The sequence below is a fragment of the Osmerus mordax genome, chromosome 5 (genome assembly GCF_038355195.1).
Source record: "Osmerus mordax isolate fOsmMor3 chromosome 5, fOsmMor3.pri, whole genome shotgun sequence".
In the NCBI taxonomy this organism is placed as follows: Eukaryota; Metazoa; Chordata; class Actinopteri; order Osmeriformes; family Osmeridae; genus Osmerus; species Osmerus mordax.
In genome coordinates this window covers 9,313,018-9,570,118 of record NC_090054.1, presented here as the reverse complement: position 1 = coordinate 9,570,118, position 257,101 = coordinate 9,313,018, and the positions used below count along the sequence as shown (strand labels likewise).

At 42.2% G+C, this 257,101-nt stretch overlaps 14 protein-coding genes across 22 annotated transcripts; 5 read left to right on the top strand and 9 right to left on the bottom strand.

Moving 5' to 3' along the window:
- Positions 1-7,940: 7,940 nt before the first annotated feature.
- mat1a (methionine adenosyltransferase 1A) lies at positions 7,941-15,766 on the top strand. Its single transcript, XM_067236884.1, has 10 exons — positions 7,941-8,215; positions 10,162-10,239; positions 10,683-10,805; positions 10,911-11,023; positions 11,271-11,414; positions 12,744-12,869; positions 13,000-13,092; positions 13,191-13,373; positions 13,563-13,696; positions 13,874-15,766. Exons 1-10 carry the CDS (start codon positions 8,158-8,160, stop codon positions 13,974-13,976), a joined length of 1,155 nt encoding a protein of 384 aa, XP_067092985.1. The 5' UTR covers positions 7,941-8,157; the 3' UTR covers positions 13,977-15,766.
- Positions 15,767-20,469: 4,703 nt separating this feature from the next.
- zgc:154058 (Transmembrane protein 150A-like) lies at positions 20,470-39,079 on the bottom strand. The gene is made up of 8 exons (XM_067237051.1): positions 38,805-39,079; positions 38,310-38,548; positions 34,879-34,926; positions 34,182-34,268; positions 33,282-33,349; positions 29,487-29,614; positions 23,108-23,285; positions 20,470-22,695 (listed from the first exon to the last, which is right to left on the bottom strand). Exons 2-8 carry the CDS (start codon positions 38,372-38,374, stop codon positions 22,451-22,453), a joined length of 819 nt encoding a protein of 272 aa, XP_067093152.1. The 5' UTR covers positions 38,375-38,548; positions 38,805-39,079; the 3' UTR covers positions 20,470-22,450.
- Positions 39,080-39,517: 438 nt separating this feature from the next.
- On the bottom strand, positions 39,518-42,877 carry ftr14l (finTRIM family, member 14-like). The gene is made up of 8 exons (XM_067236022.1): positions 42,333-42,877; positions 42,157-42,252; positions 41,767-42,000; positions 41,487-41,646; positions 41,278-41,337; positions 41,003-41,059; positions 40,493-40,629; positions 39,518-40,318 (listed from the first exon to the last, which is right to left on the bottom strand). The coding sequence occupies exons 1-8, from the start codon at positions 42,729-42,731 to the stop codon at positions 39,914-39,916; spliced, it is 1,548 nt and encodes a 515-aa protein (XP_067092123.1). The 5' UTR covers positions 42,732-42,877; the 3' UTR covers positions 39,518-39,913.
- A 4,405-nt stretch (positions 42,878-47,282) lies between these two features.
- si:ch211-198a12.6 (uncharacterized protein LOC563253 homolog) lies at positions 47,283-52,916 on the top strand. Its single transcript, XM_067237046.1, has 2 exons — positions 47,283-47,403; positions 49,290-52,916. The coding sequence occupies exon 2, from the start codon at positions 49,417-49,419 to the stop codon at positions 51,058-51,060; it is 1,644 nt and encodes a 547-aa protein (XP_067093147.1). The 5' UTR covers positions 47,283-47,403; positions 49,290-49,416; the 3' UTR covers positions 51,061-52,916.
- Positions 52,917-53,956: 1,040 nt separating this feature from the next.
- Positions 53,957-69,513, bottom strand: stox1 (storkhead box 1). The gene is made up of 4 exons (XM_067236674.1): positions 69,186-69,513; positions 58,125-58,277; positions 55,175-57,923; positions 53,957-54,593 (listed from the first exon to the last, which is right to left on the bottom strand). The coding sequence occupies exons 1-4, from the start codon at positions 69,511-69,513 to the stop codon at positions 54,440-54,442; spliced, it is 3,384 nt and encodes a 1,127-aa protein (XP_067092775.1). The 3' UTR covers positions 53,957-54,439.
- Positions 69,514-77,667: 8,154 nt separating this feature from the next.
- ccar1 (cell division cycle and apoptosis regulator 1) lies at positions 77,668-92,736 on the bottom strand. 2 transcript variants are annotated; one of them, XM_067236224.1, is made up of 28 exons: positions 92,689-92,736; positions 91,799-91,953; positions 91,413-91,588; positions 91,001-91,141; positions 90,344-90,376; positions 90,182-90,214; positions 89,899-89,925; positions 89,306-89,502; positions 89,022-89,148; positions 87,788-87,907; positions 86,632-86,821; positions 86,334-86,475; positions 86,065-86,220; positions 85,579-85,804; positions 85,135-85,248; positions 84,621-84,787; positions 83,590-83,800; positions 82,339-82,422; positions 82,011-82,199; positions 81,640-81,831; positions 81,169-81,381; positions 80,626-80,755; positions 80,318-80,406; positions 80,062-80,208; positions 79,836-79,956; positions 79,577-79,762; positions 79,071-79,276; positions 77,668-78,678 (listed from the first exon to the last, which is right to left on the bottom strand). In XM_067236224.1, the coding sequence occupies exons 2-28, from the start codon at positions 91,908-91,910 to the stop codon at positions 78,622-78,624; spliced, it is 3,786 nt and encodes a 1,261-aa protein (XP_067092325.1). In that variant the 5' UTR covers positions 91,911-91,953; positions 92,689-92,736; the 3' UTR covers positions 77,668-78,621. The 2 variants fall into 2 exon arrangements, with proteins under 2 accessions (XP_067092325.1, XP_067092326.1); XM_067236225.1 differs by having other exon boundaries at positions 77,668-78,675.
- A 181-nt stretch (positions 92,737-92,917) lies between these two features.
- Positions 92,918-101,236, bottom strand: zgc:110319 (uncharacterized protein LOC796111 homolog). 2 transcript variants are annotated; one of them, XM_067236275.1, is made up of 8 exons: positions 101,151-101,236; positions 100,428-100,534; positions 100,178-100,313; positions 97,361-97,427; positions 97,138-97,249; positions 96,954-97,017; positions 93,798-93,972; positions 92,918-93,688 (listed from the first exon to the last, which is right to left on the bottom strand). In XM_067236275.1, the coding sequence occupies exons 1-8, from the start codon at positions 101,222-101,224 to the stop codon at positions 93,617-93,619; spliced, it is 807 nt and encodes a 268-aa protein (XP_067092376.1). In that variant the 5' UTR covers positions 101,225-101,236; the 3' UTR covers positions 92,918-93,616. The 2 variants fall into 2 exon arrangements, with proteins under 2 accessions (XP_067092376.1, XP_067092375.1); XM_067236274.1 differs by having other exon boundaries at positions 100,428-100,537; positions 101,151-101,230.
- si:dkey-228d14.5 (uncharacterized protein LOC796266 homolog) lies at positions 99,206-106,981 on the top strand. 2 transcript variants are annotated; one of them, XM_067236277.1, is made up of 8 exons: positions 99,206-99,736; positions 102,280-102,412; positions 103,531-103,578; positions 103,863-103,925; positions 104,021-104,088; positions 104,224-104,354; positions 105,053-105,230; positions 105,723-106,981. In XM_067236277.1, the coding sequence occupies exons 2-8, from the start codon at positions 102,348-102,350 to the stop codon at positions 105,908-105,910; spliced, it is 741 nt and encodes a 246-aa protein (XP_067092378.1). In that variant the 5' UTR covers positions 99,206-99,736; positions 102,280-102,347; the 3' UTR covers positions 105,911-106,981. The 2 variants fall into 2 exon arrangements, with proteins under 2 accessions (XP_067092378.1, XP_067092377.1); XM_067236276.1 differs by lacking the exon at positions 99,206-99,736 and having other exon boundaries at positions 102,146-102,412.
- Positions 106,982-107,516: 535 nt separating this feature from the next.
- eif4e1c (eukaryotic translation initiation factor 4E family member 1c) lies at positions 107,517-120,476 on the bottom strand. 2 transcript variants are annotated; one of them, XM_067236866.1, is made up of 7 exons: positions 120,371-120,476; positions 119,296-119,387; positions 114,554-114,649; positions 114,299-114,362; positions 109,223-109,336; positions 108,841-108,980; positions 107,517-108,738 (listed from the first exon to the last, which is right to left on the bottom strand). In XM_067236866.1, the coding sequence occupies exons 1-7, from the start codon at positions 120,401-120,403 to the stop codon at positions 108,624-108,626; spliced, it is 654 nt and encodes a 217-aa protein (XP_067092967.1). In that variant the 5' UTR covers positions 120,404-120,476; the 3' UTR covers positions 107,517-108,623. The 2 variants fall into 2 exon arrangements, with proteins under 2 accessions (XP_067092967.1, XP_067092968.1); XM_067236867.1 differs by having other exon boundaries at positions 120,386-120,423.
- Positions 120,477-120,912: 436 nt separating this feature from the next.
- Positions 120,913-156,002, bottom strand: tet1 (tet methylcytosine dioxygenase 1). The gene is made up of 13 exons (XM_067236319.1): positions 155,747-156,002; positions 152,753-155,075; positions 134,559-134,609; positions 127,829-130,157; positions 127,617-127,707; positions 126,835-126,928; positions 126,482-126,690; positions 126,186-126,336; positions 125,953-126,042; positions 125,634-125,771; positions 125,054-125,230; positions 124,784-124,931; positions 120,913-124,653 (listed from the first exon to the last, which is right to left on the bottom strand). The coding sequence occupies exons 2-13, from the start codon at positions 154,877-154,879 to the stop codon at positions 123,539-123,541; spliced, it is 6,720 nt and encodes a 2,239-aa protein (XP_067092420.1). The 5' UTR covers positions 154,880-155,075; positions 155,747-156,002; the 3' UTR covers positions 120,913-123,538.
- A 549-nt stretch (positions 156,003-156,551) lies between these two features.
- slc25a16 (solute carrier family 25 member 16) lies at positions 156,552-164,092 on the top strand. Its single transcript, XM_067236996.1, has 10 exons — positions 156,552-156,798; positions 157,246-157,380; positions 157,467-157,559; positions 157,642-157,775; positions 158,088-158,151; positions 161,135-161,256; positions 161,360-161,426; positions 161,534-161,696; positions 161,771-161,839; positions 162,007-164,092. Exons 2-10 carry the CDS (start codon positions 157,284-157,286, stop codon positions 162,161-162,163), a joined length of 966 nt encoding a protein of 321 aa, XP_067093097.1. The 5' UTR covers positions 156,552-156,798; positions 157,246-157,283; the 3' UTR covers positions 162,164-164,092.
- A 2,306-nt stretch (positions 164,093-166,398) lies between these two features.
- Positions 166,399-174,810, top strand: alox5a (arachidonate 5-lipoxygenase a). 2 transcript variants are annotated; one of them, XM_067236187.1, is made up of 14 exons: positions 166,399-166,613; positions 167,300-167,498; positions 167,714-167,795; positions 167,914-168,036; positions 170,675-170,781; positions 171,708-171,880; positions 171,952-172,098; positions 172,288-172,491; positions 172,630-172,716; positions 172,853-173,031; positions 173,143-173,264; positions 173,574-173,674; positions 173,804-173,974; positions 174,106-174,810. In XM_067236187.1, the coding sequence occupies exons 1-14, from the start codon at positions 166,401-166,403 to the stop codon at positions 174,283-174,285; spliced, it is 2,088 nt and encodes a 695-aa protein (XP_067092288.1). In that variant the 5' UTR covers positions 166,399-166,400; the 3' UTR covers positions 174,286-174,810. The 2 variants fall into 2 exon arrangements, with proteins under 2 accessions (XP_067092288.1, XP_067092287.1); XM_067236186.1 differs by having other exon boundaries at positions 173,771-173,974.
- Positions 174,811-174,820: 10 nt separating this feature from the next.
- Positions 174,821-237,057, bottom strand: marchf8 (membrane-associated ring finger (C3HC4) 8). 4 transcript variants are annotated; one of them, XM_067236190.1, is made up of 8 exons: positions 236,960-237,057; positions 225,935-226,131; positions 196,930-196,980; positions 190,046-190,125; positions 182,653-182,833; positions 181,092-181,227; positions 179,999-180,013; positions 174,821-178,594 (listed from the first exon to the last, which is right to left on the bottom strand). In XM_067236190.1, exons 2-8 carry the CDS (start codon positions 226,028-226,030, stop codon positions 178,290-178,292), a joined length of 864 nt encoding a protein of 287 aa, XP_067092291.1. In that variant the 5' UTR covers positions 226,031-226,131; positions 236,960-237,057; the 3' UTR covers positions 174,821-178,289. The 4 variants fall into 4 exon arrangements, with proteins under 4 accessions (XP_067092291.1, XP_067092292.1, XP_067092293.1 ...); XM_067236191.1 differs by lacking the exon at positions 236,960-237,057 and adding an exon at positions 236,389-236,507; XM_067236192.1 differs by lacking the exon at positions 179,999-180,013.
- Positions 237,058-239,084: 2,027 nt separating this feature from the next.
- zfand4 (zinc finger, AN1-type domain 4) lies at positions 239,085-249,178 on the bottom strand. Its single transcript, XM_067237097.1, has 10 exons — positions 249,082-249,178; positions 247,375-247,700; positions 245,739-245,814; positions 245,151-245,218; positions 244,870-245,056; positions 244,571-244,718; positions 243,233-244,483; positions 243,091-243,145; positions 241,882-241,999; positions 239,085-241,140 (listed from the first exon to the last, which is right to left on the bottom strand). Exons 2-10 carry the CDS (start codon positions 247,556-247,558, stop codon positions 241,005-241,007), a joined length of 2,223 nt encoding a protein of 740 aa, XP_067093198.1. The 5' UTR covers positions 247,559-247,700; positions 249,082-249,178; the 3' UTR covers positions 239,085-241,004.
- Between the last annotated feature and the right edge of the window lie 7,923 nt (positions 249,179-257,101).

Here is a 257,101-nt window from a genome sequence, read left to right as displayed (position 1 = left end):
ATGTGCAGAATGGAGATGATTGTGTGTTGTATGGGCAGAAATGTGTCAATAGAAAATTAATTTAAATAATTGGGCCTTGAATTTGAGTTGCTCAACTTGAATAATTGAATTTTAAAAACTGAATTTGAAATACATAATTGGAATTTGTATGCTCGATTTGAACAATTGCATTGAATAATCTGAAAAGCACAGGCCTAATTTGAAACAGAATTTATTAGTTTGGAACTGAATTCCAATAAACTTGAAATTATATGTGGTCCTTGGGCAAGGCACTTCACCCTACTTGCCTCGGGGGCGGGGAATGTCCCTGTACTTACTGTAAGTAGCTCTGGATAAGAGCGTCTGCTAAATGACTAAATGTAAATTGAATTAATTTGATGTTAAACTGTATTTCATCCTCACTGACATAAAAACTTCAATTCTTCAAGTTGAGCAATTCAAATTCAAATATGATTCAAATTCACTTTCTAGTGACACAAACTTCTGTCCATACTTGAAGCCCTTTAAACTCCTACCAGTCAAATAATATTAGAGACTATAGCTATGTGAATTCAATGTGACTGAGCATACTCAGGCAGCACTAGGGAGGGGCTAGCAGGTGCTTCAGCACCCCCAAGAAAGACCAAAGCACCCTGATAGCACCCCCTAAAATATTGCTCATTTAGTAATAGTATTAATTGCACAGCTCCCCCTCTCAATGATCGAGCACCCCCTCAGCACCTGCATAAAAAATTATCTGGCGCCGCCCCTGTCAGGCAGTGCCATGAAACAAGCCATTGACCTGTCAGAACTGAACTGAGGGTCTGGAGCAGCAAGCTCAATGGGCTGCACACTAGGGCTTTGTCACTAATGAGGGCCATGCTTCACTGCCTTCATGTCAGCCTGAATTTAACCTCTGTCTTCTCCACAGTCTCCTTCTTCATCTCTTCTTACTTCCTTCCATCAGCCTCAACTCTGTAAAGTTCCTCTTTCCACTCCTTCTAAAATCTGTCCCTGTTTTAATACATCATAGATTGTTGTTGATACCGTCAGGGGCGTAGGTTTGTTATCAAATGTGGGAGGGACAGCTTCTTTTAAACACAGAGGATGCAGCCGTTAAATATATGAGTTTCTTAATAAAAAGTGAGGGGGGGAAATTTGCTGTTTTCAAAAAGTGGGTGGGACATGTCCACACATGTTTAATGAAACCTATGCCCCTGGATACTGTATATTGTAATCCTATCCAATAATGCCTGACTTCAATTCTTGCATTAGGGTCTTGTCTGCTTTCCCACAGGTGAACCAGACAACACTGCTCCCTGGAGGAAGCTTGTGGTTATTGCAGTTGTTAGGTTTGTAGCGCCATGGAAGTGCTAATTAATTGCTATAAACAATCATTATACAATAATAATAATAATAATAAGATTTGAGACAGAATGAAAACAGCACAATTTATAATTTACCAATTGGAAAGAGTTATGGTTCCCATTAAATTAAAGAAATTAATATGCCATAAATACAGATAACAAGGCAAATCATAAAATTACATTTGACAAGTTCCTGTCAACTACATTTTAGATGACCGATCGGTTTTGCGTAAACTAGAGATAACCACAGGTCAGACTAGACATAACTGGTATAAGAGCAGTAAAACTAAACAAACTGTCCTAATGTTGTGTGCTGTCTCAGCTACAGTCAATACCACTTTGTTTCAACAAGTGGAATATTGTCCTTCTGGACTCAGGAGCACTGTGGACCTCATCTATGTTGACCTGTTGATGAGGATTACGCATATGTCCTAACTGACTCACTGACTTTCCTCGGAGAAGATGATAGTGAAGTAAACAATGTTAGACCTACGCTATGCCAGTGCAAGATGATGTATTCATGAATCTAGAGTAGAGTTCAGTCACTCCAAAGCAATACAATCTCCGATTGCAAACACCTTTCGTAAATGCCATCATCTATCTGTGCAAGTCTTTATTCATCACACAGAATAAGTTAAGTACACATAATATCAGGGTCATGGAGAGTGAAATGTTTGCTGCAATGTCAATCAGCACTTCCATTAATGGCAAATATGGCATGAGAGAAGTCAATGGGAGAACTTTTTTACCCTACTTATTTTAAGAGAATCTTAACAAAGAAGGCAGAATGTGTTGGTTTATGATCACTTTTACAGCCATAAGCATCATTGATATGGTTTTGTACAACCATTGATTAATAATTACAATGTCTATTTTGTGTAGCAAGGTTGTTTTCTCTTAGCCTGGTCCAAACCAGACCCTCGTACATTTCATTTGTACAGAGGGTCTGGGATTGCTCCATTGACAAGCGTTAATTTCCTTGAAGGCGGGTACTCTGTTGAAGTTTAAAACTATTGGATCTGCTCAGAGCTACTCTGATCTGTCATAACCAATCGCCAGCGTTTGCCTTAGCCAACTCCTTCACCACTACTGTAGCTGCCGTAGCTGGAAAATCAAACTTTTCTCGAACCCCGTGGGGAGGAGGGCCACAACATTATGGCCACCAACAAAACTCAGCAAGGATTGTTCTTGCTCCGGCTTTAATTTATGGATATTCGGCAGCGTTGCCACAACAGACCGAATAGCTTCGCTCGCATCTTTCTCCGCCGCCATTACTCAACTACAACTCAAACTAATGCACGACATCAACGTCATCGTTCTCAGCCACTCCCTCTGTTCGCTGATTGGACCTACAAAAAATGTGTTTCTGAAAACCGACTAATATACTGAAATCCGGGACCTAGTACAGAAGCAAAATCAAAATTGAGCGGAAGTACGTAGGAGGGCAGAGCCAGGCTAGTTTTCTCTCAGGATGGAGCGAAAATAGGCCACAAAATATTCACAGCCATAATGAGAGATGAATGTGCTGAATTGGGAATGGGTTTTGATTGTATGTGTGTGAAGGCATGGATGCATTGTGCTTGTTCACAGTACCGGTATTTGTATCCTCTGCTTTTTCCTAATCGTCAGTAACATCATTAATTATTTGGCATGCAATGTTGATCAAAAAAGTATTAAAAGTTTAAGTTGACATAATAAACGAAATAATAATAATAGAACTGTACATTTTTGCACAATTGCTACCAAAAAGATTACACTTCTGGTGCATATTTGCTTCTGTCTGCAGTTTATGTTACAATTTATCAAGAGGTAGTATGTTTTCAGACAGATGTACACACACCCACACATGAATACAAGAACACACACAGCCTCTTTGACTACTACCATGTGAAAAGGAGAATGTGTTAGCCTCCTTGGAACCAATAGCCAATCAGGATCAGATATTGGTACCCCACCTACTGTTTAGTGAGTTCTGGATCAGCCATTTGGCAAAGCTATACACTCCTCCTAGTTAAAGATAGCCAATCAGAGGGCTTTATGTAGGGGACCGGGAAGCAGAGCCATAGAAAAAGAGAGTTGCGACACGCTCTCATCTCGCCGACACGTGATCACGTGGTTCATGTAGCTCACTGTAGTTCCAAAAAAAACCACTGCTGTCAACCGGTTTGAATGGTTTTCAATGAAGCTGGCCAACGGAAGTCGCTTTCTCAGGCAAATGATGAATGAAACAGGCTCGGTTAAAGAAATCCGATATTCTGGCTATATTCAGCAGACTCGTATCTACTAAAGGCAGTCCTCCCTGACGTGTTTGGTGTAGAATGGAGTGAAATACAACATTGTGAACACTCACTGCCAGTGAAACACAGGAAAAAAGCTAGACCTTTTTTGTCACGTGGTTCCGGTAGATCCCTGTAGTTAAACAAAACCCCCACTGCTGTCAACCTGTTTGAATGGTTTTCAGCGGGACAGACAGCAGCACCATCTCGATTCACGGACATTTTCGGTATATTAACACATAATGTCAATTGGTTACTGGTGTGTTGTATCATGTATGTCTGATACTTTATTAACATGTATGTATTACATGAACTTGTACATAACGCAATATTGTGAAGCAGAGCTAGAAATGGCTATGCTAGCTACCATACTGTACAAACTATACTGTACCATACTGTACATACAAAACAGTAGCCTAATGAGGACTATATTGTTCCACTAACGTTTAACCTTAGACGGTAGAAGTAAATGGGTCTTGTTAAACGTTTTTTTATTCATCAGCCCACTTACAATTTAGCCTACCACATTAACAACACTTATATTTGTAGTACTTGATGCAAGTTGAATCTAACCATTATCACCAGCAACTGCTCAATTTAAGACAAGAAAGGAGTTTGGTAAATAGAACAGAATAAACAAGGCAACCAACTGCATTCAATAAAACATTTTATTGTACAATATGTCCTGTGTTCTTCCACTCCTTTTGTTTGTAGTGATCCGGTGATCTTCTGGCTATGATACATGTACAGCTAGCTAGAGTAAAAGTGTTGCTTACGTAAACCTACAGTCTAGCTCCAACTGCATTTAGAATCTAACAAGCTTACGATAAACTTTAACTAAAGCTGGCTATATAAAATACTACTAATAACAATTGATATGTGGTGGTCGAAATATGAAAAAATGCAGGATTTTCGTGAATTTACCAGCTAACTTGCTTCGGACCACTTAATTTGCAATTCATTGTTGCTAGCTCTACTAACTAGGCTAATAAGAGCTATATATAGAAGACTTACTTTGTATGCCAACGAACACCAATAATTAGAACTAATTTGACAGACTATAAGCCAACTGATTTCTGGTTATGATACACGTGCTCTCTAGGTAGCTTCAGTAAAAGTGTTGCTTATGTTACTAGCTAGACCTACAGTCTAGCTCTAACTGCGTTTCGAATCAAAGAAGCTATAATCTTACGATTAACTTTATCTAAAGCTAGCTATATGAAATACTACTAATAACAATTGATATGTGGTGGTGAAAAAATGAAGGTTTTTCATCAATTTACCAGCTAACTTGCTTCGGAAACACTGAAAATTAATGGGGTTGAACGGTGGAAAATGCAATGTTTGGAACTACAGGTCGCATGTGACACGCTTTACTTCCGCATTCCTCGATAACAATGGGAGTCTATGGAAGTGTCGCAACTCTCTTTTTCTATGGCTCTGCCGGGAAGGTGTCCAATTCTCTTGTTACGATTGTCACATATCCCAGAAGCAGATTCTTGGCAGAAATATCTCACAAATATTTCACTGGTTGTTCATTATGCTGCTTTGAATAACTATACTGACTCAAATAGCTGGTTTCATAATTCTACAAATAATGTTGCTTAAGACATTTGCAAATTTAACTATTCAATAGTATTAGATTGCACTTAAAATAAATCATAGCAAAAGTCTTAGATGCAAACAAACTTATGCTCATAGATACATTAGTATCACAGTCAAGTTTGAAAACTTCTTGACAGCATGCAATAAAAACTGTAAACCAACTATTGAGTGAGCAATATCACACAATATACAAGCAATACATAATATCATAAATAGGTCCAGTCTGTATTATACAATAATGAGAATGTATATCAATTATTATGTCACAGGTCATGCTTTATTCAGTTCAAAATTATCAAAACTCAGGGACTCGTCCTAATCTTGCATTGAAATGTCAAAACTAGTTTAAACCAGAGTCAAACAGGATAAATACCCTTTAGCCAGAAATACCAGCTGGATGTACGGACTAGATGACTCCAAACAACACAAACACAGTACTCGAAGTACACCTACGACGGGCTGAACGACCTTGAACCTGGAGAAAGACAAACAGGTGTGAACAACCTTTTTGCACTCATGGGGCCCTCTCGGTCTGTTAAGTAAATTAGAGACAAACCTACTTTCAAAATGCATCCTAACCCTGAACTGTTTACATAGGTTTGATTGTAATAGGACATAATAGGCCATGTATGACTAGGGAATATAGTTAAGTAGTTTCCAGCTAATTACACAGACAGAGGAGTAACTAGCATACTGCCTCAGTCAGCCTGTTATTTTATGTAATCTGGAATTGGGCTGGGAAAAAAACTGTACCTCCATTTCATTGGCCAACTTTGCACAGTCCATGGATTTCCCTGACACTCAAACATGTGACTGCAAATTGATTTACTGCAATCAACATTAATCATCTCTACTTCCAGTAGTCTTAGTAAGATGGATATCTAAAGACAGGAGTCTTCTGACTTCTACTTTGGTCAAACAGAGTTAAGTTCAAACACAGATCATATGAACTGTAAACACATGTGTACTGCTCAGTGTAAAGATACAGTATACTTTATAAATACTGTATAGGTTTTAGATGATTTCTCTACTTGACACACATTGACCACACATTCACACATGGTCAAACCTCTGTAACCGATGGTTATCTTTCCACACAACTAGAATGATCTTGTCCGTAGTGGAAAAAAACCCAATGTCAGTCATTAACCATGTTAGCCAATTCTGTCCAGAGCATCCAAATCCAAGACTTCATAGGCAGCTCTCAGGAAAAACCTATCCTGCTTAAATGTGCCTAAGGCGAACTGAGATGTTTATTCTAGAGGTTCATTTCAGTGGGGAAAAAACAATTTGTTGTGTTATTTGTGAAACAGTAAAAAGGTGATTTGGAGAAGGAGTTATACAGAATAATCAGATATTTAATTACAGTCACAGTTAACTCATTACCACTAAGTTATGATTCATACTATTGGGAAATCCATTATATGTTGTTTCAGGAGCACTGCACAGTTTAATCAATGTAGCAATGTATGTTTTGGTTGTGAGCAATTGAAACATTACTTTTGAAGCAATCTGTTTTGAGTAACCAGTCAGGAAAGGGGGTGATTTTCTCTATGCAGAGGGCCTAGTTAAAATTCTTGTCTCCTTTCTTGAATCAGAGTCAACATCAACCAGTAATCAATCCCAGATGTCTATGAATAGGTGATCCGGCTCCCTTTATTAAATCATGCAATATCACATGGCAATTCAGTGCATTCAGCAAGCTACAGAAGTGCACAGTGAGGCAAGAATGTACGCATTTAGTATCAGTTTCCCACCAAACCATCGGATAGTAGGTCACTAAGTCAATGTACTGTACGCATTGTTCACGTTTTCCATTCCTTGAATAGATGCCACATGTCAACCGTTATGATGTGGCCTTATTATACAGAACGTGTTTGATCATGTGATGTACCCATACACATCCACACCTTCCCTCTACGCATGTCCACAATCAACAAACCCCAATCCAGCTGGGAGATGTTGTTCTGTCCTCTTTCACTTGAGTTTTCATTCTCAAAGTATTTGCTTTTATTTTTGTTTATTACAGAAATTCTCGGATAGGGAAATAGTTTTCTTTATCACAAGGGTTCATTGCACAACTGAGCCAAGACTGCTTGGCACATGTGAGGATGAGGGGGTGACTGCATTGACTGCATGTTTACGCCAATCACATTTCCAGAGGTAGTAACACTCCCTCTTTATGTACCAGCCCAGTACCCCAACACACATTGCAAAACTCCCTACCATGTCCCTCCCTCTCTCTCTCTCTCCACCTCTCTGTCCTCCAATAAACACCTGTTTAGGTCACTGCACCAGTTTTAATAGTCAATGTAGAACAGGAAAATGACGCAAATGTGATTGCATCAGTTTTAGCAGGTAACTCTTCATACTCAAACACTAGCACTGAGCTATCCCACACGGGGAAAGGGTGGGGGGGGGGCACACATGCTAACAAACAACTCTCTACAGAGTAATAGAGGGATCTGAACTAACTGCAGGTATGATAAAGGATGGCAGGGATGGTCATAGGATAAGGATTAATCATCAATCAGTTCTACCATGCTGCTGGTGTGTAAGAGCACACAAGGGGTTAACATGTGCGTAGAAGTTTAAATCCCCTCCCATCAACAACTCCCCCCTGGAATGGTCTACCCCATGGGTTTACATGACGCCTGTGTGTGTGTGCCATATATAGGAGCATGTGCAGATGGACCTGCAGATTTTTTGGATAGACAGATACTGGCTAGAGGGCTGCAACCGTCTTCCTCTCTCTTTTTTCTCCTCCCCTTTCTCCAGCACTCTGTATCTCTCTCTCTTTCTCAAAAGCTCTAAAGAGAACAGGAGGAATATCAAGCAGTTCACAGATTTCTTTCACTGCTCTTGGAAACAACAAAGGAGCTTTTTCCTAACGTGTTTTTGAGTTGTTCTGAGCACCTGCCCGTGTAAAAATGAGTGATGATGGTTCATTTATGTTCACGTCGGAGTCTGTTGGAGAGGGACATCCAGGTGAGTTCCTTACCTATAGATTACCAGCAGGATACAAATCCTCTCTTTCCCTCCCATCTGAATTCCAACACATTCAACAAGAATCAACATGTCATATAGAGATACTTGTTTTAATTACTCCTGTATGGTACAGTTCATAAAATACCATTTAAGGTCATCTAATTGATGCCAGTATTGATCCTCACGTGAAGAATCTTGGCAAATAGATAGATTACAGCATCAATAACCATTTGGGCTTTAGTACCATGTAATTTCATTGATACACTCTCCTAACCACTCAACATGTGGTTACTACCACTTTTTATGTGGGGAACAAGTGGGCTAGAGGGGTGTCATGTTGCATGGCACAGAGAGAGAGACAGAGAGTGAGTGACACCCACACTGTGAATGAGCAGATGTTAGGTATTAGCTTTTCACAAGTGGAAATGTCAGTAAGTAAACTTGTCTAGTTTCCTTAGTCCATTATCTGGACCAGATCTGTTTAACAAAACTACATCACTAAGCATTCAACCAACATTTTTATGAACTCATTCTGAAAGTTTTGTGGGTGTGGGTGTAAGGCTCTTGGAAATAAATAATAATTGTAATAGGTGACTGATTATGGTGAAGCGTGGTGTTGACATGCACATTTGGTTATGTGTGGTTAGTGTTGTTGATTTGGCTGTCATTTAGGGGATTCTGATCTAACAGACTCTGATGTCACACAGACCACACCCCTCAAACTAAGTTAGTCAATCGTCCAATCAGAAGTGCCTAAATGTACTCTGCCCTCTCCGTAGCAGACTTGATACTAAAGCAAACAATTTATGTTGCAATGTGTCCAGAACAACAGTCCTAGTGTTTTTGGACTGCTTTTTCTGGATGTACAAAAAATGTATTAGATGTATATTTTAAAGAATTATATTAATATTAATACATTTTGATATTGATATTATCCACTACACTGTATCAATGTTGAAATATGTATTTTACACTGTAGAAGGACAGGGGAAAAGCCAAATACATATGAATAGAGACTTGAGGTCCACTGTGAGGATAGTGAGATCCAACCAAGAGCCTGCTGAAAAGTGCACAAACACCATCCCCCTCCCACTTAACCACAAGGTTTGATGATAGGCCAAACCTTTCTCTCTGCTACTTTTTTTACTTTTTTGATTACCTTTCTACCTGATAACAAGCTGGAGGTCTGGGCTGTTCCCACAGACTGCTTATGCACTGCTGGTGAAGAGCTCTCCTCTCACACACCTATGCAGTTGCCTACAAATATTGCCCATTCTGCATCCCATATGTTCTGAGGTATGCATTTGTAAGTAAGCCAAGACAATATATACCAGACACATAGTGCTTTTTGACTGTGTCTTGTGGTTCGATGAAACTGCTGAAACCTAACAAACCCTCTATGAGACTATACTGCATTTTTAGGATGTTTTTTCTGATGTAACACATCAAACATATTGCTTCAGTGCCCTGGAAAGAGAGAGAGAGAGAGGGGGAGAGAAAGAAAAAAGAGGTAGATCACATATGAATACAGCGGACAAAGCAATGCCCTGCTGCTGCTTTGCCCTGACATTGACTGGAATGAAGCCTAAAATCCCCAACGTTTTTTTCCCATTCTAAACAATGCCCAGTGGATTTTACCTTGGCAGTGGAGAGTGCATCATCAACCGCAAAGCCTTACTTCTGTCAATTGAATTCACATTTGAATATGATAAGTTACTAAGTTGCCTGAATATATAAGCCTATATATACAAAGTTAGTCAGTAAGATTTATAATTAGTCCACTGGGGTTAAAGATTTGCTTTTAAAATAGGCTCAGCATACAATCGCAATATATGAATTCACATCACCCTCACATGCATTTGGTCTCACTGTGCATCTGACTCCAGAAATGTATTTGACTTAATAAAATGGTTCTTTCAATGTATTTTTTTAAAAACCAATTAAAGACAAGATATGCGATCAAATCAGTGATGCTGTCCTGGATGCTCACCTGAAGCAGGACCCAAATGCCAAGGTCGCCTGTGGTGAGTGTGTGGGGGGGGGGGGGTTATGCACACAAAGAACCAACATGGCTATCATGTTTGAAAATGTTATTTCCTGGTTAGCTCCTGCCTGGTTGGAATATATTTTATCATGCTGTACTGATGTCTCACTTAAGATCCAGAAGGTCAAGCCATAATTGTCTGTTCAGTTTACATTCTAGCCTCTCATTGGCATACAGTTTATCTAGTATATTAAGTCCAATAAATCACATTTCTAGTAGTTGTTGATCACTGATCTCTGATCTGACCAGACTCTCACTGCTGAGTCATGGCATACTGTAGACCCACCTACAGTTGATATGATAAATAAATACTTTCATAAAGAACTGTAATTACAAGTAGGTTCCATTGTAGACTGGCATGATACATTCAGACCGGTTCTGTAGATTGTGTGTTTTGCCAATGTCCTCCTGTGGCTCCTGCAGAGACGGTGTGCAAAACTGGGATGGTCCTGCTGTGTGGGGAGATCACTTCCCGTGCCAACGTGGACTACCAGAAAGTTGTCCGAGATACCATCAAACACATTGGTTACGACAACTCCGACAAAGGTAATGAAAAGGATAGTTAACAAAAAGATAGTTTGTTTCCTGTTGCCTGCAATGTTTATTTAACTCTGTCCTCTTCACACGTACTCCCCTCTCTCTCACTTCTAGGTTTTGACTATAAGACATGTAACGTGTTAGTCGCTCTGGAGCAGCAGAGTCCGGATATTGCCCAGGGTGTCCACATTGATAGAAGTGAGGAGGACATTGGTGCAGGAGACCAGGTAGGTAATCAGTAAAAATATGAACATTTATCAGAACCTCTCCATCTTCACATATGAGTTACATACATACTTTACATAATATATATTCACATTTCTACATATATTTATGTAGAAATTGAGATTGAAATATAGATTTGACAGGACCAAGAATTCCAATGTACCTAATTATACTTACAAATGGAAAACAAACTTGAAATTCACTTGAGGCTAAATAGGTAAATCTACCTATTCTTCTGTTCTCTGCCAGGGTCTGATGTTTGGTTATGCCACAGATGAAACAGAGGAGAGTATGCCTCTCACCATTGTTCTGGCCCACAAACTAAATTCCAAGATGGCCGAACTCAGACGCAACGGCACTGTTCCTTGGTTGCGCCCGGACTCTAAAACCCAGGTGAGACGATCAGTCCTTTTTTCCCTGGGTTTATGTCCAAAAAGACACTGTCTCTCTTAGGCAGTGTTGAAATCAGGTGTGTATAAAAAAAAAATCTTAGACCCCAATAAGTAAACAAAGTGGTAGAACCCAGTTTCAATACTCACATAAATCCCAATCATGCATACACAACAACACACATTCACACATAAACACAAGCATCTGCAACCAAACCCAATGTTCCCCATGGTGAGGGTGTCAGCAGTATGTCAGTGGAAATCTGTTTTTAACCCGGTGTGGGAGTGACCTGACCCTTTTCACTGACCCTGTGTAATCGCCTGGACACCGGCTGTGGCCTCGTCAATCATGGGCTCAGACAGGGAGTGAAAACTGATTGGGGCAACACTTCAGAATCAGAGAGGGGTTTTAAATTGCCATAAAAGTTTGCACAGACAAGGAATTTACTTTGGCAGGAAGGTGCATACATTCAACATATAGTCATAAATCTTGAATAGTGGTACAAAGTCTAACTAATACTAAGGGGCTGTAAGAATTTAGTATAAAATAAGAATATACAAAGTTAAGTAGCTATGATAACACTTTACATTAAGGTTACATTTACTGACCTATAACCACATTGTATTGTAATGACATGATATTCACTTTTAGCGGCATGGGTTATTACAAAAGTATAAGAAGGAACAGTATGTGGGAAGGGTGTTATGGCTAAGGGGATGTTGTAAAAGGGGCCGGTGAAGCTTGTGTTACCAAAGCAAGATCAATGTTAACATCCACTTACCTCTGGAAAGCGTTCCCAAGTTTCAGTTGTTGAATAACTTGTACTGCTAAACTGTAGCGTTGTAGCGCTGTGTTACCACATAGCAGTTCCTAAGTAACTACAATGTTGCCCAGATTTGGATTTGATACAGTAAGACATGTTTTACTTGTAGAAGGAGGCACAAGTACAGTATTTTAACAGTTGCCATGTCATATGAACTTCAGAGGCGATTTGGGACGTTGGGAAAGGTCCTAGGGGGCAAATGGAATTGGGCTCTTCTCTGAGAAACAAGCCAATGATACGTGAGTCCCGTGCTCTGGCAGCATTCCTGGCATTTTTAGATGGGGGAGATGTAAAGAGTGGTTACAGGGCAAGAGGAAGGGAAGGATTGAAAATGGAATGGGCTAATATGAGCTCTTATGAGAAGGAGTTCCATTACAGGCTGACAGGTGTTGATGTTGATCACCTTACCAACGTTTTTGACACCAGGCTTGGGGGCCTCCTCAAACGAGGTGACTGCTGGCCATCCGTCTGTGCTGTCCCTTCATCTGTCCCGTCCCTCCCTCCCTCAGGTGACCGTGCACTATGACCAGAGAGATGGTGCCGTGATTCCCAAGAGGGTTCACACGGTGGTCATATCGGTCCAGCACGATGACCACGTCAGCCTGGAGGAGCAAAAAGACATCCTCAGGGAGAAGGTGGGTGCTGCCCCCAGTTTCCCCGGTCACGTCCACAGCCAGACAACTCTCCAATGGCAGGAGGGAGGGGATTGCCCATATTAGGCATGTTAAAGTAAAGAATCTTAAACGTGTAAACAATTCCCATCAGGTTATCAAAGCCGTGGTGCCCGCCAAGTACCTGGACGATAAAACCATTTACCACCTGCAGCCCAGCGGACGCTTTGTCATCGGTGGCCCACAGGTGTGTGTTCCTGTGTGTTTACTTTGGTGTGCCTTCAGGTCAAATAAAGGCACACCAGACAATAGTCTGACCTCTCCCTTCTCTCCTGCCTGTGCCAGGGGGACGCAGGGGTGACGGGCAGGAAGATCATTGTGGACACCTATGGAGGCTGGGGGGCCCATGGTGGAGGAGCCTTCTCTGGGAAAGACTTCTCCAAGGTGGACCGCTCAGCTGCGTATGCGGCCCGCTGGGTGGCTAAGTCTCTGGTCAAAGCCAAGCTCTGCAGGAGGGTCCTGGTCCAGGTGAGAATCTATGTAATAATACATCACAAAACTGTTCATCCAATCTTGGATTTATTTACTTATCTCTTTAATCATCTTTCTTTAAATCCAACCATTCATCCATTCATCCAAACAGACCACTCTGTCCATCCCCTGGATGTGTGATGTGGCTACAGTATATTTGAGGTAGTGTTTGTACCTTCAATTCAGGTGTCCTACGCCATCGGAGTGGCCCACCCCCTCTCCATTTCCTTGTTCACCTACGGTTCCTCCCAAAAGACGGAGAAAGAGCTTCTCCAGATCGTTAACAAGAACTTTGACCTTCGACCAGGTGTTATTGTCAGGTGAACATTCTTCCCATTTAAGAAGACAAACATGAAACAACATTTAAGACCCTTAAATATGTAGGTTGCAGGTCTTGAAAATGCTTCAGAATGTATCCATGTGGTATAGTAACTGTGATGTGTGTGCAGGTGTGCCTGTCCCACCGGTGTATGTGATGTTGTCTTGTTCTTCCCCAGGGAACTGAACCTGAAGAGGCCTATTTACCAGAGCACAGCCAGCTATGGTCACTTCGGCCGGCCAGAGTTCACTTGGGAGGTGCCTAAGGAGCTGGAGTTCTGAACGTCCCCTACTGGTCTTAATCAGCAGTTCTGACTTTAGACCCTCCTTATTGGCAACCATCACGACCAATTCTGTATCATTGATTTTCAATGGCTCTTCAAATAGACTATGGATGTTTCCTATCACACATAATTCAATGTATAGCCAAACTCTTGTGGCAGGTTTTTGTTTGATTAATTCAGGGTTAAATTAGTACAGGCCTGTGTGGTTACAGTTATTAGTTTTGTATCAGGAGTGAGAAAAGGCTAAGGGGAGCTGTGATGGGATGGAGTTATGGTTTTACTGTCCTTGTATGGCCTGCTCTCTTTATTTAATGTCTTATGACCCTACAATAGTACAGTTCCTTTAGCTGAACCTATGTGTTCCTTTGGATCAAAATAGCAAAGCCTTAGAAGGAATGCATCTGCAGGGACGTTGATCCGCATCCGCTTTTGTAAGAGAGCCTCAAAGGTGATTTGTTATTATCAGATTCACACAAACTAAATTAATTCAAATGTAATTCAATATCAAACACAAGTAGATCCTAAAGCCTCAAGGCTCTGAGACTTACACCATAGCAATACTGTTTATTACACTCTCCAGGTGGTGCTACACTTTCATGTCTGTAGATATGTACTTGAGTAACTTTAATTATAGATTAAATGTGCAGTTGCATGTTTGGAACCCTTCGCAACCCTTGCTTTAACCAAACTTTTTTTTACTGATTACAATTTGTTCTTCATTTTAAGTAGCTGGGTTTTACCATTATTCTTCTCAGGATCCAGACCACAGGAAGTCAGACATGTCACCAACATTTGGGAGGTTGAGGGAAGGACAGTTATACTTCCATGTTAGAGTTGACCAAACCTACCCTTTAACCCTTGTGTTATCTTCTATCTTGTGCTATCTGTTATCTTCGGGTCATTCTGACCCATCAGTCATTGTGACCCACCGTCGTATTGCGACAACTTTACCGCATACAAAAACAGTGAAACATTTTCTTTTAACCGTTGGGCTGTCTCAGACCCCCCACATTGCGAAGGTTAAAAGAAAATTATTTTTATTTGTTTTTGTATTGGGTAAAATTGGGTAAACACAACAATGGTTCGTTATGAACCTTTGGGTCATGTGACCCGAAGGCAGCACAACGGTTAAATAGCTTTGCAAAATGTTTGTTTAGAGCTCTTGAATGTGCATGCATATTAACCAATTGTACAACTCAGTAGTAGATCCATCTGTAGCTACCTGCTTGGTTGTAGCTGTTCTTAAATGAACACCCTCATTTCAACTGACAGTTTAGCCATTTGGGTGTCTTTAGTACCTGCCAAGGGTGGGTATTTCTGTGGACCATTGACAATCATGATGTTTCTATATTTGTACAATTGTAATGTATATTCCTGAAATAATGCTTTTTGAAATCGTTATTTCATTACGTTAGCCATATGTAATATAAATATCTTAAGTGTGGACTGTTTTAACAGAGATGCTGCTCTCTGTGTGTTTTCACTCTCAATGCCTTAATTAAATCAGCCTCTCATCCTTCCACAGCCACTGTGACATTCACTGGTCTTATCTGGAAAGCTGGTTAAAGCTGCCCATCTCTTAATGACCATGTGTTGTAAAGACTGTTCTTGTTTACATAACCCCACTTCAAAAATGCTTTTACAGTGACCTGGGAATTAACCACAATCATAGGCACTACTGAGAAGTGTCCCAATCCTCTTGTTACAGGCGACACAGTACAATGCAACAGTGGGCAGAGAAACCTGGAAATGTAAATAATTGTTGACATTAAAATTTTGAAGCAATTATCCAGGGCAGGCCTGGTGTTTGTTGTTTTCAAGATGTATCCTCTGGAAATGGTAATTGAGCATACTCTGGCAGGAGGTTTGTGAAATATTAATATTTACCGTTTTTCACAATTGCTAAGACACTAAACCCCATTCTTTAACCAAATGCTCAGGCACTTTTGGCTTAGTTTAACTAACAGTTTGCAAATAAATTGTTTGGTAAAGAAGGGCCTACTTTGCATCAGTGATAAACAAGTAATTCATAAGAAGACAATTGATGGCACCATTATTTATTGCAACTTGTTGTATTAATCATTTAACTGTTAATCACAAATATAGTTCAAAATTGTCATTCATGCAATTGTATGAAAAATTCTAGAAAAAGTTGTGTTACAACAGCTCACTGAACACCTTTCCTCAAATCAGCTATATGAACCTTTCCATTTCGTCCTCACCACAGCACTGAAACTGCATTAGCAGTAGGTAGTCAATGATCCACTATTAGCTTCTGATGCAGGCTCTATCTCTGTCCTGGTTCTTCTGGACCTAAGGCAAGCATTTGACTCTGTGGATCATCAAATTCTCCTGGAACGTATGGAGAACTATGTTGGGATCTCTGGTACGGCACTCCAGTGGTTTAAATTGTATCTATCTAACAGGTCACAATTTGTCCACTATGACGGCCTTTCATCCAGGAGCTCCACCGTAAAATACTCAATTCGGATAAAACAGAGGTGCAAATTTTTGGACCTAAAAAATACAGAGTTTGATCCAATCTCACCTTAGACCTTAACGGCATCAAAGTCTCTCAAAGCCAGCTAAAATCTAGGAGTCACAATCGATTACCATATTAAGCAAATTACCAGAATTGCATTTTTCCATCTGCGTAACATAGCTAAAATAAGACATTTCCTCTCAAAGGATATTGCTGAAAAACGAATACATGCATTTGTTACATCCCAATTGGATATAACATATACTCTCGTCTCTCTGGCTCCCAATCCAAGCCAGAGCTGATTTCAAAGTCTTACTACTAACCTACAAATCTCTCCATGGATCAGTAAGTAATATCATCAGCACAGGGGAAAGTGTGAACTAGTTCTAGCCAGGTCTAATCTAATCATTCTGATTAGATTTTAAGAGCAGATTCACGGCTGTAAGAGGGGAACATTTTCATAAATTGAAAATTTTCGCCCCTAAAAAAAATAAAAATAATGAAATGTGCCTTATTGTGATTCCAGTATTCTATAGAAACGTGAAAACATTTTCCTCAAATACTGAACCAGCAAACTTTGCAAAACACATTTGTCATTGCCAAAACTTATGGCCACGACTGTATATGTATCATGTATAACTTTTAAATGACAAATAAAGCATCTATGTCTGCATAGGTATCATGTAACTTGAATTTACAAATAAAGTAAACCTGTTACAGTATATTGTTACTTTTATTGTTTCTTTTGCTAGTTGGAGACAACGGGGGACGGGGCATTCTTATTCGTATTTTAGAGTTTCTCTTCCCTGGAACAGATTTCATGTTCCAACTGAGGGGGGCTGGCACTGTCAGTGTCTAGGGCTGCATCAAATAGCCTTTTTGGTCTGCTAAATTGCTGCACTAAACCACACTTGACAGGTGGGAACCTCGTTCTTAATATTACTGTTTCTCCTTGCATTCTCTAATTCCTGCTCTCCTCTCTCTGTCCCCCCTCCACACATCCCCTGTGGTGTGGGGGGTTTGAGCTGTCAGCATCTGCCTGGTCGTTGGACCTGGTCACCAGTGGACATCGATATGTGACAGTCTGCCAAAGCTGGATCTAGTCGCCAAGTGGACATCGGTCTCCCCGACGGACAACAGCGAGTTCCTGGACCCTTACCTCATCCCCCTTCTTGTGATGCAGTGCCGATCAGTCTCCCAGAGCTGTGGCTACCGTTCCTTAAACCGACATTTATCAACTCTGACCCAAGTTGAACACTTGGTTTTGTATGACTATGTTTAGCCTGTGTTCTGCACCTCTCTTTCACCAACTGTCTCTGGAGTAGGGGCAGGGGTGTAGCCAGGACATTACTTTTTGTGGGGCCAGCTCTGGACAGTCTTTTATTTGGGGTGGCACTTGATTGTCAAAAACTACTATTTTAAAACTCCCACACTGCATCACTCAGAGCAGCAGTTTTCTAACGGTATCCAGTGGTTAGCTGCTAGTCTCCATTGAAGCGCTGTCAGAATGCAGGTACGTTGGTTTGCGTCTTGAGTTGATGATGGGGGCCAAATATTGACTGAGTTTTATGGGGGCAAAAAGAATAATAATATATATGTGAGAGAACAAAGGTTGTGCTCTCGCCGAAGGCTTGAGCACACCCAACAAGGAGGTACCTAGGTTCTTAGTCGACAATTGTGAACTTTTGTGCTCGTGCCGTTAGTATCCGCGAGCACATTTGCAGGCAACTTTTATTGACGTAAGCAAATAAATGGGGTGCTAGTTGACCCATTTCGGATTGGTTTCAAATTTACATTTACATTTACATTTAGTCATTTAGCAGACGCTCTTATCCAGAGCGACTTACAGTAAGTACAGGGACATTCCCCCGAGGCAAGTAGGGTGAAGTGCCTTGCCCAAGAACACAACGTCAGTTGGCATGACCGGGAATCGAACTGGCAACCTTCGGATTACTAGCCCGACTCCCTCACCGCTCAGCCAACTGACTCCTGAAATTTAGCAAAAATCAGGTAAAATTATTTTATGAAAAAGCTAGGAGTATGAGCCAGGTTCGAGAATCGAACAAAAATTATTGGGGGAGATGGTTTTGTAAATGTTGACTGGAGTTAATAGAATAAAAACGACCGGAAGAGCCGGAAGTCTAACAAGAAATGCAATACCACCTACATCCACCGGGGCCGTTGCTTCAAGCCGAGGGGCGAGGGGTTTGTTTTTTCTGGGAGTTTTTCCTTGTCTTCCTTAACCCTCGTGCTGCCTTCGGGTCACATGACCCAAAGGTTCATAACGAACCATCGTTGTGTTTACCCAATTTTACCCAATACAAAAACAAATAAAAATAATTTTCTTTTAACCATTCCAATGTGGGGGGTCTGAGACAGCCCGACAGTTAAAAGAAAATGCTTCACTTAGTTTTTGTATGAGGTAAATTTGTCGCAATACGAAGGTGGGTCACAATGACTGATGGGTCAGAATGACCCGAAGATAACACAAGGGTTAAGGGTTTAGGTTGGTTGAGGGGCAGTTCTGTGGGCGTATGTGAAGCCCCCTGTGACATTGCTTGTAAAAAGGGCTATACAAATACATTTTGATTTGATCTGGTATGCAAAATTATTATCCTACTAAACAGCTACTTCAGTTTTGGTCAAAAGAATGAAAAATACTACTTTTATGATGTGCATAAGTGACTTGATGATGTGGAGATTGAACAACTTGTACTTTTGAGAATTTAAATTGTGATCTGTGAAATGTAGGTACCAAAGCCACTGAGAAAAACTTTGCTGGCTGCATCATGGGAACTGTGCATTGTATATAGTTCCAGAAGTCTGTCTCACTGATATCTTAATCATGTCCCAACACAAGATCTTCTCCTGTCTGGCCCCCCAGTGGTGGAATCAACTCCCCACCTCCATCAGAGATACTGACTGTCTCTCCACCTTCAAGAAAAGGCTCAAGACGCACTTGTTCCGGGAGTACAACGGTACTTAGGAATGGTTCGCTTGACCCGATGTCAGTTTCCTCAAGGATCACAATGACTCTTGCTTAGAGACTTGTTGCTCTTGTGGTTAGTGGTAACTGTTTTAAAATTTTTGTTCTCGCTGTGATATATTGTTTTTATTACTGTTGCTTGCTTTTTTCCACAGGTACACTTGCACTTATAGCGGTTCATGTTGTTTAATTGTAACTTGTTTAACTACATGCTCTTATGGTTCTTCCCTTTGGCACTTACTTTGGTTGTTCACAATGTGTGCTTCATGTTTTGGCTACTCGCGATGTTTTTTGGCTATCTTGTTGTTATGATCAGTGACCTATGCACTTTGTAAAGCTCTCTCTTGGAAGTCGCTTTGGATAAAAGCGTCTGCTAAATGAATAAATGTAAATGTAATCAATGGCAGCATGACAAGCACTATGCACTAGTTTTTATGATGTCATCATGTACTTATTTTGCTGTATTTTTTTATTACAAAATACAAAACCCTAAAGTATTTTGATTCAAAATATATAGCTATCAAATACAAATGACAAAATCCTATTTAGTATTTGAAATACGTAATTGACATGTAAATACATGTAATTTACATTAAATACATGTATCATAAATACTGCCCATCCCTGACTGTGGCGCTGATGGACACTGTCTTCTTTGATCGCTCAAATACATTTTGCTGTGAAATCATACTGTTTGGCTCCCGTGGTTTTGTTAAACATGTGTGATAAACACAAATTAAGTGAACGGATGTGTTGGGGGGCCGCAAAAATATTTGAGCTATGCAAGTGGGCCGTCAAGTGGAAAAAGTTGGGAATGGTCTAATGAATGCCCTGCAGTGTTTATTAAGTTGACTTGGTGTGTGTATAATGCCATAGCATTTATTGATTTTGAGCACAGGTTACAGTACTTGATTTTGAGGCGATTGCATGATTTTGACAGAAGTCAGGGTTTTGATTAAATGGTTTTGTGTTTAAAGTCTTGAAATTGTGAAAAACTATTAAAACAGGTTTGTTAGAGTCTGCATCAATAACCACTTTATTTGGCAAATAATATTAAGGCAAATTTACAATCAATACTTTGTTAAGCACACTGAAAATGTATACGCTTAACACATTTGGTTTTATCAAAAGGCACACAAGTATATCAAGTTAGGGTCATCTGACCCAAGGTGAGGATGCCTAAACAATGTGAATAATCTACAAATATTTTAATGCCCCAAAGTCCAAATGTTTACAAAATAAGTACATATACCTGAATATTCATTGTCATCTTGTATTGAAACTGGCCAGTTACACACCACCTCCTATGGCAAGAGAAATATTACATTGAATAAGTTGATTTAGCTCAGAATCACTTACTGCAGCTGGTAACAAAGTTTCCTGAGCGACCAAAGTAATTAGAGCTAGGGTTAATATGACACCCCAGGGGGGAAATCATGAGCGAATGGCCTGGAAGGACTAAAATAGTATGGAAGTAGCGTCTCATCCTCCTAAACCTAAAGGTAAGTGTACATGTCAGATAAGACATGGTGGGTCACTGTAGCTGTAGGTCAGAGACAAATACCAGCATAGGCCATTAAGGACACAAACAACATAACAAAGAAAGAGATTAAAGCTTTTTCCTTGCTTGACACAATGTTCAGTGATAACTCGATAACAGACCTATACATCGATCAACTAGTAAGGCCACTTTCAAAATGAAAGACGTTATGGCACAGGAGACAAATACTTTACGTTGAAACAACTTACATTTGATAAGATAGCAATAGCTCAGAGTCAACGCTAGAGGGCAACAGCTGGCAAAATAATCCCTGACTAGATTATATATGAATACATTCTCAGTTTGTCAACAGACATAATTGAGTTGAGGAATACCAGGTTTATAATATTATACCAGTATAATATTATAAATGTCAAGTCAAAGATACATTATACAATAGAAGGCACTGGACTGTAACAATGTGCACACCTGTTGGAGCAGAGCACAGAAAAATGAAAATGAAAGGAGTTCGACCAGTATGCACCAGATATACTGGAAGACACTAATTGAGCTCTATTCTGGGGGCATTGAACATTTGTGATTTCCTGCGATTTAACTTGATAAGTCCAGATGTCTGGTTTGAATTAGCCAACAGTGAGCACCCTCTCTGTCTCCAGGGCTGCTGAGCTGTACATAAAAGCATATAGAAAATACTGTTGAAAGTTTGGTGTCATTTCGGACATTCATATAGAGTCTATTTGGGTTTACAGGCCATCTGTGCAAAGTCTGGTATTCATAAGGCACAAAGTGATATGAGATGACTACATAAAGAACCCAAACAATGTCCAGGAGGATCCAGTCAATGGTCGGCCATGAGGAGTCTGATTGAGAGCACATCCCCAGTTGTCAGACCTTAGATCTTCTTCAAGAAGGCAGTCATGATCTTAAACTCAGCTGTAATATCATTGTGGCTTGATATAAGTATTAATGACAGCACTGACAGAATCAACCGTTAGCAAGTCTCCTAACTGAACAGAGCTAGTCTCTCCCTTTCTCTCTCGTGCTGCCTCTCCTCTCTTGTCTCTCTACTTTGCTCTCTCTTTGGCATTCTAGCAACCACAGGTTGATAATGAAATGTCATCTGCCCAGAAAACTGTCCGACGTCACTTCCTCCTGTCTCCAATCAGACTAACGGATTGACCACCTTACCTGTTGCAATGGCCTCCTCTCCTGGCCAGCACAGGAAAGGGTGATTGAGGGAAATATTTCTCATTTAGTAATGTGCAAACACAAGCAGGGCCTTTGGAGAGACTGGTCTGTGATTATAGTGATAATGACAGACATTTCTTTCCTTTAGGTTTTCACTCCACATCCCTGGGTTTTATGAAAGGGAGTCCACTCCCTGTAGTATATAGCATTGCCCACTCCGAGCCCTCAGATGGGTGTGGCTGAGATGAATAATTAAACTCATCACACACCCGATTGATAATGGCAAAGGCCAGCTTTACGGCCATCCTTTTGGGACTACAGCATTGATATATTCTCAAGAGGGTGTTGACTAGAACCTCCTAGCGAATCTATCTTGTGCTCTCTCCCTTCTGGCCCCAGAGCCCCCCCTCGGGCCAGCACCATTATGGTGTCTCCCGACATGCTGGAAAACTCAAAGGCGAAGGTTCCGTAGAAGAGCATGACGATGACACAAAAGACCCATTCGAAGACAGCGGCGGCATGCTGCAGGGTGTAACTTTCTTGCACAAAAAACACGCCACCTAGAAGCATGGAGGTCAAGGAAATTGACGTTCTAATTTCATTCACCACATTCTCTATAAAAAACACTTCTTTACTTTTATCTACAGCGTAAAACCCCAAAGCACTTCCCCTAAAACCTTTCTGCTCTATACACTACTCAACCATAACCTCTAATGAACATGTGAAATTCCAAGGTGTTCTACTGTATGACCACTGTTCTATAAGTTTCAATTTATATGACTAACAAAGCCTTGTTGAAAACACCCTTTATAACCAGTGTCCTCTATGAAAAAACACAATATTCAACATTATTATGTCCAGTTCAGATTTCAATTTTGTAAATTACTCATTTGCAAAAGGTTTGTCATGAAATTCCAGTGGGAACTGTGAATACATGTGGGTTTAGCGTCTGTCTGAGTTAGGGAAGGATACTGAGGACCAGGGCAATGAGGGCCACCACGGTCATGGCCAGCCGGAGGTGTCCCACACTGTACTCCCCCTGGGTCTTAGCCAGTCGGTAGGTTAGCGCTGACTGGAGGCCAACAAAGAGCATGCTGGTGGGGAACGCCACTCCCGCTCCGACGTAGTGCAGCACCTTGGCATTGTCCACCTGCAACACACGCTCACACAGGTTAGTGCATGGATGCAGTTTTGTTGTTGTTATGACAGGATGTAAATAACATTTAAAAAATTGAGTTAAAAGTTGATGTACAATGCAGTGTCTGTGTCTGGCCAAAAGGTGGTAGCATCAGACAGTCGGGTTCAGGTACCTCCTGAAACAATAGAGCCTCTTGTCTGGAGAGGACACCCAGTACAAGAGGTGTGTGTGTGTGTGTGTGTGTGTGTGTCTGAGAGTGAGTGAGTGAGAGAGAGAGATATGAGACAGAGGAATCTGCACTACAATAGAACACCACCTTGTCCTTTGCAGTCACAAGCTCTGTGAGGCACAATGCACAAAAGGAGCAGCTCTACAGCATGTGACCACAAGATATGACTACACACACATACACACACAGATTCAACCTAATAAGAGACAGGCCATGGTTACTGCATGACTTAGTAGGGGACTACCACAATGAGCATAGATCCAACTGGACAGACCCCAAGCAAAGGTTCAAATTCAAGACCAAACAAACACATTAGTTTTTCCTTTGAAGCCCTTCACCAAACGCAGAAACCTGGGCTGTAATAACATCTCAATGCATGCCGATTATGTTTTATCTTGCTAAACAAAACGCTTTCCAAAGCACTCATCTGCTGACCCTCCTCAAACATTCTGAACATTCTTGTAATCCTTCACCAGATCAAACTATTTGGGTAGGTTCAAAATCATTCTTTTTTTCCTTAGCGCTCCTAACAGTAAATTGGACAGAGGGTGATGAAAATGTAAACGTTTGAGTCTTATATTGAATGAGCTTTTAAAACTGAGATAGAAAGATGTTTTGGTTTAGTACCTCTCCATCCGTAAGGTAAGTGTCCATTAGAAAATCCCCTTATTTCCAGTCCAACACCTTTCCATTTGGCCCGTCACACCTCATTGACCCTGAGAAGAGGTAAGTGTTGCATGTTTGCCTGTTCCCAAAGAAAACAAACCCTACCAACCTGGTGCTCTCCTCACATTAGCTGCAGCTGGATGACACTCAGTACACCCAGTCCTGGGAGAGGTGTGTGTGTGTGCAGGCTGATGGTGATGTGAGCTTCTGACTCGGTTCTAATGTTTTGGACTCCAACCAGCTATGAAGATCTTTATACTGTCAATATTAGGCCGTGTGTGCTTTGTGAATTAACGGGAGGGATGGAGGGGGGTATGCTGGGGCAAGTAAAAACATTGAGAGGGTGTGATGGACATGTGATGACTGGAGAAAGCTGTGTTGGAAGGCATAGATCACAAACAGTGTTTCGTAAGAAAATCAAAGATGACGATTGATGGTCCCAAGTGGTTCTCTGGGGTTCGGTCTTTGTGCGACTGCTTTACGGGGTGACAGACAGACATATCATTTTACAGGCCCCTGGAAAGAAGACATTTTTCTGGAGAGCCAGAATTTCTTCGCCTGACAATATTGTTGCAATGTAAGTCAAAAGACAATGTGCTGCCGACCTGGATTTCATTGCCCAAGTGAAGACTTCTGGTCTACGATTTGACTTACTTCATCCTGTGAAGTTTGTTATCACTAGTGAGGGACAGACCGTCAAATACAAATCACAGGAGGTGACTTGACTGGACTTTACTTCCCTTGACTCTTACTCAAGCTGTAAGTGGCTTAATTTTCTTTGCATTTGCGTCCTACCTGTTACCTTTCCCCCCCCTTTAATGGCTCCAGTCTCGAGTCCTAAGCCAAGTAATTTGAGAATATGTTGACAAGAAAGTGTGTCTTCCCTTTTTATTCAATGTTGATTCGGGTGTGGCATGGGCATGGGCATGTATAGGGCATTGTATGTTAGAGAAAAATTGTTGAGATTTAATACTTAGCAGGTTAAGGCCGTTTTATTATGATTTTGTCTTCATTATCGGTCTAGCAGATGTAGCAAATCTGCACCTACACCCTACCATCCCGGGATAGGGGATGGGACCTGATTCATCTCAGGACTGTTTTCATGTTTTGTTTATGCCATTTGGTGTGGTGTATGTTTTGTCATTGTGATCTGTGTAATACGTATTCCCTTTCTCCCTCCTTCCCTAACCTGCCATGTTCTTTCATTTAAATGAAAACATTTAAAATATTAAAAAAAGTTCCCTTTGCCTGAAACGTGTCTGAATTAAGCACACTGACACACACTATGAAGACAGCGTGCGGAGGGGGAGGCACTTTAACCATAACCAAGATGTCTGGAAGTCTGAGAACATTTTCCTCAGGCACGTAAAAAAGGGGGATGGAAAACAGTGGATGAAAGAGAGTGTACACTGGAAATGTAAAGTGCAGACTGGAGAGAGAGAGAGAGCGAGAGCGCAAGAGCGAGAGAGAAGGAATCTCTTATCTGCTCCACTGCTCCCAGGGGATATTCATATAGACAAACGTGCACCGCTGTCTAGGAATGACGAGATAACAAGGGCAGATGCAGCATGCTACCAGGAGACCCTCCACACCAGCCAGCCAGACCCACACATATACTCTCATCTTCACACAGAAAAACCTGTCCTGACTCCTGATTAACGTACCTATACCTGCACACACGCACATTCTTTCTGCAGGCTTTCACCCAGCCAGAAAGGGAACACCCAGTGTCAGTAATGTGCTACTCCTGTCATCCAATGTCAACTATCCATTTCCTCCATAGGTGGAATGTCTCAAATGCCATGAATCTCTATCTGTCTGTTTGTTTGAGTTTCCAATGATTATCTCAAGAACCGGGCATTCTGCAAAGGAAGGTGTCCTTTTTATAATCCAACGGAGTGCGGTGCCGCGATTGATGTTGTTCAGATCAGCATTCCAAATTTTTTTAAAACAATCCCCATCTTTCATGTGCCTCCCCGGGCATAATGGAAACTCATCCCAGCCCCTTCACTGTAATTGGTCCTCTGGTCATCCCTCGCACCAAAGCGCATGCACTAAGAGGCTGTATGATAACTTCAGCGAATTTTATTTCGTTAATGAATTTATGCGACTAACAAAGGCATTCGCAATTAAATTAAACTAAGAGCTTAACGCACCGGAGTTTGTAGTAAGGAATAGGGAAATTCTGTTTCTCCATTTAGATGTAAATTTGCTTTTACAACCGATCATCAGATTACATTTAGTCATTTAGCAGACACTCTTATCCAAAGCGTCAGATATATCAGATGCTTTCAAAGGGGTTTGCTAGCTAACAGAACAACAATATAAAGTGGATATACTTTCAGAATAGATCAGTGAATTTTGTTAATAAATGAATGTGTTTACTGATGTCAAAACATTGCAAATTTATATGCAAGCGCTGTATGGTTAATTAGGCCTACAATTATGACAACTGGCTCATCCATTGTGCATGTAATGACTATTGTTATCAACTAAATGTTTAGATGTTTGTGGTGGTAAGACAATTGATCAATGTAACATAAGCAGTTTTTTATGTAGGAAACAGCAGACAAATGAAGCCTACATAATCATTTGCATGAATGTAGGCTACCACAGCATTGGCTATCTATAATTCCAGGAATCTGCGTGTGCCACCAATTTTATCACGGCCACTATGCATCATCTATAGTTCAAGTAATCTGTATTTGTTTGTTTCACTGACATCTTAAATAACCGACTGCATCATGGGCACAATGCACTAGTATGTCTAAATTCAGTTGTCAAGTCAGAATGTCTGATTCCCACAGTTCTTTGTTATATAACACAGCCATGTACTAGAGCCCTTTCCCTCTAGAATGTGTAATTTCAGTGCTAATGTCTTTTGTTTATGATGCCATCTCACTCTTTGAAGATATACTGACTGTGTGGTCCTCACGCCTTTGGACCATAACTTATTTAAAACCTCATTTACACAAAATGTGCCATGAACCATTCGGCATATTCCTAACACAAGCCTGATTTATGGTGTTAACACACACACAGAAGCTGGCCTTCCAAACATTGTTACTGTGTGCATGAGGATAGGCATTTGTTCAAATGAAGTATTGTGATGTTCCATGACCGTACCAACTATTTTTGCATATTTGTTTATTTTTCATTACTTTTCCAGAGGCCCTGACCCCCCCACCCCCACCCCCCCCCCCACCCCCCCACCCCCCTTTTTACCACCTTTTTTTATTTACACACCACATATTTTGCTATGACTGCCAGAACTTGGAGCCTTGGTACTGTTTGTTTAACTGTGTCCAACCAGCCTGTTTTCCTTTTACTGCTTTCATCTGACCTGGACTGAAAGTTTTTAGTTTCGAGGGATGATACTGTTCTATTGCTTTTTATATAAGTTGTGTATGATATTATTTAATAATATTTTCTATGTGTTATTATTTGGATACCACATTTTCCAACACAGTAGAACCCCATCAATGCCTCTGGAGAGCGGTCTGGAAGTCTGTGATTGGACACAGATGGGCTCTGTGACACGTGCACCAGCCCTGTCTGCCAGCTCCACCCCATGCATGGCGAGACATGATGACTCACTTCCCCCCCTCTTCCCGTAAAACTCCCTCGCTTTCCAGAGCGTTCCACTAGGCAGGGCCCCCGGAGGGAGGCAGAGACTGGGAGAAGTACAGTCTATCGTTTCCTGCTCTCGTTTTCAGATTCTCTTATAGCTGGATAAATGATAATCCGTCCCAGGTCCTCTGGCAGAGTAGACTATCTAACTGCTGCTCCTAAGACAGTTATCCAGATCAGACCTAACGAGCTGACTGTAGAAACCGTGATCATAGTTCATAGAGAGACAGTGGAGACAAGAGACCAGACCTGACAAGCAGACTGAAGAGACAGATCAGACGAGCAGATAGTAGAAACAGAGCCTAAAGGCGTTAGGAAAGAGGCAGAGGAGACAACCAAGGCAGCATGTTTCATCATTATCTGCAGAGCCGTCACAAGGGCTGTGCGAACTGTGCGTCCTTACAGGGCCTCGCGCCCGTACAGGGCCTTGCTCACGGGATCTTTTTTTGTATAATAGTTTAGGACTGTTTTGACCCAACATGCTTCTAAAATGAAATACCTTATGCATAGTGTAGGTCACAGGGTCAATGCGTCAATTTGCATCAATGAGTCATTATGTAATGCATGCTCACTTCATCTCCCTGTTGACTCACTGCGAGGAAGGAGAAAGATGTGGACTACGCGAGAGCGTGACGAGGCACGAGTCGAGTGCTGAGAAAATATATATTTTTATCACGGATACATTTGTCAACACTTCCAGAGAAGATGTGGTGGGCCCCTTGCGACGGGCCTGATAATCTGTACTGGAGGATGGCAGCCTTTCCTTTCTTAGTTCTGACTTCAGTTCTTGGCAGGCCTGGCTGTATGTACACATCACAGCAACTAATGCCACAGTGTGCTAGTCAGAGCAGGAGATTGTCCTACTGTAGAGAAGAGCAGCAACAGCAACAAGAAAGACGGAGGAAGGGAGAGAGGCCTGAGAGAGCTGAAGAGAGGTTACAGGTAGGGGAAGGCATGTTAAACCAACCCTTCCCTGGCCCCTCTTCAATACAGGACCAAGAAGAAGAGATGGGAGCAGGAGGGAGAAGAACGAGGGAGGAGGAGGAGGGCAGGCTGTCTATTCACCTTCAGCCCCCCCCCCCCCTTTTCTCAACCTTGCAAACATCTCCTAGACACTGATGTGAAACCCCCTAGCTCCATTAGCAGTCTGCACACATAACTTCAAGTCCGGGCACAGTGCTAAAGTTGAAAATATGTACTTTTAGAAACTGTAAATGACCAACAGCCACAGGCAAGGAACTCAGGAGGGGATGATACACTCCCCCTCCGAACTAAAAACACAGCATAAAAAACACACAATTAAAAAATATATATATTGTGAGTGTGTCTTACAACACACTCTTACAACCTCCAGCTGAGATCAGTGGATCATAATGACAGAAGACTCGGCTGCCTGCTGCATGAGTTTGTGTGCTTGTGTGTGTGTGTGCGCAGGAGTGTGTGTGTGTATGTGCACGGGCATGTGTGTGGGAACAGGAGTTTGCGAGTATCCAAGCAGGAGTGTGTGTGTCTGTGCGTGAAACCCCGCTGTGAAAGTGGCCTTTAACTACAGGGCAAAAGGTTTGGTTCAAGAATATGAGGAGGCACACTTTAATATCAAACATCCGGCGCTGAGAGGGGAGGATGAAGGGGTAAGGGATGGAGGATCTAACTGAAGGCAGTGAAGTGGTCAGGAGGTGTCGGCCTACCTGGAAGTTGCCAACCATGATGAGGCCTGCTGCACAGATCCATCCGGTGGAGAGGCTGGCCGTGTTCAACACACAGTTCTGGTGCTTCTCTATCACGTGGGCATAACGCAGTAGAACGATCGCCATGACTACAGCCAGGACATGGAGAGGGAGAGGGGGGAAGAGAGAGAGAGGGGGGGGGGAGGGAGGAAAAGACAGTTTGACTCACATTTTCCCATCATGGCTTGCCTGACTCCTCCAGAAATTCATTGGAAATGAGTGATACTCGTTAAACGAAGGCTGTGAGATGGGAGAGCAAGAACACTCAAACATTATGAAGGAAACGGGACATGGGTTTGGAAATCTATACAAATGGGTTTGGACAGGCCATACTGTATTGTTTATGGAACTGACTAATGTAGAGTGATTCCAGGAGGACCAGTTTGTTCTTTAGCTTTTTGTGGTCAGTGCTTTATGGAGACAGACTACAACTGCTGGGACTGAGGGGGGGTGGGAAAGGTTGAGGAGGGGGACGGAGGTTGTGATGTAAGAAGGTGGGGGGCTCAAAGGGGACAGGGACCCAAAGCTGGGACTGGTGGACTAAAGAGTCCCATAACAGCCTACCAGAAAAGCTTGTCTTGAAAAATTGTCAAACAAATAATTCAACAGAATGAAAAAATGCCAGGATTTCGAGATTTTGAATGAACTGTGCGTGTGCGCGTTCTTGTTTCCGTATTCTGCTGGTCCCAGAAGACACAGACGTCATTTTAGAGAAATGAAGCAAGTTACCAGCATGGAAAAACAAATAGTGTCTCTGGGGCTAGGAAACTTTATTTTTTCTTGGTCTTTGAGAAAGAGAACAGTGCACAGCGGAGAAAAGAAAGCTAATTACAGTTTACAGCATTCGATTATAGGGTCTGTACTGCAGACTGCCTGACTCACCCATGAAAACCGTGAATCTTTATTGTCACAGAAGAACTAACACTCTCTACAGAAACTAACTGCTCGTTGAAGCCTTCGTTGGAGGCCAGTTTAATATTAATCATGAATCAAAAACAATCACTTTGCTAGAGGATGTTTATGTTGTTGTGAGATGACAATGGTGTAGCAGACGGCTTAGGGTCCGTCTGTCCCCTTCCTGTTGAGGATGCACATGCTAGATGAGGGTCACCAGCTCACAGAGGCCTGCGGGCAGTGTGTGATGAGTAAGCACCTGCCCTGACCTCCATCTTGCCTCGCAAGGACAACTTTTGATAGCAAAAAATTATAATAAATGTCTCTGTGCCTCTCCCTTTGTCTCCCTTCCTCTGTTCTTCTCACTGGATCTGTCTCTTTGAGGGTCTCGATGGGTCTCTGTCCCTCTCAATCTCTGGGTTTCTCTTTATCTCCATCTGTCTTTTTGTTTGGCCCTCAAGTTCCCTGTACCCGTTTGGCGCTGAGCTACTTTTCTCTTTAAGTTCAGGAAGCCTGGAATAAACCAAGCTCTGGCTCTGATCCAGACAACAGCCACTGTGGAACCAAGCCAGCATTATTCTAATGTGTAACTCTCACCCCAACTTACAGTTCCAACACACACATACACACACCTATTAAATAAACCCTGCCATCCCAACAAGGGAATCTATAACAATACCATCACATTATTTTCCATCGAAGGTATGCTGATGGAAACTGTAAACATTTTATTTGTGTCTGTGTATGTATACTGTGTGTGTGTGCGTGTGTTGCGTGGTGAAGTCAGGGAGGTAAGCCAAAGATATAGAGGCAGATGTAGAGAAGAAAAATTTAAGATGTTCAATGCTCAAATAGGCCAACCAACCACTTTGAAATCATTCCTGTTTTACTAGTGAGACCTTTGAATCTACTAGCCAAGCCTGTGTAATGGTCTCAAGCACCAGCAATCTGAAACACAAAGCTCACCACTGAACATGCTAAAGCATGTTACCCAACTCAAACTCTAGTGTTTCCATGGCAGGAACTTTCTCCCGGGAGTTTAGGGGAGCAAAAAGCAAGAACCAGTCCCTGTTCCGGGGGTGGTACTTTCCAAAATACTGGAAATTTGGGGGTGGGGCTTGTAGCACTGAACATTTTCATCAGATTTTCAAATACACTTGCCATTTTTTATAGTCTGCGGCCGCAAATAGACATCAACATGGAGAACAGAACATTCAACAGAGGAGCCAATGAGGAAATCTTGTCATCATCAAAAAAAAATGTATTTGTATAGCCCTTTTTACACGCAAGCATGTCACAGAGGGCTTTACATACGCCCATAGAACCGCCCCTCAACCAACTTAAACCCTCAAGGAAGACAAGGAAAAACTCCCAGAAAAACTCACTAGAGGAGAAGAAATGGAAGAAACCTTGGGACGAGCAATTCAGTAAGGGATCCCCTCCTCCAGAGACGGTTGGTGAAAGAGAGGAGCAGAACACAGGCTTAACATAGTCATACAGCAGGGAAGTGTCAATGGGTTTTGAAACACCAAAAAACATTGTTCAACTTGGTAGATGTGGGAAGCGACCGGGAAACTCGCCGTCGGTCGTCCTCACCAAGTCTTTATGCTGAGGACGAAATTCGGTGACAACTGGAATCAGCGACCCGCAATGACAGTGCATTCTAAAATCTCTGGCATGTTAAGAGTGCTGAACATTTTTCTCACTGCAAAATAGATCCGGGAGAAGTTTCATAATGATTAAATAAGACACCCGTTGCCTGTTAATCACTGGTGCATAAATCAGCAGACTAATTTCACAAATCTTGAAAAAGTTCTGAGGTGAAAACTTGGCTAATAAAAGGCTGAAGGAACCTTCTAGATCCTTGCAAAGTGGTTCTGGGGAGTACAAGTTCTGGGTGTGTAACAACTGGCTACTTACCGTCTGCCTTTTCTGTGCCAGTACAAAAAGTATTCTCTCGCATGTTGTTACATGCCCACTCAACTTTCCGAACGTATCATAATACAAATGAACACACTGCTTGTTTAGGGTTAACTGCTGACAGGAAGTGAGGTTTTGACACTGTTTTAGGAACTAGATAGTTAAAGAGGTCATACTGCTGAATCTGTTACACTTGGGTAGAGTAATCACAAGTGGTTGTGGCTCTGTGGGAAAAGAACAGCAATGGAAACCTCTTGGCACACACACACGGGCACACAAACATAGTATGGCCCTGGGTAGCACAGGTTCAGAAGTCAGGTTCACAGTTCTTAGACAAAACAGCAGAGTTTACAACGTCCTGTGACAGTGTAGCTCCTGGAGGGCTGTTCCACAGTACCATCAAAATAGCCCTCCTTGAACACTTCTCAACCCTACTATAAACCAACCATAGTTTGACAAAAGTATGTTTTGTTGGCTGGCTGCACTGTAGCAGTGTGATATCAAATATGGCCTTGTATGGTTGACTGTGTCTAAGGTCAAGTAGGGGGCTCTTATCATGGATCTGTCCTCTGAGAAAGCTGCCAGGCAACACACCAGCAGACCTTGGGTAGAAGCTAGAAGGTCTTGTCTCTTCTCATCTCTCTTCCCTCACACACACACACACACACACACAGTATCACTATTCTCATTCTTGGCCTGAATCAATAACCCACCCTTTCCCACCCTGTGGCTAAGAATAAAGACACACACAACCTAACACACACACACACACGTCTCACCACAGGTCTCAGCCAAACCCACAGATGGAACACTTTAACTAGAGGTTGTTGTCAGAGAAGCACAAAAAACGACTAATGTACAATACAGCACGTAAACAGTACACTCACACACAAAACAACACACATGTTCGCCAAAATGTATGGATGTGTGTGTGTGTCTTACCCATGAATGAGCCAGTGCTGCAGATGAGACTGAAGAAGCAGCTTTCCGGGGGCAGTGTACCACACTTGCTGCGGTAAAAAATACAGAGCGTTAGAAACAAACATAACTCTTCTTCATGCCTCGTAAGTAAATCTTTCTAATACATGTTGTATGTGTGTGTACATCTAGTGTATGTCCTTCAACCGATTTGTCTTTCTTATACAGACTGCAGGCAGTAAAGAGGAGGGCACAATCAGTCAAAACATTACATTACCAGCTTGCATGTCTACCTGCCTGTGTCTCTGCTTGTGACCCTGTCTGACTTTCTGCCTGCCTGGGTGACTGCCTGGATCCGGACAATCATGCGAGACGGACCCCCTCATGGTATTTACACTCATTGACTTCATAAAGATAATATTTTTTACATTCTCCAAACCAGACTTTGATGTTCAAAGCTCTGCAGTAGGGCTAACAAAACAAAGCCGCAGGCTTTTGATTCCTCAGCCCCCCCATCTGAAAGCTGACTCCTCGTTTCCTGAAAGTTCTTCATGTGTGTGTGTGTATGTGTGTGCGTGTGGGGGGGGGGGGGGGTATGTGTGTGTGCGTGTGTCAGACAAGTGCAGACCAATGCTCCCCCTCCCAGCCCTCTATGATAGCAGGCAGATCTCAGCAGAGGTTTATTTTGGGAAACCAGAGTCAGCCGCACAACACGTATGCAGATAAACACAGGGAGGCAAATGCAAACACCGCACACACACAAACAGGCTCCTTCAAACGCAAGATTGGTTACAGACCCAGAGGTTTGCGAAAAAACAATGGCATGGTGCTTTCCTGTTATTACCATCAGACAGAGTAACTGGATGAGCGCTAGAGAAAAAGAGAGAGGGGGGGGCAGCAGGGGGGGGGTGAGGTAACACTAACCTGATGAGAGGTATGTCGTCCAGAGTGCAGCATAACATTGGGCCGCTCTGCAGAGTCAGCTCCTCTTCACAGGACTGGTTATACAACCTGACAGCACGCGCACACACACACAGTGTTGCCCAAATGTGTAACTAGTTTAGGTTAGTTTATTGTCATATAAACATGCTGTATAGACAGAACAATTATTAATTAGGTTATCAACAATAAACTGTATTATCATTAATACATGAAATCCATATTATTTATTAACTGCACAATAAGGTTAGAGAATTAACACTTGCAATGGTTAAGTCAATCAAAAGAAAATTTCGTAGAAACAGCCAGCATCTGTATCTCACCACAGAAACATGGCATGTCTCACTGTTTTGGGCACTGTCACTGTAGTGGTGCCACAGAGTTTTGGTGTTTGTGTGTGTGAGCACTTGGACAGCCCTACATATAAACCACAGGTTTCCCCAGGCCAGGCCTAGCACAGAGCAACCTGTCGCTTGGTCAGTATGACCGCAACAATCACACTGAAAAGAACAACCATCAAGGTGTGGGTTGATGCCCATATATCTGAAACCTGCTAACCAGCTCTCACATTGATAATGAGACCAAATACTGCCTGCAGATGAATAACTAGAAACCAAAAAGTCTTGCTGTTTAGATATCTCCAGCTATATTAAGCTCTTTTAGTTAGTGTTTCGGTACATACCAGTTATCCACCGGGCAGACATGCTGGTTGTACAGAGCCATGGCATACCTGGAGGAGTATAGGAAAACATGTATTGGCTTAAACATCAGGTATTTTTATGTACTTAAAAGGATTCTAAACCGGACATAGTCAAACCAAGTGAAAGCCATACCGCAGAACAAGTGATAATTGAAAAAAGGGAAGAAAGACAGTTGTGGTTTTGTGGTCACAGAGAGGTGCAATACTGGAAATAGTTTCAAAGTGAAGATGAATTTGAGCTTACATTTACATTTAGTCATTTAGCATAGGCTCTTATCCACAGCGTATTACAGTAAGTACAGGGACATTCCCCCAAGGCAAGTAGGGTGAAGTGCCTTGCCCAAGGACACAACGTCATTTTGCATTACCAGGAATCGAACCGGCAACCTTCTGATTAATAGCCCGATTCTCTAACCGCTCAGCCATCTGACTCCCTAGCTTAGGAAGGAAGTCTATTTAGCCTACTCATATTGATGATAGCACAGTATGTGACCTACTTTGAACTTCCAAGACACTCCTGATACCATTACCACCAATACAGTAGGGGCTCTCTGGCATTGCTCCACAGAACCTTAGGTTATGCTGACCCGCTCTCTGTTTGCATTACACCAGGTCACCTGAGCAGTTCTAGTGAAAGCTGGTCGGGTTGCCATGTTCTACCCTGGCCTGTGTTTCTTTAACAAAGTCAATGACCGGAGGGCCAACCTCTGAACCAAGCAGCCTATCTAAAGTACGTTTGCTTCCAGCATTTCAATTGCACTGAAACAAGGATCTACCAGTAGCAATGCCTACACACCACAGAGGGATAAGATTAGTATTCAGAAAATGGAATGTCTTAGACCTAAATGTATCTGCCAATTTTTTGTCCAGCACACACACACACAAACACACACTTTTGTTCTGTGTATGTAGAGGACTTTATCAGATGTGCTCAGGGGTCAGTGACAGGCTAAACAATAATTAAGACGGTTGCCATGGATGGAAGCGGCCTGACCTAAGCCTATGTCCCTCTCCAGACACACAGATCACCTGAGCCCTGTGGTAAACAAGCACTCTGCCATCTGCCTCTGATGCCACGAGACATGAATAATCATACCAGGATGAGGTGGGGACAGAGAAAGAGTGAGATGAAAGTGTGGGAAGACAGAGAAGAAAAGGGACATTCTGGACCATGGCCTGCATCTAGGCTGTATACTTAAACCCCATTTTCTGCCTTCCCTTCACTGCCATTAAGTTTGAGTTCCAATATACTGAAGGGTAATCCAATAAAGTATTTATCAAATATATATCTGGATGAATAAATTAATGACAGACTTCCATCATGCCCTCTTGCAACAGCCAAATTGTGTATTTGCCAATCTCTACAGGACACCAGAAAAAAAGTTTGTCAAGATGTGTCTTTGATACATTAGAGTTGTGCTATCTGAATTCTTGATTTGTTGTGTTTTTCTTCTTTTACAAACCCCAAAACTGGTTCAGTCTGTGATGAAACACCACGTGTCAGCCATAGAAACAGATGGCAGACATGCTGCCTGTATGGCAGACTCATTTACATAATAATAATGATAAATAGCACACACACTTTGCACCGAGAGGGTGAGTAAAGACAGGCGTCCAAATCTTAACCTGGGAACAGTATTACCCATTCCTTCTCTCCCCTCTTTCTACTGTGCTGTGGCTCATTCAGTAGTTCTGTTCACATATTGATACCTCATGCAAATTTTGTTCAGGGTCTTTTCATAGACCAATTTTGTATACTTAAATGACGTTTAGAAGTTAAAATAACACAAACTATGGCCTGAGGCCATTCTCTAAATAAAGTGGCCTTTCTTTGCATGTGCTGTACTTAAACTAATGGTCTGTGCTTAGGGTAGGCTAAATAATAATAGGTTTGTTTACATTCGTGGGCGACTGCCAAAGTTTAGCTGTGGTGAGCTGTAATTGCATGCCAAGGAGTAGTATAGCAGGGACAGGCCACATTTTTTTTATGCAAGACTCATAGAAAGGAACATTTCCATGGAACTTTCTAGAATCGGTATTTGAACACCACAAAAGAACAAAATGTAGAAATAGTGGAGGTTTGTTTCAACTCACGTGAGTTTTAGTTGCAGATTATCATTCAGCTGATTTGCAGCTCACTTGTTTTGTCTAGGCTCCATTTAATATTTAACCCTAGTCGATCCTAATAATTGAAACAACAAGGTCTACATGTTACAGTATGTTGCTACATCTTTACACAACGGATATGTCTTAGGATCATATCTGGGAACTACAGAGGAATGAAAAGAAAACCATCTACAAAAAAGAAAAGGTCAGTATACATGAGTGAAGTCGGGGTGGACAAGGCCCTCCTCCATCTCTGACTAGCTCTTTCATACAGTGAGCCCGGCTCTGTCCCATGTCATGTGGAACTCTTGAATAAGCACTCTGAATATCCCAGGCCTAGTATTTACCTAACTCCCACCTAGATACTGGCTGTGGGAGACTGGGTGGGGTTATGCAATAAAGTGTGTTCTTTCACATTCCGCTGGCCAGGAAGGGACCTTGACTGCTCCTGAGAACAGGGCACCCTTGTCAACGCAACAGGAAGGAAATAGGTGAGGAGAGGCTTCAGAGGAAGCTAAAAAACCTCCCCAAGTAAGATCACTTTAGACCTTCTACATCCTGACCATCACTCACAACTGAAGAGATCAAATGAATTGATCAACTCTCCTGAAATCCAGGCGCTATATTGACTTGTAAATCAAACTTCTCTTAACTCTAATACCTAATTTCTGGCATACCACCACAAAAGTGCTTACTTTGCTTCCTGTGCTGATAACCAAGTTGAATTGGTTAAATTCAGATAAAGTAAAGCGGTGTTTATGAACCGTGTTGCTGGCACGAGTCACAGGACAAAAAATTCCTAAAAGGCAAGCGAGGTAAAAAGCATGATACCTTTGACATTGGCAGTAAGCTCATCATCACACAAGACAATCTAGTGGGATGGTTAATACTGTTTTACAATACATCTTACAGAAATGTCCACAGTAAGCTCTCAGTAGTACAATCTCCTCTGGGCTAGCCTGACATGAATACAGCACATCTTAAGTTTGCCAACCGAAAGCATGACTGGATGTCGATGGAGTTGATAAGGCCACAAAAACAGAGTCCGCATTACTGTCAACTAGACCTATCTAATTCAAAGGGAAACGTGTCCTTTTCAAGACAATGAGTTTTATTATTTGTCATATTATACCTTTTATTATTTATTATAATGACCTAACCCTGATCTTTGGTAGCCCATCCAACACCAATGAGTGGGAAAAGCATATGGTGGACACGACCTTAGGCTAAATCAGAAATAAATCAATGGACCCATTTCCAACAGGGTCTCCTATTCCATCTCTGGGCTGCAACTACGAGACACTCACACAACCCATATTCCAGTGATGGTCAAAGCTGGAAGGCTGACTGGTAATATCATCCAAAGCGACATCTCCGACCCTCTGTCTTCTTTGCCCCTGCACCTTTGGAAATATCCCGCTTCTTCTTTCTCCTCGACCAACCACACTTTCTCCGTACATGTATTCGCATTTAATTCCAGAGGACTGAAATATGTGTCGCCGGCATTTTCATCTTGTCACAAGTGAGACGGTGAGGCGATGATTGTCTGGTGGGGGAAGATAAAGAAAAGATTCATGAACGGGCACTGTCTACTGCTTTCTAGTTAGTTATTCAATATTATCAAGGAAAAACCTCTCCACCTAAATCAATTGCTTCATAGCTACCTAGCTAACAACATGCAAAATGTGACGGTCGGACCAGCCCATCTTGTTCATCTCATCCACCGGCAAGATTCTACTCTGACTGTAGCCAAACGCTGTTCGTGCTAGCTACATAATTCACAGGAGATATCATTATCTCACCCATATGCTTTTTCCAAATGTCCAAATAAGTTGTTTTGTGTCCACTTGCCAAAATCCCCAGATGGTCACCTCTGGTGGCACTTGACTTGATGCTGTTACAACGAGTAGCTAGCTATAGGAAGCTCTGGCTTGCGCTTTTTTCCGTTTGAACGAATTTATCAAATAACCTGTGTGAGCTTTTCACCTATACGTTTTTTCACCTTGATTGAAACAGCTGCAACGAAACGACTGCTCAAACTCGGTGGTGCTGGGCAGATGTACCCAGCTCATTGTCCATGGAATAACAGTGTGCCAATCATAGTGCCAACCAGCTGTTTCTTTGAACTCCTCCCATTTGTGAAATTGGATACGCTCGATTGACTCATTCGGCGTTCGGTGAGGTGGACACATGGCAAATATTCAGCAGTCATGTAATAACAATATTGGGAAATCCTTTATGTGAGAAACGTTTTGAGGAAAATACTGAAAATGTGCGTCCACTTCAGTGTACACTAAGCACTATATAGTGCATGTCACCATGAACCATAAACTTCCTACCTGGAGTGTATTCTGTTAATTTCTCTTAATTTCTCTTCTTCGAATTGTCCGTTTCTGATAAAAGGAACTCCATATCATAACTTGACAGGTGCAGTTTAAAGTGTTGTCTTGAAAGATTTAGTTTACTGCAGAATAGCACAGAATAGCAGTAAAGTAACAGTTGAGTGGCCTGTGTTGAAAAAGCAAGTTTGTAGTGTATTCTCTCTGCCATCTAGTGGTTTGTTGCGGGGAAAACGCTTCTAAACATAAGTCTTCATAAAAGTATTCATCAAATTTTCTATGTTTCCAAAGCATTAAGCCTTCACCATCTAAAAGATATTGCCAGTTTATGTTGTTTTTTATTCAGTTAAAATGTAAATTATATTTCACACAATTTAAATGTGATTATAAGACTAACAAGCAATAGAAAAGTAAAGAAAGGATTACTATTTGTATGAATCATACATGCATGACTCATCTTGACAATTTCTCAACAATCACAATCAGTGACATACCTCTTGGAAATTATAGTTGTAGACAGACAAATGAGCAAAATAAGCCACACAGTGTAAATGGGTCCCTTAAAACCCTAGCTAAAGAATTTCTCTGTTTTGCCTCAGTCTCACACTGGAACCAAAACCCCACACACTAAAGGCAGGGTAGAGAGCCTGAGTAAATGTAGTCTGGACTCTTTGGAGGAGGTTCATAGTCCCGGACACACTGTAAAACTCAAGGATACCCACCCTGTGGTCTAAATAGACGCCAATTCTGGATGATCTCGGCACTACTATGTCTGTACTCTTATTATCATGCACAAACGAGTATTTGGAATCTGAACAATACAGGCTCCAGGACATTTCGTTCCAACCTAGGCTGCAGTCATTGCTCTTTCCCTTTCGACTGATTCCCCAGTAGGATACAGCGATATCTATCTCTGTTCCCTTCCATTCCACCTCCCAGTAGCTCCGACTCCCAGACAGTGACTCCTTGCACAGTACCTTGAAGATAGAAGGGAGTTGATGAGAATGTGAGTTTATCTTAATTCATGTAAGACATTAAATACACCAGCTTTAAAAAACAAAACATAAACAGAATAAGGCCACAGACAAATTAAACGAGCAGAGTCATCTAGTTTACACTACATGTTATAAAAACTCAGGTTCTCAACTAACCTGCTGCCAGTGGTCAAACCTGTCTGGGTGGTCAGGGTAATTCTTGGGATCGTTCATCATCTTGGCTACAGTGCCCCCTTCTGATAGGTGAAGGTTAGGATGGGCACTGTTGGAGTCCAATGTCAACTGGCAGTAGTCTGAACACAGGGCAACAATGAAGTATTAAACATTCAGTGTCCCAGACACGTGTCATGTAACACGATACATGAGTTAAGGCATTAACAAAACACCCTGTTACACCACCTACAGAACCCTGCCTTTTATGTGAGACTAGAGTCTCTATTGGTCAAGGAAATACTTTTATTTATATGGATGCTCCTGAATTGTTGGATGACATTCACATATTTCACAAAACCTGTTTAGCCAGCTCTGCCCGACAGTCTGTTGCAGTTGGGTCAAATTGTATGTCACTTCATACATGCTACTGAGCCATGACGTGTGGAGGATATCCTTCCCTGAATTATTATTGAAATTCATGTCCAGCACACATGTAGAGGATGAAGAACTCACATTTTAAGAAATCTTCTCTTGTCTTTGGTTGAAGTTGTTGAACATCAACCGGTTTTACTGTGGAGAGATAAACAGAGGAAGCTCACTTGTTTTTCCTCCTAGGATCACTTTCATACTTCTTAAACATATGTTTGCCAACACTGCTACCTTGACACTGTGTTCAGTACGTCAGTTTTCTTTACGGTCATGACATGACGTCATATCATTGTTTAATATCAATATGGCATTGGCTGATTCACATGTACAGTATAAAGACAATTAATGAAATTACTCACATTTCATGGAAACCTCTTTTTTCATTGGTTCAAGTGGTTGCAAAATGTAGACTTCCTTTACTGTGGAATGGCAGATAGAGAAAGCCCACTTTGTAAAGGTACTTTACTCTAACAATCCACATAGCCTAAACAACAGTTCCCAACACCCACAACCCCCAAAGCCTTCAATCTCCACTCAAACATACATGTCGACTGTCCAATCCACTTACTTGCTGAGGAGACTTTGCTGACTTCTACCTTGCTAACCTCTTCTACTTGTACCTTCAGTGCGGCGATGGCTCTCTTGGTCGCATCAAAGGAATAGTGTGGGGCTACAGTGACACCATTTAGGTCTTCGTATCCTGAGGGACCGGACAGAGACTGCCAACTCTATAGGGGGCGAACGGTAAATGGAAGAAAAACATTGATAGATCTCTTTTCAACCCTCTCAAAAAGCTTAAATGGAAAACATTTTGTGTTTTCTAGTGTTTTTCTAGAACAAAGATTGACCTGCAGGAAGTGAATGTGGTCGTCAGTGAGTGAGAGCTTCTCCAGGTCTGTGTGTTTCTTCTTCATGAGAGTGATCTCCTCCTCCAGGCGCTGTAGCATCCCCTCGGCCTGTGTGACGGTGGTCTTCTCATGGGCCCTCACCTGCTCCTTTACCTCATTGTACTTCCTTTCAATGGAGCGTATCAGTTCAGTGAAGATACGCTCATTCTCATCCACAGCTGTCTGTGCTGAGTGCTGTGTGGTGAGAACAAGTGAAGGTGAGTACTTTGCTCTAGGGCACATCAAATATGTTCCAGAGATATTACCAACAACCTCTCTAATCTACAAGATATGTCTGTCTAAAGGCACATCTTAAGCGATGTACAGGTTGACAAGGCTACTGTTTCCAACCTTAACAGACTCTACAGCCTGTCTGAGATCCTGCCATTTCTTCACTCTCTCGTCAATCCTTTGCTGAGACTTGTGCAGAGTGGAGCCCAGCTGTTTCTGTGAATGAAGGGTTCACACAATCAAACCTCTGTGGACTGTGAAGAAATAGGAAATGTCGTTTATTTTTAAAGGCTTACCTGCTTCTCTGTCCTCTCTGTCCCAGCTGGGACAGTGTCATGGTGCTTGTGTTCGTCCATCATGCACAAAACACAAACAGACGTCTGATCGGTGCGACAAAAAGCCTCCAGCAGCTTGTCATGCTGGGCGCAGATTTTCTCTCTCATCTGGCCCGTGGCTATCACCAGCTTGTGCTTCATCAGGGCAGGGTAGTTGTAGTGAGACTGGAGATGGATCTCACAGTAGGAGGCCAGGCAGAGCAAGCAGGACTTCACAGCCTTTTGCTTGCTGGTGGTGCAGAAATCACACAGGACATCCCCAGGCTTGGTCTGGACTTTGGGTTGATTATGAGAAGTGGACCTTCGGGATTTCCCCAAGCTGCTGTATTTGTCCAGGTCCAGAGTGCCAGAACGAGACATGTTTTTTTCCTTCTGGGTTAAACTCTGAACTCGAGTGTCTCGTATAGGTGTAGCAGAGAACTTTCCCAGGTAAATCCAGTGATAAATGATCCATGCGAAAGACGGTCCGTGCAAGCAAAGAGGAGTTCACACACAGAGTGAGACAGTTTCAGTGAAACTGCTTGACAGGGACAGAGCGAGAGAGGGAATGTTAGCTATGAGGATGACTCTCTGGGCCAAACCAGTATTCCTAGTTGGATGTTTAAAAGACTGAATACTGTAGGTGTGGCACATTACAAGGAGCTGTGTGTAACAAAGAGGAGGGTAACAACACAGAACATGATATTTCCTTGACAACAAGGGGTTGGGGAATTACATTGACTTTAGTAATTGACAGCTTTAAAATTAAAAAAGAAATATCCTTCAGACAGTACTGTCTCTCGGCAAAAAAACAAATTTTTGTTTCATTATTTTTGCAGACTCTGCCTCCACGTCGGAAAGCGTGTTGTTGGAATTAAGGAGGTCTTTGAAGTATTCCTTCCACCGATCCAGGACGTCCCCCGTCGAGGTCAGAAGCGCACCATCCCCACCATATACAGTGCTGACAGTGCACTGCTTCCCCCTCCTGAGTCGCCGGATGGTGGTCCAGAACCTTTTCGAAGCCGTTTGGAAGTCATTCTCCATGGCCTCGCCGAACTCCTCCCATGCCCGGGTTTTTGCCTCAGCGACCGCCAAAGCCGCGTTCCGCTTGGCCTGCCGGTACACATCAGCTGCCTCTGGAGTCCTACCAGCCAATAAAGTTCGATAGGCCTCCTTCTTCAGCTTGAAGGCATCCCTCACCTCCGGAGTCCACCACCGGGTTCGAGGGTTACCACCGCGACATGCACCGGCCGCCTTGCAGCCGCAGCTCCGGTCAGCCGCTTCAACAATGGAGGCCCGGAACATGGCCCATTCGGACTCAATGTCCCCGCCCCCCCCCCCCCGAGACATGATCAAAGCTCTCCCGGATGTGGGAGTTGAAGCTCCTTCTGACAGGGGGTTCTGCCAGCCGTTCCCAGCAGACCCTCACATTACATTTGGGCCTGCCAGGCCTGACCGGCGGCCTCCCCCACCATCGTAGCCAACTCACCACCAGGTGGTGATCAGTTGACAGCTCCGCCCCTCTCCTCACCCGAGTGTCCAAGACATTCGGCCCCAAGTCCGACGACACGACTACAAAGTCGATCATCGAACTGAGACCTCGTGTGTCCTGGTGCCAGGTGCACATATGGACACCCTTATGCTTGAACATGGTGTTCGTTATGGACAAGCCGTGTCTAGCACAGAAGTCCAATAACAAAACACCACTCTGGTTCAGATCGGGGGGGCCGTTCCTCCCAATCACGTCCCTCCAGGTCTCACTGTCATTGCCCACATGAGCATTGAAGTCCCCCAGGAGGACGAGGGAATCTCCGGGAGGAGCGCTTTCCAGCACCCCCCCCAGAGACTCCTAAAAGGGTGGGTACTCTGAGCTGCCGTTTGGTGCGTAAGCACAAACAACAGTGAGGACCCATCCCCCCAACCGAAGGAGGAGGGAGGCTACCCTCTCGTCCACCGGGGTGAACCCCAATGTACAGGCGCCGAACCGAGGGGAAACAAGTATTCCCACCCCAGCTCGACGCCTCTAACCAAGGGCAACTCCAGAGTGGAAGAAAGTCCAGCCCCTCTCAAGGAGACTGGTTCCGGAGCCTTTGCTGTGCGTCGAGGCGAGGCCGACTATATCTAGCCGGAATCTCTCTACCTCGCGCACCAGGTCAGGCTCCTTTCCCGCCAGCGAGGTGACGTTCCACGTCCCTAGAGCTAGCTTCTGCAGCCGAGGATCGGACCGCCAAGGCCCCCGTCTCACACTGCACCCGACCCCCATCACCCCTCCTGTAGGTGGTGAGCCCGCTGGAAGGGGGTCCCACGTTGCTTCTTCGGGCTGAGCCCGGCCGGGCCCCATGGGAAAAGGCCCGGCCACCAGGCGCTCGCCATCGAGCCCCACCCCCGGGCCTGGCTCCAGGGTGGGGCCCCGGTGACCCGCGTCCGGGCAAGGGCAGCTGGGAACCATTGTTGTTTTTCTTCATGGTGAGTTTTTTGAGCCACGCTTTGTCTGGTCTTTTACCTGGTACCTGTTTGCCTTGGGTGACCCTACCAGGGGCATAAAGCCCCCGACAACCTAGCTTCCAGGATCATCAGGACACGCAAACCCCTCCACCCCGATAAGGTGGTAACTCAGGGAGGGGGCTAGAAAACAATATGAAACTATTTTGTTTGTGCAGTCTCTTGAGACTCCGTGGTACAATAGGATCTCAGATACAATGTCAAGAGAATTAACAGATCACAAGTATCGCAATAACTAATGTATTGCTACATGCTGCTCTTGGTGCACTTAGGTCAAGCAAAGAGTGGATAGTTAAGGGGATGCTTGAAGTGGTGCATTTTGAAACCCTGTCAGAAGGACAGTAGGGAAGGAGAGGTGCATAGTTGAACAAGGAGGTCATTCCACCACTGTGGACTATGAAGGGAGAAGCACCCCATGGTAAGAGGGCAAGGACCCTTTTTTCTCTGCGTCATGAGATCGGGAGTCAGGTGGCTGAGCGGTTAGGGAAGCGGGCTTGTAATCAGAAGGTTGCCAGTTCGATTCCCGGCCGTGCAAGATGACGTTGTGTCCTTGGGCAAGGCACTTCACCCTACTTGCCTCGGGGGAATGTCCCTGTACTTAATGTAAGTCGCTCTGGATAAGAGCGTCTGATAAATGACTAAATGAGATCGGGGGAGTCAGATAGCTGAGCGGTTAGGGAATCGGGCTACCATTCAGAAGGTTGCCAGTCCGATTCCGGCCGTGTCAAATGACGTTGCAAGGCACTTCACCCTACTTGCCTCGGGGGAATGTCCCTGTACTTACTGTAAGTCGCTCTGGATAAGAGCGTCTGCTAAATGACTAAATGTAAATGTGAGACGACCTGATGTCGTACAGAGGTGCCTTTATCAATGCATAGTCCTGGGGATATGCAGGGCTCATCCTGCTGGCGGCAGTTTAGGGCATTGACTTTGGGGAACATGACCTGCGTAGCACTTTGCCTCGTTAGATGCGATGAGAATGGGTCTCAAAGCACTTATCTCACTCATCTCAATGATGAAAAATATTGGACACTTTAGAATCTCGTTTAACATCCCTACAGTAAGTACAGATTTCTTGTACGGACTCTGCCATGAAAACTTTGAGGAGAAGTGTTTCCATCAAAAAGAAAAAACAAGCACACCATACACTTACCTTTCACTCCTTGGCAAATGCTTCAAAAATAGCAGTGGTGAATGGCCAACACTCTGATATTCGGTACTGCATGTGCCATGGAGACCAATTGGAGAGCTTACTTTGAGACAATGAAGGCTGAGGAGCATTCCAGTACAACAACTTTCACATCACTATACAACAGAGAAAATAACAAAAATTGAGAGTTCTGGACCTGTGGTATTTTTGGTGCCCTTTAAGGATGTGCCCCTTTTGTAATATTTTGATATACTGTAAGTAATAATAGATTTATCTTTAGAGACTGTTGTTCAACGCCTTTTCAAGATACACCAAAACTCCAATCCTTGAACATGAAATCAGAGATTCTGCTTAGTCATGCAGCATTTTTGTACTTAAATCAGTACGTGTTATGTTGGATTTCCAGCACACAAAGTGATGGAGGAGCAGGTGGAAAGACTTGAGAACAGATTCCCTCCTATTCAGTTGTGCCTGCATGTACCTTCAGAACAACACATCTAAAATGGAAGGATAAGCCTGAGTAAACACAAAGAGTTGACAGTTTGCACGTTTCTGTGCTGGTTCATATGATATTGTTCCTGAACTGTAAAACCATTGTATGATTTGACAAGACAATTTCAGCGTGAATGAGTCTAAATGGAGGAATGTAACTTTCTGATTGTATTAAAAGTAAATGCAAGGTCTTTTTAATTGGCCACTTAAATAGGCAGAGGTAGATCCTTTATTCATCTCTAGCTCTTAAAATCCATAAAAGGTGACTCTGCAAAGTCAAGTATCTTATTATGAGAACAAGATGAGGAATGCCATGTGGTTTAGCATTTTTGTGAGAAATATTAAAATAAACCAACCATTTTTGATTCATTTGCTGTGTGATGAAAGTCATACTCCAAAGTCACACACAGAACTTGTGAAATATGTTGTGCACAGTTTTCCCTAGTCTTTCCCAGTGTATCATTGTTTATTTATAATTTCATGAATGTCCTGGATTTTTTTACATCTATGTTAAAGCGAACCTAAACCCAAAATTAAAAATATGCTATTGTTTTTTGCACAAATGTATTAGATGATGAAAGGCAAAATAGGTAATAAAAATGATAAGTTATGACTATTAGCATAGGTCGTAATTTATTCCAACATGGTGCGTGCGAGCAGAATTGATAATAACTCCGAAACAGTAGGTGGCAGCAGTGATTATTTTGCTGGTGAAATGACTACAATGCATTCGCTAATGCGCTCCTCTGCAACGTTGGCGCCAGAAGATCTGTGGCGCCAGCTAAACAGAAAGAGTCAGAGGAAGACATCAGCGCAGTTCAGACGCAAGCAAGCTAGCAGCCCGGAGCTATCATTAGTGAAGAGCTCACACATAGTTTTTCATCATCCCAAAAATCCGAAGACAAAGAGGTGGGTGCAGTGGTGTAGATAAACTACCGATTGATTCAGTAGATTTGGTGTTTCTTTTAACAGGTACAGTATGGATGGACCGTAGATCATATAAGGTAGTCATTTTGCAAAAGTTAGTCTGCCTACTTCCAGTTAACTTATTTTTTTATTAAATCTTTCGCATGAAGTTGGTATGTAATATTGAGAATGGATTTTTTTTGGTGCTGAAAAGTTAATGAAAATATTCTCCTAACATTACTTACTGTATGTACTTTTCAGGAATGGCAGATTTCTCGAACAGCTACTAGCGTGTAGTAGCCGATTTAGCTTGCTAGTTAGCTTGATACAACGGCTAGGTAGCGCGCTAAAGTGGCTTGCTAGCTATGCTAGTGCCGTTGCTGCAAGCAGCTTGCAAGGCCATCAGAATGCGGGCTGAAAATAAGATCTTGGAATGCTATCCATTTTGGTTTCTATTGTGTTCTTTGATGAGAAGCAGTCATAGAAATGGCGAGTCGGCAATAGTCGTTTATTGTTTTTTGCGTTTTATTAAGTCTAAATCATGGTGGTTTACTTTGTCATGCACTGTCGATTATATAATAGGGGGGTCGCCTTTCCCGGGTTTTTTTTAGCGAGGCGAACACTCCTCGCCCGGTCCACGTTAGCCATCTTTGTTTCAGTCGACTTTATCGGATTATCACAAAAATTGCGAATGCGTACCATCTCCACACTGGTGAATGTTTAGGGATTAAATTGTTATGACGTTAAATATGTGGATATTATTGGTGCTTTATTTGAATTTGTAATGTTGCGTTTTGAAGCTAGTCAGCTAGTTCCAAATTGCGATTTGAAGGGCGGAAGCTAACATCAGCTAACATCATAGCAGCCATCTTATGCTTGTTGGCTAGCTGAAAAGTGGTGGTGTGGCACAAGATGGCTTGTGAATGCTGCGCACTAGCTGTGATGGGAATTTCCGCGTTCGTGATTATGTCCAAAACCAGGATGAATCCACGTTGATTCGATGCATGTTTCTTTTGCAAATTATACTTTTCGTTCTATAATCAGCTCGTCAAACAGCTGGTTGTATGCAGTGGAGCTAGTTAGCCGACTTTAGCTGGTCAATTCAGGCAACATTAGCGGCTAGAAGTAGCTATCAATGCAGTTCATCGTTAACTTGTTTTCCCATAACCTAGCCAGCTAACTAGCGGGCTAATGTAATGCTCGCCATTTGTAGCCAACACGGAGATGTTGGCTGCATAGCGAGCTAACCCAAAGGACTTGTTATTAAAACTCGGTAAAGCAACTGAAAATACAAAACGTTGCATTTTCTAGCATGGATTCTTAAGTAAAAAACAAACAAAAAAACAATAGCAGCGCAGTTAGGCAGTCACCGTTTGTAATGTCACGACATGTTCTATTCGGCTTAACGTTACAATAAGCGTCAGATGCATGTCTTAAGCCGGACTTGAATGCTAGCTAAACTACCATTTAGCGTGCTATATAGCTGGCTAGTTAGCGAATTGTTTGCTAACTTGCTAACGAATCATCTTATAAATGTTTATCTGACCTAATTTGTATATTAAGAACATTTTGTGCATTTGTTTGAGGCGACCGCGCGCCTTTTGTCTTTTCAGTGCGCACTGAATGGCAACATGCATTGGCGATCTATACACTGATACAGGTCTAATGCAGGTTTCCCCATCCTCTGGCTAGTTAGCCGTAATTTACAGTTAGCTGATGGTCTGGCTAACGTTAGTTAGCCACCTTGCTAACAACAACAGGTGTCAAGTGAGATTTCATGGGTTAATAAGTAGTTAGTAGGATAACTAGAACTTTGAGGTGTTATTTCGGTCTGTCAAAATAATCAACCATGCATAAACCCCAACCTGTCATGTTGTGTTCCTCCACAGAAAACTTTGATTGCAGACCAAGACTCCATCACTGCACAGCTGACATCCTGAGGAGAGCTTTCCCCAAGTTCCCAAAAAGTAATCATCCGGCTGTAAAACGGAGGTCGTGGGGCTGGAGTGTGTTCTCATGGCTGAGTCAGAGACTGAATGTGACACTCCCGGCCTTGACACGCTGGGGTCGGAGTGTGTCATAGCCCATAGCCAGGTCGACCTTCACTATGCAGCAGAAACAGAGATTATGACTGAGGAGAAGCGTGGTTTGGAGCTGGAGATCCACGGCTCTGACCTAGCCAAAATCCAGGGCCTGGGTTCAGAGCTAGGGGCTGTGGCCTGTGTGGATGCCATTGTTGCAGAGACGGATCATGACTACACCAAGGTGGAACATGCAGATATGCAGTGTTATACGGGGGCAGATATCAAAAGTGGGCCTAATGAGGTTCTGTTGGGCGAGGTGCTACTTAAAACTGAGTCTGAGCATGTGGTGAAGGTGGAGTCTGACCATGGTGGTGAGCTCACAGTGGAGTCTGAGAATGGCGTCGTCATCCACGAGGCCCACGGCCTGCAGTGCAACGAGTGCGGGGAGATCTTTGGCAGCATGGCTGATCTCCACCAGCACTTTGAGATCCACAAGGACCTCAACCCTTACATATGTGTGCATTGTGGTGAGAGCTTTGCTGTGGAGGCTAGTCTTAAGCAGCACATGAAGATACACATGAAAGAGAAGGCTTATGTCCCCACTGGTGTGGAGATGGTTGGAAAAGGTGTTGTTGACGCCTTCAACCTCAAGTCCCATCAAATGATCCATTCCACAGAGAAGCCCCACAGATGCTCTGAGTGTGGTAAGAGTTTTGCAGCAGCCATCACTCTCAGAGAACACATGAAGATGCACTCAGAGGACAAGCCCTACAAGTGCACCCAGTGCAGGAAGAGCTTTGTCCGCAGAAGACACCTGAAGAAGCACCAGGAACTCCACGCTAGGGAGAAGCCGTACACCTGCGCTCAGTGTGGTAAAGGCTTTACCACTGCTTCCAACCTGAAGCAGCATCAGAAGACCCATGCGGGCGACAAACCCCACAGGTGCACTCAGTGTGGGAAGTGCTTTGCGGCTGCAGCCACCCTCAGAGAGCACCAGAGGATCCACTCCGGAGACAAGCCCTACAAATGCAACCAGTGTAGGAAGAGCTTTGTCCGCAAGCGCCACCTGAAGAAGCACCAGCAGGTCCACATCGGAGGAAAGCCCTACACCTGTGCCCAGTGTGACAAGGGGTTCAACCATTCCTCCTCGCTGTCTCGACACCACAAGACCCACCAGGATTCTAGGATGTACTCGTCTCCTCCCTCTGGGAAGGCAGCTTTTTACGGCACCACCCTGAAACAAAGGATCCAGCAAGGCCAGGGTGATAAACCATACACTTGCAACCACTGCGACAAGGGCTTCAATCATTCCTCCTCCTTGTCCCGCCACCAAAGAGTCCACTCTGAGGGGAAGAGTTACACGTGCGCGCACTGTGGGAAGAGGTTCAATCACTCGTCCTCTCTGTCCAGACACCAGAGAGTCCACGTGGAGGAGAAGCAGCAGGCGCAGGCGCAACATCAGCAGCAGCAACAGCAGTACAGCGCCATCCCCTCAGGAAAGGGATTTCCCCACACCACCATCCTTAAACAGCGCATACTGAGCAGTGAAAAGCCCTACAGATGCTCCCAGTGCGGAAAAGGCTTCAATCATTCGTCCTCCCTTTCCAGGCACCATAGGATTCACATAGATCAGTGAGCTGAGTCACTCCCCCACCCCCCTTCTCCATTCCCACATACAGATCCCCCACAACCACCCATGATCAATGAATCTGCAAGTTTGTCTGTATAGAGCAGTCAAAACAAATGGACAACGACAAAAAGTCTTGAGGTCAACAAAGTTCTGTCTGAAACCGAAGGACTTCTTCCTAGCTCACAGCTTTTGCAAATGGTTGGTTGAAAAGTTCCTGGGACAGCCGATTAGTTGATTTGAATAAATTGTGTGATAGACACTGAATGAGACTGTATTCTCATTTGTGATTGTGCTTAACTTGCTCCAGAGCCTCTGATCGCTTTTAAAATGTGATTTGATAATCTAGATGATGAAAATACTCCCAGAAAATGCTTTCCTCTCCCTGTGCCTGCTTTCTTTGATATAAGGATTCAGTTCAAGTGTGTCATTGGCACAAGGGGGAATTGTGTAATTAAACAAAAACGAAGGCAGAGTTTGTAGATAACCTAACCCTGCTTTAGTTTTGAGGTCAAGCCCTCACTAGCCTACTGATGCAAATAGTGGTCTGGCAAAATCAAACTGCCTTGATCAAACAAATTAGCCATTTACCCATTGTAATGTTTTCACCCCATTTCACCTTCTGTATCTTATATGAAGCAGACAAAGAAATCCTATGTAAATAATTGTTGATTTTCTTTTTTATATATATGTATAGGTAGTGTGCTGTTTTGTTCCAGATGACATTTTTGATAGTGAAATCCACTTAGTCTCCCTCCTTTTCCTTAGTTCTTTAAATTTTGTGTTGGCTACCAGGAAATGCAAGCGCTCCTTGATTTTGGCTATTATCTAGAACGCTCTATCAGGTTAAATTAATGGTGTGTGTTGGTATTTCAGAGTTCAGTACTGTACTACCGAACAGACTGCAGCGAGAGCAATACTCCTAGTGCTAAAGTGGGATGCAATTACAAATGAGAAGCAGGAAATGCATAGAAAATAAAACCATTTGGTAGCATTATTTCAAGTCAACTTGCGTCCAGATTATTTCCTATTCATTTCCCTATACTCAAGCACCAAATGTATATTACTGAGATGTGACGACACAAATGTTAAAGAATTATTTCTTGCTATGACTTTGGAGAGAAATTTAATTAGCAATGTATAGATAGAGGTCATTCTTAATATCACACTGCAGAGCTGTCAAAATTGACATTGTAATAGAATATTATGTATACCTATCAATAAATGACAGGATTATAGCTTGATTTAATAGGAATGCCCTCCTTTGAACTCCACAACACGGCGCTCTATTTACTGTTCCATGTACGTCTTTTACACACTGATGTATTTTTTTTTAGATATGGTTTGGGTCATTTGAAAGGGAACGAGGGATACTGTTTTTATGGGAGTGAACATTATTTTGAGCAATATTAACTTTTTTTGACAGCAATTGTGCTTTAAAAACCGTAGCATAGGCTTTTTTCCTTGTGTTAGATAGGTGCCTTATTGCATGCTGATGTAGAAATGTATGCCGAGCTGTTATCAGAAAAGTCAAAGGTTTTGGCAACTTCTCCTTTGTGTTTTGTATCCATACTAACTTACCCCACATTTTAATTTTGAATTATTGATACTTATTCCTACTTTTGCTTTTATGTATATTACCATGTGTTTACACTGTTGCTATCATTATTGTCTTTTAATTTGTCCCTGTCTTATTTGATTGGCCTCACTGTAGATTTCTTAGAGGTTGAATTAAGAAAAAAAGGATGTAACAATGTAATTAATCCATGTAGGCTTCTATGTAAAGGCTCTACTCTGTACCATTTCTCCCAGATCTGAATGGCACACATATGGATAAATAAAGATTGTTCACTGTCAGCCTCTTCTCTCCTGTCTGGATGTTATCATTTAGTTTTATAAACTATTGTGAGATAAACACCATTTGTTGAAAATATAATTATTTGGGAGTCAGGTGGCTGAGTGGTGAGGGAATCGGGCTAGTAATCCGAAGGTTGCCAGTTCGATTCCCGGTCATGCCAACTGACGTTGCGTCCTTGGGCAAGGTACTTCACCCTACTTGCCTCGTGGGAATGTCCCTGTACTTACTGTAAGTCGCTCTGGATAAGAGCGTCTGCTAAATGACAAAATGTAAATTTGACTGGAGTTACGTTTTAATGTGCAGCCATGTTCTTGTTTCCCATGTCCACTAGGGGGCATGCATGCTTTACCATCTCACAATGTCATCTGAATGTGTTGCAAAGTATTTCTTTGTCCACATGGAGACTTTTGTTTTTATATCTGCCTTCTCTGAATAGTTGAATGGTCTGACTCCGAACACACAACCCACTACATCTATTTCAAACTATTCAGTGAAGACAAATCTATGGTGATATTTTAGTTTTAGCACAAACTAAACCTGACATTTTGAAGTGGAATATTGTATGTAATATTTCACAGACAAATATAATCTAATGGTTAAAATTACATTTTACTTATTGCCTTTAACTTATTTAAATTTCCATAGTCAGTTTCAACTCAGAGGCACTCACCCGAACACTCAAATTTTGTACCCAAGTCTCAAATTTAGAAATAACAGCAGTATTAAATTCAAATAACTCCATACAAACTAAATCAATTATCACTAAAAGAGCCACATGTTGTGTAAATAATGCAGGATTCTAAGTAATCAGCATATGTCAGCTAGATATTTGGCACATCTCAAACTGCTCACAATTCAGTACACCTAGGCTTCCCCAGAAAAGTCATGGAACTGTCCCGAAACACCCAAGGCTGATAAGCTCTGCCTGCAGATCCTGGTTTGAATCAGTCATGTTAGAAATGAGTGAAACATGTTATGCTTATTATATGGAACTTGTAGAGTTTGTAAAGTAATATATCAATGCAGTGATACTTTGAGGTACATAAATCTTTATTAGTGCCTAATGGCTACAATGGAAAAGACAAGAAAAGGAAGGATACCAAATTTGTCATTGTCATTTCAAGCTTTGTGGAACAAAAACATTTATAGCTTTAATCACTGTACAAAACGTATGTAGTAACACCAGCTACTAGTAAACCATGCATAAAACAAGAACCATCAACCTAATGTTAAACAGATGCAGCTCAGGGGTTTTATATTTGCATTTTGTATTTACAGAAACAGAGATATACATCTGTACACTATTGAAGTGAGCACCATAGAGCTACAACCCTGCACTTTTGAGCTACATGACCCAGGTGTCACAGGTATGACAGGAGCCAGCTACAGAGCTGCATTAGAAGGCTCTCACACAGCGCTTCACCAGGGCCCCAATGGGCTCTCACACAGAGCTCCACCAGGGCCCCAATGGGCTCTCACACAGAGCTCCACCAGGGGCCCAATGGGCTCTTACTCAGAGGCTCACTGGCCTCATACGTTCATGACAGGAGTGAGCTGAAGCAGGGAACTCTGTGGTCTCATGGCAGTGCTCTTGGAATGCAGTTTCTCCAAGTTCTGTAGAAACCCCCTCCTTTTCAGCCCCTCCAGGATCACAGTGTTGTTAGATGAGAGGCTGACTCGAGTCCTAAAGGGAAAAACCCCAAAAGAGCAAGGTTTAAATAGGTAGCTTCATTAATGTTAACTGAAATAACAACGGATAAGACATTCACATCAACACTCCATCCAAGGAAAAGAACAGCTGGTGCCAACAGAAGAGGGAAACAGAACTGTCTTTCTTTAAAACAAGAAGGCAAAGATACCGCAGTAATTACATAATAATCACCATAATCATTCTCTTCTGTCTAAATACCAGCTAGTGTCTTTGGAAAAAGGAAGCTGTTTGTTCAGCTTTACTTCCAGTTAAAGTGAAAAGAAGAGAGAAGCCATAGCACACACTTTGGAGGTAAGGTCAACGAGAGCAATCTATGGGGTCAACTAAACCCAGTTGGTGCTTATTTTCACTGTGGCTCAGTCTGAATTCCTCCAGGGTGCAATCTTTATCTGCAGCCCAGTGGGTTAAGCCCACAGCTGGAGACTGGAAAGGCGTGAGCACTAATAAACACTGGCTCAGAGCCAAGTGTCTGCACTACTAGGACCTCCCAGAGGAGATTTTCACCCGATGTTTTCACTTGAACTGACAGTCTGAACCAAGGTAGAACCACTCACCGCGGGGAGTCAATCCCGCTGTCGCCCGTGATGCTCTGGCTCTCTCCTCCCACCTCCGTCTCCCCCATCTCTCCTCCCTGTGCTCCGCCCACCGTGCTCAGACTTGCACCGGGGCTCTGAGGAATTCCTCGCTCACGCAGGGTATCAAAACTCTCTTCCTGCTCCTCGGCCTCACAACCCCAGTGAACGGACTCCCCGTCGCCCTCATCAGCTGATTTGTGCAGGGTCTCTGCGTCTGAGTCCACTTCACTGGTCTGGCAGTAGTCAAAGATGCTGCTGTCTGCAGCCTCGGTATGATCCAGGTGATCCGAGCTGAGGCTGGCATCGTGCATTCTCTCCCCCAGTAGGGGCGCTGCTTGTCTGGGGCTCGGATTACTTTTGGCATCTGGAGATTGGGTTTTCTGGTGGTGGTGGATAGGCCCCCCACTCCAGCTGTTCTCCTCTGGTCTGACAGAGGTTCGAGGGGTGTTCTGCTGGATGGATGAGTGGCTATCCTCTGTAGAAGTGCTGTCCCAGTTTCTTCGTAGGGAGTGGGGGTGGTTGTAGGGGGAGTAGGAGTCAAGGTGGTGGCGGGAGTGTTGATAGTGACCGGGGAGCTCTTGGGGTTGTGGATCGGGATCATTGTCTTGGTAGACAGACTGCGGGTCGACTATCCCTGTCTTAAAGACCTCTCTGCTGTTCATCCCTCCCTCCTCACTCAAATAGAGGGAGCTACAGGCATCTTCTTCCTCCTCCTCCCCTCTCTGGTATGGTCTGTGGTGGTCGCCATCCCTCTGTCCCATGAAGACATGACTTTCTGCTATTTGTTTCTCTTCCAGACTTGCGCTTTTAGGACATCTGTTGTTGTTATATGCCCCCTGCTGGTTACCCGCTGTAGTGCGGGGCTTCTGATACGATGACAGCCTGTGGTTGGCATCTTCCTGTAAGGCTGCATGTCTTTGAGACAGTCTGTGCTGGACAGAGGGCTTAGCCCAGGCTGGGTCGTAGGGGTGGGTGGAGACTAGATCATAGGGAGGGGCTGGGAGGATGGGATTAGTATCTGTATTTGGCTGGGGAGTGTTGGGGTGGTCATCCCCTTTAGCTTGGCTGATTGGATGCCTTTGGTTGTTCCCACCTCTACACTCTCCTTCCTGCAGGATTTTGTGCTTTCCCTCCCCCCTCTCCCAGCTCTCCCTGCTCTCCCTGCCCCTGCTCTTGCCCTCCCTCTGGTGCTTGACCTTGTCCTCTATCCTCAGCGTGCTGCTCTGGGGGTAGGCTGAACCGTAGTCTGCTGGAAGCTCTCTGCCGGGCTTGGGGCTGGTGCGGAGGAGGGGGTCTGCGGTGAAACCGTGGTCGGGGAGACACTCATAAGACCTGTCCTCGGACGTGTGGGACTTCCCAGGGTGCTCTGCTTCGGTGGCGGTAATTCTTGCTCTGTGAGGGTCCCAGGATTTGGAGCGGTGTCCTGCTCGCTCTCTCCTCCCTGCTCCTGTCTTCCCCTCCTTGGGCTCTCTTCTTTTCTGGTCTCTATTGCAGGGGTTGTGGGTGGTAATGGTAGTAACTGAGTCCAACCCTGGTGCACTCTGAAAGGGGTTGTCTATGCGTTTCTTATAGAGGCATTTCCCCTCCCCAGGGTCCTCGAGGTGGTCTGGTTCATCGACAGGGACCTCCGGTCTGAGATGAGAAGGAATCGGGTCTTCTGTCCCTGGGTCCTCATCCACACACTGAGGCGCCTTCCTCTTCCCCTTGTCTCTCTCTCGGTCTCTCTCCCTCTGCTTCTCCCTGGAGGAGTGGGCTCTCCTCTTGCTGCGACAGGTCTTGGGGGCAGACCTCCTCCCTGCTCCTAAACCCGTTCTGGAGGAGTGGTGGTGCTTGGCCTTGGAGGAATTCAGGATCTCAGTAGACATGCCCTTGTCTACCCCTTTATCTCCCCTGTCCACCCCCTTGTCGGCTGGCCGCTCCCTGTCAGCTGTGCACCTCTCCCCCCTCTCCTCCAGCTTCTTCATCAGGACTGTGTGGCGTGTCAGGTTGTCCACGGTGAGCTCAGGGTTGATACGCCGAATGATGGCATGCTCTAGGTCCCTCGGCAGGTTGTTCAGGTCATCCTCGTCCCTCACCGGCCATTCCTCCGGTGGGAACTGGCCCGAGAACGAGGCATACTCCTTCTTTGGTTTGTCTTTTTTCCCTCCATTCCTCCTGAAGAGGCTGAGGCCAAACTTGCGGCCAGGCTTGTCTTTGTAGTCCTTGTCCTTGCGGCTGGCAGTGGCGGTGGTGCCCGTGGTCTTACTGACCTCACTGGCCTGGTAGTCCGCTGCTGTGGAGGTGGACTGGTTCTGGACGGACGGTTTGTGGTCGGAGGGTCGCGTCCACTTCAGGCTCTTGCCGGTGCACTCGCTGATGGAGATGGAGACCGAATGTTGGTCGGGGACGGAGGGAGGGGTGGCAGTGGCCGCGGGTGTGGCCACGCTGGAAGAGGGCTGCTGTGGAGCAAAGCAGCTGCAGGACTTGCAGTGAGCCACCAGGGGGGGCTGTGCGTTGGCGTCCATGCAAGCCTCGTTGCTGAGGAGGTATGTGATGGGCGGGGGAGACGGCATCTCGTTGTCTCCAGGGCCGGAGGTCCACCAGCTCTTCTCTCTGACCAGGCTGTTGGTGATAAAGTAGGTCTGGGGTGTGACAATGAAGTAGCCTTCTCCTGTGTGGTAGATCTTGCGCTCCTTAATTAAAGTCCCCAAAGCATTGTACAGGATGTCCTGGGTTGGAATTGTCATTCCTAAATAGGATAAAGAAAGAAGAGGTGATGAGGAGAAGGATGAATCCGGCGCAATCCTCATAAGGAATGTATGTCCTATAGAATATATTTTTAAGAATGTTAAGAAAATAGCGCTTTATTGATTCATGATTGGGGGGGGGGGCTGCAGAAGCAACATTGTCCAGAGAGTTACGTGAACATACAAAATAATTAAATAAATACCTGGGTGAGCCTTGCTCATGTGGTTGATGAGAGCTTCCTGGTTGACAGTGACATGGGAGGAGTTCATGTCTGAGATGACAGAGCACAGCACCTCGGCTAGGGGGATGAACTGGGACTGGGGGACAGGCAGCATCTGCACTGGTGACAGGTCACCTGCAACACACACAGACGAATCAAGTTAGACACATCCACCTTCACATCTGTATGTGCAAGCACCTGGGTAAGAGCAGACACTCCCACGCATATTCATTTGCCAGAATACATTTTCAGGTTAAGTTTACAGTCAACTTCCACCTCAGAAATCATAACACTGGGGTGGTCCTTTGAGGTATGTGAAACAGTCCCAACCTCCATCTCAATACGTATATTTGTATAGCGGTAGTATAGTCAGACCACAGAATTCCATTACTCCACTTGAAAGTAGCAGCTGAAAAGTTGCCTGCTGGGGTATCACATTTCACACTTACACATTGTTTCTTTGAATCGCCATTGAACTAATGTGACTGGCACCATATGATGTATAAAATCAGTAAGAGAGGAAGTGAGAGCGATATACAGTCAGAAAGAGAGGTCTATAGATAAATACTGCTGTGTCCTTGTAAGAACAGTGTCCTTCTACACCCTGAAAATATTCACCCACACGCACATCAGAACCCAGCCGACCAAAAGACTGACTGCTGTCCAATTACACATTTACAAAGTCTAGAGGCCACCTCACAGACACACCAATTGGCTTTGAAGTACTAAATCAAGCTCCATTCAAAACACCAGCAGGCATTTGAACGTGTTTTCTCTGTACAACCAATGATTAGAAACTGTGACAGATTTCCCTCACATTACACAGTTAATGAAACACATCAGATTAAGTGATTTTATTCCTTCAGGCAAACAGTTTTTTATGGGGTAGTTTACTACTGGAAAAGGCATTGGCCCTTGAACTGGCGCTAGATGTAGCTGGGGTCAAAGCCATGGTACAGTTCTGCTTCAACATGAACCTGCCAGTCTGGGACTTGTCAATGCAAAAGCAAGGCAACATGGTAAGACTGACACAGTTACAATCCACAGATAATGTCCTCACGTCGCTTACAAAAAATGGTGTTTGCAGCGATTTGTACCGTGTTGTACTCTGGTAGGGACATTACGCCTCAAACAAGCGTGGGTAAAGTAAAAAAAAATATATATACTTATGTTGTGTTATATTGTTGTATTGATAAAGACGCACTTGTTCCGGGAGTACAACGGTACTTAAGAACGATTTGTTGGATCAGATGTTAGTTTATTTCCTCCAGGAAACAGAATTACACTTATTGAGGGACTCGCTGCACTTGTTGGTTAGTTGTAACTGATTTAACTGCTTGTACTCGCTGTGAATTATATTATTGTTCCTTGCTTTCCTCCAGCTATACTCTAGCACTTTCGAGGATCATGTTGTTTAATTGAAATTTGTTTAACATTCTCTTCTGGATCCACCCATTGGTACTTATTTGCTTTTCACAATGTATGCTTCATGTTTTGGCCAACCGCAATGTTTTTGGGGCTATCGCTTTGTTTATGAGCATTGACCTATGCAGTTTTTGTAAAGCTCTCTCTTGTAAGTCGCTTTGGATAAAAGTGTCTTCTAAATGACTTAATGTAAATATTAAGGAGGCCAACTTTTGCTCTGTGAGCAGCTGAATGATTACCAAGGAACCAGGGTGAGACAAGCTGCCCTCTGAGAAAGCTGAACTGTGACCGATAACAGACGCAGACATAGGCCAATGACCATGACCTCCTTTAAGACCAAGGAAAACAGGTTTTCGTTAATCAGCGACTCAGTGCTAAATGAAGGAGCTGTGCTGGTAATCGGGGGATGAAAGTAAACATTAATGGTTGGTGAAGTGTATCAGACTAAAATTAGGCTTATCACTTATACTGTTTTTGTGATATTTTTACATTTTAGCAGACGCTCTTATCCAGAGCGACTTACAGTAAGTACAGGGACATTCCCCCCGAGGTAAGTAGGGTGAAGTGCCTTGCCCAAGGACACAACATCATTTGTCACGGCCGGGAATCAAACCAGCAACCTTCTGATTAACAGCCCGATTCCCTAACCGCCGAGCCATCTGACTCCCTTTGTGCGTGTATGTGTACATGTATGTGTATGTGTACATGTGGGTGTAACAGCAAGTCCCAAATGTATATATGTCTGCCCTCTGCGGCAGCTCTCTGATTAGGGATATTATTCCATTCCTTAGACATATGTGCGTAAGGTCTGTGAGTGTTGACATGTCAAGCGGGAAAGAGGATATGACAAGACACTATTTAAATGTAAAGTTTGACTGCCTAAATCAAACACATAACACCCATCGTCAGCAAGCGGCAGCTGTGGCTCAGCAGGCTAGCACCTTGAATGCCAGCTCCATCGCCGTGTGTTTGTGTGTTTGTGTGTGAATAGGCGAATGAGAGGCAACTGTAAAGCGCTTTGGGTGTACCGTGAGGGTCCATTAAATGAGCTTTATAAATGCAGTCCATTTACCATTTACTATAGTTAAAGATGAAAAGTTAGGCTATTCAAAGGCCCCAGATAGGGGCTCTGTTCTTTGACATGGGGAGGAATCGGGGACCAGATGTGCCCAAACCTACCCGAGGCTGCCTTAAAAGCTGATGTCTCAATAACAGCCTCACTGAGTCTTGCTCTCTCTATTGTGTGCACGTCCAATGGGAACACCTGCAAGGCTGTCCCCATGGAAACAGCTCCTGTCTGGGGTTAACAAGATCATTGGAAGACATGGTCAGTGGGTTGACGTGAAAAAAGATTATTTACACAATATTTTTACAAGGGAGTTAGTGCACTGATTATAGAGGATAAACAAGAGCAATGTTGCCCTTCATTAGAGAACAGGGTAGGAAAACACTACCCATGTTGTTTAGATGGTAACCCATGTGGTGTGTCCATTACCAGGGCGCTGTATTAGGCTTATTGTCCTGGTTCTGAGAAGGATATCCTGCTAGTTTTTTCATGAGGGGTAAAAAGAAGGGGATACAGAGCCTGACACCCATATTCATTAACATATATTTACATTTATACTACAATGGCTGGCAAAACCTTCCACCATCAGACAGAGCAGACAGGCAAAAAGACGATGGACACCAAGAGATCTGAGAGATAGGTTTTTAATGATTTAAGTAGTTTTTTACTGAACAGAGTGGGGAAAATACTTGTTACACTAATCCTGCAAGGGGATTAGCTCTCTAACATTAGAAGGTGTGACTGTCTCTCTTGTGAAACTGTTTTCTCTGGGGGAGGGGTGGGGGGGTGGTAACGTAACTCTGTGCTCATGTAATATAAGACCAGGCCACGGACATTAAACCCATTGTCACACACAACATGAATACCCCTCTGGACACCATGGCAACGCAAACCTGTGCCACAAGGAGGGAAGCGACACAAAAGTGAGAAGTGCCCAGGAGAGAGTAGCCAGAGGACCCCACTGTAATAACAGAAGAGTTGGATTTTTGGTAAGGTGAAACCATCAACATGAATGAACAGCTTTCTACATTCATTTACTGTATTCACTTATTTACAAAGATCTCTACATCTGTTCAAATACCTTAGACAAATACTTGGTAGAGAGGACGTTTCGGAGCTACAGATGGACAGACAAATGCTGTCCTATCTCCTCACACTGGTCTGCCTGGCTCCTGACCCTGACTGAGAAATACCACATGTATTCACACTGAGGGGAGCGGGCCCCTGAGGGCCGCATGACTCCCATTAAGAAATAAGATTACATTACTGACTGGCCTCTCTGTCTTTCTGACATATAGGCTGCTACCGCTACTGGCGCTACAACTGCAGTATCTATAAAACTTCTGAGATCTGATCGCAACAATGTCCTTCCAACCACCCACCACCCCCCAACACACACACAAACAAATACACACAAACAAACACACACACACACAGACCGTCTCACACAAGAGAGAGAGAGAAGTAGAGAGAAATATCAACCTAATATATACTGTGTGTAACACACTCGCATTATGGAGTTTATAGTATGTAGCATACTGTAAACTGCCAAAAGGACTCTGAACTTCCTGAGATAGCATTAAGAACATGTCATCTGTCCAAGTCCAAACCATTTACATTACATTTAGTCATTTAGCAGACGCTCTTATCCAGAGCAACTTACAGTAAGTACAGGGACATACCCCCGAGGCAAGTAGGCTGAAGTGCCTTTCCCAAGGACACAACGTCATTTTGCACGGCCGGGAATCAAACTGGCAACCTTCAGATTACTAGCCCGATTCCCTAACCGCTCAGCCATCTGACTCCCTTTTCAAGATCGAGTTTAAAATTAAACCCATTATTACTAACTCACAAACACATACCACATACATACAAGCACACACACAGACCCAGTTGTCTGTAAAATAGACCTCTCCTTATCTTGCCTCTCTAATCCTTTGTGTTCCAATAAGCAAACAGGTTAATCTGCTACCCATCTCATTAGGGATAGACTGTACTTCTTTGAGCAAACTTGAAGTTGGCTCAAACAAACAAACAATAAAACCTCAGTGACCTTATCACAAACATGCCTGAAAGAACCAGTGGAGTAGACTACAAACTGCCAGATTTTTGAAAGAGAAACAAAGTCACACATTCAAATGCGCTGTTGGGAACGGGAAAGATTTCAGCACTGATTAATGTTACCACACCCGCCTAGCACTCAGTTCCCTTTGTCCTAGTGTCGTAGCTGGGCTCCTTGCCACACCCTACAGTGTGTGTGTGTGTGTGTATATCTGTGTGTGTTCACTTATAGGCCTTTACAAGCTAAGCCTCCCAGTATTCTATGGTGCACACAGATGTGGACTAAGTAGCAGTAAAATAGGCCCATAAAACCCAGTGAAAAGATTCCCTTGACCTTACATAGGCTGCTAGCATAACAGATGTTTTCATCCAAAGTTTTTCCCTCCCTGCACAGGTTGTGTTGGGTTTTTATCAAAAATTATTTTAGGTGATAAGCGAGAGATTAGTTTGTTCACAATATTTCTACTAAGAGCGGGAAGTATATTCTATCGATTACCTAGTGCTCCACCTAACAGTGTCGTCTGCCATGCAATTCTATAATTGAGTTACATTACACCCAACCAATTACATGTAACAATAGAATGCTTGTTCCCACCACGTAAGACTGTCAAAACAGCACAGGTGAGTGATTCCACCCTAATTATATCCTCCTTACCATGTGATAAAACTGAAACAATCTGCGCATTCGTGTTTCATGATGACTTTCTAAGACAGGTGATACATGGATAAACCTGCTCATCTCTGACAAAGCCGTTTGGGAGGGCTGTCTCCATTGCCACTCTTGGGCAATGGAGACTCTGGGCTAATAATCATACAAAATACAGTCATTGAATGTGTCTTTATGGAACGTTTAAGAGTCCTAAACAGAAATAGTCTAAATAAATTGCTCTTGGCTATTACGGGAACATTTGAGTTGATGCCTTTCAAATCCGGTGGACTAAACAGAGACAGGCTTTGTTGTGCGTTTCATCCCTATGGCAACACACATTGTGAAGACACATTGCTGTCTGACTTTCATTCAGTAGGGTGTGGGACTCAACACAACCAGGCTTTTAGGTCATGGTTCAAATTCAAAATAGGGATTTCACATTTCAGTCTTGAGGATATTAACACATAAAACCACGTTTGTAGCACTGTTGTTCCTATAAACATAGACGGAAAGAACAGAGGGCAAGACTGATAACAATGTAGGAGAGGAGAACCCTGTATTTTAACATCCCATGGTAATACAGTATAATACCTGGGCGGTGTTAGGTGTGGTACCAAAAAATCTACAAAAACGTGCTATTGCTATTACTCATCTTAGTTTGTTTGGTACGACAACCAGGACAAGCCTAAATCATGCCTGTGAACAACTGTTTAGGACTGGCAGTGAACTTTAACGTAAGAAACACAAAACGGGCCTGCTGGTCCAGTGTTAGCAGAACCTCCTCAGCAGTGTCTTTGTCTTCAACCATAAAGCATGAGAAAGTTCAGAACACATCACCCCCATCCCTTATATGTCTGGTGTTCTTGTCAGAAAGTAGAAAAATGGACACAGCTCTCAATAGTCTAAAGATTGTTTTTGACTTAGGGCTCAAGTCCCTTAACGTGGCCCCCGTCATCCTCTTCAATGATGGAACGCCTGTCATAAGTTAAGACATAGCCATGTTTGTTTCTATAGGTTTAAGACAAGACTTGGGATAGGAGTTAGTCCCAGCCCTACTAAGGTCAGAAATTCTGCTATTCTGCGATTTTACCCTAGCACAAACCAAAAAGTGACCACCAAGCTCAAAAGAATCCAGGTCAGCAGTTTCACAAGCTTCTATTCTCTGCCATGTTTAGAAGTTCCAGGTGTTTCCAGTGCGCTCCACCCAAGAAACCTCACCATTGTATGCACTCACAGACCATCCTGAGAGACTAGGCAATGGTTTACAAGACTACCACACCTCCTAATCAAGAGTCATGGTGGTCATTGAGCCCATATGAAGTCCATTTCCTCCACTTTCGACCCACTCTGCGCTATGTAAGAAAAAAACAGCTTTGTTATCCCACAATTTGGAGAAGACCTCCCCTGCCTGTCCGCCATGTGAACCCCAACCTACAAGGCTGACCGATAACTGCCCTGTATCTTAATAACTGTGCTCTGTGATAAGAAAACTCTTATCTTCTTATAATGTAAGCTTCATCATCACAGATCTGCTGTTATAAAACTTAAATAAGAAAAATAATACTTCCCCTCAAGGAAGCAAAGTGATACCAGAGTGAGTGTAATATAATTATAATAGGATCATAATATCATACCTGTCCTCCCTATTCCCTGACTCACTTTCAAGCTGAATCCAATAAAGGGGCTCCCATACGGCTGATGGGGTCCATAGGCTAAAGTTAAGTAACGTCCTTGTTTGGTATTGTTGGCAGTGATCCAGCCCTATGGGTGAACTCAATACTCGGGTCAATAAATGGGCTGTGTCTGTGTGATTCTCACCAAGGGGGAGCTTCCGGGCTAAATGGTTAGAGGATGTAGCTAACAAATGATGTGCAGCATGTGCAACACACACACCCAGATCCAAAGACACACGCACGCACAGACAAGGAAGGAATCTTGTTTGATAATGGTGGGAGCAAGCTCTGTTTCCTATTGAGACCTAATAATACATTATCTGGAATCAGCACATAGCCTTCAGGAAACTGCAGTCAAGGCACCACAAGGAAAACAGACAGACATGCAGCATTGGCCCAAAGCCACATGTACTGGACAGTTCAGTTAATCATCCTCCATGTTGGCCAATGATTGACAGGGGAATGGGGACTGACAAAAGTACCCCACCCAACACAATCATACCAGGGTTTAAATAGTCAGGTAGCATGTGTAGTTGTCCTGCAGATAAACTGCCAAAATGTCCTGTCCATTCATACAGGCTACTGGATAAGTTTGGGAGAAGATATTTGGTTGCTTTGCAAAACCTTCTTGTGTTCTCTGTAGATTACAGACCATTCTAATAATGGTATTGGTCCTGTAAGGTCATTAGAAGCATTTGAGCTGGAATAACAGATTGAAATAGTCCTCTTGTAGGCCCTTTCAATAATACACACACACAAAAATATCCACACACACAGGACTAGCTTCCTATGAGGAGCACCTGGGGATGCAAAGTTTATGTGGGTCTCACCAACAACCCCTATTAAGTCCCATGACCCTGAGGGGCCTAGTTAGTTGAAAGGAAAGTCACCTTTGACCTTTGATGCTTGATCAGGGCAGGGTGGGCCGTTTAACCCCTGTAAGACCCAGCATGAGGGCGACACGACTAATAAGCGGACATCTGGGAGAGTTACGACCATTAGTTGGAGACCTGAGACCCAGACAAAATCATCTCATGAAAGGAGACACCGAAACACTTTCATCCCAATGACAGGATGAAAAAGGGGTTTACAGGGAGCTTAAAGTCAGGAAAGATCCTTGGTTTAAATGGACCATTTCAGAAACGCATCACTACCTTCTGTGGCATCTAAAAAAAGATTCTGCACACTTCACAGTGCACAGCTCAGTAGCGGATTCTGTGATGTAGCATTTACCTACAAGACATTACAGTTTAGTAGTCACACAGCTAGACTACTTATATTTTTGTCTGTAACAAAAAACAATGTTTTGCCATTTGCTAAACTGAACATTCTTACAACATTACTACAGGCAGAAAGACAGTGATTGAGTGAGTGAGTGAGTGAGAGCGAAAAGAGATCTTCATATATCTATACACTTTGAAGTTCACCACATTTGCCCTGACAGTGATACCACAAACAACAATAATTGCCATAAATGACAGTACTGAGAAAAACAGGACACTTCATTACATCACAGGGCGACATAAGTTTCACTCCTTAGATCCATGCATAGTCACACCTCTAGGTCCCTGAGGCAAGCAAGAAACATTGTAGCCGACCCTTCCCACCCTGGACACACTGTTCCAGCCACTCCCCTTCGGGAGGAGGCTGCGGTCCATCAGGACCAGAACCTCACACCATAACTCACTTCCACTGTCACTAACACATTTATTTAAAAAGTCGATCTATCACTTTATTTCACATTCCACAAAATCACCAGTCATATCTTATTTTATATCTTATTTTATATTTTACATTGTATAGTATTGTTTAGAATTATTTAGACTATTTAAGATTCGTATATGTTTATCGTATGTACCTTTCTGCCACAGTAAATTCCTTGTTTGTGTGAACTTACATGGCAAATCAGAATCAGAATAAGAATTTGGTTTATTCGCCATGTATGTTATACAAACACGGAATTTACTGTGTTTGCACCTCCCTGCCACAGTAAATTCCATGTTTGTATAACATATACATGGTGAATAAACCAAATTCTGATTCTGATTTAAATAAAGCTCATTCTGATTCTGATTCTAGTCTGCAACCAGTAACAATGCGAAGCCACTCAATAATGCAAAAGTAGCTGTCATTGTGAACACAGCCTTATATCTAATTATAAAAACAGGAATCTCTTTGTCCGTCTGTCTGTGGCTTGAATGTCTCCAGAACCAGGCACTGTATGAAATCGAGATATAGTCCTCAGAACCTAAGGATGTGCAGTATTGTGCGACAAGTTGTTTGGATGACCGGTTTGCAAAAAATACAAACACGTTCATCACCAGGTTGACCTACACTAAGCGATGAAGCTATGAATCTCGGGGTTGACCTCTGTGATATTCTAACTAATATAACTGCAAACACTGGAAACTATTAAAAAATCCTTTCTGGAATTGTTTACTGATGCACAAAAGTCAAAAGTTAATTAAAAAGTTACTCAGATAGTAACGAGAAAACTGAAAAAGTATGTGTGTGAGAGAAAAACTGAGGGAGAGAGAACTTCACCAGATAACCTCACCGCAAAGTGACTTGAGTATGAGAGGTTAGTGCTTGTACCAGCAGGGTGCATTCCCACCACGATAACAACAGGGTCTGTTTATCCAAATCCTTAGCTCTCCTCATCCCATCCTCAAACCCCAACCTCCTGACCTAGTCACCAGACCCATCACCCCCTCCCAATCCCTCTAACCCTCTCCTTATCCTCTCCTCGCTCAACTCTCTACACCCGGACACATTGAGGAGAATCAACCAGATAGGCCACTTCCTATTCCTTCCCTCTTTCTAGTTCTCTCTGCACAGTTATCAAACCCACTACACACAAACCAAACACCTTAACTGACACTAAAATGTACCCATCAGAATCCCTGACTGTTTTCAAACCTTTAGTCAGAGATGGGACAGAAGGATATTAGCCAGTTCAAATGTGCCTTAACAGTCATTCATAATACAGGGTAGCTAGCAATGTTGACATTAAGACAATGTCAAGGCCTTGCTACCCGTCTGCAATAAACCTCTCGTCCCTCTCCGCCCATGAATTGTGGGTACACTAATCTTGAGACTGGGCAGTAGAGGAGACTCAGGGCTGGTTGGCAACCAGCGTAGGGGTGATTCACTGTTGACCGACTCACAAAGAGACAGTAGTAAACCATGTGGACATGTGAGCACATTCTATGAGATTGTAAACTGTGTACTTCTGCTTGTTTGGGCTGATAATGCCTGTCGTAATGACAGGCTTGCTCTCGACCCCATATGTTGCTTGTATGTGAGCAATTGTGCTGAGCTTGTGGTGAAGCTTATAGGGTCTGAAACATACTGTCCGTTTTCACCTCCCCCTCCATATGTCCCTGTGTGGTCCTCCTCTCCACATTCCACTGCTTCACGTTCCTCCTTAATGAAGTGATCCATCGGTAGGGGATGACTGACTGACAGTCAGCAGCTCATTGGAATAAAAACGTTGGTTGTTGTTTGTTGTTTTGGGCAGCAATACTTTCATTGGGTATCACACTTAAGAAATCTTGGGACTGGTGCACTTACTGTATATATAAATTAAAGCTAAAATCCAGGACCAAACTATTGCACTAGCTGTTTTAACCCCCTTTTGGAGGGTAGCCTACTGGATGTAGTTTTATGGGTGTGACTGTGTTGCTACTGCAGTGTTGTGGTATAATACAGGACATAGGTCACTGTGGCAATGTAAAGGATTTAAAACTTTCATTAACAATAATTCTTCAGGACAAACATGAGCATAACCTGTGCTTCCTATAATTATGGCAATATTTGCAATATTCCTATCATTAGGTCTAACAGTCACAAGGGATTTTGTCAAGACTTGATAGCGAAAACACCATTTTATGTTTATTTTCCAAAGGCAAAAGTATATAGCACAGAAATTATATTTACAGAAAGAGAGAGAGAGAGAGAGAGAGAGAGAGAGAGAGAGAGAGAGAGAGAGAGAGAGAGAGAGAGAGAGAGAGAGAGAGAGAGAGAGAGAGAGAGAGAGAGAGAGAGAGAGAGAGAGAGAGAGAGAGAGAGAGAGAGAGAGAGAGAGAGAGAGAGAGAGAGAGAGAGAGAGAGAGAGAGAGAGAGAGAGAGAGAGAGAGAGAGAAAATTCGGAACGTTTAGACACATACCGACTGCTTTGATGACAAATCCTTTGGGTGACCTCAGCGCCCTGCGCATCCATGCCTCTCTCAATACCTCCAAATTGTTCGCGTTCCCCTGGACGAAAAGTACTAGATTTTCCATCCATCCTTGAAAGTAAACTTCGGCAATAGCTTTTACTAGTCTTTTATTCCAAAAACTTCGTACATTTTGTGCCTTGAAATCGGCAAAAATCTCCTGACCGCTCGCAGTGTTGGCATTGTATACTCCTACACCGGTCCTCGAGCTCTCCTCGTCCTTGCCAAAGACCAGCGCGAGCGAGGCAGTGGAGAGTTGGACAACCCGCTGCTGAGACATTGTTACGCCACAAATGCCGCTTTGTCTGACTCCAAAAGACAAATGGCATGCCACCCCATGGAGAGAAATGTTCTCAATGAATTTCTTAAATGTTTAAGTAAAACGAAACATCTCTAAATACTTAAATTTGATACACATTCCTACACTATCTCTGTCAGTCAGCGTTGCCTGTAGAGGTAACGACGTCTGTAGTTTCTCCTTGCTTCCAAGGTAACCAGCAGTGACGATGGCGGAGAGGAGGCGGAGGATCACCCAGTTGTGGGAGAGTATGTCTTGTTCTTAGTGGCTGTACAGTGAAACCCTCAACAGCTGTTTTCCTTTGCACATTTCAAATGTTTGCACACAAATAAAAATATGCTACATCACTGACAATTACTCATTAACATTTGGCAGCGTTGCCGTAATTGACATTCAACATCAAAATATTAGGTCTTGTATTTTTAGGTAATGTATTTTTATCACCCTGCAAAACATCTTGAATTGGACTAGTTTGACTAGACTGATTTGTATTCAAAAGTCCTTCAGTCACAGCAAAACTAACATGGCTGCTCAGTAAACAGCAGCAGGGGGGAACAGTAAATGATATAAGCTATCATTGTAAAACACATTTTGAGTTTTGTTTAATTGTTTTTAATTATCATTTAAGTTAGAAGTTACATTTGAAGATGCCTAGATTGAAAGTATGCTTTGTTGAGGGATATATCACTCACACAAGACCCACATTTTTACTTGCCAGGCTCTACAGCTTGTGTTACTATCTCCCCACAGAAGAATCCTGTGATATGACACAAACACCTCTACTGATAATGCCATAGAAAGGATAATATGTTGTGGCTTTGATAAAAGTTTGAGTGTCAAGCAGGGGGAACGGCAGGCAGATTATAAGAACCATTCCCCCATGTTTTTTAAACATACACCCCATTAGTCTGGGCTTTTACTGAGGTCCTAACAACCGGACAAAGAGGCAGAGACAAACAGACACCTTATATATCACAGCCTGAGAAAGCCCTGTGGCTTTAGTTCCAGGAGCACTCAGGTCCTTGAGAAGGGGCCACCTTGACTCAGTGTGGTATTAAGCTCAGTGCTGGAACAGGATATTGCGCTTCCTCTGTACATGAAAAGAATACATCACCCACTCAGCCCAGGGTGAATTATGGCAATGTTTCCCCATGGAAGGAAAGCGGTGTGCAGTCTAGTGCAGTTTGGACTTGGAAGGAATCTGTGCATACAAACACTGGGAAGTTCATATTTGATTTGGAGTTTCAAAAGTTTCATTTTGCTCATGTAAGAAATAAATTACCCATTAAACATGGCCTCAAAGACAACCAGAAATGTTTTATTGTGCATAAATAGAAATAATTTAATGATTTAATAAAGTCATCAATTGTTGTTCTGTTTTGGCATGAAAATGTCATACCATTGTCAGCAGTTAATGTTGACTACTAACAAATACACTTCTCAGCAGTCTAGGGGTAGACAATAGAACAATATTTAGAAACCTAAAGGCATTTTCACTAAATGTTTAGTCTACTGGTGGAACTGATTATTAGGTAGCATTGTAAAGCAAGGTACTATAATTGTCTGAAATTCTTTTGCCAAGATTTCATTTTCTCTGTGTGATTGTGTGTTTCTGTTTGACTGTGTGTGTGTGTGTTCACACATTCGTGTCTGTGCATGCTTGTATTCAAAACATTTAGGTTCAGGTGTCTCTTAAGGTTACATTTCAATTTTTTTATTACACAGTATGTTTTGAATCCGAAATGCTAATCAATTAGCCTGGGTGTCAGCCAAACTTAGCCCGCCCACAAAAAGATTTGGTCGGGAAGTTGGGTCTGGGGTCGCTCAGTTGGGGAAAAACTATGTCCGAACAAGAGCTGTTCAATTCATTTTCAACAAACAACATACTACGTTGCTCTGATTGTAGGTTGTAGGTCTATCCAATTGAGTGAAGAGTCACTTTTTTCCGGGTTACGTTGAAACGCCCCATACTCACAGCCCAACGGACAGGTATCAGACTCATATTCTGACTAGAATTATGAGTATGACAACGTCAGGCTACTAATCAACCAAATGTTATCCAAAAATCAAATGTCTGATTTTCCATGTAAATGCCAATACATCTGTTACTACTACAAGTGGTCATACATTTGGGACATATTCTACTCCTAGAAGATTTTCCCTATACCTCCATGGCCAAAAAACACAAAACTCCAATCATCACAAAAGCCCACCGGAATTCATTTGGAACATGTGGAAACAACATATCTTAGCCTAGATTTCCATACATTTACATGAATTACATTTACATTTTGCAGACGCTCTTATCCAGAGCGACTTACAGTAAGTACAGGGACATTCCCCCTGAGGCAAGTAGGGTGAAGTGCCTTGCCAAAGGACACAAGGTCATTTTGTGCAGCCGGGAATCAAACCAGTAACCTTCTGAATAATAGCCCGACTCCCTAACCGCTCAGCCATCTGACCCCCATACCACAGGACACAGAAATAAACAGCTTTTTGGAATCTAGGATGTGTAACTACAGTAACCCCTTCTGGTTGGAGACCTGATACTGGATACAGAAGCTCTGAATTGATTTGCTCAGCCATGGAGGAGAAGGGAATATGAGGGGTTAAAGTTTAGGCCATATATTGCCAGTCTCACAACAGTAGTCAGAGAACGCTCTCTCCATCTCTCTACTTGAGAGGATGTCTTTCAGTGCCAATCCTGGCCTGTTCTCTTATTATGCCTTCATTATTTCAACACCCTCCCACTGCAGCTTAGATCAAAGGAGAACCAGCCTGGTTTGTGTTCCATCTCGTCAGTATATATTGATGTTAAAGACAGAAACAGATGCATGCTTGAGTGCTTTAGAGCAGAAATCAATGGTTTCCTAATTCAAGCCTGCAGCACACTTAGTGTACAGAGTGAGCAGATACCCAGACTGGCTTGATGAGAGCTGCTTTGGTGTAAAACTCAAGGGCTTCAGTCAGATTAATTTGGTGCTTGAGGATGGTGAGGGTATCTACAATAGTACTTACATAGAACCGCTGCAAAAGAGCCTCTCATTTTCAGCCTTTGTTTAGACTTAAATCGTGTCTTCCATATGTACAATTTGTCATTGTCCTTCTGTATGGTAATGTATGCACATCTTCCTGTCCTATGCAAATGTTATGTGGTTTGTTAGTAGCTGGCGAGTGAGTTGCAGGTGGGTTTACAAAAACACAAACACAAATACGCACAGACAAACACACACGTGCACAGACAGGCTGGAAATCACAGATGTATGCAAGGTATCTCTAGCTGCACTTTGAGTCTGGGTGTGAGTCAGAGAAGGTTGGAGATTGAATCTACTTTGCCATGACTCACCTGCAAACTCCCACAAACGTTTACGTCAATAAAATCATAAAAGTTTTGTTGTAGTAAGGATATATTCTGCCCATGCTAGGAGGCCTCTAAAACTGTGAATACCATACCACGGTCATTATAAACAGTACAGAGAAAATCTGACAAAATCTTTCAAATTGTGTTCTTGCCACCCATACATAGCTCTATAGCTGAATACCAGAGATTATTTTGTCATATGCAGAATCGGTCAACCTGAGCAAGGATTTAGCTCTCTCTCGGTCTGTGTTATATCACCTGTCACTACATTACCATTCTAATGACATGTTCAAGTCTAACTATATTACAACTCAGGTGTAAATGACCACAGCTTTGAACTAAAGAAGCAGAGCCTGAGAACTTCTGCTGCAGAGTGACATCAAACATCCGCCACATATGAGGTTCATTAAGGGAACGCACTGGCAGAAGCTTTTTCAGAGGCAGAGAAGGATGTAGCACATACTCACAATCATGCACATACACACAGACACACTCACAAACATGGACAAGTGACCTCCAACTGTTTCTAGCGACCCCTGCTCCAAGGTGACCCAAAGCATGCAGGAAATACCTCCCTGTGACTTCCTGGACTGGTTTAGAGCTTTGCACTTCAACAAGGAGAGGAGGATGGGAGGGAAGGATAGGAGAGGGGGCTGGAGAGAGCAGGAGGAGGAGACCAAGACAGATTGAAAAACCTGTCAAGATTGCCAGCAAGGTGACAAAATTTGCCCAATCTCAGAGCAAACAATACTGATGATAAAATAATTCTGAAAGCTGCAGTAGGGCCTATTCATGTTAGTTTCCTGAGGAAGTGCATCTCTTTCATCACTTAAGAGGAAACAGCAAACAATCATGCACATAATGCAGCTAGTGAGGTTGGACCAAGAAAGGCAACTGTGACTATGGACAGAAAAAGCTAAGTAGCAACAACAAGTAGCACACCAACCTTGTATGTTGTTTAACTTTATTTACAAATCTTAATTAAAAGTTCACAAACCTGACTGCTCTTATAGACACCTCACAAAACGATCTCCTGCTACCAGTTGGCTACAAGTTTTGGACTTACAAAACTCAGACAGAATTACACAATTTCTACAAAAAGAGTTTCTATGAAGATATTTATTATAGCAACCTACTGCATTGTCATTGATGTTTTGACCCAAGTTTGCATGAAACATGACAAAGCCAGCTATGTAATTTCACAATATAAATTGTTGTTTTTACAAATTGTAGGCTGGTACCGGCGGTCTTGGTTCTCACTGTATGTTTACCTTCTTGGGTGACACGCTTTCCTCCAGGGCAGCCTCCAGCGGCAATTATGTTAAGTCTGCTTTTGAGCTAAAGTATAAATAACAAGCACATGAGTGATATGCTTATTCTACATGTTGTAGGTGAAATATGAACAAGCAATCCAATGTTGTGCGCAATTTCTTTGTTTTTGGCACAATATTACTTTATAATCTATCATGTGACTCTGTAATAAATGGGTAATAACTTTTACCTTAAACTGTTATAGAGAATGATAGTTGTAAACTTCTGAAGTGGCTCTTTGGAGGGTTGTCCAAAAATCACAGAGGGGTGGCATTCCTGCATTCCCACCAGCCCCACACACCCCTGAGATATGTTGTCAAAAGCATCCTGGAAAACTTCTCACACTGTAACCCAGTATTCCCAAGGAAGGGCCAGGAAAGAAGATAGTTTCCTCAGCGACCCTACCAACTCTGGCCTAGTCCTGTAGGAGGCTGGCCAAGCCTGGGCAGAACAGGGTCCCCTCTCTCTTACCACAGGGGCCTGGGTGCTGGGGAGGCAGGGAGAGGCCAAGTGGGGCCAGTCAATGGAGCCTCTCATGTATCAATTACCTAAAGTATCAAACAACACGTAAGTGGGCGGTGAGACTGTTTGTTTGACTTTAGTGGACAGGAGTACGCTAGTGAAACTCATTGGGTAGAGAAGAACAACTTATACCTTCTCTCCGTTCCTCGGCCCAACAGTATCTCGGCCTGACTGTGGGCTTCCGCCCTAGGTCCGGGTTATGTCATTGATGTCACCACCATTGGCAAGAAATCAAAACAACAATGCAGGGAATTCACAAACAGTAAATCCTGAAGGGTTATGAAAAGCCAACAACAACTTAAAATTATTGTACTCGCTGTGAAATATATTATTGTTGCTTGCTTTTTTCCACAGGTACACTCTTGCACTTTTGAGGTTCTTGCTGTTTAATTGTAACTTGTCTAACTACATGCTCTTATTGTTCTTCCCTTAGGGACTTATTTGGTTTTCACAATGTATGCATCATGTTTGGCTATCCGCAATGTTTGGGGCTATCTCGTTGTTTTGATCAGTGACCTATGCACTTTTGTAAAACTCTCTCTTGGAAGTCGCTTTGGGTAAAAGCGTCTGCTAAATGCATAAATCTAAAACGTAAATGTAAACAAGTCAGGCCAGCAAAGGCTGCAAGGAAAGCTGTGTGGAGGCTGGCTTTGTTATGATAATTACTACAACAAATGCTTGACACTCAAAGAATAGCAAGCCTTAGAGAGGTTAGTGGTAAAAATCAAGGACTGTGGAAGCGGCTGGTAGATGGGGGTGGATTAGATAGAGGAGAATGTGATTTGGATGGTGTCAGTGGAGGGCGGTGGTAGAGGATGATTGGCTACCATGAGCCGCTATGCACAGCTGGAGGAGGAGTGACAGAGCTCAACAAAGGGTACAAAAGGGAGGGTAATGATGGGCAGATCAACACCTCCAGAGTGAGAGGTCTCAAACACACACACACACACACACAAACACACACAGAGAGGGAGACAGAGCCACACATACCTGCAAACAATGAAATCATGAGAGAAGAGTTTACTGTATTTCATCTAGGTGACATCAAAGAACTAAACCACCAATAGGACCATATATTTGGCCATTCCCAAGCGTCAATAAGAGCAGTATAATACCATACCACAATCCACAAATGTTGCTTCCCCCATTGCAACCCCCACTACTTCAGAGCCCTCCTTTTACTACCAAAACAAACCTCAAGGATAGAAAAATATGGCAACATGATACATTCCTTAAACAATTCTCTCAACGTATGCAGGCCAACTCCCCACCCTTAACATCAGCCCTGCATTAAAATGGACTGATTGTCCACAGACCAGCCTGTGTGTGTGCAACTCTTAGCCCTTTGATAGCAGGGGGTTAAAAAGGAGGGGAGAGGAAGCCACAAAGGGCCTCTGTTGGGGCTGGGGAGTGGGGTTACCTGCACTGCTCTCCATGGCAGGATTGGATTTCATTCCACACACACACCACACACAGTGTGCTACAGCTGGAGTTTAAAAGTTTGTGTGTGTTCAGGAAGAAGAAGGTTTGTATGCCACCTATTCAAAACAGGACATGATGACAAAAGCCCCAATAGACAGTCGAAATATATACCATGGCACTGGAGAGGTAGGTTTTGTTTAACTAAGCTGAGTGTCCTAAAAAAATGACACAGATGGGCGGAAAAAAATTATACATCTAATTCCTTCCGAACCTTTTCTTTCTCATGACCCATGACGTCATCTTTATATCAAAAGGGGACCCTGCCACAAGTCATGACTCAACAAACTCACAGCTGCTGCAAGCAGGGGTCAGAAGGTTGAGCGGCTAGAGAATCAGGCTATTATTCAGAAGGTTGCCGGTTCGATCCCTGGCCGTGAAAAATTACGTTGTGTCCTTGGGCAAGGTACTTCACCCTACTTGCCTTGGGGGAATGTCCCTGTACTTACTGTAAGTCACTATGGATAAGAGCGTCTGCTAAATGACTAAATGTAAGCAACCTATAGGAAAACTCTTCTGCACTAGTTAAGACTATTTCCAAAACTGTAGAAATCAGAGGTTGAAAGAGGTGCTGTTCAGTCCACCCTATTCTCTATAGAATACTAACACTATGCTCACAACACATAACTGGAACCATATTGGGAACGCATTGAAGTGATGGAATCCTAACCGTCTGGTGAAGGTGATGGCCCTTTGAGGAGGGGCAGGCAGACATTCAGAAATGTCACACTGGGCTCCAAGTGGGTTTGACCTCTGGCTGGACATCAGATCCCTCTGCAGGACATGCAGTCATCAAGGAGAGAGGATAAAGGACCAAATTAATGCAAAAGCTGAACTTGGAGACAAATATTTTGGTTCCAAGTAGTCATTTGTTGTCATGGCTATTGTCTTCCATATAGGAAGTTCTCTTTGGAATGTGTAGGGGAAGAACTCCCTTCCTATCACATCCGCAGTAGCTTTTATGTATGTAAGTTTGAGCGAGTGTGTGTATGAAAAAGACAAAGGATAACGACAGACATAACATCAACAGCAGTAAGGCACACCCTAATTATGCAGAGACAGAGAGGTTACCCTGACAAGTCTTTTGTAATAACTTCAAAGTTTAAGAATATGGAAGTGGCTCAGGAGCTGGTGCCTCTCTATTGAATTATTCTCTTTAGTCTATATCAGACAATGCAGCTAATTCACTGTTCAAGGGTTAGAGTTTAGACACATCTCAGAGATTAGATTAAGTTGCTTTTAGTCAGTTTACTTTTGAACTAAAGACAACTGAATCCTAGGCTTGTCTACTTAAGCAGTAAAATGTCTGTGCTTCACTATACCAGATTAACAATATCTGGTATAGTGTTATATACTGCCCACTACTGGTAATAGTGAGAAAATGATTTACGCTTCCTTCAATTTTAAAAGTGCATCCAACTCCTACTCAAAGAACTAATGAAAATACAGCAAGGACACAAAGATGAGTTTAAATGAACCATTTATATTTTGCACAGGCAATCATACATTGTCGATAGAAAAATAATGTGCACTGGGCAGCTTTGGGCTCATAAACATTAGATTTAGGGTAATCTTCCCAACTCCATACATCACATCAGCTAAGTTACCCTGTCTAGCTCAAGAACAAGCCCCCAAACCTCCTAGAGTACAAAATAATTAAGGGCTCAAAATATTAAGGTTCATTTTCAAACAATTCCTTCTATTTTGTGAAACATTCAGCTTAGATTTGTAAATGGCTTCCTATTCGAAAATACGATTTACTCTGCTAGCCAGGTCTGTGAAATTCATACAAGTGGCAACATCAGTTAACAGCCCAGTCAGAGAGAAAGATAACTGTTATTCTATCAGATTGTTTGAAATTGTTTACCTCATTACCCAAACATTGTTTAACATATTTTTTAATAAACTTTATGAATCCACTTGAACATAAATAACATCATTATTGCTAATTTTATTTCTCAGATAAGTACAACTCACACATACTGGCATAAATGTGGTGCGGTGGTATTCAGACAAGCATGTTTGGCAAAGAAATAGGTAAAGGAACTGAACTTAGGCCAAATTTCTGTTACAAATATGAATAACTAATTCCATAAGAATTTAAGATTAACACAAGCCTGAACAAAACTATTTTTAAATATCAAGTTTGTTAAGATTTTTTTTTTACAATATTGGAACGCTTCACAATTTACCTCAATAATACAATTTTAATCGGTTTAACAGACAAAATGAATGTACCCTTTTCGAAGGGAAACCATGAGGTAACATGAAAACATAACCAACCAATCAATAATCATTTATACATAGATGGCCATGAGGAAGAACATCAACAAAAAATGAATTCCCAAAAAAAAAACAGGTTGTCAAATTAATCTATTTACAAGTTTAAAAGAAGATTCCCTCGTTTGAGTCTTCATTCATTCGTCTGAACCATTCGATTGAGATTTTTGGTCTTCGGCTTCAGAGGGCACCTTCTGGAGGAAAGCAGTTGTGCAGTTAGTGTGTCACATGACAGATAAGCTACAATGGTGCAGTTTGATCGGTTAAATAAGCACAACGCCATGTCCACAGTACATGTAGGGTGTGATACCAGAAAGTTCCTTAGTAGGAATCAGATTTTATCTTTTTCAGATAAATTGTTATCTTTATTCAGTTATAGACCAATTAAGAACAAATTATCATTTGGGAATGACGGCCTGTGGCTCAAGGTCCCTTGAGGGATGGGGCATGGGCCAGAAATCATTAATTGAATAAACTTTTTTTCGATTAATTCAGGTTTAGTGCACTGAAAAATGACATGGATTGTATAATATTGTATAGATGAACTTTACAGTAAAACAAAAAAGTCAATCCTGTCGTGTGTTACCTTCTGCAGGGTTCCCAGTAGCTCTTTCATGGTGGAAGTGAGGCTGTCAGCCGTCTTGTGGAGCTGGCTGCAGAAATGGGACTTCTGCTCCTCCACCACCTTCAGGCTCTCTTCTGTCTGCTCCAGGTGGCTCTTTATCTCCTGGAGCTCCTTAGCCATCTCACCGTTCTCCTGCTCCAGCTGCATCATCACTTTAGCACCCTCGTCTAAAACCAAACACACAGGAGGCCATCTATTATCTTTACCAACTTTTACTTTATTCCAACCCCTTGGTCCTTTGCGGGTATTCATTGTACAAATAAAGTAAAAGTTTGATTGTAGACAAAATAATGATTGTAGGTGTGAAGGAGAACCATACCGGTGTGCTTGATGTAGTGAAGAGCAAATGGAGACTTGACTGTTAACCTCAAACTAATCACACAGTGTAAAGGCATCCTCTCCAACAGTTTTTACCAATCTCATCTAAACCTTTTTTGACGTTTAGGGAGATTCACTGCTACACATACCCATTTTGGAATCCTGGAGCATGAGTTTCTGTTCGATCTCCTCCCGAGCCTTCTCACTCTTGTCCAGCTTCTGCATCATGCTGCCCACGTCCACCATTGCCCCGTTGAAGACAATCAGACTGCCTGACTCGGAGCCCTCGGCGGGCTTGGCGCTGGCCTTGGGGCCTGCAAGCAGAGCTCGGTTCCCTGAGAAAGAAGCAGAACGTCAGGGTCGATTTGTTGTTTTTTTGGGGTGAGAGATTTCGGTTGTGTGTCTCACCTAGCAAGTTATCCAGCTGGATGTCGCTGAAAGACAGAGCTGCCTCATCCTTTGCCCGGTCGGTCAGTTTGCGGTAGAAGCAGGATTCTCTCACCACTGGCTTGTTTAACAATTTCTTTACCTGGAAACAGACACACATACATTGTGTAAATTTAGACTCAAAGCAGTTGTAATCCTTTCACTTTTCAAATGCAAATGTAGGCCCTGTGTGTGAGTGTGTGTGTACCTGAGCACGGGACAGGTGCAGGCCCAGAGTGTACATAATCTCCTCTAGGTCTTTCTCGAGCAGGTAGCCACAGTGGCTCTGGTCAAAGTAGACAAATGCCATTAACAGGTCCTTGTTGTAGGTCACCATCTGCTTCTTCTCCTTCTCCTACACACACACACACTGCACTTAACTGTACATACACACTGCACTTAACATACCGCAGCACAACAAAACCACAACAGCAGAAAAATCTAGAACAGTCAGAAAGACTGACCTTGTCTTTGGAGGACCTGTCCTTGGACTTCCTGTCATCTCTGTGCTCATCCCTCCTTTCTCTGCCATTGGAGTCTTCGTCATCCTTATCTGAGGACAAGCACATGTCTTACTGTACGCACAGAAGATAGTAAGGATGAGTTGGACAAATGTCACTTTAGGGGACTTTTATTTGTATCTATGCAGGTCCCAGATACTGTGGTCTCTGGTATCACATGATAAGCCTGCCTGTTTTCAAGCTTTTAGAAATAGCTCTTCTGACTAGTTGAACTTAGAGACTTTGTGGGATGTGTGGGAAGTGGGCCGTACCATCATCATCATCATCATCAGCATCTTCGGCCTCTAGTGGGTCATATTCCTCAGCGTTGGTGTTGCTGCTCTCGTCCTCCTCTTCATCACGAGACTCTTCTTTCTTCAGTACTCTCTCCTTCTCGTCCTCCTTTTATTTAACATGGTCAGATAGAAGGCCAATTTTTTTCATATCTGAGGATTCTTTTAGGAGTACAGTGCCAGTCAAACATCGAGCATTCTTTGTTTTTTGAGAGACACATGCATGTTTCTATTGTTTATATGCAAAAAAACAGGGAATTTAACGGTATGGTTTACTTTGAACACAATTTGACTAGATATTGGTACTAAAAGCTTCATTTTCACCAAACTATCAGCAATATTTGGAGAAACTCATTGTATACATGTCAGTTAAATGCCCTACAGACCAGGATTGAGTGTTTGAATTCATGCATTAAAAAAATGAAAAACGGGTGGCGCATGTGTCTTTCAAAAATTATAAAAGGCTAGGTGTTTCCAAACTTTTGAAAGGCACTGTATATGGGAAAAGTACTACACACTCACCTTCTTTTTGTCCTCTTCCTCCTTCGGCTTCTTTACTGCCGGCTCTCCATTCTCGTCCTCCTTCTTCACGTCCCGTTTCTCTGCCTCCTTCTTGGCTTTCTCCTTCTTCTCCTTCTTGTCATCCTTGGAGGGCACGGAGGCTAGGGCTTTGTAGATGCGGTACCCAAAGTCCCTCTGCAGCATCTCATTAAACAGCTCTGCGAACAAGGACACCTGGATGTGGGGGTGGGATGGGTTGTCACAAAAAGTGAGACTGGTTCAATAAAGACAGAGAGTGGTTCATAGAAGGAACAAATAAATAAAATACTATATATACACACACATACACAACAAATCCCTCGACAGTCTACATGTCGGAGTAAAGTAAGACCATTGTCTTTTGATGCTGAGTACTTGACAAACTGGTTTCAGAAGCACCACTCCTCTGGACTTCACCACCCCGTTTTTGAAAAAGCAGATGTTTTGTCTCACCTCAAACGAGTGCTCCTTGTTATCCTCCAGCCGGTAGTCCAGTAGCACGCTGAGTGACATTATGCTGCAGTCGAACTTGCCGCTCTTGGCTGCCCAGTTTGGGTGGACGATAATGGTGGGCTCGTCGGGGAGGATATAACGCTTCTCTCTGCGCTGGCGCTCCAGCTCTTCCTGCTTCTTCCTCTCCTCCTCCTGAGAGGCACAGGAGGAGAAAGAAACAAAAATTAGGAGAAAGGCAACAACTCTACCACAATTAAGTGCTCCAACCTCAATATACGAAAGCTGTGAAGAGCGCTCAATCTGGTGGATGCTGGGTATTTCCTAGTTTCATCTTTATGCTAACCAGACCCCTGTACTGGCTGGTTCATCACCTCTCTGTCCTCTTCGACACGCTGGGGCTCCTCCTCCTCGGGGGCAAGGCTCTCTGGTTTCTCAGGCTCCTTGGCCTCCTCCACCTGCTCCTCCACCTTCAGCTGCTTGGTCAGGCGGGCAATCAGCTGAGACTTCAGCCCCTTGGAGCTCAGGGAGCGAGACTCCAGCTCTTTACGCAGGTCATTCACCTACAGGAGAGAAGGGGGAGAGGGAGCACTGTAATACCTGCCTGTGACTCTACTGGATGGGTAAACACAGGTATTGGGAAGTAAGGATGAACTTCAAAAGAGATATCCAATGCCTCTGCAAACCACCACATCGTTTTACCTTCATTGATTTCGGGTCGAGCTTGGCCCAATGTGTGGGCGTGGTAACCTCCTTCAACTCTTCTTCATCTTTCTCCTCTTCCTCCTTCAGAGTCATTTATACAGAGAAGAGAGAGAGAGATAGAGGGAAGGCAAGAAGAGAGGGACAGCAGACCGTCAACACACTACTTCTCCCCAGTTTCAACTTGTGAAAACAAAAGTTGATCCGTGCAAGAAGCAAGGTCACATCTGTCTCTCATAGTCCTAATGAGCTCTCGACTGGGTAAAAGTCCACTGCTACTGTAGGGTACACAGGGAAGCTCTCTAAGCTCTTATCAACCCCACGGAAAGTGCCCCCCCCCAGCGGCCAATCAAAGCAGTTCTGTGGAACACAAAAAGGTAAATCAATGACAGTGGCTCCAAAAAGGTCTGTGAGTACATCGGGTGAACTGAAAGCTGGTCTCCAAACTGAGTGTGTATGCAGTATCCCTAAACTCCTATTTGAGTGTGATTTGGGTATTTTATTCCTGTTTCAATCTATGTCATAAGGAAAACCAATCTCTACTTAAAGCCCAATAAGAGTATAGACTCCAAAAACACGGGACAGACATCAGACAAAACTTAGGGGAGGATTTCTTTTGGAGTTCAGCTGGTATCGAACTGAGGTTAAAATAAATCAATCAATCATAGAGAAAGGACACGATTCTAGAATAAACACAGGTATTCTCACAACTGGCTCTGCAGGTTCCAGCGGTCTGTTCAGAATATTCATTGGTTACAAGCAAATGATTAAATCATGAGGAATTTAGGGCATTCTAAAGCCACATGCATGGTTGGTTGGAAGAGATATTCTACCAAATTAATTAATTCACATCAATTCACATATCCCATGAAAGCCAAACTTGGTGCCTAATTAGCGACGGTTTAAGGGAGCTGGAAGCTGTTTTACCAGTTGCAGAGGTGTCATTACAATAGAACCTAGTCTCCTTCCACTGTATGTGTCTTCTGGGTTGAGGGAGAGTGGAAGTGCAGATGGAGGAATGGAGTAGTTGGAGCAGAGGGGAAGGGGGAGGGGTTTGGGGGGTGAAAGGAAGAAGCCTAGGGGTCTGGTAGTACAGTACTTTGCCTGTGGTGATGTCTCTGTGTGTGTGCTTGTGTGAATGGTGGTGGCATGTACTGTGTTGTGTTGTATTGTATTTCTTGTTTGTTTAGTAATTCCTGTGCCTTCCTGTGAGAAGCGGAAATGAGAAGAGAGGGATTAGCGGTTCAGTGCCTGTTCTCCATCCGCCTCCTTTCGCTCGGCCGACAGCTTCTCAGCCAGCTGCTCCCGGAGTCCGCGCGACAGCCCCTCCCACTCTGAGCGGGTAGGAAGACAATGCCAAACATCCGGGAGAAACAAAACCACTGTCTCCACATGTGCAGGGACTGTCCGCCCCTTGTGTGTCTCCTCAGGGCGGTGATAGCGAATCTCTGCAAAACGATACCTGTCGCAAAGGAAGAAGGCGCATTGGAAAGAAACATTCTGGTCAGGACACATTTCATAGACCAGCCTTGCTAGGGCTAGCCTTTCCCACCCTGCATACTGTGTAGGCTATAGTGCCACCCGCCACTGAATGGTCTTTGACTTCATTACAGTGACCCCTGCCCTCACCCCCACAAACACACACACACAAAAACAGACATCATTAGCATATGGAAACCCAATCTGCAGCTCTCCAACGGTTGTGACAGGTAACGGCGGCCATTTTGGAAAAGTTGACAGACAAAAACAAAGAATAGCCCCCGGTCCTGCCATTATCCCCCTTTCAGCCAATCTTTGCTCAGTATTCTGCACTCGTTTTTGATATTTTACGTAGCACAGGGTTGTGTCAGAAAAGAAAAAGAATAAACAGGACAGTAAAAGCAAGTTAAATATGTAAGATATTTAACAGAGTCAAAAGAAAATGTAAACAAAGTAATGGTGACGTCTTCTGGTCCAGGCGACTGTTCTTCAGACAACACACTCATTCATTCATAACCACATAGATAAAAGATGCATGACAGTGTCACACAATAACTGATGGGACAAATAATTAAGGAAGCAAATTAAAAAAATCACAGAATTATAATCATTACTCTAATCATTACTAATTAACAAACAAAAAAAGCCAAACAAACATGTCAGAGATTAAGAGTTTAGAGCCAAGGTACTAAAACCATATAGCACGGAATACAGATTCTGGGTTTTAGTAACTGCAGGCCTAGTCATTTAGAAACACCGTCTAGGAGAGGAAGGAAATCGTTGAAAAGAGAACAGGTACTTACCACTGAGTGCACAAACTCAGGTCAATGCCTGTGAGAGCCTTACAACAGCGTATGGCTGTCTTTATGAGGACAGAAGCATCCTTTTCTGGGTCCGCTCCATCTAGAGAGGGTGACCAGTGACCCCCGATGGCCATGGCCTCATCCTTGCCCCTCATCCCTACCAGGAACTGAAAGAGAGAGAGAAGGAGCAATAAAGGGGCTTAGTTGAGTTTACAGAAAAGGCGAGGGTATGGGAGAAGGACAAACAAGAAAGCAACAGACAGAAAGAAAAAAAGAGAGGGTTCCTATATAGACCTATACATGCAATCCTGATGTTTAATCCATAACAAACCAAACAAACCAGACTTCAAATGGAAAAACTCAATCAAATCCAGAATGGGTGACACACAAATGAGTCAACAAGCTACTGGGTTTCTTTCATAGTGGGTGTGACTTCCGGTATCTGACGGCTAAGCATGTGCATCGTCACTAACCCTCGTCATCCATTTACCATTTTGTGCGTTTGTGTGCGTACCTTAATGAGGCGGGCGGGGTGTTGGAAGGCATCTCTAAGTTCCTGGGGGTCCTCAGCCAGAGCACAGGACTTATGATAGAGTTCCTCTAGGCTGGGGTTTGCCAGCAGCATCACCTACAGGGCAGACGGATCATTTTAAGTGTCAACGCAAATTCAGAATGGAGCCCAAAGCAGATTATAGATATTGGGTAGTCAGATTTAAAGTTATGTGGATCAAATGCATCCCACATGTGAACAAATACCATGATTATGAGCTTTAGGCAATACTTTGACAAATGCTGGTAAGGCATGCTTTATGAGACAGCGGAATCTGAATCACATTTATTGCAAAGTAGGTTAATACATGCGAGAAAACAATAAACATAGTAATTAGACAGATAAAGATAAAACAAGTACTGTAGTGAAAGGTATAAACAGAAAATAGAAAAACTGTCAGTGTCCTACCTTGGCGCTGTAGGTGTGGTTGGCGTCAGGTGGGTCGAGCACAGCTGTGTTCTTGACCAGAGAGTCCACCTCCTTGTGCATGATGTGGAAGTTACAGTAGTTGCCGAACTGGAAGGGCCGCGCCAGGGGGAAGGCGTCCACCCAGGTGAAGACGGCATCAAAGAAGTCACTGGGGATGTAGAGGCTCTGGTAACGCCGCCTCAGCTCCATCATGTCACAGTTACATCTGAAGCGAGGAACAGAACCGCGCCATTACCTTGGTGTCCTAGCTGCAACTCCGGTTGAAGACTTTCTTGAAGTTATTGTACACAGTACAGTCATTTTTGTCTCTCTCTCTCTCTCTTTTAAGTAATCTTAGTGGTTGTCACTCATTAACCTTTTTAGTTGTTTCTCAGCTGCTCATACAAAATTCGACGACATTTTAATCTATTAAATCTAACTATTCAATCGTTTGTGTTCGTCAGACATGGTTGTTGTGTCACCCACCCATCCAAGCTGAACTTGGAGAACTGGACAGTGTAGCGGGGGGCCGCCCTCCGGGGACGTCGAGGGGAGCGGTCACGCCGTGGGGAACGGTCTCTGGAACGCTTGCGTGTGGGCGAGCGTTCCCGTGACCGCCGACGCTCGCGGTCTCTCTCGCGACTGGAGTGGGGAAAGATGGAAAAAGCAATTTGTTAGAGTACATTTGTATAGAGACAAAAGTACTCTGAGTCTGATCTGATGTGTAAGTCCCTCATACTGTGTATAACCCTGACCTGCGTTCGTCCTTGGTCCTTAGGATGAGTTCCGGACGGTCGTTGCGGTTGGGGAAGCGAGGTGTGGGGTCCATTCTTCTGACCGGCTGAGGCTGGGGCATCATTCTCACTGGGGGCTGGAGGAGACCCCCTGAGAACACATCTACACACAGGGCCACCAAGTGCAAAAAGACAAATTCGTCCAAAAGAAGAAAACATAGTGAGGACACACAAACTATTTATACTACACTCCAAATTTCCTACATGTCATTTTTGGCTAATCATGTAGAATTTGTATCATGTGGAGAGCGCCCCCTACCTTTGGGAGGAGGCTGTGGCAGCAGGGGCTGGGGAGGGTTCTGGAGGAGGGGAGCCAGGGAGGCAGCAGAGAGCTGGGCCTGCAGAAGAGAGGGAGGGGGACCCTGGGTGGGGACACTGAAGCTTGTGGGTGGTGGTAGAGACTGCAGCATGGTAGGAGCAGACTTCATCATAGGACCTGGAGGTTGGCTCTGGAGAGACAGAGAGATAAGACAGAAGTTAATGTGACTTACGTGTAGAGCTACTGGTGTATATATGTAAACAAACAATTGTTTTGCAAAGAAAATATACATTTTCTAGATGTAATAAGAAGCTGATAACATTACCCCTACTTCTGTAGAGAAAGGAAGGGTAATTGAGGAAGTACCCTATTTCAAGAGAAAATTCTGGATAGCTTTGCTTTTCCTTTTTTTTTATAGGAAAAATGTATTTTCACATTTCACCAACTGTGAGGTGAGAATGTCCTGGCCTGTTAATGAAGTGAAAAATTGTGACAGATTTTATAGAGAAGATGAAAGTTGTTAAAACAGTGAAGAGAAAGTGTATTTAAGATGCATTCCCCAATGAATTCTTTGGATTCTTTATCAATTCAAATTATGAATGAATTCAACAGCTCAACATGTGAGCCTTCATCACAATTAGTAAAATGTAGAAGAATCCAAATTTAATGTGGACATGAGAGCATACAAATCTCCTGCCACTTTTTAAACAAAATATATTATGGTTTGCACCTTTAAAAAAACTTTTAATTCACTGTAAAACTGCTAATTTACCCTGTAGAGAGATTTTTCATTACATCATTAGAGGTAACACAAGCACAAAGTTGAAAAGATTATTGAAAGACAAAATGAGGAAAACTAGACAGCAGTGGATATGGATTTTAAGAAAGACATACATATAATATATATATATATACATATTTCTGTAAAGAAGTCATCCGAAAGACAGGGAAATAAACTCCCAAATAGAATTCTCCACAAATAGCCAATAAGTTCAGCTCTATACGTAACAGGGCCGTAAAGCAACAAGTTGGGGCACATAGATAAAAAGGAAAGAAAGAAGAGGAGCAGGACAATAGACAGAGAGAAGAGGGAGGGAGAATCCCAGAGAGTGTATAAGGGACAGGCCAGGGTGGGAGGGGGGGTGAGAGGGGTTACATTTTGTCTGTTGTCCACAACGGAGTGCATGTCTGAGTAGCGTTGCTGCATCCCTGGATCAGGGTAAAAGTTGCCCAGCTGTGGGGAAACTTGAGGTAAGGGCTGGGGCTGCTGTTGGTGCTATGGGGGGGATTGAGAACAGAGCAGTCAAAAACACACACACACCTCAAAAATCCTGGTGGCAAGATTTGATTTAATTGACTAGCCATAGCTGTAGCACATTCAGAATAAACAAAACTTCAGCATTGTTTTCAACCACCATGATTTTTGGCCCACACAGATAGCAATTTATCACTTTCTTAAAGTTTACTGCTTTTTGGTGCAGCTACTGAAAGTTCTCACTAGGGATGGGCGTGGTTAATCGAATATCCTAAAATAAGTTAGTATTCAAATACTTATGAGTGTAGTTTAAAAGTTTTTTTAATGAAAAACCGTTGCATCGTGAATTCTAATAGTTGTGACGTTAGAAAGGATGAAAAAAATCCAAAAAGGTAGGCTACGTGACCCTGCGTTCTGCTGCGAGTCTCCTTTCATTTCATTTAGCGCTACAAGAAGCTTAGTGTCCTGGCTAAGCCGTACCTCGCAGCAACCTCAGTTCCTGCAGAGTCTTTTCTACGCCGGCCTGCTCGTAAATTGACTCCGTACCTGACTCTCCCCTGAGCATGTTTATATGCTAATTTTCCTGAAATGCGTAGGGCTAATGCAGTTGTGGATTATTAATTTTTTCACCCGTAGCCATGTACAGCTAGCGTTTGCATTGTGTGGCGCACAATCCTGTAGGATTCCGGTTCCAAGTTAATATGCAATATTTCTCCATGTGTGTCTTTCGTATTTATCGAGGATAGCCTACCCAATGTGTTTAATTTCGTCCAATGTATTTAAAAAATATATATATATTTCACATAATAATAGGTTAAGCACTATTCCGCCAATTTAAAGCTTATAAGTGTGAAGACGCAGCGTTTTTTCAAGTTCATTGTCTTTTCGTCATGTTGATAAATTGATCTTTCATTTGTTTTCTTTATTTAACCCTTATTTAATCTAATAGTTTAACAGTCACAATTATTGCCAGAATGTGTGGTGGTTCATGTGTTTACTGTATGCTTTGCGTCATGTCAGGCTAATTACATAACGGAACCGCATTAATAAAAATGTATTATTCGGATATTCGAAAATCATTTCGGATACTATTCGAATAGTGAAATCAGTTCAATTCCCCATCCCTAGTTCTCACCGACTGGTTGGCTAACTGAGGTAAGGTCTGGATGCGTTGAGCGTTCCATTTGAAGGGCATGTTGGGGTTGTACACAGCCTCCACTAGGACCCTGTCGCCCACCTGAGGAGTCTTCCCCTTCACCGCACTGACAGGACAAGAACATCTCATTAGTCAAACGATTTGACTTCTTCGCCATGGAGCGTCTAGCACAATCATACATCCTTCAGTTGATCCAGACCTTAAAGCTCTGCCTGACAACAAAGTGAAAGCTTAGTAAACCGTCATTACATCGCTTTCCTCACCTGAGCTGGAAGAAGACATCCTCGTCCACAAATCCAAAGGTGTCATGTAGCTTGTTGACCACACCAGTGAAGACACGCTGTTTCTGGGGCTGGGTCTGTTGCTGGTGGCTGGAGCGAGGTGTGGGATAGGACACTGTAATCTGGGCTGTCTGCTGGGGGTTGGACAGGCTTAGACTAGTCGGCAAGGCCACAGGGGGCTAAGGAAGCAGAGAAAAGAGTGATGCAGAGGGAGTACAGATTAGATAGGTTCTTCCATCCATCCATCTTACCATTTACAGTTGTCTGACTTATCTTATTTATAATACATTTTATTCATTTAACAAACGCTATTATCCAAAGCGACATACAAATTGTACATATTGTACAGATAAAGAACCACAAAGGCAGGGTTCTAACAGTATTTCAGTAGCTAGTGCCAAGGAACTGTCTGTATTATGACCCGGAGGGGGTAGTCAGAGGCGTCTTTACATGTGACAAGACTCACTTGCCTGGTTCTCTTTCCAGTGGCATTCTTTCTTTTCACTAAACTGATATGAAAAAACTGATCTGAAAAAACAGGATTGGTGAACGCGCCCGGGTGAACGGGTGCTTACCGGAAACTTGTTTTCACCCGTCCAGTTCTTTGTCGTAGGTGCAGGGAGGAACATTACACAAGAGGAGAAAGTCATTTGCCACTTTCAAGATACATTCATAATTAATTCCCTCTTTTAATTTTACACCCTCTTAATCTGACAGGTGAGTTCTAAGAATGCGGTGTGAAACCGGTACTCACAGATTAAGGCTAGGCGGTTATACTCAGCATTAGCTAACAATAGCAAAAGCACAACCTTGCTGGAAGAGAAAAATATCAGTGTAGACATGGTTGTCAGCCATTACCTGAGTCAGCAGCGCCTGTTGGGGCTGTGGGAGCTGTGAAGAGAGAAAAGAATATAATACGTAGCGTACACAGGCAGGGAGTGTCTGGTTCTTGACTTGACAAAAGTCCACATCCCCACACCACTGTTAAACACCTGCTTTTGATACTTCCGCTCTGCTTACCCCATAAGAGTCTGTTGAGGGATGCCGATGTTGCTGAATTGATAGGGTGCACACGCAAAAACAGTAGTAAGAGCGTTGTTCAACATTAATTATTTTAGATTTTGGCACTTGACATCTTAGTGGAAGATGTTTTAGTTTACATTGTCTACATGCAAGTCTATCTTCATCCAACATTGAATACCATAATACATCAACACCCTTGGAGAAGTCAACCTCCACAAAGGGAAGACTAAAACCTTAAAATGGGAACATCCTTATAATATAAGCATATAAGTTAAACCATGACAGACTTGTGGGATATAGTACTTTCTGTAGGAACATGTTTTAAATATCTGTGCAATCGTTTGTTTTGTTGACACACTGTGACACTGATTGCAGGCCATCAGCCCAAATATGTACAACTAAACCTAGTTGGCTCAATAGACATCATCAGTAGAGGACTAACAAGCCTTTATCAAAACTCTGTGACAGACTGTAACATCCTCAAACATTACATACTGGATGTTTTCCTTTAGAATAGGAATTTGTACTCATACAAACATAACAGATGTCGAATGAGTCACAAAAATGGCTATTAGAAAACGCTTGAACTTTCAGTCCAAGTACAGTTCTTGACAAAGTAGCCCAAAACAAGTCGACAGCAACAACGACTAATACCTGGTGAGGGACATTGTAGAGCTGCTGTTGTGGTGGTGGTTGTGGAGGTGGCTGCTGTTGCTGCTGCTGCTGTTGTTGTTGGTGTTGTTGTTGTTGCTGCTGCTGCTGCTGATACTGCTGCAGGGCTGAGTTTATCTGAGACTGTGATATATAAGGACAGATATAAGAGTTGTGGTCATCTGATTGGTAGGCTTACTGTGGGATGATGCTTCACACCTTTAATACATGTTGGGGAGGGGGGACAATATACATAACTAGGTCGCACCAACTTTCAGTCTTTAAAGAATGTATTAATTCAAGATCATTTTATTAAAAAGGTCAATTCATATTTGGAAAGACAGGTCATACCAGTGAAGCATTCAAAATCAGAAGCACTTAACCGCAACACCAGTTTTGAGTTAAGTTAGCTAACCTGCTGCAGGGCGGCAGCGGCTGCAGCTGCGGCTTGCTGCTGCAAGGCTGCAGTCTGCTGAGATAGCTGGTAGTTGGCAGCTGACTGGGTGTTGAGGGAAGCAGCAGCCAGGGCAGACTGCTGAGAGTACATGGAGGGGGATGCACCTAGGAGAGAGGGTTGCTGCACTCCCAGAGCTGCAAGGAGGGAGACAGTGGAAAATGGGTGATACCCTTAAAGGACCGAAGATGCTACTCTTTCTACTCTAAAACTCATGTTACATCACTGTAAAATCATCATTTTTTTATTATTTTTTTACAGATAACTTACTAGGCATAGCATGCATCCAAATAAATGACATATGTATAGTTGACAAACAATATTCATAGCTATATGTTTCTGCTTACAGTGTAGACTGTTAAGGTCGAGAGACTGTCCAGAGTGGCCAGGCTGGGATACCGCAGTTGCAGCGAACTGAGCAGCCCAGGGAGGGTTTTTTTGTCCTCCGAACTGGGCCATGAGTTCAGGGGTAGTCTTGACAGAAATAATTCACTTTTATCGGCTGTACGACAAATCAAAACATTACGCATTAACACTGATAGTAATTCCATCTTCAATTAAAAATATTTTTCATAATATAGCTAGCTAACATCGCAACTTCAATAACAACAAATTCGCTGACTCAGCCGCTCGTTTAAGGCCGACAGGCAGCATTTAAAGCTAGCACCAACATTAGCATAGCTAGCTGGTTTATGTTTGTTTCCACGCTAGCCTCAAGTCAGCAATATTTGCACAACACAGCTAGCCAACGTAACTTAACTTTAAAGACTGTGGCTGTTGTACCCACGTCGGCAGAGCAAGCAAGACAGATCTGTTAGCTATCTAGCTACATGCATGCTCAGCAAAGTGCTGCAAATACTAGTACTCAAGACAGTGTGTAATAGTAACGGCCTGCTAGCTATATGATGAGCTACATTTTCTGCTTAAGCAGCTAACTAGTTAGCATACCATTTCTAACAAGCTAGCAACAGCAGATGGATTGTAAATCATGGCTTGTGCGGGTTTGTTTTTGGTGAGGCCTTCTGGTGACGTTGTTGTTACAAGCCTGCTAGCCAGACCAGGAGGACAACACACGATGCGGTGAATGATGCTATTAAGTCACCAGGCAGGAATACATACAATCCTACATAGCACCAGTTTTTAGAGTTGAATTAGAAAACAAATCATAATATACATTACTAATGTAATTACCGTGAGCAAAATGCACGGAAAAACAACTATTGTTTGAACACCTTACCACTGTCCTCTGTCAATGAACCGGACCGGTAAAGTTAGCAAGCTAGACTGCTACTGACCAACGTGCGCATGCGTCAACATACACGCTACGTAACTAAGCTCAAAGTAGGTTATATTACGCTTAGTTAGTCCCTTCCTTTTACAAAGAGGTAGGCTAATATAATATATGGTTTAATGTATTATTATAGTTACATTTTTAAACTACATTGCATCGATGAAAAGGAAATCACTAGATGTTACACTCAATTTATTCACATTTTGGAGACAGTCTCATACAACTTAACTGATTTTACAATTACAACAAATAACCATTGTATATTATTTGGGGGATAAAGATAATTAAGATGTTAACCTCTAGAAAGGAATATGAATGGGTAAAGTGAACTAGTGTATTATATACATTCAATAAGGTGTGTTTTCAATCTTCAGTCCAAGTCATCTCTAAGTCCATGTTTTCACAAAGCAAACCTGTAACCCCAGAGTAAAACCACAATGCCAAGTTTTCATTAGAATGCATTAATACAAATATATTAAAGAGGGCAGCAGGGATGCTATTGGTTTCTTGGCAGAGTAACAGACGGGACCCACAATGTTCCTGTCATTAGACATGTTTGTAATATTTTATAGAAATAAATACAAGATATGTTTCCAAATGTACAGTAATGCTGAACATTTTCTATTGGAATTTCATGTTGCTGTGTAGCCTAGAGTGTACACACATTACATGGAGTATATTCACATACATTTGAAACAAATGGCCACTAACAAGTAGATGTGAAGGTGAATATTCTAATCTCTCAATTTTACTTTGCACTAAAGTAGATACAGCAGAAAATTGTGTTATTGGTTTGTATTAAATAGGCTGTTCATTAACAATATATGTATCACCAGTAATATGTGGGTAAGGGAACAGGGGGCAGCAGGCAGCTTTATGAATCATGTAATTTCCGCTCCAACTCTGAGAAAACTTTTGCATTGACTTCATCCACTTCATCTTCCACCTAGAAACACAGGTAAAAACACAGTCACATTCTCAAATAATGTTACAGTATCACAAACGCACGTGAGCACCACTTGTGTGTGAAGTGACAGATGGTCTAGCGGTGTCACCTGCTCCACATCGTCCACCTCTGGGATGTAGAACTGAAGCATGTTCTGGATGCCATTTCTCAGGGTGACTGATGAGCTGGGGCAGCCAGTACAGGACCCCACCAGCTTCAGCTTCACTGTGCCATCTTCAAAGCCCTTAAAGATGACATCACCCCCATCCTCCTGCACTGTTGGTCTGTGAGAGAAGGGTATTTATAAAAGAGGACAGTCGCTGACTGTGACTTTTGACTTTCATTTGTGCAAACATTGTGTTGGCAGCTAGATATATGGGACCGTATTCACAAAACATTTTATCCTACCACTAAGAATTCTCCTAAGTAGCAGTTAAAGTTCTTAGCTAAGAGTTTCCTCCTAAAACATTCGCAAAGGTGCTGAGACCAACTTTTACAAAAGAATGGGGTGAAATCTTAAACTAAGAGAAAGGACAGGGTTTACCTTGTTGCTATGGATGATGTCAACAAGCTTACTAAGTAGGTCCACAGTGATTGGCTGATAGGGGGTGGGTCTCTGTCAGTAATTTCATCATAGACATTTTGTAGAACAAGGTACAATGTTGCCACATTTAAATAAAGATTTTCAATTGAAAGGTAAGTGTAACTAATTAAAAAAGTATATGTTCAAATATTTGTCAGGCTCTTCCATGTGCATCTCGTAAAACAAATAATAAATATGCATAAAGGCAGCTGTATGAATTGTCGATGTGTGGTCTGTATAGGGCATTTATTGTTTGATGCAAAGATACTGACGGAGGGCTGAGATATACCTAGTTTGTCTGCGCTGCATAATACGCATAACTTTTCCCTGTGGCCAAGTAGCGTTGAGTGGTCAAAACTTTAATCCTCTGTGTTATTGGTTTGTTTCTGTGACTCTTCTACAATCATAATACCATTGCGAAGGCTATAACTTTTTAAAAGCTCATGATCATTATCACGAAATGTTTCTAAATTGTTTACGTTCGACAATGGATTGGCATCAACAGATATTTTAGGATTGTTTATGATTTGGTCTTAGTGACTTAGGAGTCCTCCTGACTACCGCTAACTTTACACAGATTTAGAAGCTGGTTTTAACGCTAAAACGCTTAGTAAAATACTCATATACAGTTAGGTCCATAAGTATTTGGACATTGACACAATTTTCATCATTTTGGCTCTGTATACCACCACAATGGATTTGAAATGAAACAATCAAGATGTGCTTTAAGTGCAGACTTTCAGCTTTAATTTCAGGGTATTTACATCCAAATCAGGTGAACGGTGTAGGAATTACAACACATTTTATATGTGCCCCCCCTTTTTAAGGGACCAAAAATAATTGGACAAACTAACATAATCATAAATCTAATTGTCACTTTTAATACTTGGTTGCAAATCCTTTGCAGTCAATGACAGCCTGAAGTCTGGAACCCATAGACATCACCAGACGCTGGGTTTCGTCCCTGGTGATGCTCTGCCAGGCCTCTACTGCAACTGTCTTCAGTTCCCGCTTGTTCTTGGGGCATTTTCCCTTCAGTTTTGTCTTTAGCAAGTGAAATGCATGCTCAATTGGATTTAGGTCAGGTGATTGACTTGGCCATTACAGAACATTCCACTTCTTTGCCTTAAAAAACTCTTTGGTTGCTTTCGCAGTATGCTTCGGGTCATTGTCCATCTGCACTGTGAAGCGCCGTCCTATGAGTTCAGAATTCATCCTACTGCTTTTGTCAGCAGTCATATCATCGATAAATACAAGGGAACCAGTTCCATTGGCAGCCATACATGCCCACGCCATAACACTACCTCCACCATGCTTCACTGATGAGGTGGTATGCTTTGGATCATGAGCAGTTCCTTCCCTTCTCCTTACTCTTCTCTTCCCATCATTCTGGTACAAGTTGATCTTGGTCTCATCTGTCCATAGGATGTTGTTCCAGAACTGTACAGGCTCTTTTAGATGTTTTTTGGCAAACTCTAATCTGGTCTTCCTGTTTTTGAGACTCACCAATAGTTTACATCTTGTGGTGAACCCTCTGTATTTACTCTGGTGAAGTCTTCTCTTAATTGTTGACTTTGACACAGATACGCCTACCTCCTGGAGAGTGTTCTTGATCTGGCCAACTGTTGTGAAGGGGTTTTTCTTCACCAGGGAAAGAATTCTTCTGTCATCCACCACAGTTGTTTTCCGTGGTCTTCCGGGTCTTTTGGTGTTGCTGAGCTCACCAGTGCGTTCTTTCTTTTTAAGAATGTACCAAACAGTTGATTTGGCCACACCTAATGTTTTTGCTATCTCTCTGATAGGTTTGTTTTGATTTTTCAGCCTAACGATGGCTTGCTTCACTGATGGTGACAGCTCTTTGGACTTCATATTGAGAGTTGACAGCAACAGATTCCAAACACAAATACCATACTTGAAATGAACTCTAGACCTTTTATCTGCTCCTTGTCAATGAAATAACGAACTCCCTTTATGAGGGAATAACATACACCTGGCCATGGAACAGCTGAGCAGCCAATTGTCCAATTACTTTTGGTCCCTTAAAAAGGGGGGGGCCACATATAAAATGTATTGTAATTCCTACACCGTTCACCTGATTTGGATGTAAATACCCTGAAATTAAAGCTGAAAGTCTGCACTTAAAGCACATCTTGATTGTTTCATTTCAAATCCATTGTGGTGGTATACAGAGCCAAAATGATGAAAATTGTGTCAATGTCCAAATACTTATGGACCTAACTGTATACAGCAAAGAATTAGGAGTCCTAAAATTAAGATTGACATGCCCATTATTTTTAAGAGTTTCTCCTAAATTGGCAAGTTAGGAGCTACTTTTAGTCTTAAAATGTTTTGTGAATACAGCCCCTGCCAGGGACGATTCTAGGATCAGACCTTTAGGGGTGCTCAGCCCCCGATGAGAATGTGACATGAGGAAGAAAATGTATAAAATGTTTAAGTTAAACGCATGAATCTGGTGCACTTCAAAAAGCAAAATTTAGAGGCTAGATCTATGTAGAATCTGTGCTCTTGTAAACAATGTCATGTTCTTTTTACCATAAATATTTTTTTTGTATAGCATACATCATAAAAAACAATTAAACAAACAAGATTACCTGTGTTGAACTACTTTAAAAAGCAAAAGTCAAAAGCATCACTACATCATGGACAAAATATGCACTTTACCTGATTCTCGTATCTAGAAGCTCCTTAATAATGGAAACAATTTCATCATCATCTTCTGAGTGACCTGGGATAGGAAATACATGTTTAAGACAATCATGGGGTAATATAAGGTAACATATTTGTAGTTCCAATATCATTTCACAAGATGAGAATATAGTGCACAAAATGTGATGTTCATACTCACTACTTTCATGGTGGCTCACCCCTGTGGTTATTGGGGCTCCGCTATCAAAAAACTTGGTTATGGCCTCCACAGCATGACGCTTAATGTTAGTCCATTCCACATCATCATCTGCCTAAACATTGTAAAAAAAATAATAATAAAAAGGCATACATTGAAGACCCTTCAATTCAGAAATACATCTAAATCAAAGACAAAGAAAAAAGTGGATGACGTGTATGGATACCTTTGTGACTGTAATGAAGTCAGGGCCAAAGAACACACTTTTTACACCTTCAATTTCAAAGAGATCCCTGTGGAATGTAAAAAAGTGTCAAAACTGTTTAATTGTAAAACCTAATTTTTTGTTGTTGTCTTCAGACCTAAACAGTGAGTGTACATTCAACCTTGTCATTTATTTGACTGGAATCAGTAGTGAAAGCTTTTTAACATTTTAAAGCTTAAAGCAAACAAACACTATATCACAAGCGGTTATCTTCCCTTTGCAATTATCAGTTTCATTAACTAGGCTTTATACATTTTTCAGACCACAAAAACAGGCTACATTAATTCAAGAACAAACACACTGGTAGGGAATGTTCTATGGAAGCAAATCGTTACCAAAATTCAAATGCATTTACAGAAATGCATTAGCATTTTAAGAATGTGGCTGCATTATTTGACTCATAAATGAAATTAGTAATCAATCATCCTATTTGCATTTTAATTTTCTTCTTCAAGAGTGTTCAATATTTCACTTAATTAAAATGAAAAAGAAATAGACATTTGAGATTTAATTTTCAAAATATGCCCCAGCAAATAGATACCAAAATTCAATTTGAAATGTAAAATTTGAAAATTCAACTGCATTTCCAGAAATGCATTTTCATTTTAAGAATATGGCTGCAAAATCGTGACCACAATTCAAATTCATTTCCAGAAATGCATTTTCATTTTAAGAACGTGGCTGCAAAATCGTGACCACAATTCAAATTCAAATGTATTTCCAGAAATGCATTTTCTTTTTCAAGAACGTGGCTGCAAAATCGTGACCACAATTCAAATTCAAATGCATTTCCAGAAATGCATTTTCATTTTAAGAACGTGGCTGCAAAATCGTGACCACAATTCAAATTCAAATGCATTTGCAGAAATGCATTTTCATTTTAAGAACGTGGCTGCAAAATCGTGACCACAATTCAAATTCAATTGCATTTGCAGAAATGCAAAATGAACGAAAAAGCATTCTAAGCGGCGCAGCAGAGTGACGTCAGTAGCCGCTCTTCTTCAGCTCCCTGCTGACCAAGCTACGCATCTTGTTCGGTAGGGGGCGGTGTGCACATCTGCATTGCTTTACATTGCAAATGTGCCGGGAAATTGATTGAATTGCCGGGTCTTTAGAGGACGCATCACAGACTTAGCAACTTGATGTCAAACACTGACTAAAACAGTAGCAGAGCTACTATTAATGTGTAAATCGGTGACGGCAGAGTATGCAGCCAAGCTCTCCATGACTTGTTCTACTCGGTCACGGGCATCAGACTCAGATATATTATTAGATTTTACCTGCTCAGTTAATTCTAACAGTGTTTGCACAATTTGAGGGAGCGCCATGATCTGTGATGCGTCCTCTAAGCAGCGGTCCCCAACCTTTTTTGCGCCACAGACCGCGTTCATGTAAGACATTTTCACGGACCGGCAGCGACGGACTGGGAGGAAAGATAGGCCCTGGACAGCTGCGCTGCTAATGCATGCACATTCTGGGTTTGATGTGATCCTAGTTAGTGACTTCCACACCTAATGCGAAAAATAGTTTTTGGAGTTTTATGTAAAATAAACAGCCGTTTTTTCAATTGACAAAACCATGTCTAGTGAATGTGATGTATTTGCTGGGGCATATTTTGAAAATTAAATCTCAAATGTCTATTTCTTTCTTATTTTAATTAAGTGAAAGATTGAACACTCTTGAAGAAGAAAATTTAAATGCAAATAGGATGATTGATTATTAATTTCATTTATGAGTCAAATAATGCAGCCACATTCTTAATCTCATTTGAATTTTGGTAACGATTTGCTTCCATAATGTTCAAGATTCGACTTTCTTGTACTGTTTGAAGTTGAAGTGGTGGATCCTGCAGCATTATTAGCTATACTAACCAGTGGTGGAATGTAACTAAGTATTTTTTACTTCGTTACTATACTTAAGTACAGTTAGATTTTTACGTATCTGTACTTTACTTAAGTAAAAAATAATAGTGCATACTTTTTACTTTTACTCGTTACATTTTATGAACAGTTTCGCCAAAATGTTGCGAACAAAAATATGGATTGCGTTGCTGTTTTGGAAGTTCAGGTGGCTCTATCAGCTCCAATGATAGCAGAGTGCGCGTTTGGCAGCAGCACTAGCGGTAGCATTGCCTGTTTTGCCTAAACATTCAACAGACAGTCTAACTAACTGCCTATTCAACACGGATCCAGTCAGCCTCTGGATCACAATTGAGCCCTCTGATATGAGCCACTCGATATGAGCCACCCGTGGCCCTATTTTAAAAGACATGTTCGAGTTCAAAGGGAGTTGCTAGCCTTCAAGAATTCGCCTTCAAATTCAAAGAAGCATGTCGAGGTAAGCGGAGTTCTATGCTATGCTAAGTTAATGTCCCTGACTTTTGAATATTGATATATATATATATATATATATATATATATTTAATTCGGTTACTGACATGATATTATACTGTTATCTAGCGAAATGCATGTTGACATACAGCAATAGCATCAAAATAACATGATTGTACCTTTATTATTTATTAAATATAGTGGTAAGATAAAGCTGGTAGGTTATGTCAAGCTAGCGTGCTATATCTGCATTCTTTATCAAAATGGCTCAACCTAGACATTGAGAGACAATCCATTGCGTGAGTACTTTTACTTAAGTAAATGTAAAAGTACTTTTTACTTTTTCTTAAGAAGGTTTGCTGATGTAGTACTTTTACTTAAGTATATATTTTCCTCGGTACTTGTACTTAAGTACTAAACTTGTAGCCTACTTCACACTGCTACTAACTTGGCTAAAGATGAGCATTCTGCATTCTGTGGAGTAGGGAAATCCAGTGTTCCTGTCCCCAACACTGGTTTACCAGGGAGAAACTTCAAGCTTCTAGGGTTTGGAGTGTCCTGTGTCTGAATAGACAAATGTCGAACTGAAACAAAATAATAGCCTACAGTGTTACAGGAATATAATTCACATATTAATTAAGAAAAAGACAATTCAACATATTAAAGATACTGCGACACTGTTTGATATGCTTTCTCACCTAACAGTTGTGTAGGCCCAAAATCTGACACTGGTCCATGAAGAACTTTTCTTAAACTCTGGCCAATTAATTGTGAGTAACAATGGATTTTCGTGTTGACTGGACACCTGCTGAAAAGCAATTTCAGAGAGAAGCAGTAGGTCCTTAAACAAACTACAATGGCACACACCATGACTTTGAGACAATTTCAATGTTAACGAAGATTAAGATAATCACATAATGTAACCTTTCCCGGGTAGAATAACTCTTAGGCTTAAACAAGTCATTCTGTCAATTGAAGTGGCATAGAACTGGGACGTTAACCTCTAGATAGTGCTAGCTAGAGGTAGCTAGTCGGGAGCTACTGGTAGCTAGCTAGCTAGCTAGGCTAGCTGACTTTGTTAATTATCAGGGAAGGGTCAATTGACAAACTAAACATTTTCAAACTTTGTAGTAGATATATATTTTTTAAGTTAGTGCTAGCTTGATAGTGTACATTGGCTTAGAGATTTCAATGTTTGAATAACTAAATAGTGTTGGGCTACTAGCTCTAACGTTAAGTCTATCAGCTGTGTCGCAGTCCAGTACTGTATCTCATGGCAATATGCTAGTACTGTACAGTCGCTAGTCTAGTTTGATTCTAAACTCAAATTAACTTTTGGTCACACAAAATCCTATACATTACTCATTCACTGTACACACACTGGTAAGATTGGAATACAAAATATGGAAACGAAAGCAGACCTAACGTGTGTTGTCACTGTTGTATTTCGTGACCGTATCAACTGTAGAAGACTCCATCTCATGCGCGCAGCCATTTTCTTTGTTTTGAAGATAGGTTATCTACTTAATTGTTTCATTACCGCCACCTTCTGCCCCGGAGTATTACTTAGACAATACATTTACAATCTAAATCCCTTAAAAAAGCATTCAGCGTGCTTCCCAACCTAGCCTAACCTCAACCTATCCCTGTTTATCCACACTACCCTATAAAAAAAATTCCCTGAAAGCTAACAGTATCGCTTCGACCTGTTCTCTGTCACCCATGCTCAGCAATCACTTTAATGTGAATTCCTACACCCCTAATTCCCTCAGATTATTCATCATACCCCTTACAACTCCGTGCTCCACTGACTCTTGCTGACATCCCTCACACAAACCTGTCTAGTGTCCTACCAATTTCAGTGTTTTGTTTAGGTTAATGACCTAGACTTGTTCAATTTCACCTACTTGAAAGTAACACTACTGGTATTTAAAGGGACATACTTTGTTAATGAGGAGTGAATAATGTCAGTAACACAAAGTATGAGTGAACTCGTACATCAGTCAGTTACAAATATCTATATTGAGTTCAGGAATTTGTATCAACATGTGATACACAGAAATTACCTGACCTGCATTCAAGGCATGACTTTAGCACCGAAGTTCTAGCTACCTCTATTTCTTCTTCGTTATAGTTGACTAGCCATTCTATGACCAAACCATAAAACTGTCAACCATATCTTATAAAGTTCTGTGACAAAGTTCAATTTGTTTAGGGTAGATTTCTCATTATAACCTAATGCCAGTGGAGGTTTAAAAAAAATAGGGACTTCCACAGAGAGACTTTCTAACCAGTCACCCTGCATAGCTTAAAACAAACATTGATAGCGTCAAGAGGGCCCACCCCATTCCTTGCCTCTGTTCTCTAACAGGACATGGTGGTTCTCTAGCTAGGAGTGGCTAGAACAGAAGAGACAATAAAACTTTGCTCTTAAAGACCTCAGAAAGGATTCCCCGGCGTTGTACTGTAATGATGAACAGCTAGACAGAACCGTGACTGTATTTTGAAGGAATTCAAGAAGTTCAAGCAGAGATCTTTTGTATCTGACAGACGGACAAAGTGTACTGGACACTGATTGAGCATCCTCTACCTATCCTCTGCTACATCTAAAACCAGACATGGTTCTCTGGATTCTGCTACCCATCACCCTCTCCCTGGTGTCTCTTATTGGAACCTGGGCTGTGTAAGTTTGATATTTGTTATTATATACATTAATACATTTAATCTTCACAGTCTTTTGGTTAGTTTAACAACTTTGTAAGAGTCTACCTGTATTTTAATACCCCATACAGACCTTCTCTTCAAATGTATCTTAATCAGTGTTCACATTCTATGAGAAGTGATGATAATATCAAGTGGTCTAATCCTTAAAAATGCCCAAACAGATTACAACTTGATTGAGACTTGAGTGGTCAATTTTGCAGTATGGACCGATAAAAATGACCTACACACGCAAAGAATAAAGACAGGACAAAACACTTTATCAACACTCTTTACAGAACACTGGACGATAATGAGTGTGAAAAAAAAACTATGGTCACTAAGAATTTCCTCCAGGAATGGAACAGAACGGAAACAAGCCAGCTTCCTTTTTTAAAGACCACTTTTGCTAAGTCTAATGGCAGGCAGTACCTACACAGTGGGGCTGCTCAGTTTTGTGGCATTTCAGATTTTATCTCAATATTTAAACAGTAGTTTATCTACACTTTATTTAATCAATTTAACCATATTGATATGCTAATATGGTAGGTGGGGGTAAAACGACAAATGTACTAATGCTTAGTCTTAAATACCTACAATGACTCATCCATAGCGTATGTTGGAAAGGTTGTGACATAACTGCTGTTACCTAATTCTCCAAGATATTTTTAAACAACACATTAAGACATTTCTTTTATTAATTACTGGATATCTCTAGTTTAGTTTCATCTTAATTTGTGATTTTAGAGCTCCATCACACAGCTTGAATCACAAGAGTCACAACAAACGACACTAATGGATTCTAATTTTTTAAGTTGGAGGCATGTGTATATGACGAATGTCTTTGTTAGCCTGTTAAGGCGTTTTGTCGGTAACCCACTAGTTACCTGTGACAGGATGCCTTGATATGGACAGGCTACACTGGTTTCTATAATGTTACTTTGTGTGCGCTAGCTTTATCACTCATATCCCAGTTCCTGGTTACTCATTGAACATTCAGGTTACCTTGTGTTTACTTGTTGGATTATATATTGAATGGAATCATGCATAATAGTAATGATAATATATAATAATTACATCCAATTTTATTCTTTTTCTAAGGTACGGTCTGGCTTCCAGTTACAACCATGTGTGCCATCTAAGTAACTGGTATGTAATTTGTGTCTCCTATATACCAAAGTAGTTTAGACCAGTGTTTCAACTGGTCTAACCTCACAACCCCCTTTTGTCCTTGGTCATTAAGTCACGCCCAAGGGGGTGGGTGTGTGTGTGTGTGTGTGTGTGTGTGTGTGGGGGGGGGGGTTCTGAGGGTGTTTCTGTTTGGCTAGTAGGAGGCATGTAACTCTGCATAACTCGACCCACCAGTTGAGAAAAAATGGTTAAGACTGTAATTAATGATCATCCCTGATAATTTATCCTTATTTTGTTTTTAGGGATTACAATAACTCTTGCTCGTTGAATGAGTCTATGGAATGCTGTCGTGTCCCCACCATAAGGTAACTAGTTTGCTACATATTCCCACAACATGGTGTATTTCACCCGTGGTATGTTGACTTTGTGAACTTAACTTTTCTATACATATTTATGACAGCTCAAGTGGAACCAGCTCTCCAGAAAACTCCTTATTTACAGCCACCATAAATGCAGGGTCATTTTTGTGTAAGTTGGGACAGGCTTATAAATTTACCACAATCTATATTCATACAATTGCCTAAAATGTATAGTATCATTCAGGTGCAAAAGTATGTGATGAATGAAAGTTATAAGGACTATATCTAACTTTTTTCTCTTTAGTTCTAGTGTTTTGTATTTTCCACCATGCCCATATTCTGGAAAGAAACGCCATGCACGCCATGCTCAGCAAGTTTGCCCTGGTATTTGGTACTGTGGCTGCTTTGGGGGCATTCATGGCTGGGAACTGCAATGTGAGTAGCTACTGTGGGTAACCTGGACAGTGGTTGCCATACAGGTTCATAAAAGCACATCAATGTTTTGAGATACATTTTGTGACAAAAGTTGAGAACTTTGAAACAACTGTAACGAGAGCAAACAAAGGTGGGATACTCACTAACTTGTAAATCAGTTTGTTCAGTCAGGGAAAGTGAGACCAGACTAATAAAAATAGCCTGATGACCTTGGCTAGAGACAAAACATCCTGATAACAACATATTGGTAGTCATTATTATCAATATCTCTGTTCATGCATGGTAGCCCTGGGAGATTTTTGCGTGGGATTCCTAAATACAAAAATTACATATACAATAAAACATAGATGCAAAAAAAGTATGAACATATAGAGGATACAAATAAATTAATACAATAGTATTGTTATGCATTTCAGTTTTTTGTTATATATTAGTCCATGTACCTATATCTATTTCATTCAAATTAAAATGAAAGAAGTAGCCACTAAACAAACATATTTGACAGCAGGTAGCAGTTGCAGGCACCCCTGCATTTGTAGTACGAGCATGCTAGTGTGTACTCTTTTCACATTAGTTTTGCACTATTCAGTATTGTGTATGGAGATAACCCTGGAGATAACATTGTGTATGGACGTGCCTCGTCAGGCCTGTGTAATAATAATGTGTGTGTGTGTGTGTGTGTGTGTGTCCCTTTACAGCCAGGATACCTGAAATTGCTTCACTACTTGGGAGCAGCAGTTAGCTTCCTGTGCATCTGTTTCTACAGCGTTCTTCTCACTGCACTGACCGGCAAGTGTGTACTGACAGGGCTGGAGAAGTTCCTTTACCCAGCACGCATAGTTTCTACTGCAATCCAGATCATGTCTACCATCGTCTGTATCCTTCCATCAGGACTACCTAACTTAGCTCTTGTATGATCTCAAGCTGGAACAGTTTGAGAAATTATCTAGGCTTGGATGTATTTACTTTCATGTTTACAAGGTGGTCAATATAGGTCTTGCGTTAGTATCATACAATATTACATTAGGTAATTCTGCACATTATAGGGTTTGACCACCAGTTTGGGTACAGTATATCTTACTGGCCATGAAAAGTACAATGTCTTCTAGTTTGGGATTTAAGAACATGATATCATCCAGAACTGTTAGGAACTAATTATGCCGGTCTTTGTTTATTGTTTGTTCTACAATTTTAGTTGATAAACTGACGTAGGTTGTTTTAATATAAATTACCAATACTATAGATATTAGTGCTAGCTTTTTGTGGCATAAAATAGTCTGTTATTGTCTTGGAGTGGAAGACATAGGGTATAAAGATAGACTTGCTACTTCAAAACTCTTTTACACCCTTAACCATTGACAATTTTAGATTGCATCTTGTTCGTCCAGAACGATCACATGTACATACACTTATCAGCTGTGTGTGAGTGGATTCTCAGCGTGAATCTGGAGATGTTTGAGCTGAGCTTCGCTGTGGAGTTTTACTTCTTTTCTTCTGCCATGTTAGCGACTGTATTAGGGAGAAAGGACGAGGAGAAGCCTCTTATCCTGGCCTGAGGACATGAGGAACAACAGCCGCTGTGAGGATATTAGTGTAGTCCTTCACTGGACCAAACCTGACCTCACAGCACTTTGTACAGAGATGTCTACATTAACATGAGCTCTCAGGGTGATGATTTGCAACCAAAAATTCATTGCCAGTCTTTTTGAAGAATTCAGACTTGTGACTCTATTGTATTTATTGATAATATTGCCATACATCCTCTTAATCACAAACAAAAATTGAAGATCATTTGTAAGGGTCGCACAGCATCCATCCCATTTCTTCACAGGTGTCTTCATGGACACCTAGTCCCATGACACAAGAACTGGCACGCCATTATTTCTCATCACAGGAACCCCCCCATGTATTACTGTAAAAACAAATCACTATTTACATAATTGATTTACTTTTTTCTTTTTGTAAGCAATTGGAAAATGATTGTGCCTTATATTAAGTTATTGATGTATTATAACTCAGACGAAATATTTATTAAAACCATGTGGAAGTTTGTATTACTTTGCAGAAAAGAAGTGTATAAACTGTGATGCTACTGTACATGCTACTGTACACAGGACAGCTAAGGTTTAATATCTGAACAGTATCTCAGGCTTGTACAGTGAACCCTTTTGGTCCTGTGAAGCTTCAATATGTCAGCTAACAAAATGAATTACAATTGCAGAAAATGTTTATTGGTGATAGATCACGGTTGGGTAACAAGTGATAAAGGATTCCAATAAGAGTAATATGAACAACCAGACATTTTGCATGTTCTACCACCATAAGACTCGTTCAGCTGCTCCATACATTTAATAGAACAAAAATGTCATCCATTTATTTATTAAGTTTGTTAATTTGTGTTTTTATATTACTTTACTTTTTAATTTTCTGTTGTGATTTTGGCCTGGGCCTTTATGCAATTATAAATAAAACTGATATTTAATTGTTGAAGACTTGCTTACTAGTAGATACTAAGAGTAATACTGGATATGACTTCCAGCTTTCTGACAAAAAGTAAAGTGTTCCTAAAATAGTACCATATGGTAATGCCTTTGCTCAACAAATAAAGCACCTAATGCGTCTATCTATATTGTATTATTTCTTGGACTGAGCTGTTTTGATGAATGAAAAACCTCCACCAAAGGTGTAGGTCTGTACGTTTCAAATAATTCAGGTCTGGCAGGTAGGGTAAAACCATGTTCAAGATCAGTCCAAGATAAGCAACCTCACATAGCTTAAACATGCTTGCTCAACCGTTTGACAAAATGTTCCAGCCCAAGACTGCTAAGCCATGCTGCAGTCCTATGTCTTAAGTGGTCTGTCTGGTGATGTCTGACTCAGAGTTTCAAGTACAAAAGGTGTTGTTGTACTACCCTTACATAATAGGGTTGGCAGGCACTGACTGATTGGAAAAAAAATAGGTGTGAATAAATATTTCAACAGGCAGAACGTGCATCAAAGGTATGGTGATGCACAGAAGATGGTTGAGAAAGTATTAAACAGGTTTCACTGGAAATATCAGTAAACTTGACATGATCGATACTTAAGTATGTTCTTAAATATGTTGTGTATGTGAATATACTTGAATTTCATGTAGCACAGAACATAAGACACAGATTAAAAAACGAGCGCATGGTTTGGGTTTAATGCAAAGCACTTAACCTTTACTTGAAAGAAGGTAATATACATCCTGGAATTACAGATAGTAGATACATAATGAGCAAAATAATTTCACAATGAGTATCACCTCTTTTGCATCCACTTGGAGAGAAGTGTGAAATATCTACAGTTTTGTTAGGAAGAAAACAGTGAGAAGCACACCTAAATCTGTCCAAGCATTGTTACTGGATGATACACTGTAAAAAAAAAAAAAAAGAAACACTTCTATATTAAGCAGTAGTCCACATTTGTTAACCTCAACAAAAAATTATAAAAAGGAACAAAATGAGGGAAACTTAAATGTCATGGTTGTCTTTCAACTAAATAGTTCAACAGCAATGCATATTTCATAAATAAATGTAATAAGGGTGAGAAAAGACAATTTCAAAATAGTACTACAAGCAAGAATCCACAATTTCAGCATGGCTGAAACAATAAGTGCCCCCCCCCCCCCCCCCCCCCAAATCCCACCCTTAGGAGTGAGACCACAGATAATCTTTTACAAACTTAAGACACTGTAGTCTATCTGCAGGCACATCTGCAATACTTTGTCATGCCAAACACCTCCAACTAATGAGTTAAAACTGCCCTTAAAATTTGCTGAGTTAGTGAAAAGGATGCCTTGTATCGCATTATCCTGGGTGGCAAGAAATTATTTTAGTAAGGAGTGAGAACGCTGTGTGCCAAAACGACAAGGGGTTTTCCCCCCTTCCCCACCTCACTCCCAACAAACAAAGCCTTGAACAGCCTTTTCATCAGCTACACTAGGGGAAACACTGTCCACTTCTAAAATAACTCATTCACTTTCACTAGTTCAAATCGAACAGATCCACTGAACACATCCTCCTCTTCACTCTCCTCTGATCAGTACCCTAAGGACTATGCGGCATGGGGATTGTTCCCCTGAAGTTGTGGAACTCTTTTCTTTACACAACATATCATTTACATAACAGTTCACTCTTTTCTGTAAAAAGGAAGGACTCTACAGTAGTTTACAACTCAAAAAGTTATTAATGTGCTGATGCGGGTTGGTAATTGTTTAAATCTACGGCAAGTTGAAATGGAGCATCTTCAAACTGAGTACAAGTTCTTGGTGGTGGAACCACTCTTGCTGGAGGTATCATCATGTGACTGGTAGCCAATCAAGGCTTTGCTGGGGACGTTCAGTCGTTCTTTGTACTGTTGCCTGGAGAAAGAGAGAAAGAAAAATGAATTTAACAGTAGTTGTATCATGAGCGCCACCTAGTGGCAAACAAATTAATTGAGGTGCTTTAAGAATGACACATACCCTATCGTAACGATGGCTTCCCTGTTTTGACAGTTGCCAGTCCAGATGGCAATTTTATCGCCCTTCGGTCTGACATTGACCACAGCTCCACACACGTCTTCACTGGCCTCGTCGAATGACTCTCCAATCAAACAAAGGAGCTACAGAGCATACATCCCATGTCAGACGAGCAAAACAAACACGTCGAACAAGACTGGTGAGAGACAAGCACTAACACATGCCACACAAGGTAAATGTTAAAAAACTTTAGGTCTTTCTAGTTTTTGTAGTTATACAACTATATGCAAGACTGAGGTGGCTGTGTGGAGATAGGTCTTTAGGACCATGAATATATGAAGGCGCCGTACTTGGCTTGAAGAGGGTTACTGCTCGCTGTACATACCGTCTCCATCCAGTAGCGGTCCAGGTCGTTGTGTCTCTGCTGTTTACTAAGGGTCATCAACCACCGGCCCCCCAGCTTGTTCCTGTCATCCTCCCACATAGGCTTGATGCCATCCTGAAACAAACACACACGCTATGTTATTTGGAGTGTTTCTGGAATGATTGAACGAGGGAAAAGATTTGCCACGAGCACCAAAAAAAATCCCCAAATTAAGTTACTTGAATCATGGTATTTAGTATGCATTGAAGGGCATTTGATTTGCCTTGCAGTCAGCAGTTGGACTGGTCCATTGGCTTTCAAGATGACCCTGGGGCCTATACTACATAGTAGGATTTGGAGTTAGCGAGGTAACTTCAGGTTTAACCCTGGGTTTTCATTGTCACGACGGTGGATCACTTCTTACCAGGGTAGATTGCCATATTAATTTATGCGGCACACCTCCAGAGCAGGGTTATGTTCGAGATGACAGATCAACCACAGCCTACTAACCAATCAATTCTCTTGGAAAAGGGCATATTCGTTTCTGGAAGATACAGTGACCTCGGTGCGCAAATTGTTTTGAGTCTAACAAAATATTTTGGCTTCCCACCGTATTTTTGTACATTTACATTTATTAATTTAGCAGACGCTTTTATCCAAAGCGACTTCCAAGAGAGAGCTTTACAAAGTGCATAGGTCACTGATCATAACAACGAGATAGCCACAAAACATTGCGAGTAGCCAAAACATGAAGCACACATTGTAAGTGCCAAAGGGAAGAACCATAAGAGCATGTAGTTAAACAAGTTACAATAAAGTTAAAAAAAAACAAAAACAAGCAACAATAATAAAAACAATATATCACAGCGAGTACAAACAATTTTAAATCAGTTACTACTAACCACAAGAGCAACAAGTCTCTGAGCAAGAGTCATTGTGATCCTTGAGGAAACTAACATCGGGTCAAGCGAACCATTCCTAAGTACCGTTGTACTCCCGGAACAAGTGCGTCTTGAGCCTTTTCTTGAAGATGGAGAGAGAGTCAGTGTCTCTGATGGAGGTGGGGAGTTGATTCCACCACTGGGGGGCCAGACAGGAGAAGAGCTTGTGTTGGGACCGGGCGGTCTTGAGCGGTGGGACCACCACCAGGCGGTTGTCTGAAGACCGTAGGTGACGGGTGGGGGTGTAAGGCTGCAGGAGAGACTTGATGTAGACGGGTGCAGTCCCGTTCACTGCTCGGAAGGTCAATACCAGGGTCTTGAATCTGATACGGGCCATGATAGGTAGCCAGTGGAGAGAGATGAGGAGCGGGGTATACTAATATTACTCTAAAACAGAGACTGATTAAAGCACTGAAGCCTTATTACTTACTTGTTGACCTGATAATGTTTACTTATAAGTAGTGCTGTAAAACAATTTAAATATTTTATCGGGATTAATCGCATTAATGTCATAGTTAACTCGCAATTAATAGCACATTTTTATCTCTTCTAAAATGTCCCTTGATTTTTTTGTCCCATAATTTTTTATCATTTTAATGCTCTCATGAACATGGAAAAGTGAATCGGCTTGCTTAGTGCAAAAGTTTTTTTATTTTTTATTGACAACAACATTGCAATCGCCTGGCTTTGACAAGGGGGCGGAGAATACGCATCAGCTGTGTGCTTGGCCATCAAGTGGTATTTCAGACTGGACGTGCTACGATGATAGCTAAGTTCACAACAACAAAACACACTGATCACTTTGGTCTTGTCAATGGAACGATTTGGCAACTTTTTTAAAGTAAACTTTCCATTCAGAATCTTATTAGCATCCATTTCTGCGTCTCGAGCTCGCCATCCACTCAAAACGTAACGTTAGCCTCTTTAGCTGGCTCGCAAGCCCAAACAAGTGTGTGCGGCTTGCCTGTTTTGTTTCCGGTCTAGCTAGATCCGGTGTGGTGTTGTAGTTTTTCTAATGTCGCTAGTTGTTGCTACAACATGTGAAAAAACTACAAAGTTTGCCATGTCAAAAAGAATGTTAATCTTGCGATAAAAAAATTGACCCAAAACCCATTTTAACGCCGTCAATTTTTTTATTGCAAGATTAACGTTCATTTTGACATGGCAAACTTTGTAGTTAACGCGTTAATAACGTGTTTAACTGACAGCACTACTTATAAGTAAGGCTTTTTTTTCTCTGGATAAGCAGACGCTCTTATCCAGAGACTTAGAGTAAGTACAGGGACATTCCCCCAAGACGAGTAGGGTAAAGTGCCTTGCCCAAGGGACACGTCATTTGGCAACCTTCAGATTACTAGCCCGATTGCCTAACCGCTCAGCCACCTGACTCCCTATTTACTGGTTTGAAATATGTTTTATATTTGTTCTTTATTTGCTCAAAGACCGTTTAACACTGTCAGGCAACTGAAAGAATAAGAATAAACTTGTCTTACACGTGATAAGAATACATCTATGTGACATGTAATGGAATACACTATTGTAATTACTGTCACCATCTAGGTCTAGTTTGTGCCTAAATGATGGTGATATAGGTAACCATTAACTTATGGATTCACACAGTCAAAAATGTATTACTATCCCCTCTTCCTGCCTTTAGGCAGTAGCAACAGTGTTGCTTTGAGCCTGGATTATATATTTTTATTCTTCATATATTAATATTATAGTTTGCTCATCTTGTGTAAAATATGTGGTTCTGGTAGACTTGTCCATGTTTGCAATTGTTCATATGGCAAAATCCCTGCCCCTTTTAAAGGAACGCACTCATCGCTAGATTTGGAAAACATGGGTTGAGTTAACGTGTTGATAACCACTGTTGTGACACCGCTTAGCGTGATTGTGGTTGCTAGTCTTAGTGAAGCCAGCTAACTGAAAGACAACCCGGCAGTGGCAGCTGGTCAATAGGGGGCGCTATCCCCTTCAAGTATTTCAGAGAAAAAGGCTACTTAATCATGTGAAACATAAGTTAAATATATTTGCCTGGTAGTCATTCAGCATTTATTAACACATTTGAAAAAATCAACATCCTATTTTTTTCATATCTGTGTGCGGGCGCCGGCAAAATGAGTGTCTATGTAGGTCCTTAAACTTTTGAAAAGCAGGTGACTTGAAGCTGCTCTCTTAATGGCTTGCTTCAGATTTTCCTCAAGTAGCAGTTAATTTCGCCCCAGACACTCCCACTTTTGTGGTTAAGAATAAATATTGTTTATATTTTTTGACCTCGTGATTAGACAGTTCTCAACGACTCTCCCACTCAGCAACGTGTTGGCACTGCAAAAGATTGATAAGACCGTAGAATTAGGCAACATTTCTTCCAGATGAAAGAAAACTCTGTTGTATCTTTACAACAACAATAAAAGGCGTTGAAATGAAGAGGGGGAAAAAGGATAAATTATCTTGGAGACAATTGACCCAATTTACAGATTAAGCAGCAGTGATCGCTGACAAATTTACACTTGGGGTTTTTCCGGCACTTGCTATGGGAAACGGATATGGGTAGCTGGATGCAATGTGGCTATTAACCTTTTCATAATCCTGTTAAATTTGCCTGAAAACGCCTAAACAGCATACCCAAAGTAAATTGAAAGCTGTTCTTGAACCATTTGGAGTACATGCATGTAAATGATCTCTTTTGAAAGCTGACACTCTGAAGTTATTTCCCCTGTTGTCAGGACCCCTGTCAGTCCTACTGGTGTTGAGTAATAGAAGCTTGAACACAAGGAAAGTGAAAGTTTCTATTTCCGCCTAGATTTTGTTTTGAAAACAGAGGCCTGAAGAGGCCTAGATGTGGTAGGTATTAGCTGGAAGACTAAATTGGACCACAGGTTGAAGCGTTATCCAATTCAAATCAAAAGTCAAACATAATACCACAATATATTCATATTTGACACATGTTTTATAAGAGTACATCCAGGTGTTTTCTAACAAGGGCCTTTTGGAGACTCCAAAATGACCCTTTGTAACCAAGGTCAAATACTTAGGATAAAAAGGTATTATTTTTCATAATTGTTATCTCTAATGAAAGGTGGTACTTAGAACTATCATATATAATAGCTAAATCCCTAATTAGTATTACTGAAACACAAAAACTGAAGCATGAACACATTGGAGTGCTTTATCTGATTCCCAGGATAGGCGCACAAAGAACACTGATTCTGTCAACCATATTGCGCAATCGACTTTTATTTTGACGGCTCCACAGACACATACAAATGAGGTATTGGCATTTTCAGCTAGCTGTCAGCTACAAGGCTAACGAGCTAATTTCAGCGCCAGTCGAAGCCAGTTCGAGAAATTAGTTTAGAACGAGTGTGGGGGGGGGGGGGGGGGGCAGGACGCACAGACCTAGCTGGCTTTAGAGGGCTGTCAACGGGGCATGGAAGCTCCTATTGGGTCAAACAAGGTGTAAATCAAAAGGGGAGGGTTCAACGGACATTCTGATGCCTTCATATCGTAAATACTCCGTTGCTAACCGGAGAAAAGAACACTTTTATGTGAACAAGTTGTTTCTTCCGTCGGCTAACTTGCATAATGAAACAAAGGATTATGGCTATTCATGAATGTAAAACATTGTATTTGGACGAATTACTTTACATGGTTAGATACTTTGAACCCTTGGGAATGTACGCAGATCAAGTTTTGATGTGTTGTTTGCATACCTGGACGACACGGAACCTTTGAGGGTAAGTAGAGACGTTGACTAAACGTCTTTGTCCAGTCACCAAAGTGGTGACTGGACAAAGACGTTGAATAAACTTGTTGTTGTGACTCGATCTTGAAATGGTTTCATATCTACAAGCACAAGAATCGTAGCTTTCCAATGATGTACAACATGTGTAGTAGTCTAAAAAATATATGTATTAACATTTAGTGCGTAGTAACAGGGGGGGGGTAGGGGGCAGTGTTTTCGGTCCCGCGGGCGGGCCCGGACGAAAAACAGGTTAAACAATTACATTAATTTCCGCATCACTAACGGTGCGATTTTCTGTTTGTTTGCGCCCACCAAAAAATAACTGAACCAGCCGCCACTTTATGCCGGGGCATGTTGAACTTGCTTTGTAGTACAGGCCCATGGTTTCTTGGTTTAGGAGATCCTTACCTTGAATAAGCAGTAATCACAGCCAAAGCCAAGTTTGCTGGGTTGCTGTATATGGTTATATAATCTGAAAGATAAATAAATGGAAACAAGCGATTAGTGACAGACTACAATGTATGTTTGGTCAATTATATTCAAAATATCCTGTTCTCTAAAACGAATCTCTCCAACATTTGTAATATTCTGCCCAGTTAAACAAGCCACTCTACACAATTCTTTTCAGGGGGAAATCATAGGGCTAGGGAGGTAAATACGTACGCCCAGAAGTCCTCCACGGTGTCAAACTTGGCGATGAGACGCAAGTTCTCTGTCCAGCTTTTGCTCTTGTCGTTTTTGAAATACCACAAAGCCCACCTGGGGAGAGAGCGAGAATAATTCAAAAGATTATCTTACAAAATACACACCTAGAACAGTCAGCCTACATTCATATATCATCTGTAAGGTCTGGATGGGGAAGGATATGTTGAATACCCAATAGAATACACCTGTTATGCTGCATGTTAGAATCACAAATGTAGTGTAGCCACAGTCTCAAATTGAGGTAGCCAACCAATAATAATAGATTGACATGTGTTGCAAAAAATACTGTCTCTGCTGAGTTCATAATCTCTTGTAATTTTTAAACAATTTTCGCAAAATTAAAACTAGAAAGGCATTTCCTGCTGAAAATGCGTTGGAATGCTGAAAGATGAAATTATTTTTCTTAAATTGCAGAAAATACAGAAATGAGAAAATACCCGCATGCTGAAATGAATGTCAAAAATGTGTGAGTCACACAAAAGAGGCAGTGTGGAAACTGAACTGCATCATCTAACAACGCTAAGAGCTGAAATACAATGCGAGAGAAGCTGAAAGCTGAACTGTTAAACAGAAGAAGAAGTAGGCCTAGGCTAGCTAGTCATAAAAAGAATATAGTCTTAACAGCTGAAATTATAGTTGGGATAGTAATAGCTGTGACTCCCTCCCAAGCACAGTCAGACAGCAAATGGTTTCCTTTACGGGTTTTTAATGAAGTCTTCTTCTCCACATCAAACCGTGAAAACGATGTAATACACGGTATCAAAACACACTAGAAAAGGCTGTTCCTGCGAAACAGCAGTGAGAATGCCGAAAACCTGAATGGGGATAGCTGACCATGCTAAAAAAGCTGAAGTGAAAATTTAGTAGAAAGTTATAAGCTGAAGCGTCAAAGTGCCCGAAAGGTATTTTTGAAAGGGGCAGGAGCTGGACGAAGGCATAAAACTACAGAAAAGAGAAGAACAATGCAAGAAGATAAATAATTCAGAAGAATTTGAAAATTTAGTAGAAAGTCATTTGCTCAGGCTTCAAATTGGTCTGAAATGTATTTTAGAGAGGACCTGGAGCTAACTGATTAAAATGCTGCTGCAAAAAAAGTTGAACTATTGTGGGTAGTAAATAAGATCATGCTACATCTAACCAGCGGATCATCTTGCAAGTGTGTCAAAGTGGTATTTTTACAGACTGTATTAACACCGTAGGCGTGAATAATGCATGCATAGTGATTGTCGTCCATCTGTAGCCGAAGCTAAGCTAGAGAGAGGATGCAATGGGAGACTTTCTACAGTAAGCCATATCTACTGCTTCAAATTGAAAACGGAGACCATCTTTTGATTAAAGACAAGTTCCTTAACCTCTGTTGTCAATATCGGCAATAAAAAGTAAATGCTCTTCAGTTACGAAGCATTTGTTTGTAGCTAGCTAGGTAACGAATATTATGTCTGGAAAAACGTAGCTAGCTATGTGACCTGGTTTCGCCGTATGATGACAGTCGTAGTGTCACTAGAATGGCCATAACAAAAGATCATATTTCAAATCTGTCTGCTGTTCTACATTGCCCACACAATTCAACTCTAACATGGCCTGTATCTTGTATCGAAAATTAGCTTGTCTAACGTATGGTGGACTGAGAACATATTTGTTAGTCAAAGCAGAGCGAGCAGATGTCGTGGGAGAATTCCTACTGTGTTAGATTTACTGCTTCAAATTGAAAACGGAGAAGATATTTAGAGTAAAGACAATTTACTTAACATCTGTGTTCAATATCGTCAATTAAAAGTAAAAACTTTCCAGTTACGAAGCGTTTGTTCGTAGGATTAACGCCAGCTGCAGCAAACACATGCCCCAGCCCCGGTTTTTGGCTGTTCATGACGGTCAGCTATGACAGTCTTGAGCCTTGATTTTTGCAGATTTCTGTGAAACTTGCTAAAATAAAAACGATCTAGCTAGATTATGTACACTTTAAGCTCAATGTACATACCTTGTTTGGCCAATTTGGTCGATTGTGGAAAAAAAGTCGAACCGTTTTAAGTTATGGAGAGCCATCGCGCTAGCTTGATTATACGAGAATAACAGAAATGTAGCTAGAATCCACACCTCACACAAATTAACCGAGACACAAAACTATGTCCAATCCCAAAAAATAAGGATATTTTCCGAGACCCAAGACTCTGCCTAAACCAGAGATATTCTTTATATGTCTGTGCAGTCAGAAATACGACTCTACCTGCAGTTTCGAAAACGGGTTCCTTTTGCTTTCCTTGTGCTTGTTTGTTTGGTTGCCACGGTGATGGCGCAGCTGTGATGGCTAACGAGCTAGGCAGAGAGAAAAACGAACATTTACCTAACATCCACACCTCCAACAAGTTGACCTAGACGCAAAACTATACGTCAAATCCAAAAAATACGTATATTTTCCGAGACCCAAGACTCTGCCGAAACCAGAGATTTCATTTATATTTCTGTTCGGTCAGAAATACGACTCTACCGGCAGTTTCAAAATCTTGTTCTTTTGGCTTTCTCTGACGATTTTGTCACCAGATTTGCATTGGTCTCTGTGGGGCGAGAGTTGGACTTTGTCTCGCTTTCGTGGGGCTCTGAACAAATGTGTACGTCTGTTGGATTCAACAGACAACTGTCTACGACCAGCACAAAATTAGCTATCTATTGATCCAAAAATGAAGCATGAAGAGTGAAAATTGTGGCAATGCTGGCAAACTAGAAATATGTTTTCAACAACATCCGAAGCTGCCCTCCACTCTAAGCGTTTCAGTCTGCACTCTAGGGTTTCACGTACACAACCATGTAAATCTCAGAAACGGCTTGAAAAAGTCATGAAACAATCAGTGATATTGAAGAAAGTTGAATAGATATCAAAAAGCTGAATTATTTTAAAATAGTTTAGGATTTTGTCAACATTTTAAAGTTTAAATGGTGGCTCTAGCTGAAATATTGAGGAAGAAGAAGGATTTGGAAGTTGAAGAAGTTTAAAGAAGTTTGAGAGGATTTGAATGAAAACTCCATTGGAAACCCATGTTAAAAATATTATGAATATTGATTTATATTAATTCAAGCATAAGAGGTACAAAGCTGAAAAGTCATAGCAGGAATGGCCTGAAACTGCTGAATTTTTTGATAGCTGAAGATTTGAAGGCGCTGAAACGTGCCACGGAAGAAATAGAATAAGAAGAATATGAAGAAGTTGAATAAAGATTCAGAGAACAATACTTGGAATGCTGAAGCAGCATTCCAACAATGACTAAAATCCAGTTAAGGTGTCAGGCCTCTAATCTCTAGGTAATAGAATAAGAAAGATAGGAGCAAAAATCCTTTCAATCAACATTTCTTTAAAAACACTGTTGAGCCTAATCCCCCCAAAACAACACGCAGACAGTGCAGTATGCATATAAATGCAGAAGAACAGAGAAACAAGGCAGCTCTGTCCTACAAACACACCCATTGTTTATGAGCGGTGCCACTATTCTTTTATCTATTCCCAGGAAGGATAGTGTAATAGGGTGAGGGAGGGGGCAGGACAGGGGCACCAACTGAACCCTTTGCCCTTCATTAAAAACTCCAGCTCCCCGCTGGCTTCTGGTCATGTCCTGAAGAGATCCCAATAGTCATGAATACAGCCTTATCAGCAGAGCAAGGCTACTGCTACTACAACACAGATACTGAAGTCTTCCACAGTTGCCCTAGTGATACACACAAGACAGATTAGGACTGTTACTCAAGACCTGGAGCTTTTAAATGAGACAAAACAAGTGGCCTGGGAAAACACAGTAAACAGAGTACTGATGTAAACAAGTCACTAACAAAGCCAATTCAACTGAGGTAATGCCTTTGGACTAAGTCATCTATTGCACTGCTGATGAAATACCAAACAGAGTGTAAGTAAGTAAGTAAGTAAGACTTTATTTATATAGCACTTTTCATACAAGAATTGCAGCTCAAAGTGCTTCAGTTGAGAGATCTTCAGTTGAGCGATCAGTTGAGCATCCACAGTAACACAGTGTGTGTTTGGAATTGAACAACTGATGTGAGCTACCCTTGATAACACTAGCAGGGAGCTTAACCCATAGATGATTAAAGTTACACACAGGGCTGCAAGTTGTCAACACACCATCAATGTCCAATGACCCAAAAGCCCAGCTCCAGGATGCTGAAAGGCCCTCTAGCAGTGATTTGTGACAGACTACCACTGGAACAGGCAGAAAATCCCAGAAGTGGTCTACTGAAGAAGAGGTCTATGTCAGCACTTCTACCCTGAACCCACTGCTATGCTGAATGGGTAGGCAATCATTTAGAATATAATTAGAATTCTAGAAGAGGCAAAAGGAGCTTGGTGTGTATGATCAGAAGTTTAGTGAACCACCTGAAAAAGGGACATTATTTGGTACTAGTTGGGTCTGATAATTGTACAAGCATTGCCTTCATCCCAAACATAAGCAAAAACACACTAGCCCAAGTCTTACATAGAGTGGACATAGGGAGTTGGAACTATCTGGTAGAAACCCCTCCCATCCTCTTGGCAAATATTGTGGTCTCTGAAATAAGGAACGTACAATCCCCCCTCTAGACAGATACGATGAACTAGATGATGATGTTCGCATTGAAAGCTACAATTGAAAATGATTCATGTTAAATAAAGCGAATAATATTCTACAGGCCGATTGGTAACAAAATAAGTTATTCCATACTTGTTTTGCAAGGGGTGCTTGATGTACTGCTCAGAACCTGCAACCACGGGTGCGGGGGCGTCCGTTTGGGGTTCTTCAGATTCCGCTGCTTTCTAAATAAAAATGTAAAAAACAAGGCCAGTTTAATAATCAACTATCAAAACAGTATAATTATTCCAAGCTCAAACAGTACTACTTATTCGCCATTTTATTTTACTTTGTCACATTCATCCTATTTAGGCTAGATCAAGCCTATGATGTGTGGAAACTATGGCAACAAGCTAACACTAAACTAACATGGAATATCTTGCAAGTTTTACAGACTACTTAATAGCACTGTGGCTAGATAGCAGTAACGGTGTGTCAAACGCCCGAATTATGCCAAGATTGTCTGCCTGGCTAGCATTAGATGAATGATTCGCTTAACGTGCTAACGACCGTTATTGGCTAGCCCCCTAGCTAACTGCACTTTAACGTGAAATTGAACTAACGTCTGAATGGTAGCCTAGTTTTTTTTAACAATATAAGGCACTTACTACATGCCACAACTATCAAATTTCCTCTCAACTTTGATTATACGATACTTAACTTGCTGGCTATTACCGACAATGCTAGTAAACGTTGCTACATCAAAACGAGCTAGCTAGACACTAGCACTTTGCTAATGCGGGGCACACGTGTCCAGATGAATTTATGGTTTCAGAAGGGTATGAAATTGGTCACGAAAAATAGTTATACATTTCGATGAGTGTTATACTTATACTAGCTATCATTTATATCGAGGCATTTGAATCATTGAGTTCAAGCACTATCAACGTCGTCCATTCTCCTCTTTCTTGCCAACAAAGTCACAACCAGGCAATGCCACCCAAATCTATCGCATCGCTACAATATCGCAAGCTAGCTAGACTACAGGCTAGCTCCTCTAGCAATGGTGCTGAGCATGTCCAACACTAGCAGCCTTCTGACAACCAAGGAAGCAATGTTATTGTTAAAATACAGTGTATTATTTCCCCATAATAATCTTATGAATTTCAAGACACAAACAGCCCAAAGTAAAATTTTCTGCTAGAGTAGTAGCCAAATTTGTAGATACCTCAATCTCCCTTACCGGCTCCGAGGTCGCCATCTTGACCAGCTAAAGTTCTCTGCTCCTTCTGCGCTGGTGCGTCAGACGCGTCAGACGCCACTCAAAAATCTACGGCAACCGTTTTAGTTCACGTTTAGATCATCAAAAACATTAGTAGGCCGACAGGTTTCTACCTCGGTGCATCCACTATACACGGGTAGACAACGTTTATTCATCTTGCAGTAGTGACACACAAGCGAGCAGGGAGCGGCAACACTAGACTAGACACACACACGCGCGTGCATGAGTGTCCACTATTGCAATTTGTTTATTGCATTTCCCCCATCCCTGCTGTTCTTCCTCGAGGAGCAGTGGATAGCAGCCCTATCAAAGCGTCTATCACACATTCTACAGGTCAAAGAACCATATTATTAGTAGGCTTGTATCTCATTCTTCCAAACAGGGCCTTCCCTAGTATGACAATGATTAAAAGATTCATGTCTTATTTTGAATGTAGTCATGTCAGCAGTCCACATAAGCATTATCAAGAAATAAAAGAATGGACACAGTTCAAAATATAAATATATTTTTTTATTTTACAATCCCCAAAGAGGTCAGCCTTCCATAGGAGGAGTGCTGAAGTCCTTTTTTTTCTTCTTTTTTTTTTACCTTACAGCAATGTACAGTAATTTGTCACTCAGTTTTAAAATAAGCAAGGCCATCCATTGTTTACGCAACCTTGTACAGTACATTAAAAACAGTCTGTTTCACAAGTACAGTTGAAATATTTAGACTACCAGTACAAAGCTCTGACTTTTAAAACCTGTAAAATGCTGGTGCTAGTTATTTCTTCCTTGATATAGTTTTCAAGTTACACAAGGGCATGGAGGTTCCTCAGTAAGTAAAGCAATGTCAGGATTCATTTATAGAAAAAAATTGTTTTGAATAAAGGTGGAAAGATTTACAAAATGTTAAAACATTGTTCTCTAAAATATGTAATAGCTTGTAACTGCCTACATGTGTTACTTTGTAAATGTATGCAACCCCCTTCAACGTTTCTACGAATACATTTTAATCTATTAAACTCTGATTTGTATGGATGATTAAGAAGGGACTTTGTTCAAGACATTATTGGAAGACATTTACTTAGCTCTTTTCAAAAATGCTAAGAAGATAATTAGTAGCATATTGACAAAAACCACGATAGTGTTAATCTATCTGTCTCAACAGTATAGTAATAAAAATCGAAAGGGAAATCTTCTGTGTTATCACCTGTAACAAAAATACTTCATAGATGTGTGCCAAAACTTTCAACTCAAGAAAGGGCACAGAACTATGTTAACTGTTACATCTGCTTTCTAAACTTCAGTTTAGACTTTAAAGTAGAATACAGCTTGACACCATATCCACAAGGACATGCCGATCATGCTCATAGAACTAAAACATCACCTTAAGAATAAGCTTTGTCAATGCACCAGAACATTTAGGCATATTAGCACCATATGCAAGATGTAACAATTATGCCATCAGTTACAATTACACTACAGCCAATGAATATGATAAAAATATGATTTTATGAGTTTGTTTCTGTCTTTTTGTCATGACTGTAAGTATATTATTTCCATGTGAGCAGGATAAGCACCAATTAACAATTGTTGAGAACTAATTGTCCTTGGACCATCACCATATGACATGGAGTTCCAAGGATGGTTTAGTGAATTTCCGACATTGCCAAACTCCAGGGAGAGATGGAACTTCCTAAACACATGGGTTTAATATAAATGCATTTCCTGTTCTGACAGCAGTCGAAACCAACCAAACTTGCATGCCACAGTTGGACCCTGTGGAATATTTATGAAAATCCCCTGTAAACAAAGTCTCCAGCAGACAAAGCACCTGAAAATATCAAAGGAATACGATACACCATAAGATGGACCAGGAAATTATTGAGTGGCGTTCACTAAGTAAGGTGGTGTGGATTTCCAAAGCAGTCTGTTCATACCTAGAATTTGGTGACTGGGAAGTTTCTATTCATACCAGACACATTTCATAGCTTGAGAAGAATAGACATATTGTTAGCACCAGTAAGAAAAGATACAAAATGGTCATAATTAGCTTTCAGTCATGTGGTCTTATTAGCTGTGACCAAAAAATGGACAATTAGCACAACTCCCAATTGCAACTAAATAAATTAAGTGCCAATATGAATAAGTATGATCTTTGAATGCATAATATCATAAATGCTAAGAAAAAAATAGTTTGAGTTGTTGTATAAACTAAATTAAAGATATGTGATAGATAGCATTTCTTAAATCATAGCTAAATTAATTCACAACATTGAAACACAAAATAAATGTAGAAATACTGAAAGGAGAGTAAAAGTGTCACATAAGTTGTATACATACACATATATACTGTATTTCCATACGTATATCTATATATCTATATATCTATCCATATTAATCAAAAAGGGACTTTTTCAAGTAAAAAAAATGTGCTTTACAATAATTGATGCCATCTTTGTACATTAAACAAGAAGGTAAAATAACAGGGGGAAAAAACAAACTAAAAACCAAAGCGGTGCACATTTCCTTCATACCAACAAGACAACTCAAAGCTGAGCAGAAAAAGCACAATGCTACATACATGTCTTTCTTAAAATCAACTGTAGTAAATGTAAAATGTCTTGCTTTATGTGTAATAGTATGTTTACCCCAAATTACTGCTAATGATTGAATCAATGAATTGAAAACTAAATGGGTAGAAAAATGCATTATAGGCTAAAATATAACCATCAAAATAACATTAAACCATGTAAAACAGAATTTTTACCACTCCTTGAATTTGAGTCAACTTAAAAAAAGCATTTTAAATTTGCAGTAAAAAGGCTTGCACCCCAAAAGAAATAATAACCTCATGATCAGAATAAATACTCACATCTTGTTCATTTGTAATCACGTCCATAAAAGAACTTTAAAACATCTTTAAAAACATATTCTAAGCACCATCTTATTACAATAAAAAAAACAATCTGCAACACCAAAACTCACAGTTAGAAACCAACGGTAGTCTTCCTCATCACACAGAGAGAAAAACACACAAACATTAAAAAAGCCCAAATGAAAATACATGTATAAAAACACGTAGACAAGCATTAAGTTGATTGAGGTAAGGCAGTAGCACAGGGTGTGTGTGTTATGTCCATCGGTTGTAGGGGCCTGTGACTTGGGTGAGAGCATAAGGGGACGCAGTGATGACTCCATCCATTGGAATAGTCAAGGCTTGACGGGTTGGAACCTTCAGAACCCTCCTCTTCTCCTGGATCTCCTCTTCTTCCTCTTGCTCCACCTCTCCCGCCACCTTACTCCTCTTTCCCTTTCCCTGGTCATGACTGCCCTCCATCTCAGCATCCCCCAGTCCCATTGCCAGCCTTTCGGCCTCCTCCTCCCTCTCCCGGTCCCGCTTGGCCTCCATCTTGGCCTCCCACATGGCCAGCCCGTGGCCTGGCTCGTTTAGAGACTTGTGCTGATAGAAGACCAAGGAGATGCGGGTAGGGTGGCTGCGGTTGGGTCGTAGGATGGGGGTGGTGGCGTGCATCTCTTTCCGAGCACACTCAATGAGAATGGAACCGTGGGATGGCGCCACAGCAACTCCACCTATGTCATTGTCCAGGAAGTTGTGTTCACTGTCGGACCAAACCTCCTCCTGCTTGAGTTCGTCTGGGACGGGGGGCGGCGTCTGTGGGAGGAAGGGCATGTGAGGAGGCAACTCCCCCAGTTGCCTGTGGAGTCCATTCAGTCTGCTTTGGAGGCCCTCAGACACAGGCAGGGGGCAGTATGAAGGGGGGGGAGTGTTTTCGCGAGGGGGGGGGCCTCTTCGGATCATTGTGCAGTGCACCTCGTTGGGCTCAGATTTATATGTCCGAGAGTTGTTGCCACAAACCGCTTGGGAGGAGATACACTCCGAGGGGTCTGCCAACTGCTTCAAGAAGGCCTTGGGGTCATCGGCCCCTGGAGGGTAACCATTCATGGACTCTCCGATTGTGTTGTAATTATGGGGTGAACCGTTGTGGCCATACTGGGGGGCATGCAGACTGGGTTGGTAGGGGGAGAGGGCCTCTCTCCCTGGGGTTAGGACCCCTGGTGGAGTTTTGTAGCTGGTGGAGCTTGGGTTGTAAGTGCTGGGTGGGTTAGGCTCTGGTAGGTAGTTCCCCAAACTGTTTGGGACTGGTGGTGGTCTGTAAGAACTTGGGTAGGCAAGTGGCTCTGTTTTAAACAAGGTAGCCTGCACTGCAGAAGTGCTCTTAAAACCTGCAAAACAAACACATCAACCACATAAATAAATAAATCTATCCACTAATCAAGGCACTCTCCTTAAATTTGTTCATTATTTGTCAACCAATCAAAACCAATGAGAAACAATTAGTCAACCAATTAGTACCTTTGTTGGGTGTTTCATGTTTCATGATCTTTCCTGGGGTGATGGGGCTCTGCCCCAGTTTCTTTTCTAGTTTATCTGCTTGCGCTTTGAGGCGAGCCTCTTGCTTCTTCTTCCGGGCTGACTTAACAGGCTCGGCCAGCAAGCGCACCTGGTGACAATTTGGTTATTACTCGTTTAGCCAGGAGTTTCAGTAGCCCTGGGACAGGATTAGGGTTAAGAACAGTAACCTGCATTCGCCCAAGGACAACTTGAAGCCAGATGAGAGCATACCTCTCGAGGGAAGGCAGACAGAACCTGCAAGGCCCCCGTCTGGATCTTGGCCCACTGGCCCTCTGGGCGACCAAACTCATCTTTGTCAGAAACCTTGTAGAGGGGCAGAACATGGAGCTGTTCATCCTCTGGGATGTTGCGTACTGCCCGGTTATCTTCCTTGGTTAAAGTGCAAACCTGAAACACGTCACAGGACGATGGCACTTAAAGACATAAAACAGAGGATCTACCTCAAACCAGTGCGCATTTGTTTCCAGGCTACTGAGAGTGTCATGATCATAGAAATAACTTATGAAGTCATTTGACTGATTCAATAAGGGTGCAGTTATTTTGTAGTTTGATAATAGTCCCAAAAGTACCAAATAATAATTTCTAAGTCCATTCCCATAGAATCCTCAGAATTAGATGGAAAGTTTGACAAACTGAAGAATAGAATGCATTTCAACATCTGTGCGTGTGATGAAGATGACCCTGAACTGGGATTTCATATGAAAATGACACATATTTAGCAACACCTTCACAGGTCCTTCACGTTTTTTTCATGGTTGGGTTATTGGGAGATTCTGACAGCTCTGCATACCACAGTGCTGCCGTTGTTCATGTTGTGCGTATCCTTGTGGGCATGGGCACAGAAATCCACACACGCCGTCACCCCGGAAAACGGCCGCCCCTCCCTGCAGCCCAGCCTGCAGTCAGGCCCTGCCTGCTCATGGTCCACCTTTGGGAGCAAAACAACAGAAGGGGAGACAATAGAACGGGATGGGGTGAGAAGATGGAAGATGGAGAAGAAGGTAAAGGGAGTGAGAATATGGAAGAAATGTCTGAGAACACCGCTATGATGCTCATCGACTCTCGACCCCAACTCAAAAGTTTAGGTGGGGGTTTGAGGTGCAGTCTACCTGGTTTTGGAAGGCCTCAGGTGCCAGTCTCTTGTAAACTGGAGCAAGGTCAGAGGCAAGGTTCTGCAGATGGTTCTCCAACTTCTCCTCCTGTCCCAACACCCATGTTAGAGAGAGGAACAAGAGTAAACAGTCACTGTCATAACCCTCTGTGGCCACTGGGGGGTTGACTAGCCGTTTGACAATAGTGGGCTGTAGTAGCGGCCTCCAGTAATGTCCTTCTCCACACTTACCTCCTGAGGGTAGTCTCCTAACAGGCGGAATTTGCGAGGCACCTTGCTGCGGGCAAACTTGCAGCCATTGTAGTACATACTCCAGGAGCAGCCAAAGGAGAAGGAGGCTCCACAGGTGTCTTGGTCCAGTCCCTGACACGCACAAGTGCGACTGAGGAGAGGAGGGACAGTGAGGAAGGATGTAGCGTGATAACCTTTATAGTAGGTGTTGTGATATGAAACTCAGTGACTCTCATCTCTTTCCTTTATGAAACAGTGAGAACAGTCTGTGGTAGACATGGGTGCTAGCGACTCACTCCTCATTGAGAGCGCAACGGCGACTGGTAGGGGAGCCATATTTGCAGAGGGTCTGTGTAAGTTCCTGGTACAGGCTGTCTGCCACGCTCCGAGGGATGCCCTCCCATGCCAGAATGAGGATCACCACCACAGCACTATCGCAATGGTGCCCCGCCCGCCGCCGCACAAGACACAGCAGCTTCTCCTCCAGGCTACCACGACGTATAACCTGGCACACACACACAAACACATGTAAATGTGTGTCCCTTGTGTTTGCATACACACAGGGATCACACATTTAAACAGGCAGACAGGTATAACAGGCATAACCAGCCATTTACTGGTAAACAAGACAAATATAATAACTGCTTACCCATTTGGCAATTGGACAACCCTGGGAGCTCTTTCCCTCTTTGCCTGTATATACAACAACCTCCACTCTCACTGCCTTCCCCTTTTCACCATACCTGAGACAAACATATATACATTCACATGTTATTTTAATTTAGCAGATGCTTTTCAAAGTTAGGTACAAATGATGCATATAGCAGTATTTATATAATATCAAATTAATAATAACAACTAATCTGTCATAATCTCACTACATTTCCATAACATTGCTATATCTAAGGACATACAAACATCTTCCTCCCCATACCTGGGACCAAGAGGCAACAAACACATCATTCAGCATTTACAAATCAAACATTTAGTCAACTGAACTTATCTTCTCACATTGTTCACTTAAAAACAATAGTTAACACAGTATTCAGTACGCTTTTTGTGCAGAATAGTTTTGAGTGAGACTGCTAACATGAGGTTGTCATCTCTTTTGACGGGCCCCTCGATTCAGCCCAAGGGGTTTCCTGTTCTAACAAGCCGTTTGCGAGTGTGTGTATATTTGTGAGTGTGTATGTCTGTGCGTGTCTGTTTGTGAGTGTGTGTGTCTGCGTGTGTATTCAATGAACCACCGTTTTTGCAGCCTCTAAGTCCTAAACCCCACCCCATTCCACTCGGCACAGAAGCCTGTTGGTAAGGAGGGCCTTGGACAGGTCAGGTCAGTATGGTGAATACACGCACACACACTCACACAGAAGTTTTGTGTGAATTAACATACACCTTCAGCCAAAGCCAAACCAGAGCTAGAACCATTACCTGTTCTCCATCATGTCTCTGACAGCGGCTACACTGGGTCCAGCTCCTAAGTGAGTGTAGTACGGACCCTCTTCCTTCTCTAAGATTTGTTCTGTGGAGAGATAAAAAAGTGCTATAATGGTTCCAGAAAAATACAAATGGTCATCCATCATAATAATCTATATTTACACACCATCAACAAGCCAACAGTAGGTTGTACTAGTTTGACTCACCCACACATCCACAGGTAGGCAGCTCAGTTAGCTTTTTTGAAGGGGTGCTGAGCAGGTTCTTCATGGGTGTGTCCAGGAAGATAAGTGGGGATTCCAGGAATCCATTAATGCCATTCTTGGTTGGAGTAGACTCCTCCGATTGGTCCAGATTGCAATCAGCTGACGTGGACAACACTGTGACTGGGCCGGACTGCTCCACCTTGTAGTAACTCTGCTGACAAAGAGGCGGGGATCTCCGAGCCCCTGAAGTGCCATTGGCCAGACTGATGAAAGCTGTACTGTGATTGGATCCCAGACTGGGTGGGCTGGTGTAGCTTGTCTCTGGGTTAGTACCATGCTGCGGCCCGTCGTAGGGCTGCGTTACCTGAGAAAACAAACGTCTGTCCAACTCCAGTTCGCGTCCTCCCAATGATTGGTCAAGGTGGCAGTTCTCCTGAACAGGAAGGTGTCCGTTTGAATGCGACCACGGGTGGTGATCTTGACCCTGACTGTGAGTGGTGTTAAGGTAGTGAGAGCTATTGTAGTTGACCTGCCCTGTGGAAGGGACCTGTAATCCAGTGTGAGGGGCGTCTGTCTTGTGGGCATTGCTGTGGTAGAGGAACTTCTTGCGCTCCTCAGCATCAGCCAGGTAACTCTTCAGGTCAATCTGGGCCTGGGGGAGGAACAGATTTCTTTTGGGAGCAGCCTTCTGCTGGAGGAGAACCTTCTGGACTCTGCCCTTGGTAGGGGTCTTGCTGTTTGGGGTGCGTTTAGTCAGTGGGGTCCTGTGGTTGTTTGAAGCTGGACCCCAACCCTCTCCTTCCTTACCTTCATACACCTTTTTCTTCCTGGGTTTAGGAGGGGTCTTGGTTTTCTTTGCGAGGGTCTTTTTGTGACCGGGAGTCCCTTGGGAGTTGTGGTTGTATTTGATTGCCGAGACTGGAGTTCCTCTAGGAGGGTTGTTCTCTGAGTGCTGGGAGGGATAACCCAGATGCTTGTGACGGGATTGGATGATGAAGGCTAAGTCGGCCAGTTGAGCTGCAACCTCCTCCTCATCCCGATTCCTTCCACTGTTACCCACAACCCTCTCGGCTTCCCTCCCAAACATCCTATCTGGATTTTTATTAAAACCCCTGTCCTGATCCTTCCGGATGGGGTGAGGACCATTGCCCTGCTCTGCTCTCCTGTACTGGCCTCTCTCGCTGGCTTCCAGGAGGTCTTGTAGACCCAGCTTGCCTGTGGAGACCGCTCCCCTGGTGCACTGGATTACATTACCCTGCCTGGCCACTGGGGGGCGTATAACCGAGGTCTGCTGCAGTGGTGAACTGATGACTGGGACTTTGTTGGAGTGGATCCCAACTGTGGGTTTGGCCTCCGGCAGAAGTGTGTTTCTACAGGAGGTGTATGTGAGCGTTGAAGGTAGAGTAATGAGAGAGATGGGGCTTTCAACGCGTGGTTCGGTTTTTATGAGCCCAGGAAGGTTTTGGGGGATAGCTGCCAGTTGAGTCAAGGCCTCAATAGCGATAGCCTGTTCAACACTGATATTCCTCTGCTCTACCAAGGATTGTACGCTGGGGAGACAGACACCTGGAGAGGGCTCCCTTTTGAGAGTGGCAGGAGCCTTTAACAGGCTGATGGGAGTGCTTCTTAGGCACACGTCACCCCTACAGTCCTCTTGTTCTGTTTTGAAAGAATACAAGTCTTCTGGTTCTGTTTTGAAGGAGCGCAGGATAGGAGAGCGTGAGTTGCAGAGCTTCTCCTCCAGGCCCTTCCTGTCTGTGATGGAGAAGCAGACCACAGCCGCTAATGTGGACAGCCCATCCTCGTACACGTCATCGTCACCATCTATTGGTGTGGAGGTGTGGTCAGAGGACCACTCCCACGGCTCCTCCAGTTTGATCTTCTTCAGTGGACCTGACATACCATCAATCAGGGCCTCAGGTGTAGTCTCACAGCTACCTTTGGGGAAGATGGGCAATGTTGTCTTATGGGGCTCTGCGATAGTGCTTTGTGACATGGACTCTGATGTAGTACTTAGACTAGGTGACCCAGCATTCGGTTCAGCACCATTTGTTTTCATCTGTTTTTTATCAGCACCATTTTGAAAAGTCACAGAAGTGCAGTGGTGTTGTTGAAGTGCATTGCTGGTCGGGTCCAGATCTGGCTCTGTCTTGTTAAGTGCTGGCTGGCCATTTCGGGTTGGCGTGAGAAGGCAGTCGTGGTGGACGTGGGGGGAATGTGTGTGAGGTATGGGGCCCTCCTCCCCGTCTTCCTCCTCCGCTGTCGTATGGGTGTCATCTGCCATCTGAACTGGTCCTCTGCCATTTACTGAAACCCCCTCACTAGCCACCTGAGAGAAAGAGAGAGAGCAAGAATGTGAGAGATCGAACGATAAATAGCAAGAGAGATTGTGTGTGAGAGAGAAAGAATGAGTGTGAGACATATCAAGAGAGAACAAGAGAGAGTAAGAGAGAGAGCAAAAAATGCGATCAAGAGCAAGAGAGAGTGTGATAGAGCGAGAGAGCTTAAGAGAGAGAGAGAGAGAGAGAGAGAGAGAGAGAGAGAGAGAGAGAGAGAGAGAGAGAGAGAGAGAGAGAGAGAGAGAGGAGAGAGAGAGATAGCGAGAGAGTGACTCAACATGTCATAGTGAGGCACCGAACGGTTACGGAATACTGGCAGATTTCCACCCAGCACAGGTTGTATATGTGTGTATGCGCATGTGTTTCACAGTAAGGATAAATAAAATCACTGTGGAAACTATTACAGGATAGAGATCAGCAAAATCACTCAGAAATGAGAAGATGAATACAATTCTAACTCCACACATGAAGCCTCGGGTTGTATTCCCGCCTGGGCTGCAAAAAAGACAGACAAACCTAGTAACAGCTTAGTTAACAGAGTTAACTAAGTTGTGTCACTGTTGAGGGTCACAGAGTGTATGTATGTGAGTGTGTGTCTGAGCAAGCCCCCCTGCAACACAGGGGCTGTTATCCACACAGCGTCCAAGGAGCCTGACCCTTTCACTGTGATGTCAAAGAATGGCCAGCAGTTCTCCCCCCATCCAAGGTTCACAGTATTGACATATTGATTGCTTCTGAGAGGTAATGCTGATTGCATACTGTGGTCTCTGAGGCCACGACAGTACACTTGTGACAAATGAGTGGTTGATGGAAAGGAGAAAAGGCAGGGGGGAGGAAGAGAGAGAAGAAAGTGTATGCGGTAGTAAAAGAATGGAATAGAAAGAAAGGACTGGGAAAGAAAGAAAAGGATAAAGAGAAAATAAAAGACAAATAACTTGGAGGGTTGAGGGTATTCCACTGGCTTACTGTTAGAAGAGTGGGGAAGAATCTTTCACCAACTGGTAAAATGTCCCTTTGGTCAATATCACATGCATCATGGCAGCATTGTGCAGTTGCTTTGCAGTTGTGTTTACAAAGATTGAAAAGAACAATGAGAGACACTGTATCATACAGTTAACTTACAAACAACAACTGTCCTTGCTTTGAGCTATCCTTTACTCAGCCCCGGATCCTGTTCAAGCAAGTCAAGACACATGCTCTCTAATAATACAAGCCAGTAGCTTGTACATTATTCATTATCAAATGTATAATTAGAAGAATGTTTGAGTGATAAAGATACAAACACAGTGCCACAGACTTTTTTTTTTTTTTATCTAGCTAGAGAAGCAGTGCGTGTGTTTGTCTGCGTATTGTGTTTGAATGTTAGTCATCTTAGTTTATGCACAGTTGTTAAAGTCTAACGGCTGTGCTCTGTGTAGGTGGATGTCAGCTACTTTATATGCCTAGGTTACATGGTCTGAACCCATATTAAACTCAATCACAACTTTGTTTACCAAACACTAGAGCAGTGGTCTTCAACCCTGGTCCTCGGGACCCACTGTCCTGCATGTTTTTGATGTTTTTCTGCTCCAACACACCTGATACAAATGAATGGGTCTATCAGGCTTCTGCAGAGCTTGCATAGACCCATTCATTTGAATCATTTGTCACACAAGTTAGATTTTTAGTGTGCTTCCGAGCCGAAGCACACGTCCGCAACCCTCTCTCCCACCACTTGAGAAACATTGATCTAAAACAAGCAGGACAGTGGGTCCTGAGGACCAGGATTGAATACCACTGCTTTAGAGGACAGGACTGTCTCCAGCCTTGTAGGTGATTTTACCAAGGTCAACATAGACTCATCTTGGACATACTGTATACAATACATACCCAAAGTACTGTGGTGTACTCAGTAACATCTGCAGAGTCAGTGAGAGTATAGAAAAATAAATGAGGGAATGGACTTTCAACACTTTCAACTGCTCTGTGTTGTGTGACTACAAATATATTCTGTTCCAGCAGTAGAAGACCACTTTAATATACAATCATTTTCACAGCTCCTCTAAACCCACAGACCAAACATATCGTTCTCCGGGGAGTCGAGCAATTACTGGGTGAGGAGAGTGTCTGGTGAGCTTTCTTTTTTTTTTACTGCCTTTTGAGACTCTAATCACACACCATATTATCTCCTAAATGTGTTGAATTCACTTCTGCATATACTCACTAAAGTATGTGTTCAGCACCACCCTCTCTTCTCATTAGTTTTTGTCCTCCCTTACTAGTAAGAGCATGCTGAATCAACATATTGTTGGGGCAGAAGCTGAAGCAATATCATGGCAGCTGCTGCAACAGTCGTCTGCTAGCTGGCCACTCGAGAAGGGGAGAGGGAAAGAAAGGAAGATAGAGGCAGAGAGGAAGCAGATAAAGAAAGAGCGAGAGAGGGGGGGAGAGAAAGTTGGGATTAAGGGAAAGGGAGTGTGTCAGTGTCAGTCACATTCAAACCTGTTTAAACACAATGATGTGTACTGTGTATGTACAGTCTTTTAGATATCCTTCCTATATGGACCTGACATCCCCACAAGAATAGAAATATCCATTCAATGTCTAGGGGGTTTAAAGGGGTTGGGTTATAGGGTTAGAATTAGTGTTAGGACTAAGGGTTGAGGTTAGTGGTTAGGGATAGTTCCGGAGCTAGGGTTAGGTTTAGGATTCAGGTTAGGTTTTCTGTTAAGGTTAAAGTTAGAGTTAAGGTTAGAGTTAAGAAAAACAGGATTTTGAATAGGACTGACTTGTGAGTCCTCACAAGAATAGCTATGTGTGTTTGCGTTTGTATGTGAAAGCTATTTCTGTGTACATTTGTCATAACACAGACAAACTACAGACTGTGTGGTTTGTTGAACATATAGGTCTATTGCAGTATTGAAGGCATAGGTTATAAAATAGGTTTAGGGCTATTCATTAGTCTTATTTAAGTGTATGGCACGGAAATAAGATGTTTACTCGCTGGTTGAGAGGGCTATAGAGGAACTCAAAGTGTGTCATGTGTTGGGGGCTGTCTTTGTTCTGCGGTTGTTGTGTCTGCCTCTGGACCTCCAAATCACTCTCAGTAGACATTTGACTTCATAGTATTGTACAGAGAAAAAGCTTTTCTTTGAAACAACAGCCCCTCTTCTGCACACAATCACACACACACACACAAACACGCCTCCTAGCCTAGCAACAGGACTGTGATTACTGCCTGAATCCTAACGACCTCCTCAGAGGAGAGGGGTTTCCAGGGAAGTTTCAACCGAGGGAGTATCCATCCCTAACATTGCATGAACACACACCATCCAGTCACACACACACACTCCATAAAAACACACACCATCCACTCAAACACACACTATTCACATGAACGCACACCATCAACTCAAACACACACTATCAACACAAACACACACCTTCCATATACCATTCACACAAACACACCATCCATTCAACTATACAATGTACACACAAACACACACCATCCACACAAACACAGACCTTCCATTTAAACAAACACCATCCACACAAACACACACTATCCATCCCTAGATACAATCTGTCTTTAATACTCTACTATGAAAAAGCCCATCTTAAAAGACAGAAATAATGCGATGTTGCTATTTTCACATCCTAATTTTGTTACATAGAACACCATCATTGACACATGGGGTTTAATGGGCTTAACTGGTTGATTCAGAGTTTAAGATTTTGACTAAAAACTGATATTACATTAATTTGTATTTTATATTAAACTTCTTTATTTAATGAAGAAGCTTTTAGGTTGTTGTAGTCTTTCCCTTCATTATGCCGCTGTACACCTGAGAGTTGCAGTAAAGTACAGAGAGAAAGAAGAGAAACTCTCTTCTTGCGCTCTAAAGATAAATCTTAAAAAAAACATGCTTCCTTCCTGGGCTGTAAGTGTGTGTGTAATTCTGTGAAATACTGCATGTTCAAGCTTCATTCATGGAGCTCTGTTGACGCACATGTAGACAGATGGAACACACCACAGATCGCACCCCGAATAAGTCATTTGGGATCCTAATAACACTATGCTTTCCAGTAAAGCTACAACTAAATGAATTTCCAAAATACAAGCTTAATCATCCCAGAAAATCATTCAGACAAACATGCCACTAACGAGGGTACTGAACAATATAAGCATAAACAAATTATAGCTATTACTGCAATTGAGGCAAGCAAAGCCAAGACAGCCAACAGAACTAGAGATTAAAACCATTCCAGTCTCCTCCTCGCCCCTCATAAGAAAACAGCAGGTGCACAAATATGTCTTCAAAAAAAGGAAAAGGACACACAAGGACGCTTCATGCACCACCACGACTAAAAAAGACATGGCTAGAGAAAAAAAGAGGGGTGTCTGTTACCGTGGAAACTGTCTTCTTTGTTGCTGGTTTGGCCACGTCCTTGCAACTCACCTGGAAAACACAAGCCAAACAAACATAGGTCCTTAGTGATCAAGTAGCAACACATGTACACACACAGCAAAAACACATCACAGACAACAAAATCCGACACAGTATGTACAAACCTCTGGTAGGCTACAGTACAGTCTGTGTCTGTGTTGCTAGACAATAGACACCAGGGCATAGAGTCTTTACCTTCTGTGTCCTCACAAGAAGCCCCTCAAGTTTGGGCAGCATATTCCTAAAAGGTACTGGTGGCCATCTTGCTTTGCTTCCATCAGCCTCAAAAGAATCGCTGGCCACAGTAGTAGAGAGCAGAACAAGCTCTGAGTATCATGCTCAGACTGCCTGTGAGTTGCCGTACTATAACGAGCGGCTGCATCTGCCGCAGACGATGACACACACACGGAGATACACACAAGTACACGCACACACACACACGCATGGGATGCCTTTCGCAGACAGACCTTCGTCAGCCAATGGCGTGGGGACTCTAGCAGCTTGTAAATGATTCTCCATGCCTAGACCCTCCTAAACAAAGGATCCCCTATGTGGGCTTTCTTCTCCAGCCCTACGCACACGGGAAGCATGTAAGCTGTGGACCGGACATCCCTCACACACCGGACTGGAGTTAAGCTGAGCTGACACAGCACCTGATGTGTACAACAGCAGAACTGTAGTGGAACTCCAAGAAAATGATCTACTATAAATGAACTGATGAACCATTAGTAGTTATTCTAATCATTAGTTAACTGTCCGAAAGACAATGAAATTCCTCAGCATGGCTGACTGCAATCCCATAAATATATTAGAAATAATGGTCTTTAAAGAATGAAGCTGTTCAGAGATACTAACAGTTCTGAGACACCATTCTCTATGAAGAGCAGGCATGTTATGGAGAGGGGTCATACCAGGACAAGAAAACAGACAAGACAGCCTCTACCCCTCTCTGTTTCTTAACTCTGCAATAAGTCAGTCCAGGTGTCTGTGCATGTGTCACTTATCCCTACGCAACACAATACCAGTTCAGTCACAGAACTGTAAACACCACAGACACTTGCAACAGGTATGATGCCAACCCAAACAAACACACACAAACATGTGAATATCTTGTGTTGATACAACTAAAATTCATGTTTATCAAAAACAGCGATTGTACATTACTTGCTCAACAACACTGACCCATTTACGTTGTTTCTGAGATGTCTGACATTTTCGAAATACCTTGATTTCCCGATATTAAGTGATTCCCAGTCGGCAGAGGTTGTGTTGGAAAAGTCACAGAGACATAGCGGAGACGGTTGGACAGGTTTTGTCTTTAGGGCGAGTCTGACATGACCTTGTCAGTTAAACTGGTCAGGCAGGAATACCTGTCACCTCTATTAAGCATCCCACACACGTACACACCTATCACACACCTTATCAACTGTCATCTGCAGACAAGGGCTGGCGTGCTTTTGTTTATTACTGCAGATCCTAAAGTGAGCCAAACCAAATTTATAATTTGTTTAGATCCTGGGATTTTGTCAGTGGTCAGCTCACACAGCCATTCCTCTGTCCCTGATCCCCCTCCACACACGTCTTAATCCTCTCACTCTCCTCTGAATCTATTTTTGCAAACTTAAAATGTCCCAATGTCCCAGGTCCAAGAAACATGAGAACTGCTACGGGGTTGCTCAAGGAAGCTGCTTAGGTCCATTACTTTTTTCTCTTTATATGTTACCACTCGGCGACATAATCAGAGAACATAACATAGATTTCCATAGCTATGCGGATGACACACAACTATATATATCCACTGAACCCAACGATGCAACGGCCATCAATTCCATTACCAACTGCCTGTTGGCAATAAACAAATGGATGAATAATAACTTTCTTAAATTAAATGAAGACAAAACCGAAGTCCTACTATGTGGCCCCAAATCCAAAAGAGAGATGCTTATTAAGAATCTTGGAGGCTTAACCCCCTGTCTTAAACCAGAGGTGACGAGTCTCGGTGTAATCCTGGACTCAGATTTGAATTTCAACTCTCACATTAATAAAGTGACCAAAACAGCTTTCTTTCACCTGAGGAATATAGCAAAGGTACGACCATTCATAAACCAAAATGATGCAGAGAAGTTAATTCATGCTTTTATATCCAGCCGGCTGGACTACTTTAACGCACTTTTCACTGGTCTTCCCAAGAAAACCACTGAAAGACTACAGCTCATTCAAAATTATGCAGCTAGATTATTAACCAAAACTAAAAGGAGAGAACACATTAGTCCTGTCCTAGCTACTTTACACTGGCTCCCTGTTACCTTCAGAATTGACTTTAAGGTCCTTTTCCTCACATACAAAGCTCTACACGGACAAGGACCTAGCTACATTGCTAACTTCTTTATAAGCTACACACCAGCTAGAACACTGCGATCATCAAATGCAGGCCTATTAGAGGTCACCAGAAGCAGTCATAAGAAGATTGGTGATTCGGCCTTTGTCAATTACGCCCCCAAACTATGGAACAAATTACCCATAAATATTAGGGAAGCAAACACTCTAGACATTTTTAAAAGACAGCTTAAAACCTACCTTTTTACCGAAGCATTTAAGTAATTTGATCTCAAAAGGGTTTTCCTACTTTTAAAGTTGTTTTCTCTCTTGAACAGAGATCTTATTGGGATTTTTATTTTTGTTTGAATTGTTTATCACTTGTATTATTGTTTTTATTGATTTTATGTAAAGCACCTTGAGCTACAATTCTTGTATGAAATGTGCTATATAAATAAAGTCTTACTTACTTACTTACTTACTTACTTGTTAAAGCTTTACTCCTAGCATTATTCAGCCTCCCTCAGCACGTGGGCAAGTTAAAGTAGGTCCGACTGGTCCCAACGAGTTATATGCCAACATTGTCGCTTCATCGCTGTCATCGCTGCCAACAGGAAGGTACAGTTCTTCCTATTTGCTTGGTCCTACTGGCGACGCGTGTCTTTGTGTTTGAGTATTGAGTGCGTGTACATATGTGTGTGTGTGTGTGTGCACAATCTTATGTCTTGAACTAGAGCCTCTGGCTCCCTATTGCTCTGTTTCTGTGTGAGTGTGTATGGTCATGTGCATGCATGAGCATCTACTAGTGTGTGTGTGTGTGTGTGTGTGTGTGTGTGTATGACTGTCTTAACAGCTTAATATATACTGTGTGAACTGCGTAAATGTGGGGAATGGGAACAGGTCCAGGCATGGAGTCATGTTTTCCCAAGGTCGTCACCATCAGTAGCCCCTGTGAAGTCTCAGCAAGACCAGCCAGCTCTTTCCACCACCATGTCAATGTCCAGAAGTCCCAACAGGCACATGAGTACCTTTCTGCGTGAACGGGCAAGAGGTGGAGGAGTGGAGGTACAACAGGAGACACAGACGATTAATGAAACCTCCATCAATTTATGCCTCTTTGAAAAACTTGATGTAACTCTGTGTACTATAGTACTGAGCTCTGGATGCTTGGTTGGGGGCTTCTCATATGACAGCACTTTCATTATTCAATGTGATTGGATTCAAACAATGCTCTCTCTATACTAGTTAATGTGCTAACTAGTAATAACATTACAGATATCTGCAACGCCATTTTGACTAGTCGCAATACTTTTGTGACAAGTCTGAAATTGTATTCAAGATACAATCTAAATCTTTCTGACTGGTCAAAACGACAGTTTCTTTTTGACAAAATGTAACTGGTTGTAAATTGTAGGCCCCTATTCAAGCATAATCTAGACTCTAAACTGTAGCACAGAGAAAATCTGAAAATCGTGCTCCAGGACACAATACAATGGATAGGCCTATGCCCATGTGTGCTCTCATCTGTCATAATATGTAGTAAGATTATATGCTACCATATTTTATGGTTTAAGATGAGTTTATTCTTAATTTTTGTGCATGTCTGTTGAAATTCTTGTAACCACATGACCTGCACCTATTTAAAGACCCCCTAAAGTCAAAACAATGTTTGCCCTAAAATCTCTGACCTTGACTTAACTGACTGGTGTCTCTGGAATGTTTGTCACTAGAGTGTAAGAGTCTATTGTGCACTTCTGAAAAATCTGAAATTGAAGTGCATCTGGGCAAATTAGATTTGTCGTCATAAAGTTGAGCCTATCGCTGTCTAATAATATGCAAATGAAACTAACCCATAAGCTCCAGCACAGAGCGAGAGTGGACTCTTAAGTACAACAATGCGTTAGGACTTGAGCAAATGCGTTAGCTACCAAAGGTTAGCATAACCTAAGTTAAAGGTTTAACAGAAAAAATGTTAAACACAGATTTTGGGTGTAAAACGGACAGTCAAAATGTAAAAGATTTTAAATTAAAAACTAGTCAAAATATGATGAGAGATATCTTGAATTTGAGTTTTTAACAGGTGAAATTACATTTCTGTCATTAATATCCAGTCCAGCCAATAAATGTTAAAATGGCTTGCCATTGCCTCCCCTTCCGCTTAATTTTCAAACTGAGAGCAAGCCTACTCATGCCCCCTAAACAACAACTGTTACGTAACTCACACACGGCTCCACACAGAACGGGAATACCTCACATCACCTCGCCAAAACTCCAGAGTTTCTAAATATAGCCCAGGCCCAACTGTGCTGAATGGTCAGCACCAAACAATCCCTTGTCAGTCTTCCACACAGGGCTGAGACTGAGGCCTCGCCCCTTTCTGAGAAGCCTTGGTTAGGTAATGCGGCTACAGTGATAGAGCCATTAGTTACATTGAGATAAGTAAACTAAGTGCTTCAACTATGATTGTCACTTAAGATACACCCACAGGAATACACACTCAACTACAAAGATTGACACATGTGCATGTACACGCATGTGCACGCACACACACTCTGTGTACCATACCACAGCTTAGGAGCTGACCGCCCTCTTACAGGAAAATGGCTACTTCAATTGTGTGCCATCCTAAGTCATACAGCATCTTATCAGAAAGAGAGGGAAAATAGAGATGGCAAAATAAGAGGTACTGGAAGGTGGGAAGAGTTTGGAAAAAAGAACAGTGGTAGAAATTAGAAAATACATAACTGAAACAAACAGTGAGTGGGAAGAGGAGATGAGAGAATCAATAGAGAAGAGATGAATCTCATATGAATAAGAGTAAATGTATTCACATTCAAATTAGAAAAATGATCACATACATTTTTATCAGAAGCAGATAATGAAAAATAAATGGCAAATGTGATTTTTCTGAGCTTCCTATAGAAGGCTAGTGTCCGCACAGGCAGGTTTTATGGGGGCATCCCTTTCTATTCTCTCAAACAGGTGGTACAAAACTTGTTCTATTGCATGTTATTCATTTAGAGCTTTTATCCAAATGATGTATAGCGCACACAGAAAGTACATTGGAAGATCAAGGATCATAAACTAGTTCTACAGTATATCGGTGGTTCAAGTCAAGGAGACCCAAAGGCTGCTAGAGAAGCACATGCTGACCCTCAGAGCGTCTAGAAAACGGAAGTGTGGTAGGACATCAGTTCGGTTGCATCTCTTGTGTCTCAAATCAGTTGGATGCTCTGACAGCAAGAACTGGTCCAAACTCACCTGTTATGCTGCCATTACCAGCTAACAACCAAGGTTTTGAGTCACTGTAGCTGATCCAAGACCTGTGTTTACATGAGCATAGGAGAGTCTGTTTGTTACCGCCCCTTTCCTGCTTGTTGTAAGTGTCCACCCCTGGGCTCACACCCAGCCACATAAATTTGCTGTATGTATTATGGGCCGCATCCAAAGCATTGAGGTTTGAATCTTAGAAAAGATACTCTGCTCCTGCTCTCCCAGGACCTGCAGCTCTAGTTACTACTGACTACCCCTGCCTTACTACTGCCCTTTTTAAAACTAAAATAGTTAGTAAACTGGGTTTTCAATCTATGGATGAATGGATCAAATGCAGAGATTGAAGATGTTTTTAAAGTGGCTGTAAAGCAGAACTGAAAATGAGTTCATCACACCACAGAAGAGTGTGTTGTTAACTACCCATCCAAATTCGAATGAAAAAAAAAACACACAAGTTAAATTAGGCTTTGAAATCGTAAGAAAATCAGCAGTCTTCTCTGCTTGATACTGGGGGGGAGTGTCGTCTGAAGGAGCTGAAGCTCCGCCCCCTCTAATTTATTGAATTTAGCAACAACAGCAACAACTAGCTAAATCAATTGCGATATCATTACAGACCTACCTGCATTCTCTGAGTGTTTTATATGTTAATTACTTTGTCTTTGCATCGTACCAGCTGAGTAACAGAATGCAGGTTATATAAACCGTCTGTGATCTGACGTAGATAGGTGGCTGTGACGTAGATAGTTTGGGTTTTGCCCTGCCTATACAAAACCTGAGCTGAAAACGGCAGAGAAACTGTTCAACGGTCTAACTCCACATTTCAGTGCGACAAAGTTTTTGTGCTTTGCACATGGTTTCAGCAACTCATTTCACACGTATATAATGTACTGAGAAGCAAATCATGGAATTTGCTTTACAGCACCTTTAATTCTAAACTCTAGAGCCACTACAGTCATGTGTACCCAATTTGGACAATTTGAACCAAGAGAAAAAAAACGATTCACAGAAATAGGTTGATCCAAAAAGTGCTTTCAAGATAAAAGCACTGAGGTTGGGATACTTTTGTTCCAGAACTCTCCATTCATGCCAGGTGTGGCTCTGGATTTTAAGTCAATGTCATTTTGAAGTATTGGAATATCACTTTCCACGGTAGAGTTGTCCACGTAGAAGAGTGATACTACTTTGGGGTCAATGCAATCCACATCGATACCTGCACCAAATGGAAAACACTAATATCTTGCAACATGTTCGGTGGATGCAAAGTCAGTAAAGCACTTCTCAAGGTCTGACAAGATACTTTGAACTTGGTCCTAATAACGTGATCTTTCAAGCTGCTCAAGTCCTGCACTCACTCCTGTACCTCTCCGCCTCCTTCTGCACGCCCCCGCCCCCCTCCATACACAATCATCCTTGTCAGTGTGTTTGTACTTGTCCTTGAGCACGAGCCAGTCTGCCCACATGTTTTAACTAGGGGACATGGTCACCGAATAAAATCGCTGTACTAGCCTGTATCTGTTGTCTAAACACTCCCTTTTTATTGTCTTGTCAATTGTCCAGAACATATCACTATTTTATTTTACATAGAATCTCTCTAATAATGCCAAGAATCTCTGTGTTCGTGCATTTTTAGAACTAGTGCACAGTGCCTGTGATGCAGACGGTGATTAAAATGTCAGTGAAACACACAAATACAGATTACTTGAACTACATGTATAGACAGTGCATAGTGCCCGTGATAAAATTGGTGGCACACACACACAGATTCCTGGAATGATAGAGAGTGCACAATGCCCGCGATGATGTCGGTGACACACACAGATTTCTGGAATTATAGATAGTGCAGTTCCCGTGATGCAGCTGGTGATGACAGTTCTCAGTTCTATATTTCACAGATCACAATTGAAATTCTCTGTCATCTCGGAAGTACTTGTTCAACCTCCACATCATCTATTCTAGTCAAATTGCCAAAGCTGTGGTAGCCGACATTCATGCAAATGATTGTGTAGCCTTCATTTGTCTGTTGCTTCCTACGTTATCCATTGCTTATGTTATGTTGATAAAAATTTATTATATAGGTTCTCTGTAGGGAACAAGATATGGTTTATAGATTTTGACTATACCGTGTCAACCGCGGTAGAGCCTTCCAACAGCCCCATTCACGGCATAACATTACTGCACGTAACTTTAACGCAAATGTCGTAATCAATCTACCAAAACATCGCAAGCAATCTTCCGCACCCTCATAATCAGAATTGCACAGATGGAGTAGAGTATCCCACGTTTGATAACTGGGCACTCTGTTTTTATAATGCAGTGCAGTTCCGCAATTGACGTTGTTTGGATAAGCATTTCTACATTTCAAAAAAATAATCCGCTGCCAGTTTTGTTCTCTTCGCTCTAAATGTTTGGCCATGTTGAGTTGACTGAACTGCACCAGAGCCCGTCTACGGAGAGCCTAGCCTGTCCACTCCCTATTAAGCCCCATTATACCGAATTTGGTTGCAGTTCCACCAGAGTTCCACTGGGGGTGATCGCCGGCATGAGGCAATGAGTGCAAAATGAATGGGAGTCTACGGAGCTAGACGTCTAAATTAGTGTCTTTCGCCTAATTTGTCATTGATAAATCTCATATTTGATTGTAGTTTTTGCAAATTCAACATGGATTAGCCTATAGGTCGAAAGTTGAATGAACGAGTATTTGTGTTTACTATGCATTTTAAAAGGCTTTTTAGAACAAAAAAGCAACTTAAAAAAAATCTGCACCCAGCAGTGTGTATTTTCTTTGCCTCCTCTTTCGAATGCAACATTCAAATTACTAGACAAAAAATTATATCCTGAGAAAAGTGGATTTTGACGGGTATAGCTCCATAGACCTCCATTCATTCTGCACTCACTGGTGAGCGCCCTTATATGGAACCAGAGTGGAACTGCAACCAGTTCAGAAGCCGGAATTTTCCCGAGAGTGCCAGTTCTCCCCATATTAGACATTCTCTGACTGCACTAAGACAGTATTTCCAGGTCCAGCAAGATTTTTAAGCCCAAGGAGTGCTCAAAACCAGCCCAAAATGCCTGAAAACCAGCCCAATATTTTTTGGGTGTACAAAAAGTGACACATTTATCCAATCGGTGCCTCCATAGTTAAAATTAAAAAATGACAAGGGGATTCATATTTTCCTTGTTTTCTGCGATTCTCACGTTTCATTGGTTCATTACAAAAAATAATGTAATCATGCCACTTCCTATCACCACCGAACAGAGACACATTACTTTATGAAAGTGAGATGAGACATTACTTAAGGAAGTATGTGTAGGTTATGAACTCTTACCGCTAGCACTCTCTCAATTGATCTTTGAGTTTCACATTTTTGGCTAATCTAGCTAGTGAGCCAGATTGCTCCTTCTCTGAAAATATTTTTCAGATGATTAGCCTATTTACTCTTTCTTTCTGGCTATATTGGTGAGAATAAAACGTCTAAAACTTCCTAACTAATGATGCAAAGTACGTAGCTAGCTAACTAGTGCTAGCCCTGCTTACTTTGCCCTCCTACGTACTTCCGCTCAATTTTCATTTTGCTTCTGTACGTCTGGGCTTTCGGCATATTAGTCTGACTTTTCAAATCAACTTTTTACAGGTCCAATCAGCGAACAGAGGGAGTGGCTGAGAACGATGACGTTTATGTTGTGCGCTAGTTTGAGTTGTAGTTCCATAATGGCGGAGGAGAAAGATGCGAGCGAAGCCATTTGGTCCGTTGTGGCAACGCTGCCGAATATACAGAAATTAAAGCCAGAGCACGAACAATCTTTGCTGAGTTTTCTTGGTGGCCATGATGTTGTGGCCCTCCTCCCCACAGGGTTTGAGAAAAGCTCGATTTTCCAGCTAGCTCTGTTAGTGGTGAAGGAGTTGGGTAAGGGGAACGCTAGCGATTGGTGATCCTCCAGCCTTACACCCCACCCGCCACCCACGGTCTTCTTCTGACAACCGTCTGGTGGTCCCAATCCTCAAGAGCGCCCGGTTGCAACACAAGCTCTTCTCCTGTCCTGCCCCCCTGAATGGTGGAATCAACTCCCCACCTCCATCAGAGTCACTGACTGTCTCCCCACCTTCAAGAAAAGGCTCAAGACGCACTTGTTCCAGGAGTACAACGGTACTTAGGAATGATTTGCTGGACCTGATGCTAGTTAACTGCAGGATCACAATGACTACTATTGAGAGACTTGTTGCTCTTGTAGGTTAGTTGTAACTGATTTAAAATGCTTGTACTCGCTGAGAAATAATGTACTGTTGATTGCTTTTCTACAGGTACACCCTTGCACTTTTTGAGGTTTGTGTTGCTTAATTGTAACTTGTTTAACTACATGCTCTTATGGTTCTTCCCTTTGGCACTTATTAGTTTTTTTCACAATGTAACCTATGCTTCATGTTTTGGCTACCCGCAATGTTTGGGGCTAGCTCGTTGTTATGATCAGTGACCTATGCACTTTTGTAAAGCTCTATCTTGGAAGTCGCTTTGGATAAAAGTGTCTACTAAATGAATAAATGTAAATGTAAATGCGGCGGCCGCAGTGAGGTTTAGAAGTAGCCCAAAATCCCGCCACCGCCACCCGGCCCGACCCAATAAACAAACTAAACATTTGTTTAGGGCCCCGCGATTGGTTTGGGGGCCCCCGCCCGTCCTTTTGTATGTTTTTCTAAATGTATTAAACTTAATTTTGGAACAAGGATGAAGGATTTTAAATTGTGTGGGTGTTGAGAGGATGATGCGCGCTGCGCACAGCACTCTGCTGTTTCCGTTTGTCAACTGCCAGGAGCAGTAGCTAGGTAACAGACGTCCAGCCATCGTGAAGCGAACGTACCCACCTGTAGAGCCCCATACACTATTTTTGTTTAGGGCCCACAAAACCCTAGGGCCAGCCCTGTTATTTATGTTAGTGTGATACATTTACATTTACATTTAGTCGCTGTTATCCAGAGCGACTTACAGTAAGTACAGGGACATTCCCCCCCGAGGCAAGTAGGGTGAAGTGCCTTGCCCAAGGACACAGCGTCATTTTGCACGGCCGGGAATCGAACTGGCAACCTTCTGATTAATAGCCCGATTCCCTCACTGCTCAGCCATCTGACCCCCCAGAAAATACAGGATACAGAAAATACTGGATACAGAAAATCCAACACTTTTACTGATGAAATACTGGCAAGCTAACTAAGAAAAATACTATATTTAAAGTGGATGGTTTATTTCAGTTGATAGGCTAGATAACTGGTAGCCTGGTCCTAACCAGACTCTTGTACATTTCATTTGTACAGAAGCAAAATGAAAATTGAGCGGAAGTACGTAGGAGGGCAGAGCCAGGCTAGATAACTGGAAGGTTATTAGCTAATTTGCAGTGCTGACTGCTAGTATAACATTGAATCAGCTGCTTTCAAAGGGTTTCCTTTATGTATGAAATGCTGGGTAGCTAACAGAACGACAATAGAAAGTGGATACTTTCAGTATAGACCATATACACCAGCTGCATCACAGGCACTGCACTATCTATCTATAATTCCAGAAATCTGTGTGTTGCCTACATCATTGCGGGCATTGTGCCCTATATATATTTCCAGGAATCTGTGTGTGTGCCACCGAATCTATCACGTGCACTGCACACTAGTGTCTATAGTTCAAGTAATCTGTATTTGTGTGTTTCACTGGCATCTTAATCACCGACTGCATCATGGGCACTGTGCACTAGTAATATATGATGGGCTAAAAAACATAATTGTTCCCAATGTGATTGTTGTTAAACTTTCAGTGGTGTAAATACTAGTTTGTCTCTTGAAACTGACAATAAAACCTTCAGACACAGATTAGATCTGGCACAAACATGGCTGACTTGAGTTCACTATATAGCTTTTTAGAGCAATCATCAAGTTAGGTCAAAGACGACAGTGGAAGAAGGTGGGAGGGGGACTGAAGGGGGGGAGGGGGTCATAAGAAGGTTTCTGTTATTTGTCCAGGATATCCTGACATGCATTAGGGGGAGACAGACCACAAACAGAGGAAACAAAGAGTTCACTGAGACTGAAGCCAGAATATTGTAATATTATAATGCAGTAGTTGAATTCCTTAAAATAGACCCTTCAGACGATGTTTTAGAGAAATAAAACATATGGATATTACATATATATTATTGTTGAGAAGGTTAATACTGTACTACCTACTCTCATGTTATGTTGGTTAATCCCTATTAGAAACCTTGCAATGCTCTATTGGATAGACTTGGCCATTCAGACAGGTCAAAGGTCAAACCCAGACAATGGAGGTAGCCATGGTAACCAGACCATCACAGCCAGTCGTCAATCTTGGTGTCTGCCAAGTGGAAGAAGGAAACAGATAAGATGTTTAAGAACCTATGATAATAAAGAAATTAAAATTGTGGCTTAGCTAAGCGCACACAATATGGAAACTCTTAAACCTATAAACTTGAATTCCAACAAGATTATTTGGCATCATTTTCAAATCCTATGCAATAGCTATGTTTTTTCTGGCTTGATAATGCCCTCTGATGCATTTGCGCTCACACACAGGTTTGCCACTATCTGCTTTGCTCTGTTTGTGTTGTACACCAGCTGTGCCAATGCAAACAGCAGCCACCAAGTATTAGGGGACATCTTCCCTCCCTAGCACAGCTCGTGTTCTCCCCATCCGTGGCCGTTTTCTGACACGCTTGTTATCTCAGCTGGACCGATCTGCTGCAAAGAGCCCATGAGAAGGGAAGTCTGGGATAACTGCAGTAGCTGAATGAGGCCAGAGAATGACGACTAGCAAACTAATTGTGACAGATGACTCATCTGCATATTAATTAATTTTCACATATTTTTTAAGTATTTAAGTTTCAAAGCATGTTAACGTCCAGCAGCACCTTTCACCTTTCTCCATGTAGGCCTATTCTTCATGTAGCCTATTCACCCTCTATCTTTCATATTTTGTGCCTTTGTTTCTCATATCATAACAATAATTCATCAACTTTAATTTAATGTGCAGTAACCCTAACCCTAAATTCTGTATAGTTTTGCAGGGATAACGTATTTTTACTGGCAAACCCGACTGGTTCCCTCGACAAAAACTCAACCCGATTTTTCCATTCGATTTCGGATTATTTCAGAAAATAAGCTCTGTGGCAAACAAATGTTCATGATACTGATACGTTTTTTTCAGCAAGATCATCTTCACAAATGAACTGTTATGATTTTTAAGCGTATATGCAATTGGCAGAAGTAAAAAGCTAACGGCTATAAACAAACTACTCCACGGTCACATGACTTCAATAGCTTCACCACCATGTTTCCAATTTAGGATTTTGCGCACTTACCTCTTTTACACAAGAGTTGGTATAAAGTATAAGGTTGAATTTCAAAAATTTACTTTTGGCACTATACCATAGCCTATAGTGCCGTGTACGTTTTATAAAATTCAAACTTAATCACAAATTAGCTTTGTATTAGCCAACTGTGAGCTGACCAGAAGTAGAATACAACTTCCCCAAAACCAAAGATATGGCCTATCACATGGGATACATACTTCTTTATGAGCAATATTGTGTTCAGTTACAGTTTTTTATTTCATTCATCTTAAAATTTCAAAACAATTTACAAATTTTAAATTGATGTGTGGTTAGTTAAATTACCATATTTTACACAACTCAGGTACATACCTGCTTGAGTTGTCCTTGTGCCTCCTTAGTCATTCCTTACACCGATAAGAAACCAATGTTTCACATAATGCATGGCGTTCTCCTATCAGTTATGTATGTGTTTTTGTGTGCAAGCATGTGTGTGGGTGTGTTTAACTATTAACTGAAGACCAACTTTTGAGGATATTCTTTTGGTCCTCAGAAGTGCAATTTTTAGGGAGTTTTAGTTTAGGTTTACATTAGTGTTAGGGTAAGAATACCATGAAGGGATGGGCATAGAAAGTAGGGATAATTGTTGGTTTAGGGGCTAGGTTTAGGGTGAAGGTACGAGTAAGGGAAAACAGGATTTTAAAAGGGACTGAATTACAGGTCCCCACAAGAGTAGCCATACAAATGTGTGAGTGTGTTTCAGGGCCCAATCTCAGCCTTGTCCCCCAGAAGGTGTTGCATGGTGAAGGGAGGGGCTCTCAGACCTGATCAAAACCAGACGTGTAAAAATGAAAGCCTTACTGCCATGGAAAGCAAACCACGCAAGAATCATTTAACACACATACATTTTCCAACTGCATGGCTAAGCCGAAATCCATAACTTATGTATTGATTTATAGCAATAAGATACGTATTATCCAAGATGTAGTATGATAGGAATAAAGTAGATCAGTCAAGGAATAACAACTTTCAAATCCACCTTGTGTCACTTGATGTCCTGGGAGTTGGCTGTTTGGTCGAGACTTCCATTTGTTAATATTTACACAAGCACTTAAACACATATGCATGCACATGCACACATGAACATACACACACAAAGCATGAAACTTGTAAACAAACACAGATCAGTGCTCTATGGAGTAAAACTGACTCCACCTGTACTGTATAACTACAAGCCTCATTTGGAGATGAACAATACAGCTTGAGGTTAGCATGTTGTGCACACCAAAAACACACATAACCACAAACACACTCCCTCACATGGAAATTCCACAAGATTTGTGATATAATGCACTCGCAAAGCCTCATTATTTTTGTAAAGAGGGAATTTAGAACCCCAACATCCCACGTGCAAGACCACGCACAAACACAGTGAGCTGTACAAGCAACGCCGCTATATCAGTGAGTAAGTGGTGGTCCTAACATCTCGGGGAGGTTTGTGCTTCCTGCTTGTCCTTCAGTTGCCTGCAAGCCTTTGCTAGGCTCCCAGACTAGCCATGCAACACGCACCCTCCTTTGACCTTCTCCTTAAAATCCACAGCATTCACAGATTACCAGGACCGATGATCCTGGTCACAGCACCACTGTAACGAGGGTGATTACAACCCCAGTATATGAGGGGTCGTGTAGGCCATCTCTCAGACATACCGTTGAAAAACCTTTGCCTCTCACAAACACTACTGAAATATACTCACATTCACTACTGAACACCTCTCATGTATACTGCAACCTCACACAATGACAACTGAAAACCTCTCATACTCATTATTTAGAACCTCTCACACACAACTGAATATGTAACCTCTCACACTCACAACAGAAAATGTAACCTCTCACACATACAACTGAAAATTCAATATGTATAGTATTTTTTCACTCTTTATAGAAGGTATAATACAATATGTGACAGTATTGTATTTTTATCCTCAAATAGGTTGAGGTAATTTTTCATTTTTTTACAGATTCTGAAAGTTCAGATTGTAAACTTTCAAACTATTTGTCATACATTGAAATAGTGCAGCTTTGTACATCTTAAATCAACTAGCAGAGAAAATCCCCTTGAAAGACTTCTTCACACTTGCCACAGTCAGGTAATGGGTGGGATAAATAGCTGTTTAACTCCTCCCCCAACCCCTTTGTCACTATACTTCATTTACATTTAGTCATTTAGCAGACGCTCTTATCCAGAGTGACTGACAGTAAGTACAGGGACATTCCCCCCGAGGCAAGTAGGGAACGAGGACACAACGTCATTTGGCACGCCTGGGAATCAAACTGGCAACCTTCAGATTACTAGCCCGACTCCCTCACCGCTCAGCCGTTTGATTCCCTACTACTCATCATTTTCATTGGGGTAGTCAGCCAACCCTCAGGAAATCAATTTACAGGGCTGACATGTTAGTATTGTTAAATGTACATTAAAATAAACTTAAATTGCAAACATAAGCATCATAAAATGTGGAAATGTATATCTTAAATTGTAGGCTTTTAAGCCTAATATATGAAGCTAAAATGTGTATCACAATTGTAATTAATGACAAAGGATATGAATTCTATGCAATTAATTACAAAATGTCAAACAACATGCCTTAACAAGCCTACATTGCTGACACATTATGCATATTCAGTGATAAAAGTTTTGAAATTGTGACACTTTAACTTTTGTAATATGAAAATAAACCAGTAAATATGTTTAGTTTATGGGTGAGCGGAAGGGAATCGGGCTATTAATCAGAAGGTTGCTGGTTCGATTCCCGGTCGTGCAAAATTATGTTGTGTCCTTGGGAAAGGCACTTCACCCTACTTGCCTCGGGGGAATGTCCCTGTACGTACTGTAAGTCGCTCTGGATAAGAGGTTACATTTTCAGTTGTGCATGTGAGAGGGTTCATTTTCAGTTGTGCATGTGAGAGGTTACATTTTCAGTTGTGCATGTGAGAGGGTTCATTTTCAGTTGTGCATGTGAGAGGTTACATTTTCAGTTGTGCATGTGAGAGGTTACATTTTCAGTTGTGAGTGTGAGAGGTTACATTTTCAGTTGTGCATGTGAGAGGGTTCATTTTCAGTTGTGCATGTGAGAAGTTACATTTTCAGTTGTGCATGTGAGAGGGTTCATTTTCAGTTGTGCATGTGAGAGGTTACATTTTCAGTTGTGTATGTGAGAGGTTACATTTTCAGTTGATCATGTGAGAAGTTACATTTTCAGTTGTGTGTGTGAGAGGTTACATTTTCAGTTGTGCATGTGAGAGGATTCATTTTCAGTTGTGCGTGTGAGAGGGTTCATTTTCAGTTTTGCATGTGAGAGTGTTCATTTTCAGTTGTGAGTGTGAGAGGTTACATTTTCAGTTGTGAGTGTGAGAAGTGTTCACTGTGGTATAACATTTACATTTAGTCATTTAGCAAACGCTCTTATCCAGAGCGACTTACAGTAAGTACAGGGACATTCTCCCCGAGGCAAGTAGGGTGAAGTGCCTTGCCCAAGGACACAACGTCATTTTGGCACGGCCAGAATCGAACCAACAACCTTCTGATTAATAGCCCGACTCCTTAACCACTCAGCCATCTGACTCCCTATAAGAGAGGTTCTCACTCATGAGTATGAGAGGTTTTCAGTTGTCATTGTGTGGGGTTGCATTTTCACTACTACACATGAGAGGTGTTCAGTGGTGAATGTGATTGTATTTCAGAAGTGTTTGTGAGAGGCAAAGGGTCTTCAATGGTGTGTGTGAGAGGTGAGTTTGGATTATGGCCTACATGGCCCCTCATACATACCAGTATCCCATACGAAAGACCATGAACAGTGAGCTAAAGGCGTAACATTGTTCTTTCAGTGCAATGTCTCAGGCTCTCGGGCTTTAACTGCCTGCAAACCCTTGTTAGGCCACTGGACTAGCCATGCAACAATGTGTTGCTTTATTTATAATTGACCCAGCCATTCCTTCATATTATTTCAATCTACTTCCCCAACCTTAAAGAGAGAAAGACAGAAAGAGAGAGAGTAAGGGAATGAAAGAGAGAGTGTAACAGCGAGAGTGTAAGAGAGAGAGTAAGAGCAAACAGAAGTCATGACCACATATTGTCACACTTACACAGACTAGGCCTCCAGGTAGCACAGTCCAGATATCACCCACTGTCCGCTCAATGTGACTCTTGAAATAGAGCACAAATGTCTGACTGCAGCAGACATAAGACTGACCTACATTTTAGTCATCAGCATTCCAAATGAAGTTTATCCAAATCTCAGTCAAACATAACATTCCTCTCAACCCTGTCTTGAATCACTGTCTGCATGTCGGAAATAGCGCAGACAGGTCACTGCACTGTTAATACTGAGGGTTACGTAATTGGACCTTATCTGCTGCAGAAGCACAATAATACCTGCACACACACACATACACACACGTATGCACGCACACAGACAGCCCCCCCACCAACTCACACTATCTATTACCAAAACCCAAGTAAAACACAGAAATTCTGTTTACCGATCACAACGCCATGCAGAGGCTCAGGTGTAAGAGAGCAATGAGGGTCTTGAGTTAATTTGTCTCAAGACAATGATGGTGTGTGTTATACACAAATACTATGACAATGTGCAGCTCATCTGATTAGATTTCCCCCTGCTCTGGAATGCAAACACAGGCATGCGCTCGACCACACACACACAAACACACACATACCCACAAACACACATACATACACGTACACACACACTGCGGCCACGTGCTACTCTGCTGCCAGCTCATGTGACATTGCTTTCCCTCATGACAGAGGGCATCCTCACACAGATTCTGCACAGGTACTATGTATGCATTCATACAGTCCAATGTTTACGCAGACTCAAGTAGCCATACATTCCAAGGTATGAAAAAGAGAAGTACAAAAAAATAATACAAAGCTCTACACAATAGCCTATTAAGTTTGAGAGGAAATGCTGAGACAAATTAGATTGAAAGCATCTGTTTCAACTATTGGGTCTCCTCAAGCACTAAGCATCCACCTGGTGTGTGAAGCAGAGACATTAGCAACCCTAACATGACACATTCAACACCCTTGTCTGGTCAATTATTCTTGTCCTGTCGAATTAAATGTATCAAGTATCCTACACAGTTCTTGCTAGTGCAAAACCCTATTTGGTCCCCCAAAATGAATCAGTATCTTCATGTATTGCTGTGAAATGCCTCACCTGTGTAGACGAAGGAGAGAGTAGTGACGAGGTTCTCCTCTTGCGTAGTTCCATACATTTCCTCAGCTTACAGATCTGGTGGCCGGTCACACGGTTTAGGCAGCAGCTGCACTGACCACAGTTCATCTTCCTCAGGCAGGGCTCACAGGTCCCACACCGGCTCCTTTTCTTTCTGTCTTTTCTCTGAGGCTTCCGGGCGGGCCAATGGAGTGGCAGGGCCCCCTCTTGTCCTCCAGCACCCCAACTGGGGGGGCCAGGGTCCCCAAACCCTGGCTCTGACTCAGTATCAAAAGAAAGGGAGGACTGCGTGCTCTCTGAGCTGCAAGAGAAAGAAAGCCTGCTCTCCACAGGAAAAGTGAGGATCTTTGGCACTGTACCCTGGTCTGTCACCAAAACAGTGGTATAAATGTCAGTGTTTGGCTCAGAGGCAGCAGAGAACACCTGTGTGTTTGGGTAGAGGCCTGATGACGAAAAGGATTCTTTCTGGTTCTTGGGATTGGAGGGATTGGAAGTCTGTGGAGATGCCCTGTTGTCTTTGGTCTCTTCTTCCACTGGTCTGAGAGGCTGTCCATTCTCCTGAGGAAAAGGGCTCTCATCATTCTGGTTCTGGGGCTGTGCCGGGTTATCTGGGTTTAAACACAGAGGCTGGGTGGACTCAATGGTAGAGGAGGCATTTGGAATCCCATGAAGCACAAGTTTGAGGCTGGTCTGTGAGTCTTCATGAAAGGCTGAGAGAGACACTGCATCACAAAATGTGGCTCCCTGGTGGGGCTGAATTGATTTATTGTGGTCATGTGACTCTGCTGTAGGCAAGGCTTTGGTAGGATCTGAGGTAGCTGGGTCAAAGACAGGTAAGGCTTTGACAGAAAACTCTATCATTCGAACATTCCTTGACAGAGACTGGTCTGGAGGCTCAGACATAGACGTAGAGGAATAGGAGTCTTTAGGATTGGTGAACATTTCTCTTTCCCCCTGTTTTTGTTCTGCCTCACTTTTTTCTGCTTTCTCTTGCTTTTCTTCTCTCCCTTCATCTTCTTGCTGTCCTGACTTTTTGCCAATACTCTTTATTACTCTTTCCCCTCTTCTTTCTGATTTGAGTCTTTCCTCTTCCACTTTTTCCTCTCCGAGTTCCTCCTCATGATTGACTTGTTCCTTCAGTTCTCTTGGGTCATGTCCCAGGTTAAATAAGCAGCCGTCGCCCGGAAGAACCACTGACTCCTGCTTAACATCACTGGCAGAGTCACTATGGTCATCCCCCAAGTTATGGTCGTTAGCACCTTGGTCATTGGAGATCTTCTCATGATCTACACTGGGTTTATCACTGAGCTCAGAAGAGTTGTTCCTAGGATTCTGGCAGACTACTTCCAACTCACTTTCTGGATCTTTAAGCTCAAACCCGTCGCTTGAGTTTTCTACCTCTGCTTGGCTGACATGGTTTGCCACCAGTCGCTCATCACTAGCTGTGTCTCCATTATGGGTGACAGACACTTGCAGTGTGTTGATATTGACAGGAGCATTAACTTCTGTCCTCTCTTGATCAGCCGGATGAAGGCTACTGAGCTTGGAAGACAAAGTGCCAGGGTTGCCTGCACTAAGGCTGATTAACTCCTCATTGGGATCAACCTTACCGGCATCAACTCTATGATCATCTCCAGGCTCTTGCCTGGTCTTTGCTCTCTGTGCCCCAGCTTCCCGTCCTGCCCTACCCCTGGTTGTTCTGCATCCCCTGTTAGGTTTGGGTGGGTAGTGGGTTACAAAAGAAATACCTGTGCCTCGTGGGGACTTCCTACGCCCTAAGGGGTATTCAAACACACCAAGATGGTCAGGTGTATTACACTGCCGTCTAAGTCTCACCGATCCTGTTACACCTAGGGCATAGTTGACGCTGCTGGCGGACCCCCTGGATGGCCCACTGACACCTCTACCCCGTGGGCTTCTGGCTGGATTGAGTTGGGTCCTGGCAATGGACCTCTGGGGCTCCTCTGTTGTTTTTTGAAGCCTTTCACTGGCTCTACCACTAGGTTTATTTGAATTGCTTGTTTGCCTCTTGCCAGTGGTAGCAACCACCTTGTGATCCTTCTTCCTCTGTGGTGTCTGTCTCTTAGGGGGCTTGGGAGTAGGAGGCATCGCTAAGGGTATGGGAGTGATGCTGAGAAGCCGCGGGCATGGGAACCAGTGAAATTATTTTCTTAAAATCTTAGTACACAGCATTCACTTTTCTTGCTCTCTTCTTCCTTATTCTCTGTTCCTTTTCAAGATCTAGTCCAACACCGCCAGAGTTGGCTCCTCATACTGAAACAGCTGTACAAGGATCTGGAGCTACCTATTAGAAGGATAATTTTAATTAAAAACTATGTAATTATGACAATTAAAATATGATATTGGTATATATGGGAACTAGATTAATATCGCATGTAAAATTGCTGATACAGACAATATGTACTTCCTTCTTCTTTTCCTCAGTACAGACAGCTATAGGCAACATGTTTCTTTAAGGGAAGGGATTGGCTTTGGGCCGTTTCATTTAGGTAACCTAGTAAAGTAAACTCAACCAACACAAAACACCTAACTAAAAAACAACAACCTGTTATGTCAAATCCTTCGGCAACAGGTAGGCTAATGTTAAGAAACGCTTTTTTTTGTTGTATGTTTTTATGTTTCGCCAAATTAAATTGGGTTGTGAACACTATTAAATATTAATGTCTACCCCAACTCTTAACTTAAGCCAAGGGTGTAGACATAATGACAGGAGGTCGATTACTCTGTTAGCTAATAGCCTATAGCCAACGATACATTTCGACAGGCGAATAATGACAATGTAATAAGCATTCGCTGACTATTAGGGCCTACTCTTTGCACTTGACCGTAATACCAAAGGGAGCCGACACTCGTGGCATGGGGTGGCTTTAAATGCAATCCGGAAATGTGTGATTTTCGGTTTGTATCGTATTATTAACGAGTTTATTTAAAAGTCAGCTAACATTTTTCACATACCAGAAAGACAGTTGCAAGGTCTGAACTCCTAATAATACTCCACTCCTCTGAGAAAATGCTGATTCTTACTGGTTCCCTTCCGCGGCAAATACAGCGAGTTAGTAGGTGACAACACGAATTCATTTGTCACAATCCAACATTTCGTTATAAATCAAATCGTAATACTGTTACACACGCCTATAGACATTTGCAGTGCAACAGCCATCCAAAGGTAAATCCCTCTTATGTCAATCCATTCAGGGCAGCAACCCACTCTCCATAGTCTGCTCCCTCTACCCAGACCCGACCTACGGTCTCGAGCCAAGTTGTCGGCTGCGATGTGTCACACGAAAAACCTGAAATGGATTTTCAATCGTCGAATAGAGTCCATATTTCCAAAACTATATATCTTAAACCTTGCCAAAATATGTTTGGAAACAATCAATGCTTAACAACATATTTGTATACAAGCAATGCTCAATATACCCTATGTTTAGACTAAAATGTTAATTAACTGTCAATAAAACATTGGCTGCGCTACCCCAAAAGGTCCTTAGTGCGTAGTCCTTTATTGATGCAAAATAATCTGAATATATTTCAGAAGGTGAATGCCGGTGAGAATTTGCCCTCATTATTTTGTTCTGAATCAGTTCCGAATCAGCCCACATTCGCCCAATCTGATAAAAAAAAAACGGATCCTACGTAATCAGGTATATCTATGATCAGGTTAACAGCAGGAGTGACGTCACTACAGCAGTCATTCGTCACGTCATTATTGTGCGACTGTTGGACTCGGATTATGAAGGACACGAAAGTGGTTTGGAATCATGAAACGCATGTGGTACATTAGCCCACTTTAAACCTTTGTTTTTCTGATTCTTTCTGTAGATAACGGGCAAGATAACCCACCGAAATAGCGAGAATTTAACTTGCTGCCGGTGGCCACCCTATTTGTTTACATGCTTGGAGATGCAGGAAGCGACCGAGCTGTCACAGACTGCTAGCTCAGCTAGCTAGCTAGCTAGCTAACCAGTCACGGTTTCGTTGCAAAACAGTTGTTGACCTTGCATTTGGTAAGATGGCTATTAGGACTTCGATAATATGAATTAGATCAAATTTAGCGAATGTATCAATTATCTGAAGGTTGTTCTCGCGTTAAGCTATCTGGTACAATCAGCTGTCTATCAAATCTAGCAATTGTCTGACATCAGCTGCATCAACATCTTGCTCTGCCACAGACTGAATGATCACGACACAGCCACCAGAAAGACAATCTGTTTGTTAAAGTAGCCTGGATATTTGCTTTTCGAGTTGTGATGTTTAGTGAACATGTCTGTGACATAAGCACAGCATATCATTGCCCTTTCAGCCGAAGCTGCATGAGATGTTGTAAGGACTGCGCTCTGTGCAACTTGCTGCTAATCCTACCCTAACTTAGCATTAGCAGCTGCTAAAACCAATAATCATCAGATAACTTTAACTAGGTATCCCCATTTTCTTCCTCATATTTTGCTGTGTAGACACAGATGTAGGTAAATTTGATCACTGAATCAAGAGAATGGCAACGGAGGCAGCAGTGTCCACACCTGGTCGGCCTCAGATCCCTAACTCTGCTCAGAGAGACTACTACTGGGTCCGCTCCTTTGTAGCTGGAGGTGAGACCTGCTTTACATTTTTAAGTTGCTGCTATGGTCATATCAGCTCTGCTCATATAATTTCTGTAACTGCCTGATTTGTGTAGGGGTTGCAGGATGCTGTGCCAAATCGACTATTGCTCCCCTGGACAGAGTCAAGATTTTACTACAGGCTCATAACCCCCACTATAAAGACCTTGGTAAGGAAGACTATAAATCCCTGTCAATACGAGATTACTGACTGATCTGCGAAAGAAACTGATCTATATTTTCCTCTATCAGGAGTGGTCGCTACACTCCGAGCTGTGCCAAAAAAAGAGGGCTACCTGGGCCTGTACAAAGGCAATGGAGCTATGATGGTTAGGATATTCCCCTATGGAGCCATTCAGTTTATGGCCTTTGACAACTACAAAAAGGTAAATCTTCCATTTTCAAATAGCATTTCTCTTTTGGTTAAGTGGCACTTAACTATGACTTGGGTGTCCTACACACATGTTGTGTTAGTCAATGAGGCAAAGGAGGAAAGTGCAGAACAACAGACAAGAATTGGGGCCTCTGGTTCTCACATTTGAATTGATTTTATGTTACCTATTGCAGCTTTATCAAGAAGATTGATGTGTTATGCTAAATTGCTTCATAGCACATATAAAGACCATACATTGGTCAAGATGGCAAATGACCTTCGCTCTTTGTCTACTAATAGCTGATGTATTACCTGTTGTTTCCAGTGGCTCAGTAAACAGTTGGGGATCTCTGGACACATCCACCGGCTCATGGCAGGATCCATGGCAGGTAATCTTTCTCACACTGATAAACTGTTGTTCACTTTGGTGCTTCCCTGATATGATTCTCACAGTACTAACTTGCCACACCCTAGCTTGACAGGGAAAACGTAACTTATCAACTTTATGGTCCTTACACTATGGGGATTTTGTTTAATCATAACACAGTGACACCGATGTTGATACTTATAACTTGATCTACAATAGTTGTAGATCATTCATATATGGCACCTAGTAACTGAGATGTCGTTACTTTGTGATGTGGCTAGTAAACACAGACTGTTCCTTGACTCTTGACAACCAAAATACTGTAAAATATGGTTGAAAGGGTATGAAAATGTTATATCACAATGATAGTGAGTGACCAAAATGATCACGGTTATCAGTGTTATCGACGTAATGCTGGAAAAGTCCAAAAACTACTGATAAACTCACTGAAATAATTTCACCAAAATGCATGTGGAAAACCATCAAACAACAAATACATTTTGCAGCATTGTGCACTTTTTGTGTGTGCATAAACATTGGAATTGGAACATTAACATTAAAGATGGCACCGTGTGGCCATAGCCCTGCCATAAATGAACACAACCTTTTCAAGCATTTTCTTTTAACTGTCGGGCTGTCTCAGACCTCCCACATTGGAATGGTTAAAATAAAATTATTTTTATTTGTTTTTGTATTGGGTAAAATTGGGTAAACACAACGATGGTTCGTTATGAACCTTTGGGTCATGTGACCCGAAGGCAGCACGAGGGTTAAGTAGGCTAAATAAATCTGATGTGCATATAAAAGCAACACAAGTAAAGCAATGTGCATGCAAGAACAATACAACCATATGTAAACAAATTCAATGTGCAGGTGTTGACATTAAAATAACAAAACATTGTTTTGTTTTTTTACAAATCAATGAACAGCATTGATTGTATGTCTATTTACTTCTTCATAAAGAGTAGGGTTTCTGCTGGCCTAACATCCTGTATGCATGTATTTTTGTGAGAGATATGTGCACTTTTATGAATAGAATGTTCAGATTCCTATGGGATTTTCAACCACATGATTCTACTTGATTTTTCAAAAACAAATACATTATTGTGAAGATTGAAGAATACATATTTTGTAGAATATGTCTCCTGATGGTGCCAACCTTCTATCCAAGGTTGCAAAAGCAGTAAAAAAAGTCACAAAAAAAGAGAGGTGGATCTGAAAATTCCAGTGCCATCCAGAGAAAGTGTTTTATGCAACACTGGCCAAAACAGGCTTTCTGAACTTTCTATTCAATAGTTTGTTGTTACCTTGTGCCAACGTTCAGCTGTGGAGAAATGGTTTGCGTAACTGTAGGGGGTTTAATATTGGCCAAACAACCAAAACTATTCCCCTAGGTGTAAAGGAAGAGGGGAAACCGAACAGTGTATAAACGTTAATCAAATAATGCCAATACCAATAGAATTACAGTTGTTTGACTCTATGGGTTAAATCAGAGCAAGAATGGTCAAAGTCAGGTTGAATGAAATAGATATTTAATAACATTACAAATAAATGAAATAAATTACAGGCAAACATGTTACAGAATAGAGCCCGACCGATTTATCGGCAGGCCAATAGTATCGGCCGATATTGGGCATTTTTCAAACTATCGGTATCGGCATTTATAATGAGTATTAATGTTTGTTTTTGTTTTTTTGTGTTTTTGTTCAAAGGACTTTAAGTTTCATATATTAAGTTTGTATTTTTATACATTTTATTTATCAGAAACTGCATTAACATATTATTTTAGTGAGGAAATAATAGCAGGAGTCAGATGGCTGAGCAGTTAGGGAATCGGGCTATTAATCAGAAGGTTGCTGGTTCGATTTCCGGGCATGTCAAATGACGTTGTGTCCTTGGGAAGGCACTTAAGGCACCCCTACTTGCCTCGGGGTATGTCCCTGTACTTAGTGGCTCTGGATAAGAACTTCTGCTCAAAGTGACTAAATGTAAACTACAAATAACTACTGTTAGGGAAATCAGTTTGTTTTGTTACGCGTTTCAGCATTTTAAAAATATTTTTTTATATCGAAATATCTGATTTTTAAATCACCAAATATTTGTATCGGTATCGCCCTTAAAAATCCTTTATCGGTCAAGCTCTATTACAGAATGAAGATGTTAAATCTTACCTACTGTACCAGGATTATTGTAAATCAAAGAGAAAAGGAAGAGTAAGGGGGGTCAGATGGCTGAGCGGTTAGGGAGTCGGGGCTAGTAATCAGAAGGTTGCTGGTTTGATTCCCGGCCGTGAGAAATGACGTTGTGTCCTTGGGCAAGGCACTTCACCCAACTTGCCTCGGGGAGAATGTCCCTGTACTTACTGTAAGTCGCTCTGGATAAGAGCGTCTGCTAAATGACTAAATGTAAATGTAAGAGGTGAGGAAGGGATAGGAGAAGCCAGAGCTGAGGTGAAGCCCTCAGGAGATTAAGAATCCACAGAATAATTCAATTTATACCCAAGAACAACCAATAGCACTTTTCAACACATGACTAGCAATGCTTTTTTGACCTTTATTTATTCAGGTAAAGCTACAGGAAGTTACACAATGAGGTGTGAGACTCATCAAGTAGACTCCATATTTTAGCATATGAGAGGTGAGGGCAGGTGGACACCCAGCTTTACATACCTGTCTACCCTACTGTTGCTAACTTTGGTTGATGTTGGACAGTATTTAGCTTGAATTAGTATTTTGCGGTAATCAAACAGATTTAAAGATGATACAATTTTGGAACAGTAATATTAACCATCTGGAATGTAACCATAGTTTATCGTTAAAACCGGTAACCATTTCATCCCTACTGTAGAAATACACTTCTGATCCTTGATCTTCTGCTGTACTTTATACATGCATTGTTTGTACGTCGTGTTGGACAAAATGTATGCTAAATTCATTAGATGTGAGTAAATCAGTTATTTTATGTTTTGTGTCCTCTGTGCTCTTTCTTGTGTGTGTTTGTCACAGGTATGACCGCAGTGATCTGCACCTACCCTCTCGATGTGATCCGCGCCAGGCTAGCGTTCCAGGTGAAAGGACATCACCGCTATACGGGCATTGGCAACGCCTTTCAGACCATATACCTGAAGGTACCAACATGACTAGAGGCAGACTATGTCACCTCTAGATTACATGTCTTTGCGAAAACACATTATGTCTGGATGTAATGTGTGGTCTTTTGTCCAATGGCAGGAAGGGGGCATCCCTGGGTTCTACAGGGGTTTGATCCCCACCCTCATAGGCATGGCTCCATACGCAGGTGAGTCAGCAATCGGGGGATACAGGCGTAGAACTAGTGTACAGAAGTCAAAGGTGATTATTTCTCTCTTATTTCCCCCTGCTTCTTTTTTTGTTGTTGTTGTTCAGGCTTTTCGTTCTTTACATTTGGAACTCTAAAGAGCCTGGGTCTGGCCCACTTCCCAGAGCTACTGGGCCGGCCATCTTCAGACAATCCTGAGGTCTTGGTGCTGAAGACCCACATCAACCTTCTGTGTGGAGGCGTGGCCGGGGCCATCGCTCAAACCATATCGTAAGTTCAGGCATTGATCAAGTGACTTGAATTTGAAGTTCAACAGTAAATCTCACTATACCCTCTACTTCTAGTTACCCTCTTGACGTTGCCAGGAGGAGGATGCAGTTAGGAACAGTGCTTCCTGACTCAGAGAAATGTCGGTGAGTGGCACCCCCTTACTTTGAAATCCAACACTTCTTAGTTGGGAACAGTTTAAGATCCTCTGTTCATGTTGCGCCATAATGATTATTTGCACTGGCACAAATGCTCCCAAATATATTTTGAGGTTGCACAAAAATAACTTTTTTCTCTCTGTCTTCCATAACAGCACTCTGATCAAGACTCTTAAGTATGTGCACCAGCAATATGGGGTCAAGAAGGGTCTTTACCGAGGCTTGTCTCTCAACTACATCCGATGTGTGCCCTCTCAGGCTGTGGCCTTCACCACCTACGAGTTTATGAAGCAGGTTCTCCACCTCAACTAGCCCAGTCCTTCATCCCCCCAGCTACATACAGCTTACCGTCGTTCCTCAGACCCATAGCTCTACTGTGCTGAGGGTCCCAGCCTACTATCCACCTCCAGTGTCCTTGCTCCGGGGAGGTTTGGCCTTTGTGACTCCACCTCTCTGAGAAACATATTTCTCAACTGCCCAGCCTGTGGTTTGGCTTCACACAACCACCACTGCAACTGTCCCCATGGATACAAGGGGCAATGGCATTTCCTGCTCAGGGGGGGTGGCTTGAAGAAATTCTGTGTTCCCTGACAGTGTTGTTGGCCAATGCCACAACTTGATTATGTAATCTACCCAGCCTCTGCCAATGGCAGTAGAGATCACACTGGCCAATCTGCCTTAGGCACCCAGCAGTGTCATAGAGAAATGGGACCTGACCCAGGCTTAATCACCTTTACCTCATATCAGTTATGAAACTGATGTCGAAGGTCAATGTCTTGTCTATTGTTTAATAACCAGACATTAGAATTCTTATTTTCCAAAATGTAATGCTTACTATATCTTGATGTTTTAACAAAAGTAGCATTTAAGAGTAGCACTTAAGAGTTCTGTCATGGGGTATCGTTGTATATTTCAGGTAATTGTGTGTCCTTTCTGTGGTGTAAGTTTGGGGTCCAATGCCTATTAGATGAGCCAATGTCTGTGTGTTATCTACTCTTTCTTTGTCTGAACGACTAGCTGTAGAAGGATGTCACACATTTACTGCAATGTGAACGACTCTTCATTATGGGAGTTTCCTGGTTGCTGGCTGGCTGGTTACAGCTCTTGCCAATACAACGTTGTCATTAGCATGATTTGTGGTTTGGCTCCCAGGCAACTGAGAGGCGGATCTGAAAGTCAGGGAAAGATAAGCTGTCCTGTGGTAAGAGGTATGGAAATGTAGTTTTACATTAGGCCTAACTTTATGATGATTCTGCTGTAATGGTGTGTACATTATCTACATCTGTACATTATGACAGTGGTTGTGTAGCTTACAAGTTTATTGTCCATTCAGGTAAAGCTGTGACATGAAACAGTTTTTTTTTGAAGAGACAGGAACAAGTTAATCAGAAATGAGATGTGTTAAGAAGTTGTTCCAGTCTAATAATGACTAATTTAACCTGGAGGAATGTGCACTTGAATGTGCAACTTTTGCTTATTTATTGATGAAAAATTTGAATGTATTTGATTTGTCCACTGGTTGGCAGTAGTGCGTCAAATGTGTCACGTTTACGCCACAGTATCATACATCTAAACTGGATATGGATCGCTGTACTGAAGTCTTGATGTCAGTACAGATATAATCACTCATCTGACCGTATGTAACAATGTGTATAAGCAGTAGCACAGACATTTCCTTCAGTGTATGCTTGTGTACTTTACTTGATGGTGAAGTAGTTTTTTTAGCCAAAGAAAGATATTAGATAACATTTGCACATCAGTCTCTGCATAGGTGAGTGTTGTTGCCTTTCTTACTCCTTAGTCCTCTACCACATAGGCTGTGCTTTTCCTGTTCAGGTTTTCTATAAGCAAAGGGGGATAGCATACAAGGAGAGGAATACACTCCACAATGTTGGTAATTTAGGCAAGAACTGGAGATTAACAGCAGTTGACACAAACCAAAATGGATATTTTGGTTTAAACCTCAGTCAAGTACATAACATTACGTTGTGATCATCTTGACAGTGATTTTTGGAACAGTGACACAGTGCCAATGAGATGTTTACCCTTGCACGCTCTTTCTCTCAACTTTGCCTCTTATATTTGTATACCGGTACTCAACTGCTGTACTTTCATGTTCTTGTTTTGTCTTGACTATCTTAAAACAATTGTTTAAGTGGATACAAACCAAGCTTGTGTTCAGAAAGTATGAACATAAAAGTGTCATTTAACAGAATTAGATACTTCTGGATCTCGACACAACTGCGTTTTCAGTTTCTGTTGTAGTGGATGCTATTGATATAACAGAGATATTTCATTATACATTTTATTCAATTTATTTCTTTGGCCCTAAATTTATGCTGTAACACAAAGAGATCACATCTTCATGCTGCTAATTGTAACCTGAAAGTGGATATGAAGTATCCTTCTTCAATTTACCATTTAACCATGCATTGTTATAGTCAATATGTTTTTCAGGAAGGAAAGTTTTAGTTTTTCTGAAAAGGGAAATTATTTTTCGTTATGGGAACTACTGACAAAGTAAAGGCCTTTCTGTTTTACCATGTTTTTTTCCCTTTGCTTTAAAATATATTTTTGGCCTTCTGTCCTTTTATAAATTGTACAAATCTGAATTATAAAAAATATATTAAATATTTCCCTATCATTCAAGCCATGTTTACAAAAAAAGTTACGAATATCTGAACTAGACCTCATTCCTAGTGTACAACCCACCTTAATGGTTGATGAAAGCACGTTTCATGACAAATATAGCTATCAGAATTTTGCAAAAGGTCTTCTTTCAACTTTGGAGAGCCTACATAGAAGTGGCAATATTTGACCTTTCTATCTTGGGAACAACGACGGACAGTCATCTTGAAGTCATGAAGCACGTTTTCCATATTTTCTGCACTAAATTGTTTAGCCTAATAGCAAATTGTAAAGGACTAATTATATTTTGGTCTTATCAAATCACAAAAGGGCTTCAGGACAGTTTTTTTTGTATACTGGACCCTGAAAGCAAGACAGGCTTCTGGCCATGTGCAAAAAATATATAACAAAAATAACATCACAGAGACCACCATTCCTACTAGCAGAGATGGTAACGTTATCTTACAGGATGTTTCATTCGTCATCGGCAAGGAAGCTTGAGTGAAAAAAATTGAAAACATTCTGAAAGTTCAAAGATTTTATTGTCAGATGCATGTTGTCAGCATCAGTCTTTCTGATAACTTGGTGCCTGTTCAATAAAGCAGTTTACTGAATGAGCCAGGCTTATGTCAGTTACTTTCCCTGACATAAATATGGCTTATTCGGTAAATTTGCTTTATGGAACAGGTCTCCGGTCTTCTTTCCAAACCCAGTGGTGAAACCCAATTACAAATCTAATGTTGTAAAGACTAGTGGACCTACAAATTGCATGTGGGTTCCCTAAACAGCAAAAGTGGTCAAAGAAGAAGCTACACTCCCTTTTGTGTGTGAGTATGTGTGTGTGCGTGTGTGTGTGTGTGTGTGTGTGTGTGCTGTTGCGCCACAGTCAACAGATGCTGTTGTGTTTCCTCCTTTGGTCAGGTCTATTTCCCTTTGTCTCGGCTAGTGTGTGGCCATTTTAAAAAAAACTGAAAGAAAAAAAAAAACCTAAGCAGAGACCTCATCTTGGATCTTACTCAATGCTAAAGTTTGAGAAACATACACATGTGATGTCTTGTTTGTCTACTCAGTAGGCCTACTCACTGGTGGGAATGAATTTGCATTTGTTATGCTGATCCAAGGAAACAGTCCCTGCTGTTGTCTGATATCACTGGCTTATTTGAATTAGTGACTGGTAAAAGTGTTGGTAAGACTGGAGCAAGCCATAATGTCTGCCCACCCTCTGCACTAGGCAGCATTTCCACAAGTCCATATTTAAGCAATATCACGAGAGGCTTGTGCATTATTGTTGAATATCACCACAGCTGTCATAGCTACGAGGCCAAATAAATGATTAAATAAACAAACAAATCATTATTTATCACTGCCAACTAATAAATGCCGCATGTAGAACTGTTGAACAAAATAAATATTACATGAGAGGGTGTGCGGATATATGTACGAACATGTCACAGCTATTAGATATTGCATGTTGAGGGAGTCAGGTGGCTGAGCGGTTAGAGAATCGGGCTAGTAATCAGAAGGTCGCTGGTTCGATTCCCGGCTGTGTAAAATGACGTTGTGTCCTTGAGCAAGGCACTTCACCCTACTTGCCTCGGGGGAATGTCCGTGTACTTACTGTAAGTCGCTCTGGATAAGAGCGTCTGCTAAATGACTAAATGTAAATGTTATGCATTTAGTGTGTATTTATGAGAAGGCATAAAACCCATAAGTCATTGAGTCATTGTGAGTAATTAAGAGTAGGACCCAGTGTATGTGTCTGTCAAAAAGAAACAGAGGGTGAGACCAAAAAGATAAAGAGATTAGAACGAGAGAAAGAGAGAGAGAGGGAGAGAGAGAGAGAAAGAGAGAGGAACAAACAAAGCGGAAATCTATGCGCGCATTTTGAGAAAGACAGACTAGTGGAGGGTCACATACTTTTATGGTTCACCAACCCTTAAGCTTTTGGATCATCTTTACTTGCGGGCACACACACACACCAAAGATGCCATCCTACACTGTCACTGTTGCCACAGGGAGCCAATGGTTTGCAGGAACCGACGATTACATATACATTACCTTGGTGGGAACAGAGGGCTGCAGTGAGAGGTCTTTACTGGACAAACCCCTCTACAACGACTTTGAAAGAGGGGCTGTAAGTACTATTGATTGTAATTAGTATTTTTCTATCACTGTCAAGAATGTATAATATGACCAATGGATAAAGAAGCGATTCAAGCAGCAGAATCTAGTTCATTTTCAGTAGTGTAAATTTTTTTGGGAGAAAGAGGAACCTCTAAGGTTACTGATTTACTGATTAAGCCAGGGGTTGGATCATGCTAAATGTAAACCAAGGTCCTACACAGTCAGAAAGTATACAGGGCATCAAAAAAGGTTGACAATGGCAACAGGAAAACGTTGCTTTGGAGGTCTGTGATCTGGAGCAGTCACCAGCCACAGATATAATGAAACATTTTATGCTTTGCTCTAGAAATGGGAATTTTAAATGTGAGCTGTAGATCATAAATTCAGTTCCTCTGAGGCTTAATATTATCATGCAATGATACTAACACCCTTTCGTCTACAATACACCTTTATTCACTCCATCCCTGTGTTTAGAATCCAGAATCTTGCGCAACACTTTTAAGTGCATGTTAGGGAGGGGGCATGTTCAGTGCCCCCTCCCTTGACCTCGAGCAGAATTCAAATACTGGGTTGGAGAAAGAAAAAGACGATGTAGAGTAGTCGATTTTCAACCACGTCTTCATGGAATTCTGAAGTATATAGGTGATAAAACTGTGTGTGTAGCCCATAGTGCAAGTGATGCTGGTTCCTTTGCAGGTTGACTCCTATGATGTGAATGTCAGTGAAGATCTGGGAGAGCTGGAGGTGGTGAAGCTCGAGAAGAACAAGTACTGGGTGCAGGACGACTGGTACTGTAAGTACGTGACGGTGAAAACCCCCTCTGGAGACTATGTGGAGTTCCCCTGCTTCCGCTGGCTGGTGGACGACAAGGAGGTGGTGCTCAGAGATGGACGAGGTACATGTCTGTCAGTGCTGGTCCTAGCACATTTGGTGCCCGAGGCAAGGTTTACATACCCCCCCCCCCCCCCCCCCCCTCCCCCCCTCTTCCAGCCGCCCTAGGCAGCTGCCTATGTCGCCGATAGCAAGGACCGGCACTGCTGTTTGTTTAACTTTTGGTCTGTCTGTTTCCCCAACATGACACAGTTAGTTAGAAAGTCACATATTTTTCAGCACGCCTCCCCCAAGATGACAAAACCAGGCTGGCAAAGCAACACCGACGCAAAGAGCTTGAGACCAGACAGAAAACCTACAGGCAAGTATTTGGTTTATTGAATTCATGTGTATCCTCAACCAGTTTCACATTGCCTGCCGTTGAACTGTAACTGCGGTGTGATTATGGTGCTGGTACTGAGTGTTATGTTTGTTTCCAGATGGAAGGAGTGGCAGCCAGGCATTCCTATGAGCATAGATGCTAACAAGCACAGTGAGCTACCCAGGGATATCCAGTTTGACAGCGAGAAGGGAGTGGACTTTGTTCTCAACTACACTAAGGCGTAAGTGCAAACTTTTTAAAATGAAGACTAAAAGTACAATGTGAGTAGATGGGCTGTCTGGTATAAGCCAGTGAGTGGATTTAAGTCAAGCTAATACACGGTTTCCATCAGTCTATCTTGGTCTGGGGAATACACAAGTCATTGTATTATTTACAAGGATCATTTGCATGTGTTCTGTGCAACCTCAAGCCTAAATACAAACACGTTTTTGTCTCAAAGGCATTTCATCAGTGGTCCAGATACTTTGAATATGACACAACCCTAACCCTACAGTAGGATATGCTTTGACAGGGAAACTTATGGGAAAATATAGCTGCAAGCATCAATGAGTGCCAAGAAGTCCAGCAGAGCAGAGTCACCATGGCATCATGATCTGATCATGTTTAAAGCTTGGCTGTAAGCTCTGATTGGAAGTTTTGTGTTATTAACTAAGCTCACATCCTGTGTAGGGATTTGCTCACTGCAGTACTTCCCAGAGGTCAAATGACTTTTGGACATCCTCAGAATTGGTTTATAAGTTCTCATACCAAGTTTGGTGTCAATGCATCAAAGCGTTGCTGAGATATGACCTCACTTCCTGTTTGGCGGCTTCAGCACTGACTTTGGCTGTGACAGACAAATGATTACTAATCTGATAACTTTGTGGGGCTTGGTCTGAAGGTCATCTGTGCCAAATCTGGTGAGCATTGGACAACATTTGAAACTGTGAAATTGTGAACATAATGAAAAAAATTCTTCGTCTTTCAACGCAATCCAAAATGATGGGCGCCTCAACTGTCTCAACCTGATTGTCTCAACCTTGGGATCTCACAAGATATCACAAGACACAATGATTGCTTTTTTAAAGGGGTGATTGACTGGGTTTTTGGGGTATTTCACACTGTTCCTTAAGGTCTCCGAATAGGGTATGTAACATTGGTTGGGCTGAAAATGGCCCGGGTGCTGTTCTATGCCCCCTGATGCTTCAAGTGAATTTGTCCTGGGAAAAAACGCTAGGTTTCCTCCTTTTATGGTATGCTCATGAATATATAGATCATCTGCGCGCTGATTGGTTGGTCTACAACGAGTGAAGCTGCGGAGCAAAGAGTAACACGGCCAACAGCACTCACTGAAACATCGAAGGTGGAGACTTGAAATAAAAACTTACAAATAAATCTATTGTCGAAGCAAACAGGATCGACTTAGGTGGGTAATGTTAGCTAGCACTACAGCTTAGCAAACAAACTATCGTGATTCAACTCAGCTTCAGTTAGCTCTAGCTATCTTGCTGAAAAATAGATCTGGACAAACATGCATCATGAATTGTAGATTTACATGACAACACAGGTTATTTATTTGAATGAAACAGAGTCAGGACCATTAAATAATGTTAGCCCCATTGCCAGTAAACTAAATCATGACACATTCTACCGATACAGGCAGGATTCGTTAGCATTGCTAATAACTGTTAGCGACAACATCATACTACAGCTTGCGGCTGTGATGAACATAAGGTCGGAACAGCACCTCTTTTCAGAAACAGCTTCATAGCAAATCCTGCTTTACATTGTCCCAGGTTTTCAAAACTGTCCTCGGTGAAATGGTTCCCGCAAATGTGTAATTGAGGGTCGAACTGCACAGGGGTCTTCTCATAGACAAACATCACAGCCCGTCGAGTGTTTGGATCCTTGGGAAGACTCCTTGGGAAGTTTCAGCATTCCCTGTACAGGCTGGAACACTGCATTTACGACCGTAGTCCATTTTCAATATCTTTGAAAAACGTTCTTCTTTGTAATTCCGTGGAAGTCGGCTACACAGAGCAGCGCGCAGCAAATTTTGGGGCGTGACAAAGGTACAGACCAGAGCCAAACCTTTTTTTATTGTGAGATTTGCATAGGAAAGAGGTGTCAATGGACTTTTGGATTCACTGTATGTCCATTTTACCCACTGAACTGTCGTTATTCAACTGTGACAAGGTAAATTCGGTTCTGCAATCAATAACCCCTTTAAGGCAAACACATTAACAGCTAATAGCCAAAACGCTAATTGCAAATGACCAATTGGTGGTGCTAGAGTGCTCGAGGTGCAGACATGAAACTTGGTGAAAAGACTCAAGACACTGTCCTGTGTGTGTGCCAGTGAGCTTCGCTGCTTGGCCCCAAATTACACTGACCTTTGCAGAGTACTTTTAGTAAATTATGTCTTATATTAAATTGAATTTCCTTCAGGATCTGTAATGGGATTTGATCCGAATATATGGTAATGTTGCTAAAAACAGAAAACAAAATCATGAAACCTCATAACAAAGACAGCCATCTCTATCATCTTGCAAAGAGAGTTTTGCAATTGCAGAGGAGGTCAGTCATACCTTACAGCATCAGCGAAGCAGACTGATAGTGAACTGGAGGAAATGTTTTGCGGTTTGATTGCACTAGCTATGGTTGAGAAATTAGTAACTGTTTGAGGTTGCTTGATTTGGTGCAGATGAATTGGTGACTCAGCATACTATCAACATGTCATGCAAAGCTTTAAAACACAGCCTCTGAGTAAATCTATACGATTATCTTCAGTGTGTTCATTGTATTGTAAAAGGATCTTGTACTGAAAGGACTGAAAAAGAAGGATAGTACTTACCATGACTTCTCTTCTCTTCTGGCAGGATAGAGAACCTGTGTGTCAACCAGTTCATGCACATGTTCCAGTCTTCCTGGAGGGATCTTGGTGATTTTGAGGCCATCTTCGTGAGGATAAAAAACACTATCTCAGGTGTGCCTCCGCTCCCTTACAACAGCATCTTCTTTGACACCCTGATAACATGGCCCTCTAAAAAACTCACAACCTAAGAAGTGCAAAATGTATCGAAGAGACTTTTCTGGTTGACCAGCATTTAATCTGGTGGACCCCAAACGCACATTCAGGATGGTCCTATAAGATCCTATAATGGTGACTGTTGCCAAAGGAAGCTGGTGGTTTGCTGGAACCAGTGAATATCATTGTCTTTGACCCCTGATAACATCAGCTCTGATGATCTTTGACCCTGGTCTACACACTCACAACCTAAGACTTTCGTCAAGAATGACAGATCATTCCAAGTGTATGTTACGCTAGCAATCTTGACATTCACTTCTAACAAGAAAGGTCTCTAGGCCCCTGATGACAAAGACCACTGCAAGTGTAGGGAGTCAGATGGCTGAGCGGTGAGGGAGTCGGGCTAGTAATCTGAAGGTTGTCAGTTCGATTCCCGGCCGTGTCAATTGACGTTGTGTCCTTGGGCAAGGCACTTCACCCTAGTTGCTTCGGGGGGAATGTCCCTGTACTTAATGTAAGTCGCTCTGGATAAGAGCGTCTGCTAAATGTAAATGTAATGTAAATGTAATGTAAGTGTATATAGTAGATTTACAGAGTCAAAGTATTCATGAATGAAAGATAAATAAATACATGGATAACACAACACATTGATGAAAGGTGTATCCAGGCATGGGACTCTGAATGACTGTAAGTGAGCTGATCCCTGGGGTTTGCCAGATAGAACTTGGGAAAGAAAAAGGGGAGGAGGGCGTGGTTTGTGAGAACATGACAACACGAAGGACAGGTCGACCAGTTACTGATACAGAAGTAAATTAAGAAATGTGAGGAGTTGTGGCGTGGTGTTTTTCCTTCTGAACCTCAAACCAAGTCCCTTTAATTTCTAGAGTATGTGATGCAGCACTGGAAAGAGGACTTTATGTTCGGCTACCAGTATTTGAATGGCTGCAACCCTGTGATAATCCGAAAATGTTCCAAGCTGCCAGAGAAGTTCCCTGTCACCCACGAGATGGTCGAAGACTGTCTAGAGAGAGACCTTACCTTAGAACAGGAGATACAGGTAGACACTAACACATGCCACACACACACACATGCAGAGGGATGTTTCTTGAATAGGTGTCTTTATTTCAGGCAGGCAACATCTACATAGCGGATTATGAAATCCTGGAGGGCATCACTGCCAACAGCACAGACCCTTGTACTCCGCAGCACATAGCAGCTTCAATTGTTCTGCTCTATAAGAACGTACAGAACAAGGTCATGCCACTGGCCATACAGGTACAGTACTATAGTATGCACAATAAAACAACTTAATAGATACATTTCTGTATGCACAGTACATTAAATGTGTTATTTTTGCTTTCACTCCTCATTCATCTTAATTTACCATGACTCTTCCTGCTCATCATCCTCTTCCCCTTCCTTCTCTTCATTCTTTTAATCATTGTCTTCCTCTTCCTCTCCAAGCTGGGTCAAACCCCAGGAGAGGACAGCCCCATCTTCCTGCCCAGTGATGGCCAGTATGACTGGATGCTGGCTAAGATATGGGCACGCTCTTCAGACTTTCACACCCACCAGACAGTCACACACCTGTTGAGGACACACCTAATTTCCGAAGTATTTGGCATCGCCATGTTCCGACAGCTCCCCTGTGTCCACCCAGTGTACAAGGTAGCTACACTCCTCGCATACAGTTTATTTTAAGTTGATTTATTTTTGCTGAAGTGATACTTGTCGATGTATTGTTTTATTGTCATTGGTTGGTTGGTTAATTGGTTGACAGAAAATGTAATGTGATCTTTCCTCCAGCTTATTCTTCCTCATGTGAGATTTACTATCGCCATCAACACCAAGGCTAGAGAGCAGCTCATTTGTGAAAGTGGCATCTTTGACAAGGTAAGGGAATAGTGAGTTTGGAGTTTCTGTGCACTGTGCTAAACCAAGAGGGATGAAGCCGGCAATATATGTGTCTGTGACTGATGTGGAACTCTGATTGTCTTGTAATTATGATGTGTTTATCTCTCTGCTCCAGGCCAATGGAACAGGTGGTGGCGGCCATGTTGAAATGATCCAGAGGGCCATGAAGTCATTCACCTATAAGTCTCTGTGTTTCCCTGATGAAATCAAAGCCAGGGGCGTGGAGAGCCAGGAAGAACTACCCTTCTACTTCTATCGAGATGATGGCAACGCTGTGTGGGAGGCCATCAAGAGGTATGTTTGTGCGTGTGTATGTGTGTAGTTCTGCTTGTATTTCCTCATGGAGGACTTTGAATTTGTGGGTTCATCAATACTAAAATGTAAACAAAAAAAACTGTTTCCCAGTTTTGTATCAGATGTAGTTGGTATCTACTACGACAGTGACGAGAAGGTGCAGAAGGATGAGGAGATCCAGGCCTTTGTCAAAGACGTGTGTAGCTTCGGCATGCAGGATTTTGACACCTGTGGTTAGTATTAGCTTTGAGATTGACAAGGAGTTATATTGTCTGATGATGTTTGTCTGCAATTTCCAAAGCACTCCTCATATATCAGTTTTATATGCTGTTGTGTGGGAGCAAATGAGTGTGGGAGCAGATCAGTCCAAAAGCTTCACACATCTCACAAGAACACTTTGCAAGAGTGGTTTACATGCAGTTGTCCACTATGGATTGTGTAATATCATGTTGCCAGATGTTAATTGCCACAGTGGAAGGTCTGTCTTTTGGCGACTTTCATTGTTTCTGTCCTACCTGACTGCTTCCATACCTTGTGTGCAGAGTTTCCAAAGTCCCTGAAGACTCGCAACGAGCTAATACAGTACCTGACTGCCATCATCTTTACTTCCTCGGCCCAACATGCTGCTGTCAATTTTGGACAGGTATTATGGACTTGAAACCAACCAGCCTTGTTAAAATTGAATCTTTTGACTGTGACCGTTTACACTGGATTTTTACCAACCACAATGACTGTGTAGTGTGTGTTCATGTCCGTCTCTTGTGTGCTTCAGTATGACTGGTGTTCCTGGATCCCCAACTCCCCCTCTACCATGCGGAAACCCCCACCATCCAAGAAGGGCGTGGCAGACGTGCAGCTGATCATCGACAGTCTTCCCGACCGTGGGCGTTCCTGCTGGCACCTGGGGGCTGTCTGGGCCCTTAGTCAGTTCCAGGAGAATGAGGTACACACACAAAAACACTCTGTCACTGTTGGTGGATTGGCAGCCCAGGCATGTATAGTGTGCCAGTTATTGCCATTATTCTAGTACTATCTCCCAACTCCAAGTGACTTGGGGTCTGCTGTCCCCTGCAGGTATACCTGGGCATGTACACTGACGAGCACTTCATAGAGAAGCCTGTAAAAGACGCCATGAAGGCCTTCAGAAAGAGACTGGCAGACATCACCAGCACCATCAAGAGGCGGAATGAGGGGAAGAAGCTGCCTTACTACTACCTGTCACCTGACAAAATCCCTTGCAGTGTTGCTGTCTGAGAGAGAGGAGACCGAAGAGAGCCTGGAGAGATTTCCTTTTTTCCCCTCCTTTCATTATCATCTATCACATCTCTTTCCTTTGTTTGGAGAGAATTCTATGGATGGTTTTGCTTTCATGCTTAAAAATTTGAAAAGAAAAATGATTTACAGAAAGTGAAGCCTCTGCATACTCTTTCAGTTTATATATATTTATATATATATATATATTTACAGCATCTGTTGTCAACAACAACAACAAAACTTGCTCAAATGTTAATCTCAATACAAAAAAAGTCAAATACCAACTATGTAAGATGTCTGATTTTATAGAGGACAACATGGAAAATCCCTTTGTATGTATAACTGGTTCATATATTCTATTGCTATTTCGTTTTTTTAACAATAATTGCGTTAACACAACTAGCGATCATACCTGCGGACTAGTAGAGTATAGGTTGGTAGTGATACATTGGTGTTGGATTACTATTGCTTTGAATGCAGCTTATCATTATTACACTGTGATAACAATAAAGGTCATAATCACAAACCCTTTAAAAGTTTACTTCATTTTTATTTGGTTGGTTTTTCATTCTACATACTTTGTTCAAACATGGGAAATGAAACAAATCAAAACACATCAATATTTTAAAAACATAAGTACTGCTTACCAAATGTTTTACAGTTACTATTTAAAAGTAAATTCACAGACAAATGTGTGGAATGATATTATAAAGAAGGGCCAACAGTCATATGTTCAAGTCCATTCAGTAGTAAAGCACTGTAGTTTTATGCAAATAACACATGAAAAACGTTGTTAGGAGAGGGGACTGTTTGTGACTTGAGACAGCAAGCATAATGTGACGGGAAAATTCAGAGGATCAGTCAAGATGTAAAAAGTTATTAATTTAAACCTAAAGGACCATTGAAGGTGCCAGATCCTATTGATAAAAAACAAAAACAAATCCACAGTACATGAATTAATCCCCTCATGTGCTGAACTTATAGCGTCAACTAAAAGCAGTGCTGAATCATGGCTGGCTGGCTGATTTTCAGTGAAAAATTAGGGGATGTGCAGTAATCTTGCCAACTAAAAGGAAATGCAGGAAACACAGGATAGGTCCATATACAGTACAGCAGCAACTGCCATCAATATAATGCCAAGGTAAGGTACAATCTAATTCTTACTGTATTACAGTCTCCTTTTGTAATACACATTGTCCCACATCTAGATCTGCTGGAAAAGGTGAGAAAAAAAGTGCAAAAGTGAAATTCATGTGTGGAAATAAGTTTGTAGCGTTAGTTGCATAAAATTACGATTTTGGGGTTTGAAGTGAACTAATCATGTGTTTACTTTTCTCTGTAAAATAAACATGACACATCAATTTGGAATTAATCATCATGTAACCAGAGCGTGGTCTGGAGCATAAACACCAACAGTAAATGACTATGGAATTGAACAGGTCAACAAAAGAGTAATTGCACTTTATCTGTCTAGCATGTGTTTTGAAGTTCAGAGGTCTTGATCACCCATGATTCTCAAAACTACAACTCTCAAGACAAGATCATCATGGGGCTTTACGTTACACAAACACAGAAAGCAATATTGAGAAATTATTAAGTTATCGCTGTAATACAAGTGTCAGGTATGTTGCCATTGGATCACTGTAGTTCACATTGTACACTGATATCAAAGACACTTTTAAAACTTGTTTTGCTGGAATGGTTGTGAGGCTCAACAAGTGCCTGGCATTGCTGTGCTCCCACATTTACAAAATCACTTACAACAGACTGTAAGCCCAGAACACTTAACCTGGAGAAATCCACAACTTCTTCCCTCAGAAAGCACTTTCACCTACTGAACAGCAGAGGGCTCTCCAGACCTTTTAATCACCCAGAATGCTCTTACATCTGAAACCTAGCCAAAGAGACAGCATTTTCCCGTTCTGTATCCTTGTCCTAAAGTGGTTAGAAAAATAAACATGTTTTGTCTCTGTGCAGCGTAAATGCGAGACAACATTTGGCTAGTCAAATTATGCTGATCCGATACGAACAAATATTTGGCGCTGACAAGGAACAGTATGATTCTTAAACTAAATTCAAAAATTTCTGCTGCCTAGGTTTAGACTTCGGCCTTAGAAACTGTTTGATTTTCTCTCAACTAGGACATGAAACATGAGTAACAAAAAAGTGTCAAATCAAAAGTATATTAAGCCAGATGTAAAAAAATAAACAGCCAATCAAATGACAATCGGGAAATGAAAGAGGAGCCTTTCAGTGCAACAGAGACTTATGCTCAACTGAAATATGCATGCTGTATCAGGGTTGAGGTATCAACTCCAGTATCAGGTGTCAGCCTCACATCTGAACCCCTCTATTTCTATCTCAATTGGAGCAGGCAAAAGAAACATGTACAACATAAAGTACCTTAACAAATTCTAATATTATAACACACTGAATATTGGGGATGGTATAGATCGGTGGCATTTGACTGCAGATCAAGAGGTTTCTGGTTAAAATCTGGTCAAAGTTGCTTTGGATAAAAGTTTCTGCTAAATGAATAACTTAATAAACTGTATAAAAGAAAACAATGTCCTGTATATGTATATAATTGATATATAAATCTCTGCACAGAAATAAGAAGATAGCGTACATAATGACCACCTTCTGCTAGTTGGAATGAGAATTAACCTGCAGGTGAAGTCATTAAGACCATTCTACAACAGCTGGAGTGGGATGAAAGGCTTGTCTAAGAATAGAGAGCTGTGGGTTTCTCCAGGCATATCCCGTGATTAAGCAAACAAATGAACAGATATTAAAACTGCACACGTAATACCATACCAAAAGTAATGTATCATTCGCACAATAGAAAAAACACAGTTGTTTCATTTTCCAAATGGTCTTATTATGATACTGACACAGAGATTATCTAGCAATTTTTCTGTGTCGGGTACAAAATGGTTCAAAAAGTTTACATTCTCAAAGCGTCCATAGGTTCATATGGTTCAGACTTGGGGAATGAATAATTATGGTGTTGGGTGAGAGACCATGTTATACTTTTTTTTTCAATTAAGGTTAGGCTTACAGATCACAGGGTTACCTGGATACCCAGCAATACATCTATTGAACAGTACTTTCCCTTCTACATAGGGACAATCATTTAATCGAGACAGAATCAAGACATTGCTTTTCTCAAAGTCCTTTTTTTGATCATCTAATTGATCTCTGTCTATGTATGTACTTTTTAATTGTGGGCAGAGAAAACATAACTTTTTTTGTTTGTTTGTTTATACAGTACATGTTGCTTCCTATGTAAACTATAAAGGACTTGGTTCCTAATAAAAAAGAAACTGAGAGAGGGTTACTGGAAATTAAAAAGTGCTTTGATGTGTGGACCAGGGTCTGTCCAGTTTCATATCCAGGCCAGTGCAGACGGACCCAGGGCAATGGCTGGATGGGTTCCGGGTCCACAGCAGTACAATGGCAGTAGTTGGAATGTTCTACAGATCCACCAATTCGCCCCATGGATCCATGGTAGTTAAGCTCACGCCTCACAGAAAGTCATACAAACTAACAAACAAACAAACCAACAAACAACGCAATAGAAACATTGAAACCTCCAGAGACAAGTATGAGTCCATTGGTCTCAGAGTGAGAGTCCTGTTCTCCAAGAGGTGTGGGGGGAGGAGGGGGGGGGGGGAGTGGAGGAGTACATGAGAGTCTCCATCAGTTTAAAAAAGTCTCATTAACATTGTCTTGGGAAAGTGGTTAGGACTTATGGTGACACTGGGTCATCCTCAGGGCGCCTGGGTTTGTTGTTCTTACACACTGTATCACACTGACATCCTGCCTCAGTGTGTGTGTGTATTTGTTGGGGGGGGGATCATTCTACAGTAGATAGACAAATACTTCCTTTCTACAATGTTGTTGGCTGTCTTTGTATGTGGGGAGGAGTAAGGGGTCAGGGTGGTTGGGGGAGCAAAGGTCCAGGCGAGTTGTATGGTGGAGCAGAGCAGAGCAGGGTGTGGTCAGACGTGGAGCACCTCCATGCTATAGTCCTCTGTCTCTGTATACTGGGAGGAGTTTGTGTCTGACTGAGTGGGGACCAGTGCCTCCTTGTTCTCCAGACTAGGCTCCATAAGGGGGGGCTTCTCAAACACCAGCTTTTTACACGTCTCTGGACGGTTCTGGACGTATATGACCCGGTTGTAGGCTTTGAGTCTCCTCCATAGCTGAATGTAGACTTTACACTGCACATACATGAAGACCAGTCCACCTGTGAAGCCAATGGCCACCACCACCAGCTTGGTCCAGAAAGGCCATTCTAGAATCCCTGCAGAGAGGAAAGAAGAGACAGCAACACACCTTTAAAACTCTAAAACACACCACAGAAAAACTATAAATACATTACGTACTGTACTTAAGACGTACAATCTTTGAAGGGTAAACCACAAAGTTGCGCAATGACTGACATTAGAGAAACACCATAGAAATAAAATATTGCATTTTTATGTACTGTTTTATCAATCCGTAAGTTCACAAACTTTATAGTAGTCTCTTGAGCCTATGGATAAATCAAACACAGTGTGTCACATGGGTTGCATATAAAATGTACTACATTCATTATATCAGTGTAAGACAATTATATTCTTCTGCCCTTGGTGTGAGGCTTTCATTTTTCAGGTTTTCACTTTTCAGCATCATGGCTTAGTCTTCCCTGTGACATAGTGACACTTTACACAAATTCTACAAAAAATACGACATGCCTGTTATATGCGTCATTCTGGGAGCTACTGTAGGGCCACACAATATTCAGCATATTACACTTATCATTTACATATTTACATTTGATTAACAACAAGGGGGGTTCAAATAAAAAAGGGAAGCTTTTTCCAACCCACCGCAACAGCATCATTGCAACAGGAAAATGTATAATTTAATAGGAATAAGAAGTGGGAAGGCAGCCTGCAGATGATAAACAAGGGATCTCTGTTTGATAGTGGTCATCACTCTATTCGTTCTGCCATTAGAAAGCTCTAGGTTTAATGCTATGTCATTGCATTTTCATTGTGTTTGATCGCTGGAGAGCATGCAAAAAGCAAAAAGACAGGATCTTTTAGAGTTGCTGAATTGGCCAGGAGCATTCGAAATGTTCTTGTATTTATAACATGGTTCAGGGCCATACACAAACTCTATTGTTACAGGTATACAAGCAGGTCTGAACTGGGACTGAAAAAGGTCCCGGGACTTTGAAATGCAGACCGGCCCACGACTGTGTGTTATTATTATTATTATACATATAGATTTTTTGCATTATGCCGCAGCCGTTTGACCGGCCGTTCGGGAAATCTCCCGATTCTCCCAACGGCCAGTCCGACCCTGTATACAAGGTAGACAGACTGTATTCTCACTTTCTAGCATAAACTAGTTGACTAGTTATGTTTTATCATGACTTTATATAAATCCCGGCCTAGCACAACTGTTTTTAAAAGAGCTGAAAGTTACGACAACAGCAAATACATCTGGGACCCAGGGTGCAAATGGCGCAATGGTCGTCGTTTCAAGGTTCAAACCTGACAATCTGTTCAGACCTGACAAGGCAGACCTGACAATAAAACAATTTAATCCTTAACAAAGAGGAGGGGCCTGTCGAAATGGGATTAACCTTAAATTTGATTTCACAGGAAATTAGATGTGAAAGGTCAAGGACTTCAAAGGGGAAAGGTCAAAGGTTTACCTGGGATTCTTCCGGCTGCATGGGTGAAGAGAGTGTCATTATCATGTATTACCAAAGACAAACAGGCAGAAAGAGGCAGACAGATAAAGAAAGATAGAAAAAAGATAGAAGATGAATGATCTCATTTACACTGCACAGAATGAGATTCAGCATGCACTGATTGTCCTAGCTGCATCTAAATAGTCGAATGTAGTATTTAACAAAGTGGACAGTGGAGTTATGGAGATATGGGATATTGATCCATGCTATATTTAAATGGAAGACATGAATATATTACAGGTGTACAAAATCAACAATGACTTTGATGTGTGAACATCATATTTGGCTAATACTTCCACCAACCTGCTCTCCAATATGTATAGAACTATGTACTCTCATCTATACATCTTTTTCTGTACTTGCCTGTACACACCAGCAATACACACTCACACACACTTTCATTATATATCAGAACATCAAAAGAATACATTTCAAACCGGACATCGATCACGTTCACATCCCAATCTCTCCCATGCCAACTCTGTAGAGTCTCTCAGGCCCCTGCCTCACCTTTGATAACCAGTGAGATATTGATTTAACCAACAGTCAGAGGTGCTTGATTCACACTCACTGGCCTCCCTTTCAATCACTGGAATAACAGCCTGAACAAACCCACAGCAAAATATCTGAACCCAGACTAACTTTACAACTTACAGTAAATGTCATCAGTTATCTATTAATGTAGATGGTACACAACTAGGCTTGACCATGTTTTACAGTGAAAAGACTACAAACATGGCTGCCGTGAACTTTCACACACAAACATGGCTGCCGTGAAACCAGTGGTGGGTTTATAGGGCTGACTTTAACTAGGAAGATGAGATGTTTGTGTTAGAATGAGTACAGTATGTGAGTGTTATCTGTGTATATGTGACATCAATCAATATTTATTTATAGAGCACGTTTAAAAACATCCATTGTTGACCAAAGTGCTGTACAGAAGGTCAAATAATCATTGCGGAAAAATAAAGCATAAACAGACATTGCACAATGGTAGACAGCAAGAGATTGACTGTGCTCTACAGTAGACAGTAAAGTGATATTCTGGGCTGACCTAGTTTGATCTCCTCTGCCGTCCTGTCAATGAGGACATAGAGAGACCACACCACGCAGGTGATGGCGATGATGTGAAATGTGACCGAGCACATGATCTTCCTCCTCTCGCTCGCCGTCATCTGCAGCTTCTCCCACTTATGGAGACAGAGGGAAGAGGGAAGGGAGAGAGTTTGAAGGGGAGAGAGAGAGAGAAAAAAAGGGAGAGAGAAAAAGAAGGGAAGGGGCAATGTGGGTGAAATAGGAAGGAAGGAGCGGGGAAGAAGTAGAAAAAGTGTTGATATCCATACAGACAGGTAGTCAGATAGACTTTTCAAATACATCATTTGGATCCACTGGGAAGCCACACAAAGTGCTGTAGTCTGTGGAAGTCACACACTGGTGCGGGGCCAACCACTGTAGCAATATTATATTGGCTGGACGTCAGACCGACAACACCGATGAGCAACAGGCCATTAACTCTCTGGCCTGCCACCACCGCAATGGCTTGACCTACCTCCTCCAACTGCTGAATTGGGGCATAAATATTTGAGGGCGAGCATTCAGTCAGCATGGTCAGAAACTATGGCTGGTCTACTAATTGTCATTGGTCTCACACTTCTGAAAGCAGTCATTCAGGGCTTTCCAGGTCTAATGCACTTAAACAAGACTAAATCAAGTCTTGAAATTCAATGTATCATTTAGCATTTACTGTAGCACTGTAGCAAGGAAAATATTGGAAGGGGGAAGAGGAGGTAACAAATGGAGGAGGAGAAAGAGAACGTCAGGGGAGAGAGAAATAACCTGGCCAGCTCATCCACTCAGCGGTAGTCTTTAAAGCACGCAGGTTGATATACGCCACATGTCCACGAGGATTTCACTAACTGTATGACCAATGAGCAGTGATACATGGGTAGAGGCTGGCACTGGAAGAAGGGGGGGGCATGGACTACACCACTGCATCTCTGGCAGACAGTGGGTATAGATCTCCCTCTCCACCAGTTGTCCTAGACTGGCCAGTCTGTTAACCTGACACCCTGTCTGGTTCTGCCTTTATAATAGATGCACTCCAGCAGAGTGGCCACAAAGAAACACAGACCAGCAAAACACACACCTAACACTGCACACACCCCTGACAACCAGACTGTCTGGGGGTCAGTTTGGAAGTGAAACACCAGACCAAATACTACATCAGGATTTTGGGATCACTTGGTGTGTCTGTGTGCTCAATGGGGGTTCACAAGCTATGAACAGAAAAGCTTTATTTAAGGGCTTTTATGTAGCTAATCTTGAGTGGAGGCATAAACCCTAAACCTAACCTGAAACCTAAACTTAACCCTAGCTCCTAACCCTAGAAATATCCTTAACTCTTAAAACGATTGGGTTCATTCTTAATTCTAACCCCAACAGAAATTTTAATCTTAATCTTAAAATCTCTAAAACCCCCTAGAAATAGCACTTGAACTTGCGAAGACCAAGAAAATGTCTCCACACAAATGCTCCTTGTCTTATTATTCTTGGGGGGGCTTCGAAACCTGACATGAATAGTTAAACAAACATGCGCACACACAACAGGGTCTAACCTTGCGCAGGGGCTTCAGCTTGGTCTCCATGATGAACTCGTACTTGCAGAGCTCGCAGCAGCGTGTGTCTGAGCTCTTGATCCACTGCTGCAGGCAGGCCTGGTGGACGAAGCGCAGGCTGCCCGTGCAGTGGCACGGCGTGATCAGAGGACTCTCATCATCGCCCTCGCAGTGGCAGATCCTACAGGGATGAAGACATTTACGTTTGGCATGGCTGCAGATGTCATGTGATGTTGTAAACAATGGAACTGTGGAGGCGGCAAGGTGCTCAGTGTTGCCAGATTAGAAATGGCGAAGTATCGTACCAAAGGGATTGTGTTTGGAGGATAATTATCGCGCATCTTGCAACACTGAGAAGGCGGTCGACCAATGACAGTTCTCTCTACAGTCAGAGCTTGCGCAAGAAGGTGGAACATAAGGGAGATACCCTTTCCAAAACTTGTAAGGGTGTAATAATTGTGAAAGACTCAGAGAAAAACAAATATCCGACAAGGCAAAATCCCAATTTTTTAGGTCTCGAAAAGAGGACATGTCCGGGTAAAAGAGGACGTCTGGTCACCCTACATAAGATCCAGACACATACCCCAGATAACAGACCAAACCTCACAATGACTACTGGACTGGACACTAACAGACAGCTTGAGATAGTAATAGAAACAGAACAGGGATAAGTTTGAATAAAGGTTCCTGTTCCCTGAACTGTGACCATAAAGAAGAGGAAAGGAAGTTCCTCACTGTACTCATCACAAAGGCTATGTACAATAACAAATCTAATTCCAAAATCACACCAATGCAATTTTAACCACCAATGACACCATTGTGTCATCAAAAGACGATCCTATTCATGAGTCCACTCTGATGTTGTTGAAGATCCGATACAGAGTTTTGGTGACATACTCTTATGTGGCTGATGAATTGGTACAGCATGTTATGTTACCACACAATGGCCCATTTTCCCAGACATAGATTAAGCCTAGTCCTAGACTTAAAACGTTTTCAATGGAGATCTTCATTAAATCTTTTTCTAACTTTTGGAATAGGCTTAATCCATGTCTGGGTAACTGGCCAATAAGTTAATAATAATAATTCATACTATTGGAATTTTAATACATACTTGAACACGCACACACACACGCACACAAACCCACTCAGATACTGATAAGATATTCTGTATATACGCACTGCTGATATTGAATCAGGCTTTTTCAGAGCACATACAGTATAGAATGGCCATTCTCCAAAGGGTATCAATCTGATATTTAATCTTGGGTCAAATAGTCTCCTCTCCTTCCCCCTCTGTCATAGCCTGGCATCCACAGGCTGCTGACTGGCCAAGGCCTATTAGTCACCTCCACTCTGGAGGAATGTTGGGGTGTGATAGTGTGATAAGGTGTGTGTGTGAAAGAGAGAGAGAGAACATTGTGTGTCTACACTATTTGTGTAGATGTGATTAGGTGTAAGAGACTGCCCAGAGTGTGTGCATGTGTGAGGGTTTGGGTGTGTGTCTGTTCAGGGAAGGTGACTAGGGTGAGATAAGACCCATAGGGACGTTTGAAAAAATAGATTGAGGGAAAATGCACAACAACCAGTAAAGTTTTGGCATGCGACCACACACACACACACACACACACACACGTCAGACAGAATAGAGGATGCCACACTGAGGCATGACCAGTTTAAATGCCACTTTTATTTCCAATGCCAGTGTGGTGATCTTTTTCAGGGTGGCTGGCAGGTTGGCTGGTAGGTTGCTGGCTGGCTGGTTCATTCAAAGTGAATGAACAATGAGCTCCCTATTACCAGACCCTTTGAGCTCCACAACAGATGACTCTCTAAAAAGACCTGGCTGATTTGAAAGCTGCAAATAGCGAGTGGTTTTAAAAGCCCATGGGATTATGTTGAATGAAAGTGAGCTGCTGGATAATGTGCAGCTAATTCTCCAGCAGAGCCACTGTGGCTAACGGTTAAGCAGGCTAGTATGGATGGAGAAAAGGGAGGAATGGAGGGATGAAGAGAGACAGGAAGGGTAGAGAGAGAGGTGCTCCTCAACTATAAACTTTTCTACAAGTGATATAACAGTTTGAGACAAGGCCAAGATCATAGAATAAAATGTAAATAAATTATCCTTGAATACACATGAAGGGATTTCAAATATGCAACATTATCCTAAATTGGATAATGGACAAACATGTGAATGTTTTTTTCCTTGTGAAATTGTTTCAAGGACAAAGACTGGAAAGATATTCTACAAAAATGCAGTTGTCGCACATATGGATGCAGACTGTCCCAAGTTGAGGAGCGGATGAGGAGGTTGTGCGGATACACACACATTTCAGGTTGGAGGAGTCAACGAGCAGGATAATTACTATTTCCAGTCTACTCATCCGGCCAAAGCATTAAAAGATTTATAGGCAGGGTGAACAAAGGAAAATGAAAGCATTGGAGGGTGGCAGGTGTGGAATCTGGCATGTTTATATGTTTTTATTAATTTATGCATGTTATATTATATATAATACACAATATAGACATGAATATGTATATTTTGTGTATATTATATCTGTGAACTTAGAGAAAGAGCAGTTCAGATAATGAAGGTAGAGTGTATGAGTGTAGCAGGGAGAAGGGACCTTATGATAGGCACCAAGGCCACAAAATAATATTATTTGGGATATTATTTTTCCTATACTCTTTATTCAAGAAACACAACACAGCAAGTAACATAATGAATGCACATCACAATCTAACAGAGGGAGAGAGGGTGGGACAGTTAACATCCCTGCATGAGGTTCTTCTCTTAGATGGACAGAGATTCAGACTCTCCACATTCAACTAGATCCTTGGGACAGTAAAATGGAAAGATGACATGTCAGAACAAATACAATAATGGACCCAAGACTGTACACTGCACCCACGGCAAAAATATTGATGACCTCGCTGTGAAGAATAAGACAAATTGATTTGTGTCTAGACACTTGTTTTGTACACTGCTGAAAACATAAATGTATACTGAAGGAACATTTGATTTAATTTCAACTGCTTCCACGGCCAGTACACACGATACTGAGCTGTCTATTGTAAGACTGCAAGGGTGCAGCAAGAAAATGCCAACAGGAAATACAAAATTAAATTACAATGTAAAAGCAGAAATTGAAGATGAAGGGATGACAGACACAAAAAGTGCACTTCACTCCCAATCCTTCAGTTTTTCTGAGTGTCTTTACATAACTGTAGTTACACTTAACATATCTTCCTATTCTTTTATCCACTCTATCAGCCACTCTCTCTCAGTTTTCTCCATGCATTCTTCTCTCTCTCATCTTTCAGAGCTGGTCCTGGTAAATACCAGAAGTTTACAGAACTTATCTGTTCATCTTGAGTTCGCTTAAGGATTGTGATCTAAATTACGGTAGGTTGAAGAGGGGAGAAGGCAGGTGATGACAGCAGGTCCATCAGATGTGTTTAGTTCTCTCCTCTTATCCTGTTTTCAGTCAGAACATCTTAATCTCATCCTACTCCCTGAATCACCCAGATCACACAGACACAATCCAATTAGTAACACCACTGGCAGTCTTTTTTTTCTTTTCTCTTTGTCTTTTATTTATCATCCCACCCAACCTCTCTCCTCTCTTCTCCTTGTCTCTCCAATAGCTAGTGCCAAACAGATATGATTACGGAATAATCATATTAAAAAAGAAATACAAAATAATGAACATATTCACTCACACATACGCACATGCACACATCAGCCTTGACCCTAGACTCACGCTTCAGGCCACATGACTCCAGCCTAAAACACAGGAATGTCAGCGTGTGTGTGTGCGTGATCTGTCCTTAAGAGGCCATTTGAAGCCGATAATCTGCCTACTGATCCCTGACCTCTGTTATTTCCCAGCTCACGTTTCCCTCTCTCTAGTTAACCTTAAATTAAATAAACTAGTGCAGTGTCAATGGTGCAGCTGGTGATTAAGATTTTGGCGAGTTGATTCTCTGTTAACTTAATTGGAGTCTGTGTGCATAGGTAAAACCATTTCACAGTTTGATTACCGATATTACTGAGCATCAATATGGACTATCAGTTAACGCGTTAATTCATTAACATAACAAAATTCACTGATCTATACTGAAAATAAAGTATCCAATTCATATTGTCTTGCTGTTAGCTCGTCATAATTTAATCCATGAAGAAAACCCTTTGAAAGAAGCTCTTTCAAACTATTGTGCCAGAATTATCATTCAGCACTGCTTATCTGGCTGTATCTGCGCTGTAATTAGCTTCTAGGTGACAGTCTCAAAAACTTATCTTTGAATTGCCAATTCAAATATTGTCCAGCAAGTAAGTCCTCATTCGATAACGCCTAGCAAATCAATGAAAATCAAATCCGTGTACAATAGGACTAGATGGAGCGAGTTGTCTGTGTACCTCCCCCCTTATAATACTGTGAAATGATTCGCTGAATTTAAAATTGATTGACAACTGGTTCAGGCAGCATATTTGTGAAAAGGGGAGTTCAGCGTCTGAGGTTTTCCACTCAATTAAGTGCCCGTGATGCAACACATGCAACTTTGTAGGCCTACTTTTCACAACATCCCACTGCATGTCCTTGAGTTCTGAGAAAGACTTTCAAATGCATACAGTGCCCAGTTCATGAGATAATCGAGCCATAGACACACACAAACTGACAGACAGACAGAGAGATTCTTGGAATTATAGTTAGATAAGAGTAAACCCCTAGTAGGTTGGGCATGAGAGAGAGAGTCCTAATGACTGGCTTTATGTGATCTGGTAAGTTGATGGGCACTCTGGGAGTTCTATTCCCTAAGAGTAACCCTCACAGGACTAGGTAGAGTCCTGTAGGATAATGGCTCCTTCCATGGTGGTTATTCAAGCCATCAAACCACAGCAGATCATTACATATACCTCTCATTCCCTTAAAAATGGACTTGCCAGATTGTCTCTGTCTAACAGGCAGATGTGGAAGGAAGGCAGACAGACTTCAGCTGCTTTGGGAACCGAATAATGCAGAGAGTACACAGCCCAATTAATACTAACACAAGTATGTAAGAAAGTCTGCATTTACATAAAAATACGGGCAAGCCATCTTAAAATTATGCAAGGAATTTGCAATGCCTTCATTATGACTGCATGGCACCATAGAGCATTTTTCTGTCCCGCCTTCATAGGAAGTTTCAACTCACAGATCCTTTTTTTCTCCCTCCTTTCTTTCTACCTCCCTTCTTCATTGTAACTTTCTTGCTCGGCTGTCTTCCTTCCTCCTGTAAGCCTGATAGAAATAGAGGAATTCCAACATAGACTCCAACACGAAATGAAGCTCTTCTACAGTGTTCCACGCAGTTCTACCCTGAGCTTGAAAAGCCAGTTCTCTCGACCTCTCTAAATCCCAGGTATTATAGTCAACAACAGATGGATCCGAAAGGAGACATTCCATGCACTACATTGGGAAAACACACAAAAAGGGCACAGACAAAATACCATAGACGTGATATGATTTAATTTGCATTCTATTGCAGTAGATGGAGGTAGGATAGGACACAGGACTGTTTGGGTTAAGGAACAACATGAGAGCAGACACTGTGTGAGTGTGTATTTGTGTGGTGTGTGTGTAGCTCCTTTGTAGTGAAGCTCCAGTCTCCAGACAGCTGAGATGGAGGTGGTTGATTCAGGTGGGTGGGGGACATTCCACAGGACTGAACTATCAACGTTAAGGAAAGAGGGTCCTATCACGTTTCGGAACAGGAGAGGGTAAATCCAGCAAAAATGTTCCCTATAGGACTATACTGGTCAGTTAAATTTACTCAGGGGTTCATTGGACGGATTCTACAACTTCAGGGCACAGGGGTTGGTGTACTGACCAAACAATCACCCACCTGCAGCAGTCCCCGGACAGAGAGTAGGGTGAGAGGGGCCCATTTTTTTCTGAGACATGAGATGAGCACGGGTCCAGATCACTGTCTTCATCCATAAAGCAAAGGGGAGCATGCACACTCGCTACCCTGCCTCCAGTTCCTAGGCCTGTCCCAGGCCTTTCCAGCGGGGTCTGGCTGGTTCTTTCCTGCTCCATCTCAAACACCTCGTCATCCCCCATGAGGTCTTCAACTCCAACCCCCAGTTCGCTGCCTCCCAGGAAGGCGCTGGAGGACTTGGTGATGTGTAGGCGAGAGGCGTAGCTGCCCAGCTCCGAGCACTGCAGGCTGGCAGAGGTGGAGGAGCGAGAAAAGGGTAGGAAAAGACGGAGCAGATTGGAGCTGGGAGGGTGAAGGTGGGTGCTGGGAGGGGGAGGAGGAGGAGGAGGGGGGATTCCAGGGGTAGGTTGGGGGGAGCAGTAGTCAGGGGAGAGACCTCCCATGTATTTGTAGTTGTTGGTGAAGGAAGGGACGAGGTGGCGGTGGTTGTGTGCAGTGTGCTGTGTGGGGGCCTGGCTGGGCTTGCTGTTGAGCGTGTGCGTGCGGCGGTCCGTGTTGGCGGTCTGGACTGGGTCGGGCTTCACCTCCAGCTCTCCCTCGGAGCAGGTGCGGTCTATAAAGTGCAGGCCGCTACACAGGCTGTCCATGCGCTGGCCCACGTCATTGAGAGAGCGGGAGAACTTCAAAGTCCCATTGGACCCCATGTTCACCGCCGAGGGGCGGAGCAAAGAGAGCCAGTCGGCCCCAAAAGAGACTCCGCCCCTGGGTTTAGAGACCTTGGGAGCAGGGGGTGCGTCCAGACTGAGGGTGGTGATGGACACACCCACAGAACCCTGAGATGTTTTGCCATTTGAGTTCAATAGCACCACAGCTGTGTGCAAAGGTTTCTGGGATTCCATGTCCTGGTCTGTGGCGCTATGACTGCATGTGTTGGAGGGGTGTTTGCAGGCATGTGTGCACATAGGTGTATGCATGTGTATGTCAGGTGAGATAGACAGCAGATGATCGAGGGAACAGGAGTATAGCAGGAAGGGGAGTTGACACAAGAAGAAAGAAGAACAATTATGAAACAAGAGGAGAGCATGCATTTGAAGACAGCATAAACAAAAACATAGCAGAGGGAGAGGGTAGTCGGCAGGGGCTGAGGAGAACCCTGGGGTCTAATTATAGCTGTTCATCCACACACAGCAGTATACCCTTTTCTGAATGAAATGTCTTCATGAAATGACTTGTCGTTATCTCGCAGCCTTTTTTTGTTTTTGTTTAATGGTCCAAATATATAACCAAACATTTTTTATGTAATATGTACAGATGTCCTCTCCACTGATTCAGTTCTATACAGCCTTTTCCAATTCCCAGATTACAGTGTATTTGTCCCTGGTCTTGAGTGTTCTGGTGGGAGATGTTCTGCAGGCCATACTGGGAGGAAAGGTGGATTGGGAAACAGGGCAGAAGGAAGAATGATGTTTACCTGCAGATGTCCTGGTTGGAGGGGGTGACAGATGTCCTTGAGAAGCTGCAGGGGGCGTTCACAGATGTGGGGCTCCCGGCCTAAGAGAGACCACACACAGTCACACACAACCTCTTTTTGGTCTTAATCTCCATAGATAAACATGCATATCCTTCTTCATCTTTAGGGTTTAATCTGTGTTGCATGTTTCTCCATATCTTGGTCCTGTAAACTAAACAGGTGTGTTTCTTTTGGGAAACACAAATACAATTTGTGATTTATGCAAAAATCTGTGTGGGTGTGTCATGTCTGCAGAGTCCAGACAGAACACACACACATACACACACAGCATTATGTGGAGCCAGACCATGCCAGATGGAACCTGCATTGGACAGGGGTTGAGCTTCCAGAAATGAAATCCAAACAAATATACCAGAAACATTTTGAATGCTACGCAAACTAGATACAAACCAGACTAAAAACGAGAGAAACGGCAAGGACACCAATCCTGCCTGTCAACCTGGCTTAGCATGCAAAGGACCTGCTCTGTGCCTGGGTGTGGAACTCTTCAAATACTTGGTGGTAATGGTTGAGGAACGAAGGAGGAGATGTGTTTGGGAAGATGTAGAAGAAGCAGCCGCCTCCTCCAAAATAGGGTATTGTCAGGATACTGGGGTTGAGCCTATCTAGCCCGTCATTTATGTTGGAGACTAATTACCTATTGATTTAATCTGTAACTATGGGAGAATTTATACCTCAGGGCTTTCGGGGGATCAATAGATAATTCAATGTCCGCCCAACACTCCCTGTCTGTCTCTCTCTTTCTCTCTCTCTTACACTGTGAAGGTTGGAAAAAGATGATTGACCTAGTTAAACACATGCATGCACACATCTTAAATCTTTGAGTTCATGTTTGAGACTGCTTGTTTTCAAGGTCGGGACAGGGTAGACTACAAACACAAGCTGAAGAGGACTGACATTAATTTCAAACCTTTCCAGTGTGGGAGTGTGAAGACGAATATTTATGTATAACTAGAATATTTTGTGTACAGGCAAACATACAGGCAAAAAGCTTTGTGTGATCTAGTTAGATAAATCACTTCAAACTAAATAGAAAATCCTTAAACAAGATACACTCAAAATATTAGCTTGCGTTTGCTGAATACTTCGATCCCTCTTTACGGAGGCATTCAAATAAAAAGTCAATTGTAAATTTGTGTGCAATTTGAAATGAAAGCACATGCAGTCTGTGCAGTCAAGTCCTGTAAAGTATGTATTGCCTTTTTAACCTTATCAGTTAAACGTTTACTTTGTAATCCATAAAGACAGACTTGAGATAACACACAATAGGAGATGATGTGCAGGACACTAACAAAGGCTGTTACTATGGTGAGTAAGTAATGATTTATAATATCATCTGACTCCTCCTTCTGTCCTCCCTTTTATCATTTACAAGTTATTGGTGTCGGTAAACCTTGCCTAGGGCACCAAATGTGCTAGGACCGGCACTGGGCAGTGGAATGGGGGTAATCTTCCAAAACAGTCGGATTTGCGAGATCACAACTACACAATAATCCATCTTGCCAAGCTTCAAATTATTCATTTGTGCCTGAACCACAGTGGTTTGGACAATCTGCAGATGGTTCATCTAATCACCTGCCACATATATTTTTTAAGTACCTGCCGTTTTCCAAATATTTTCTAAAAGACACCTTCCCAGATAGATATATGTAGCAAACAATTTGGCGAGTCAGAGCAGGATGGGGGTGAGATATGAAAAAATGAGTAGTAGGCTTGCATATGCCTAGCTCACCAGCCTCCAGATAATAAACAATATACTGACCAAATCCAAGGTCAGGGCAGGCAGTCTTGTTAATGTTTCCCGGAATTATACACCTATTTCCTCCAGCACATCCTTATTAATATGAAGGCTTTCATTTAGCTCTCTTTTTTAACTCTCATAGGCCTAACTCTTTTGTTCTCCCTCTCTCTCTATTTTTATCCTTTTTCTCTCAGTTTTTTGGTAGAGAATTTTTTTTCTCATGAGTTAGATCTTTCCTTGATATTTGGATTTAAGTAATCCCAACAGTACAAGACTGACAGCTCTAATATACCACATGGAAGACGAGGATATGAAGGGGTCCGTCAACCCTAGTCTACCATGAATGCAGTAGCCTACAGTGTCACTGAATGGGAGTCTAAGTGGTCCGATCGAATGCAGTTGGCCAGGTTTCAATCAAAGTCTTTATCAAGGACAAGAAATGCGACACCCAATATGCTGTATTTGCTTATGAGAGCCTCAGATGCTCATGAAGTCAAATAGGACAGACAATGTTGTCAGAAAACTAATACTTTGGCGTTGTGGCCGTAATTACGGGGCTTTGCTAACAGCAGTTGCGGAGCCGCAGATCCCGAGGAGGCACTGATTACCCCATCACTCCTGCGCTAAAGGCTAATCTTATATCATGTCTCTCCGTCTGCTCGTTCGTGGTGCACGTGTGTCTGCAGCAGGAGTCGTCTCCACACCAAGTAGAACACCGGATCTTTAAATCCAGCTAAACCACTTTCGCCGTAATTTATGCATGACTCTTACAGGGCTCTCAAGTCTCACACATTTCAGCAATTTCGGATTTCGCACGCTGATAACACGGGATAACTTGTCCCGTTTAATGGACGAGGCACAGGCATACTGAGATGATAGTTGTCTCAAGGTATACAGTGAAATGGCAATCAGAAAACATCACCAGTGTTACGAAAGGACCTGTTAGGCACTAAACTGAAAGTTCCTGACATCACAGCAGCACCTGCATCTGTTCCGGTCGACCAAGGGCCGGTCGACCAAGGGCCGGTTCGCTGAGCTATGGATCACAGGGCTCTCAAGTGTCACGCATTGAGCGTGACAGTCACTCATTTCGGTCTTTTGTCACGCCCTCCCGCCACACATTGTATTTCTCACGCAGAAAAAAAATATTTATAATATATTTAATATGCCGCAGCACCCAACCAAAATTCCTCTGGCCGCGCCACTCTCACTATGGAACCGGCAGGAATTAAGCGCGTCTCCCCTGGAGTTCTTAGTCGAGCCTGCCACTTATCAGCCAATAAAAAAAAGAAAGGGTCTCTACAATAGCCAATCGGAAAATAGCACCATTGTATGTGGGTGAGATTTAATGCAACAACCAATGGAAAAAAAGCATATCCTGTAATTTTTCACGTGATTCTGCTACAACGTATTCCAAAGGTTTCGTTCACCTACTAGGCTGCAAGGTGAACCACGAAAAGTCTTTTAGAAAATGATTCCTGCTCCACAGTCTGGCATCTACACAATCTTTAGCTCATAAAAAAGAACTATTCGTGCTAAGCTACCAAAAAAAAGTTTGTTGCTGAAATTCCAGTCGATTATCGTTGCGTCTATGTTTTATGCAGAACTAGTTTCTTATTATTCTGTTTTGTACAGTTGTATATCCTATATCATATTTCATATTCTTCATTACGATTGTTTTTATGGTTGATCAGTGTTTTCATTTGTGGAAGAATGAATTCGAATGAATGTTACAACAACTATAAGTCTGTCTCCCCCCCCCCCCCGCCCCAGGTTAATGTAATAGCCTAGTTTAATAACTAATGTAATATTGCACATATTTTCGTACTATTTCCCCTAAAGCAATAAGGTTAGGCTACTTAGAGACCTTCCACTCATAAAGTATGTTCTAAATGGCATAAATGCTGCCAATTATTAATTGACGTATTAATAATTGACGTTGGTCAGTAGCCTATCGATTAAGGTACTCGAACGCATGTACACTGTCTGCTTCATTTGAGCTTCATAGGCTAAGCAATCTGTAGCAAATAATAACAATAAACCCACTATTTATTAATTAAAACTAGCCTACTTCTGCATAGTAATGCACCGAAAATACAAACGTAAGCAAAGGCAGCAATCGCTATCGAATCAACAGATATGTGCAATTTAGCTAGCAGGGGAATAATACAGATCACCAGTTAACTTGATTTAAATTAGCAAGAATATAGACTAATACAATAACAGGCTTAAATTAACTGACAAGTTTGCTATACGACTTCTCAAAGACGCACAATCTCAACTGCGGTGTGAAGCGCGTATCCATGCTATTCTCCGACATGCACTCTAACAGTCACATAGTCGTCCTAAAATTTTGTACAGCCCTATTTACATTTACATTTAGTCATTTAGCAGAAGCTTTATCCAGAGCGACTTACATTAAGTACAGGGACATTCCCCCGAGGCAAGTAGGGTGAAGTGCCTTGCCCAAGGACACAACGTCATGTCGCATGGCCGGGAATCGAACCAGCGACCTTCTGGTTACTAGCCCAATTCTCTAAGAGCTCAGCCACCTGTCTCCCGATTTCTGATTCCAATGGCTTCAGAAATGTAGTCGTGGCGGCAAAATAAACATAGGAAACACTAACGTGCAAGGTCCCATCCTCTATTTGACAACCATATCCAGCCATGTTGACAAAAAGCAGCTACCTTATTGGTGTAGAAGGATCACGTGTCGAACCGTGCCACCAAAATCCTATTGCGCAATGAAGAAACTAGTTCTGCATAAAACATAGACGCATCGACAATCGACTGGAATTTCAGCGACAAACTTTTTTGGTAGCTTAGCATGACTCGTTCTTTTTTATGAGCTAAAGATTGTGTAGATGCCAGACTGTGGAGCGGGTTGAAACAATAACAGGGTTCACCTTACGGCCTATACAGAGCAAACCACTGGAGCTCGAGCATCACTTTGAGCACAGTCATGATATCCTGTTTTAATGTTACAACAAATTCACAACTTGTTTGACACAAACAATGACAACTTGACTGCTGTTAGAAAATGTTTCCCAGATAATTAGCATCAGTTTTTCATGAGTGTCTTAACCAACAGTTTTACAGCCTGTTCACTGACAACACCTGCTCAGAACAAGTAGTTCATAGATGTAGCCGGTGTGTATCGGTGAAATTCACTCCTCAGATATGTAAAAGGCCACCCGCTTCGACGATTAGCTAGCTTTACGTTGGCGTAGTTGGTAGTGGTGGCGCTTGGAATGTCAGAGGTGGCAGGTTCGAACCCAGTGCGGGACGAACATAGGCCTGATACATTTGACGGAGCTTGCAATATTTCGTCTGATACATCAAATAGGCCTAGTCATATTTTCGTTATCACACGATGACTGACATATTGTCACATTATAAACATTTCTTTCCAAATACGCGTAATAATGTTGTGTTTTGCATAGTCGATGTTATAGGTCACTTTTAAAATAATGTCATATTTTATAATTATATTGTGGCCATGGATGCATTAATCATTGCTGCCTTTTAAAGATGTCAGGTAAAAAGCAATTAATTAATTATTTAATAAATTTTGACCCCCTGGTGGTGGTGGTGGGGGGGGGGGTATGGGGGGGAATGTCACTCTTGCCTGTCTTCAAAACTTGAGAGCCCTGGGGTCACTGTTCACTACTGTGGGTTTATAAGAGATGTAATACTTTAATACCTCCCAAATCGGTGAGGGAGGCAACACCGCGGCCGCTAAAGCGAGGAGCTGCCACAGCCACGTCTGAGCTAAGCCCCATGACCTAGTGGTAACATAAGCGCTGCCAAACCAAGAACCCTTTTAGAACGTTGCAGATAGAGCACAAAAAAAACTTTTATCCTACAAAAAAAAAACATAATTATCCCACATTTCCGTTCTCCCCGGTATAACCGCATGCACAATTTAATCCTATCCATATTTCTGAGCTGTATCTACATATGAGTTGAACATATGAGTCCTTGCAGTGTGAGTATGTGTACTTAATGTTCTGAAGCTGATGGGTGATGAGAGAGGCTGACTGCACAGGCTTTGTTGTGTTAAATAATCTGCTCTTTGTTTTGTTCCAGGAAGTAGAAAAGAGAGACCAATACCTTTTCTCTGGCCTTGCTGTGAAATAGGCTATTTATACCCAAAACTGAGATGTACTGTGTGTTCTCTACATGTCTCTTAGTGACAAGCTGCAGTAAATATGTAATTTTTAAGGTCTTTATTGTTGCCAATGTACTGCTGACAACTCCACAAACACTGTGTGTGATATGCTTGTGGGAGTATGGGAGTTTGTGTGTCACCACTGGAAGGCGAGCACGGAGGCTGGGACTAAATGGATAACAAGTGTGTCTGTAACCCATCCTGTCCTGGCTGAATGAGCTTGAGGGATGATAGGACACTACCTCTCTTCCAGAAACGTGATGAATACAAAGAGCCGGCCGCCACACTTGCAAGTCATGTTCATAAACACACCTGATTGCTCCATTACCCTTTGGTGTGCTATTGTGCGTGAGATACTGCTGCCTAGGCAGCTCAAAGTCAATACAATCAGAATAACAAATAATATGTTTCCTATTTACAGCATCTAGAATTATGGTCATGGCACTGAATTATCAAATCTATAATACTCAGTCAGTCACACTTCACATTCTGTGTGAACTGAAGTCTGGAAAGTACTGTTAGCACAAGCCACCCTCCGTGTTTAATTTATGTCTTTGCTACCAGGCTGTAAAGACACCATGACTGATGCTGAAAGACCTAGCAGTAACAGCTTCAACCAACATGGCCACCAGTGTTACTGTGCTGACGAGATGACCGTGACATCTATTAGCGCAAGTAAAAAGTTTATCCGCTAAGAAGCTCACAGGTGCTCGGGAGAACATGAAATCTGTCTCTAAGAGCCACGGATACAGAACAGGCAGGAGAAAGGACAGAGAGAGACGGAAAGAGACAGAGAGGGAGGAAGAAACAGATGGGAAAACATGAGCGAGTGGGAAGGAGAAAGATGGGGAGAAGAAAATGGAGGTCTGTATGGTGTCATATTGGATTTCCCATTTTCCCAGTTCTGCTTACCTTTGAGATATTGCTGGACCTGCTTGCTGAATGGCCGAGAGGCTTCTCATTCTGCAAGAGAAGAAGAGACCATTTAAATAGTTATACGTTCACGTTGGGAACTCCAGAGCATGTGCACTGCTACACACAAAGTAAGGCACTGACATTAAGATCTAAAAGGCATTAGTAAGGTAAGGAAGCAATGACCTTAATGTGTGGCATGTACTACATGACTTCATGTGAGACGACAGGAATATATTGTCTACAGGAATATCTTTATATGAATAGCTAGAGGCTTGACATGGTCTCCTAATGCATAATCAATCACGGTTATATACTGTAAACTCACAAAGGGCCCTTCAACACCGTAGGGACTGTTTGTGTGTGTGTGTTTTGGCCTCTACACAAAGAGAGTTGAGCCAAATAAGCACACACAGTTGTTTAAGCATTCAAGCATCTTGTTTTTAGTCTCGTGTGTGTCCTGTCCCAAACCCCAGAATTGGCCTTCAGGAGGTCTGCTAAGCCCATACACCCAGAACTAGGCTGAGAACAGGCCTTTGTGGAATAGTGACAACATGTTCAGTTGGCTACTTCAATGATGAAGCCTACACATACCGTACTGTACCATGCAGATAAGACCATTTCATTTTAGGTTCAAAGCACACACACAAATACAATATGAATATGAACGTCATTTACATTTATGCATTTAGCAGACGCTTTTATCCAAAGCGACTTCCAAGAGAGAGTTTTACAAAAGTGCATAGGTCACTGATCATAACAACGAGAAACATTGCGGGTCCTTTGAAAACTGTACAACATATTACGGGCCAAGTCAAGTTATAGTATTCCTGTCACTATATGCAATCACAAGCTATGAAGCTACAAACAACAAGCCACACACACGGAGGGACATGCTTTTCATTTTAAATTACTCCACCACTTCACTTGTGTTTCTAGCCTTTACCTGTTGCCATGGTAATGTTCGTTAAAGAGGCTTGTGCACTACGTCTCTCTATCATTCTCTCTCCCTGTTTCCATTCTTACTGCTCTCTCTCTTTTTAGGCGTCTCCCACTCTCATTTTGGCTTAATAAAACATAACAAACACCTTAAAAATGCTAAGATAAACACATGAACCACATGAACACTATCTCTGTCACTCACACAAATACACACACACACCAATACCTTTTCTCTATCATTGCTGACAGTGACACGCACAACCAACCCCTCCCTACAGTACAGAGAAGATAATATCTCATATCACTCCATGGCCATATCTCTGTGACTGATGTGATTAGATGGGTGCATAGAGTACACACACAGACACACACACAAACCTACACTTACACAACATTCACAGACAGAAACACAGAAACAAATACACACACGCTCACAGAGTGTGATTCATGGCTGTCCAGTGACCCAGTCGAATGCCATCATCACACTATTACTCATCACTGAGGGCAAGATGGCACTGTGAATAATCTCCTGTCAAATAGAAGATAAACATACACACACAACATACACAAATATGCGCTTGTCTGTTTTGTGTATTGTTGGGTAGATCTGTTAAATATACCATAGAGCACACTATGACAGAGCCCTCATGTAAAGTATTCTCTATACAGTACAGGCAAATGTAGTTCAGTCCAAAATATATGAAGGACATGGTGTCTGGTGGGTGAGGGCATAGTGCCTGAGGCTGCAGGAGGTTCTGTCAAGAGTTCAGCTCCTCACTATAGTCCAGGTGTGGTGTATGGATGTCCCGTCGGCTGTTTGACACACTGTCACTTCCGATCAATGCTGAAGATCAGCAGATGGTTCAAATGTGTCACACCAGAAGCTGGGCTGTCCTGACCCTAGTAATATATCTAGTTGCTTTTTTACTTACTATACGCGCACAAGCAAACATATAGACACACGCACATATTCTATTTGACACAAAAACACGGACACTGTCGCACACATTTGCAGATTGTAAATAAAGACATTCCCATGCAAATGCTCTCACCTTCATAAGCATGCACACACATATTACACCCACATAGGAGTAATAAGTATAAATTGTGCCTCGGCCATTATTGTCCAGGTGAACCTTCTGCTCGTCTGCCGTTGACCTCATTATCAAAACATATTTCGTCTGCATGGCGTCCCAATCACACAGAAAAATGAAGGGGTGAGAGCAGGTGAAATATTGGAGACACTGTACAGATGGATGGGTGATAAATGACGGGTTGGGGGGGGGGGGGGGGGGGGTATTGTTTTCCAGTGTCAAGACACTGCTGCTATATCAGCAGGGAACATGGTACTGTACATACCCATAATGGAAATAAGAATAGAGACCATGCTGATACAAAGATTTACAGCCATCCTCTGTCTCTCCTTACCCAGAGATGGCATAACAAGCGGGGAGTCATCATTGGCATGAACTCACTGGGAAAATAACGAGGCCACAAATACATCCGAGGCCCTTGACTTTAAAAGGCAGGGATGATTGGAATAGAAGAGCGGAGGATAGATGGATGAGAGAAGGGGAGAGCAAAGTGCTGTATAGAGCATAAACACCCTCCACACTCAGATTAATAGGTGGGTCACTGATGTCCCTCTGTAGCCCATCTCTCTGCTCTTTGTTTCTCTCTCTCTGTCACTCTTTCTCTCTACCTCTTTCTGTCCCTTTCTCCCTCTGTCTTTTGCACACTTCATCTTTCCCCATGCTCTCTTTCTCTTCCTCTCTTTTTCAATTTCTCTCTACCTCTCTCCCTCTTTAATTCTCAAACTATCTCCACTGTCTATCTATCTATCTATCTATCTGTCTGTCTGTCTGTCTTTCTGTCTGTCTCACTTTATCTCTCTTTCTCTCCCCATCATAATGTCCACTTTCAGTGATGGAGATCTGTAAATGGACTGCCTTCTCCAGAGTCATGCTTTATTCTGGGAAGGGAGAGGCAGGCCAGCAGGCTAGTGTTTCACACTGCTACAATGCTCTCTCTCAGGGCCTGCTTAGAGCCCCATGCCCCCTCCAACCTCCAGCTGCATCTGAAGAAACACTGTGAAAGAGGAGATAATCCGGAATGGCTCTATTTGAGATTCTCTTTCTCTCTCATTGTCTCTGTCCCCTCTTGATTTACTCTTGTCTATAACTCTCCTCCTCAATCTCTCTCTTTCTCTGCTCCCTCTTTGGAATAAAGTAATTCTGAGTTGCAAAAACTCAAGTACAAGTTCAAGATGGTTTAATTTCTCAAAAGTCGTTTTAGGCTGAGCCTAATCAAAGAGTGCATCTGACATGCTCCTGCAGTGAGGCCTATATATGCAAGCCAATCCTTCACTGGCCTCAATACTAAATGTATAGATACAGTATTGGCACTCTCTATGAGGACAGTTGGCACTGAATACCCAGCTCTTAGATGTACTTATAGCATATTCAACAGCAAAATATTTAACTTTTATCTTGAAATGTATTTCCTTTCAAAGGTTCAAACCCAAGTCGATTAACAAACCTTATAGGCATAAGCAGGTCTATACCAACACCAGCTGGCTCTGAGTGATTTATATAAAAAACCTATAGTCCAAGATAATCCTAGCACAATAAATCTGCATCACAGTTTTTCTGACTTTCTTGAGCAATCAAAGTTGTTAACATGCAGCCCGAAACTGAAAATACACTCGACAAAATCAGCTACGTACCTTCATCTAAACATGAAGTTTAAATCTAAACACAAGTTCACAGTTATGGGAGTGATTGATCAGTTGAGACCACATTTAAAATGGGAGTTTAACATGATATGTTCATTTGAGTTGTGTGTGTAGCATTTACAGTGTGTGAAAGACATCAGAAAATGACCATTTACTGTAATACATAAATAACTTCAGATACTAAGAGTGAGATGAGATATTCTGTAGAATTCTTTCAGTTGGTTTTTGTACAGACCTCAGTTTCATTCTGGTCTAGGCTTACCATTCAAAGCAAGCATTTGTATATACAGTCAGAATGTTTCTGCTAGTAAAAGTACCAAAACCAGAACAGAAACTGTCACAGTAGCACTTTGCTGTTTGTTTTGTGGTAATAGGGCAAGTCTTAGCTTTTCACATAGAAGACAGAGAGAAACAGAGAGAGAGTGAGAGATAGCGAGAGAGAGCAAGAGAGAGAAAGAGAGAAGGAGTAAGAGACAGAGAGCACTTCTTCCACTTCTGCCCTCTCGAGACATAACAGACTGAATTAATCAATCATAGATGCCCTCTCCACCTCCAAAAAGCTGGTTAGTTCCCTCACCCCTTCAACTTCTACAGTTATAAAGGGCTAGTTTGTTTCCTGGGGAGGCTAATACAATCACTCAGTCTGAGACTACAGCAATCAACCAACACCAAACCAGACAGCACAATGAGCAGGATATGTAAGAGCTTCTTCCATGGTCACTGCTGAGAGAGAGAGAAAGAGAGAGAGAGAGAGAGAGAGAGAGAGAGAGAGAGAGAGAGGAGGCCAATGACTGGGCCACAGCCAGTTGGAGATCGGTGGAGTTCGAACATGCATCAGTGAGGAACAAAGCTCCTTTAAAAAATGGGTACCCTTAACTAACAACCCTTCCTGTGGCACAGAGAAGAAAATCATGTTAACAGGATGTGGAAGCACAATCATGCCTTATTTATGTACTTTCGCTTTCCATTTACTAGTCGTATCTGTGTTTAACACTGGGAATAATATTGCTGGTGGATATTAAGTGGATTGACTGTGAGACGACTTTAATCAGAATCAAATCTACAGCTGGCACCATAAGTGTGTAGGGTCTAGACGGCTACCGAGTGTTTCATGAGAGTGAAGATGTTGTTTTAATACTGTAGAGAAGGCATGCCTCATAATACCTCATAATGTAACAAAAAGTTCAGATTTTGAGTGAAGAAGTGTCGAGCACTCCAAAATTGCCCAACTTGCCCGTCGCTGGGATGGGAATGGGGAAGTGGATGTGGCAGCATGACAATCCTCCGACAGAGTGTCAGTAAGTGGCTAACGAGTCCTTTAATGTAGCAGCTTCCTTCTCCACAGAAAAAGGTGCAAGAACATCCACACTGAATTCCCAGCCAGACACGTTTGCCAAACCGGTGACAAAGAGAGGGGGGTGGGGAGAGTGAGAAAGAGAGCGAGAGAGAGAAAAAGAAGGGGTTGTCTGAAGGAGGAGAGAGAGAAAGAGAGCAATTGAGAGAGAAAGAGAGAGAGAGGGGGCTGGCTTGAAGGAGGGCGAGAAAAATGGAGAGACAGAAAGGGAGAAAAAAAGATTATCAGACCCCCACAATAATGAGGTGAGTGGGAAGGAGAAGAAATTGAATTCAATCCCCAGGAAAGAAAGCATCAACTCTAAAAGACAGAGGGATAGAGTTGAGTTGGTGCACACACACACAGTCAAGGACCAGGGTCTGTTAAAGTGACCACTGCGGTTCATTGATCCTGCTACTGAAGGAGAGATGTCACTTCCCAACTGGAACAGATCAATGACCTGGAGGTTAGAGTACCTGCACAGGCTGCCCTGGCTTCTCAAACAAATGTTTGTATGTGTGTGTTTCTTTCAGTGTTATCACTGGTGAAAGATCTAATAGACATGAACTTCAGGATAACCAGTTGAATAAAAAAATAAAAAAAGAAGACAGCGGTGTCCACCCTCTGATTACAGGGATAAACAGACTCTAGACAAATAGATTAGAGCTCTAATCAGGTGGTGAATTTCTAAAAACAGAGTAATTACAATTGAACTGCAGAGCAATTTTGGTTACATCACCTCCATACAAAAGGTCTACTCTCTACTTCACATTGTCTGTCTGCCTTTGTGCATCTGGGCAGAGTTTTCATGGAAACACACACACACACACACAAACCACCATAATGTAGTCAGAGCAGCTTGTGTATATGAGGTGAGGCCATCATGTTTACCGTATGCGTACACAGACAAGCTGACACAGGGATTCCTGACAACACAAAGATATCTGAGATTCCTCAGCAAAGTATAAACCAATGAGTTTCAGCCTGCCACCACCGATAGATATGACATGTGTATTGCTATATATTTCAGATTCCTTGAATGACAAGTTTCATGAAATGCAAACTATGGCAAAAGCAGACTGAGACACATCCTAGTTTTGCACGCCACAGTCATTTCCTTCAGCCATCTGGGGCTTGCGAGAGGGAGGGGTGAGGGGGTCATGGGCAATCCAACCATAAAACGGCAATGCATACTTTGGCTATATTCTGCTAGGATAGAGTTAGCAAGACTAGACTAGACCACATTCAATAAAACAATCCCACACTGTCAGATGCTAAAGTAGGTCTGCATTGTTTATGTGCATTTTAGTGGTTGTATGAGGAAGTGTGCATGTGCAAAAACCACGTTACCACTGAGACAATATGTGAAACGTTGCAAAGGCAGGAAAGTGTGTGTGTGCCTGCACATTCTTTTGTGTGTGCGTGGGGCTACAGACTTATGTGTCTGTATTCTCATGAGCAGGAAGCGAGTGTGTGGTTTCCTCCCCCTCCTCTCCTCCCCCTCTCCCCTCCTTTATCTGTCTCTCATCTCCCCTCATCTCTCAGGGATAATTGCCCCAGTATGTCTGAACAGGATATGGGAGCGGAGTTGACCAGCACTTCCTGGCAGCCTCATCCTCTTGGCCCAGGGTGTGGACAGGCCTCAGCTGTACTGTCACAGTGGTGTTAAGAATTCTGACTGCAGTCAACACAGATGGACACTTACAGTATATTAACATATGACTGAAAATTATAATAATGAATTAAAATGATGAATAGAAGGCTCCAAATATTGTTTCATTTCAATGACTGAGGGTGAAAGAGGGTTGAGAGGTGAAAAGAGAAATGGTGAGAGGATGTGAGAATCTGATAAATGCTGTGTCGCTGGGAGAAGAGAGGAGGACTATTTCCTCATTAAGTAGAACTTGAGTTGTTCTCTTGTCTCTGAAAGTCATTATGCATTTTGAGTCCATAACTGAAGCCATAGATAATTACAGTCTTTCGGCCCAGTGCTTCCTAATTAACTGTGTTGACTATGTGAGCCCTCAGTTCCCCTGTGATATAACCGTAAATACACACACACACACACATAAATGCACTCGCACACACTCACATTGACACACAACCACTAGCACACACACACACACCACTGGAAACAGAGGTCACACATGCAGGCTACTGCACTGCCCAGGCCTACATTACTAATGGGGAAACATTACAAACAGCCAGCTCAATAAAACACCCACTCTACTAGCCTGGCCCTCCTCCTCTCTTCCCAAAAGGTTTTAAGCTCTGGCTCAACATGTGACCGCTAATCCACACACACACACACACACACACACACAAACACACACAAACACACACACTCTCACCCCCCACCCTCCCACCCCCACCCATGCTGTCCTCCACACCAATGCACCGCTTAGGGATTTGACACAAAGCCCTGTCATTTAGTGCATCAGTCAATGATGTGATATGCTAAGCTGTGGATTGAGATGAGAAATATCAGATTTATCCCCAACAGAGTGTGTGTGTGTATTTATGTAGTGCCATACACACACTCACTGACTCCAATGTTGGGAATAAATATAATATTTATATTCCCCTGCATTGGGATGATGACATCCAAGGTATTCCTAAAGAGCAGTGTGTGTACGTGTGTGTTTGTGTGATGTAAGTATGTAACGCAACTATATGAAGTCTTACTTTACGGAGGCTGCAAGTAAGTGACCTCAACATTGACCCCAAAACACTCAAAATCCATCCAAACACACTTATATATACATATAATTGCTGACTTTCACTGGACCTTGCTCAGGTATTTTTAGATTCCAAATATCCCACCCTACAATATGTGAGAGACCACAGAAGTTCAAAGGTAAGATTGGAGAAAGACGAGAGAGAGAAGTGAAAGGCTTAGTGAGTTTGCCAGGCTTTGTTGATGACCAGTCTCGAACACACACAGTCCACACACACCCTGAAGTTCTGGTACCATGTAGCACTTACACAGAAAACTATACTGAACCAACATACATTGAGAATGTCATCATCCTCATCATCGACCAGACAGTACAATGCCTCGCCCCTTCTCCATCCCCCCACCCTGTACATATGGAGAAAGAAGAGAGGAGGAGAAGAGGAAGTGGGTCATCTTTTCATACAATGAAGCCAGATGCTTCTTTGACCCCATACACACATACACTCACAGGCAAAAGAGGGAGTGGGTCTCCCCATCACTCTCCAAATACACATACACAATCACTAAAACACGCACACGTAGCGCACATTATGCAAAAGTCATTTTCCACCCAAACACAAAGAAAGTATAGGAAGACAATCAAAATACAAAACACATTCTCGCAACCTTACAGACATGCAGTACACAGTCTCTGCAATCACATACTAGTATCACTCAGTTTCCAGCTTATGTAATGCAAATACACTTTATCTCAAAAATAATTCTGTCACTCAAACACACGCACACACACACACAAAACACAGTGATGTATTATATGTAGTGTAGCTTCTGCTTTAAAGAAGCTGCAGGCAGAGGAGCGCTTTACCATCACCACGGAAACAGAAGGCCTCACCATAACAACCACTGAACGGAAATGGCTCTTTCATACTCCCCTTCTCCTTCTCGATCTCTTGCTCTCTCCCTCTTTCTCTCTCTCTCACACTGCATGTACACAACATTCATTAAAACACATTTAAATAAAGACTATTTGTATGCTTACCAAAGCCTGACTCAGGCCTTAATATACCCAAATGAACATGAACAAACAGACAAACCAAGCTGTCGTCAGCACTGGCAGAGACAACAACATCAATGAATGATGGGCAAGAGCTTGCCATACCTGAAGCTTCATCTTCCAACAGGAATTCATGGCAGTATCCTGGAGCACCCTCTCCACACACACACACACCGTACACAATTGCACACACACCCTCACACCGACAAAGGGTCCCCGGGGGGCTCACATGCCCCTCTGTAAATCCTCCGGGGGGAGATGGGATGAGGCACGGCGCGATAGTAAACACGGAAGTGGATTGCAGCAATGTCAGCTAACTGGGTGATGACTGCAGCTTCAACAGCACATCCAGAGACAAAGGCAGAGATAGAGAGATGGGAGAGGGATCGAGCGAGAGAGGGAGGGAGAGAAGCTGCCCTACATTCCCTTCGCAGAGAGAGAACGAGCTGTGAGCTACCGCTACTTGTCTGGGCTTGCTCTCTCTGGGCTACTGCACAAACACAAACACACACAGACACACACACACACACACACACAAAGACACACATAGCCTTAGCCTAGCCAGCAATGCTGCATTCTTATTGGTTCTGCATTTCTTTCAGCTGATCCCAGTCAGAGGGGGTGGAGTTTGTAAGTGAATTATTCATGAGGGGTGTTCCCTTAAATAAAATCCCGTTGCTCATTCAGCTTAACAAGCCCCTCCCCTAACCCTGTTTGGCATGTCCCATGTCGATGACTTGTCATAATAAGAAGCACAACCGCACACACACACACTGATGACCTCAGATTCAGGCAAAACCATTAAGGATCAACATTACTGCCACAACCTCCAATCCCCAAAAGGCTCAGAGGGGTGAGAGGTAGGGGTGGAGAGGGGGGATTGTGATAGTGGGTCATTTATTAGAGACATTCACACAGCTCTATCCAGGAGCAAATCTGGAGAATGGAAGAATCCTTCGCTGTGTGGAACACACATCCCCCAGACTGTATAATACACATTTTATTCTCATAAAGCTCCATGGTTATTTTTATCATTGTGCTCTCAATTCTTAGATTAGAGCAAAAGAAGCACTGCAAGCTTGGTCGCTAATCTATTTATATGCTGTATGTATTTATTCACTTAACCTTTATTTAACACATCCGAAAAATAACAAATACGCATTCTCTACTAATTACTGTAACCTTGGAGTACCTTTCCTTCTGAACACATGGCAAATGATCTTCTCAGGAAACAAGAGACATAACATAGAGTTTTACCATTAGCCAACTAAGCATGTGGCGTCTGTTTACCCTGTAGGAGCTTCTGTTGGTTTGTGCTCAGCTGATTCTCCAGCAAAAATCTAAGGTGGCTTAACCCTGAGCCAACTTCATGTGTGTTTGTGTGTTTCTCTTCTGTGTGCATGCATTAGAGAGTGCATGCACATAAAAGTTAGGAGTGCGTGCGTTGTGTCCACGTGTGGAGTGTGTCCATGTGTTTGTAAGTTGGGGTAGTGTACAGTAGGCAGGTCAGGGTTTCTTTAGGATAATGAGTTAAGTAGCGCTTTCTAGTTTCACTGGGCAACACCGCTAAACAGCTTTAGCTTCTAAACGTAGCTCTATTAGTTAATACCCCCTCCCCCCCTCCTTCTCACATGGACTTTGGTCAACACAACAACCAATGAATACCCAGCTGATATTAATGGTATTATGGAACAGTCCTGACTGCAAGAAGTTCTCCTTACAAGACCTTGGTTGTCTTTTATTCTTACTCAATGCCTCTCATCTTAATAAACAGAGAGATATTTGTTTACATTTATATAAAACGGTCGAAAGTTCGATAACAGCAACTTTGGTTAGATCTCTCCCTAGGTTGAATACATTCTATATGGAATATGTGTACGTGTTTGAATGTATCAATCAGTTGCCAACCCCCACAGAAGGTTGTTTTATTATTACAGATCAGTGCCATCTAAATGCAGCTGATGTGTGTTGACTGTTTCAAAAGTAACTAAAAACCAATACTTATGTTTAGATATAAACCCCTATGGTTAATCCTCATGGAGAAATAAATACATTTAAACTTACCATTGTTTGCAAAAACATTTTTTTATATTATTTGTCGTAAATACCAGGTTTTATTTGCCCCTACAGGTTAAAGACATAAAACAATGTGTGTGTTCGTGAGTGAGCGTTTCAGGAAGCCTCAACATTTAAATCCAGGAAAAATCCCCCACACACACGTTGTTGTGTGTATGTGTGTGGTGTACATAAGTACATTTGTGAGATAATTATAATGACTTGGATAATAATAATACATAATTAAAATTGTCTAATTCCAAAGATTATTAAATCCACAAGAGCTCAGTTCTATCCGACAGCTATCCCAGTTCTGCCCTGGTTCTGATGGTTCCCATGTGGCCTCAGAGGTCTGGGTCCAGACTAGGCGGTCAGCTAGCTCCCTGCTGACTGAAACACTCACTCTTAGCACCAGGCTCTCATCCTCCCTCTGCCAGGCTGACATGGAGACCAGGGGTAAGCAAATATGCCATTTTATCTGTCTGTATCAGTTTAACCAACTAAAGTGTCTTTATCTGCATTCCAACAGAAATTGGAAATGGGCGTAAGCTTCTCAGAAATTAATGAAAATGTGTGTTAAAATTAAACAAGGCTTCTTATTCCAGAAGCAGCAGGACAGTCTTGCATGCTGCAGAAGTGATGGGAATGGTTAGTGGTAGAGGATGTCAGCAGCACAAAAGGTTGCACGTTCAAATCCTGCTTGTACGTAACTTTGGCTATAAATGACTGCAAAATGAGTATTATTATTAAATTATTGAGTTGATACCGACAAACCTTTACATACATTCATTCAATTTGGTTTAGCATTTTGTAGTTTGTACCTCACGCAAAATAACAAAATGATGTTGCTCTACTGCTAACATGATTAGCCAGGTTTCTATTGAAAAAAAACAAGCTTGGCCATTAGCTTGATCTTGTGCAAGTTCAAGTCCAACATAAGCATAAACAGCTCACCTTCCCAGCTGGTATTTGTCCTACTTCTGCTGATGGCATGAGATCAATTACTTTCATTTGAATAAAAAAAAACTAAAAGTTGTTCTTGAAGTTGTCATTCATTGACGAGAACAGGCGGAGATTACATAAAGTGAGAAGATAGCTAAACTGTCAATTCTACAGAAACTGATGTCAGAGGCCCCTGGTGTTACCAAGGGGATGTCACTGCAACTTCCCAAGGTGCAGAGAGGTCATCTAGAGGTCACTTAGAGTTTGCCTAATGGTGCTTACTGGTCTGTATGATTGCTTCACACACAGGAGCCAGGGGCCCAAGATGCAGATGATATAGGAAAAGAGAGGATAAAAAGATGGTAGGAGGGCAGATTGAGAAAGACAAGGAAGGAGAGAAAATGAGAGAATGGGAGAGAGAGAGTGTGAAATTACACTCATTCAGTTCAGTTCACACATACATCAGGTATACAGTGGAGGAAACTACCGGACTGGGAATTGCCATCTACCAAAGAGACTGTTACACCAAACAATGTGTCAGCCATATTTTTAAGAGGTACCAGTCTGAGTGTTTTAGTAGTTTTGATACATTGATTTATTTGATACATACTTTGAAAAGTTGTGCCATTAGTAATGGTATAGTACTGTTGTATGATGTACTACAAACAGCTACAAAGCTGCAACTAACACAGTCACATACCGAGCTGAAAGAGAACGCAATGTGGATGATGACAGAAGAGAAACTCATTTGACCTAACCACCTTCTTCACATTCTCGCCCAATCTCTTTCTCTCGTGCTCAGTCTGTCCTCCCCTACCCTCCCTCCTCTCTCTTGGTGAAGAACCTGCTGTATGCTTCAGCAGCAACAAGAACTACAATGTTGTGCACCTCTTTTAAAAAGTAATGCACTAGTTTAACAAGGTCTTTTAGGTACTATCACAGCACCCAGTTACAGTTTAACTCATGTCCCCCAATCCCTAATCCCTGATGGCAGGATCGGAGCAGAAGGAGCCGGAGAGGATGGAGATGGTTCCGATGAGCTACTGTGGCTACCCAACTACATTAGAGTGTATTCCAACTATCATATAGTAAAGCTACTGAGCCCTAACCAAGAGGTCTCTGTGTAAGTGTGTGTGTGTGTGCATGTAAGGAAGTAAGCCCAATACTAAGAAAAGCCACTAAGAACAGCATTTGTTTTAGATTTCCTGAGGGCAGGTGTACCCACGTAATGGCTAGTCACTGACCGTTACTGTCTTATCGACAGCCAATATCAAACCGTGTGGAGTGAGAGAGAAGACTGGCACTCTGTGACCGGACACACGCCTCTAAATAGGCTTATGGAAGTGTGTAATTACAGTTGTTGTATGCATGCCTTTGAACTAATATGAATGGGCTGCTCAGCGTGGCCTAAAGCCCAATTTATACTTGGGTCGCAGACACTTTTGAAAAGGTCGCCGACAAAAATGACGTCTCGGTCGACACTTTTAACCGTCGCTTAGAAGTGTCGCCTACCAGGAGAAATTTCTACTGGCGCGGATGTCGTCACATAGTGAAAAATTAAAATTGTCAGTTTCTCCGATTGATCACCTAGGCTACAAAGCGTTAACAATGTAACCATAGCTATGAATGTAACGGTAAAATGATTCTGTTTACGTCACGCGAACCTTGAGCACAGGCGACTGTTTTCTATGGCGTGAAATTAGTGCCAGGAGAGCGAGCTCTGTAAAAACGATTTGTAACTTGCAAAAAAGATTTGTGTCTCTGTAGAAAATGATTCGTGTACTTGCAAAAAAAAAGTTTTGTGTCTCCGTAGAAGAAGGCAAGATTTGTGTACTTGCATAAAAGATTTATAACTTGCAAAAAAGATTCGTGTACTTGCAAAAAAAAGTTTTGTGTCTCCGTAGAAGAAAAAGATTCGTGTACTTGTAAAAAAAAAGTTTTGTGTCTCCGTAGAAGAAAAAGATTTGTGTACTTGTAAAAAAAAGTTTTGTGTCTCCGTAGAAGAAAATGATTCGTGTACTTGTAAAAAAAAGTTTTGTGTCTCCGTAGAAGAAAAAGATTCGTGTACTTGTAAAAAAAAGTTTTGTGTCTCCGTAGAAGAAGGCGGGAACAATGCTCCCAAAACCATCTAAGCCAATCAAATATAGCCATTTCTGTGTCTAGTATCATTGGACATTTTCGTCTGTCTATCACACAAAGAACGTCAGCGAATAAGAACAACACTAGAGTGCTGATGATTTCAATGACGAGTCATTTGGTAAGTAGTTCAAAATATCCATGGGCATGTACCTTTAATGCAACATTTAAAGATTATTCGGTTAGCACACTCTTAACAGTATCAATTAATGGATAAGAGTCGTAGTAAGTTGAATAGTTTTTTAATGTAAATATGTATACGGATATTTAATTAGACGACCAGTCATTAAACCTAGCATTAGTTGGACAATGTGCAGCTAAATTGCAGCCGGTAAGCATCATACCAAGCGTTCACAACTTTACATGTTTTTTAATGTTGGTGTATTCGCCATGCTAAACTAAACATGAGCTGGACACACTGGATAGATCTCAAATGTTGGCTGGGAAAGTTAAGCGCATAAATTAAAAAGATATGGATCTTTCACTCTAGAGTGTATTATTTACTGCCAGCTTTCATTTCGAATGAAAACCACTAACTATATTGAGTGATTTAGCGGCAGTTCCCTGCCATTTAGCTGCACATTGTCCAACTAAGGCTAGGTTTAATGACTGGTCGTCTAATTAAATATCCGAATACATATATACATTAAAAAACTATTCAACTTACTACGACTCTTATCCATTAATTTATACTGTTAAGAGAGTGCTAACCGAATAATCTTTAAATGTTGCATTGAAGATACATGCCCATGGATGCATGCCCGGGAGTCAGGTGGCTGAGCGGTGAGGGAATCGGGCTAGTAATCCGAAGGTTGCCAGTTCGATTCCCGGTCATGCCAACTGACGTTGTGTCCTTGAGCAAGACACTTAACCCTACTTGCTTGGGGGAATGTCCCTGTACTTACTGTAAGAATCAGAATCAGAATGGAATTTATTCGCCATGAAAGTTTGCACAGACAAGGAATTAGCTTTGGCAGGAAGGTGCATACAATAAAAATATACCTAAAATTTAAATATGTGGACTATCTATACTAAGGGTACATAAACTAGCAGTACTAAGTGGGATTAGAATAGAATTAAATATTTTCTATTCTAATCCCACTTAGTACTGCGTTCTGGATAAGAGCGTCTGCTAAATGACTAAATGTAAATGGATATTTTGAACTACTTACCAAATGACTCGCCATTGAAATCATCAGCATTCTAGTTTTGTTCTTATTCGCTGACGTTCTTTGTGTGATAGACAGACGAAAATCTCCAATGATACTAGACACAGAAATGGCTATATTTGATTGGCTTAGATGGTTTTGGGAGCATTGTTCCCGCCTTCTTCTACGGAGACACAAAACTTTTTTTTACAAGTACACGAATCCTTTTCTTCTACGGAGACACAAAACTTTTTTTACAAGTACACAAATCTTTTTCTTCTACGGAGACACAAAACTTTTTTTTACAAGTACACGAATCATTTTCTTCTACGGAGACACAAAACTTTTTTTTACAAGTACACAAATCGTTTTCTTCTACGGAGACACAAAACTTTTTTTTACAAGTACACGAATCTTTTTTGCAAGTTACAAATCTTTTTTGCAAGTACACAAATCTTGCCTTCTTCTACGGAGACACAAAACTTTTTTTGCAAGTATACGAATCATTTTCTACAGAGAAGTTACAAATCGTTTTTACAGAGCTCGCTCTCCTGGCACTAATTTCACGCCATAGTTTTCCGAAGTATAAATGCAGCAGCCTGAGCGACACTTTTTTTTTTCGTCGGCGACCATTTCAAAATTGTCCGCGACCGAAGTATAAATTAAGCTTAATAACTGCAACAGCATGTCCCATACCCGTTTGGACGCTTGATGGGGTTAATTAAGAGAGATTAGCGCTATGCTAACACATCCCACTCCAGTGAGGATAACATCAACTGTTGTACGGGTGTAGTGTTTTAATTTCTGTAAAAAAAAAAAATGGAGAAAATAACACAAGCTGGGGGCAGGGGGTTAGAGACAGACCTTTTAAAGTGAGACCAAAGATAGTGGAGGCTCCTCTCTCTTTAACACTGTAAGGATTTAATCTATCCTCAATGGAAAACGTGTTTGACCACCAGTGAGTTAGTTCAATACCATCTGTTTCCTCATTCCAATCCCATGACCATGGCCACAGTCAACTATCTATGACATCATCAACCACCAGTCAGCAGATGGTACCCCCCAACTAAACCCAAACAGATGGTTCAATCCACTGAAAATATATGATCAGGGTAATTCATACAAATACATACACACACACAGGCATAAAACTGTGCCAGAAACTGTTGATGAACCAGGGTCACACTGTACTGTCCTAAGACATGGAGTGCAAACGTTGCTCATTTTAATGAGTATCAGGTATTTATATTGGGTACAGATCTTAAATCAGCCTGACCATTCATGCCCATTCATGCTTTACCTGCTGAGATCTTGGACGTGGACCAAATACTTCAATTGGGAAGTTGTCCAGGGACAGATAGAAAGCTGTCTATGTATAAAACAGTACGTCCACTTCTGGAATGGAGAGAGAGAGAGCAAGGTGGACGGAGTGAGACTAAGAGATGAAGGTGTGTGCGTTTGTGTGTGTGTTTCGAGGTTTTGGGTCCTGTCCAGACTGGTGCTCTAATTAGAAGGGGTCATGGATTCCACTGAGACACAGTGGGGTAAATAAAGGACTGTAATTAAGTCATCTGTATGTGTAGTACTGTAGTTCACACAGGTAGAAAATCACAGTTCAACTATCGGTAATCATCCTCAACCACAAACCACTGATCCCTACAGAGTTGACCTCAGAACATGAGGAGCGGATAGCGGGCAGACTGTGGAGACTGGTGCCTGTAGGCACTCAACAGGGCTCCTGGCACAGATTCACTATATATGTGCCACATCTTCATAGCCTCCTCTTTCAGCTCCTATCCTAATCCATATTTACTTGACGCCAGCTTGGGCTGTCAGACTGTCGCAGGGGAAGGGTTGATAGGTTAGGTACAGGTAGCCACCTGTGGGTATTGAGATGCACTCCACTGGTATTACTGAGCTAACAGATGTCTGCTCTCCAGCCCTGATGAAAACACACACACACACATGCATACACTAGAAACCTCGCCAAGCTCCATCTGGTCCTCAGTTTGGATTTCTGGCATCGTTTACCATAGCAGACACACATCCAAAGAATTGTGTACAGAGAGTACATACACACACACTCAAATAGACACTCACATTTGCACACACAATATGCAACAAAGGAATTCCCCCACTTTGTAACCACTGGAATGTGTCAGTGATGCTGATCAACAACAACCTACATTCACTATCCTTTAGACTGGGTAAATCTTGTCCACCAGAGTGTATGGTTCTAGTGTAGAGAGAGAAACGGGGAGGGAAAAAAAGAGAGGTGGAAAGAGATGGAGAGAATTAAAATGGAGGGAAACAGATACAGAGAGAGACAGAGGTCAATCAGCTGGATAGGTCTAGACTGTAATGTGTGATGGATCCATGGCGTACAGCAGTAACACAACAATTCTCTACCAGTCACAGCTATTTGCATTTAAAGGCCAACCATCTGACAAGCCTGTGCAACTGAATGACATGCCAATATGCATTTTGAGTGCCTGGAAATCAAAAGCTTAAAATGTCACTCAAAACAGGAAGGAGGGAGACAGTTAGAATGCTGGGTTTCATATACACGGCCCTCTAATAGTTGGTGCGATTACAGAAAATTCACAAGTCCAGTGAGCATGAAAACGCCTTGGAACTTCCGTCAAGAACTTATGGCTTGTGGAATTAAGAAGTAAAAAGGTTACAACTCTGTAAATCTTGCTCTGTAAACACCCCCCTGAAAATGCACTGATGTGTGTCTCACGTAGAGCAGCAATAGCAGTTCAGCCAGCCTGTTACACCGCCCCCTGCCGTCTTGGTTCAAAACTACAGCACTCTAGCAGCAGCCCTTCCACTTCTCCCACTGCATGGTTTCATTCCAGGAGCAATAGCTCGACTTCTCGTCCTCGTTCTCCCACTCTTTTTTCTCCTCCTCCACAGCCCACTGTCTCTGGAACTAATATATACTCCTTCCTGCTGTCTACACATCCTGACCCTGATTTTGATGCAGATACAATCAAAAACACCTTGACGGATGACTGATGGATGACTCACATATGGACGCACATGGACTCTATCCAGGCTCCACACAATATCCTCTTGGTAGAACCTCTAAGAGAGAGAAGGGGAGGGGAACAGCCACCATCTGCTAAGACTGAGCCAGGTACACACCATTTGACCTATCAAGAATCCTAATTCTCACACTCCGAGACCATGCTGTCTAGTGAAGGTTAGTGGAGGAGAGAAAAATGAGGAAGCGGAGTCCTGTACGCTAAATTAATTCATATAAAAGGCATTTCGTGACAAGCAAGAAACAAAGCTGTCTTGTTTGCAGTCTGCTCTCCTACCTTTTTTGTTATCTCTCTATTTCCCTTTGCTCTTTTCTTCTCTCCCTTTCTCTAAACATTTCTTTTCATACAGTTTTTGTGTGTCCGTCTCTGTGGGTGGCTCTCCGTGCAGATAGATTGAACAAATATCAGATATAATACAAGAATGTCCCTTCCGATGCTTGTCGGAAACTGACATTATCTCCGCAGACAGGCACAAACACAGACGTTACACAGCATTGCCTTGTGCAATCCTACATTGTCTGTAAAGAGCTATTTAATGTACATGAATTACAAATAAGAAAACATTTCAGTTACAATGAAATTGTTCATTTAGGCTTAAAAATCCTCAAATTTAAATCTTAAAATTGCCAAATTTGTGTGCATTTTTTAAAATTGTAGTATCTAATGTACAGGAGATTCTGTAAATAGAATATCCTCTTACTGGCACTTACACCCCCTCATAGAGATAAAGTTTCAGTTGGTTATTCACTACAAAGTAACCCAGTCCCCTCTGGTCAGTGGGCTATTCACACACACACATACACACAAACAGAAATACACGCCTCTAGTCCTACCAGCTTGTACTTGTCCTCACACACACACACACACACACTAAGAGAGAGAGAGACATACTATTACCCTGTCTCACCTTCTTGTCACCATGGATCATTGAACGTCACAACACAGTGGTATCCACTTCCTTCTCTGTGACAGCTGCTGAGTGTGTATGGTTACAGGGGGACGGTGGTGTCTGTGTGTGTATGTGGGGGAGAGGGTCTGTGTGTGTGTGTTGCTGATGGGGTACCAAGATAAAATAATATGCCTACATTATAAATGGGCACACTTCCTCTTTTCGTGTAACCTTGTACAATATTGTGGTATTGTGTGTGTATGTAAGTGTGTGTCCTACAGTGTGTTCATCTGTGTGGCAAGGTGTGTGCATTAGTGTGATTGCTAGTGTGTGTACTAGGATGTTCACGCATGAACAGAAACACCCTTTCACTTCACTCTTTTCTTAGGAAAAAAAACATACAGATTTCCACATACACACACACACACACACAGATATACAATCAGCCTACACATATAATCTAATATTGTCGACTGAGTCACCTCACTGTCAAATCAAGGAAGCTGACAAGGTGCTTGCACAGTCACCTGTTGTTTCTACTGAACACAAACGGAATGCAACACAGGGACGGGAATGCATCTCTGAAAACAGATACACTGTGTCAGGGCAGCGCGTTCTTGACACTTGTCCGTACAACAACAAAGATAGGAAGGAACCGCACGCTAACTCTGTCTCATTTTCTGGACTAATCCAGTTAGGGAAGCTTTTCCAGGGGTGGGGGGCTTCCTCAAATGTAGAAAATTGGAACATAACCAATAAAGACAGAAAGAGAGAGATATTGTAGGTATGTGAGACACAGGGAGAGTGGAGCTGCTTAGAAATTGTTGTGTCATTGATATTGAGTGAAAACAAAAAGAAAACAGATATGATGAATCTTGGGATGTGGTTTCTATGGTGATCTCATTCGTCTCTCTTTCTTTTCCCCTCTTCTCCTCATCTCTTCCTCCACACCTGTGTCTTTTTGTCCCCGGCTCATCTTGTCCAGGAAACCTGTTATATTCATAACTCTCCAAGGATATCCATTAGCAGTCTTAATGGGGAGCCAGGTCGTAGTGTGTGTGTATGCATGCCTGCCTGCGAAATCCTACAGGTTGAATAAACATGCCACTCACACTGACTGGAGTTGACAGCTATTTTTTAAATCAAAAAGCACTTACAGATGGAGTTCACCTCCTAAATGGAGTAGTGATGGAAAGAGATATAATCTGTGATATGTGTGTGTGTCAGGGATTAATGTGACAAAAATCGCACAAGGCTTCTCTCTCCTTCCCATGATCCTTTCTGAAGAGACTGCCGATGGTGTTACCTTCTTCACACTCGCCTTCCTACTGAGTTGACAGACCTAGACTCACGCTGAGGTAGAATTCCATTGCATTCTGGGCTCCCATCCCTGTACCCGCTTCAGTTGGCCATCTTATTTACGATCTTCAACCGTTTCCACGGCAACCACACAAGTCCCTGTCACCCACATCCGCTTCATGCTGTTAAATCAGACTATGGTCTCCTCTCTCTCTCTGTCTCTCTCTCTCTCTGTTCCTATGGACAAAAAGTGGAGGGGTCAAGGCAGGGTTTAAACCTCAGATTGCTGTAAAACGGTGGTGTCTGTGAGAGAGGACAACACAAAAGACACAACACTAGCAGCCATGGTTTCACTGAGCTACACACAAAGCCACACACAGTATATCTTGCCTGACCCGTGTAAGAAAGCAAAACACTGTGATAAAAAAAAGACTATATGAAACAAATGCTACATAGAGAAGTGGTGAATCATTGGATCAATTCAAACAGTTGGCAACAATCTAAATTTCCTGGGCTCACATATGTGTTGTATACATCTTTTTTATAAGAGTGTGAAGGTGCTACATGACATTGTCATAATCTGATCCTAACAGACCAAACCAATCATAATCTACTTTTCTGTCAAAAACAATGCGATCTGTTTGACCTGAGCATACACCTGTGCACAGCTTTTGAATGTTTCATTTCCTTTTATTCACCATGAGGCCATCAAATGGAACCTTTGTTGTGAGATTCTGGGCTTTAAGCCTGCCAAATATCTATTTTCCAAGGTTCCAAGATGTGCATGTCTAGAAATTTCCCAGCAACATCTGGAAGCATGAAAGGAAGCTCCGAGAGTTCTAATAATTCTTCTGAATCTTTTTCACATCAAGGAACGAATTATAAAAAAGGAACAGAAACTAAAAATATTGAAGATGAAAGTATAAGCCCAGTACATTACCTTGACATGATGCATACACACAATTATTTTCTAACCTTTCCCTTTACAGGTGTAGAGAAAGGCATGTTGTTGTTCACCACAGCTAAAGCTAGTCTAATGACAGTCTATTCTGTTGCTGAAGTGATTCATTAAAATGTGAAAAGTGCAGCACTTTGTCACTGTAATCACTAAAATGGTCCAAGGATAGAGTGCAGACACGGACGTGACATAGTTGTATAAAAAAAATGACTAAATGTATTGGTGGGTGTACCTATCCAATGCAGATAGGTTATGGATGTTGTTATTTAGGAAGCATAATGCATGGTGATGAATTATATGTAGGGATAAAATGATCATTCTCTACAGGATAAAAAATTGAGAGAATAGGAGACCTTCGGCAAGTGAGGGAATGAGACAAGGTCATCCATACAATCAGGGACTGATACTTAACTAATAACAAGCGCATTGGGTTTCCTTATCTACCTGGACTGACTGTTAAATAAACCATGGGGGAATTTAGGATCTAGAGCGCTAATAATAATTAAATCATGCTTTCCAAACTAGCTCAACAAGTTGCCTTGCTTGCTGCAAAATTTGCTCAACATGCTATATAGTTTGCAGCAATGTAGCCGCCATTTGGTGGCAGAAAGCAGACTTTCTATCAAGAGAGACCGTGGATCACCTGAACGGTGGGTAAATCCCAGACAAGTTCTGGACTCCATACTCTAGCAGCCCAGTAGTCTGACACCAAGACAGAATACAGTACCAGTAGCATTAAGCAGTTTTCTCAACCGTGCCCATGGAGAATGAACTTCAACTGAGTGTCCATCTGTAGGTCTGTCTACCCATTTTTAGCAAGTAACCTGTGTGGGGACTTAGTCATTTGTGAGGTCTGTTACTTTAATCAAAAAACGTTTACATTGAAATGATTCAAATAAAACTAGAAGTGCCTCTTGGATGCAAACAACCTCCAGTATTGTACATGAATAATAAACTAGACTCAATAATAAGTTTTGCAACTTCACAACAAAAAAGAACCAAAACCATCCAAACAGGTTTTAGGAAAAAGGGAGAACAAACACACACAGACAGCAAGATGTCCCTAACATGGCTAACTCCCACTTACACCTCACACAATCACACAACCTCTTCAACCTAATGTATTCAGAACTCTATTTCAAGTACGGAGATTCTGAGGCAGGGGCACTAGAGCTAACCTTCAGCATGGAGAACAGTCAACTTTCAAGTGTTAGTATGTTAATGGATGTTGGTAGTGAGAGGAAGTGATGCTGCTGAGTTAATTACTGGCTATCAGCTCCTCTGCTTGCCTTCTCTGCCAATTGTTCCTCTGCCCAAACCTGTGAGGGATGAGAAAACCATTCTAGTACATCCATGGGACAGAGAACGCCCTTACAGCCAGGGAAAGTCTCTAAACAGATCTTCCCATGATTATGTATTATATATTTGAGAAGACACACATGGACTCTGGTGTCCCACTGGTGTAAAAGATTACATCAACCAGAGGTCCTTGCGACTGCAGACCTGAGCGTTTGTCTTCTCCTCCAAATGTAATCCGTTTTTTAGCACTTCAATCTCAAGTGCTTGAACACAGCTCAGTCCTCAGATAGAGAGACTGAACAAGTCCTCAGACAGTCTGGCTGACTAGAACAACACCAGATGCTTGTGTGTGTACTTGTGTGCGTGTGTGTTTTTGAGAGAGAATGTGTCTGCACGTGTGTGTGGGTAGAAGTGTAGAAGTCGAGTCACATCTACCATCTGATCAAGAGGGGATTCAATGGAGAGCCATTGAGACCAGCTGCACCGTTGTAGCTAATAATCTTCCAATGCCACCTTGTCAACACTTCCACCAGGCCTATACTTAATAGCAGAGATACATAAAAACACAACCTGCAGCGTTAAATCATCCTGTTTCAGCAGTGGTTTGTATACGTTTTGAAAACATTTAGTCTAAGAAGTAGTAGGCAGCTTGTGATGGATGCAGAATGTGATTGAACTCAGAGTTCAGAAGAGTTTGGTATGTACTGTAGAGACTGCTGACACATCAAAATCCTATGCTAGCAAAATTGCTCTTGCCGAAAAAATGAATTAAAGTTATAATCTTCCTCTGCCAGCTCCTGCTTTAAAGACAGGCCAGGCCACCTGCTCTGCTTGGCTGTGTCTGTGTATGTCTGGGCCTTCATGGCACAGACATACACAGACATGGCTCTTAAATAAATGAGGCATTGAAGACATATCACTAGCCTACTATTAAACTAACTAATCATGCTAAACTGTCACAGTAGACAAGTTAATACTGTCCTGAATCTGAGCTTCACCATCACCCAGTCTTATTTCAGGTTTCCATTGATAGAACCTCTGCACTAAGCAGGTGTTAACATGTCTACTCAGGTCACACTTCTTCTTATGATGGCCCTCTGCACTCCTCAAACAGCCTAAAGGCTTTGTGGGTTATTTGCATGGTATTTCCATTACCCTGGGAACATTTTAGGGGGCAGTGGCAGTGGTGGTAAATCACAACTTAAAGGTCCCATGACATGAAAATGTCACTTTATCAGGGCTGCCAACTTTTCCAAAAACCTTGGCGTGGGATTTGGTTGCCCCTCCCCGAGCTATCGCAAGCTTCCCCCCCCAGGCGAGCTTTTGCGAGCTTCACTCCCCCCCCAGGCGAGTTTACATGGCTGTTTGCGGGTCAATGATGCTTCACTCTGTTAACCTGTGCCTTGTCCGTTACTGTTTACAACGTTAGCTTGGCTACTTGTTTGGCGTTGTCTTTTCAGCGTGAGATATACAATGTGTGGCGTGAGAGTGTGAGAAATTGTTGAAATGCGTGTGTCACAGGGCGAAACCGTGAGAGTTGGCAGCTCTGACTTTATGAGGTTATTTAACATTAATATGAGTTCCCCTAGCCTGCCTTTGGTCCCCCAGTGGCTAGAAATGTCAATAGGTGTAAACCAAGCCATGGGTAGTTTTCTCCGCTTTTTAGAAAATGAGAGCTCAAACGCTCAGTTTTGAAAATCCCCTATTGTGATGTCACAATAGGGAAGGTTACCTCCCCTTTCTCTGCTTTGCCCGCACAGAGAATTTGGCCCACCAATACAAAAACGAGCTACGACCGTGCGAGCACGACATTGGTTTTTCCTCGAGACATCATGGCTTGCAAACGACCGAAGCATGGCAGTTAGCCCCGCCCGTTTCTTCCTCACAGCATTTAAAGCTACAGACACAGAAACAGCGCATCCTGAGGAAAGCTCATTGTGGGACTGCTCATAGTGCCTGTAATTCTGCACCAAGGCTGAATTTCGGGAAAGAGGCTTCAGATACAGTATTAGGGGACCACTAAGGCCTATACAAAAGAATCAAAAACAGCATGTCATGGGATCTTTAAAACATGTTTTCATAAAAATACTAAGATTGATACATGGACATTATAAAAAGCTATCTTCTATTGAAATCAGTGTGAACAGATTCACACTGATTCACACTGATTCACACTCTATCTCAAGTGGCCAACAAAGTTTGACAGTGAGACCACAAAAAAGGGCTTTTAACATCAGTGTACCAGAAGTAGTAGTGTGCAGTATTGTCAAGCCTACTTCCTTTTATAAGTGTACTTCTTATTACGCGGTGGGGATCTGGAGCTAGCCTGGCTCTGCCCTCCTACGTACTTCCGCTCAATTTTATTTTTGCTTCTGTACATAGGTCTGGCCATGAGGTACGTAAGTCAAATTTTTCAGGTTGATTTTCTACCGGCGAATCAGCGAACAGAGGGAGTGGCTGAGAACCATGACGTTGATGTTGTGCGCTAGATGGGGTTGTAGTTCCGTAATGGCGGCGGAGAAAGATGCGAGCAAAGCCATTCGGTCCGTTGTGGCAACGCTGCCAAATATCCAACAGCTAAAGCCGGAGCAAGAACAAGTTTTTTGTTGGTGGCCATGATGTTGTGGCCCTCCTCCCCACAGGGTTTGGGAACAGTTTGATTTCCCAGCTACGGCAGCTAGCTCTGTTACAGTAGTGGTGAAGGAATTGGCTAAGGCGAACGCTAGCGATTGGTTATGGCAGATCAGAGTGGCTCTGGGCAGATCCAATAGTTTTAAACTTCGCCTACAAGGAAGTCAACGCTTGTCAATGGAGCGAGGCCAGACTCTCTGTACAAATGCAATGTACGAGAGTCTGGTTAGGACCAGGCTAATCTGGAGCTGCCTCCGCCATTCTTTTAAATCGACTCTCCGCCAAGATACCCGCCCTTCTCTGACTGATTGGCCGTGAACCTGAAAAAAAAAACGATAAAACCAGAGTCATAGAAAAATATTTTTCTATGGCTCTGGATCAAACCAACAATGGCAGCGAGTATTACCCAATCAGGGGCAGAATAGGACGAGTCTTCACAGAATTCGGGTGGGATGATTTGCATGGGATGCTGCGTTGAAGACAACTCAGAAAATACGGGACAAAACCCGCCCCGTATTGATTCAAAACGAGACGCGCTATTTTATTCTCAAATATGGGACGATTCCGTATTTTAAGGGACGGGTGGCAACCCTACTAACCACGTTACTATGACTTCATGTGCTACAGAGCTTTCAATGCGAGCGACAACAAATAAATAGAAACAGGGCGTCCAACAAAAAGTTCAGCCAAAACGTTGCAGCATCGCGTCGCTCGCGTCGCATCCAGTTGGGACACGGTGATAAGGTATATATTAGTTGATTCACGGGCAATAGAAAACATACATTACACACTTACTTTAGTTTTGTAAGTGTGTTGCAACGGCATGTTGTAAGATCGATACATTGCAGTGCGGTTTATACTCAGATATACAAACACAAAGCTCCTGGTGGGGTGCGGTTTATAGAAAATTCTGCTTATTTTCCAAAAAATACGGTAGCTACTGGCTTGTTTTAATGACTTATCCAAGATGCATACTGAACATCATGCCTCTCTATTTTGTCTGCATGTACAGTCATGGCCATACGTTTTGGCAATGACAAATGTTGTATTTTGCAAAGTTTGCTGGTTCAGTATTTGAGGAAAATGTTTTCACACGTTTCTATAGAATACTGGAATACAATAAGGCGATGAGTAGATTGCAACACACAGATGGTGACAGGCTGTGTCTCACTGTTATGTAAGATAACACCATACTAAATGTAAAACTCCATAAGCACTGGGATCACAATTTAGCAGTGCAAAGTTACTGAAAACATTAGCATGATTAAAGTCAGCAACGAAAAGATAATTAAGATAAGCTAGTAACACACAGCTCTGACTATGGATAAGTTTAGGTCTTAAGTAACAAGACAATGTTCACCTTTCAACTTCTTCAAACCTGTACCAGTAATGACTCTATTCTCAGTGCATACATAATCCACCCAGAGAGTTGCTTATCTATCATGCCAGACACAAGGTAGTCTCAGGTTATTATATGCTAAATTGGAAACCCGCCATAGAAAGTCTTTTTTCCCCATAGCACAACTCCTTGGTCTGAAACTCTGACATTGCATTCCTTCCACTTTCTTCGTAAATCTCCTTTTCAGACCCAGTTCCACACAGGTTAGAGCATGACTAGAGGATTTTGTTCCCAGATAAGAACTTCAGGCTTGGGGATCAGAGAGCAGTCATGATGTTTTTGAGAAATGCCGCTTTCTGAGGAAAAGGTTGACTAAAGCGTAATTTCTTTACTTCTCTGAGGTGCTACTAAAAAGACAAACTTTTTTGTCTTAGAGGACCAGATGGGCTGCTCTGTGTGACTAAATTACAGACGTGAACACTCATGTGAGCTTTCACACACACACAAACACAAAGCCCTCTGCTAGCCCTCCGCTGATCAGCATTCTGGTTGAGCACTAGCCGTTTCTCTCTTCTTCTCTCTATCCCTTCATCCTCCACCACTCCAACAGGTCCGGAGGGAAGACGGACCATTTTTTCCCACCATTCCTGAGGGGAATTAAGGGAGCTCAGTCTGAGGGAGGTGAGGGGCAGGACTGATGATGAGGGCAGACCTGTGTTAAAGTACAGCGTAACAACCGAGAGAGATTAGGTTTTCTATCCAAAGACCCCTGACAAATTACATGGCTTACATTCTACAGCCTCATCCTCTCAGACAGATGAGCCTCACCACCAATGATAACAGAGCAGGACGTGATATTGTTAGCAGATACCTGTCAAATATAGAATCAACCTAATAGGCAACACTCATGAAGTACTCACAGTAAACTAACCACCCTTCAAAATATCTTCCCCCCAAAATTATATCTATCCTCTGTGCGAGAGTTCGGAGATTCAGATAATCTTGTTTGTGTGTGTATGTGTGTTTAATGGCCTGATTCTTAATCCACTCCACCATATGTACAGTGTTGAGTGGCCTCTCAGGAACACCTGTGTTGGCGTGTTGCTGACTCTACACAGTGAGGCCCGACCCTGAGCACGCTCAGACACATTGTCTTACCACCTCCCTTTGTTCTGTCACTCAGCAACCAACTGACACTAAGAGCCCTCCTGGGCAATGCCTTATGGGAGAGAAGTTATGCATGAGGAGCCAGGTATAAATGAACCAATCACTGACCGACTGGCCGGCTGGGTGTAGATGCAGATAAGCATAGCAAACCACTAACCACTTTATTTGTAAATACCATTTGAATGTACTTCAAACATGCTCCTCTGCCTCGAGAAATGCAGTTCTACTAGTACCGTATTTCTTCGAATAAACGCTGCAGCGTTTATTAAATAATGTTCATTTTTGGTGCAGCGTTTATTCGAGGGCGGCGTTTAATTAGTAAGGGTGATTTTGTGAATTGTAGCTGCAGTGCAGCCATAGACAACTTCGTTGCTGGCATTGTGACAAATGAATCATGCTGCTAAAAACGCAGGTTTCATTTACTAACGCTGACCTCCTTGTCTATTCTTTGTTTGTCAATGAGTGCGGCAACTCCCTTTCTCATTGGCTATCAATTAGGTGTGCGTTGGTAGTACAACTGTCTCAAATACAGGTGTTCTACATTGTGTAGAAATCTGAAGCAGCATGCCTAAATGTTCATACACGTTAGCTTTCAAACAGAAAGTTATGTACGTGTAATAAATATTGGGGTTGAATTTAACCAATTAAATAACCGTTTTCAGATTTTTTTGGTGCAGCGTTTATTCGAGGGCAGCGTTTATTCGAAGAAATACGGTATGTGGAGTTGCGGCTGACAGGCAGGAGTTGCGCTGACAAGTGTATTAACTTCCTGTCTGCCTGCTGATAACTGGTTTTCGCCTCCATCCCTTCAATAGAATCCAGTAAAGTCACATGTCAGTAGTGCAAAGGAGCAGGAACAGAATCATGGCATTTGCACAAAAATCTATGGAACATGAAGAAAACGTTGACTAAGAATCTCCCTGTTTAAAATATGTCTCAAATATTGCCCTCAATGGAAGCACAGATAAACATGCAAAACATACTTACATAAAGCAAACTGCTAATTCAGGTTTGTGATCCACACATTGAATTGTGTCTGGATCTCCCTCAGTCAACTCACAAAGCTGAAGACTGTATTAACCCTCTGAACTGAGGGATCTGAGACTTTTTTTAATCAATATATTGTCCCAGCTTGGAGTATTACTGCTGGTTAAGCCATTTATTCGTTCCTCTTTTCTGGACACCTAACAAAGCTGTGGGCTAGTAGGTGTGACTGTTTGATACTATGACTCAGTGAGTGTCTGATTGTTCCTGTGTAGCTATATGAATGTTTTAAGATTGCACACATAGATCCGCACAACACACATACACAACCTGAATACACACAGAAATACACACACATCCAGTCCTACCTGCTTGTCCTTGTCTTTGGCCTTCCCACTGCCAGACACCCGAGAGGAAGTGACATCACGGGGGATGACAGAGATCTGGTGCAGTGGCATGTTCATCCCAGCGGAGCTGACCAGGTGCACTCACATGCACACTTCCTGTCCTGCTGCCACGGCAACAGGCATGATGATCTGAACTGTTAATCCCAGCCTGTACAACCCTGTGTAGGGAAAACAATTCATAAACCTAAAGTCACACAGCAAACAAAAATAACACTCACAATAGAGACATACAGTTGTGATAGAAAGGACAGGGGCACACATTACACAGACCAACTCTTCCGACTAAAGCAGTCTGGAGACTGTGTACCCAGAAATCAATGTACCCAGACTTTGACTAAAATGAAATTCAGGTCATTTGGCATTCCAAGAGCAGCCTATATTGGTCTTTCAGACCAGCCTTAATCTTTTTTGCAACCGGTGCTGTCCTACAAAATATCAAGCCAACATCCATTGAACAGCACACAGATGATTTGACATTCACACATGCCTTGTGTTCACATGAGACTGTCTCCAGGCCACAACAACTTCTCTGTCCTCACCGCAGCCTTGTTGAATGGATCATGATGACAAGCAAAATGTGTCCGTGTAGGCCACCATGGGAGGTTATAAAACACTGTTTATAAATAGACAGTTCTATCTTCTGCTAATGTGCCATCTGCACTGCCATTGACATCACACAGCAATTAAGCTTCTCCGTCCCTCTCTCTTTTTCTCGGTTTCTCTCTTTATCTTTCTCTCTCTCTTCATTTGTCTCTGTCTATGCCTCCTGCTCAATCTGTCCCCTCTCTCTCACTCGCTGTGAGGGTGTTTATGTGTCTGCCAACGCTGGGGCTCAACTGCTGGGAAATGGAGGGATAGGCAGGTGTTTGGTCCGTGAAATACCAACAGCAAGATCGCTGGTCGGTGAGAGAATGGGGGAAAAGCATGAGGTGGGAGAGAGAGAGAGGGTGTGAGAGAGATGAAGAGAGATAGATGCAAACATATATACACACCCACACACACACAGAGAGCATTTGTTGAACTGCCCTGTCGTCAAACCGTTTTGTACCAGCGAGAAGTCGGCAAAGATTGTCAAGGCTGAACTGTGACCACACACCTGTGAGGAGAGCAGGTACTGGATGGGATCCACCCATCACACTTTCCCCATCTCCAACCCCCACTTCTGATAGCTCGACGCATAGAAAACCGACAACCCGTTCTCTGTCAGTACAACAGCTGGCTACATCATCAACACAGGCCTGGAGGAGGCCACCAGATACAACAAGGAGGAACTAATGCCATAACACTAATCAAGAGATCTGTTAGTCAAACAGGAGAAGAATAAAGAATAACACATATGATGGTGTTATATACTGGCCTGGTCCTAACCAGACCCTCGTACATTTCATTTGTACAGAGGGTCTGGGATCGCTCCATTGACAAGCGTTAACTTCCTTGAAGGCGGGTACTCTGTTGAAGTTTAAAACTATTGGATCTGCCCAGAGCCACTCTGATCTGCCATAACCAATCGCTAGCGTTCACCTTAGCCAACTCCTTCACCATGGAGCTAGCTGCCGTAGCTGGAAAACCGAACTTTTCCCGAACCCCGTGGGGAGGAGGGCCACAACATCATGACCACCAACAAAACTCAGCAAGGATTGTTCTTGTTCCAGCTGTAACTTATGGATATTCGGCAGCGTTGCCACAACCGCAGAATAGCTTCGCTCTCATTTTTCTCCGCCGCCATTACTGAACTACAACTCAAACTAGTGCACGACATCAACGTCATTGTTCTCAGCCACTCCCTCTGTTCGCTGATTGGACCTACAAAAAATTTGTTTCTGAAAACCGACTGATGCACTGAAATCCCAGACCTAGTATAGAAGTAAAATCAAAATTGAGCGGAAGTACGTAGGAGGGCAAAGCCAGGCTAGTTATATATACAGGACTACTGTCTGAACTGGTAATGCTGAGAGGATCCAGTATGGATCCTTGCACAAGCCTAGTAGGTGTGTTTGGTACACAATGTTATTTTTGCGTCCCATGACAGGGTGTACAACAGCACAGTGACATAAACAGATGGATGTAATATTACAATGCTATCTCTGGAAGGGGCAAGGCAGACAAAAACATGCAGCAATGGTTGATTCTCTAGTAAAGGGGACATGATCATAAATAGGACGGTCTGAAGGTCACATGTAGCTTCAACCGATTATTATGACACTAGAGGCCAATATAACCAGTTAAGAAATTCAGACACTGTTTAGAAAACAAAACACACACAAATACACACACTCAGATACACACACACACACACATTTACTGTTGGAAGGAAGTGATTAAGCATTTTGTAAGTGCCCCTAGAGTACACATGTACAAGTGTCAGATTCTAAGTAAACCTTTCCTGGAATCTGTTTTTAGTTTCAGCTGTCTGTTGCTGTGCTCTTACAGCATTCACTGACAATAAAACCAAATGCTGCTTTATAGTTAGAAGAAGACACAGTAGAAATAGATAAAACAAGTCTTACGGTTCTAGATCTTTCCATGTAATGTAAACATTTTAATGTACTGCAGTACATTAAAAAACTTCCAACTTCTGTTGCTCCTCTCACTCCCTCTCCGTCTTTCTCACTCCCTCTTACTCTGTCTCTTTATCTTTCTGTCAGGTACAGCTGAATCTTACCTCTTATCTTTATTGGGCTTCGCAGAATTCTTGTTACAAAAACTTAGAGGGGCAAGGGGTGTGTGTGTGTGTGTGTGTGGGGGGGGGGGGGTGATACTATCAGATGGGACACCAGAGACAGAGAGTAATATTTTTGTGTGTTGTAGGATTTATATTTGGAAGGTTTTACAGTTTCAGTTGTGCATGTAGCAGACCAAACATGTTACTTTGTCCTCTAAAGGCATGATATTTGGTCTCCTCCAACCCCTTGAGTGAAAACTGGAGATGGTTCAATTTGAATTTGTATGTTTTAGACATTCTTTATTTCATATAGGCGGTCTCCCAATTTTTTTATTAAGGCTGGGGTATATAAAGAAAAGCCAAACCAATCACTTTGAGTTACACTAAGCTAGTCAGAATGATACAGCTTATAACAGTTCATAAACTATGCTTTTAAACTGGGACAAAAATGAGGCCTCTGAATCACTATTTCAGTAGGGCTTTCCACGCTCCGGACATGTCCCGTAGTTTCTGGGGGTCAGTTTTGTATACTATGTTTGTGGTTAAACTCCAAAGTCTTAGTGTCAGTTGAACAACTGTTTAGTGATCAAACTTGCATTAAGATCGGTGCCCTGATCAAGCATCGGTGCCCGTCTTTTAACGGCCCGCTAATTAACACTAATGGGCGCTGATTGCCCGACGAGGATCTGGTTTGATAAATACCACGCAAAATGCGGAAATACACCGTCCGCTATTTGCGGTTGGGCAAAGGCGCAGATTAAGCTGCGGTCGCAATGTTAGTAAATGAGGCCCTCAGTATACTATTGATATTATGCAACATAAATGGAGGAGTTTATGTAAACTGGATTTACATAGGTGGGCTACATTTCCACTGAGGTAAAGAACGCGTGTGTTCGACAGCACTAATTAGAATCTCTGGTTTTAATAATTTGCAAGAACATGCAGTTCTTCCAGAGACTACAGAGATTAAGAGAAAAAGGAAAGAGATTAAGAGAGAAATAAAAGTAAATGGACTCTAATAAAGCCTGTAAAGGTTCTTGTTCTCTTTCTGTTATCTCTCTCTCTCACTCTCTCTCTCTCTCACTCTCTCACTCTCTGTCTCACACACACCCACACACACACTGTACTAAACCGCATAGATTAACCTAAACCTAGACCCGGATTACTCTTACTGACGTGTTTGTTACACGCAGAGTATAAATAATCATTAGGTTTCCATAAATGTAATTGTCCTTTAGGTTGCTTTGGTTATGGAGGACAGAGCAGGCATTTTCATTCCCTGCATTTGTAATACTTCAGTCATTGAATTAGAATATATGCTAATGTCATTCTGTTGAGGGTGTGATTAAGTCTGTAGAGGAGTTTAGGGAACAGGGCTCCTAGACAAACAGCTAGGCTGGCTGGGGACGTGTACTGTAGGACACAGCACTCAGCACACTCCTGTGACATCCTCAGGGTACCCATGAGAAGGAAACACAGGGACTTTCTCATACTAATGTTTCACCTTCTAGGCCAGTGTGAAGGACAACTGCCGCTAGATAGATCCCTTAAGGACAGACACTCCCACACACACATATGCAACACACACACACATACACACAGTGAAAACAATCTCAAACTTCAGGGGTACAAATTACACAATGAGGTTCAGAGGTTACAGTGACTTCCTGGCTACTGCAGGACAGGCTGGGTCTATTGTGCACAACAAACTACGCAATCGTTCATCCATAGTACTGTAGGTGCCCAGCATAACTACAAACTCAACAGGCTAAAAGCTTTTTTACTTTTTACGTTACCAGACCTGGTATTGGGGAAAGGGAGACGGCTTATAATTACAACTGGAGGATGGCCATAAAATATTATCAACAATGTTTATACCTTTTATAATAAAGAGTAATTTAGAAAGCAACAATGAGCAATAGGGTAACAATATTATAAAATAATTAACTGTCTGACTAGCTGCAGATTTGTTTCGCAACAATCCAACCTTCCTTACATTTTCTTATATAATTAAGAGCAAGCACCATGGACAGCCGTACAGGATACCGCTGGGACACGTTACAGACCATGAGTTGTTCTTTTTCCCACGTCCCAGACGGCAAGGCAGAGACACGGCCGCGGTGAAACAGCTTATTGGAAAACCAGAAGTATTAAAATGTGCCAGCCCACCCAGGTCGTTGAGTGCCGAGAGAGAAGGTGAGCGTCGGATGCTGACTACAACATTTGTCTGTGTGATTAGACCTCGCTTTGCTAGCTGTTGCAGAACACAGCCAACCAAGATGGAGAGTAAGAGTACCTCAAGCAATACCCTTTGAGAGGAAGAGCCTGATTTTGTTTAAAGAACACTTTTGTTAAACCGTTTTGTAATTAATAAACTACACCTCAGTGCGCAAACTGTTTGACTACGTTGTGCCTATGTGGCTTATGCCAATATTGCAGTGTTGCCACAAAAGACCAGCCAAAACTCGGGTTTGTGTTGTCAAAAGAGTCCAAGCGAGAACGTTTCCTTGAAAAGCCATACAGCAGCTGTCTGACCCAGACTCCTGATTACTGTCAACACCCCAGTAACACACACAAACATGACAGTAGGATCATCAACGCACGCTCAATTCCAAAACATAGAGAAAGAGGGAAAGAATGAGAAAGAGAGAGAAAAAGAGAGACAGAATGGAATACATACAATGTGAAGAGAAGTACAGATGGAGAGAGTCAGAGTAAGGTACAAGTTTTAATCTGAATTACAGATTTAGCTTGAGGCACAACATAAAATAGCTGGAAATCAAAAGTGGAGAAAAGTGCTGACAAAACCACCCCAATAGTCCAAAGGAGTATTTGAGAGAGGGAGGCAAGCACTCACTTACAAACATTTACCAGGAATTGGATACTTATAAAGAAACATAGGAAATCAAAGTACATGGGGACTTGCCATTATCCCAGAAACACTTATCTTAACAAAGGATTCTGCATAACAATATTTGTCTTTTGTTTATGTGTGAGACAGATAAAGAGATAGGGAAAGAGAGAGAGAAAGCAGAAATATTTTTCTGCTTTAGCCATCAAGTGTAAAGAGGAACTTGAGTGTCTGCAAACATTTGTGAACACTATGAAATTAGATTTTCTATTAAATGAAAATAACTGTTACATATTAAATACTGTTAATAGCCTATCCCCACAGTCCCACAGCCCCAAAAACCAGAACCAGTCCCATAGCCATACATTTGTAAGTTTTGTCCTGACAAAACTTACAAATGTATGGCTAACTGCATATGATATGCAGTTTGACAAGTTGATTGGCTGGCTGATATGATGACTCACACTTCTCTAAAAGACAGAGCCCAATGACAGAATAGGGGTTATGCGGAGCGCCCAGCGTTCAAACCGGAAAACAGATGTAATCATTTCCGCTGCTGTGCTAACCCAACGGCAAACCCAGCTAGTTCACACAATCAACAATAACATTATTATTATTATGAGCATTTTGGGCGTTTTAAATTATTTAACTGTGAAGACTATGTATTTATCCAAACCGTTTAAGTACCAGATGCGGGAAAATCCGAACAGATGCAGTCTCACTCAGATTGCAAGTTTTACACAAATCACACCAAAACTCGTACGCTTGACTTCAGAATTCCCAGTCTCTTGAAAGCTGTACGGAAGTGTTTTCCGCATAACCTCCCCAGTGTCCAAAGGGGAAGAAATTAACATTACAGGTGCATATAGACAATGGGATTCCAACCCCCCGCCCAACCACACCACGCCCAACCCTGATATATCGAGAGCTGTCCTGATTTAGGACCTCACCACCCCTCCAACAACCAAGAAAACCAACTAGGTGGACGAGGGTTGTGTGTCAGGCAATTCACCATGTGGTCATTTCACCACGCATATTACATTGTTATGGGAAGCACAACATTGTATGCATTTAACTAACTGTTACCAGAGACACACGGTCATAACACTAGGCATAGCAGAAAACATTTCAGATTCCATAGATAGCACTGCAAGGGTACCCATACGTAAACAGTGCCATCAGTCCAACACTTCAAGTATGCAGTGTTAATAACTGCAAGACACACTGTGCAGGTCAGAACATATTTAGTTAGATAACACCAAGCCATTATCAAAGAACGATATGATTATATCACACTGTGTGTCTTCCTGTACCTGCCTAACCCTTACCCTAACCCTGCCTCACCTTAACCCTAACACTTGTGTCTGGGCCCTGGAAGAGTAGCAGACATGGGTCAGAATACTGGGTCACTTAAATGTTTTTGAATAACTTATCTGTATGCAGTTGTTTCAGCAAAATGGAACAAATGACCCATGTAAAACCCACCCATCTGGCATGCAACCAAATGACGGGGGGGGGAATACATGAACTCATTGTCCCGTGGTGAGAAATCTGTTTCGGTTCTACAATGAAACTATTTTACAAGAGAGATCTACTGTACGCTAGCCTGACATGATTGCACAAACCTCTGTATGCTTCAGTCTCCTGCCTGGACAGTGGGGTGCTGAACAAAGTATGTTAGTGATACATGACAATCGCCAGGGTCACAGGCAGAAGACGACCTTGAGGCGCCATGTAGACAGTAACAGCACCATCAACTACAACTTTACCACTCAATTCACTTCAGCTGAGACAGCCCTCCTACATAGCTGAAATACGGGCCTGTCCAACAGCTTCCATAGTTCTGACTATGGGTTGAGAACCAGTTAGATGCCATTGCACCCTAGGCAATGCCATCCCTGACAGCCTAGCCTAGCAGGGAGGGGGGCAGCAGTGGGAGGTATGATGATGACATCACCCAGAGAGAGAGCTATTTGATAGGATCAATAGTTCCTTTCCCTATGGAAGAGGAAGGCCGCAAAAGAGCACAGAGCAGGGGAACGGCCAGATTGAGTTGGAGTCTGGGAGCTGGACAAAGACCACACAATCATACCTGATTGTATTTCAGAACTCTGGTGTGGGGAGGGGGAGGTGCGTGAGATTAGACACATCATGAATCGAGAGTCCTCTAAAGGAGGAAAGCAGTCTGCCTCAGTCTGTGAAGTAGTGGGAGACTGATAGACCAAGGGAGACGTCACTATGGCTCCACATGTCTCTTCTAATGCACTGAAATCTCAGTTAGGTAATTATTCACTATTTCAAGGTAGGATACACACACACACATCCAGTAAGAAAAATACCTTTCCTTGGACATGTGTACAGGTATTTTGCTGACTAGACTAGTGCCATTTCCTTTAACTACACTGTCTGTCACCACCTTACATCACATAATCTCATTCAAAAACGATAGTAGCAGCATTATTACTTTGTTTAAAGCTGAAACATACTTATCTTTGGATAATATGAGATATGAGATTTGTGAGGGTATTAAGATACTGTTGTTAAAGTAAGGCACTTTAGCTTTATTAGGCTTTACATCTCTCTATGACATACTGTCTAACTCATTTGTGGTAAAACTCCCTTCCAAGAAGGAAAATTCATATTTCTAGATAAATCTTTTTGTCAGTAATTTCGACCAACCATGATTGTATTGTATTGTAAGGGGTTCAATTATCTCAAAGGCTACAGTATATCCTTTCAGGTCAATGCAGTCAACTGGCTGATTTTAGGAAGTAAGCAGGATGAGTGTTTGTGTATGTGTACTGGAAATGAATGGTTGCGTACAGGATTTGTGTGTGTCTTAGTGCGTGAGTGTGCATTTGTATGTGTGTGTGTACTGTCTGTAATGATTTGATTCTAGCATGTAGAGCAATTCCATATTTCAAAGCATGTTAAATAGTAGGGCTATAGTAGAGTTTATAGCTTTGACAAGGCTACATCTGCCTTTATTGGGAAACATGACAAGGTTCTATCAACTGGTAAAATAAAAATAAATAAAATAAATAAATAAAAATGACAATGTAACTGGTGACCAAGGTAAATGTATGAAAAGCAGAATGAGACCAATTGAACATTAGAGTTAGACTATAAAGGGCTGTTAACTTTACTGCCTCAGTGAAGCCACTCTGGTGTTTTATGACATAGGCTAAATCTGTTCTCTTCTTATAAATTCTCATAAGAGGGTTATCTTTTCTGTAACCCATTTGTATTCAAATGTGACATTGACAATGATGATGGAGATGACAGTGAGACTGATGCTAGTGGTGATGAATAGGTTACAAAAATTAGATGTATTCTTGCGGTTTGGTAAACCAAATAGGTAAACCAAATGCTGTACTGCACGGCATGTACTGCAACAATAATCAACAGTTCAGTAGCTCAACAAAAATGCACCTATGAGTTTAGACAAAATAAATATGATTGAAGATACAGCAACACAATGGAGACTGGCAAAACTAGTGCTTCTTGAGACTGAATGTTAAAATACAGCATTAAAGATACAGATATTGAATGCTGAACAATCAAAAGCATATTGTGCCTTACAATGAAGGCAGTTAATTGTAGAAAAGCTTTCCAGCATCGAAATACTCTCTCCCAATTATTGTCCTAAAAATCCATCTCTAAAGAAAAAGGAGTTGTGAGTTAATTTGCTAGCACGCAATACCACCATAACATCACTTGTACTTCACCTTTTCTCTCTGACAGTTTTACCCGATAAACACCCATCAGAAGAGGCCCATTCAGATGAATAATTAGGAGCTTCCTGTCTTGCTTCCCTCTACGTTTTTCTAAGAAGTCTGCCGGGACTAAATGTATGACAATTCCTTAGCTTGTTGATAGACTACTCTGCCAAGAATAGATTAGATTTCATCCAGTGGCTGCAAGATTTGGGCTACACAGAAACGTGTAGAAAAGGAAACCAGTCTGGGCCAAGCCAGGAGGACTAGTTAAAATGATAGATAGCAAGCCAAGAACACTCTCTTGGATGTGTTAAATTTTATGTCATTTTGTCACATATTTCAAACTCATATAGTTATATAAAAGTATACACATTTCCATCTGTGGCCCCAGAAAGCAACAACATGGAAGTATAAATGTTATGCTTGCAGCTCTGCCTTGGAACACATTATGTTTGAGAGGATCTTTAGAGTGTGAGAGAGGTACATTACAAACAGGCTCAACTATACTGCACAGGAGAATCAGCATGGTGCTGTCTATGTGCAAGTTTATGCATGCATGATACCATTAGGACAATGAGAACTCCTATCTCCGCAAGCCCTTAGTATTTCACAATAGTGAGGAGTAACAAGGCCATGCTGTGATGTAACAGACAGACAGATTGGCTGTTCCTTTTGGCCTTTGTGCACTGTAGAGGATATAAAAGGGGTATGTACAATCAATTAAAAGGTACATCATTATATAAATATGTAACAGGGTGGATTTGAACCGCTGCCTCCACTAAAAACAGGAATTCCGAGATAATGAGAGAAATTTGGTTTTAATGGGCGAGGGAAATTATACGTAATTTTATTATTAAACAGAATTAGGCACATTGTTCACGTGCAACTCAATTCCATACTACACAGCGAAAACTGAATCAAGGTAGGCTACTTGGAAGTGTTATTGCTGCCTGCCAGTACAAAATCGATGTAGCCTACCTGTGTTTGTGTTTATTCAACTGCAGGTCCTTAGGACCGGACCGTGCGCACGACAGCTGGCAGGGTATTGCAGTTTATTTCACGTCACCGTCATCGGACCACAGTTGTCATCTGACAATAGGCTATGTAATAAACACGACAACCTAGCACATTTGAGCAGTTCTTCAAAAATAACAAGCCAGTGTAAAATCGTTATGTTTCAAACCTCGCTTTGTGCAGAAGGGTATTGTTTTTTCTAACGTCGCTTTGAGGCTTTGATGAGAAGGGAAATGTAGCCAACATTAAACCAAATGCGAAAACGTTTTTCATTCGAAATACATAAACGGTAGACTAGGTCCACGGTAGTAAAATTAGATACAAAGATTCACTCAATTGAAGGAAACTAGCAATTTCCATACGCGTAGCCTATAAGCCTTCACTGACAACACTATGCCTTTTGGATTCTCAGGAACATCCATCTGCTGCGTCTTTCGTAAATTGTATCTTCATAGCGTTATGTAGCCTACCTTTTTCAATCAATACGCCATTTCCTGGACGTTGTTTAAATGTTGACAGTCAGGTAAAAACGTATTTCATTAAATATCAAGGCATGTAGCCTATGCCATGAATTCAGTCAAATCCTAGTCCAGACGCGCGCTCCTCGACGTGTCCGGTTATTTGATAAAAGGCGCAGCGACAATACATCACATCTGAAGACGGCTATGTTATCGTGGAGATTTATTTCTCAAATCTCCAGTTAATAAAGACAAGTTAAAACAAAAAGTATCACCACTCACCGGTATTTCCTCAGAACTAAATTACGTTGTTTTGTTTATATCACAAACCCTATCTGCATGTACAGTAGCCTGTATATGCTGCGGCACCGACTTCCGCGTTAAAATGGAGTGAAAAAAATGGAAGGGTTGAAAAAAAGAATTTAAAGGGCAGGTGCATCAAAGACTAAGAAACATGTTTCAGTTTCGATTATTGCTGCGATGCTAATGATGAGGATCATAATAATGACAAATATGTTGAATTAATCAACCTCTTTGACGCAAATAATGTCGAATAAACACAACGCCTCTTTTATGATATGACATCTATAGGTTACATCTGCATAGTTTAGAATAAACCGTGGAAATGCAACATTGAACGTCAAACAATGGAATGCCACATCAAGTGTCCATCGTTCACTAACTGGCAGACTTTTAGAGGTGAAGGGTAGCCTACAGAAGAAAATGTATCCTCTGTTGACTCAAAGCCCAGCTCTATCTATCTGAGACCAGTCTTTGTGTTTGCTCCTATTACTAATTCACAGTCTGTCTCTCCCTCCTTGGGGAAGGACAACAGGGCCTCTGTGCTCTGTCTGGAGTGAGCAGGCACCTCGGAGAGCTTGTAGTGAGGATGCTAAAAGAGATGTGTATGTCTGAGAAACAGATAACTCTGTATAATCTCCCAAATGAGGGATTATACAGTACATATACATACATTATAACTAAATGTTAACCCTCTGTCCCTTTTAATCAAAGAAACTACTCACTATATCCTGATCATGTTGTCTATAACTAGCTTAATAAATCTGTCCAGTTCCAGAACCAGCTCACACAAATCTCATTCTGCCGTCTTAATGCCGACATCTGAGTAGCACATGCACTGGTATGGATATGAATCTGGTCCATTCAGAGACTGACTGAGGCATACATTTTATGTCTGTAGCCATGCCTGTCAGCATATGGAGGCACTGCAAGCAATTCATACTTTACTATTCTGCAGGTGACTGATTAGAACTGGGAGGAGAGATACTTTGAAAGAGTACAGACAGACACAGAGCTAGATGATTGCCCACTAGGTGTTAAAAAACTGTGAGTGGGAAGCAGGAAAAGAGAGAGAGAGCTATCCTGTGTGTTAATCAAGATACTCCAACCTTTCAGTAAGAAGAGTTGGATCCGGAAGATGTTGAATGTCTCAAGATATTGTGTAGAGCTTATACACGCTGTCTGTTTGTATATGCGTTTGTGTACAGTTTGTTCTCTGTCTACTTATAACTCCTTGTGAGATAAACCTGTCAAACAGGTTCTGCTTGATCATCTCCTCCTATCATCCTTCAACAATGGACTTCTCGTCCTTATTTGACTCAATTGGACATTGCATATTATGCCACATGCAGGCACAAATCTATCCGTTTATGTCAGGAAAACTCGCTGTAGCGTTATTCGTTATTATGAGTCAAGTGTACACCCACAAAATTTGTTTCTAGGTTTCATGTTGGAATAAAGTTGAACAATTTCAAAACAGAAAGTGAATTGTAAACATTTTCTCTTAGAATAACAAAAAAAGTAATTTCTCAGTTGAAATGATTGCACATTCTTTAAGGATTATCTATAATACATTGTTGTAATTCTGATTATTTCAGTCAGTATTCTCTTTGTGGCAGAGATATGAATTGGCATTAAGAACAATGTTTTTCACTGATTGATAGTCCCGATTCTAGGATGTTTCATGTTTAGTCAGATGGCTGAGCGGTTAGGGAGTCGGGCTATTAATCAGAAGGTTGTTGGTTCGATTCCCGGCCAAGCAAAATGACGTGTCCTTGGGCAAGGCACTTCACCTTACTTGCCTCGTGGAGAATGTCCCTGTGCTTACTGTAAGTCGCTCTGGATAAGAGCATCTGCTAAATGACTAAATGTCTACAAAAAGGGAACACTGATATGCATTTCTTCACGTAACTCTTGCAGAAGAGGAACACTTTTTCCAGTAATGTTAAGATGCTTTCCCACATCTGCTTTAGCTGTGCGCTCTCACTCCTGACAGTGACAACATACCAGAATGTTCTGACACTCTTGATGTGTTTCTGTCGGTTAATTTTGACAAATAAGAGTCTTTGATTTTCAACATTCAATGTGAAGCTTTAATCTGATTTATTTTGTAGAGCATCCACAAATACACTGAGCAGTTAAACCCTGACAGGGTAGATCTGTTTACAATACCAATGAGTACACACACCCACCTTCCACTTTTATTGGCAGGATAATCCATTTTTTTTATAGCTGTCTTCTACTCTCCAGGCTAATTCCTCACATTCTAGGAGACTATATCAGAACTAGACTCCCTGGACGTAGTCTTGTCCAGCATCTGGGAAATGGGCTCTCGATTCCCTTTACCTCATCTTAGTTTCCCACTTCTCAAACATGCACAGACATTCCAAGACAATGGCAGTTCAAGGGTCTGACCACTTAATCCATACATGAGATATTATGTTCACTGAGATGGAAAATATGGACATCTGCATTCCAATCACTAAATGTATTATTTATTCCATCTCACTGCTTCAGTATCGATGTCAATGGCTTCTGAATAGTGAATGTTAGACGGGTCTACCTATATCCCCATTAAATCCTGTCCTGGTTAGAAATACTCAATATCGTGTTTTGTTACCACACGAGTGCTATCGTCAAAGTCAAAACATCATATTGAGGGCTAACACTACCTATGACGGCAAATTGCATATTCTAGAGGTTAATAATACCTAGCTTGTTGCTAAGAAATGGATGCATGTGTGGAGAACAGGCAGCACAACAAACAAATGTAATTAAATAATAGAAGTTATAGAAATAAATAATGTACTACACATTAGTTGCGCTCAATGACTGCTTAAAGAAACACCATTACTGTAGATGATTTGAATGTTTAAAACAAGCACATATGTATGGATACAAACAATTTATTAAATCAAACGCCAATTGTCACTGTGACCGCACTTAAAAGCTGTGCAGTTTCCTTTTAACCAAAGAAAAACCAATCTTACAAAACACTTCTAATGGCATTCACTTTAGTTCATATTGACAAACAGGAAGCCCTTTCTCCCATCTCCTCAAAGTATGCAGCTAACATACTTATACCACTTGCATACTTATGTCAAAACTGAACATGAACTACTCTGTCTCCAGGGTTTCCAGCAGAAAATGTGTTAGTTAAGGTGGTAGGGTGGGGTTTGCCGTCAGACCGGGGGGGGGGGGGGGGGGGGGGGCTAGTTTATGCACTAGACTAATGCGTTTTGCAGAGAAGGGAGACTGGCGTTTTGGAATGGAAGGGAGAAAACAAGACTGAGTAACGGCTGATATTTTTACCGCCTTAACTGAAAAGTGCTGCGGGAAACCCTCGTCTCAAAGCATCTAACTAAAAAGGAGTGTACAGTATTTTCCCCATTTTAAAATAAAAACAATTATTTCCAGTGAAGGCTGTGTATGTCCATTGTGTATGTGCCCATAGTAACAGGGAAATAGAGTGTGGCTCTGAACATCAATACAATAAAATAAAAGATAACTGACAATGTAAAAACACTTCATACAAAGACAAACACGGTAATGCAAGACCCTAGACCACATGAGGAAAAAGTCAAACATTGATATACAAATATAATAATTCTAAAGTGCATCTCTCAAAGACTTGTCGCATGAATGTATCTGTAATCCTATTTTAAGAAAACAAAACACCCAACAAACAGAATAAAAAATAGGTAAATGCTTGATATCGTGCATATGATGTAACAAAAAAAGACCTATATACATGCACACTTTTTCTTTTTGCTATGGGGTAAGAAAGTCAACAGGGAAAATCGGATCAATCACATTGTCAAGAGGGAATAGCTACCTTGCCTGTGCTGTTCTGTCCTATTCAAACTTGGCTTGTCGACATGATTTCAGCAAACTTAGTGATAGAAAGCACAGTGGTGAAAAGCGCATTTCCTTTTATTATTTTTTATTATTATTGTTAATTCACTAAATCTGTAGTTCAGTTCATCCTTCCCTCCAAAGCAGTGTGAGGGGGCCTGTTTGTGAGGGGTTAGATCTTGGGAAGTTTAGGAGCGCTGATGATGGGGTTTGTTTCCTGAAGGAACCGTCTTCCAGTGCTCTTGTAGTCATAGGTGCAGTCATGGGTCTCTGCATAGCGGTGGGTGGCACAGAAATTGTTTCCACACCTGGAGGAGGAGCATGTTAAAATAATAATAATATTATTATTAATATATTATGGTAGTATGTACAACGCCAGATTTCTATGAAAAATACTTCCTTAGAGAACTAACACCCAAATCATCGTTAGAAAACAATACAGAAGTTTCTGTAATCTGATTAAATTACTAATAGAAGCCACCGGTTATTGATCATTTATCAAAGATTGTTGTCGCCACTGAGTCATTGAACCCTCAGTTCCCCATTAAGGAACTGAAATAGAAGACGAACATCCATTATCAACTGCTAACTTAAATAATTTCTTAATAATGATAATGGGATATGGCTACGGTAAGATGAGTCTTTCAATAACCCATCACCATGTTACATCATCAACAACCCTAAGAGCCTGATTATTGTTCTCAAGAGGTGTGCACCGAGTCAAACATAGATTTATGTCCTCATTTCCTTTGCTGCTTGCTGGTTGATAACCACCTGGATCTTTATTTTCTCATCAGTCCAGATGAAGTAGACAAACCCAATAGGTCGCAAACAGACAAACTGTCCCACCTAGCAATGTGCTTCCCACACACAAGGCTGGTTTTTCATCACCTTGACTTGCCTGTGTTCTAAGATGGTTTTTGAACGCAGCATGACTATGTTCAAGAACCTCAGGGCGGCTTGTGTTGTGATTTTACAATGAGAGTTGCGTAATGTTGCATCAGGCAACGAGTGAGGCAGAGAGTGGCGAAAATAAGAGTTTCGGGTACCTGCACTCGTAGCTGTTGGCCAGGCCAGTCTTCTTCCCACAGAGAAAGCAGTGCTTGAAGTTCTTCTTCTTACCGCATAAAGGAGCTTTCACTGGAGGTAGGTGATACGATGGGGTGCCTGGGGGAGGAAACAAGCGAGTAAGGATATATATATATATTATATATATATATATATTATATATATATATATATTATATATATATATATATATATGTGCACATTCACAACCTGTGAGAAGCAAAAGTCTGTTGCTAATTCGTTAACGCGATGGTGCATGTCACTCCCCACTCAAGGCAGTTAAGGTCGGTGGACAGGGCCCACACACAGCGTTTACAAGCATGGCGATACAGGTGCACAGAAACTAGTGCCATGGAGCAGATAAAGACATGTCTTGGTGATGCGACAGCAAAGGGGAACAGTCACAGTTGGCTAGTGGGGTATGAGATTGTTTTTTTGAGTAATCTGTGTTGGTGTGCTCTCTGTGTCACTCCTCACCTCTCTTCCTCCCCTCCACTTACTGTACTATTTACCCTAAGAACAACAATAGACCTTAAGATTCATACACACTGAACTGAAAAAAAAAAGGAAAAAAAATGTGGCTGTATATGGTAGAGCAATTGTCATGAGTCTGAATGTTTAATCTCAGTACACAGGTGCTGTATCTAAGTGGTTTGGCTGGTATGGGGCCCATGTTATTTTACATTCATAAAACCAACCGTAGAATCTCATTATGCTGTAGGTGTGTGGTGTGAATTTATATGCTTCTCCTGTCGCTAAGGCTGATTTTGCATCTGTATCATTACAGATATTTATGCTCTTGCTGTGCCACACTGCAGTACTCATACCACATGCCTTGTGCTTGTTTTCACAAAACACACCAGTGTTCAGACTTTGAATTGTTCTGTGTGTGTATGGCACTCAGTCTGGCAGTAACCCTGGGTCAGGGAACTGTTCTCTCTGAGCGTGATGTGTGTTGGTGGCCTCTCACACCACGTTGTAGAGCAGGCACAAAGACGGCAGTCAGACCATACTACATATGCTGCACTGGGCCACTGTACACGTGCACAACAATCCTAACCTTCCGCTCACGCCCTAGTCTGCTGTGCACAACCCTAGCAACATTACTAGCTTTCAGACAGTGTTACTTTCTAGTATATAGTGTGTATGTTAGAGTGTGTGTTGTGTGTGTCCACATCCAGATTACTATACCTAAATTCCTTATTGAGCAGGAAGCTCCACCAGCTGATCCAAGAGTAGCTGGGGACTGTAAATAGAGGGGAGGTTGTAAAAGTATTTAGGACAACAGAACAACCACAGTAGATATTAGGCCGATGTATAGTTCCGTGCTTACCATGTAAGAGGCTGCTGCTCTGTGCAAGGGAGACATACGTCTGATGAGATCATCCTGGAGGAGGTGGATGTTGGAGGGGACCATGGAGCCCAATCGGCCCAGTCCAGAAGCACCGACGGCAGGCAGCCCTAACCCAAGCCCCAGGCTTTGACTGAGGGATTTCCTGCCTTTGTCCGCAGTCCTGGATGCCAGAGCCAACAGGTCCGATTTTCGGAGTGATCCCACAGGTTCTTTAGAGGCCTGGTTGGCCATCAAAGTGATGTCCCTAGCATCACTCTTGGAGATCATCTCTGGACATTTGCTCTTGATGCCATGCAAATGAGAGGTGCGTGAAGGAGAGGTGGGGAGTGGGGTTGTGCCATCAGGCTTCAGCCAAGTGCTGGACCGTGTTGGGGGGCTGGGGCACAGTAGGGTGGAGGTGGTGAACTCAAAGGGCTGAGGCAACTGTGTCGTGGCAAGGACTGGAGAGGTGGTGGAGAGGGGTGGAGCGGCAGGGCTAATATGGAAGGCGTTGCCTAGCTGTGTCCTCTCACCTCTACTGGCTAAACCATCAGCAGGTCCTAGCTCCAAGGTACCTAGACTTCCAGAGCCCACTGCCTGAGAAAGCAGCGTAGGGGTGGAAGCTAGCTTGTGCTGAACCCCTACGTCCAGGGGCCCTAAACCCTCCAGACTCCCCTGGCCTCTCTCTGGGGTAGACACATCCAGGCTCAAAGGGTCTGAGAGTAGGTCGCCATATAAGTCCCCTGACACTAAGGGGTCCTTCAGGCCAACAACATCCTCTGCCAAGCCCACTCCTAGAGCATTCCCTATGGCATCATTGCCCTCCATAGCTCCGTCAGCCTGGCCCCTGGTAGAGAGGACAGGCAGCTGTGGATACACACAATCCCTCATGAGTCTGGTGCTGCCAATGTCCAACCGAGAAACTTTAGGTGGGGGACGGATCTTCGCAAAGGCGGCACCTGAATCCCATGGCTCCTCCTCCTGAAGCATGTAACAGGACGAGGAGGTGAAAGTAGGCGGGGCACGTCTGGTAATCGACAAATGAGCAGAGGGGACAGCAGTACCAAGACGAGAGGGGCTTATGGATCCGTGGTCTCTGATTGGAGGTAACTGCATGTTGGAGTGATAGGAATGGTTGATCTGGGGAAGGACATGGAAGAGTCGATGATTTCTTGTGCTCAGGGGGATGGAGTTGCTACAGGGCCGAGGACCGACAGGGGGCCGAGGTTTCAATTTAGCAGACTTCTTGGGCTGATGGAAGAAGGCAAGATGGCTGTTACGAGACCAATCATTTCTCAGAGATTTCAGTAAATAACGACTGTATAACTGGTCTTTTACCTTCTTGTTGAGGTTCATGTCCTCCATCTTGGCTTTGAGCAGCTTCATTTTGTTCATGGTGATGGAGTTCTCCAGGGTCTGCTGACCAGCCAGCAAGCCTTCCCCATCATCCTCCTCCTCACCATAAACATTACAGACAGAACCACCACTAGGGAATAAACAGTCCCATTGGCCTCAATTATAGCCTATACAGAACTGCATATATTAATCAAAATCAATCAAATCAGATGAGAATTAACAACAAAGGAAAACTAGGGAAGTCACAAATGTGATAAATGATAACTACATAAAATAGGTACCTGAGTGATTCAGAGACGGGGGTCAGAGTGCCATCCCCTCTGTCCACAACGCGGAAAAAGTTGAGCTGGTCCCCCTCACGGTATACCAGGAAGGTGACCTGCTTGTTGGGCAGGCTCTTCTCCCAGCCCTCCTCCCTGCACCCATCCATCAGGTCAGACATCTCCTTCCCTGGGTCCTCCATGGCCACTGAGAGGGAGGCCGAGGAAGATTCAACATTTTAATTCCTTCAACTTGTAGCCAGTAGGAATGCAGCAACGCTACAATTGAAACCAACTCCTACCTCTCCTAGTGTTGATGGGACCTCCCCTCATGGCCAAGACCAGCTTCAAAGTACAGCCTTCGGCAATGCTATAATCAACCAACAAAAAAACAATGTTTGTGTAACTCCTTGCATTTCTGTATCCAGTAGATGGGTCACATTTCGTGGGGTGTATGCACAGTTGATGAGGTTCAATTCTAGAGCTGCTTCAACCCCACACAACAGATCAGATCGATTAAAAATTAACCAGCATTCCTGTGGATGGCTTCCAGATTAACTTCAGACTGCCTGAAAATCCCATCATGATATCCACTCTACACAAACGTCTATCTCCAACCCCCCACTCCGCCTCCATTTTATGAACTTCATGTTGTAGCATACAGTTCTCTACTTTACCTAATCTCACCAGGGCCATTTTCATGTACAAAATTAAGTGACAGGCATTCATTACAAATCTGAACACCATCTGAAGGCTTCCGGCACAGTAGGCCTACGTATGCATCTACTAAAACCCAAGAGCATGACTAAAAAAAAAAAATGCAATCAATATGATTTTCTGATCTAATTCAAACATCTGCCTTTCAGCTCTATTAGTTGGTAGAGACTCACCTGTAGTCATGCAGACAGTACTCATCCTCCAGCTCTAGACTGTTCCAGATCAGATGTTGCTGGGCAACAGGAATGCCTTCAAAAGGGAGGGAGAGAACAATTGGAGTTGAGAGACTGGGTCTATACATTTCCACTATTGCAGAGTGCATGCAGGATAGGGACATCTACCAGTAACAACACCTCAAAAATAGCTCACATATGCCCCCCTCAGGAGATACAATTAGAAAGTGAGACAAAGAGAAATGGGTCATGCTGCTTCCTCAAAGGAGGCAATGAATGTGTAAAACAATCTACACTAGCCTAAAATCCACTAAAGATCACATCTTAATTCAGAAAGAAACCTCAGAAGGAGAATAAGCTGCAGCCAGTCTGCTTCATCTAACTACGCTGGCTGGGTGAACTAGCAATTGCAGAGCTGAATGAGGGCCAGTACAACCCAGGGTATCTCTACCATCTAGAGATGTCTTTCTGCAGCCATTGCTAGACATTGCCTCCTCCTTACACACTCCCATAAAGCATGCAGCAAGACCCAGAACAAGAACGGAGCAAAGTCAAAAATATGCTTGGAAAGCCTGCCATGGAAATGGAATGGTGCCTGGTCACAGCCAATATGACATGAGTAGAAACAACAACAAAATCTACTAGCAGATCGTCAAGTTATATTCTGATCAATGCTTCCACTACATAAATTACATCTGAAGGTGTAAACTATTTAAGGTTGTAGTACAGCAAGTCTTTACATGAACATGCCTATTTGTGTGTGTTGGCTGTCAATCAATCTGTGACAAGGAAGTTGTACACTATTTACACTTCTGTTGTGCAAAAAAAGGGTTTCATAAATTATTTATTATTGGAATAAGTCTTAAGAACTGCTTAGATAAGACAAAGACTAAACAGAGCTGTTTCGCAGGAAAAATAAAACGGTTCCTATCCGTGTACCATAATAACTATCCTAACATGTTTAAATAGCAATGTGATCATATCCATGACAGCCTAAAATTCTCCACCGCCGATGCTGCCATGCTCAACCGATGGAACGGGCCGTACCTGTAGCTGTCTCTGTTTTACAACAGCTATTACTCTGCAAATTATGTTCCACTCCACAGTATCTCCATTCCTCACCCAGCACTACATCACAGCTAAACACACACACCCACACAAGAGGAGATGGATGAAGGCCCTTGGCGTTTTTATATTACTGATGTGCTCCATGGGCCCAATGACAAGTGAATGGGAGATGAGGCCTGATAAATGATGAGTCCAAGCAATTGTGGATTGAATATGGGATGCTGTTACAGCATGAACCTCAACTCATATAGGCCCATTTTCATAGACAGGGATTAAGCCTAGTCCTAGATTTAAAACTTCTTCAATGGAGATCTTCATAAAATTGCTCTCCTACTTTAGGACTAGGCTTAATCCATGTCTGGGAAACTGGGCCTCAGAGTACCAACGAGTCGACAACCTGAGGTGCTTCAATGTGTTTATGAGATCAGTAGTGCTACAAAGTCAATACATAGAAAGGTCTGTTTTTTGTTTGTTTTGTTTTTTAAACAGTGTGCCATTGTTTGACAGATAGTAGGCATTGAATGTTCCCCACTACCTCCTGTAGAGACAGCAGTAGATGCCACAGTACCTTCCAGCCTCTGGATCTTGGCCTTGACTGATATGACGGTTTCGAATGGTGAGACGCGCAGTTCGAAGCAAGTTCCTGTCAGGGTCTCTATAAAGAGCTCCATGGTGTCGTAGAAGGGCAGCTTGTAGTGGAAGGATCCCACATTGTCATCATTGTAGAATGGTGGCTCCTTCCTGTCAGCCATATTGGGGGCTTAGGAGGGCCAGTGTCCAGGGGAAGCTTTAGGGAGAGGGAGGAGGATGGGGTCTGACCCAGGAAGAGGGTAAGAGGGAGAGGTGCTGCTCGCCACTTTCACCACAGATACACATCATGCAAGATGACCACAGCTGTGGAGAGAGAAAGACAAAAAATGTAGCCACATAAATAACTACTGAACTTAGGTCAACTGCAAAGCCTGCACACAAACTTCTCACCAACCACCAAATTCTAAATAGTACTGTAACTACAAATGTATTCAAAGGTGAACAATCACTAATAAAAACACTGTAAATAATGGAAAAATTCTGTACACTGTTCAAATGGTGTGCATCAACACACTCACCCAGACTAATCAATGTTAGAAAGAAAAAGGGTAATTGAACAAGACTGCCGGTTGCTGGTAAGTAAGGAGCTCCGCACTTCCTTGACAACCCAAACAAGCACATCAACATGAGCACCTACAACTTGGCCTACTGTCAATTAACATATGTAATGATATGGTCTCTCATTATTTCGTTTTCTTCGTATTATCCACATGTACAACAATCCTTCAGGATAGGAAGTCACATCAAGAGGCACTAATTCAACATTTAGAGTATCTGAGACAAGGCCCAGACATCTGCTGTAAGGAGTAGAGCTGAAGTTGACGAGCTGTTATAGGTAAACAAGGTGTATGGCATCAAACTGTGAATCTAGTCCGCTTAAACTTCGAATGTTACAATGCAATTTACCTGCGCTGATCATGCACAACTAAATGATCTTGCTAGCAAGCCACGGTGACATGTATATAAATAAACCGATTGCAATTTGTGAGGCAAACAAAATATTTTGCAGTGAACTACCCGAGTACCTCAAATCAGCTTGACATATAGCTAGCACTATCAAGTATCTTAACTAACCAATTCTGAAGCAAGAGCAACCAAGGTTACTCAATAGGAATGAAGTGCAAGTCAGCTAGCCTCCAACATCTACCACAAAACAAATAAGACTACTATCAACCCATTGGTAGCATCCTTATACTGATTTAGCGTGCTCACTGTTGCTAAAAACACTACCAAGCCATCTTGGACTCATTGTATCAGCATCCCAAGAAGGTCCTACTGCTACGAGTTTGGCAAGAGGCGAGTACGTCACAGTGGATGGAGCTGGCAGTCGTCCCACGCTCCAATGTCATTCGAATCAGAAGTATTCAGACGAATAATGATCTTACAGTGGATAGAAAAGAGAATCGTTGTATTTCCGTTCAATTCTCAGAAAACTGTCAAATGACTTTAAATGCAAACCAGACCGTTAAGTAGCTAACGAGAACTGGCTAGCTAGCCAACGATATACTGTAGCTTTACAACTCAAACAATGGCTACCCTTGGCTCGATGCAGCTGGCAAGTTGCCTAACGTTAGCAAGCTGCTAGCTCCTCTGTTCACAGGTTTAGCTTTTGTTGAGGTTGACAATAAACAGATAGCAATCTCATTACAAGTCAAAATATAGCAGCTTGTATAATGATTATTACCTTGTAACCAGCCTAACTACCCAAGCGAGGAAATATCCTTTGAGGTCTTCGGAAACTCATCTCACCTGACACTTACTAGGCAGCTAGAACAAGCTCATTGTGACATCACCTGATTGACAACTAAGCCACAAATGACGTAATGTATAACTAGAGACACACTGGGCGGGACAACATCGATATGTAGATGACACAATGCCTTTTTATTCTCTCGCTATGAAAGTGTGATGTAAACTACATAGACGTGATCCTAGGTTTTAACACACAAATATTTTTTTCCAAGTCAAGTAAAAAATTAAAAAATAAAAGTTGAGGGTTTTCACGACGCGTCATCAGACCGGAAGTCGCCATATTGGAGGCACTCCGCATCACAACAAAGCACAGGCACTGAAGTATATCCCGAACGTCGTCAAGGAAAATTCTTAATTATTGCCGTGTTTCAGGTTGTACCAATAGGACAGATCGAGAAAAACATTTGGAATATTATCGACTTCCAAAAGATATTAAAAACCAGGGAGAGGAATGCCAGAGATTATCAGAGGAAAGGAGGCGCTTGGCAACACCTTGAGTATCGCAATTATATCATACAGTTAAGGTTAGGTTGATTAAAGACATTGCATTACTTACTTTGGCCTTCACAACACAACGGTCGTTGATAACTTCCGTCACCCATCCACACACCATCTGATTATAGGCCTCCAAACCTTTGTAGGATTTAAAGATCCTGTAAAGTGGACCTGGAAACCAGTTTTAAGTTCGCCACATCACAGAATAATGTGTTATTAACTACCCATCCAAATTCGAATGAAAAAATAACACAGACAAGTATGTTAAATTAGGCTTTGAAATCGTGGGGGGGGGGGGGGGGGGGGGGGGGAGCTGAAGCTACGCCCCTCGCTGCTTAGTGCCTACCTCCGACCCAGATAATGGACGCTATGTCAAGCCGAACAAAACCGTATAGAATTAGTATTTATTTGTTCAATGAGTGAAACATACAGATGCATATAAATGAAATGTTCCCCTGAGCTGTAACAGTAAAAATTGACACCAGAGACAGCAGACAGTGAGCTCTCCAACTATAGGCTACTTCTAACACATTAGCTACCATTTCACCAAAATACCATCATTCTACACCGAGTAGCCTAATATCAATTTAGCGGTTTGCACTAATTCATAGCAGAGATACCTCTGGAAAAGTTATCTCGTATAATTATAACACACAGGACTGAGTGATGAACTGCTGGCGGCGGTGGATGGTCCAGATGCGACCGGAGGATGAACGGCCGGAGGGGCGATGCTCGGTACGGTTCCACGCTGCAAGAGAAGCCGTGTGTTGGTGAACCCCGTCTGTCTCTGGTCCATGTTAAAACTGTCCGCTGTGAAATGGTCAGTGCAGAGGCGGCTGTTGGAGTTTATCCGAAGCTTTCCATGAGCGTGTCTCTTCACAAAATCTATCCAACTATTTTTCCTTTCATTAGCAATAGTGAACTTAAATGGCGTTGCAGCGCAGCTGTAGTTTTTGCATCCAGGGAAGATGCAGTTGCGGGTGGTGGGAGACATCCTGAAGCTAGCTAGCTAGCTGATGTAGGCTACAATAACAGTACAGCAGGAGGAGCCATTCAGTGATCTGACGTAGATAGGGCGAAATGACATAGATAGGGGATTTTTTGGCTCTGCCCATTAAAACCCGATCTGAAAACGCAAGAGAAACTGTTCTTCGGTTTAACTCCACATTTCAGTGTGACAAAGTTTTAGCGCTTTGCACATGCTTTCAGGAACTCATTTCACACGTATATAATGTACTTAGAAGCAAAACATGGAATTTACTTTACAGGATCTTTAAGGTCTTCCGCTGTCTATGGGCTCGGCGAGAAAACCTGGGGCCCGTTCTCCGTACGTCGCTTATTACATCCGAGATCAAACACATCCAAGATGACATCATCTTGCTTATCATGATCTGGCTAATTCGGTTCTTCGAACACACTTGTTGTTTATGATTAGTATAGCTGGATTGAGTTATACGTTAGTCTAAAACGCTGCTATTGGCTGCTCACATAAGTCTATGGCTGCTCACCGTGGCCAAAATGAGCGCCCTGTTTTTTCCGCAACAGAGCCAACAGCAACAGCTTGCTCGAAGGTTACTCTGAATTTGAAGATTTTATCAGAACGCGAGGGAACACCTCAAAGTCTGCAAAATCCAAGAAAGAGGGCTGGCAAAAAGTAGCAGACCAAATTAAATGTAGAGGAGTGACGCGTTTTACCGCTTATTACAGTAAGCTAGGCCTATGTTTTTTTTTATTTTCATACTTTCATATTTTCATTTATCATCTTTAATGTCATATGATGTTGTTTCAACACATGTATTATGTAAATGACACCCGTCACAAAAAAACGATAGGCTATCTTCTCAAAAAGTATAGGCTAGCATATCGCTGTGCTTAAGGAGCCTATCTATCACGCAATGAGCAATTAATTCGGTTTCATGTTAAATTCTGCTAATTATTCTTGCACCTTCCCCTCGTCCGCGCTCCCAGGCGCCCCCTCGTCCGCGCTCCCAGGCGCCCCCTCGTCCGCGCTCCCAGGCGCCCCCTCGTCCGCGCTCCCAGGCGCCCCCTCGTCCGCGCTCCCAGGCGCCCCTCGTCCGCGCTCCCAGGCGCCCCCTCGTCCGCGCTCCCAGGCGCCCCCTCGTCCGCGCCCCCTCGTCCGCGCCCCCAGGCGCCCCCTCGTCCGTGCCCCCAGGCGACCCCTCGTCCGCGCCCCCTCGTCCGCGCCCCCTCGTCCGCGCTCCCAGGCGCCTCCTGTCGCCTGTGCCCGTCCCCTGTGCCCGTCCTGCCCCCGGGTGGTTCCCTGGACCTGCTCCGGCCGCCGGCCTTCTGCCCTGCCTCCGGGTCGTCCCCCGGACCTGCCCCGGCCCTCTGCCCTGCCTTATGGGACGTCGGGTGACGTCCCTTGAGAGGGGGGTCCTGTCACGGCCACAGCCGTGCCCCCCTGTTTTTGGTTTTCCCTGTCCTAGTGTTTCCCTGTCATTGTCTTCACCTGTGTCTCGTTCTCGTTAGCGTCATTGTGTCCACCTGTGTGTCGTTTGGTTCTGTGTATTTAGGTTTCTGTTTGGTGTCCAGTCTTTGTCTTGTCATTACCATACCTGTCTGTGAGTACCCTATCCGTGTCCCTGGCTTTTTTCGGAAATAAACCCTTTGTTTTCAGTATGGCTGTGTACTCCCTTGCATTTGGGTCCTACCCCTCCTCACACCCTGACAATGCCATATGTGGTTGCTGAATATTGATCAAATATTCCATTTACTTTCTCAAGTGGAGGTCCTAGATGATCAGGAAACTGTGTCTGCCTGCTCAGAGAGCATTTTGGGGGTACACTTTTGAGTTTTATTTAACACTTGCAACACAGATGGTGAGAGTGTGTGAACGTGTGGCTGTGATTGGTGTCTGTAATGACTTGCTAATGGTGGTGGTCTGAACATGAGACAAAAGTCCTTACAGTGCTCATTTCAAATATGACTCAATTGATTAAATTGCTATGGTGTTAAACTCAGCAACCTAGGGCCTCCACTTCAAGGCCAAGACAAAGACACAAATTATAAACAATGAACCTTGAAACACAGTAGTCAAATGGACACCTTCAACTTTCTCCAAGTGTGCCTTGTAAAGGGACAATGTTCTTTGTTTCAGGTGGGAGCAGACAATGCAAGGGCCCTGTATTAAAGAACCCTGTAGCGCGATATAGAGTATAAGAGGCTTTTAATTAAAACAACAAGGCTGGCTTTTCTGTGTTCCTATAGGAAGGGAGAACACATAAGGATGTATTTGTTAAACTTTTTCCTACGTTTTGGTCTTTTTATACCTTTTTGTGGCTTTTTTGTTGTGCATTTTGAGTCTTTTGTGGGGGTTTTCACCATTTCTTTCTTTCAATGTCCTATTTATTCTTTTTTTTAAATGCTATAAAAGTGAATGAAACATCCAAATTCAATGAAAGTAGTGAAATGATCATTTATTTAACTTTTGAAGAGCATTGTATGGTACTATACACATTGTTATTTTTGGTTTGAAATGTTTTGGTTGAAAGAAACACACATTTCTGATATGGAAATGATTAGGAAAAGGCGCAAAGCAACCCAAGGACAACAGAATGGGTTAAGGGGAGACACCCCAGTGAATAGGGATAACATATCAACATGAAACCTCCCCAGTTGATAACTAATATTAGGTCAAATATTGTTTTCATTACTAGTTTCCTGTAAATGTATGTTTAAATGAGCAAATGATGCATGGAATTGTAAAATATGATATAATGTGCATACATTTCCAGAACGGAAATCAGAACATTGCATGAAGACAGAATGAAAATCCTTGTTTCATTTTGTAAACATATTAGAGTCCAAAGTTTTTACAAAGGGCACTTTGGATATCTCTTTTTCATCACTCCATTAATCAGAGTATGGTGGCAACAGCCATTGAAGAAAACCTTTGCAAATTGCGCGGCAGACCGTGTTCTTGCTCAGGTTCTCCGCATCACCCACACTATAAAAGTAGGTAGCGAAATAACGAAACGGTATATAGCATGGGTGTAGATTTATATGGCAAGCCGTTTTAACATTTATTTCTACAAACGTACTAGTCACTATTTTGAAGTTACTAGTACTTATCCTTTAGTTACTAGTAACTATTCCAATTGTTACTAGTAACATTATTATTCTTACTAGTAACAAATGCGTGAGTCATTGCTTATGAGAGTAAAAATGACTACTTGATAGTAGTAATAATTTAAAATGTTACTAGTAAACGGGAATAGATACTAGTAACTATTGGATTAGTTACTAGTAACTAAAGAATAGGTACTAGTATCTAATGAAAAATTACTAGTAAAACGGGAATAGATACTAGTAACTATTGGATTAGTTACTAGTAACTAAAGAATAGTTACTAGTATCTAATGAATAGTTACTAGTAAAACTGGAATAGATACTAGTAACTGTTTGAATAGATACTAGTTGGACACAAATAGTAGATATCTGTAAAGCAGAGCCCCATAGAATACAATTGTAAAATTGTGCAATTTGTTACTAGTAAAACGGGAATAGATACTAGTAACTATTGGATTAGTTACTAGTAACTAAAGAATAGGTACTAGTATCTATTGAAAAGTTACTAATAAAACTGGAATAGATACTAGTAACTATTCTTACTAGTAACTAAAGAATAAGTACTAGTAACTCCAAAATAGTGACTAGTACGTTTATAGAAATACATGTTAAAACGGCGTCTTCTGTGTGGTGTGGTCTTCAGCAGCTAATTTGCATGTTAACTAGATATCTTCAGAAGCTAATGTGCATGTTAACTAGATATCTTCAGAAGCTAATTTGCATGTTAACTAGATATCTTGTTGGCAATAGTTACTAGTACTTATTGTAAGTAGTAACTAGTAAGTAAAGAATAGGTACTAGTATCTAATGAAAAGTTACTAGTAAAATGGGAATAGATACTAGTAACTATTGGATTAGTTACAAGTAACTAAAGAATAGTTACTAGTATCTAATGAAAGTTACTAGTAAAACGGGAATAGATACTAGTAACTATTGGATTAGTTACTAGTAACTAAAGAATAGTTACTAGTATCTAATGAAAAGTTACTAGTAAAACTGGAATATAACTAAAGAATAAGTACTAGTAACTTCAAAATAGTGACTAGTACGTTTGTAGAAATAAATGTTAAAACGGCCTGCCATAGATTTAGGGGGGGACGCTAGGTACTAGTCCCCACCAACATTTTAAGATGCCAAAATTGTCCTCACCAATATTTTAGAGAACTCCTTTGTGCTGTAATTTGGATCGATTCCGAAAAAATATTTAGCACAATATATTTGCAAAACTCATTTGTATTATTGTTCGTCGCCCAGAAAAGTGAAAAAAATGTTTTCAAGTTATCCAATGCGCCCTCGAGCCTGCGAGACAAGATGATGTAATTTAATTGGCAGTCAGAAACACTTCGTGAATCTTGACTTGCAGAAAGAGTATGGAACGCCGATTGTGCCAAAACGTCTGAATTCTCGTTCGTGTACAGACGTTACATTTTAACGTCTGTACACGGCCGTTTTAACGTCTGTACACGTTTAAAATTGGGTGCTACCACTTCATTTGTTTCTGAGGGGAAACCAGATAACGATCATTTGCAAGAGAGAAAACCTGTCCACACTCAACCAATCTTGATTGAATTAAGGTTAAGAAATAGGCTAATATAAATTGGCAGTGACATTATCAACAACTGTAGGCTATTTTGTAAGCTACTGAAAAAATAATTACGTTTGTATACTATATCATATTCACATTTCGAAAAAGGTATACATTTCCGTTTGTTAAAATGCCCACTAGATGGCAGTGTGAGTGCACAAATAGTAAGGGCAGAGCCTCTGGTCAATGTGATGGGTATACCCACGGATAAATTGTGGCGCAACAGCAAGCAAAATAACATTACAATAAAACAGGTTGGGAATACACAGGGTTGAAGACAGCTGGACAGTACACAGAGTAGCCGTATTCAAGAAATAAAACACGTAATACCCATGGCAATATACAAGTAATATCCAACACAGGGAATGTACAAAATACTTTTAATGTAATTGAGAGTAAATGAAAATTTACAGGGTCTGGTTTTTCCCCCCAGGATAGGGATGGGAACCTATCAGTAGTAGTGGTTCCCAACCCTGGTCCTCAGGGCATCCCTGTCCTGCATGTTTGTGATGTTTCCCTGCTCCAACACACCTGATTCAAATGAATGGTTATAAGCAGGCTTCTACAGAGATGGATAACGACCCATTCATTTGAATCAGGTGTGTTGGAGCAGGGAAACATCTCAAACATGCAGGACAGGTCTATAGAGGATAGAGACCTGTGTTATGCTGGATACACACAAAAATATATTTTTAATCTTTTAAGATAATTTTTTTTTTTTTACTGTCGGAGGCCGAACACACCACAAAACAAGGCTACAGTAAAATATATTGACTTGACTAGGAATTAATCAGCCGACGCACTATAGAGGCTTAATTATTATTATTATTATAACATGTATATATTACATATTTCCGGTACAGCCAGAGCTCGCCTTTCTCTACCCAGAAGATGGACTGGCCAGGTTCCCAAAGGCAAACACATGCGCGCTGGTGCTATACTTACCTGTGGGCCAGACTTATGACAACTTTAAAAGGTGTAGCTTGGAATAGGTTCGAATAGGTTCTGCGGATCAGTTTGCGGAGGGCTAAATGTAGTCATAAATTAATTTTATTTTACATGAACACGTGTTTTGTTCTGTTTAAATGTATGGATTTCAAAGGCGTGATACTCATCTTGTATGTGATCTGCTGATCCGTTGGGAGGGCTGAATATTGTTCGTCCTACATGTATCCTATTTTCAGTTACATAATGCAATAACATTAAACACACACAATTGTATTTGGTCTGCTCATCTTTATTACATTGACGTGACTGAGACTGCTTACTCATTCCAAGGCCTATTGACAATGTGATTACAACAGTTAAATTGTGTGTGTGCACTGTATTTAAGACAGGACATTGAGGACCTGATCAGTTCCCAAACTGTCTCTATCTCCACCCAAAGGATTTGTGTGTTGCCTGAGGTGTTCCAACTGTTCGTCTCTTGGTTGAAATTGGTTTAGGGGAACCACAACTCTTTGTAGCCAGTCAAAGGCAAGTGCAGCCACCCCCTGGTCAGCCACCCCCTGGAACTGGCTGCTCCAAATATACCTTGGATACCAGTGTGATGTTGCAACTGTTGTGTCAGACAGCCTTGCACAAAAATGATATGGTGACATGTATCTGGCAGTCCTCAGGTCACGTTTTATACGAGGCAGGTAAACGAAGTGAAGAGCCCAAAGATGCCTTTCGTTGTTGGCAATAATGATTCCTTCATTTTCTATATAGATATGTAAACAAGGAGTGGTAGACATCCGTTTCAAGTCTTATTGTCAGGTACACAGAACACGTCAGACTGGGC

Coding starts and splice junctions, on each gene's coding strand:
- si:ch211-198a12.6 (XM_067237046.1), top strand. CDS start 49,417: ATGGCTGAGTCAGAGACTGAATGTGACACTCCCGGCCTTGACACGCTG.
- eif4e1c (XM_067236866.1), bottom strand. CDS start 120,403: ATGGCGACCTCGGAGCCGGTAAGGGAGATTGAG. Junction 119,388..120,370: donor AGCCGGTAAGGGAGATTGAG/GTATCTACAAAT, acceptor ATTTTTATTTAG/AAAGCAGCGGAATCTGAAGA. Junction 114,650..119,295: donor AAGCACCCCTTGCAAAACAA/GTATGGAATAAC, acceptor CTCTCTCCCCAG/GTGGGCTTTGTGGTATTTCA.
- si:dkey-228d14.5 (XM_067236277.1), top strand. CDS start 102,348: ATGGTTCTCTGGATTCTGCTACCCATCACCCTCTCCCTGGTGTCTCTT. Junction 104,089..104,223: donor AAATGCAGGGTCATTTTTGT/GTAAGTTGGGAC, acceptor TTTTCTCTTTAG/TTCTAGTGTTTTGTATTTTC. Junction 105,231..105,722: donor GATCATGTCTACCATCGTCT/GTATCCTTCCAT, acceptor TGACAATTTTAG/ATTGCATCTTGTTCGTCCAG.
- slc25a16 (XM_067236996.1), top strand. CDS start 157,284: ATGGCAACGGAGGCAGCAGTGTCCACACCTGGTCGGCCTCAGATCCCT. Junction 157,776..158,087: donor CCTTTGACAACTACAAAAAG/GTAAATCTTCCA, acceptor TGTTGTTTCCAG/TGGCTCAGTAAACAGTTGGG. Junction 161,840..162,006: donor CCTGACTCAGAGAAATGTCG/GTGAGTGGCACC, acceptor CTTCCATAACAG/CACTCTGATCAAGACTCTTA.
- ccar1 (XM_067236224.1), bottom strand. CDS start 91,910: ATGGCCCAGTTCGGAGGACAAAAAAACCCTCCCTGGGCTGCTCAGTTC. Junction 80,407..80,625: donor TGATGATGATGATGATGATG/GTACGGCCCACT, acceptor GCTTGTCCTCAG/ATAAGGATGACGAAGACTCC. Junction 79,763..79,835: donor CCAGCTGGATAACTTGCTAG/GTGAGACACACA, acceptor CTTCTTTCTCAG/GGAACCGAGCTCTGCTTGCA.
- tet1 (XM_067236319.1), bottom strand. CDS start 154,879: ATGCCTCCTACTCCCAAGCCCCCTAAGAGACAGACACCACAGAGGAAG. Junction 126,929..127,616: donor AGAGACATGATGGAGAACAG/GTAATGGTTCTA, acceptor TGTTTGTCTCAG/GTATGGTGAAAAGGGGAAGG. Junction 125,231..125,633: donor TGAACAACGGCAGCACTGTG/GTATGCAGAGCT, acceptor GACGTGTTTCAG/GTTTGCACTTTAACCAAGGA.
- mat1a (XM_067236884.1), top strand. CDS start 8,158: ATGAGTGATGATGGTTCATTTATGTTCACGTCGGAGTCTGTTGGAGAG. Junction 8,216..10,161: donor TGTTGGAGAGGGACATCCAG/GTGAGTTCCTTA, acceptor AACCAATTAAAG/ACAAGATATGCGATCAAATC. Junction 13,374..13,562: donor GCAGGAGGGTCCTGGTCCAG/GTGAGAATCTAT, acceptor CCTTCAATTCAG/GTGTCCTACGCCATCGGAGT.
- marchf8 (XM_067236190.1), bottom strand. CDS start 226,030: ATGAACATGCCACTGCACCAGATCTCTGTCATCCCCCGTGATGTCACT. Junction 190,126..196,929: donor GGTCCAGCAATATCTCAAAG/GTAAGCAGAACT, acceptor GGTCTCTCTTAG/GCCGGGAGCCCCACATCTGT. Junction 181,228..182,652: donor AGCTGAAGCCCCTGCGCAAG/GTTAGACCCTGT, acceptor TGTCTCCATAAG/TGGGAGAAGCTGCAGATGAC.
- alox5a (XM_067236186.1), top strand. CDS start 166,401: ATGGTTCACCAACCCTTAAGCTTTTGGATCATCTTTACTTGCGGGCAC. Junction 166,614..167,299: donor ACGACTTTGAAAGAGGGGCT/GTAAGTACTATT, acceptor GTTCCTTTGCAG/GTTGACTCCTATGATGTGAA. Junction 171,881..171,951: donor CCTTAGAACAGGAGATACAG/GTAGACACTAAC, acceptor TCTTTATTTCAG/GCAGGCAACATCTACATAGC.
- zfand4 (XM_067237097.1), bottom strand. CDS start 247,558: ATGGCTGACAGGAAGGAGCCACCATTCTACAATGATGACAATGTGGGA. Junction 244,719..244,869: donor CCCGTCTCTGAATCACTCAG/GTACCTATTTTA, acceptor TTTATTCCCTAG/TGGTGGTTCTGTCTGTAATG. Junction 244,484..244,570: donor ACATGAACCTCAACAAGAAG/GTAAAAGACCAG, acceptor TTCTTCCATCAG/CCCAAGAAGTCTGCTAAATT.
- stox1 (XM_067236674.1), bottom strand. CDS start 69,513: ATGTCTCAGCAGCGGGTTGTCCAACTCTCCACTGCCTCGCTCGCGCTG. Junction 57,924..58,124: donor CATGAGCAAGGCTCACCCAG/GTATTTATTTAA, acceptor TATCCTATTTAG/GAATGACAATTCCAACCCAG. Junction 54,594..55,174: donor AGCGGGATTGACTCCCCGCG/GTGAGTGGTTCT, acceptor TTTTCCCTTTAG/GACTCGAGTCAGCCTCTCAT.
- zgc:154058 (XM_067237051.1), bottom strand. CDS start 38,374: ATGTCGCTTTGGATGATATTACCAGTCAGCCTTCCAGCTTTGACCATC. Junction 34,927..38,309: donor ATCACTGGAATATGGGTTGT/GTGAGTGTCTCG, acceptor ATACTCCTCCAG/GTATGCCATGGCTCTGTACA. Junction 22,696..23,107: donor CCTCATTGCCCTGGTCCTCA/GTATCCTTCCCT, acceptor CCATGCTTCTAG/GTGGCGTGTTTTTTGTGCAA.
- zgc:110319 (XM_067236274.1), bottom strand. CDS start 101,224: ATGGCTGCGCGCATGAGATGGAGTCTTCTACAGTTGATACGGTCACGA. Junction 100,538..101,150: donor ACAGTGACAACACACGTTAG/GTCTGCTTTCGT, acceptor ATTGCTTTTCAG/CAGGTGTCCAGTCAACACGA. Junction 97,018..97,137: donor GGTGAGCCACCATGAAAGTA/GTGAGTATGAAC, acceptor TTCCTATCCCAG/GTCACTCAGAAGATGATGAT.
- ftr14l (XM_067236022.1), bottom strand. CDS start 42,731: ATGTCTCGTTCTGGCACTCTGGACCTGGACAAATACAGCAGCTTGGGG. Junction 42,001..42,156: donor AGGCTGTAGAGTCTGTTAAG/GTTGGAAACAGT, acceptor CTCACCACACAG/CACTCAGCACAGACAGCTGT. Junction 41,060..41,277: donor AAAAGAGGTTTCCATGAAAT/GTGAGTAATTTC, acceptor ATCTCTCCACAG/TAAAACCGGTTGATGTTCAA.